Raw genomic sequence first — 288358 nt, 5'->3', positions numbered from 1 at the left:
GGTCTCTCTGAGGAGCGGAGGCAACAGGCCGATGCTGTTAGCTCGCTCTTCCTTACTGGGCTGGTCTTGTTTACACATTTTGAACCCCTGTATGAAGGTGCTACCATCCAATCCCTAACAAGAAAGAAGCAACACCATCTATGCCTCCAAGAAGCACTCCTGAGCCCCTGGCTGACAGCCCTGCAAACGTGATTCTAAAGAATAAAAGTGAAAGGCTCTAGTTCAAGCCATAACAGTGATGTGACCCCTGCCGCCCTCTACTCTTTCTTAGTCTGGGGTCTGACCTGGCTTCAGGCGTGTCCCAGGCTGGCCGGCCCTCACTCATCAGACAGAGAGGGGCAGCTCCAGGTCCCCGTGTCTGCCCTCAGCTCCACGGTCTTTAAAGTCTGTTCATTTCCATGAGCACTTTTCCCTTTTCGTTTTGGTTACCCTGGCGATTTCAGATGTTGTGCTATATATTACTGTATGGAAATGTCATCTCTCATGAAGCTGGAGACTGAAGCGGCAGAGACATGCCAAGGTCAAGCTGGAGCTATTGCTCTGGCGTCTGCAGACGCGGATGACGGAGGAGCCATGGACCTAATGCTGCATTGCTTCCTGAAAGAGCTGCAGGGCGGTGCCTGGACAGCCGGCTGTGCAGACATCCTCAGGTGCCACATGCCCTCAACATGGAAGCCAGTCCTGGGCGTGATGCTGGTGCTGGAGGATGAATTACGGAGCCCGAGCTTCAGGGATGCAGACGCAGAAGAACGAAGCCTCGAGAATATTTTCTTGGCATGGGCTCTGGCGGCTTGAAACAGGCTTTGTTACAGAAGAAATTTCCAAAGAAAATAAAGTATAATCAACTAGATGGTTGAAGTCTCTCCAGTGGAAAATGGTGGCAGTTTGGGCTCCAGCTGACAAAGCCAGTATAAAATATGGCTGCTATTTATAGCAGGTAGAACCCTATCAAACCAGGATGGTGATCTTTTTATTTCCTCTATTCACCAAGGAAAACTAGGGATTATCCAGTACTACTGAAAAATCACTCTGAGGCTACATGTCAACTGTAGTTTTTTTTTGTAGTCAATTAAACACCTCAGGTACCAAAAGGATCAGCTGAGCTCTTAAATTGTGTGTGTGTGTGTGTGTGTGTGTGTGTGTGTGTGTCTGTAAATCAATCAAACCAATCAAAGAGCTAACATTATCTGCCCAAGGTAATGTAGGAAACAGATGTTTACTGACTGTGGGTACAACACTGGCGGAGTACACTGGTGACATGCGACAACTCAGGTGTGGTATCTTTGGTCTTCGAACAGGTTGATGGCCGGTGGAGAAGCAGCCGTCCAGGAGCAAAGCAGAAATGTCAAACTGCAAGCCTTGCAAGCATCACTAACTTTTCGTCTTCTCTTTCCTCACTCAGCCCCACTCAGCTGCATTCAGAGACTTTGCAAACTATAAACACTTGATATTTATTTCATAACCAGTTAAAATCTTATTTTTCTGTGCAGGTTGTATTCATCCGTTTATTCACTCATTCCATCATCCTTTATGGAAAACTTTGCTCTGAGCCAAGCACCCTACTAGACGCTAAGGGAAGAAGTGAACAAGGCGTGGGTGCTTACTCGGATTCAACAAAGGTTTTATAAAGAAAACCATAGGGCTTCCCTGGTGTTGCAGTGGTTGAGAATCTGCCTGCCAATGCAGGGCACACGGGTTCGAGCCCTGGTCTGGGAAGATCCCACATGCCGCGGAGCAACTAGGCCCGTGAGCCACAACTACTGAGCCTGCGCGTCTGGAGCCTGTGCTCCGCAACGAGAGAGGCCACGATAGTGAGAGGCCCGCGCACCGCGATGAAGAGTGGCCCCCGCTTGCCACAACTAGAGAAAGCCCTCGCACAGCAACGAAGACCTAACACAGCCATAAATAAATAAATAAAATTTTTTTTAAAAAACCATAATGTTATATCTATGCACATATACACGTGTGTGTATGCGGAGATATATCCAGTGTATATCTACGTTTATATCTGAATGTCCATGGGTATATCTGTGCGCACGCACACACATTCACACACACAAACTCACACACACACACATACCCCAAACTGTGAATTGAAAGAAATCCTGCCCTTGCTTCGCACTTTTGGGTCACCCCCTCCCTTGCCAAAACCCCTCATGGGTTCCCGCCCCGCTGACGGAGCTCTTGGGTGGAGAAATCTGAGACTGGCGTCCACAGTCTCCTCACTGAGAGCCGTCTTCTGCTCTGCAAAGCACATCTTACAAGATCTCTGGTTGACGTCGTGTTTGAACAGCAATGATCTGTTCAAGAATGGAAAGCTGAATGCAGTGTCTCCACAGGAAGTCTTGTGTTTTACACTATAAAAGGGAGTTCTCAGTTTAGTAGAGATGCATCAAATACCTCGTGGTGTGAAGGTTTCATTAACTGAACGTGGTTGTAGCACAGGCTTATGAGACTTGAAAACCATTTATGAAAATCTGCTAGAACATTTCTTTCATTATTGTCAAACGTATGGTTATAATAAAGTAATTGAGTAATTTTAACCACCATATGATTTTTTAAATTACGTATTCTAAAAGCACTGGGAAATGGCTTTTTCAAAAGATAGAAATTATAAAACAAAATCTTCCATATTGCCGAAGTAGCAAAGTTAAAATGGAAAACAAACAGAAGAACTATTTCCCACCCACATCCCACTGGGGATCGCAAAAGTCTGAGTCGGAGAGTCAAATCCTGCTCCCGTTGTTCTGGAGCGATGGACCTGCAGCAAGTGACTCACTTCTTTGAGCCTCTGTGTACTCAGCTGTGGAAGGAAGACGGTGCTAGCTCCCGGCTCAAAGGTTGTTGCTAGGATTACAAATAGGAGGGAAAGGGGTCATCAGAGTGGGCACCACAGGCATATGGTGAGTTTCAGTAAACAGTAGTTATCATGATGGTGGACGGCAAGCATTTGCAGGCTCCCTGAAAGGGATCAGCCGTAGAGAAACAGGAATTTCCGAAAAAGACTCACAGATGGCAGCCGTGGTGAAAGTTGGAGTCCTGCGACATCGTTCAGGGTGCAGAACTATCCTGTGTGTCCACCTGAACTTACCAACCAGACTTGATCCCTCCATAAGAGACAGTGAATTCATAGTGTTCATGATTCTTTCATTTTGCAAGCCCGGTGAGGTTTCACATGCTACTACATTTTCCTTACAAATCCAATCCTAAAATTATTTGCAGATTTGGATAATCTGTATCCAGAATTATAGCCATTGAACCAATAAAAATTGTGCACACCCTCTATCACAGTTCTTGTCTTCATTTGGTGGGTTTTCCCGGGAATGCCAAAGTCACATCAATACCAGAGTTTCTTTGCATCTAGAACTACCTCTTTTTACAGTGGTCAGGAAATACCTTGGCGAAAACAGAGGAATGTGAAATCCAAGATAGCCTTGTTCTACCCTCCAAAAGCTACTCATCGCCCGTGGCAGACACTCAAATGTACCAGACAATTTGTCTGACAAGGCGTGTGAGCTGCGAGACACGGGCACCACCCAGAGCCAAGAGCTCATGAATTGACCCAACGTTTTATAAACGCAGAGCAACATCTTCCACTTATGAAATAATTCACAACTCATCAAGCGCTTTCGCAACCTCCTAGTGGAAACGCCAATAATAATAAACATTCTGTTTTCTCGTAGCCCTTGAGACTGACAAAACCTCCACACGCTCTATCTCATGCCATCTTCAAAAAGTTGTAAATAAGTGGACATCATCCTCTCTGGTTTTCGAAAAAGAAAATGAAGACACAGAGACGTGAAGAAATAATGCCTGCAGCCTCGAAGGAGGAAACAGAGAAGCCCAGGTCTGTGTTCTAAACACCACTGTTTTTCCTCGATATCACACCATCCTTCTTAAACTTTTCCCTGGTGATCTCCAAGGGTGGGCATTAGAGGTACCTGCCAGAGCACTGATTTCCAGATAATATTCTGATGGGGGTAGGGAATATTACAGAAAAGGGCAGAGTTTGACCCATCAGTGAACCACGTGGCAGGACTAACTTGTCCACCAGAGCCCCCCAGAAGGACCCTCCACCTGCGGGCGGAGACGGACCTACCCCAGCCTCTGACAGCTCAGCCTGCTGCACTTGGTGGCCTTACTCTGCAGTGAGTCTGCATGTCTGCTCTTATGTGCCACGGCTGGCCTACCCAATCCCCTGCCCCACACGCGTCTGCCAGTGGTCCTCACTTACGTTTGACCAGTTGTAGGTTGCTCAGGCCATGTATACGGTCGTCATCCTTTTCTCCTTATTTTTCTTCCTTCACAACCCAGATCCCATCCATCAGCAATCCCAACATGTCTACGTCCAATATATAACTCAGAAACAGCCTTCTGCACTGTTTCCGAAAATCCAAACCACCCGCATCTCTGGCCTGACCCAACCAGCCCCCGACCCCTGCTTCCACGCTAAGGACCACTCTCCACAAAACACCAGAGCCACCTTGCAAGCAGCTTCCACTCCAATCGATAAAATCCACACCCTGTACCACTCAAGGCCCACCTCCCTCCCAGGTCTCCCCTGCCCCACTCCCCACTTGCACTGCTTTCTACCCCAGTGTTTCTCAAAATGTGAGCCCAGACCAGCAACAGCAGCAGTCGCCAAGGAGCTTAATTGGAAATGCAGTTCCCGGGCCCAGACCTCTGAGCTGGGGCCCAGCCCCTGATGTTTCCACCAGACCCCCAGGGGATGCTGAGACAGCTGAAGAGTGAGAACAGCGCTCTAAGCTACCAGAGATCACTGCTCCCTCTACTTACGGGTTCTTCCCACCAGTTCAGCACGTGTCTGATGCCTTCTCATGAGTCGCTCTGAGAATATCTTAAGTACTTACTTGTTTTCCCGTCTAGTGTCTCCTTTCCTCACCCAATGGGAGTCTAAATCCCACGAAAACAGGGCCAGGGTCCTGTTTGCCAGTTTTTCTAGAAGAGTGCCTGGTGTGGAGGACCCCGTCAGCACGTGCCAGGGATAAACGTGTGAGCGCAGGGAGCACCTACTGCCCACGAAGTATATGCTGGACACTGTTCTCCCCACTTTGCAGATGGGCAAACTGAGGTTCAGGGAACATGATCAACTGGCCTTAAGTCTGAAAGCCAAGCAGTTAGTAAAGCTGAAACTCACACATGGCATTTCCACACCGTTTCGCTGCATCTCATGAAAACATCACCTTCTGTCCAGACTCACCTCAGGGTCATAAATTACACCTCTGAAAACACTTTGCTTTCTCCCTCATCAACAGCCTGGGCCAGGCACTTGAGATGCACCAGTTACAAACTTGCCCTGGTGCTGGGAAGCTCTCCTCCTCCGCTTTGCAGACCTGACTTGAGTGGCTCACAGTGGTGTCCCTGACCACTGGGACCTGAGTCTGGGTTACACCGGCCACTGCAAGTCTTTGCAAATACAGGGAGGGCACAGGAGTAGCACTTTATGAGATGGCTTTGGGTAGTTGGTTGGATGTGTCCTGGCGTTCAGATAACCCAGAAGTGCTGCCCAAAAGGTTTTGAACATTTTTACGCTTTGATCACACCCTGATATTTGACTTTGGCTTATTTTTCCATTTTTAACATTCCTACTAATCCTGAGCTTTTTCAACTACCATTTTTCTGTCTTGACTTTAAAAGCATTGACTCTTTTCAGAGAAATTGTCTCAATTAAGGTCCATCTGAGAAAGAATTACTTAAGAAGTTGCAATTGTGCTCTGGGAACGTGGCTTTGCCCAACATTACAAATGCTTTGGCAAGATTCGTGGTTGCTTGAAACTCACCCCTGGTTCTGCTGTAATGGATTGAAATCTGAGACTTCAGTAACTGCAAATCATTTGTCCCCGCACTCAAGTATTCCAAATTCAGAACAGCTGGGTTTAAATTGCCTGTGCATTTTCTTCTATACACATTACCTTCTTTCCTGGAGCCAAACCACCGTATGCCTCTCTCTTCGACAACTGAAGACAAATCCGCAGGGAAAAAAAAGTAGCACTTAGTGGTACCAGCAGGGCCTGAAATGTAAAATGACATTTTTATCTAATTGTGGTTCATTATGTCTTACGAAAGGAAAACCATTTAAAATCTTGTTTGTTGATTTTATGGCGTAATTTTCTCAAGTTGTTTCCAAAGCCCTGGAAAGTCATAGAAAGTATATGTAGAAAAATTGTATACATAATTAGCTAAGGTAATCAAGTTTGCATGTTGTCCTGTGGTCTGACCAAGAAAAGAAGAGAGAGGCCACAAGTTACCAGGGTCAGGACTCTGCCCTGGGGCCTCCTGGGCTACAGAATGCTACACCCGATTCGGGGAAACTTCAGGTTAGAAAGATGCCTCCTCACTTCATTGCCGTTTGGAGGGCAGGAGGTGAGGCTTCTCATCATCCTGTTCTCAGACGCCAGCAGGACACTGACACACAGTGGCATCGGTGTCAGTGGGTTAGTCTGAGATCCATTCCCACCAGCCTTGAACCTGTCACCCTATGGGAATGTTGCCTATCATGATGCTGGGGTTGTTGGTGCCTCCCTAAGCAGGGGTGAAATTTGGCAGTTTCATACTGTGCCATGGACACACACTTAATCCACACCTCTGGTTATGATACTTCTGAAATTTCTTATTGTTGGCAACTTCCTGCAGCCCTCAACTTCCCAGGGCTCCTCAACCTGCATCCTGCTCTCCGTCATGTCTGCAGCTGCCCTCCTCTATCCTTCTCAGCTGCACAGTGGCAATGACCTCTCTTCTGTCTTGGTTTTGAGCATCTCCCAGCTGGTCTCCGCCCTCCACAGAGCTGCCAGTTCTCTCCCAATCTCCTTGGCACAACTTAAGATAGCTTTCATATCCGATACCAGATTGTATTTGCAGACTCACCCGTGGTACCCGAGGACCCCTTGTTTTTCTCAGCATCCTGACTCACGCTTCATCCCTGTGTGGCTTCAGACCTCCCTCTCTTGGTTCATTCTCGGGTCACTCAGCCAGCGATTCCTTCCTCCACTTATGTAATCCCACTCATCTTTCAGCTGCGTTTTGGATGTCACCTCTTCTCATGAAGTTTTGGCTGCTTCCCAAGTCAGCCAGGGAACTTTGCGGGATGACAGTGTAACCTGGCGTAGGGCTTGGTAAATACCAACCTGTGTTTTTCTGCAGTAAGAGAGCTATGTTTGCCTTATCTCCCTGCATGTCACTGGAATCCAATAACTATTTCTGCATTAGAAATTGAAGATTAATGGGATATAGAACAAAGATGGTGGGTGGGTGTGTGTGCGCACGCATGCGCGCACACACATTACTGAAGTGATTCTGTGTCATACTTGGAGTTGACCCTGTGTTCATGAAGGTTGAGAAGTCTTGGTTCAGGAAATATCACTGGGACTGCAGTCCCTGCCCTGAACCAGAAAAAAAAATGTGCTGTGGACAGGAACATGTTCCAAGATGGATGTGATCTTCCAGGATCAAGAACAATGATGGAGAAAAGTCAAAGGCCCTACCACAAAGTGTCAGAAATCTTTGATAGACTAAATGCTCCAGCTACTCAGCGGGAAAATAGGGAAAGAACTCTGTGCTAATTTTGTTGATGCTACAAAAGACAACTTTGCATTTTCAAAAATTCCCATATCTGTAGACAAATGTATATCTAGTGGCTTGAAGGACATGTACTGAGTATTTAAATTAGCATGGAGATGTACACATATGAGCAAAGAGTATAGTACTGGGAATAAAGGATAAAGGGGAAAGAATTCAGAAAAAGAGAATTGCTGAACATTTCAATGATGTCAATACTTGTAAACTAAAGGGTGTATTAAACAAAATTGTGTATAAGTGAGATTTAAAATATGTTAGACATCACTGAAAATGGCAGAGTAGGAAACTCCAGATCTTTCTTCCTCCATAAAAACAAATAACGAGCTGACAAAACTGCCAGAATCAACTTTTGCAGAACTCTGGAATCTAGTGCATAACTTACAACAACAAGGGGAATCTCAATGAAGAAAGAAGCACTGTGTTGTGTTAAAGAGTGCTACAGCATATTAATTTGCCCTCCTACTTTCCCCCACTCCTAAGAAAAGTGGTAGGTATGAGAGTGGCAGCCCATTTCCCTGGGCCAGGCTGCTAGTGCCAGAGGGATGGATGCATGCTTAGAAATGGCCTGAGAAAACCCTAAACTTTCCTGCCTGACTGACCCTCAGGGACTGTGCAAACAGGAAGTGAAGGCTAAGGCAAGGCTGTAAACGCCCAGTGAGGCATGGAAGGAGTGCCCCAACACAGAGCCAGTCTGAAGAAACTGGAAGTCTAAGCTAATGGGACACAGACTTCAGTTAACACAACAAAGAATACAGATTTTACAAACAGGGTTCAGAAAATCATGAAACAAACAACAACCCACAGCAAGCAGTAACAGAAAACCCCAGGAAGGAGAGAGAATCTGATTTCCAGAGTTGACACATCATAACATTCACAATGTCCACTTTTCAACACAAAATTAGGAAACATGCCAGTAACAAGAAAGTATGGCCCATTCACAGGGGGAAAAAAGAAATTAATAGAAAGCGTCCATGAGGAAGCCCAAGCATTGGAATTACTAGACAAAGACTTTAAATCAACTGTCTTAAATCTGCCCAAAGAGCTAAAGGAAACCATGGATAAGAACTGAAGGAAAAGAACAGTGTTTAAACAAATAAAGAATATCAATGGAAAGAGAGTAATATAAAAAGGAACCAAATAGGGACTCTGGAGATGGAAAGTGCAATATCTGAAATTTTTTAAATTCACTACAGTGGTCCAACAGCAGATTTGAGCACACAGAAGAGAGAATCTGTGAACTTGAAGAAACAACAATTGAGATCAGTCAGTCTGAGGAGCTCAAAAAGAAAAGAATGAAGAAAGTGAACAGAGCCTCAGAGACCTTTTGGACACTATAAAGTATACCAAAAATATATTAGTGATGAGAATGGGAGAATTAAAAGGAAAGTCAGTGGAAAGAGCTCGACTGTTCATTATGCAAAAAACACTAGAATCCTTGGACACCCTTGCTGGTCTTGATTGTTACCAAGCTGATCCTATCTCAAGAATCTTGCGTTGGGGAAACTATATATTCTAGACTAGTGTTTCTGGATTACAGTCACCTGTAGATTTTATCAAAAATACAGATCTGTGTCAGTCTCTCAAGGCAAAAGAAATAAAAGCAAAAATAAACAAATGGGACCTAATAAAACTTAAAAGCTTTTGCACAGCAAATGAAACCATCAACAAAATGAAAAGACAACCTACAGAATGGGAGAAATTATTTGCAAATAATGTGACTGACAAAGGCTTAATATCCAAAATATACAAACAGCTCATACTCAATAACTCAGTAACTCAACAGCAATAACTCATAACTCAATAACAGCAACAGCAACAAAAAACAACCCAATCAAAAAAATGGGCAGAAGACCTAAATAGACATTTCTCTAAAGACGACATACAGATGGCCAACAGGTACAGAAAAAATGCTCAACATCAGTAATTATTAGAGAAATGCAAATCAAAACCACAATGAAGTATCACCTCACATCATCAAAAAGCCTATGAATGATAAATGCTGGAGAGGGTGTGGAGAAAAGGGAACCCTCCTATACTGTTGGTGGGAATCTAAATTGGAGCAAACACAATGGAAAACAGTATGGAGGTTCTTTAAAAAACTAAAAATAGAGTTACCATATGATCTGGCAATCCCACTTCTAGGCATATATCTGTAAAAGATGAAAACTCTTAATTCAAAAAGATACCTGTACCCCAATGTTCATAGCAGCATTATTTACAATAGCCATGAAAATAAATGGAAAATAATATGAAAAAAAAAAAAATATATATATATATATATATATAACTGAATCACTTTGCTGTACACCTAAAACTAACACAATATTGTAAATTAACTATACTTCAACTAAAAGATTATTCAACATTCAAAATCTAAAAATAAAGCTACAGATCTGTGGTCCCTATTGTCCATTAATCTATAGATTAAGACATAAATATTCATATATAATTTATAAATTATATAAATTATAATTTGTATAATTTTTATATATAGTCATATATTTTATAAATATAATTTATATAATATTATTAAAAAATGGCTCAGATGATTATGAGATTATAGAAGCTGAGAAACCCTACAATCTGCTGTCTACCAGCTAGAAACCCAGGAAAGCTATTGGTGCAAATTTCTGTTTGAGTCTGAAAGCTGGAGAACCAGGGGAGCCAAAGGTGTAAGACCCAGGGTGAGAGCAGGAGAAGGTTAGTGTCCCAGCTCAAGCAGTCAGACAGAGAGAGCCAATTCAGGCTTCCTCCACCTTTTGTTCTGATCAGGCCCTGAGACACTGAGGTTGTTCCATATCTTGGCTTATTGTGAATAATGCTGCAATGAACATGGGATTGCAGGTATCTCTCCGAGATTCTGTTTTCATTTCCTTTGGATATATACCCAGAGATGGGAATTGCTGGATCTTATGGCTGCACCAATTTAACTTCCCACCAACAGTACACAGTGTTTCCCTTTCTCCACATCCTCACCAACACTTGTTATCTCTTGTTTTTTTGCTAAAAGCCATCCCAACAGATGTGAGGTGTTAACTCACTGTGGTTTTGATTTGCATTTCCCTGATGATTAGTGATGCTGAGCACCTTTTTATGTACCTGTAAGAAATTTCTATGTCTTCTTTGGATAAATTTTTATTCAGTTCCTCTGCCCATTTTTTAATCAGATTGTTTTTCTTGCTATTGAGTTTTATGAGTTTCTTATGTATTTTAGATATTAGCCCCTTATCAGATATATGATTTGTAAATATTTTCTCCCATCAGTGGATTGCCTTATCATTTTGTTGATTGTTTCCTTTGCTGTACAGAAGTTTTTTTAGTTTGATATAGTCCCACTTGTTGGTTTTTGCATTTGTTGCTGGGTTGTTGTTTTGGGATTTGTTTTGTTTTGTTTTGTTTTTGGTGTCATATCCAAAAAAAATCACTGCCAAGACCAATGTCAAGGAAATTCTCCTCTATATTTTCTTCTGGGATTTCTATCGTTTCAGGTTTTACATTTAAATTTTTAATCTATTTTGAGTTAATTTTTGTGAGTGGTGTAAGATAGGGGTCCAATTTCATTCTTCTGCATGTGGATATCCAGTTTTCCCAACACTGCAGAGACTACTTATTGCAGAGGCTGTCCTTTCCTCATTGTATATTCTTGGCTTCCTTGTGGAATATTAGTTGACCCTATATGTGACAGTTTATTTCTGGGCTCTTAACCTGTTCCATTGGTCTATATGACTATTTTTATGCCAGTAATATACTGTTTATTACTATAGCTTTGTAATATAGTTGAAATCAGGAAGTGCGAGGCCTCCAGCTTTGTTCTTCTTTCTCTGGCTTGCTTTAGCGATTCAGGGTCCCTTGTGGTTTCATACAAATTTTAGGCTTGGTTTTTTTCTATTTCTGAGAAAAAATGCCATTGGAATTTTGATAGAGATTGAATTTACTCTATAAAGAATGGAGATTTTATCAATATTAATTCTTCCAATCTATAAACATAAGATATCTTTCCATTTATTTGTGTTTTCTTCAGTTTTTTTCATTGGTATCTTAGAGTTTTCAGTGTACAGATCTTTCACCGCCTTGGTTAAGTTTATTCTTTTTTGGTGCTATTGTAAATGGAACTGTTTTCTTAATCTCTTTTTTGGATAGTTCATGGTTAGTGTATAGAAATGTATGCCGATTTTGCATCCTTCAACTTTGCTGCTTTTGTTGATTAGTTCTAACAGTTTTTTAGTGGAGTCTTTAGGGTTGTTTGTATATAAAATTATGTCACCTGCAAACAGAGACAGTTTAAATTCTTGAAGGTTTTCCAGACTCATCTTGTATTTTCCCTGCTCCAGCCCTAGAAAATGTCATTTCTCCAAGGAACACTGGTGCCTTGGTTCCTTTTATGGGAGAACAGTATTTCTAGACACTAGAGACTTCTCCTATACTATTTTTCCATAAAAGAAACCAAAGCACCAGTGCTCCTTGCAGAAATGGCATTTTCTAACGGGGAGCAGGGAAAATATGAGATGAGCCTGGAGACTCCTGCAGCGACAGAAATTAAGTGCTAAAAAAAAATAAAAACGATAAAGGCATATAGAAAAGACACAGGTGCCAAGCTAAATGGACCTCCTAATGGTCAAGACTTTAGCAATTTGAGCAACAAATGAAGTACAGTAGTATTGGATGATACCCCCTTAAAAACAATTCTCCCTAAATCCATACTAATATAAATAAATAAATAAATAAATAAATAAATAAATAAATAAATAAATAAATGGAAGTGAAGAAGCAAGTCTTCCTTCCAGAATAATTCCAATCAATAAATGTAGATGTAACAATAGAAAGAGATTTCCCCCGTTAGAACACCACAGTAATAATTGATGCAGGCAGGACCCACTGGAGATGCTAAAGTTAGTAGAAAAAACTTTAAGGAGAAACAGGATATTTGCATAACCTCAAATTTCCCCCCAAAAATATTTATCAATTACTGTGATGGTTTTGACAGAGGTTGTAAATTTAGCAAATTCTTTGAAACTCCTCCTTCTCCCTAGGAGATGGGGAATAATCCCCTCCCTTGAGTGGGGACTGGCCTTAATGCCCAGTGAACAGAGAATAGCACTGGGACAGCAGCAACATCACAGTGGAGAAACCCGGCAGACAGGTCCTTAGCCAGGTCATCAGGGTTAACGTCAGAGTATTTTGCTGTGTTCATGCCATGTACCCCTGATATGATGTGACAGGAGGGGCACTTCACCTATGTGGTCTTCAGTCCAAAATCCACATCCACGGTTTAATTGTGAGAAAACACCAGACAAACCCAAATCAAGAGATGTTCTGCAAAACACTTCTCCAGTGCTCTTTGAAACTGTCTAGGTCATGCAAGATGAGGAAAGACTAAAAAAAAATCACAGACTGCACAAGAGTGGGTTGTAGCGTGACCAACCATCTTGGTTTAATCAGAAGCAACAGATTTCCCAGGGCGTGGGACTTTGAGTTTTAAAAATGGGACACATGGGGCAAAATGGGATGAGTTGTCCACCCTGCTAAGAAGACATGATGACTAAATGCAATGTGCTACCCTGGATTGGATCCAGTGGGGGGAAAGTGAAAACCAAATAAAATCCCCAGCTTAACTAACAGTATTATACCAATGTCAACTACTCTAGTTTAAAAAGTCTGTGAGGGAGGTGAGAGCAGCAGTGGGTGATGGTGTGGTGGTAGGGGGTGAGTGCAAGTCTTCATCTACTCGTGTCTGTCTATCTGTCTGTGAGTGCATGTGTCGAAACCTGGGAATCAGTAAGGCACTGTATTAGTAGGTACCAGCGGGATGGTGAGATTATGTGTGATTTTTTTTCTTCTTTCTGCACATCACTATTTTTCAAATGTCCTAAAGTACATTGGTTTTGTAATAAGAATAAAAGAAGCACTTTTATTTAATGTATTTTATTAAATTTTTATATTGAAAAATATGACACACTAAAGAGAGGTTAATAAAGCATAAATATATGGCTTAATGAATAATTATAAACAAACACTCAGGAAACCACCAAGCAGATATAGAAATAAGAGTATTACCAAGACCCAGAAGCCCCATAGGGATCCATTTATTTTTATTTATTTACTCTTTTTGAGAGAAGCAAGACTTTAATGAAAAATGCTACAAGTTATGGGCAATAATTAGTTCTCATTTAAGAAATGTGGATTAGATATAATTGCTGATAATCTTGATTGTTCATGATAACTCAGGACATCTATGATTCATTTGCATTTTCAATAAAGAATGTATAATCAGAATTATTAGATTTAATATATAAATTATACTTGGGATAAAAGGGTAGAAATGTTATCTAAGAAAGGGAACAGAAATATTAACAGGCAAGTCTTTAATAGTCTGTAAATCCAGATACAACAAGCTCAGATGAAGTACTGATATTTCTGACTACAAAACTCAAGCATGGAGTTATTACCTGGGATATTTCCACCTTAATAATGCTCTTAACTACTACTAGTTAGTGTCTTTCTGTACGTCTGAGCCTCAGTTTCACCATTTGAGGGGTCAAACCATTGATATCTGCCCATTCCACTTGGTTGATATAGAATAAGCACACTTTGAAATTGACAGAAGCAGTAATAATAAGAGGATATAAGAAATAAAATGGATTGAAATTCAATAATAGTCACTTCTAAAAGTCTGAATTAGTTAAGGAAGAAAAGGTCACTCTCCACAACAAAGGTGTACAGACAGAACCATATCACCCACATACATACACACAACACACACACACACACACACACACACACACACACAACTTGAGAACGGAAACTCCCAGACATTCATAAAATAAACCTACAGAATATTTACTGGATACCAAGCCAAGTACTAGTTACTGGAGAGAGAAATATTTTTAAAACACAAAATGCTATCAATGAGCTCATAGTCTCATTAGGATGAAATAAATTTATTTTACAATATGTTAAAAGTCTTTGGGCTTCCCTGGTGGCGCAGTGGTTGAGAGTCTGCCTGCTAATGCAGGGAACACGGGTTCAAGCCCTGGTCTGGGAGGATCCCGCATGCCGCGGAGCAACTGGGCCCGTGAGCCACAACTACTGAGCCTGTGCGTCTGGAGCCTGTGCTCCGCAACAAGAGAGGCCGCGACAGTGAGAGGCCCGCGCACCGCAATGAAGAGTGGCCACCGCTTGCCACAACTAGAGAAAGCCCTCGCACAGAAACGAAGACCCAACACAGCCAAAAATTAATTAATTAATTTAAAAATATATATATATCTAGGCTTCCCAGTGAGGGAGAGAAGTTTAAAAAAAAAAAAAAAAAGTCTTTTAAGACAGAGATATCGCTCTATAATCAACTTAGGAGGGACACCTCATTCTCCCAGTGGTGGGGAAGAAACAAAAGGAGCTGACAACAGTGAGCCAATTGATGCCAGAAAACACCTTATTCACTCTTACATCACCAGAGCTGGTAGGAGACCCTGGCACACTCCTGGCAACCCAGAAAGGATTTGCAGGGCATACAGATGCACATGGCATCATAGTCAGATAGAACACTATTGTGTTAGTCAGGAATGTCTAGCCCTGGATTTCAGTGACTTCATAAAAAAGATGTATTTCTCATCCACATAGATTCAGATATGTGTCAGGCAATTTTCCAGGGCATCTCTCCTCCATGTGCCAACTGGTGATCCAGATGGCTTCATTCTGACACCACCAACATCCAAAATGTGCTTACGGGTCTCTGGAAAAGAGCCAAAAGGTCATGCAACTGCTCTTAAACGCTTCAGGGCTGAAGTGAAATGTCACTTTTTCTCGGAGCCCATCCCCCAGAAATAGGAACATGACCATCCTTCCCATCACTGAAAGGGGGTGGGTAACATGGAGGGGAACTGGGTATTCACTGAGCAACAATGGTGCCAGCCACAAGCATATGTAATAATGTGGAGGCCCGACCTCGTGCAGCTGCTCAGAGGACCCTGAGTAATTCGGTATGGCGGGCTCGTAGGATGCACATAGGGTCAAAGAATCATGAGCAACAAGCCTGCAGAAAAAGACGGGACAGAGAATGCAAAGCTTGCACAGCATAGTAAGAGTTCAGACTTTCTCTGGGAGGCAACAAAGGGTTAATGAAAGATTTTCTGCGGGGACACACACAGATAAAACAGACCAGACATGTGGCGACTGTGGTTCAAGAACTTCCTGACATGTTGGACATTCGGGTGTTTCATGGTGGGATGCCGAGGTGGATGGCAGGATGACTCACCTCTCCCGATCTCACCTCTGCTTTCCCAGGATAAACCCAACATAGTCGTGACATCTGCTGAATATTCTTGGCTTCAGTTCTCTTAAGTTTATTTTAGGACATTTGCATCTGTAATGCTGTGCTGGTCAAGTCATCAGCAATGTTGGCAACCCAATGTCAAATGTCCATCTTCATCTCACCTGATCAGCACTGCTTGACTCACTAGACAAATGCCTTCTTTTGGACACACTTTATCACTGTGTTTCCAGAGCGTCACTCATTCTTGGTTCTCTGCCTGCTCCAGGGATCAACCTCATCCACCCCTCCTGTCAGTCTCTCTTTTCTTCCTGTCAGTGTGCCCAGAGCTCCATCTGTAGTTTTCTGACATTCTACCTACACTCATTCCCTGGATAATCTCATTGAGACACAGAACTTCAAAGACCATTCAAAGCCAGTGACTCTTCTTTTCCCTCTCCAGCCCACACGCCCTCCTGAATTCCATGTGTCCATCCAGTAGCCCAAACAACACCCACACTAGGATGCCTAATAGATCACAAACTCAACATGGCCAAGACAGCCCTCGCTCCTCATCTCACCCCCTAAAAACTGCTCCAACAGCCTTTCCCATTTCCATTCTGTATGACAACTTCTGGTTGTTCAAGCCAAAAACTTTGGAATCACCCTAAGTCAACTCTATCTCACTCGACATAAGTACATCCTGTGGGTCCAGGTTTAAAACAGGCCAGAATCCAAGCACTTCTCACCATGCTCACAGCTACTGCCCGTCTTCAAGCAAACATCCTATCTGACCTGTATTACTCTAAGAACCTCCTAACTGGTCCCCTTATTCACACCATGGTTTCCTATCATGCATGCTCAACAAATTCGCCTTATAAAAAAAGTCAGAGTTTATCACTCCTTGGTTCAAACCCAGGAAATGGCAGATTATCTCATGTAGAGTAGAAGCTCACGTCTGTGCCATGCTGAGAAGGCCCCATGTGATCACCTCCTACACCCTCTCTTACTGTGCTGCAGACCCTGGGCTACTTATTCTTCCTAGTCTGTGCTGAGCAGGGTCCAACCTGGGATCCTCTGGAGTGACTGTTCCTTCTGCCTTTTCCTCCACATAAATGCATGGCTTATCCCTCACCCCTTTGCAAGCCGTGTCATAAAAGGTATTTTTAAAGTTTACCCTGACTAGTTCATTTTAAATTGCAAGGCCAACAGCACCCCAGTAAAACTTTAACCTGCTCTATTTTCTTCATTGCATTAACCACCCAATACACTAATATACCTACTCACTTATTCTATTAATTGATCATTTTGTTTCTCCCTTTTCCAAAGGGAGCTCCATGTGGACAGAATTCTTCATCTGTTCTGTTGGTGTATCCTGAGCTTCAGGAGAGTGCCTGGTGCTACATGGTAGATGCTAGTGAAATGTAAGAAGAAATGAATGAATAAGTTGTACCTATAATCCTTGGTTTTCATGCCTTTGTCTAATTGTGGATCAAGATTATTCTAAACATCACAAATGCTTTTGACAATTTTTCTTCCTAAGCTATATTCTGTGACAGCTTATAAAATGTAAGTGCAGACTTTTCCATAACTTTTTCATAGAAGTTAGTTCTAACACAGTTTTGGCCTAATATTTTAAACTAATTTTTTTCTTGAGTTTCTTCTGGCTAAGTTATATTTTTTCTAAGAAATTTTCAATTTTGTTTAATGTTTTTGGCTTATTCACAAAAAATAACTGATAGTGTTCTCAGATGAATTTTTAAATTTCTCATTTATCTTTAGTTATTTATTCTATATTTTTAATACCCAGTTTGAGTTTCTTGGATTCTTCGTCATGTCTTTAACAAGGGAAAAAGTGTTAAGTTTTAATAAAATTCAACTTACCAGCTTTTTTCTTCCAGAGAGAGTGTTTTGGTGTTGTATCTAAAAGTTCATCAAGGGCTTCCCTAGTGGCACAGTGGTTAAGAATCCGCCTGCCAATTCAGGGGACACAGGTTCGAGCCCTGGTCCAGGAAGATCCCACATGCTGTGGAGCAACTAAGCCCATGCTCCACAACTACTGAGCCTGTGCTCTAGAGCCCGTGAGCCACAACTACTGAGCCCACGAGCCACAACTACTGAAGCCCATGTGCCTAGAGCCCGTGCTCTGCAACAAGAGAAGCCACCACAATGAGAAGCCCGCGCACCACAACAAAGAGTAGCCCCCACTCACTGCAACTAGAGAAAGCCCACGTGCAGCAACAAAGACCCAGCGCAGCCAAAAATAAATCAATAGATAAATAAATTTATTAAACAAAATAAAACAAAATAAAAAATAAAAACTCATCACCAAGATCAAGCAAATTTTATCCCCTATTTAATAGAAATTTTATAGTTTTGTATTTTATATCTAGGCTTGTGACCCATTTTGAGTTAATATTTGTGTATGGCATGAAGTAAGGGTTGAGGTTCATTTTTCTGCATGTAGATATCTACCTGTAGCAAAACCATTTGTTGAAAAGACTCTCCTTTCTCCGATAAATTGCCCCTGGATCTTTGTAAAAAATCAGTTGACCAAATCTGTGTAGATTTTTCTCTGGGTTCTTCATGTAGTACCATTGACCTATATGTCTGTACTTTCACTCTGCTCTCTTGATTAACACAGCTTTATAGTAGGTCTTGAAACCTGGTAATGTGAGTCCTCCAACTTTGTTCTTTTTCAGAATTGTGTTCGCTATTCTAGTACCTGTGCATTTCATATAAATTATAGACTAAGTTCAGTAGTTTTTACAAAAAAAAATTTTTTGCTAGAATTTTGATGGGGATTGCATTGACACTATAGATGAAATTAGAAAGACTGATATATTAACAATATTTATTCTTCCAATCCATGGATACAGAATATCTTTCTATTTATTTAAGTATTTTTGTGATTTCTTCCTTTGGTGTTTTTTAGTTTTACACACAGAGATCTTGCATATACATTTTGTTAGATTTTTACCAAGTATTTTATTTGTACTGGTTATATTATAAATGATCATTGGTTTTAATTTTTCTTTGACCCTTGGACTGTTTTAGAAATGTGTTGTTAAATCTCCACATATCTGAGTATTTTTCAGTTATTTTTCTCCTATGGTTTCTTGTTTAATTCCATTGTTACCTGAGAAGGTATTTTGTATACTTTCTATTACTTTCAATTGAAGTGTGATTTTTACTGAGAATATGGTTTATCTTGGTGAATGTTCCCTGTGTACTTGAGACAAATATGTATCCTGCTGTTGTTGGATGAAATGTTCTATAAATACCAATTCGATCAGGTTGATTGATGATACAATCAGGTAATATGTATCCTTACTAATTTTCTGTTCGCTTGATCTATCCATGACTAATAGGGGGTTATTGAAGCCTCAGTCTATAGCAGTGGATTTTCCTGCTTCTCATTTCAGTTCTGTTCATTTTGCTTCATGTATTTGAGGCTCTGTTGTTACATGCATACATGTTGGAGATGATATCTTCTTGGAGAATTGGCCTCTTTTTCACTGTTATGCACCTCTCTATTTCTAATAAATCATCCTTGTTTGAAAGTCTGCTTTATATGAAACTGATATAGCCACTACAGTTTTCTTTTGATTAATGTTAGTATAGTATAAGTTTCTCCACTCTTTTACTTTTAACCTACCTGAGTTTTTATATTTAGAATGAGTTTCTTGTAAGCAGCATATGGTTCAGCCTCTTTTTTTAATCTACTGTAACAATCTCTGACTTTTAATTGGTGAATTTAGACCAGTCATCTTTAAGTTTAGTGATAAAAAACAACCATCTTTTTGTTTTCCATTTATTGCATTTGTTCTTTGATTCTCCTTTTTTCTCCCTTTTCTACATTCTCATGTTTTAATTGAGCATTTTATTTGATTCCATTTTAACTTCTCTCTGGACATATGATTTATACTTCTTTGTAACTTTGTTAGTAGTTGCCCTATAATTTATAATAGTTTTTAAATAATCTAAATTCATATTCAAATAACACTTTATTACTTCATGTGTAGTGCAGGTATCTTAAGGAGAATATTTCCAATTTCTCCCTCCCATTCCTTGTGACATTGTTTTTATTCATTTTAATTATGCATATACTATAAACTTTCAAAATTATTACTCTTTTTTGCTTTAAGAGACAGCTCTCTTTTTGATCAATAAGAATAAGAAAATTAAAATATCTTTTACAATTATTTGGGGTTTTTTTTTCAAATTCTCTCCCTTATTTATATAGATCCAAGTTTCTGATCTATACCATTTTTCTTCTTCCTGAAAAGCTTATTTTAAAATTTCTTCCAAAGCAGATAAGCTTAAAATTAATTCTCTCATTTTCTGTTTATCTGACAGTCTTTATTTCTGCTTCACTTTTGAGAAATGACTGGCTATAATTTCATTGACTATGAAACTCTAGGTAGGAATATTTTTTCTTTTGACACTTTAAAGATTTTACTCCACTTTCTTTTTGCTTGCATAGTTACTTATGATAAATCTATGGTAGTACTTATCCTTATTTCTTTATAAGTAAGGTGTGCATTCTTTCTCTGGATTCTTTCAAAATTTTCTCTTTGTTTTTTGTTTTCTGCAGTTTCAGTATGTTTGCCTAGCTTCTTGGACCTGTGGTTTGTTGTCTGACATAAATTTCATAAAGTTTTTGGCTGTTACTTTTCCAGATATTTTCTCTACCTTATTCTCTCTTTCTTTTCCTGGCATTCCGATTATATGCATTTAAAATTTTTTATACATTTATTCACAATATCCCACATTTCTTGGACATTGTGTTCTTTTTTATCACTATTCTTATTGCTAATTTTTTCTTTGCATATGATTTTGGGATGTTTCTATTGACCTATACTCAAGCTCATTGATTCTTTCCTTGGACATATCAAAGGCATCCTTCTTTTCTGTTACTGTTTTGTTTATTTCTGGCATTTCCTTTTGCTACATTTTTATAGTTTTCATTTCTTTTTTTTCATTATCCATCTGACCTTGCACATTATATTTTTAAATTATTGTTATTTTAGCACTTAACATAGTTATATTAAAATCACTGTCTGGTAGTTTTAAACATTGTGTCTTATCAACTCTAGTTCTGACAAGTTTTTGTCTCTTTAGATTATGGATTTTTTGAGTTTGTTTTGTTTATTTTGTCTTTTTGCATGCTTTGTCATTTTTTATTAAGATACAAACATGTTGTATAGGGTAAGAGTTATTGAAACAAACAGGTTTTTATCCTGAAGATGTATGTATATCTGGCTAGGTGTTGAAATATATTTAATGTTTGCTGTAAGTATAGGCACCCAAGGCTTCAAATTCCTCCAGTCAGCTTGTTTTTACCCCCTTCTTTGATACAACTGCCTCATAGAGAGTTTTGGTCTTTCAAATTTTTCAGCTGTAATCTACTCATTATTACTGGTGGCTTGTTAGGATGGTGTACGGTGAGAGGGAGAAAGCGCACTCTCTAATCTCCTGGTTACGTCTCAGTACTTTGATTGGTCTGTGTCATGGTGTGTGTCCTTCAGAAGTATTTCTGGTTTCCCTCAAGGGGTAGAACTACCCCTCCCTACGCCCCTTACTCCCTGTCCTTGAAGCCACTCTCCAGTTGATTATGACTTTTATTTTCTAAAATGAGAGAATGCTGAACAGGCTGGAGTGGGTGGAATTCCCTGCCCTCACAGGGGATACGGTTTCAGAATTGTCCTCTGGTAAGGTCCTTCCTCCTGGAGGTTATGCTTTTTTTAAGGGGAATATGTGGGGAGAGGGTCACAATGGCTACTCTTCCCCCTCACCCCACCAGGGCCGTATCGGGAGCTTTTTCTAATCCTCCCCGTGAGAACCTGTTTGAGTTTTGCAATGGGTTGAATTGTGTCCCTCCAAAAATACATGTTGAAGTCCTAAGCCCCCATACCTTAGTATGTGACCTTATTTGTAAGTGGGGTCTTAACAGAGGTAATTAAGTTTAAATGAGGTCTTTGGAATGGCTCTAATCCAGTATGACTGGTGACCTTATAAGAAGAGGAGATTGAGACACAGACACAGAGAGAAGATGATGTGAAGACCCAGGGAGACGATGGACATCTACAAGCCAAGAATCACCTGAGACCACCAGATGCTTGGAGAGAGGCATGGAATAGATCCTTCCCTCCCAACTCTCAGAAGGAACAACCCTGCTAAACCTTGATTTCAGATGTTTAATCTCTACAACTGTGAGACAATAAATTTCTGTTGTTTTAAGCCACCCAGTCTGTGGTACTCTGTTACAGCAGCCCTAGCAAATGAATTTCTAGAAGAAAAGTATGCAAAAGTGTGGGTGCTCCTTATCACTGAGCCCCTGGATCTTCTCACCCTCATGGTTAGTCTACCCTTGACCTCCAAAAGTTAGTGAAAGTTATAGCTAAGTGTTTCTATCAGCTTACGGCATCAAGTGGCCTCTGCTCCAGGTAAGTGGCTCTCGTCTGCCTCATCTCTCTGGATGTATCTGCTTCTCTAGGTTTGAGGGGACAGCTTGCTCTGTGACCTCACTTCTCGGATGAGCCCAGTAAAAGTTGCTGATTTTTTTTTCTTCTTCTTGCTGTAAGGCTAGCAATCATTATTCACAAGCTCTGCATCTTGGAGGTGAAACTGGAAGTTACTTGGCATATTTTTTTAATCACTTTATTGTGATTTGATTTTCAGCAAGCGTTGTTTCTCTGTGAGAATTCCTTGTGTCCTGAACTCCAGAGGAGTTTTTGTATTGGCTATTCCTGAAAGGTTCAGGAGTCCCATGTTTTTGATAATTCTCATTTTGAAGGACTGGACTACCTGCAACTACAAATTTGAGGCACAGTTTCCACCCAGGATGAAACAGCCTCAGTGGAACTTCTACACCCTGAGATAAGGAGTATATTTGAATTATTTAAGTAACTGATTATACTCTTTTTTTTAATCCAAAGTGTTTAGTTCACTGCATTATAAGTGCTGAAAAAATGCCGGGTGAATGAATGAAAAAATGAAGAAATATTTGAATAAAAATACAGTCCTCATTTACTCTTCCCAAAGTAAGAGTGGCTGAATGGTTGCCAAATAACCTGTATTGAGCAAACTCACAGACACAGGGCTGTTGTGTCTGCACTACGCAAAGCCCACTGGATACACCACGCAGGCACTGCACTGGAAGAACGACCATGACTGACAGGTGAGGGGGTGGCGAGGGGTCCCATAGACTCGGCATGTAGTGCAGCAGGGGACCTGAGGGGATGCATGGGGAATGGGAAGCAGACACGTCATATACTGCTCTTCAGGACAGAGCAAGGAGTGACAGGTACACATCAAAGGTCACTGCCTGCAAGCGTTTCTCTCCACCTGGAGATTCTGTGGGTGAGAGTAGAGGCCAGCCCTGAAGGTAGGAAAAATGCCTGTTATTAACAGGTGTGGGCTGGATATTACACTCTCATCTCTTAGGTCCAAAGCCACCTTCTGACCTCTGCAAACCTAATTTTTCCTGGGCTATCTCAGTGTTTCCTTCTTGGCTTCTTAGTCTTCCAATATCTGTTTAACAAATTCTGGATCAGCAATCAGTCATGCTCAGAAATCCTACATAGCTCAACATGTTTGTAACTGCACGATAATGAGCTCAACAAACTCCCACTAGAACCTGCAGAATCTTAGAGCAGCCCTGTTTCCATGTCAACATTTATGTCTATTAGACTTTTCTGCTGTATTAAGTCCTAAACTGTGAAGATACTCTGGGGCCAATTCCACTGACGGACACTGGGCAGTGAGGAATTAACCTTCCCAAAGGGGAATCTGTCCTTTGCCCAGTCTCCTGGGAGTGATATTTAGGCCCTTGGAATGTTCTGTTGATAAGAGTGCTTACCTGGGTCCTGGGCCACACTGGGCTGTCTAACAACATAATGTATGGTGCAGCCATTTGGCCATGCAGTATCAGCTTGACCCCTGAAAGGGCTGGAGAATAAAGTGTCCACATGGGCAATCAACCATGTCTGTGTGATTGAGGCCCTATAAAAATTCTGGGCGTGATGCTCAGGTAAGTTCCCCTGATGAGCCACACGCAAAGCTCTTACAGCGAAATATTTCTATTTATCTGAACATCCACATTTTGTATAGAATTTCTGTGACAGATATACCAATAGTATCAGCATGAATGCACCTAACATAACGGAAGAGCCAGAATCAGGTAGGGATAGATTTAAAGAAACAACTAATCCATCCTATAAAGTCATTTCATACACTGTCCATATTTTCCTACTAATTTGATTACTCTTCACCCCTCACCCCAATCTGCAGCTCTTTGTTCCTTATTATAAATCTGTGCGGAACTATTTAGCATGGAAATTAACTTATGGTTAGCTAATCCCAATCTTCCTCTGCCTGTCACTTTTCATTGGTGTTACATCCTGAGGATGTCGTAACCCAGTCTCCTGATACAGCTGATCATCGATGTCAATATCATCATAAACTTGTCCCATAAACTTCCTATAAGGAAGTTGAATCTTACCAAAAAGGCTAGTGTTACCCACATCTTAGGACAGTAGTAGATGTAACCTGAAAATGAGCCAAAAGGTACTGGTGTGTCATTCAAGTCCCACTCAGTCATTAACAATTGGTCCGGGCCATCTTCACAACCTGTGACCAAATGACCAAATTCTCCCAGAGCAATGCCATTCAGGTTTGCAGGCTTCTGTTTGACCTTGTCAGGTTCCAAAAGCAGAAGTTGTCTTGGCAATATATAGCTTCACCATTTTGGGCATCTGGTATAACTGAGCTAAGAGACAGTATCATCTCTTGCTCTGAATCTCTCTCAAGGCACGAGTGTAATATTGGATTGTCCTTGTGGCATAACCTTTTTATTCATCCCTTCAGCCTCAGCTACTCTTTCTCCTTCTCTCCATTTGTCGTTGATTTTTACCCACACTTTTCCACCTTTGGAAGGGACTTCAAATTAGTATTGGTCCAGACTGCAGGCAGCAATACTAGTCTAGCAAGGCCTCAACCCAGTCCAAGCCCATTCATGTAGGGCAGGGTTTCACTGGTGCAGAACTGGTGAGCTCTCTCAACAATGAGGCAAACAGCTGCATTCACTGTCAACCCCAATTTTTCCAGATGGGGATTCCACTAATTCCTCTAATTTTCATATAGAGGCCGAAATCAAGAATCCCTAGGAATTCTGACATAAGATTTAAAGATAAAGTTAACAGTTTCTTATTTTGGAAATGTGCTTGCTCTCAGCATCTGCTGTTGCAGCCCTGGTTCTGGGACCACTGCATCAGGTAGGAAAGAGAAAGTTGAAGTCAGGACAAAAAGCCCTGGCCCTTTAGTCAATGCTTACACTGATTAGCTTGTAGGACCATTGACCAAGACAATTCAAGTCCAAGCTTCTCGTTGTCACCTGAGCCTTCTGACTTTTTTAATTCTTCCAAAGTATGGCAAATGTAGTAGATTTATTTTGGACCTTTCCATGCTGGGGAAGCACCCCGGGCTACCGTCTGCCCACCCAGTCTCTGATAGTGCTGCATTAAAACCTTTGTTTTCCCCATCAACGTTCACTTTTTTTAAAACCTCATTTCTTAATAACCATTCAAAGTTTTCCAACTTGCTGGAATAAATCTCTTGACTCTTACTTTGTCTTTCCTCATTCTCTTACAAATCATGCTGAACTTCTTAGCTGTCTGGCATTTCAGTAAGACTTTCCCTTTGGTAGCAGCTTTGAGACTAGTGGCTATAGTTCAGACTTGCTGGAATTCAAGCTTGTCCCAGCATCAGGATCTTCCCCAATACTTTATTTTCATTGTAGCTCTTAAAAAAATACAATAGCTAAGGGATTGTATATTTGGCTTATTTCCAGTTAACTTTGCATTTCTTTATACACTCAGTGAGCCAGCTACTCAAAAATTGAATCTATCATTTCTAAATTCCATTGGTAACTTTTTCCTCCTTTAACTGATTGTAGCACAGCTGCATTTTCATACCATGGGTGACTCCAAGCCCTTCCAGAAATCAAATGTTTTCCAGTCCCCACCACCTCACTCTTATTTTTCCCAAACCACGTATTTCAGTGAGACAGGGTCAGTCTAGTGAATCCCACTTTTAACACCAACTATCAAGTTAGAAGGGCAGCTCCCAATACCACTCCCGCTTCTGACATACACCGCAGAGTCTGGGGGTTCCCAGGACCACCCTCTTGTTTACTAAAAGGATTCATGGAACTCGCTGAAAGCTGTTACCCTCATGTTTGTAGTTTTTTTACAGTCAAAGGACACAGATTAAAATCGGAGATGAGACAACTGAGCCCAGGAGGGTTCCAGGGCAGAGCTTCCTGTTGTCCTGTCCCAGGGGAACTAACAGCTGCACCAATTCCTCCCAGCAACGACGTGTGACAGCACACACACAGTACTGCCAACCAGGAAGGTCGCCCGCACCCTGGGGGCTTTGGGCCATTTCAGCATCACTCTTTCTCTGGATGGGCTGGAGACCAAAGTTTGGTCAACCCTGTCTACGTGATCAAGATCCAGGAGAAACTCTGACGCCAGCACCCAGGTGAGTTTCCCTAGTTGTCAATCCTGCATGCGTATTGTCACAACACACTACCAGCAGGAATTAACGCTGCCCACACTCCCCCCGGAGGAGATAGATGGGAGCTCCCTGTTTGGAGCCCTTCTCAACTCTGCCCCCACCTCCCTTCCCTTGGCTGATTTTAATCCATGTCCTTTGACTGTCATGAACCATAATCACGAGCAGAACAGGTTCCAGTGAGTTCTATAAGTCCTACTAGTGAATTATCAAACACAGGGTGGTCTTCAGGGCTCCTGAACTCTGCATTGGTGTCAAAATGCAGTCTTGTGGCAACCGCCTAACTTTACAAACACAGAAGAGGAATCTTTTCCAGAAACACTGACCTGCACATGAAGCCTCTGTAGGACTGGACCAGCACTCCCTGCCCTCTGCGTGGATGAAGTCCACCCCCCCCCCGAGTGGGAGGCACATGAGGAAAGCCAGGGAAAATGATGTGGTCTCATCATCTTCATCCCACTCAGGATGATAATTCTGGGGGCCAAGAAAAGAACAAACAAATCTCAGAAAATGAAAGAATCTTGTCTAAAATAAGTCTGACAACATCTCACAAACATACATGTAGAAACATTTTTATCGTCTTTCTTAAGAAAATACTGATCCACGAAAATGCACGTTTTGATTCATCATCAAATTAAAATTAGACTTTAAACCACACAAAACTCCAAAGACATAGTCATGCCAACATCTGCTCCCTACTCCAGCATTATAAGTATCAGCACTTCCCGGTGTAAATGAACGCAAGGGTGCTGTGAGATAATAAACAGGGACAAAGCGGAGAGAAGAAACCAAAAGAAAATGACTGAATAAGAGAACTACGAAGAACATAACAAGGGAAACAGGAAGAGAGCTTAACCCAAGAATGGCCCATCAGCCAAGAATGGGCCTCCCAGCCAAGCCCAGACAGTCTCAGAAGCTTTCTCAACACAGTACACAGTCACTACAAATAGATGACATAAAATGCCTTCACTACTCCAGAATTTAATTAATCAAGAATAGAAACGTGGATAAAAGGCATAAAAGACCAGAGTGTGTTCCATTAGTTCATGCTTGGCATTGTGCTGGATTCGTTTGCATATATTCCTTTTCATACTGTTTTAGAATCTTCAGACTGACCCTTTTTTGAAACGAGGATAGTAAGGTACAGGAGGAGAACGTGACAAGCCAGTGTCACACAGCTAATAGGAAGCTGAACTGTGTAATCTAGGATAGGAGTTGGCAAACTACAGCCCACAAGCTCAATCCAGCCCTTTGTCTGTTTTTGTAAGTAAAGTTTTACTGGTACGTAACCATTCTCACCATTTTTGTATTTTTTACAGCTGTTTTTGTACTAAAATGAGAGAGTTGAGTATTTGCAACAGAGACAGTATGGCCTGCAAAGTCTGAAGTATTTACCATCTGGTCTTTTTCAGAAAAAGTTTGCTGACCCCTGGTCTAGGACACTTTTCACTATGCATAGTTTTAAAGCCCCAGAATAAATAAGCACTGTCACTTGTACTTTATGTTTAGCACTATTTTAAATTAGGGTTCCCAGTGATCAGTTTCTTACTTTGTGAGAAGAGAGTAAAAGAAGAAAAAAAAGAACAAAATGTTTCTTTCTTCCCAACCCTTTGACCCCCAAATTGATTTCCACAAAATTAGAATTTTATGTCCCAAGAGCATTTGGCATATGACAGTTCTAGAAATCAACAAGAAAAATATCAATATGTTTTAGGCATTTTTGGAGTTGAGAGGTATTTTATTCTAAAAGTAATAATAGTGACCATGAATTGAGTATGACAATGAACTAGAAATACGTTCAATGCTTCATAGTAATTTTCTACCTTCAAAACAACCCAATGAGACAGATATTTTTGCCCTCTTACAAAAGAGGAAACAGAGGCTTGTAAAAGTGAGAGAATTTTCGCGAAGACAGTCATGGAAAGAAAGACCCCTGTATTCGAGCTCAAGGCTGTGTGACTTGAGTAGGCGCCCTGTGCACCGGGCAGAGTGAGGAGTCTGGAGTGGAAGACCAGCGAGCATGAAGGTGTGCGGGGATCACCACCTGCTGCACCCCAGCTATTTCAGGCGCCAGAGCCAGCATTCATACACGTGACTGAGTGCCAGCCTCGGGACCTCCAGGCACCCATTCCTCCCTCTCTGCTGCAGATAGACAAACTGAGGCTTGGAGAGGTAAGGATGTTTTCCCAGACTGTTCTCTCTCATGGCACATCTTCCCTGTCCTCCGTATTTTGGACGATCCATGTTAATATCACACATCATTCAATGACTCTACACCCGTGTCCCATGATAAGGCGGGGTGTCCCTGGGGAAGCCATTCTATTCTGTCTCCTGAAAACCATACTCTATAATTACCACACATTGCTGGCCACATGCCTGCCTTTGTTTTGCCATGTCTAGCAATCCTCTGCACCCCTGAGATGAAGTGTAGCCCAGAGAGAGAAACTCATATGAAAATGCAGCCAAGAAACCAAACTGGCCGCCTGAACCTCTATTTTCTTGCTGTGAACCAGAGATCCCCCTCTGCCAGCTACAGCTGCGGAGACCACGTAGAGAGGGTGTCAAGGGCCCTTTTCATTTCCTCGTCAGTATCCTGGGAAACAGACAGTAAACACCAAGACAACAAGACAAGGAAATAAAACCTTAAGCGACTAATTATTGTAAAAAGCTCCACATAGGTTCCCGGAATGAGGAGTAACAAGAGAAACGAGGGGAGACCCTCAAGATGGTGGAGGAGTAAGACGCGGAGATCACCTTCCTCCCCACAAATACATCACAAATACATCTACATGTGGAACAACTCCTAGAGAACATCTACTGAACGCGGGCAGAAGACCTCAGACCTCCCAAAAGGCAAGAAACTCCCCACGTACCTGGGTAGGGCAAAAGAAAAAAGAAACAACAGAGACAAAAGAATAGGGACACGACCTGCACCAGTGGGAGGGAGCCGTGAAGGAGGAAAGGTGTCCACACACTAGGAGCCCCTTCGCGGGCGGAGACTGCGGGTGGCGGAGGGGGGAAGCTTCGGAGCCACGGAGGAGAGCGCAGCCACAGGGGTGCGGAGGGCAAAGCGGAGAGACTCCCACACAGAGGCTCGGCGCCGAGCAGCGCTCACCAGCCCGAGAGGCTTGTCTGCTCCCCCGCCGGGGCGGGCGGGGCTGGGAGCTGAGGCTCGGGCTGCGGTCGGATCGCAGGGAGAGGACTGGGGTTGGCGGCGTGAACACAGCCTGAAGGGGTTAGTGCACCACAGCTAGCCGGGAGGGAGTCCGGGAAAAGGTCTGGAGCTGCCGAAGAGGCGAGAGACTTTTTCTTGCCTCTTTGTTTCCTGGTGCGCGAGGAGAGGGGATTCAGAGCGCCGCTTAAACGAGCTCCAGAGACGGGCGCGAGCCGCAGTTATCAGCATGAGACACTAAGGCTGCTGCTGCCGCCACCAGGAAGCCTGTGTGCGAGCACAGGTCACTCTCCACACCGCCCCTCCTGGGAGCCGGTGCAGCCCGCCACTGCCAGGGTCCCGTGATCCCGGGACAACTTCCCAGGGAGAACACACGGCGCGCCTCAGGCTGCTGCAACGTCACGACGCCTCTGACGCCGCAGGCTCGCCCCGCCTCCTCCGTACCCCTCCCTCCCCCCGGCCTGAGTGAGCCAGAGCCCCCGAAGCAGCTGCTCCTTTAACCCCGTCCGGTCTGAACAAAGAACAGACGCCCTCAGGTGATGTACACACAGAGGCGGGGCCAAATCCAAAGCTGAACCCCGGGAGCTGTACGAACAAAGAAGAGAAAGGGAAATCTCTCCCAGCAGCCTCAGGAGCAGCGGATTAAAGCTCCACAATCAACCTGATGTACCTGCATCTGTGGAATACCTGAATAGACAACGAATCATCCCAAATGGAGGAGGTGGACTTTGGGAGCAACGATATATATTTTTTTTTTCCCTTTTTCTCTTTTTGTGAGTGTGTATGTGTATGCTTCTTTGTGTGATTTTGTCTGTACAGCTTTGCTTCTACCATTTGTCCTAGGGTTCTGTCTGTCCGTTTTGGGGATTTTTTTTCTGTATAATTTTTAGCACTTGTTATCATTGGTGGATTTGTTTTATGGTTTGGTTGCTCTCTTCTTTCTTTTTTTTTAATTTTTAATTTTATTTTTAATAATTATTTTTTATTTTAATAACTTTATTTTATTTTATATTTTTCTTTCTTTCTTTCTTTCTTTCTTTTCTCCCTTTTATTCTTAGCCATGTGGCTGACAGGGTCTTGGTGCTCTGGACGGGTGTCAGACCTGAGCCTCTGAGGTGGGAGAGCCGAGTTCAGGACATTGGTCTGCCAGAGACCTCCCGGCTCCACATAATATCAAACAGCGAAAGCTCTCCCAGAGATCTCCATCTCAACACTAAGACCCAGCTCCACTCAATGACCAGCAAGCTACAGTGCTGGATACCCTATTCCAAACAACTAGCAAGACAGGAACACAACCCCACCCGTTAGTAGAGAGGCTGCCTAGAGGTGGATGGACCTAGAGTCTGTCATACAGAGTGAAGTAAGTCAGAAAGAGAAAAACAAATACCATATGCTAACCCATATATATGGAATCTAAAAAAAAAAAAATGGTCATGAAGAACCTAGGGGCAAGATGGGAATAAAGATGCAGACCTACTAGAGAATGGACTTGAGCATATGGGGAGGGGGAAGGGTAAGCTGGGACAAAGTGGGAAAGTGGCATGAACATATATACACTACCAAACGTAAAATAGATAGCTAGTGGGAAGCAGCCGCATAGCACAGGGAGATCAGCTCGGTGCTTTGTGACCACCTAGAAGGGTGGGAGAGGGAGGGTGGGAGGGAGAGAGATGCAAGAGGGAAGAGATATGGGGACATATGTATATGTATAACTGATTCACTTTGTTATAAAGCAGAAACTAACACACCATTGTAAAGCAATTATACTCCAATAAAGATGTTAAAAAAAAAAAAAAGAGATGCTGCCTAAAATCATACTAAGTTCACAGACACCCCAAAGCACACCACCGGACGTGGTCCTGCCCACCAGAAACACAAGATCCAACCTCATCAACCTCATCCACCAGAACACAGGCACCAGTCCCCTCCACCGGGAAGCCTACACAACCCACTGAACCAACCTTAGCCACTGGAGGCAGACACCAAAAACAATGGGAACTACGAACCTGCAGCCTGTGAAAAGGAGACCCCAAACACAGTAAGTGAAGCAAAATGAGAAACACACAGCAGATGAAGGAGCAAGGTAAAAACTCACCAGACCAAACAAATGAAGAGGAAATAGGCAGTCTACCTGGAAAAGAATTCAGAATAATGATAGTAAAGATGATCCAAAATATTGGAAATAGAATGGAGAAAATACAAGAAACATTTAACAAGGACCTAGAAGAACTAAAGAGCAAACAAACAATGATGAACAACACAATAAATGAAATTAAAAATTCTCTACCAGGGTAGAGACTGGGTTGGCATCATTCTGATTTGCTGCAGGGACTAAAAGTTTTGGGCACACATGTGGCTGTTGTCTTTCTTTCCGCATCCCCCTGCTCCTTTCCAGTTTATCTGTTGTCTCCTACCCCTCCTTTCTTTTCCATTCCAACTCTGCTCTGTCCTATAGCTTTATAAAGCAGGAGCGCGTGGGACTGAGGTCAGGAATAGAAGTACCTGCCTTAGGCGCTATACCTTATACAACAAAAATATTAAATATTTTTTTTCCTCCTCAGTAAAAGGATGAAAATTGGTAAAAAAAAAAAAAAAAAAAAAAAAAAAAAATTCTCTAGAAGGAATCAATAGCAAAATAACTGAGGCAGAAGAAGAGATAAGTGACATGGAAGATAAAATAGTGGAAATAACTACCACAGAGCAGAATAAAGAAAAAAGAATGAAAAGAATTGAGGACAGTCTCAGAGACTTCTGGGACAACATTAAATGCACCAACATTCGAATTATAGGTGTCCCAGAAGAAGAGAAAAAGAAAGGGACTGAGAAAATATTTGAAGAGATTATAGATGAAAACTTCCCTAATATGGGAAAGGAAATACTCAGTCAAGTCCAGGATGTGCAGAGAGTCCCATACAGGATATATATCCAAGGAGAAACACGTCAAGACACATATTAATTAAACTATCAAAAATTAAATACAAAGAAAAAATATTAAAAGCAGAAAGGGAAAAATAACATACAAGGGAATCCCCATAAGGTTAACAGCTGATCTTTCAACAGAAAATCTGCAAGCCAGAAGGGACTGGCAAGACACATTTAAAGTGATGAAAAGGAAAAAGCTACAACCAAGATTACTCTACCCAGCAAGGATCTCATTCAGATTCAATGGAGAAATTAAAACCTTTACAGATAAGCAAAAGCTAAGAGAATTCAGCACCACCAAAGAAGCTTTACAACAAATGTGAAAGGAAGTTCTCTAGCCAGGAAACACAACAGAAGGAAAAGACCTACAATAACAAACCCAAAACAATTAAGAAATGGTAATAGGAACATACATATCGATAATTACCTTAAATGTAAATGGATTAAATTCTCCAACCAAAAGACATAGACTGGCTGAATGGATACAAAAACAAGACCTGTATATATGCTGTCTACAAGAGACCCACTTCAGACCTAGGGACACATACAGACTGAGAGTGAGGGGATGGAAAAATATATTCCATGCAAATGGAATTCTAAAGAAAGCTGGAGTAGCAAATCTCACATCAGACAAAATAGACTTTAAAATAAAGACTATTACGAGAGACAAAGAAGGACACTACATAATGATCAAGGGATCAATCCAAGAAGAAGATATTGCAATTGTAAATATTTATGCACCCAACATAGGAGCACCTCAATACATAAGGCAAATGCTAACAGCCATAAAAGGGGAACTCGACAGTAACACAATCATAGTAGGAGACTTTAACACCCAACTTTCACCAATGGACAGATCATCCAAAATGAAAATAAATAAGGAAACACAAGCTTTAAATGATACATTAAACAAAATGGACTTAATTGATATTTATAGGACATTCCATCCAAAAACAACAGACTACACTTTCTTCTCAAGTGCTCATGGAACATTCTCCAGGATGGACCATATCTTGGGTCACAAATCAAGCCTTGGTAAATTTAAGAAAATTCAGATCATATCAAGTATGTTTTCCAACCACAATGCTTTGAGACTAGATATCAATTACAGGAAAAAAGCTGCAAAAAAATACAAACACATGGAGGCTAAACAATACACTACTTAATAACCAAGAGATCACTGAAGAAATCAAAGAGGAAATCAAAAAATACCTAGAAACAAATGACAATGAAAACACGACGACCCAAAACCTATTGGATGCAGCAAAAGCAGTTCTAAGAGGGAAGTTTATAGCAATACAATCCTACCTCAAGAAACAAGAAAAATCGCAAATAAACAACCTAACCTTACACCTAAAGCAATTAGAGAAAGAAGAACAAAAAAACCCCAAAGTTAGCAGAAGGAAAGAAACCATAAAGATCAGATCAGAAATAAATGAAAAAGAAATGAAGGAAACGATAGCAAAGATCAATAAAACTAAAAGCTGGTTCTTTGAGAAGATAAACAAAATTGATAAACCATTAGCCAGATTCATCAAGAAAAAAAGGGAGAAGATTCAAATCAATAGAATTAGAAATGAAAAAGGAGAAGTAACAACTGACTCTGCAGAAATACAAAGGATCATGAGAGATTACTACAAGCAAATATATGCCAATAAAATGGTCACCCTGGAAGAAATGGACAAATTCTTAGAAAAGCACAACCTTCCGGAACTGAACCAGGAAGAAATAGAAAATATAAACAGACCAATCACAAGCACTGAAATTGAGACTGTGATTAAAAATCTTCCAACAAACAAAAGTCCAGGACCAGATGGTTTCACAGGTGAATTCTATGAAACACTTAGAGAAGAGCTAACACCCATCCTTCTCAAACTCTTCCAAAATATAGCAGAGGGAGAAACACTCCCAAACTCATTCTACGAGGCCACCATCACCCTGATACCAAAACCAGACAAAGATGTCACAAAGAAAGACAACTATGTCACAAAGATGTCACAAAGAAAGAAAACTACAGGCCAATATCACTGATGAACATAGATGCAAAAATCTACAACAAAATACTAGCAAACAGAATCCAACAGCACATTAAAAGGATCATACACCATGATCAAGTGGGGTTTATCACAGGAATGCAAGGATTCTTCACTATATGCAAATCAATCAATGTGAGAAACCATATTAACAAATTGCAGGAGAAAAACCATATGATCATCTCAATAGATGCAGAAAAAGCTTTCAACAAAATTCAACACCCATTTATGATAAAAACCCTCCAGAAAGTAGGCATAGAGGGAACCTACCTCAACATAATAAAGGCCATATATGACAAACCCACAGCCAACATCGTTCTCAATGGTGAAAAACTGAAATCATTTCCACTAAGATTAGTCATGTTCTTGTTAATGAACGATTGTCATCCATTACCCCTCCTTTCTGCAGTCATCTCTAGACTGGTCCTCCCCCTGCACTGCTTGGTAGTTTTAGCACGTGGGTCACCGTGATCTCTCCAATCTCTTTTTAATACCCACAAGAGACATCCTTTTGGTGCCTGACTTTCCCTTCCTTTACTTCCTCTTCTCCAAAGAGTTGATCCTCTGTGCAGCCTCACCACCCCCATAGCCACCCCCGTACCTTGACATTGTTGATGACCGCTATGAGGCTTTGAGAGAAGATATCATGGAAATAATAAGGGTGGAAGAGTGAAAAGATAGAAATAATCTGGACTTTTATGACATTGTTGGGTTGCTGAACCAACCCTTGAACTTCTTCATATGTAAGACAAATAAACTCCTTTTGTTAAGCCAAAAAAACAACAACAACAAGAGAAGCATAGGGTTGGATAAACATGGTTTTATGTGATTCTTTCTTCCAAACTCCTTCTATATACAAACTCCAAGTGGAGCCCAAGACTTAAAAGCTAGGCTGTTTTACAACATCATGGAGCTGGAAACTCACAAAGGGCTACAGCCCAGCCCAGCCCAGTAACCCTGGCGCTCAAGAAGGTGCCTCCAAGACCAGGTGGGATGGGGCCGGGCAGCACCCAGGCTCTGCAGGCACTGGTGTAACAAGGGTCTGCACCCAGCAGGCAGGGAATGGGGTTCAAAAGCTTCCTGTGGACATTGGTGGCATTTAGCTTTTATAATCTATTTTCGCCTTTTTAGTTTTAAAATGAAACACAGGCCAGGGAATGCTTTTTCCCCCAAAAGTTGTATTATAATGAAAAAGCTGTTCTGGTTAAAAAAAAAAATTCCATGAACCCCTTGGAAATCATAAATAACAAGAGGGTATGATGTCATCCTTGCTTTCTGAAAACAAAATCAATAAGACATTTTGATGGGCATGAAAAACAGGAGAATGTATCTCCTTGCCTCTCAGTTCAAATAAATCTCCCCTAAAGATGGATCTGTTTATCTTTGACTGAAGTCATAGTCATGTCAAGGATACGAAGTGAACTAGACCATCAAGGCGATTACTAGTTGATTCAGATCAAAAGGCCAGGGCAGCACCCCCGTCATGGCTGCGTCTGACTCAAATAGACTATTGTGCTTTCTGTGATAATTATTGATTCCATTTCCCCCTTGGTTTGCCGCTGCGACACGTGTGTTCCCACACTGCACACAAGTCCACTGATCACTTTCCCCAGTCCACCCCAGACACCACACTGGGCACTGACGGCACAGAGACAACTGGACGCCCAAGGAATCTGTGGTCCAGGAGGAGTCTGGACCACGATGTGGGGAGCCCTGGGGAGGGTCGCCAGGGAGCTGGGGGCTCCCTGGAGGATAGCCTAGCTGGGTGTTGTAGAGAAGCTTCCTGAACCTCTCAGAATGCCTGAGCGAAGTCCTGGAAAATGAGTAGGAGTTGTCCTCGTAGAGATCAGGGAAAGGCCATCCTGGGAAGATGTACAGGTGAAGGTCCAGAGAGACAACGGCCAGCAGTAGTCTGCTGGGGCCACTGTGACAAAACTCCACAGATGGGGCAGCTTAAACAGCAGATATTTATTGTCTCACAATCCTAGAGGCTGGAAGTCCGAGATCAAGGTGTCCGGCAGGGCTGGGTTCCCCTGAGGCCTCTCTCCCTGGCTTGTAGACGGCTGTCTTCTCCCTGTGTCCTCACATCATCTTCCCTCTTGAGTGTGACTGTGCCCTGATCTCCTCTTCTTATAAGGACACCAGTCCTATTGGATTAGGGTCCAGCCATATGACCTTAATCATGTCTTTAAAGGCTCTATCTCCAAATATGGTCATGTTATGAGACCCTGGAGTTTAGGACATCAATATATGAATTGGGGGGGGGGGGGCCTCAATTCAGCCCACTTCACAGCCTTATAAGTGTTTATAGCATGTAGGCCAAGGAGCATGAGGGGAAAGTTGGACTATGGCATGATGTGGTTCTCAAAGCTCCTGGCCATGGGGACGGGAGCAGCCATGTCCATGCTTGGGCTGCTCTCTGAACACCGGGACAGCTGGTGGCACTAGATACCAAGATGGGAAAGACACATGGGACAAGGAGCAGATGTGGTGTGAGGTGGGCTTTCTGACCCTGGTGGGGCTGTCACAGGGGCAGTTCCTGACCACAAACCACAGAGCAAGGTAGATGATTAAGTGCAGGTGAGCCCAAGTCTCTCCAGTCCCAGAGCCTGTGTGCCAGTCTCCCTGGCTCGGGTGCTGAGGAGGGGTATGTCTTCGTCAGCTCTGCCTACTGTAACAAAGTACCACAGGTTGAAGGCTTAAACAAGACACTTATTTCATCACAGTTCTGGAGGCTGGAAGTCCAAGATCAGGATATCAATTCTGTTCCAGGTGAGAGCTCTCTTCCTGGCACGTAGACGCCATCCCACATGGAAGAGTGAGAGGGAGAGAAAATTCTAGTGTCTCTTCCAATGAGGACACTAATCCCATAATGGGGGTCCCATCCTCTCATGACATCATTAACCCCAATCCCCTCCCAAAGGCCCCACCTCCTAAACCATCACGTTGGATTAGGGTTTCAACATATAAATGTTAGGGGGGTACAAACATTCAGTCCATAAAAGGGTGTACAGAGGCCGGGATGGGCAGCCTGGACATTCAGGTGAAAACTGAGACACCTACCTTTCATCAGAAATACTTGACCTCTTGTTCAATGTCCTTATTCATGGGTGTGTTCCAACTAACCCTGGACTTGCTCTGCTGCCCCTGCACCCTTCACAGCAGTTTGCTATTTTCTCCACAATCCCGAACTCAGTGGGCCTGGAGGTAGGGTAGGAATCTTCCTTGTTCACTGACTTTTCCAGATCATTCTACAGCCCTCCTCCCTACAACCTCCCGTCAGAACCTATAACTAAGTGCCTGGCACATGGCACATTCAGTCATGTTCTTGTTAATGAACGATTGTCATCCATTACCCCTCCTTTCTGCAGTCATCTCTAGACTGGTCCTTCCCCTGCACTGCCTGGTAGTTTTAGCACCTGGATCACCATGATCTCTCCAATCTCTTTTTAATACCCACAAGAGACATCCTTTTGGTGCCTGACTTTCCCTTCCTTTACTTCCTCTTCTCCAAAGAGTTGATCCTCGGCGCAGCCTCACCACCCCCATAGCCACCCCCATACCTTGGCATCGTTGATGACTGCAGCTCCTCAGTCTACTCAGTTTCAAACATGACACCCTTCCATCCCCTTCTACCATTGGAGCACACTCCCTCTACTACCGCTTTTCCAACAAGACCTTGAGACCCATTATGAATTCCAATCCATGGATCTGGGCAGCATTTCACTCCACGTCCTCATTTCCTCCGGACCCAGCTTAGATGGCAGGATTCGTCATTATGATAACTTCCTTGCAATCATCCCCACTCCTTTGTCCACTCCGCCTCTATCACATTACCCTAGAAAAATTCCAAGTCTGATTAAACGTGGCTCTGCCAACTCCAGGCCCCCGACGGCCCTAACTGGAGAAAAGCATACAACTATGCTGACGATCTCAATTTATGCTATATTAATGACAAGTACCTAGTCCAACACCTCCCACAGATACACCTTCTCTTTTCCCTTCAAAAGCACCCCAACCCCTTCACCTTCATTCTTGACCTATGATAGAGCTTCCCCATGCAAGCAGAAGCAAGGCCAACAGAACTGCCACTTGTTCTCCTCATAGCACTTAGCCAACCTACCTAAATCTGGTCCATAACATCTGGCTTCACTTCTTTCACTCAACAAACATTTATTGAAGACTATTCTCAGTCCTGAAACTTCTGTAGAGAAGGGAGAAAAAAGAGAGACAAAAACCTCTGCTTTCACTGAGATTATGTATTGGGTTCCAATTGCTGCTGTAAAAAAATTATCACAAATTTAGCGACTTAAGTCAACACAAATTTATTCTCTTATGGTTCTAAAGGGCAAGAGTCCAAAATGTGTCCTTAGGGACTAAAATCATGGTGTCAGCATGGCTAGTTTCTTCAAGAGCCTCCAGGGGAGAATCTGTCCTTACTTCCTTCACTTCTAGAGGTGGCAGCATTCCTTGGCAACTGTTCACATCATTCCTCTCTGTTTCCATCATCACATGCCTTTCTCCCCTTCATTTTATCTTTTGGTTAGTATTTGCATGGAATGTCTTAGCCATCCTTTTATTTTCAGCATTTTTGTGTTTTTGTACCTAAAGTGAGTCTCTTGTAGACAGCATATAGTTGGATCATGTTTTTTTTTTCAATACGGGCTTCAAATCTCTGCCTTTTAATTGGGTATTTTAATCCATTTACTTTAAAGTAATTATTATTAAAAGCTTGCTTCTGCCATTTTGTTATTTATATTCTATGTTTTATATCTTTTTTGTTTCTCAGTTCTTCCATTACTACCTTGTTTTGTCTTTAATTGATTTTTTTCTAGTGTACCATTTTTATTCCACTCTCATTTTCCTTTCTTAATAGTTTTTTTATTATTTCCTTAGCTAAATCTTTCTTTAGTTGTTTCCTAATTCATAATCTGGAGATTACAATTAACATCTTAAATATTAACAACATAGATCGAATAATATCAACTTAGCTTCAATTGCTTAAAAAAGAAACTCTACTACTTTACAGTCCCATCCATCCCTTAATGTTGTTATTGTCACACACACACACACACACACACACACACACACATATATATCTTTATTCATTGAGTGCCCATTAACATAAATTTATATTGTCTTATGCATCTGAATTTTAAATTGTATAAAAAAAAGAAAGAGGAATTACAAACCAGAAATACAGTCATACTAGGTTTCATATTTACCTCTGTAGATACTTTTATTGGTATTCTTTATTTTTTCTTATGGCTTTGAGTTACTGTCTAGTGTCTCTTTATTTCAGTCTGAAGGAATCCTTTTAGCATTTCTTGTAGGACAGGCCCACTTGCAATGAACGTCCTCAGCATTTGTTTATATGGGAATGTCTGAATTTCTTTTTCATTATTGAAGGAGAGTTTTGCCAGACATAGAATTCTTGATTAACAGTTATTTCTTTCAGTACTTTAAATATGTCATCCCAACTCCTTCTGACCTCCACTCTTACTGAGGAAAACTTGGCTGTTATTCTTATTTGAGATCCCTAGTACATGAACATGACAAGTGGCTTCTCACTTGTTGTTTTCATTCTCTCTTTTCCTTGTCTTTTGAAAGTCTGACTATAATGTGCCATGGTGCAGATCTCTTTGTATTTATCCTGCTGGGAGTCCATTTAAATTCTTGGAGGGGTAAATTCATACATTTCATCAACTTTGGGAAGTTTGGGGCCATATTTCTTTAAAATTTTTTTTTTTTTTTGCCTCTTTTTCTCCCTCCTCTTCTTCTAGGACTCCCATTATGCATATGTTAGTACAGTTGATGGTGTTTCACAGGTCTGTTAGGGTCTGTTCATTTTTCTTCATTCTTTTTCCTTTCTGCTCTTCAGACTGGATAATCTAAATTGAGCTATCTTCAAGTTTGTTGATACTTTCTTCTTTCTGCTTAAGTCTGCTGTTGAACCCCTCTAGTGAATTTTTCATTTCCAATTTTGTACTTTTCCACTCCAGAATTTCTATTTGGTTTATTTTTATATTTTCTGTCTCTTTGGCAATATTCTCTATTTGTTTAGACATCATTTTCCTGGTTTTCTTTAGTTCTTGGTCTATGGTTCCCTTTAGCTCATTGAGCAGATTTAAGATCATTGATCTAAAGTCTTTTAATAGTAAATCCAATACCTGAGCTTCCTCAGGGAAAATTTCTCTTCTTTTTGCTTTTTCCTGTGAGTGGGTTATACATTCATGTTTCTTTGCATAGATTGCAACTTTATGTTAATAACTGGGCATTTAAAATATTATAATGTGGCAACTCTGGAAATCATAATCCCCTTCTCCTTAGGGTTCATTCTTTGCTGATTTTTGTGAGTTGTAGTTGTTTATTTAGTGACTCTTCTAAACTCTTTCTGTAAAGACTGTTCTTTGTCACGGTGGTCCCTAAAGCCTCGCCTCTGTTCATTTAGTGGTCGGCTAGTGATTTAACAGAGAGAGATTTCCTTAAATGCCTGACCAACATAATAAAATACTCTCCCAGTCTTTGCAGATGGCTATGTGTTTGGGCAGTGCTTCAATGCTTTTGTCATTTACAACTCTGCCTTAGCATTCATTTCCTGCTTGAGCAGAGCCTAAGGATCAGCCAGAGATGAAATTTAGGGCCTTCTCCAATCTTTTCTGAGCATACATCCAGCCCTGGGCATATGTGTGGCCTCCTATATTCTCTAGTATATGTGCAAGCTTTTCAAAGCCTTATTCCCTCATTTATATCCTTTACCCAACCTCTTCCTAAGCTTTTCAGTCTGTCAGCTGTTTGTCCATCTGCTATCCTTTGCCTCAGGCAGCTGCTGCTTGTATATTTGCCTTTAAATGTTTTTCATAAATGCCATCCAAGAGGCCGCTTTAGTCCTGAGAATTCCAAGGCAAGTGAAAAAAAGCTCCTGACCAATCCCTCAGGGAGCAACCTGACAGACACACAACCATACATATTTGAGACCAAGGTCTATATTGCCTCCTCTGGAACCAGCAAGTCACACTAAGAACACACACCAACATCCCCATAGCCACCCTGAAGCTGGGAAGTAGAAGGTTGTAAGCAGGTAAGTTAAAATGCCACAGTGCTCTCATGCTGAAATTTAGGATCTTCTTTCTTTGTAAAACACTCCCCTGGCTGTTGTAAAGTTTTTATTAGATTACAGAATTTGAAAAAGTTAATTTCTATAGTTTTTTTCCAGCTTAATTGTTGCTTTAGTGGAGGAACAGAGTTTTGAAATGACCTAATCTGCCATTTTCAATGACATCACTCCCCTGACTTACATTTTAAAGGATCCACTGATTACTGTGTCAATGGGAGACTATCAGGAGGGGTGAGGCCAGGAAGCCAATTGCAGTGATGAGATCAGACATGAGAGCACCTTGGACCAGGAGCAGAGGAGGTGATGAGAAGCAGACAGAGTTCAGGACTATTTAGAAGGTGGAGCCAGTTGTTTGTAATAGATTTGAATTTAGGTTATGAAAACTGTGGAGCTGAGAGGCCTGATGAACTGGAAGGATGGATATGCCATTACTGACCTGGATTCCTGCAGGAACCCCCTAACTGGTCTCTCTGTTCTATACTCAGTCTTCTATGATGTGTTCTCAACAGAGCAGCTAGAGTGAGACTTTCAAAAGCCAAGTGAGTCTGTGTTACTCCTCTGCTCCTGCGTCCCTGTCCCAAACCCGTACTATCGCCTGCGGAGCCCTGCATTATCTGGCTCACTGAGACCGCTCTGTTCACATCTCCTAACTCACTCTGTTTCAGTGTTCTTCCATGCTGGCCTCATTGCGGTTCCTCTAATTCACCTTACAGGCTTCTGCCTCAGGGCCGTTGCACCTAAGTTCCCTGATATGCATGGCTCTTTCCTCACTTCTTTATGGATCTGTGTAATGTCACTTTATCAGAGGTGCCTTCTCGAACTGCAAATTTAGCCACTCCAGCTGCCCTGGCACTGCCTCTACTCCTCCCTCCGCTGCATTTTCTCCACAGCACTTATCTCCTCGTGTCACATAGTTGTTTCCTTACTTAACTATTATCCTTCCGCACACCCTTGCCCCATAGAATGTTTGCTCCATGAGCATAAGACAACTGTTTTTCTCAGGGCTGTTTTTCTCTAGCACCTTGAAAAGTACGTGGCAGGTAGGAGAGCTAAGTTAATCTTTCCTGAGGTCATAAATTGAGACAAACAGTTTCATGAGAGATAGAATCATTCTGTCCAGAGATTCCACAGTTGAGAAGGAAAGAGGAACAAGCAAACCAGGGAGCATATTGAGGGCACAGGCCCTGTGCTCCAGGTGGGCACAGGGGAGCGATGAATGTTCACAGGATGTTCTCAGGACTCACTAAATCAAATTGGCACAACTGTACCAGGGGAGCTAGACAGCCCCCAGGCCCCATCAGGACAATTCTGCCCTAATCGTTTCTTACTGTTGGTCCACATAAGACTTTATTTGACAAAACGTTCCTTCGCCTTAAAATAATGTTTGAAAATGAGTGGTCTACCACACAGTCCTAGTTGGTACCTAATTCCTACTGGTTTGAACTAATAGATTATGGCTCCCTGCTTTGGGTGAGCCCTGCCACTAACCTGCTGGAGGTCCCAGGGTACCACTATCTAATTCTTAATTCTGAAATGGACGTGTTGGAAGAGGTTTCCATTGTGGTGTCCTCCAGCTCCAATGTGTGTAGTCTGGGTCCCTCCACACTTGGCCAAAATAAGAGAGCATCCTCATGACATACAACAGTTAAAACCAAGAATATATCAACTACTTTATTTCTCCCAAGAGACTTTTCAACATCTCTTTGCTTTTGTTATTATTCCTTGGAATTAAGTTTAATGAGCAGATGTGATTTATGCCATGTATTTATAATAATCTGAACTTTGATATTACATTTTTCTATCATTGGCTTCCTTGAATCTGAGATAGTTGCACCGGTTTTAGAAAAGCTCTTTTCTCTGTTTTGTTTACAACAGATGCTAGAGAAATATAGCCAAAAAAGAAGAAAGCAATCATCACTTATCTCCATAGCCTCCCACCAGTTTCTCAAGTAGATATGAAAAATACTGCAGCAGCCATATAAATAGCACAAAAATGCAAAAGGGTCATCCTTTCTTAAAGATGCACAATCCTTGGGTCATATTTTTTAAAATCCTTTCTGTTTAAAAGTATGGCTCATTCATACAAAAGCTATTTTGGAATGATTCTGATAGGCTTGTAACACAAAAACAAATACCATGGGGTTCTTTATCATTAAAGGGCTTACAGACAGACTTAAAAAATAGGAATAATCAATATTTAGAAGTACCACACTGAAGAATGGTGACTGTCTGGTAATGGGTACTGGTTTTTTTTTGGGGGGGGTGACAAAAATGTTCTAAAATTAGATTGTCATGATGGTTGCATAACTCTGTGACTGTACTAAAAAACCATTGAATGTCCAATTTAAATGTGTAACTACAAGGTATGTGGGCACAGGAATTACATCTCAATAAAAGTGCTACACTAGGGGGTCTGCCCAGAGCCTAATGGGTCACTGAAGATCTGAGTCAGTTTTGATGAAATAAAAAGTCATATTTTAAGGAAGGACAAGAAAATGTAAACATAAAGTTTTTCTCTGCCCATTGAGGCCGCCTCCTTCTCCTCTAGTGTTCATTGTGTATCTGCATTATGCACTGACCTGACCTCCCAATGGCAGAGATATCTGGTCAAACATAAAGATCAACTTTTCTTCATTTTCTTCAATTTTCTCATAGCCTCGTAATTCCTTAGGAGACAACATTCCTTTCTCAATCCTGTAAAAGGTCACAATGACCCACCACTCATCTTGTACGTGCAGACATCTTTGATGAACTCTATGTGCAATGCCAATGTACCATTTCCCTTAAAGATAGCAACTGGTGCAGAACAGACTGGTTAGACGACCTGGGGAGATACTGGGCAGCACGTAATGGAAGTTCTTAGCTTAAATATTTATGACATATTAATGTTACTAGCTATATTACGTGTATTCTGCTATTTTATAAGATTAGAGTTTCTTGCATTACCAAATGTGTGACTGAGTCAGATAAAATCAAAGATGATTAGGCGACTTGAAACAATTGATCAAATATGTAGTTCTATAAGATCAACGACTGTAATAATGTAACAAGTCGAGATATGGGGAGAAGCAACAAGAGGGAACCGTTTCCTGGACCACAAGAGACTAGTAAGACAAGCTGTCAAGAGACTTTTGGTTACTATTAACAGGGCTAGTCCAGTAATAGAACATTGAATGGCCTATCAATGAAATCCTCGCCTGACCTGGGAATGAGCATTCCTAGCACCATGGGACAACTCGGTCACAAAATGCCTCCCAAACCTTGATCCTAACTAAGATAGAAAGGGAAGGGATCCTAAAACAAAGAATAGTGCCCACCATCCAGTTCTACAAGAATCAAGTCATTAGCCACTGAAGTCGCTGACCTACAATACACTCTGAAAGGAATCTGGGGCAAAGATCAGGATGAAGCACTTCGTACACTAAGAAAACTGGCAGAACCGGTCGTCAGATAGTTAGATATTTTAAGGAGAAGTTTTTATCGACCCAGTTTCTTGCATCTTCCCATACTTAGAAAAGCACTGAGACCATTATCTAAGATACCTGTTTCTCGAGAATAGCAGTAACCTTCTACCAAGATGTGTGCTTGATTGCATGTACCCTTTCTTCAAAATCACATCTATACTGGCCTCCCCCTTTACCTCTTTGGAACAGTCCTCAAAGCTCTCTGAGAGACCTTCTCCCAGGTTATAATCCTCAGGTTGGCTCAAATAAAATTTTCCGTTTCTTTCTTAGGTTGACTATTGATTAATGTTTTCATCGACAGTTCTCTGCGGGGGAGGGTCAGAGAAGGCAGGAGAGAGACGGTTCCACACAGAGGTCAGACTCTTGTTTTCCCTTGCAGCGCCTCCACCCACGTACGTGTCTAATCTACATCTCAAACTCCACGTGCCCACAGCCGACGCCCGGTCTCTCCTCTAGAGCCCTCGACGGGCAGTGTTGCACCTCGGATGACCATGATGCCGGCTCTGGGTGCATCTCTGTAATTCCTCACCATCACCTCCACCCTCGCCCCATGCTGGGATGACTGCGGCAGCCTTCTCACTCATCTCCCTCAGCCCGACCTTACCCTCCAATGTCCATTCTCAACGCAGCAGCCCGAGTGATACTTTCAAGCGGACAGTCATCAGACAGAGGTATTCCTCAGGACACTGACAAGCTCCCACCTGCCGCAGGTCAGGGGCCTGCGGGCCCGGCGGGCCCAGGGCTGTGTTAGCATGTGTCTGCTCGGAGCTGAGCCTCCAGGTGTCTGCTCTCCCCTCCTCACTTCTGCTTCTTTCTGCTAGGAATGCCCTTACACATCGCAATCATTTGGCTGACGGGGCCTCAGTTACACATGAACTGAGTTAAGAAAGAGAAACTTCAAACAGAAATGGACTCACAGACATAGAAAACCCACTTACGGTTACCAAAGGGAAAAGTGGGGGGAGGGATAAATTAGGAGTTTGGGATTAACATACACACACTGCTATATATAAAATAGATAACCAACAAGGGCCTACTGTACAGCACAGGGAACTTGACTCAATATCTTATAATAAACCATAATGGACAAATGTAAAACAGATAGCTAGCGGGAAGCAGCTGCATAGCACAGGGAGATCAGCTCAGTGCTCTGTGACCACCTAGAGGGGTGGGATAGGGAGGGTGGGAGGGAGACCAAGAGGGAAGAGATATGGGGATAAATGTATATGTATAGCTGATTCACTTTGTTATACAGCAGAAACTAACCCACCATTGTAAAGCAATGATACTCCAATAAAGATGTTAAATTAAATAAATAAATAAATAAACCATAATGGAAAAGAATCTGAAAAAGAATAGATAGATGATAGATAGATAGATAGATAGTGTATAACTGAATCACTTTGCTGTATACCTGAAACTAACACAACATTGTAAATCAACTCTACTCCAATAAATTTTTAAAAGAGAGAGAAACTTTGCAAGATGTGATACCGTTTCTCAAAGCAGAGGCTGGAAGCAGCGTTTGCAGGGAGCCGGAGCGGCCTAGGTCTGGAAATGAACGAAAGCCGAGCCTCTGGGTTGCTGCCTGTGAGGCCCAGACTCCTAAAGCTCTGAGAGGCTGGCTGCGGGTCTCACTGCTCCTCCCACGCTGCATTGTTTTGCCCTATTGCTTGTTCCCTTCTGCTGTGTCCCTGAGCTCAATCCCCTCCTCTCCCACTGGCCCTCTCACCCCTGATTACCTCTCTCATGGACGTCCACTGGCGTGTTCAACCTCAGTTCTTTACCAATCAAACATATTTTATGAATTTTTTACTAAGTATGAAATCAGAAACTGGTGGCAACTTGCTATACACGTGCTGTACAGGCCGCTCTATTTAAAATGGATAACGAACAAGGACCTACTGTATAGCACAGGGGAACTCTGCTCAATATTCTGTAACAACTCATAGATACATGTATAACTGAATCACTCTGCTGTACACGTGAAACTAACACAAGATTCTTAATAAACTGTAGTACAATATAAAATAAAAAGTTTTTTTAAAAAAAGATTACATTGGTTACGTTATTTGGGAACTTAAACTGCAATGAAAAGCATTTGTTGCAGGATCTGTGCCTCTGTTTTCAGGTCCATAAACCTGGCTTTCCTCAGGCTACACAAGGGGATAAGCCCTTCTAGGCTCCCGCCAACCAAGCTCCCCCAAAGCTGACAGATCCGCATGCCCGCAGACGGTGACCCCAGGTCAGTGACCAAGGCACGTGCTCTGGAGAACACACCCAAGAGCATGGATCTGTCAAGTTTCAAGGTTAAAAGGAACACTCTCCTGTTTATTGTCTGGTAAGGTCTCCATCCTCTTCATCCCCAAATTAGCCAAGGCACGGCTTAGAAAGTCACTGTTAGAATAAGTGGCCTGCACATTCTCAAAGATTTTCCACGTTGATCTGGGACGTGTTAAAGGGCCCCTTGTGGGGAGCTTCCTGCCAACAGGAGCCAGTGGACCACCTGGAATCAGAGCTTCCTCTCCTGGCAGCGCCACGGTGGCCGATAGATGCTGGTACTCTGTCTCCTCCACCCCGGCTTTCTGGGGGACGACCCCCCCTTCTGCTGTGATGACAGAACAGCGACTTTAGTTGTGATGCAAACCCACGGATAAAAGCTGGTATTCCTTGCCTTCAAGAGCCTTTATGAGCCTGGCTAGCTGTGGCATTTGGTCTTTTCCTAAGGATACACCCTGTTCACCTTGATTGGACTCCAGAAAACACTGCCTTCTCCATTCCCCTTTCACAAACTGTCCCCCAGCGTGGGCCCCTGGGGAGGGATGCACCCACCATTCTGTAATCTTTCTCAGGAGTAGTTAGATTCCTCAGGACCCTTTTAGCTCCAAGTAGCACAAATTCAACTCAAACCGGCTTACACAAAATGACAAAGAAGAGTTACTGCTTCAGGCTGAGGTGTGGACTTCAGGAGCTGCTGGATCCAGGGAACCAAACTCAACCAGGCTTTGGTCTTTCTCTCTCCAACCTTTGTTTTGCCAACTTCTTCTCTGGTTTCAACCCAGACTCCAAGCTCCATCAGCTCAAAGTTTCTAAACCAGAAAGGACCCCAAGGGGCCTACGTGCCTTCTGGGTTCGAAGAAACTCAAGCGGCCTGCGTGCCCCCAAAATCAAAAGTAAACACACCTGCTCTCGCCTGGCCCAGGGGACCTCAGGGATGCCTATCGGCCAAGGACCTACTGTCAAAAACTTCTGACCTTAGCAAAGTTTCGAGCCTTACACATGCCCTGTTTCAACCTGCAGAATTTTACAAGAGTAAAAAGCAGCTTCCTCTTCTGCCAGTCCGAGAGCTCCTGAGACCCTGTTTGGACCCAGTTTGGACAGGGCACTTGAGCACAAGCCCTGTCAGGGCTGCTCCTCCAGGTTTGGGCCCAGCCATGGAGTGGGGAGAGGGGAAAAGAGGGCTTTCACACCAAGAACAGCTCCACTCAGGGGCACACGCGTGTGGCCACTCCTGCTTTTAACTTGATCCTTTGACTCTGGGAGGCTCGTTTCCGAAACGCCTGGGAAGGGTTCAGGGTTTACACCTGCTGACCAGTGAGGGCTGATGCGTGTATCCCAAGCCCCCCTATCCCCAACCCACCTCTGCAGCCCCAGCCCTTCCCTCACAGCCCCTCACAGTGCCGGGAAGATGCACGTCCGCACGGCCGACGGGAGGTCACCCCAGGGCCCGCCAGCGTCCCTGCCAAGAGCTCAGGCTCCAAATGCCCTGGGACTGAGGGGACAGTGCCACGCTTGGGGGCCGTCTCACCTCCACAGCTGAGCCTCCTGCCCTCAGCCAGCCCTGAGCAGCCTTCCCCCCACCCTTGCTCTGCCTAGCCGGTCCCTCTGCCCTGAGGGTCACCCCAGTGTTTTCCAGAACCCGGGCCATGTGATGGGAAACCAGAGGTCCTTGTTTAAGGCATCCGGGCGTGCAGGCCCACCCTCCAGCTCTGTGATGGTGTGGCCCTGTTTCTGCTGCCCAGACTCCGCCTCTATGCTGGCTTAGGGATCCTTCTGGCCTTTCAGCTGTGCAGCTGGCTTCATGCCACCCTCTGGCTGGTGCCAGAGCAGCTTATTAAGTGCAAGGATGGGGGGGAGGAAGAGCAGCAAAAGGGGCCAGCTCCCCAGGTCCTTGTGCAAGGTGGTGCTGAGATGAGGGGGCCAGAGGACAGACAAGGCAGTGAGTGATGGGATACCTTGGCATGCGACAGAGAAGCAGTTCTGTCATCTAAAGGGAGGCGAGCAGAGGCCTCACACATCCTCAAAATCCAGGAGGCAAACGAGAAAACACTTGTGATAGCCTTCTTGATCCAGTGAAGCGACTGAGAGATGGCAGCCCCTCACAATTGATCCCGGGGTCTGGGAGGACCACAAGACGTTCTGAAAAGACTTGTGTCCAGCCATAGCTCCAGCCTTGCCCCATGGCCTGTGTGGACACCTGAGGTCACCAGGGTCCCATGGAGGAGATAGCCGTCTTTCAGGGGAGAAGGTTCTGGGTGGAGGGGGGTGGACAGGGGTGGTGAAAGGCAAGACTGAATGGTGAGAGCTTTGTTCAGGGCCTGGGATTTCTTCCAAAGGGCATCGGGAGCCCTCAGGACTTGAAGCAAAATAATCACCTAATCAAGATGGCACTGTTTGTCTGTTATTTTTCCTGAAAGCAGAAAACTCTTTGAATATGCAAATCATCCTTAATAGGGAGGGCAGATTTTTTGGTTAAGTAATATGAAATAGCAACAGATATTAAATTTGGCTCTCTGTAAAGTCTAAACTCCATTACTCAAGAAACTAAGAAAAACATTTTTTAAGATTTTCTTACCGGATTATGATTTTTCCCAGACTGCATTGGACTTCCTAAGTTCTTCAGAGTTTATTTTATGAGAGACCAGCTTTTTAGCAAGTATTCCAAAGAAGGGTCTTCCTGCAGGGGAAAGGTTTGGGATGCTATTAACATAGATTTTAGAAAAGGTTGAAGTTTTAGCAGGAAAGACAGCATCAGCTTTGTTAACATTTATTTAGTATTGCAAAGTCAGGTCTGACTTTGGAAGTAACACTCCTGGAAAGGATGCTATTCTTAGAACTTCTCCTGGGACCTCTGCCCCTGAGGCCAGGAGCCCAGGAGCCCTGAGGCACCAAGAAGGCCAGTCCTGGGCGGGGACGGTGTCTGTCCGTTTATTACATGCAAGGATGGGGGAGGAAGGTCACCTGCCCTGCGGGGGAGGAGAGCCAGCTGGAGGCCCACTGTGAGGGTTACTAGGTGGGGACCAGGGTTGCCTCTAACCGCGCTGCCCCAGGGCCTGGCCGGAGCAGAGGCAGGTGTAGCTGAAATAAATGAAGAAGCAGCTTCTATAAGCCATCCCTTCTTCCGATGCGAAAACGAGGCTCAAAGAAGTAGGCTGTGCCGTGTGGACAGGCCTTGATGCTCTGGTCTGATCCCCCAGCGCATGGCCAGCAGCCTGTGAACAGGGCAGCTGCTCTGAGGCCCCACCTCCTCACCACAGCCCCATTTGGTCCCTGACCTGCTTCCCCCTCATGGGCGGGTTCCGCCAGGTCTGGCTCAGCCGGCACGGTGTTGGACCACCCCCCCGAACCACACTGGACAGCTGCAGACTGCCGGTCAAGGACTTACACTGCAGCGCCAGTCACTCTTTTGTAAATAAAATCTCCCTGGAGCCATTCCTGGCAAATGACACCTGGACAGCTGGAGTCTGTGTGGTTTCCTTTTCAGAGATTTCCTGATTGCTGGTGGTGGACAGCCAAGGCGAAATCCAAATTCCCATAATTTAGACACATGAGCCTTGGGTCTGTGTGAAGCTGATGGGACTGAATCCCTGAGTTCCTATCAAAGGGTGTGACTGGGCTTATCTTTGTCAATCAATCAAGAACAACTCACACGTGAAACAGGGGGCTTGCGGGTAACAGCTCAGAGACACACACCCCCAGCCTGGGGAGGGGATGCCTCCTCATTGCTTGCTTTTCCCAAGGTCACGGTCACTAGTTGTTTTCAAAAAATATACTTCATAGACTCCTTTCTTGTAAAACAGTTAGCAAAGAGGTAGGGGGATTCTTTTTCTTCTTTTTTTTTTAGCAACGGCTAATGACTCAACATGACAACAGCGTTTCAGCCAGCATAGTTCTGTTTTCCTGATGAATCTTCTTGGTTTCATGAAATCGAGATTCATAATGTCAGGAAGGAACATGTAAAAGCTGTGAAATACATGTACTGAAAATGGACCCAGCTGAATGCCTGCATTTTGGGGTGGTTCTTTCACAGACCAATTGTGAGGATCAACTGCCCAGATCCTCCGATGAGCCCTTGTGGATCAGGTATGTGTGTGTGTCCCGGCTTCTCTCTAGGAGCACCTGCAGAGCCTGACAGCCCCAGGCCAGTGACTCAGGGGGCCCTAGAGGACGTGAGGGGCCCACCTAGGCTCCTCCATCCTCCCTGGGTGCATCTCCTTCCAAGTGAACTCACCTCGGCTCTGTATTTGAACCTGCTGAGTTGTTTCCTGCCTCAGGGCCTTTGCACAAGCTCTTGTCCTGCCTTCAGTGCCTTCCTTTGTTCTTTCCACGGCTGACCCCTCACATTGTTCAGTCTTAAATCGAGTGCCATTCTTCTGACAGGCCCTCCTGTCCTCTCTATCACTCTGCCGTCATTTATCACAACCTAAAGTCACCTTGGCCATTTTGGTTTGGTCATTGCATCTCTCCACTCCACCCACATTAGAAAGCAAATTGGTTGAGGATGCAGGGCCTTCTCCTTCTTCCTGCCTCCTTCCTGCAGTTCATTCAGCAAACAAGCATTGAGTGCTTACTCTGTGCTGGTCCATGTCCCGGAACTGAGTGAGCTGGACCCTGCTCCCTGGAGCCTGTGTTCTGGGTGCTGTGGAGACGGGGGCGGGGCGGGGCAGCAGCTTTAGAAGGGGATGGGAGAGGCTGCTTTAGCGGGTGGTCAGGAAAGTTCTCTCCGGGAGCCCAGGTGTTGAGAAGCAGCCACAAGACCTGAGGGAGCTATCAAGGGGCAGAGGGAAGCCCTCGGGTCTTGAACCTCGGTACCTCCAGCCCCACCCCGCCCCCCCCCCCCCAGTGGAGCCCGGCACGCGCCTGCATCACTCTCCAGGGTCCTGAGCCAGACTGTCCAGTGGTGCCGGGTCAGCTGGGCAAAGGTGGGGGCTGAGATGGACACACAAAGAGTAGAGGCTTCAGGGGCTTAGATTTAGGCTTCAATCCCAGCTATTTCATAGCCGTGACCTAGGATAGTCCTTAATCCCTATACAATGGGGCCAACAGACCTACCTTGAAGGTTGCTGTGAGGCTAAAGTAAGGCGTCGACACAAAGTACACGAGGTACAGCCGCAGAGCCTCGTTCGCTATTACTGTCCCGGAAGAGCTGACTGTTGAGGCAGGAAGGAAGGTGAACACCAGCACAGCACCCAGCATTTTGCAGTCAGAAGGGCTCTTCGGGGTTATCTGGCTGCCTACCCGCCCGAGGCTTGAGTCCCACTATGGGCAAGAGCTACCCATCTCTCCCAGGCGGCACCGGAGTGTGGGGAGATGCTGCCATTAGGGCAGAACAGCACTTATTTGGGGTGGAATGTTTTCCTTAGATGAGCCAGTCTCTCTCCTTGCAACTTCTCCATCCTGGTCTTAATTCTACGTGCCCGTGACCACAGAAAAGCAGACAATGCCCTTTCTCAAGGTGTCTTCAGAGACTCTCCAGGCAGCTCCCATCGTCCCATGACCCGGAGGGGGACCGGTGTATATCACCCCCCCCCACCAGCCCCAAGGAGGGAGCCCAGGGACACTGGGCTGCCCCAGGGGTCACGGGAAGCACCGGGTGTTTGGGGGTGAGTGATGTTGGCAGGACAGGGAGGTGGCTGGTAACAAGGGACTGAGGCTCAGAGCTGCTTCAAGGTCCCTGAGAGTGATTCCCACGCCCCGTGCATGTCCATGACATCAGCTCCGCACTTCCCCTCCCGGGACCTTAATTCTCATCAGTTAAATGTGGCTGCATTAGCCCTCCTGAAACCCCATCCACCTGGGAGCCCGATGACATCATGCTCCTACGGGGCCTCCCCTACCCTGCCAGCATCTGCTGCACCTGCCCCTGGGCTGAATTACCCTGTGTTATTAAGCTCCTCACACAATGGAATGAGGAACAGCTGGTGCTGCGGTCCAGACCCCGGGGCATTGAGTTTCTGCGAACCCTGCCCCCAGCCCCCCCCCCCCCCGTGCCCCCAGCCTGTCTCCAGCCTCCGCCTGGGAACAGGAAGCCCCCTTTGGGAATATGCTGCTCTCTGCGACCCCACCCCCAAGGCCCAGACTCAGACATGCTAGAAATTCAGGCTCAGAACCTGGACACAGCCACGGGTGCCCACCAGATCCCCAGCCCGAGCCTCCCATGGGAGATGGTGGGGTCACGGCACCGGGCCTGCCTACTCGGAACACTTTCCTGGGGCACCCATGGAGCCTGGCGCTCTGAGGCTGGGCGCCCCTCACAGAGCTCTCTGGGCATCCCCAGTGCCCGGTCCTGCTGGGCTCTGGTGGGTGCTGCACTCCACACTGGTGGTCCAGGAGAAGAGAGAGACGGGGCGAGTGGGGAGCCCCAGAGGTGTCTCGAGATGAACCTCAGGTTTCAGATTCCTCGTGGCCAATCTCACTTTACACTTCCTCCAATGTTCATAAACCCTGACAAGGGCCTGAATACTGCCCCCTCACCACCAAAGGGCTCACACTTCCCTCCCCCATGGGCCTCATCCAAACCCATCCTCCGAAGATGTCTGGTAGCGGAGAGCGAGGCAGTGAGAGGGGAGACCCAGGGCAGGGAGGAGGCGGCCTGGCCCCGGAGGGCCTGGGGCACAGCCCAGCACTTCTCTGCCCCTCTGTGAGCTGTGGGCCTCTTGGCCGGGCCCTTGGGGTCTCAGCGCCTGCGGGAAGTACAGGTGGCAATGGACTGCCTCTCTGCCTTATTGGGGGTCTAGAGGCAAGGCCCGTGCATCCCACTGGCCCTTGGAAGCTCAGTGCCCCGGGGATGGGGGGGTGTGGGCCCTCCTGTAACAGGGAAGAGCCAAATCTGACTACATGGCTGGATCTGTTTCTTTTACTTTAACCTTTGCTTTCTGCTGCTTTTGTTCACTGAAAGGATCCTGTCTCTACCTAATGGCCTGCCTCGGGGAACCCCACCCCCCTGCCTGAATGTTAAACCAAAGTGCCTTTGTTTAGGCAAACATCCGGACCCTGTCCCCCTGTGGATGGCTGCAAGAAAGAAGAAATTAACACATCCCCTCCCCGAGGCTGGCCAATCCTAGGGGATATTTGCAAGACTTGCCTTTTTACTTTACTTCCTCATCTCCTCCCCATCTCTGTGCTGTAAGAGAAACTGGCATCCAGACCCCGATAAGATGGTTATTTTGAGTAACCTGCCATCTTCTCGGTCTGCCGGCTTTCTGAATAAAGTCGTATTCCCTGCCTCAACACCCGTCTCCGATTCATTGGCCTGTCGTGTGGCAAGCAGAGCGAGCTTGGACTCGGTAACCTTCCTGCAGGGTGGGGACCCTTTGGTGCTGTGGTCCCTGTGTGTCACAGAGCACACTCGATTTGGGACAGAGTTTTCACACCAATGGTCTACGGTGGCCGACCCTTCCCACCACCCCCCGACTAAAACATCAGTCCCTGAGGAGAAGGACCCCTCCTGCGAAAGGGGAGTCAGGCACCGAGGAGAAAGGCAGGTCCTGGGGGCCCCGACAGCTCTGAACCCCAGCTCTGCCATCCACTCGCTTAGCTGTGTGTCTGCAGAAATGGAACTGAATCTCTCTGAGCGTCAGCCTCTTTGTCTCTAAAAATGAGATAATGCCCACTTCAAAGGATGACTTTGAGAATGAGAATGCATAATGCAGGCTTGGAGCCCTTGGATGATGCCAGAAGGTGGTGAATCTGGATCCCAGGCACCACATTGTTTCTGGGAGAGATCAGTACCCTCGGCTCTGACAGCCGTAGCCGTGTGACCCGGATCCCTGTCTCTAGAGTAGCCGAGAAGCTCTAGGATCTCCGGCCTCCGCACAAGGCGCCCACAGAGCCCGCACTTTCCCCCCGGGCAGTGGCACCTAGTGGTCAGCCTGAGGCCCCATGTGACCCACAGCTCACACCGTGCCCTCCCCACGCACATGTCTTCAGGGCTCCACAGGGACAGCTGAGGTTCCCTCCTGTCAGCACAGAGGAGGCCCTGGAAAGCTGCAGAAATTCGCTGTCCTTTCCTGAAGGAAGATGGCAGGCTCTGCCCAGGCACACTGGGTTCCAGATTTAATTTCTGGCTCCTGGCTCCCCAGGCAGAATTGATGCCCCATCAGAACTTGGGGAGAAGGGACTTGTCCAAAGGTCACCTCCAGGTTGCCCCCAGCCCCTTTGGGCCCCCCCCCCCCAACATTGATCACAACTGACAGTGCAGGCCAGGTGGTGACAAGAGGGTTCTGCACATGTGCAGGCAGAGAACCAGGGTGTCTTAGAGAGCTTGGGCCCCAGAACTAAGTCCCACAGGGTGGGCAGCCTCAGCATTGATTGCTCAGGGTTCTGAAGGTGGGAAGTCTGAGATTAGGGTGAGAGCATGGTTGGGTTCTGGTTAGAACTCCCTTCTTGGTTTGCAGACAGCCATCTTCACACTCTGCCCTCAAGTGGCAGAGGGGAGAGCGGGAAAGTGGGAGAGAGAAGAGGAAGCTTTCTGGTGTCTCTTCTTAGAAGGACACTAATCTGATCATGGGGGCCCCATCCTCACAACCTCATCTGACCCTCATCACCTCCCAAAGGCCCCACATCCAAATACCATCCCATTGGGGTTAGGGCTTCAACACATGGATTTGGGGGATAGGAATATTCAGCCCACAGCACAGGGTTTTAGGACACCACCTGTTAAGGGAACCCAGGACAGGGGTGCCTGTTGATACTAGGCATGGGGTGCAGTCCCCATGTGTTTTGCAATTCCCCTTTCACGACACAGGGCACCATGCCATGGGCACCACAGGCCCTGGCCCTCAGGAACTGCTGGCTGTTTTTATTCCCGTCTGGTTGAGACCCGAGGTTTGGTTCTGGGATGTATAGTGTGACAATAGGCTCCTAACTCCTCCGGGTCTCCCTGATGATAATAACAGAACCCACCTCGAGATGCTGCAGTCCAAGTTAAACAAGACACTGCAGCATTACGTTTCCTTCATAGTAAATAGTCTAAAGCATGACATTCACCTTACATAAAAAGACATATTACTGGGTAGAATAAAAAGTATGCACACACTTTTAAGGTAGACTGTGAACATTTGAGCTCTGTGCCCACTTCCCCAGGGTATGCGGGGGGGAGGGGGCATTCGAGAACATTCTGTGCACAGCTCAGGCCTCTGTGAGGTTAGTGAGCTGCTGGGGTCGGGGAGCCCAGGACCACAGGTGCTGCAGCCGTGTCTCAAGGCTCCTGCCTGGAGCCCTGCCTTTGGACCTGTGCTCTTTCCTGAATGGAGAAGGTGTGACTGCAGGAGTTGGGCAGAGCCAGAGTGGAAGTTTCAGAAAGTAACTGAGTTCCTTCCTCTTCCTCACCCCTCCTCATGTCCTCATCCTGGGTCTCTCCTCTGAATCAGCTCTGGGTCCCCTCCTCGGGGAATGACCCTGGCCTGGGTGTCCCCCCCAGTTCTCTTGCAGACGTTGACGGAGGCCCCAGCAGCACCCCAGTCTCCTCCTCCACAAGTCTCACCCCACACCCGGGGACCTTGTGACCAAACGCAAAGTGTCGACACCCTCACCTGCCCCCACGGCTCCTTGGGGCCCCACTATCCAAGGACTACCACCCACGTTGGTCTGCTGAAGCCCACTCCCTGCATCAAGGACTTGTACTGTCCTAGGTGGGTGCTGTGACCTCGCACCCCACAGCCCAGCTGCAAAGCCCTCTACTCTGCTCGCTGGGTGTCCCCAGCTGTGTGCCGTCACCGTCCTTCCACTGAGGTCCTCCACATCCAGGGCTGGTCCAAGGGGATGGACTTCCTCGGGCTCTCAGTGTCCAGCCTACTGGTCCAACTGCACAGGAAGAGACAAAGGTGATATCCTCCATTGGGAAGGTTACAGATGAGGCTGAAGTTGATAAATCAGAGAGCAGGTGTGTCGGGGGCAGGAGGGACACAAATCAAGCGTCCAGAGGGCTTTTCCTAAAACTGGGTCTTTGGCCTGGGACCTGTGGAAGACTCAGCTTCGAGGTCCCAGGCCCAACCCAGCTCTCAACACCTCCTGGGCCCAGATGTTATGTGTCCCTCTGTTCCCAGTTCCAGGTCAGTGCCCCCAATTTTACTACATTTAACCTACCCTTTGGGGCAGTGAAATGTGGGCATGATGAAAAAGAGACAGCTTCTGGAGCTCTAGGGGGACACACGAGAAGGCGCTGGGAGAGTCAGAGCCAAGTCACTTCAGGGACAGCAGGATCCAGGGGGACCCACCCATCCCACACTCACTTGTGTTCATTCGGCAGCTTCTGTGCCCACCCTGGGGGACCAGTAGCCGGTGGGTCCCAGACAGGTGGGCTCTCACAGCACTGACCTCCTCGTGGGGCAGAGAGCAAATCAAAAGGCAAGTACGGAACGGAGTGAGTGTTTTAAAGGAATCGCTGGAACTTCATGATTCAGAGGGAGGAAGGGGCCTCCCTAGGGCAGCCGGCCTCTCTGAAGAGAGCTGGGAAGGGCCGAGATGCTGCCTCAGATGCTGGGAGAGGGCCTGGGGTGTCCGGAAGTGAGGGCGGTGCCGTGGTCCCAGGATGATGTGCCCCACTGACCATGAGAGTCCAGATGCCACATCACTTCCACAGAAATCCCCTGAAGGGCACGGCAGCGCAGAGGATCCACAAGTCAGAGGGAGCAGGGGAGGGGGCGGGTGAGGGCAGAGGACACAGTGAAGGGACCAGGAGGAAGGGAACGGGCCTCAGGCGTAAATGTGGTCGGGCCTCTATTTCTGTTTCTTTCTCTCCTTGTTTGTGATGGATCATTCTCTCAGGGAAGTGTTACTGAACTCAGGTTCGGCTGCTCGCTGCTCAAAAGCCAATACTGAGAGACAGGTGTTGGGTAAAAAGAAAGATAGCTTTATCGAGGAAGCCGGCAATCCTGGGGAGAAGCTGGACTCATGTCCCAAAGAACCAACTCCTCACTGTTGATCAGGGGCAAGAACTTTTAAAGGGGAGTTTCAGGGGTGCAGAGGCTGGGGAGTGGCCACGTACAGAACAACTCCAAAAATCACCTTGATGTTAGTCATGCAATGGTCTGATCGATGTCATATTGATGCTTTTAAGTACATTTAACCTTCAATTCCAGGGTCCGTTTGTTCCCATTTCCTTGAGGCCAGTTCTTGGTATTGTGCAAGGTGGAACAGCTTATGTCATGGCTACAGTCTGGTGATCATGTCGTTAACTTTTTCCACCTGATGGGGGCTTCAGTATCTGCAAAATATCTCAAAGGATATAGCTCAGAATATTAACCATAGCCCTTGAGGAGGAACTAAAGGTCCTTGACTTTGTTTAATGGCTAAACTATTATTATTTTGTCTTGTTTGACTATTTTCCTTTGTGTCTGCACTTCTTCACTTCTCTGATTAAATTTATTCCCTGATAAAGTTTTTCTACAGACAAGAAGCAGGTGGAAGACATGGGGTGGTCTGTCCTGAGATGGCCCCATAGGGTCCTGCTCCATTACAGAGGGAGTCTTTCACCCTCTTCCACGAGGCTGGAAGCCTCTCCAGGTCTACAACCTGCGGTTTTAAGACCACAGAGGACACCTGTCTTCCCTGCCAGCTCCACATAGAAAAATCCCCCAGGAAGCGCTCCTGCTGGCCGGGGTGGGTCACACATCCATTCCTGGAAGGACCCATTTGCCTTGTGGCATCTGACTGAGGGATGTAAGTGCAGCCTCCACCAAAAACCATGCTTCTAGACATGGGGAGAGGCAGCCCCTCAAAATAAAAGGGCTGCTTTTCTGTGAGAGGACACTGTGGAATCCCCAGAAGTCCTAAGGAACCTGAGAGCAGGGGACAGGAGCCCGGGTACCCGGGAAGATGACTTCAACGGTAGTGCAGGCTCTGTGGGTACACAGCTGTCAGTGAATTTAAATGAGAGGTGACCCAGGATATTTTCTCAGAAATAAGAGAAACAGGATGAGGGAAGTGAAATAAGAAGCAAAGCAAACAGAATAGAGGAAGGGAGGCGAGCTTCGAGCCAGAAGGCAAAGGAGAGGGACGTGGCAGACCCCCCAGGGTCACCGCTCTTGTCATTGGGCACTCGGGGCTACTTCTATCTAATGTCAGCTCCCAAATCATCAGCGGGTCTCAGCTAGTTCCCTGCGCAAGACCAGAGTGTTTCACACCCACAGAGGTCTTGCGGTCCATGCCCAACGTTTCCCCTTCTGAGCGGGATGAGAAATGCACACAGCTGCCCAAACCCGTTAGCCCTTCTGGTACATTCCGAGGTGGCAGACTTGAATCCGGGCAGGAGTGCCATCCTGGCTTATGAAGCTTCTGCAGAGGGTCTGCAGCTCTGGAAACAGGAACAGAACTGGCCCCGAGGAAGAAGCCTGCGAGGGCAGCAGCAGTCAGGCCCTCAGGCTTTTACCACAAGGGGCTAGAATAACAGTCCTCTCCATTTGCAGAAGTCCATCAACATGTCCTGCCAAAATGAAACAAAAGACAATAATACAAAAATTCATGGCAGCAGGGTATGAAAATGAGGGTCACATGCGTGCAGGCCACACGGGGAACCACCCACCGTCTGGTCCCAAAATGCCCCCAGACTTGCCTCCTCGACCTCACAGAATTCTCCCCCGTCCCAAACGTGTGGCCTCTCGGGGCTTCCTGCACCTCTGCTCTCTCCACCTCTCCTCCTTGCAAACTCCTAGTTACCGTCGAAGCCACGCCCAAACAGCGCCTGGTCTGGGCCGCCTGCCCCGAGCCCCAGGCACCAGCAGCCACAGAGGCCTCCCCTGTACTTCTCACCTCCCAGCCCTGAAATCAGGTCCCCAAAGCCCATGACTCTTCAGGAGGTGGGCCCCTCTCCACCACTCTGTGCTCAGCCCCTGTCTTGGCACCTGGCACCCTTCACACTCAATAAATGTCAGGTACCTGTTTGGTGATTGATACAAGGCCTCTGGCTTAAAGGGAACTGCCCTCAGGTCATTTTCCATTCCAAAAACAACTCCGAAAGGCCAGGGGCTCCAACCCACACCTTCTCCTGCTTCGAAAACCGATCTGAAAATGAACACAGCACCTGGGAATCGACTCACGCTGTAGAGTTTCTAAACAGCAGTGCTGAGCTCTGAGAATGCCTTCCCGGGGAGGGGAGGCTGCTGGTGGCCTCACTGTCAATCCCTGGAACAGTACGAGGCCACGTCAACTTCAGAAACAAAGCAGTAAGCAATGGACAATACACTGCTGCCACAAAAACAGCAGGGTTTTAGGAGAGGAAGTTTCCTCCGTGGATTGGGACACTTCAGACATTTGCGGGAAGATGCCCAAGAAAACTGTCATGTGAGAAAACTTCCACCCATCTGGCTTATTTAATAAGGCGCCTCCTTGCCCCTCAGTGGGGCATCTGATGCCTCTCCTTTGATGGCCCAGGAAGGCAGCACAAGACCGCTAGGTCCCAGGAGGTGGCAAACACCTGCACAGACAAGTCACCTGCAGTGACTGGAGGTTATAACCACTCAGCCACGGCGATCCTTCTGGTCAATGTGGGCGAAGCTTCAGAAACTTTCTCCATCTGAGCCATGGACGCTCCAGGTCCTCAATGAAATAAAATATTTTGTGTCATGCATAGGATGAGGACAGGCAGATAAAGCCAGAATGTTAACCACTGATACAGCTTTGCAATATTTACGGTCCCCTCAGATGTAACAGCCTGATCTGCTGTGTCACACTGCACACAGGCTCCGAGTTGAAAGACTCTGTACTGACTTGAGAAGCTCCTCCAAGATGCTTGGGGTCCCTTCCTGCAAAGCCTTTGGGAAAGTGAGACGAGCTCCACGCATGGGGGAAAGGTACACAAAGGGAGGAGAAAAGCAAAACACAGAACACCATATAGCCTCATCTCCTTGCAACTAAATTTCCAAAATGGTCACCTGGACACTGCTAAGTTAGTGAGATTCTTCATCTAAAGAGCATTGAGTTTTCCTCACAATTGAACTTTTATCAGAAAAAGGTGAGTCATTTCTGTAATAACCTATATGGGAAAAGAATCTGAAAAAGAATGAATATATGTATGTGTATAACCGAATCACTTTGCTGCACACCTGAAATTAACACAATGTTATAAATCAACTATACACCAATATAAAATAAAAATTAAATTTAAAAAAAGAAGAAACAGTTTAGTCAGAAGGGAAGGAAAAGTTCACTTGGGAAGCTCAGCACACAACAGATACTTCTGTTGATTTCCAACACCAGTCACATTGATGGTTAGCTGATTAAAAGCTTCACACCCTCAATCCACTGCATACTCTTGAGTCACGGAACACTTACCTTCCTGAATAAAGGGGAGAAGTTCAATATTATCAAGTCATCGTCACAGCCATTAAAAGGATGAAATAGAGGTATGTGTGCTGGCATAGAAAGAGCTGAGGACCTGCTGTAGGGAACAAGCTGCTGCACAGCCCCAGGTGCATCATGACCCTGGTTAAATCCTGGTTAAATTCTACACATCACAGAGGTGCGTGGGGAGGTCCTGCGCGACACTCACCAATCAATAGCCACGTCCGCCTCTGGGAGGAGAAAGAGGGAGCCGGTGAGGGCTGGTGAGGACATGTGAGCACAGGTGAGGGCGGGTAGGGACAGGTGAGAACAGGTGAGGGCAGGTAAGGGCAGGTGGGGGCTGGTGAGAGCAGGTGAGGACAGGTGGGGACCGGAGGGGGCAGGGCAGGGCAGGGCAGGGCAGGGCGAGTCAGGCGAACTGGCACATCCCACTCTACACTTCCATGTTGTTGGAGTCTTTCTCTGAAAAATGGAAAGGGAAGAGAGAGAGACTGTGAGCTCCCCGTAATCAGTGCCCCTTGATCCAAGGAGCAGGCCTTGCCCGATGCCCCCATGTGCACCCTGGAAGAGAAGGACGATGACCAATCTGGAGGAGCTGCAGGCGCGGGGGAGTGAGAGGCAGGCTGGGCGCAGCGCCCTCGGGAGAAGGGGCAGGAAGCTGCCTGACACCCTCTGTGGGTCGAGGGGGGCAGGGGGTCCTGGTAGGATCTCCCTCGTGTGAACCTGACGGGCCAGACAGCCAGGTGCCTGGGGGAGAGGTGGAGCCTCACCAGGGACGAAATCAGCCTGAGCCCCCAACCTCAGGGAAGGGGCAGGCGTTCAGAGGTGCCCATTCCTCTCTCCTAACGTTAAGTTTTCAATAGCGAACAAGGGGACGTGGGGAGAAGCTGGTCCCGGCCAGAGAATCAAGAGCTGCCCTGCACATTTCCCCCCTACGGCAGCCGAGCGTAAGCTCACAGGTGAGTCATGCGGGCCACCTGGGTCACGTGAAACCTCTCACCTGTACCGAGAACTAGACTTGGGTGCAAGACCACCTGGTCAAGTTCAAGTCAGAGAGAAGGGCCCATGAGTCCACTTTGGAGGCGGCAAGCTGTCGGTGGTTTGCCAGGGCAGCTGGGTTTTCCTGGAGCAAAGTTTCACTCATCCTGAGGGGACGGCTACAGCTCAGCCAGCTGTTCTGAGGGGAGGGATGCCTTTGCTCTGGCCTTCGGGAAGCTGGAGAGTTCAGTGTTCTATTAGGAACAGTAAAACCATAGTCCTGCAGGCTAAGGGCTCCTTTTCCGAAAAAGTATGAATTTGGCATCCCCCGTGTCAGAGAAGGAGGTTCTGTTCTCTTGGTCCAAGTCCTCTCTCACTGAGGAATCCAGACAAGACACTTAGGGAGATGTGCCAGGCCGGTCCCTCCACCCTCGGCTTTAGGGGAGGCTGCAGGGAGCGCTGGAAAGAGACTACCTGTCGGAGGGGACATGACGCGTAAGAAAGACCGAATTTGAAATGTGAACTCGTGTTTTTATGATGATCCTCTTCCTCAAGTGGAGGAATGAACTTGGCAAATTCCTTCTCTCAACGGGCTCAGTGGATCCTTGTGTAGTAAGGAACTATATCCCAGTTTAAAAAAGAAAAAAAAAAAAAAAGATGCAGGCAGAAGGCTAAAAGGAAGCCCAAAGGTGTGTCCTCTCTGTGGAAAACCGCAGTGCACCCTCTTTGAGGTCATGGGAACCCTGAGCTTGGACATCCCCTAGGCCCTTGGGTTGCCTGGCATAACCGCAGCCTCCATTCTCGCCAACAGGTGTGCACAGAAGTAATTCATGCAGAAGTGGGACTGTGGCCTGGGAGCAATTCCAACGTCACTGAAAAGAACAACCCTAAATGATGCCTAAACCACAAACCAGAGGGAGGACCTGCCTTGTCTCACCCTGGACCACCAGCTGTATTTGCCCGCTGACTCAGCCACTGTACTGAGTCTCCTCCTCAGCCTTCAATCTAACTAAAGCACAGTCATCCTTCTAAAAGCTTCTGTAATAAGAAGAGAAGAAGAGTAGCTATAAAAGCAATAAGACTTGCCCTTTTGGACTTAGAAGATAGCGTTAACAAGACTGACTTATGCGGGGATGGGCTTCCATTCCACCAAGGCGAGATATTTAGCAGATATTCTAGTGAGTCCAAATCTGTTAATACCTGGGGAAATCTCTGATCAGAGGAGCAAATTACCTTCTGGAAAGGTACTACTTTGATATAAAACGATTATATATAATTGCACTTATTATCTTTTCCTAAATTTTCTTAAAGGTAAATCAGCATTTTCATTTCTTTGAGGTGAACCTACGTGATTACATAGTACTTGGTATTTCCAAATAACTGCGTTTCCACATCCTGTAGGATCACAGGAAGGGACTCATTTTTTAAAAAGAGTAGAAAAAGCCTTGTTCTGTTATTTCTGCTCAGTGTTTAAGCCTGTCGCCTCATCTGTACAGTCCTTCACAATCTTCATTCTTCATTTCAAACTGGCAGCCATCAATGAAGATGGACAAAGAACTCCATTCATTCATTCAAAGTTTTTCGATCCTCAAATCACAACAATTTAACCAGCTTAGTTGGTCAGGTTGCACCAGGCGGACTCTACTTTGGATATTGCTGTGGCTTCCAGCTTCTAGTGAAGCTGAAAATCCCTCACAGTGGATTTTCTGGTGGGTTTCCACCCAATGCTAATAGCACCCCTTGGAAATAGTTGCTGCAGAAAACGAAGTTGTAGCCACTCACCAGGAATTTAGCGGTGTTTTTGGTCTGTGAGCAGAATTGCCTATTTTCCAAGAGACACGTTCAAGACCCCTGTAGGGATCTTACAAAGGAGTCAGGGGCCAAAAAGTGTGTCTCCAACCACTCCCTGGGGGCAGAGAGAATATGTCAGGTTCACAACATGTTCTAAAACTGGTTCTATAACCAGTTTTTTGGTGGATCTGATTAATAATTAATGTATTGTGCTATTGGATTTTATTATAAAAATATATATATATTTGGTCTTTATCCCCTTTCTGGCACAGATCAACTAAAACCCTTGTAATGTCCTGTGATGTTGTTACCGAGTCCAAGCTCGCTGTGCTCACCGAACGACAGGCCAATAAATCAGAGACGAGGTGTTGAGGCAGGGAATACGACTTTATTCGGAAAGCCTGCAGACCGAGAAGTTGGCAGGCTAAAGTCTCAAAATAACCATCTTATCGGGGTTTGGATGTCAGTTTCTTTTATAGCACAGAGAGGCGGAGGAGATGAGGAAGAAAAGTAAAAAGGCCATTAAGTCTTGCAAATATCCCCTAGGATTGGCCAGCCTCCAGGAGGGGATGTGTTAATTTCTTTTTCTTGTAGCCATCCACAGGTGGACAGGGTCCGGATGTTTGCCTGAACAAAGGCACTTTGGTTTAACATTCAGGCAGAGGGGCGGGGTTCCCCGAGGCAGGCCATTATGTAGAGACAGGATCCTTTTAGTGAACAAAAGCAGCAGAAAGCGAAGGTTAAAGTAAAAGGAACAGATCCAACATGTAGTCAGATTTGGCTCTTCCCTATTACAATGTGAGCTGTAATGGTACAATATCTCTTATTATGTTAATGAGGTGATTTTGAAAAGCCCCTATGGATGGGGGCTGGTTGCCAGGAGAACAAACCACGTGATTAGAGGGTTGGAAGTTTCAGTTCCTGACCTCCAGGGAGGGAGAGGGGCTGGAGGTGGAATCAATCACCAATAGCCAATGATTTAATCAAATGTTCCTATGTAATGAAGCCTACATAAGAACCCAAAGGACAGGGTTCAGAGGCTTCCTGGTTGGTGAACACATGGAGGTTTGGGAGAGCGGCGCTCCTGGAGAGGGTGTGGAAGCTCCACACCCTTCCCACATACCTTGCCTTATGCGTCTCTTCCATCTGGCTATGAAATAAAATTCATATTTTACGGCAAGCCAAGAAAAATTGTAACATAAAATTTTTCTCTGCTCTTGGCCTCCTCTCTCCCACCACTGTATATGTGCAGTATGTATGGACCTAACCTTCCCATCAGCGGGAATACCTGCTCAACCATAGAGCAAATTTCCCCTAGCCTCAACAAGACAACTCCTTAAAATAGAACCTTCCTTCTTGATCTTGTAACGGGTCACGATGTTATCGAACCAGACTTGGGTCTGCTTGCCCACACACAGTAAAGCCAATCTACTGACACCAGGTTGTGGTGAAGGAAAGTGCGGTGTTTATTGTAAGGCGCGGTAGGAGGAGAACCGGTGGTTCAAAAACCCCAAACTCCCTGAAGGGTTTCAGCAAAGAATTTTTAAAGGCCAGGCTTTGGGGGGGGTTGGGGGGTCGCAGGGAACGTGATCAGCTCGTGCACAATTCTCTGATCGGTTGATGGTGAGGTAACAGGCTGGTGTCACAGGGGTTAGCGTTATCAATCCTTAGTCTCCAGTAAGCCTGGGGGCTATATGCTCAAGGTCATCAAGTCCTTAACTTCCATTTGAGGGGGGGGGGTTTAGCATCTGTAAAGCAACTCAGGAAATGTTCGTCACATACTATTATCTAAGTACCTCAGAGAGGAGCTACAGCAGAGGATATGGGGGAGGGGTCTGTCCCGGGAAGGCCCCATAGGGTCCTGCTCAGTTACAACGATGACCCACCACCTTTGTACTTGCAGATCTGGATTGTGTAAACTGTCCATAATATGTCATTTAATGTACAGCCCTCTGTCTCAAAAACCTTATATAACTGTGCTTTGACTTCTAACGGGCTGAACAGTTCTCGGAGCTTTCTGAGATGCTCTCCCAGGGCTATAATCCTCAATTTGGCTTGAATAAACCTTTCCATTTCTTTCTTAGATCAACTGATTAATTTTTCATCAACAATGCCCTTTCCCCATACCTTGTGGTACAAATCTCTTTCATTTGGCTATTCCTGAGTTTTTTATGCCTTTATAATCTGGTGACCTAGTGAGTAAAATGTTTCTCTGAGTTCTGAGAGTCACTCTAGCAAACTAGTTGAACTCACAGAGGGGGTCGTTGGAACTTCCCACCTATAGCCAGTTAATCAGAAGCACAGGTGACAACCTGGAACTTGTGACTGCCCTCTGAAGTTGGGGGGGAAGGGGTACAGTCTCGTGGGATCTGATGTTACCTGAGCATAGACAGTCAGAATTGAGCTGAACTGCAGAACACCCAGTTGGTGTGGGAAAAACTCCCAACATGGGAATTTGTGATCAGAAGTGTAGCTGTTGTCAGAATAGTACATTAACATTAATTTGCATTCATATATTAATTAACATACTAATGACTTTTTTGACTAAAAAAATTGCGACAACGTAAGTTACTAATTATAGGATTACTCCTCCTTAGAGTATTATTTTCTTCAAACTGGTTAGCTGGATAAGTAACCAGTAGGGTCACCAGAGCGTCTTCTACAACGTGATGACAGAAGCCTGAACAGGTGGAAATCCCAAGGTTGTGAACACCCTGGCTGACAAGGGCTCCCACCATCAGGACAGATCAGGAGATGAGGTCTGTTCTAAGGATCGGCCTGTAAAGCTAAATCCTCCTTTACAGGCTGTACGGACCCTGATAAGAAAGGGGGTCAGTCCCAGGACTTGTAGGGAAACAATCTCTCCAGGACTCATGTCCTAGAGGCTGGTGCCTGTTCATAGCTCCAGGGAAAAGTCTTTCTCAGGAAAGAAGCCACACCAGGTCTTTCAGCATGAACATGTCAACTGAAAAAAAATGCACAACCTGGAAGTTGAGAACTACGTTTTATTCTAGGACCTTACTGAGGACTGTAGCCCAGGAGACAGCCCCTCAGCTAGCTCCGAGAAACTGTTCCTAAGAGGTAAGGGAATAGCCAGGATGTATAGGAGTTTTTGCTGGGAAAAAAAAAAAGTAGTCAAAACAAAACATCAAAAGATTACTGCTGGGGCTTCCCTGGTGGCGCAGTGGTTGAGAATCCGTCTGCCAATGCAGGGGACACGGGTTCGAGCCCTGGTCCGGGAAGATCCCACATGCCACAGAGCAACTAAGCCCGTGTGCCACAACTACTGAGCCCATGTGCCACAACTACTGAAGCGCATGCGCCTAGAGCCCGTGCTCCACAACGAGAGGCCACCACAATGAGAAGCCTGTGCACCGCAACGAAGAGTAGCCCGTGTGCAGCAATGAAGACTCAATGCAGCCAAAAATAAAATAAATTAATTAATTAAAAAAAAAAAATTTTTGTGATTACTGCTAATCACAAAAAAACAGACATCTCAAGTTAATGATTTTAGTGCCTTTCTATGTATGGGGAGATGCAAGAGTCTGGGCTCATTGAAATTATTCCTGTGATATATATCTCAACTCTCTAGGGCCAGTATCCTGTTTTTCTCCATCCTGGATCCCCTCAGGGTGCACCTTGGGGGGGAGGGGGAGGGGGGGCCATGGCTGCAGTGGCTGATGGCTGCCGACATTTGCTGTGCCTCCCATGGGGGCCAGAACCCAGGTCCAGCACACACAGGCCGGGCTCAAAGTCCTGATAAGACTGGCTCCTGAATTGAGGGAGGGAAGGGGGGAGGGCAGTAGCACCCGGAAGTCCCAGTGGTGCAGGGCAGAGTGGGGGAGGAGAGGAGAGATCAGGCCCCCAACCCCATCCCACCCATACACACACCACATGGATGGCCTGCTCCAAGACCCTACCTTCACTTCTCCTACCTGGGCCAGACCCTGCGCCCACCCAGCCTCACCCTGCAGGAGCAAGGCAAGCTGCTCCCACCAAGAAGCCCCCAAAGACGCCTATAGAGCTCTCTTGGCACAAGGAGCCCCCATTCAAATGGTCACACCATATTCACACTTTGCCACACTTATCTGAGGGTTACTCTTATTTTGAATACCCTTTGGCTAGGTAGAGTGATTAGGACCCTAAACCCATCAATGTGTCTGGGCTGGGAGACTGCATCACACCAGCCAGAGCCCTGGACCCCCAGCAGGGAAATTCTGTAAGGGGCCATCTGCCCCCCAACCCCCGGTCTGGGAACCCACCCCTCCCTCCCAGGAGAGGCCATATTCAGGGTCTAGCACAGCCATTCGGGTTTTTTTGTTTTTTTAATTTATATATTTTTAATTTTTATTTTTTGCTGCGTTGGGTCTTTGTTGCTGCGCACAGGCTTTCTCTAGTTGCGGCAAGAGGGGGCTAGTCTTTGTGGCGGTGCACAGGCTTCTCATTGTGGTGGCTTCTCTTGTTGTGGAGCATCAGGCTCTAGGTGCACAGGCTTCAGTAGTTGCAGCACGTGGGCTCAGTAGTTGTAGCACACGAGCTCTAGAGCGCAGGCTCAGTAGTTGTGGCGCACGGGCTTAGCTGCTCTGCGGCATGTGGGATCTTCCCGGGCCAGGGCTTGAACCTGTGTCCCCTGCATTGGCAGGCAGATGCTTAACCACTGCGCTACCAGGGAAGCCCCAGCCATTTGTTTTAAAGTACAACTTTGGTCTTCAGAGCAGTGGGGATTTAGATTCACCTGACTACCTTGCCCTGGTCACACAAAGTAGAATCCAAAAGGCTCTCAAGTTTGGGATTTAGGCAAGGTTTGGAGGCTTCTCCAAAGCCCTGTCACTTTACTCAGGTCAAGCAACATGCTGTAAATTTCACACAGGAAATAGGCTGCACTATTTGGGGTTTACTTTTATATGGCCTGCCTCTGTGGGGCTGGGAATTTGCTTATTTGTTTGCAGTTTTTTAGAGAAGTTACTCACTCTCATTCTTAATTTACTTTATATATTTCAATGCGTTTCTTTGAGTGCTTAGAAGCTGATGAATTTGTGAAGCTTACAATGACCATGTTTTAAATAAATTTCATATTATGCCAGGACTTTAGCAAAAGTTTGGGGCAGGGGGTGGGGCTAATCAGAAGTCTTTACACAGGTTTTATTTTTTTTAACTCCCTCAGCCTAAAATTAATGAAAATTATTTACTGCATTTCAACAAAATACAACCTATTTTGGCCATTAAAATTGTTTTTAACTTGATGCTTGCACTTTTGCCAATCTTGATAATTATTGCTTCATTATGGCTTCAGCTAATACTTCGTTAAACTAAAAACAAGTGATAAAATCGGCAAATGGGGATTTGTGTCCGCATCACACAGGCACATACTCACGCAAAAACACACATGCAAACTCCCGATCACATACACTTGCACACTCACACGTGTGTACGCACATACATACGCACAAGCTCACACACACATATACAGTGCTGGGGAAGGCTGTTTTACATGGAATGAGGAAAGTATCGGAGGTCAGAAATCTTTCCTATTGCCTCACTGAGAAATGGAATCTTGTCCAACGATAAATATTCCACCAACTCTTTAAAAGCAGCTGATGTGCCCACGCAACAGAGGACTTTTTTTTTTTTTTTTTTTAAGTCTCTGGAATATTTGACCAGGACAGCCTCCTTCTATTCTCCCAGGTTTTCTCTAAACTCCAGGTTCTGGGTTCAGCCCAGACTCCACAGGCAGGAGATGGTCTCCCCAGAATCCAGGATGACTAGACTCCCCCAACCACATACGGCTGCAACCCCCAATGCATTTGCCATGGGGCGTGTGCCGCTCTGGAGAGCCCCTCTCATGGTTCTGCATGTGTGCTTAGCTAAAAGACGTTCCAGATTAATACAAATTATTGAAATAATATGCAAAGGAAAACAAATGGATGACTTGCCACCTGTCGGGTACCTGTACTTTTGTTCTCACGGTACTGCTGGCCCCGGGTACCCACGGAGTCTAGGCCGGGGGTCTGCACGGTCTGGAACTGCTGCATCTGAGCTCCCCCCGTGCCCAGGCCGCAAGCAGGGTCCGCAGGCAATTCCCACACAGGAAGCGCAGGCAGGGAGAGGCCGTGCAGGGTGGCACACCGTGGACTCAGGGCAGAACTCCATCTCCCACTCTGTGTCAGTCTGGCCGCACAGGAGCCCCTCTGTCTGCCCTGTCAGGGACAGGCTGTGCAATTAAGAAATACACCACTTTTTTACAAGAAGGTGCAAAAAGCAGAACATGTATCTTCCTGAATAACCCACAGTGGGTAAGATCCCACCGTGCAGCTGTACTGGCGGCATCCCACTGCCTTGATCACTTGCCTCCCAACACATTGCCAGGTTTCACCCTGTAAATAGCTGGATTCTTTTATCCTATGTCCGCAAACTCAAAGAGTAAGAGCACGGTTCATCTATTTGGTGAATAGCAATGGCCTCTGCGTTGAGAAGTCTTACTAGAAATTGCATTGGAAGACAATCTTAAATGAAGGCATGATCCTATGGTTGAGAATGGCACTCACTTCAAGCTAGGAAAACAGAGAATGCACCCTTAGGGTCACCACCACCCACCACTTTGATGGCCTCTTCAGAGGGGCTCCCTGAGTCTGATTCCTGGTCTGAAGAAGTCTTACCAAATAATTGCTGCAGGGACTGAATGTTATAAGCTGAGGTGCCTAGCACAGAGAATGCCACAGAATCAGTGTCCGAGGAATGACTGATGGTGCTTTTACTTCCCACATCTGCCCCCTCCCCCTGCGATTCAGCTGCTAGATGACCACAGCAGCAGTCCATCCTGATCCTGACCCCAAATCAAGGCCCCTGCCTTTCCTGTAGTTACCTCTGACTTTTAAATACCCCTACCCCTGCTTCTGGTCACTGAGATACCTGGGCCCACCATCATGGGTTAAAACCCCTGACATCCTGATTGCCCAGGAGATGCAGCCAAATCCTAAGTCTTTCTCCATCTTTAAAATATTCATTGAGTACCCGGGTTCAGGACCTGGGATTTGATTCGGGATTTGAGTAAGATCTGGTCCCTGCCCTGAAGAGGAGAAACAGGCATGTAATCAATTTTCTTAAAAGCAGAATAAGCTCTCTGATGGGAGCACGGGAAAATCACAGAGGACAGCAGTAAAAAATCTGGAGGTATCAGCGAAGGCCTGGCACAGGTGGTAACCACTCAGCCTTGTTTTGAAGTTGCCAGAAGGGAAAGGCACTGAGCGTCTAAACAAAAGGCATGAAATAGTATGGTGTCTTTAAGACATAACTCAGTGTGGCCAAACCACTAAAGGGGATTATTAGAAAACTGAGATGTGTCAAAGAAAACTTTCTGGGATCCTGCGGCAAATCTACGTTATAAGTGAAAAATATCTGATGAGTACAATTGTGTCTGAAGTGACTACTGAGGCCTTCAAGAATCAGACTTCTAGATGGATCTTCAAAAGTCTATGCAAAACATTAAAAGGACAGAAAAAAATTAAAATGTAAAATATTTGCAACCTACATCACAAATGATTAATAACCTTAAAATACGAAGTTTCTTACTATAGAGAAGAGAGAAGAAAAAGAACAAGAAATTTACAGAGCAGTTCACACACACAAAAAAAAGAATTAAAAATGACCTTTAAACATATGAAAAGATGCTAGATTCACTCAGAACAAGAGGAAAGCAAATTCCAAGTATACTGAGTTACCATTTCTCACCTATCAGATGGGCAAAAATTCAAAAGGTTGACCACATATAATGAGGCAAGACTAAAGAAAACACTGTCTCCCATAAACCCAGGGGGAATGCGAAATGTCACAGTCCCTGTGGAGGGCAATTTAGCTAAATCATGCAGGCATTTACCCTTCAACCCAGCAATGTCACTTCTAGGAATTTACTGGCGAGAATTTGAAAAAGATATATGCACAGGGTTACTCATTACAGCAGTATTTTACAAAAATACAAAAAGATAAAAAGAAAAGAAAAAGAAACAGAAAACAGAAAGCTGCAAACAATCCAAATCAATAGGATTTAGTTGGGCAAGTGATCACACATCACCTGATGAAATGCCACACATCTGTAAAGATGACTGAGATGTCTGCTTCAAGGCAGAATACAGAAAATGGTAAAAAGCCCATCCCTCCCAGCAAAACAATGAGAAAAGAAGATAAACTTAAAACAAAATAAAATGTTACTTAAACCTATCAGAAATATGCAGATGTAAAGAAGTCCAAATTTACTGAATTCCAGAAGAGTTCTAATCCCTCCCCAGGTAAGAAAAGACCAATGGTCACTTTCCTCCTTGAGATCACTGCAGAACAGAAGATGAACAACTTGGCCAAGATGAATAGATTTAATGGGTTGGAATCTGGAGGATCCCCAAAAAAAGAGCTAGCTCACACATGTGCCAATTCTCCCACTTGAGAAGATGGAGGTTAGTCTACAAAGAGAGAAAGGGATATCTCCATAGTTTTGAGGTATTTAGATCCAAAGCTTTTACTCCAGAGAGGAATCTGGTGTCACCCTCAAGATGTCTGAAAACAGAAATGAATTGCAACTACTAACAGCACAAACCAGCCATGGCCCAGCTTAACTCCTGATTGGATCAAAGTGATGAGCTCCTGACTCTGGCCACACTCTCCACTGTTCTTTATAGTCAAAGTCAAGTACAAAACCAAAATTATCAGATGTTTCTAGAAACAAGGAAATGCAATTCACAATAAAGGGAATAACAGGTAATAAAGGGACACTGAGAGATGACATGGATTTTGGAATTAGCAGAAAAGGATTTAAAATAACTTACAAGTATACTAAAGTAATCAAAGAAGAATATGAAAATGAATTAAAAGATGGATAATTTCAGCAAAGAAATGAAAAACTATGCAAAAGATCCAAATGGAAATGCTAGAATTAAAAAGCCTTATAACTGAAATCAAGAACATATTCAGTTGGTTTACCAGGGGGCTGAACAAAACAAAAAGAATCAGTGAACTCAAGATAAGTTAATAGAAAGGATTCACATTGAAGCATAGAAAGAAATAAAATAGATACTGCATCACATCATAGATATGTAGACAATATCAAACAGTCTAATAAGGATGTAACTGAGTTCATAGGAGGGAGATAAAGGAGCAAAAGAAACATTTGAACAGATGATAAGTGAGAATGTCCCAACCTTGTCAGAGTCATCAGTCCAACAATTCAAAAGCTCAACAAATCCAAAGAAGGATAAACACAAACATCTATACCAGGGCATGCCCTAGTCAAACTTCTGAAGACCAAAGAAAAAGAGAAGCTGGGTAAAAGCATGCAGAGAAAAGAAACAACTTATGTTCAGGGTAACAACAAAAAGAAAGGCAGGTGACTTTTCCTAAAGCACAATGGAAGCCAGAGTGATGAAAATGAAATCATCTGTTTAAATGCTGAAAGAGGGCTTCCCTGGTGGCGCAGTGCTTAAGAATCCACCTGCCAATGCAGGGGACATGGGTTTGAGCCCTGGTCCGGGGAGATCCCACATGCCACGGAGCAGCTAAGCCCGTGCGCCACAACTACTGAGCCTGCGCTCTAGAGCCCGCAAGCCACAACTACTGAAGCCCACACGCCTAGAGCCCGTGCTCCACAATAAGAGAAGCCACCGCAATGAGAAGCCCATGCACCGCAACAAAGAGTAGCCCCTGCTCGCCGCAACTAGAGAAAAACTGCACTCAGCAATAAGGACCCAACTCAGCCAAAAAATAATTAATTAATTAATTTTTCTAAAATGCTGAAAGAAAAAGATTTCCAACCCTAAATTCTAGAGTTAGCAAATATAGACTTTAAAAATGAAGAGGAAATAAATCATTCCCAGAAAAAAAAGAAAGCTGAGAGAAGGCATCAGCACCCTGTCAACACTGAAAGAAATACTAAAGGAAGATCTTCAGGCCGACGGGGATGATCTGAGATGAAACACGCGTCTGCAGAGAGAGATGGAGTCACCCACGTGAGTCGACACGTGGCCAAAGACAAAAAGATTTTTAATATATTTAAGACTCTTCTTTAAAGCAAAAATAATAGCATGTGTTGTGTGTTTCATAGCATGTGTGTAAGTAAAACACATACCACAATAGCACAACAGTGCAGATCCTGGTAACAGAATTACGTTGTTCTGAAGTTCTCACATTGAGAAGTGGTCTGATAGGAACTCCTGGTTTCCTGAGAAAACGTTAGTGGGGTCACTGTAATCTTAAAGTTAAGGATAAAAACAACACACACACACCGAAAAATCTTAAAGTTAACAATGAAAACAATACAAAAAGCCAACAGAGGAAAGAAAGTGGAATACCAAAAGATATTTAATGAAACCAAAGGAAGGCAGAAAAAGAGAAGTGGGACAAAGATTCAATGGAACAAATAAGCAAAAAGAAAAGAGGAAAATCAGTACCATTTACAAATAAAGTAAATAGGAAAATGGTGAACACGACCCAATCAAAGGAATAATTAGATTAAACATTAATTAACAAAAACACTCCAATTAAAAGACAAAGATGATCAGATTACATTTAAAAATCAAAGAAAGACCCAACTACTGGCTATTTATAAATGATGCACTTTAAATATAAACAAACCATTAGGTTTAGAGTAGAAGAATGGAATATATATACCAAGCAGACACTAATTATAAGAAAGTTGCAGTGGCTAAATCAATATCAGATAAAGCAGACTTCAAGAAAAACAGTACCTTCAAAGATAAAGAAAGAACTCATTTTTTAAAGAAGAATCAATTCATCAAGAAGACAAACAATGTTAAATGCATAGTCACTTAGTAACGAAGCTTGAAAATACATGATGCAAAAACTTACAGAATTAAAAGATGAAACAGATAAATCCACAGATGTAATTGGAAGTTTATATTCTTCCCTCAGTAATTAATTGATTGGTATTCCTTCTTTAGGAGACAGAGCCTGATTCCCCTCCCCTGAGTATGGGCTGGTCTTGGTGACTTGCTTCTAATGAATAAAGAAGTGACAGTTTGTGACTTGAGGAGTAGGTCATTAAAAGGGATTGTGGCTCCTGTCCCGGTTGCTTTCTATCTCAGATGACATGATCTGGGGAAGCCAACTGCATGTCATGCACGAGCTGCTTGATGACCCACGTGGCGAGGAACTGAACCCTCTTGCCAACAGCCACGTCATTAAGCCACCCTGGAAGTGGGTCCTCCATCCCCAAGTGGCACGTGAGTGGGAAGGACCCAAAGCAGCATCCCAAATGCTCTGAGAACTGAACTGAGATTTAGACCAGAGCCCACATCACAGAATAACCCCTGTGTAATTCAGGCCTGAGGCAGACCCAAAGCAGCATCACAAATCTTTAAAGCAGAACTGAGATGAGAACCACTGGCCACAGACAGTGAAACAGAACCTGTGGCTGGACCTAACCAAGGTGATATCCTGCTAAAAAATCAATAAATAAACAAACAACAGCATCAACATTCCCCGTAAGATTAGAAGAGGACCCTGCACCTAGAGTCTAAAGAACATACATTCCTTGCATGGAAGACACAGGAGAAAAGCTGGGAGAGTATGAATAATTCTCCAGAGAAAAGACAGTCGACAAAGGCCAGCCTCCGGACAACCCAGACGTAGAAATGATCAAAAACGTAAAGTAGCTACTAGAACCATGCTCCATGAGGCCAAAGAAAACAACCTCCAAGTGAAAGAAAAGTGCTCAACAGAAAAAGGAAATGTAAAAAATAACCCAATGAAAATTTTAGAAGAGAAAAATGTAATATGTGAAATAAAAATTCACTGGATCAGCTCAATAACAAAATGGAGATCATGAAGAAAAGAGTTAATGAACTTGAAAATAGATTAATAGAAATTATCCAATCTAAACAACAGAGAGAAAAAAAGATCCAAAACAAATGTGCTCTGACCAGAGCACCAGAGATGTACACAACAGTCTCAATGTAACATGGAAGACGATAAGAAAAGATTGGCACAGAAAACAGAATTTGAAAAATAAGAGCTGAAAACTTCCCCAAATTGATGAATAATGCAAATTTACAGATTCAAGAAGTGAGAAAACTTAAAGAGGATAAACTCCAGTGAAATCATACCCAAACACTTCATAATCAAACTGTGGAAAACAAAAGATAAAGAAAAAAATTTAAAAGCCAGAGAATATAACACATTGCATAAAAGAGAACAGAAATGTTCTCTAAGGATTTTCCTTCAGAAGTAGGAAGCCATAAACAGCTTAGGAAGACAACCACGGGAGGTTTGTCAAGTAGCCAGGTGGTCGTCCAGATGTTTGCATGCAGACTTTGAGACCTGTGGCCGGTCACTAATGGGGGAAAGTGGAACGTCAAGGTTCATCCTGCCCTGGATCTGAGCCCACGGACTTCTGATGGCCTCCGAAGTCTCCATCAGAGCCAGGAAACCAGTGTCTATACAATGTTTGGAGAAGTTGCCATCTCCACCTGCTGACTAGATTGCCAGGGTGGGGAACCGCAGCCTAACTGCAGCTCAAGGTTAAAAGCCACAGATAACCATGCCTGTTCTTTTTTATGGGGCAGTCATCCCAGCAGATCTTGTGCTGATGTCACTTTGTACCTGCTTTCAAGAAAACCTGTTGATTCTCTGGACAGCCCCAGTGGAGACAGTGAACTCTGTCTATAGTATAAATGTTTATATTGTGTTTCTAAGACATTCTTTGAGGCATATTATCTGTATGCACATAGGTTAACTTTTATAAAAACTCTTCACAAATTGCATCTTATAAAATGGACACAAATACTAGTGACAGTTTACCCTTCATACAGCACTGACAACTCTTTCGGTGAACACTTTGTAATTATTTTAAAAGTTTGATTGCTGATGATAGAAAACTGCTTGAATGAATTAAGTATCTGGGATCAGTCCTTAAAAAACAGATGTACCCACACTTTTTAAAAAAGAATGACTTCATTGTCTAATTCTCAACTTCTTCTAAAAGAAGAACTGTCTAATTCTTAAGTGGGCCAATTAAAAAAATAAAAGAATAGGAAAAGGTATAGCATGCAGACAATAATCAGAAGAAACTGGAGTGTTTAGATTAGCATCAAATAAGCAGACTTCAGAGGAAAGAATGTTAACAAGATAAGGAGGAACACTGCGTGATGATAAAGCATCAATTCACAGAATTCCGAAATATATGTGCCGAACTCAGAGCCTCAAAATACACGAAGCAAAAGCTGATCAAACTGAAAGGAAAACTGATTTTTGTACTTAAAGTCTGTGGCCACTCATAGCCCGCCTGTCTCAATTCCTGGTCCGTCTCCCCTCAGCTCACCCTCTTGGGGAAACCACTCCCTGTTAAGTCCAACTGTCTGACAGCTCTTTGCACCTGTTACTGAATAGAGCTGGAGAACAGGACACGGTCATGCTAATTAGTCTTATTTTAAATTCATGACATTCCAGTGGGTCCTTAATGCTACCATTTTCCCAAGCCATTCCCCTTCCCATGCTTGTGATCTCTATTTCCCCCTTTCTCCTCCCACCTGTGTTGGTTTTTCTCCTTTCCTCGCTGATAACTCAGGCTTTTTTTTTCCTTTTTAGTTTCTCATGACCTCACTCACTGCTTTGGTAATTTCATCCAATCTCATTGTTTCAAGTACAAAATATATTCCTTTCTTTAGGCTGCCTAACAAATTACCACAAATGGGGTGGCTTCAAATGACAGAAATTTATTACCTCCGTGTTCTGGAGGCCAGAAGTCTGAAAGGAAGGTGCCAGCAGGGCCAGGCTTCCTCTAAGACGTTAGGTAGAATCATTCCTCACCTCGCCTGCCGTATGGTGGTGCAGGCAATCTTTGGCGTTCCTTGGCTTATAGCTAGATCTCTCCAAATTCTGCCTCTCTTCACATGGCGTTCTCCCCTCTGTCTGTGTCTCTCCTCTTACGCGGACACCTAACATTGGATTTAGGACCTACTCTCATCCTGTACGAGCTCATCTTAACTAATTACATCTGCAAAGACATTTAAAAATAAGTTCACATTCCATGTGTACATGAATTTCAAGGTAACACTATTTAATTCAGTATATTTTGCCCTCTGCCCTCCAAAAATTGACATCTGCATACAAAATACATTCACCTCACCTTAAAATCTTCCATTCCAGAATTATCCCAAAATCTCATCTAAATATGATCAACTCAAAAAGTTCCAAATCCCATAATCTACTTGCCTAAATGGCCCAGATGGGTGATACTGAGGGTATGACCCATCCTGGGCAAAATTCCTCTCCATGTGTAGACCTTTTAAACTAGAAAACATGTTATCTGCTTCCAAAATGCAATGGTGGGGCAGGCATAGGATAGGCATTCCCATTTCAAAAGGGAGAAATTGGAAGGAATAAAAGGGCCATGGGTCCCAAGCAAGTCCAAAACCCAGCAGGGCAAATTCCACTAGGTTTCAGGACCTGAGAATAATCCTCTGTTGTTTGATGCTCCACCCTCGGGGCCTGCAGAGAGAAAATCAAAACAAAACAAATCAAAAACTTCCTATAAAGAGAACTTCAGGACCAGATGGTTTCACTGATAAATTCTACCAAATATATAAAGAAGAAGTAATATCAAAGACTCTATACAAACTCCCCCAGAAATAAGATATTACAAGGAAAAAGAACTACAGATTAATATCTCTCATGAACACAGATGCAAAAATTCTGAAAAAATATTTTAGCAAACCAAGTTCAGCAATATATAAAAGAATAAGACCAAGGGGCTAAGGGAAGAGATTGGGGTGGTGTGTGCTATCCCAAGAATGCAAGGCTGGTTTAACAGTTGAAAATAATTCTATGTAATTTACCACATTAATAACCTAAGAAAGAAAAGCTATATGATCATTTCCATAGATGCAGTAAAGGCATTGAACAAAAGTCAACATCCATTCCTAATAAAATGCTCTCTATACAAAATAGGAAAAGAGAGGAACTTTGTCATCCTGATAATTGGCATCCGTGCAAAACCGACAGCTTATATCATACTTGATTATAAAAGTCTGAACGCTTTTCCCCCAAGATCAGAAACACAACAGGATGTCCTCTTTTACCATTCCAATCAAGCATCATTCTAGAAGTTCCAGCCAGTGTTACAAGGCAAGAGAAAGAAAGAAAAGGCATCCAGATTGGAAAAAAAAGTAAAACTTCTTTATTCACAGATGACATAATACATAATAGAACTACTAGAACTAAAAAAAAAAAAAAAAGAACCACTAGAACTAATAAATGAGTTCTGCACATTTGCAGGATACAAAATCAATATACCAAAATCAATTGTATACTAGCGATAAAAACTTAGAAATTTAAATCTTAAAAATATACCATTTACAATTGCATCCAAAAATATGAAATACTTAGAAATACGTATGACAAAACACATGCAAGACTTATATGCTGAAAAATAAATGGACATATACACTGTGTTCATGAGTCTGAAGACCCAGTATTATTGAGGTCAATTCTTCCCAAATTGATCTCTAGAATCAGAGAAATCCTAGCCAAAATGCTGGTAGATATATACAGATATAGATATCTAGATATATAGAGATAGATCTATCTATATTGAAAATTTGGTTCTAAAATTCATGTGAAAATTCTAAGACTTAAAAGAGTCAAAACAATTTTTTTTTAAAAAAAGAATAAATTCGGAGGACTAGCACTCTCTAATTTTAAGATTATTATAGAACTACAGTAATGAAAACAGTGTGATACTGGCATAAAGATAAATAAATAGAGATGGCATAATAAATTGATCAATGGAAGAGAATAGAGAACCAAAAACTATACCCACACATATATAGACAACTGATTTTCAACAAAGGCATAAAAGCAGAGAGTCTTCAGAAAATGATGCTGGAAATAGGATATCCATATAACTTCAATCCATACCTCACACCAAATCTGAAAATTAACTCAAGATGGACCATAGGCCTAAATGTAAGAGGTAAAATTATAAAACTTTTAAAAGAAAACAAGATAAACCCTTGGTGTGTGACCTTGGGTTGGGCAAAGATTTCTTAAACATAACACTAAAAGCATACTTTATAAAAGAAAAAAGGATAAACTGCACTTCATCAAAATTTAAATTTTCACTCTTCATAATATCTTGTTAAAAATTTAAATGACCAGCCATAGATTGGGAGATAATATATCCAGCAAATAATATATCCAGTAAAGAAGAACTTGTATCCAAAATGTATAAAGAAATCTCAAAACTCAATAAGAAAACAAACAGCCCAATTTTTTAAATGGGCAAAAATTTGAACAGACACTTCAGAAGAGAGAAGATACACAGATGACAGATTAGCACAAGACAAATGCTCAACTTCTGTAGTCATTAAGGCAATGCAAATTAAAACCAAAATGAGATACCACTACTTAACTAATAGAATGGCTAAAATTAAAAAGACTGCCCATCCCAAGTGTTGGCAACTGTAACTCTCATATACTGCTGGTGGGAATGTAAAATGATACAAACGTTCTGGAAAACAGTTTGACAATTTGTCAATTTCATAAAACATCAAGTATATATATATATATATATATATACACACACACACACACACATATGTGTATACATATTCTATATATGAATATATATAAATGTCTGGGCATATATGATATATTATATATATATGATTATATATCATATAATCCAGATATTCCACTACTAGTATTTATCCAGGAGAACTGAAAACTTGCATCCATACAAATATCTGTACATGAATGTTCACAGAAGTTTTATGTTTAATAGCCAAAAAATGAAAACAACTCAAATATACATCAACGAGTTAATAGATTTAAAAAACCAGGGTTGTATGTATACGATGGGATTCAACTCAACAACAAAAGAAGTGAACTACTTATTCTTCCCTGCCTCAACAGGGATAAATCTCAAAATAATTATGCTGAGTAACAGAAGCCAGACGAAAAAGAGTCCATACTGTATGATTCCATTCATATAAGATTCTAGAAAATGCAAACTAGAGTAACAGAAAGGAGATCACTGGTTGGGAGGTGACAGGATTGGTGTCAGCGCCAGAGGCAAACCAGCTGAATGGAAAATGCCCCCCAAATCTTCCTTGCTCCCTATTGGCCAGGGAAAGACCCTATTATGCCCATGGCCAGTTTGACCGCTGCATACCATCCCCAAAGAGAGCAGCAACTGGAAACATGTTAACATTTGAACTAACGAGTCAGGAATCTGGAGCGGGGTGGGGCTCTGGTTTGGAATCCATTTGAGAATAAATCCTCTAAGGTTTGTTCAGGTGGCTCTGTGAATACAGGGGTAAAATTTGACTTCCCACGTGGCATTACTGTGTCCAAGAGCTGCTCCTTCCGTGAATGCCACGAGATACACAGCAGTGATCTTTCCTGGTCTTGGAATCAAGGTTCAGAACCTGCTCCGGGTCAGAAGCTAGCAAGGGGAGGAGTGAGCCAGCAGGTGGGCAAACACTCAGGTCTCCTGTGATCAAGGTCCCAATCTCCCTCTTAGTTCCCGAAGTTCCAGCCTTGAACAAAAGCTGGATCTGAGACAGACTCAGGAACTGGCCCCCTGTGAATGACCAGAACAGAGAAACAGCCCTTGCCCTGTAAATGACTACACGGGCATGGGTGCCAGTGCCCATGGGAACAGCAATGCTATTGTGAGAGAAAAGGCTGCGGACAGGGAATCACTGTGCTGAACAGAAACCTGCCTTCCACCGGGTGGGATCCCAGAAGGCTTGTCTTCTGCTTACAACGTGCCCAAGCCCTTTCTCTGGAAGCCCTTCATCCATCTCCAAATTGTCAGACCAAGCAGGATGGCACTAACTCTGAAGTCCCCGGCTCTAATGCCACGGGTGCCACTTTCCCAATCCACTTTATCAAGCTTCCCTCTCAGAATTCCACCTCCTCCGAAAGACACATGCCAACACTCATGCTGTCCATTCCAAGGCCTCCCTCATCCCTCCAGGCACACAGAGCTGCGGTCCTTGCATGCTCTCATACTCCTCCTTACGACTCAACTCACCTCTCTGAAGCTCCTTTCGACCACATAGGAGAGTCTGTGCCCCCTCCCCTGGGTCACAGACACACTTGGTCAACCCTTCTGTGTTTCTCATGGTCACACTGCACACCACTGCCTGGTCCCCATAAGTCTCTCCAGACAGCCTGTGAGACCCTGTGGCCAGCAAATGGAAGTGCTCAGTTTGTGGACAGATAAACTCTTAGTGGTGTCATTTGTAGGTTAGGGTCATTTCTAGTGTTCTTCTCAGCAGTAATGTCCTCATGCATCCCCAAACTCAGGTGACTTACCTAGCAGGCCATCTGATGGAGGGGAAATTAGGTTCCCTTTCCCCACCCACACCTCCTCTAGCGGGAAATGGCAAAGCTTTAGGCAGAGTGGCACCGATCCCTGAAACTAGGTCCATAACATCACTCCCCTCTAGGAATTAGGACATTTCTGTTCAGAGTCTACTGGGGTAGGTAAACCTGACAGCCAGACCTCTGGGACGTAGAAGAGAGGGCTTACTGCTAGGGGCAGGGAGAGAGACCATAGGGTGGTGTGTCCAGCTAGGGCAGAAGAGAAGCAAGGGAAGTGGACGTCATATGGAGACAAGGTGCCTGTGAGCTGCTCCAAGAAATGAGTGGCTTCTGTCATGAGGTGAAAATAACCAGGCTGACCCCAGCAGTCACCCCTCATCATCAGGCCAACTGAATTTTGTTAGTGAAAAGGGATACATCCCATCCTGTCGCCTGTCTGTTATGCCAATGGCTGTCTGCTACTTTACAATTATTCAGCAATTTATGCCAAGTACCTTCACCAGGGGAAAAGTCATCTTGCCTACCGACCACTTTATGTTAATAACCACAAACGCCAGATAAATTGGTAGTTTGACAAAATTAACTAGAATGCCACAAAATTAAGTTTTAGCCCATCCAAGTCCCCAAGTCTTCCCTGCAACAACTATATTCCATGGTGGGGGGAGGAGGGGATTGTGGTTCCCTGCAGTTTTGTGAAATAAAAATGACTAAAAATTGAAACACAACTCTCCCCACATCACTGCCCCAGATTTACTTTGCAAGATTTCACGAGAAAGGTCATGAGAGTCTATAAAACGCTGTTGTGGAATGTTATTACAAGTTACAGTGTAACCTTTAGTTTTCTTGGTCTCTGGCTTGTTCAGAGACATCCTGACGCTTAGGCGCCCCCTAGGGACTCCGCGCAGAACACTCACCTTTTCTCCAACTGCACGGGGAGGTCTGCGACTTTAGACATTCTCCCTGGGCTTCCCTTGTCCGCTACTTAGATGATGATGCTGGTAGGGGCTTCCCCCCCGGTGGTGCAGTGGTTAAGAATCTCCGCCTGCCAATGGAGGAGACACGGGTTCGAGCCCTGGTCCGGGAAGATCCCACATGCCGCGGAGCAACTAAGCCCGTGCGCCACAGCTACTGAGCCTGCGCTCTAGAGCCCGCGAGCCACAACTGCTGAGTCCGTGTGCCACAACTACTGAAGCCCGCCCACCTAGAGCCCGTGCTCCCAAAAAGAGAAGCCACTGCAATGAGAAGCCTGTTCACCGCAACGAAGAGTAGCCCCCGCTACTCGCCGCAACCAGAGAAAAGCCCGTGGGCAGCAACAAAGACCCAAGGCAGCCAAAAATAAAATAAAATAGATAATGCTGATAAAAAGTGTCACACTGACCAAAGACCAGCTCAGCCCCGGGTATAACACTGTGCTAAACAGAGGCGGACCTGCCACCCCAAGAATCTTCTGATGTAGAAACCGACCGGAATATCAGAGTCAAGTTCCCCATGGTTAGCTATTAAAGAACACATGTTTTGTTTCAATTTTCCAATGAAATTGGAGACCCTGTTCTTGGCTGTCAAAGCAGATAACATACAGGTACAAGGAGTGGTACAGGAGAAAGGGAATAGACAGCGATGGTTATGGCACAGTTCACAGTAAACAGGGCAATCTAGCCTGAGTGCTGGGGAAGGAGGTGGGGCGCGACAGGGACACGAGGGGCTGTGCCTTTGCGGGCCGGGGGAGACAAGACCCTCTCTGTTTGCCTTTCATCTGTTCTCCTTTGTAAAGCCTCAATTATTACTATTATTTTATTATTTATTTGTTTATTTGCTAGGAGTAAATTGGCCTTCCCAATTTACTAAAAGGAGGCGATGTATGGTTATGTATATAGATACACACATACACGGACACACACAGAATAGAGACCACGTTAACTTCACCCACGGCTGCGCAGAGCTCTGCCCGGGGTGGAAGAGGGAATGCAAGGAGGTCCTGATTTGCTGTGTCTACTGCAAACTGCAAAAGGCTCCTCCTAGACACCTATCCTCCTCCTGGGGCAAGTACCCGTTTTCTACGTGGTCTCGCCGCTTCCCACCGCTGATCCACACGCTCTTTGTAAGAGCCTTGAAAGTGTAATTCCAAATTCAATCCTGGACCACTGGCGTCCTCTGTTGGTCACCTAGGGAAGGGGCGCGCAGACACAGTTGAAAAGACCCGCACGGAGCCGGCCCACCAGATTCACCGAGACCTCCCGGCGCAATTGTGCTCTCGGACTTCCCCCCACTAGTGCAAAGTGTTTACATTTCACAGATGAGCGAGAATCCCAAAGTCTCCACTTCAACGCACCGCAGGAAACTTAGTACAGGAATACAAAGTGACAATAGTGAAAGTCACCAATTTTAAGGACTTAGGTTATTAATCACGCTTCAGCAGTGCTGGCTTTATTGTTTTTTATATTCTTTTGTGGTGAATGTAAGCTCTATTTGAAAACAATGCCTAAAACAAGAACAGGCGTGATGTCAAATCTCTGACAAGCCCTGCTAAGGACCCACTCGCCGCCGGCCCACTTTGCTAACCAGGTACTTGCGTACAGACGGCAAGTGTGAGCCCTCACCGCTTTGAGAAGTTACGTGGAAAGGACGAAAACCACGTGCGCACCTGCAGATGCGCATTTGTGGGGGGAAGGTAGGTGCTAATGATAAGACCCCGAGTCCTCGGCTCCCCGAGACCCCGATGCGAATAGGGTACCCTCATTCAGAAATTCATCCCCCGACCCAAGGAATTAAATTTTGCAAAGCTTTGCCAAGTACACACGGTGAAGAGCTGCGCTCACCAGTTTCCCTGACACCATCTCGCCACGGATCGATCTCAACCTGGGGCGCAGAGGGAGAAGGGCGGCTGCAACCGGGTGGCCAAGGTCGGGGGCGCTGGGGTGGCCTGGGGCGCCGGAGATGCCGGGGTGGCCGAGGCGCCTGGGTGGCCGGAGGCACCTGGGACGGCGGGATGGTGGTGCTGCCGAGTTCCCGGGGACCGAGGGGTGGGGGTGGGGGGTGGGGGGGGCGCCGGGCATGAGCGAGCGAAGCAGGTGCGCGGGCGGCCGCGCGCTACGCGCCCCCGCACTCGGCCAGGCCGCACAGGGCGAGGCGCGGGCCCGGGGAGCCGGGTCCGCGCCGGCCCGCCCCCGCCCCCCTCCCCGCAGACGGCGCGCCGTTCCGGGGCGTGTCCTCGGCCACCCGGCTTCTATATAGCGGCTGGCGCACCCAGGCCGCCCAGATGCGAGCGCGGCTGCTCCGCGCTGAGGATTGGACTTTTCCTGCTACGCTCCCGCATCCTCGCGCCGCTCGCTGTCGACCCGTCCCCGCGTCCCCCGGCCGGCCCAGCATCGGGCCTCCGCGACGGGTGCCATGCTACGGGCGCGCCCCGCGCTCTGGACTGCGGCTCTGACCGCGCTGGCGTTGCTCCACGGGCCGCCAGCGGCACGGGCCGGCGCGGGCGCTGCGGGCACCGGCCCCGTGGTGCGCTGCGAGCCGTGCGACGCGCGTGCCCTGGCCCAGTGCGCGCCGCCTCCTCCTGCGCCCCCGTGCGCCGAGCTTGTGCGCGAGCCGGGCTGCGGCTGCTGCCTGACGTGCGCGCTGCGCGAGGGTCAGCTTTGCGGCGTCTACACCGAGCGCTGCGGCTCCGGCCTCCGCTGCCAGCCGCCGCCCGGCGAGCCGCGCCCGCTACAAGCGCTGCTGGACGGCCGCGGGCTCTGCGCCAACGCCAGCGCCGCCGGCCGCCTGCGCGCCTACCTGCTGCCCGCAACGCCCGCGCCAGGTGAGCTACCCACGCCAGGTGCGCCGCCGAAGCGCGCCCCTCGGCCAAGGCCACAGGTGGTACCTCTGTGGAGACTTCGCTGCTCTTCCCACCCCAAGGGTTGTACGTGGGGAAGCTGAAGCCCCACGAGGCGAGGGCGCTCGCCTGAGGGACCCTCCGCAACCGGCCCTCTACTCGCTCCGTTCTTTGAGTGCAGAGTTCTTGTAAATTGTAAAGCGCTTTCGGCGAAAATGGGTTATAGATTTCCTGGGCAGGGAGGGAGGGGATGCAGAGGTTAACGGTAAATGGAGAGATCCTGGACGGAGGAGATTCTCAAGCCATTCATGCAGGCGCCGCGCCGAAACGTGGGCGTGTACTGTGCGGCCCAATTCCGGACCGCGACTTCTCTTTCCCACGAACGAAGAGCGAGCGTGTCCATGCCGAGGATGCTTGCGGGGCCGGGGGCGCAGGGAATGGGCCAGGGCGGATTTGGACGGGGAAGGTGGGCAGGTACGTTGTAGGAAATGGTACCTGGCTTTAAAAATACTGATTTACACAGACTTACGGTTTGCAAAGCAGTTTCAGGCCCGGGGGTGTCCCAAAAGCAGCGAGGTGGGAACCGGGTCGGACAGCCTGACGTTCAGAAAGAAGTGGCTCTGGAGTTGGCAGGTGTTCCTCTAAATTTCAAGCATGCTTAGCCAGCCTCACTCAGGTATGTGAATGAAGTTCCCGCGTCGCTGAAGGCTAGGAGATAAAGCCCTCACCTCCAGCCACCAGCTGGACAGACCATCGTGAGCTAACCCCCATCTGGGACTAGAAGGATGGAAATCCCCTTATAATTTCCCTACCTGCAGATTTCCACTCCCAGGTGAGGCTATTTCCTTTCAAGACTCGTGGAAAGGTAAAATTACAACTGCCTAAAACATATACTGGCTCTAGTAGACGGTTAGAATTGCTGGATGCATTTGTCTCTCAGGGCAGTTGGGGCATTTGCTGTGTGTGTACTTCATTGTTACCGTTCATTTTTGGATCTTCAGAAAGTGATCTTAGAAGTTTTTATAGATATTGTAAGTTTTGGCTGGACTTTAATGGGAATTATGATTACTGTCGTAGTAGCTCCATACTATAGGTTGATGTGGTTTATTATAAAATTATGAAAAGATCTAAGTGACTTCTAAAATCCACTTGGGGGGGGGGGGTAAATTTAAATAACAGTCAAAAGTTTAAGAAAATTATCTGTGGCTTAAATGGGACGGTTTTCTTTCCCTCTCTCAGCAGGCATTAGAAAGAAACCAAGGAAGTTTAAGAAATTACTCAGAGTTCTTGGAAAAGAAATGCAAATATATTCATTTACATATTCTTAGCATCCCCTTTGCCCCAGTACTTCCCTGAAAAAGAAAACAAAAAAATAAAACTAAGATTAAAGGAAATTGAAACCAAATTCTACCAATTAAAAACTTACTCTGTGGGTTGCTGGGCTGGATGAATTTGTGCTTCTCCAAACACCAGACCCTTTGGGAACTTTGCAACTTCTCCTCCTCATGGAACTGTTTCTTTTCCCGGGTGAGGAAATCGAAACCCAGAGAGAACGGGGACTTCCCCAAACACCCCTGTGAGCGCACCTGCCCGAGATGCCTGCAGGAGAGAGCGGGGCTTCTGCAACAGAAGCAGAGTATCTTTCAGCCCTTCTCAACCCTCCAGAAGCATTCTCCAAGCCAGAGCTAGACATTTGCTCCTCGGAGCCTAGAGCCAGAGGCCTTGGCAGGCTTCCAGGCAGGTGAGCGTGCTGCCGCCTTGATGGGCCAGATCTCGGGAGGGTAGAGAACAGGTCAGCTGGAGCAGTGCGCTTGGCACCCCAGGGGTAGCAGATGCGGGATCAGATAGCGAACTGAGCCCCACCCGGGAGGGGGAGACATCGGGACTCTGCTCATCAGGGTGAAGCCATCCTATGACAGTTCCCTGGCTGCGTAGAACCAGGCCAGACGAAGGGGCTCCCCACTGGCCCTTCTCCCTTAGGCGGCCCAAGTTCATCCTGGAAAAGGAACAGAGAGCATTCTGCTTCCATATCGGCTGCACGTTTAGTCAGTATACTTCAAATCCCAGTGACGCTGTGGACATTGCAATATCAATAGCAAGTGTGTCTTCATTAGTTTGATTACAATCAGAGATCTGCAGGAAGTGGCTTCCTTTTCAGAGTGAAGCTCTTTGGCACAAAGGATTGTAAGCCTTGTTTGGTGATGTCCTCATCCCGTTTGCTCCTGCGCAAACAAGGAAGGAAGGACTCACCCAGGACAGTACCCCAGGATCCGCAGGGTCCGTGCAGCTCTTCTGGGTGTTCCAGACCCTGCACGGACAGTGAAGAGATGTGACAGCGAGACCTATGAAACACTACCAAACATGCCTCATGAGTCCAGGGGCCTGAGGCAAAGGCGCTCTGTGGAGAATTCAGTTTCCCCATCTGAGCCCTTTGCCTGGTGGCACTTAGGATGGGCTGGAATCAGAATCCCTGGGGCTTGCTGCCTCCCAGGTTTCTGCCATCGCCCCAGCGCTTCTGATTCAGCAGGGCCGGGTGGGGCAGAGGATGTGCTTGTCCACAAGTCCACACGTGGGAGGCCCGCACTGGGGCATCCCTGAGGGATTTCTGAGTGGGCCACGGAGCCTTCCCTGGCTCGGGTCTGCCCCCTCCTGGTGGAGGATGAGAGGTACTTGAAAGCTGAGAGCATGAAAAGCATTTTTCTTCAGCTGCACCTACTTTGTAATAGCACATGTCAGTTTTCATTTTTTATTATTATTTATTTATTTTTTTTTTTTTGGCTGTGTTGGGTCTTCGTTTCTGTGCGAGGGCTTTCTCTAGTTGCGGCAAGCGGGGGCCACTCTTCATCGCGGTGCGCGGGCCTCTCACTATCGCGGCCTCTCGTTGCGGAGCACAGGCTCCAGACGCGCAGGCTCAGTAGTTGTGGCTCATGGGCCCAGTTGCTCCGCGGCATGTGGGATCTTCCCAGACCAGGGCTCGAACCCGTATCCCCTGCATTGGCAGGCAGATTCTCAACCACTGCGCCACCAGGGAAGCCCCGCAGTTTTCATTTTTAAAAGATGCCTTCTTGAGACCAAGGGCGTACCATTCACCACTAGTATTATGGAATAATACTTTACCAAGGTGTTTTTCTAAACTTACTCGGAATTGTTGAATCACATTTCCATTTGGCTCGGACTTGGTCAAAATGGTAAGATTTCATCGTTAAGTGTCAATGACCCTCAAGTCTGTATCTGCCTTGTGTCTTTCAAGGAAATGGCAGCGAGTCAGAGGAAGACCACAGCATGGGGAGCACAGAGAACCAGGCCCTGACCGGAACGCACAGGGTGCCCGACTCCAAATTCCACCCCGTCCACACCAAGATGGACGTCATCAAGAAAGGACACGCCAAGGACAGCCAGCGCTACAAGGTCGACTATGAGTCTCAGAGCACAGACACCCAGAACTTCTCCTCCGAGTCCAAGCGTGAGACGGAATACGTGAGCGCTTTTCCTCTTGCTGATGGGGGTGGGGCTGCCCGGCCTGGGCATCTGGAGGTCACAGGGTTGCCCTTTACTCAAGAGCCCCGGCAGTTATTCCACTGGTCCTGCTGATTCAGCGGGCAGCCAAGAGCCCCTCCTTACAGAAGGGATATTGACCCTCCCCTATGGCAGAGGTCTCCTGAGAACCAGTGTGCTGCCCTCCAGGCCCCTGCAAGGCAGAGAGGTATTCTCACAAGAGGTGTTCACTTGGCCTCTGAGTGTCCTGGCCTGTGGGTCCCTGTCCCGGTTCTGTGCCTTGCTCTGGGGAATCACAAGAGAGACAGGGAACCCTGGTGGGCAGCTGCGTGGGAACGGTGACTGCTAAGTCGGGCGAAAGATGCTCAAGAGCACATGGCCGGTTCTCTGGGCGTTGCAGGGTTTTGTCAGGCGGGCAGTTCCCAGGTAACCCGTGTTTTCTCCCCAGGGGCCCTGCCGCCGGGAAATGGAGGACACGCTGAACCATCTCAAGTTCCTGAACATGCTTAGCCCCAGGGGTATCCACATTCCCAACTGCGACAAGAAGGGCTTCTACAAGAAAAAGCAGGTGAGCGCTGCCCGCGCAGCTCCCTTCTCTCCCACCAGCCACTCATGCGGAGGAGGGACCAGCCCTCCACCAAGTCCTCCGGCTGCAGCCGTTGCTTCCGGTTCCTGCCACACCCACGACCTCTGAGGGGCTTCCCCTAAATCCCTGAATCCTGGTATCTTCCCGCTGTCCGCTCCTCCCTCCAGACCCGCAGCGCAATGCCAGACCTCCCTGGAACCTTTTACTAGCCATAGAGGGACCCAGACACGTTAGCACTGCTCCGTGGAGGGATGTTTGTATTAACTATTGTAGAGAATTTCCCAGAAGCCTGACGTGAGGTCCTATGGCAGGAAGCTTACCCTGAGGTCCCATGCTGGTCCCTTCCACACCCGTGCCTTCCTGATGGTGACCCGCTGTTAAAGGATCAGATACATTGTTATTTTAAGGCATAGTGAGTGTACCTCTGTAGATTTCAGATCACGCTCTGGGAGCATCTCAATGGACTTTCTAATTGGATGACTCCTACCTCAGTATCTACGGAATTAGTCACAGAACACAGGGCCATGTTCAAAGTGTTGGTGGGAGTGGCCTCGATTAGAGGGCCCCATCGTGTTCAGTGGCCACTGGTCTCTCTGCCTTTTCATATATTTCTGTCAGTCACTTATTCAGCAAACTCACCCTGAGAAGGTACCATATACACAGCTCGGGGTGTGCTCTGAAAGACCCAAATGTGACAAGCCCAGGGCAGATGGGACATTATCATTCCCCCCATTCAGCAGATAGACCTGTAGGACCAACAGGGTCCAATGTCCACCCCAGTGAGACCCTGAGGGACACAAAACCACCAGGACCCCTGCTTTCTTGGGGCACTCATACCTGCCCGACACGCCCCCAGACACACGCTGTGCACACAAGGCCTTGGTCAGTTGTGCTTCCTCAGCATAGCAGAGGCCGTGCTGGGAAACCATCCTGGGTGCTGACCACCTGCCCCCGTCGTCAGGACCCCCTCGGCGGGGCCTCCCCGGGGCTCACTGGATCATTTGTGCTCTGCCCACAGTGCCGCCCTTCCAAAGGCAGGAAGCGGGGCTTCTGCTGGTGCGTGGATAAGTACGGGCAGCCCCTCCCGGGCTTCGACGTGAAGGGGAAAGGGGACGTGCACTGCTACAGCATGGAGAGCAAGTAAACTGCGGCCACGTAAGCCCTGGGCACCGGTGGGATCCGGGGGGGCGTGGGACCCAGCCTGGTGCGAGGGGCATCTATAGATCCCAGGGGCTGGTGACCCAGAAGCGGCACTGGCCTGGAGGACAGACCCACACGAGACAGGAGCCCTCAACCCGCCCAAACCAGAGCAGGAAAGAGGGTCTGTGGCCAGGTTGTCTTAGAGATACTTAGCCTCATTTTTTTTTAACTTTTTATTTTACATTAGAGTATAGTTGATTAACGATGTTGTGTTAGTTTCAGGTGTACAACAGAGTGATTCAGTTATACACATACATGTATCTATTCTTTCTCAAATTCTTTTCCCAGTTAGGTTGTTACAGAATATTGAGCAGAGTTCCCTGTGCTATACAGTAGGTCCTTGTTGGTTATCCATTTTAAATATAGCATTGCCTCATTTTAAAGATCTTAGAACACTTAAACATTCATACACAACGTAAGATTTCCAGAGTTAAGCTTTTCCCCCCATGAGCCTGATGGTTCATTTATCTTCACATGTAAACTGTTTTCATCGAAAAGAACTTGTTAAAGGAGTATGTTTCTAGAAGATGTGGCTTTTTCTTTCCAGTAAAATACATTATGGCTATTCTGAGAGTCTATGATAAATAGCATGTTAATAAAGTTTATTTAAATCTAACATGAAAATGAAATTTCAAACCATCACGTGGAAGAATGAAATCATATTTAAAAATCTTTTTTCATAAATGAGAGAGCTATTGGAAAAATGATAAATATATTTCATCGTCTCAAGACAAATTTAAGTAAACAGAAGAAACTGTCATTTTTAGTGATAAGTTCTGTTTCCTCGCAAGTTGGAAAAAATAATTGTAATTTCAGGATGATTATGTTAGTGAACACCGTGGGCGTCTCATGGTGTTCTCTGCTTTGTTATAAAGTGTGGAATGAGCCTCCACCCTGCCAGTTGCCTGGGTATCATGCCTGATGGTCCCAGCGTGGGCACTGAGCCCTTTTGATTTGGGGGGAGTTATTTCAATACATTCCTTTTTCTTTCTGTTTTAGTTCATGTGGAGCTCAAATATGCCTTATTTTGCACAAAAGACTGCCAAGGACATGATCAGCAGCTGGCCACAGCCTCGATTTCAATTTCTTTTTGTGGTGAATTGATTTTTTTTTTTTTAAACCAAAGTTTAGAAAGAGATGTTTGAAATGCCTAGTTTTCTTCCAAATGGTGAACTTGGCATCTTTCCACTTTCCAGTAGTCAGTGAAACGCAGTTTGATTCTTCTTGTTGCTTCCTATAAAAATACCTGTAAGCTCAAGCACGGCACGACCGTAGCTCACACCGCCCTGGAACCCTCCCCACGTGTTTGCCGACGCAGCCAACCCTCCACTTCATGCCTTAGCGACGGTGTTGCTTATGTAGACGCGCGCTTCGTCCCCACATGTAAGGTGAGACAAGGCCTCATCGAGAAGAGGAACGCCCTGCCCTCTGATGCCTGCACATCACGACGCACCCACCTGGAGCTACATCTTTGAAGCAAGGGCCAGGGTCCCTGGACCAAGAAGATATTTTGTATCTTCAAGGGACCTGCACTGCTTGGAAACTAGTGGAGAGAATAAGGTGGAATCTTGCACAAAAAAAATAATAATAATAATGACCAAGAATGTTCTAGGGAACTCTGGGAACCTACAGAGGTGGGGATTTCTGACCCTTCTTTGTCAGGCAGCTTCCTGAAGACACAGCCTTTGCTGAGGCCCCGTGGGGCAGGGGGGCAGGGTGACAGCCAGAGGCATCACAAATAATAGCCTGGTTCTCCAATGACTGCAGAAAATAGTGTTTTCCCACTCAACAATTCAAGAGCAAGTGTATTCTTGAGGATAAGCTCCTTAAAGACAAAAGAGGTTTATTTTCATCTCTCCCCTTTTGTCCTCCTTGGCACCATGTAAAAAATAATGATTCTATCTAACCTGGAAGACGAATGGCTTGTTGGGGAAGCCGGTCGAGGACACTGGGAGAACACAGAGAATCCCCCTTGCTTGCTGCACTTGGACTTCCTCCTTTTCTTTCTAAGTCACACGTACACGCAGAGAGAATACCCTCTTCATGACTGTTCACAGTGTATACGTCATCGTCCAAATATGATAGCACCTATACTAGATAATCCTAGACGAACTGTAAGCAATGCTAGAGAATATAAACACGGCCACGACGGAGGGAGGGGGCTCGTGCCCAGGGCGCAGCCACTCTCCCTGAGGCCACCCTCCAGGTCTGGCAGGAGAGTGGGGAGGGGCCCTCAGCCGCCTCACTGCAGCCTCTGGTTGGATGCACGCTGCACACGGCCCTCCTGGAGAACACAAAGGGATCTCAAGATGTTCTGCCTACCTATTAGCTTTCCTTTATTTTTTTAATTAAGTTTTTGAGAAAAAAAAAAGGTATTTTTGAAAAGTTCGTCTTGCAATGTATTTATAAATAGTAAATAAAGTTTTTACCATAAAGAAATCCCCTTCCCCTTGTTAGTGACCGGTTCCGGGTTTTGTGTTACGAAATAATCCAGAGGGCAGTGATGTTCCGACTATAGTCGGAACTTTCCCTGCTTCCATCTCTGGCAAGAGAACCCAAAGAGCCAGCCTGCGGCCTTGCTGGCACCCATCACGTCTGCAGTGAGCCTCCGGTTCTGGGCGGTCCTGCCAGGTTCACCAGCCCCAAGTCCCATGAGTCCGCGGCCACCATCCCCCAACGGCACAAAGAAATGAGTGATCTGGGCTCCCCACTCACCAGGGCCAAGGCCATGCTGTTGCTATGGCAACCGCTTACCAGGGTTCAGCTAGCAAATAAATGCACTGGAAAATTACCAATCATGGGTACTGACGAGGGTGTCGTGAAACGGGGCTTCAGTGATGAGGCAACCTGTCTAAGGCCATTTTCTCATACGGTCAAAAGTCCTTGAACCAACCATTTCTCTCCAGAAACGTATCCTAAAGGCACAATAGGGGATGTGCCCAGAGAGCAGGAGGATATTATACAAATACATCCATAGAAAGGAATATTATGCCACCACTAAAATGTGTTTGCTGGTAATAATACAGAAAGATGCTCATGGTGGGGTAAAGGCAGAGCAAAATGCAATTATATTGGGTACACACACATACACGTGCACACACATAAAACTGAACGGAAAGGCACCAAAACGGTAACCTGGTTACACTGTGAATGTAGATGATGTCCTTATTTTACGTCTGTTTCGTTACAGTTTCAACAACTTCCGTAGTGAACAGGAATGGATTTCTTTTTATTTAGAAAAGTGTGCTGCTTCCGTGTGGCAGAGGGGTGGCCCACTGCCCCGGGGGGAAGCATCTGCTTCCAAAGTTGGAGGGTGGGGTCTGCTCCCGTGAGCATCTCAGGCTCCCACTCCCAAAGCTCGTCTCCACGGCCCAGCCGTACCCCCAAACCTCGGGGGTGGCCTGGCCTCCCCTCCCGGCCCCGCGTTCCACCAGCAATACGGCCTACGGCTTTTGTCCTGGCATGGTCTGCACGCAGGGGACAGAACACGCAGGATCACCGCTCTTGCAGAGAAACACAGTAAACGAGGCGAGCCAGTGGGACTCACGGGCCCTGGGAGATGAGTGTGCGGGAGAACAGAGGGGGACGCGGAACGTCCGGCGGCGTCCTTGCTGCTGTTTTCCCTACCCTTTGTTACCGACGTGGGTCCTGGGACTCTTTTTCAAGTAACAGAAATTGATAAGAGGCCAGATGAGAAATTCAGGCTGGGGCCCCTGCGGCAGGACAGCGAGTGAGCACAGCGAGTGAGCGCTCCCCAGGGCACGGGTGAGCTGGTCCCTTAAATGGGGTGAGAGTGGGGGCCGATGGGTGGGTCGGGCTGGAGGGGTGGCTTCGGTGATCTGCGCACCCCCTTGGTGGTGCTGTGTGCGGGTATCATGTGCAGCACCCTGCTTTTGCTCCTGGCACCAGAGAAAGGGCGGCTGGTTTGGGGCCTTTTTGTATCTTATTGGTCATACTTGCCCCCCAACTGCGCATGCGTGCAGTTATTTTTAGTCCCTTAGAGTTTCTTTGTATTCTATTGCTCGAGGAGACATTTGTGCAGGTGCAAGCACTGCAGCAAAGTGTCCCCGGTCCCAGGTCCCAGCCTGTCTCACTTTCTTCTTTTTTAGTGTACCTCTGCGTTTTTTTAATGCACTCACAATGTCTGTCTCAGGGTGAAACTTATCATAACCTCTTTACCATTCTCAGCATCGGACCTGAGAACCTGTATGTCCACTTTTTAATATTAAAAAGCCTGCAGTGAATGTTCTTTTGTTGTTATTGATGTTGGCGGTTGGGGGGGGGGGAGGCATACTTTTGGGGTTTTGTTTAATTTGGAAAAGCTAGTGAAGGAAGGCCTAGCTGAGAGGGGACGCGGGGCGGGGGGGGGGGCAGTGAGGGAGCAGGCCCTGGGAGCCCGAGCGGGGAGCCACCCGGTGTCCCTGTCAGAGGCAGGAGGAGGGGGGTGGATGGGGGGGGATGGAGCTGCAGCCGGAGAGGGGCAGGTCGGGACACCAGAGCCCTGGCATTTGTGCTGAGCGAATGGGGGGCTGGGAGGCAGCAGAGGGGGGTGACCTGGTTGAGCTGTGACAGGCTTGTCCAGCGGGTCCGCAGAAGCCGAGGCCTGGGAGGTCTCCACCTGGAGACTGTGTGGGTCAGACCAGCGCTGCCCTGGGGGGCTGCGGTGTGGCCCGGTCAGCGCATATTTTGCAGAGAAGGCATGGACTGGATGTGAGGGTGAGAAGGTGGAGGTAGAACGTCAGGAATGACAGCAAGTCTGAGCAACTAAAGCAGCATTGCCACTGAAGAAGCAAACAGGAGAAGACAGTCTGGGGGGGACTCGGGACCTCTGTACAAGTTCAGGTTGAGAGGCACATCAGACGAGCCCCGGAAACACCGCAGGCACCTCCAGTAAGGGGGCTGTGGATTCCTGAAGGAGAATTTCAAGCTCATTGCAAACAGCGAAGCCCCTGGGGAGACAGATGGCAGCCAAAGATGATTTTCAGGGGGTGGGGCAGGAGGCAGCCGGCAGTGCTGCAGCATAAACCAAAGGGACAGGCTGCTGTGGCCCTGTCCCCACTAGTGCCCTCAGTACCTGCCCTACACCTACACAGACACCTGGTCCAGGTGTCCTGAGGAGTGAAATCCAGGCAGGGCAGACACTGACGGACACCAGTGATAACGTACCAAGTTCAGATGATCCCTTCCAGGTCTCGCTCTCTACCCTGGGCAGTGACCACCAGGAATGTCCTCCCCCAGAGCTCCTCCCTGGTCAGGGGAGGGTGAGAATGACCAGACGCAGGCTGCTGCTGCTGGACGCTGTCCATCTGGCTCATCCTTCACCTGCACCTGTGTTCTTGAACTTCAGATGTAGACACAGACCGTCACACATCATCTGAGAGAGTGGCCAGTACCCTGGGACATTATGAATTCACAGTTGTAACAAAAAGTAAACAAAAAAAGTAGATTAGTTTCCTTTGGAAACAAAAATATAACAAGTAGGTTTGAAGAGAAGAGGAAAGGTATTGTATCACTTCAATAAAAACACTGGCTATTCTGTGACCCTTGCAATTCCATATGAATTTTAAAATCAGCTTGTCAGTTTCTACGAAGAAGTCACTGAGATTCTGAAAAGGGTTGTGCTTAATCTGTAGCTCAGTTTAGGGTGTATGGCCATGTTGACAATGTCAAGTCTTCTGATCCATGAACATGGTGTGTCTTCCATTTATTTAGATCTTCTTTAATTTCTTTCAAAAAGATTTTGTAGTTTTCAGAATATAAATTTTGTATTTCTTTTGTTAAACATACTACTAAGTATTTTATTCTTGTTGGCACTATTGTGAGTGAAATTTTCTTAATTTCATTTTTTGATCGTTTATTGCAAGCATATAGAAATACAATTAATTTTTATATATTGAGCTTGTATACTGCAATGTTGTTGTACTCATTTATTAGTTCTAATAGTCTTTTAGTGGATTACTTAGAATTTTTTATGTATAAGATCATGTCATCTTCAAACAGATATAGTTCTACTTCTTCCTATATCTGAACGCCTTTTCTTTCTTTTTCTTGCCTAATTTGCCTGGCTACGGTGTTGAAGAGAAGTCATGAGAGCAGACATGCTTGTCTTGTTTCTGATCTTAGGGGGAAAGCATATAGACTTTCACCATTAACTATGACATTAGCTGTGGTGTTTTCCTAGATGCCTTCTTGTCAGCTTGAGGAGGTTTCCTTCTATTCCTAGTCTGTTGAGTGTTTTTATCATGAAAGGGTGTTGGATATTATCAAATGCTTTTTCTGAGTCTACTGAGATGATCATGTGATTTTTGTTTTTTTATTTTATTACTATGGTTTATTGCATTAATTGATTTTAGGGTGTTAAAACAACCTTGCATTCCTGAGATAAGTCCCACTTGGTCATGGTGAATGAGTATTTTAATATGTTGCTGGACTTAGTTTGCTAGTATTTTGTTGAGGATTTTTGTGTCCATATTCATAGGAGATTTTGCTCTGTAGTTGTCTTTTCTTGTGACGTCTTTGGTGTGGAATCAGAGTAAAACTTTATGAATGTAGGCTCATAAAATGAATTGAGAAGTGTTTTCTCATCTTCTAAATTTTAGAAGAGTTTTAAAGAATTAGTATTCTTTAAATGTTTGGTAGAATTCATCAGTGAAGCCATCTCGGCTTTTATTAGTGGGTAGTTTTTTCTTTACTAATTCAATCATTTCACTTGTCTAATCAGATTGTCTAATTCCTCTTGTGTCAGTTTTGGTAGATCATGTGTTTCTCGAAATGTTTCCATTTCATCTCAGTAATCCAATTTGTTAGTGTACAGTTGTTCATAATATTCCTTTATAATCCTTTTTATTTCTGTAAAATCAGTGGTAATGTCCCCTCTTTCATTTCTGATTCTAGTTATTTGAGTCTTTTCTCTTTTCTTGGTCAATATAGCTAAAGGTTTGTCAATTATGTTGATCTTTTCAAAGAACAAGCTTTTGGTTTCCTTGATTTTTCTCTATTGATTTTCTGTTCTCTATTTCATTTATTTCCACTCTCATTTTTATTATTTCCTTCCTTCTGCTTGACTTAGGTTTGGTTTGGCCTTCCTTTTCCAGTGTCATAAAGTTTTTTTGAGATTTTTAATGCCCCTATTAATAAATAATAGGGGCATTTAATAGCTGTAAATTTCCTTCTAAGCACTGCTCTACCTGCCTCAGATTTGAGAGTTTCCCAAGCTCGGAAGTAGGGAAGTGCTGTCCCAGTTGAGACCCACAGAGGCAAAAGCACGAAAAGCAGGATGATTTTCATGGGAGGGGTTCCGTTTGGACCTTCTGCTCCTGCTTGCTGTCAGGACTAAGTGCAGCAATGCTCTGGGCCTGACCCGGCCACAGAAACCATCCTATTAATAACGCTTATGGCCTGGATCAGACATGGAATAGACTCCAAACGTGGCTGGAGCAGAGATCCTTCTGTCCCACCAGGAGCTGTCCCCAGAGCCCATTTACCCCCAGACCTGTGTGAACCCATGGGACTTGCTGTTGTTGACTACATACTCAACATGTGGGTGCATGACTTCTACGTGTAAGCAGAAAGAGCTGTCCTCTCTATGAATAGGACTGACCCAAGGGAGCTGCTGAGAAGTTGCTGGAGAATCAGGTGGACACAACAACAATAAAAGATGGGGGCGCTAGAATCGTGAAGGACTCTTAACTCAGATTGCCTCCCAAATGCCCATCAACTCCTGATTCCTTTGAAAGGAACCGGAACTAGAAATATGAGACACTGTTGCCAGTCACGACTGCTGCATGAGAGCATGTCCAGAAGCCCTGGGACTAGACAGAGCTGCCCCCCCCCCAACCCCGGTCTAAGACCATATTGATACTTATATAGTTTAACTGATACTTTTGACTAACCACCCAAACATGCCATGGTCAAGGTGGATGAATACCCCCAACTTCAGCTGAGACTGAGAACCCTCTGTAGGCGCTGCTGTGCCAGTGCCTTCAAGTTTAGAGTTGTGTCGCTTTAATTTTGCCCAGAAGTCACCTCCTGCGCGTCGTGGGGAGGGAAGTCCACCTTCCCCAGCTCCGCTCCTGAGCCCACACCTGAGGGGTAGTTGCAGTCCAGACCCTCAGGCTGGGTCCTACAGGGCCCTCGTGGGGACCGAAGTGCTGAGAAAAGCTCCCATTGCCATCACAGGATAACGGTGACCACGACGGTGACCATGAGGTTATTTTTAGCAGGGTGGGATGGGGCCGTGGCTGACCCACATCGGGCTGATATATTTTATATGATGCAGCTGAGGGCTGAGTTCGCAGTGAGTCCTGCGGGCTCGGCACAGGGAGGGTGGCAGCTGTGGGGGTCAGGGGGTGAAGGGGGAGACCCAAGATAGGGAGCTGGAGCCCAGACGAGGGAGGGGCCGGTTGGGATCCGCTGGGATGGATGAGATGCCCACCCAGGGGGAGAAGAGGAAGGAGAGGTCAGCAGGGCAGGAAGGAATGGGGGTCAGGAAAAGCGAGCAGGGAGCAGGGTAAGAAAGAAGGAATCCACGTTGCAGAGGACCCATGTCTTGGGCTCAGGTCTTAGTCGTGCAAACAGAGGGGCAAGCAGGGTGCTGCCCTGGAGGGCGCCACTGAAGCCCTGCAGGGGACATAGGCTGGGCAGAGTCAGAGAGGAGACGGGTGAGGGAGAAGTTAAGGAAGTGATTCTGTCTTGCATTTAAGATAGGAGAAACCCTGGCCTATTTACAAGAGGAAGGGGAGCAGCTAGTGGAGAGGTTAGGGCCCGCAGAGGGAGGGAGGGGTGCCCTGGGCGTGGGAGCCCTCAGTGGGCAGGGCAGACCTGCCAGCAGTGGGGACCAGGAGCCTGCAGACTGGACGCCCCAACGCCGCATGAGGAAGGGGAGGTGACGGAGGGAGGGAATTCAGGACGGGAGGAGACGTTATGTTCAACAAAGGTCCATGACAATAGCAATGTTCCAGTGTGCTGTATTTATTCCAATGTGTTTACACTGTGTTCATGTGTTTGACCATATCTCCAATACATTTTTTAACACGTAGCAATATCATCACGTGTAGCTTTGACTACATAATCAACATTTAAGTTTCCCTGCAAATTTACGCTAAACACGGATCCATGGAATAAACAGAGTAGATCATTCCTAAGCACAGCATAACCATCCTCCATCAAACCACTTAAAAAAAATCACTGCTACACATTTGATTTTGCATTTTCTAGGCAGTATTTTCCTGTGCTCTTTAAGACAGAAGCATGAACCTCTGAAGAACTGAAATACAAGTACTTACACACAACAGGATGGGAAGTGTTTCATGATATATAAATTAATATAACACAAGTTACTGTGTAGAAAAAAATAAACTTATGGTGAATAAATAAACTACAGCTTTATATATCAAGTAATATGTGGAGTATAAAAAGTAATTCCTATATATATACACATACACATCTATATATATATAAAAGTGTGTGTGTATTCCAGAGTATAAATATCGTATGTACTTAAATATTTCATGTGAAGGAACAGATCATATTGCATCTGTTTTCAGTTCTGTAAGTTAAAATACTGATGGCATTTGGGGTCCCCTCTGATTACCACGGACCCCAGGATCTTCTTCCCGCTCCAAGGGTAGACACACCAGCAGAGCCCAGGCTCTCCTTCCAGGGATGTCTCGCACTGCGAAGAAAAGAAGCAAGGTCAAGAGCAGCCCCTGTGAAGCTGAGAGGGAGGTGGGGCTCCGTGCTGCCCAGTGCCACGTGGAGGGCGTGGCAGCTGAGAGCCAGGCCGTGGGCACCCCCAACCGGCCGTGGCCATGACTGAGGGCAAATCCTACACCGTCCTGGTTCGCCTCGTAAAATGGAGACTAAGGGCAAGTGCCCAGTGCAATAAGGATGTCACGCGTGTGTTGAACGGTACAGCGTGTGTACAACTGTCTGCTTCACGGCCCCTACAGCAGAGCTGCTGAGCCCGGAGGGAGCCTGCCCGTGTGTGGCCAACCTTGCTGTCGTATCCCCTGCCAAATCCCTTGTTTGTTATAAAGCACTTCCTGGTCCTCAGTTTCCCCCAGAAATATCCACAGAACCTAGGCTTCACTGAGTCCTAAAGGGCTCCTCAGAATTAGGTCTTGGTTTACTTAATCTCACTTATTATCTGGCAAGCCAAAAAAATGCTATTGTATTTAATTATAAAGTTCATTTCCCTTTGTAGGGAGAAAAAAAGTAAGAGATGTCCAAACAGATACTCACTTTCCTAAGTAGAATTGTCCCTTTCCTCCCTATTACAGGTGAGACACTGAGATCCAGAACGCGAGGGGCCTGTGAAGGTCCCCACCTGCTCAGAGTTGCTAGGTGATGGGGCAACACTCGGCTCAGGGTCCCCGAGTGCACACTGGCTTTGAGCATTGAGCTGGTCTTCAGGCTACCAGGGGGCTAGTGGCTCCTACTCCCAGAGGGGTGGGTCTTGCATAATATGATCGGTTATGTGGTTTTACGTTGCTTACTGGAGCTGGGCACCCTGTTTGCTGAAAGGCTGGCACTTGGCAGGGCTGTGGGCATCAGGGGCTGTCGCGTGAGGATGCACATACCTGTTTGCTGTGATAGAATCCATTCTTGTTGCAGTTTGGCAGATAAAATTTGTAAAGTTTGTCTCCTGCCTTCTGCTGCTCCCTGGCTAATCTGTCCAGCACTTGGTAGAGTTCTCGCTGGCAGGGCTCCTGAAAGAAAAATTTGACATTGGGGTAAATGACAAGAAACAGTGTATTATTAGCCTAAAAGGGGAGCGGATGTAAGAGGTTCTGTGTGGGCTCTGAGAACAGGCCTGGACCCACTTTCCCTGGGCCTCACTCTCTCACCTATAAAAGGAGGGTGGTTAGTCTCTGTTCTGAGCTGTTAAGATAAAGGATGGGAACCCCATGCCCTCCCTCACTGAACATTCACTAAACACTTGCAGGAGACCAGAGCATGACCAATGCCATGAGCTCTCCGACTCTCCTGCCCCCCGTGAGTAATTCTGGCACCAGTCATCTGGTTGAAAGGAGAATGGGCACAACTCTGTGAATGGAGAACTTAGTAGCAGAGATTTCTAAATTTTGAACAACGTTCCTCTGTAATCTACAAGGTCAGTTCCCATGAACCAAATTCGTTGAGGATTAAGGCATTCATCTGGACAATCTGAGATAAGCATGAACTTTTCTCTATTTGTCATCATTTCAGGATGAAACTCTGAAGTGTCTAGAAAATGGTTCAATCTCCACTTTTCTGGGTATGCATGTTCGTAGAAGTGATTTTCTTTCTTTTTTTCACAAATGAACCCAAGTCACTCCAACTTTGATTCTTTGTCGCCCTCAAGTGGTAGGACTAAAAACATACATCAATTAAGATGCTACAAGGGAGTTAGTGCTTAATGGGGACAGAGCTTCAGTTTGGGAAGATGAAAAAGTTCTCAAGATGGACGGTCGTGATAGATAGTGGCAGAATAATGTGACTGTACTTAATGGAACTAAACTTTAAAATGATTAAAATGCTAAATTTTATGTTATGAATATTTTACCACAATTTCTTAAAAAGTGGGGGGAAGATGGGACGGGGGAAGAGGATGTTAAGAATAGCTCAGTGCTCCTTAGACACTGCCAGTCTGATACCCTTATTTTAGAGATGAGCTCAGAGATGTGAAGTAATGTATCTAAGGTTGCACAGCACAAACTTCATTTTCTTTCCATCCAGAGGGCTCCTCTGCTGAAAGCCCTTGGGTTAAAAGCTCCCAAAGCTAAGCTGAGAAATGTCTGTTAGGCTTGGGGAAGGAACTTGTTTATATCTAGGGCTCAGGACCGGACCTGCAGGGCCCAGCAGATTCAAGCTAGAGGCTCCACCTACCCCGAGGCTCTCACCTTCCGGTTTTTGATGTCAGTGGTCTCCAGAGCCTTCATGCTCTCATAATTACTGATGGCGTTCCAGAGGATGGGCAGGTCCTCACTGGACTCAGCCATCAGGTGGAAATTGTCCAGAAGCTGCTCCTGGGTCATCTCTGAGCTCTCAGGGGACACGTTCTCTGGGATGGCAGGGTCCTCTGCCTCTGAAAATGGAAAAACGAAAACCCATGAGCCTCCCACCGAAGCATCTGCACCTGTGCCCCCCTCCCCTGAAGCTGCTTCCCTTCCCACAAAACCGGACTGGGTCATGCTGACCCAGAGTTTTGCCTACTCCCTCTTTAAAGGAACTTCTGATGGTTTCCAGGTAGAGGGATGACCCAACAGCAATACCAATGGCAAGAGTGCCCTGTGTTTCTGCTTCTAAAGTAGCCAAATGCACATTTGTCAAAGCCCGGGAAGAGCTCTGAGAAAGCCATGGATTACAATTCAATTCCTGACGCCATCCTCAGCTTTCCCATCCATAAAATGGGCATTTTTAGTAATTCCCTGTGAACAGGTGGTAGGGTTTGTTTAGAGGTGGGGTCTAGATTGCAGCTCTACTCTCTTCTTTTCCAGGGGCTCTGCCTTCCCACAGAGTGACTTCTTTGCAACCCTGGGAAAAGGGAGGGTCACCAGATTTCTTGCAGAGTCCTAGGGTTTGGATCTGGTGCATGGACAGAATGATGGAGAACTGGCTCTCCTGAGGGAACCCGGGGGGACACCCTCTCCTTTGAGGACCACAGAGATGACTCTGAAGGCAGAGAACCAGGAGGAAAACCGTCGCCACCTTGGAAGGGTGACGCGCTCCAGCAGATCCCTATCAGGGCATAGAGCCACAAGATCCCTCCAAGAATCACGGAATCACTGGACATACAGCTGCCCCGACAGGGAGGTAGGGAGAGGGGGTAGAGGAGGGTGTATTTCCTCTGCTTCCCACTACAAATAAATCACTGCTAAATTCAGGAAAGTTCTGATTGTCAAGTTCTGAGGAGGCAGCACACACATCGACCACTGTTTTTCTATGGCAATGAACGCAAGTGAAGTTTTTAGCCTGAACTTTCACATTATGTTCTGTAAACATCTGGGAAGCACATACTGTCTGCACAGGACATATATTTCAAAGGACATTCCAAACACCTCCCAGGAGGCCAGCAGTACAGGCTCCCACTGCAGGCCTTCCCGGAAACTAATGCATTGGCAGGGAGGAGAGCAAGGGGCATCTGGAGTGGCACCCCGCTGCCTGGGCACCCCATCGCCTCCCTCTTCTGGGTTTCTATAGATCAGTGGGCTGCCGAGGTGGTCTGGGCTCCCTCCCCAGCTCTCCCACCAAGTTGTGTGTGTCCTGCCTTACCCTAAGCGCCCCCTGCAGGACCACACAACGATGGGGTTCATCTGGGTGACAAATCCTTTCCCCTTACAGGTTTTGGCTGCAAGCTCTGAGCCTGGCCAGGTTTGCTCCCCACTGGCTGTGGGCTTTGGTGGAGCCCCCGCCCCTGCCCGCCCCAGTCCCCCACCCCATCTGTCCTAGGGGAGGGCCCCGGGCGGGGAGACGGTTGGTACCTGTGGCCTCGGCGCTGGGCGCGGGCATGCAGGCGCCGTGGCCGCGGGTGAGGGCGTACAGGGGCCGAGGCTCCCCGGGCAGGGCGCGGCAGCTGAGCCCATGGGCGCAGCGCGCAGTGGCCACGCCGCATGCGGCGTCCAGCGGCAGGGCGCACGTGGGGCAACAGCCGCAGCCGGCGGGCCGGGTGAGCTCCGGGCACGAGGCGGGCACGGGAGGGCAGAGCGCCAGCCTCTCGGCGGAGCAGGGCGCGCAGCGCCAGGGCTGGGGAGCGCCAGCGGCTGAGCCGAGCTGAAGGGCCAGCGAGAGCAGAAGCGGCCAGGCGCGGACAGCGGGGACTTCGGGCATCGCCGGGCAGCGGTGGCGGGCGGGAGCCGGTGCTCGCTAGGCGGTGGCGGCGGCGCGCTGGCCGATGCTGGCTGAGCGGAGGCTGATGCTCGCTGAGCGCCGGGGCGCCTTATGAAGGGCGCCGGCCGGGCCGCCTGAACCAGCGGTTAATGATTGGCGGCGCCGCGTGCTCGCGGCCGGTGTTCAAAATAAGTTTGTTTTGGTTGTAGGCGCACTGCCCTACGCAAACCGTGGGTAGAAGGAGGGCAAACGGTCCAGGTCTCAGACTGTGTTTGTCCTGTTGTTAGGGTTTCAGACTGTGTTTGTCCTGGAGCCAGGAGCGCACAGCCACGTGGAGGGTGGCGCTTGCTTGTTTCGTTCAAGGGGCATCTTCAGGCCGAGTCTGCCGGCGGTGCCCGGAAGACCCAGGGAAAGCAAGAGAGATGAGCTGGGCAAGGCCAGCGCCTTGGCCAGTTTGCAAGTGGGGAAATCAAGGCCCAGGCAGAGGAAGGAAGGATGGGCTTAGATAGAAGCCAGGTGTTTGAAAGCCCTGGCGGGTTCTCCGTGGCAAAGCCCAGAACTGTTTCTCCCTCTGCAGAAAGAAGACCAACAGGCCCCTTAACTGCTGTCTTGAGAGCCTTTCGCAGGAGGAAAGAAGGAAGGAAAGGGACAGTTCCTCCCAGGGCTGATGCCGCGCTCGCTAATGTCACCTCAGCCCCCAGAGACCCACCTTGTTAACTGAGCTTCCAGAGAGGAGAGGGACTCAGAGACAGGGCGAGGGTGCAGAACCAAGCCCAGACCCCAGCTTCCTCTGACTTTCAGCCTCCGACCAGATTTTTATCAGCAGTTGATGACCAAGGTTTTCTCTTTACTTAGAATTCCTGTTTCTGAATATCCTCCTGAGTGGAAAGAAAAATGTCGCTGTACCTTCAGAGACAGTGAGATGTGGCCCTGCCCTTGTCCAGATGCCGCAGGTACTCTCACTGGCACCCGGTCCCTGGAAATCAGGCAGCTATTGACAAGAACAAGGCAGCTTTATATTTACTGATGGAGAAAAATCTCCAAGGTTTGTAATATTATGCAAGTTAAGTAAAATTTCCAAGTGAAGTAAAACTAAGGAGGCACAGAATATGCCATTGTTTGTGTACAAAAAAGTAATATGAATGTATATGTCACTGTGATTCTAAATGTATTGAATATTCTGAGAAGAATATGAAGAAACTGATACCACTGCCTGCCTCGGAGGGGAGGTGTGAAATGAGGTGACTGGGGAAGAGACTGGTTTTCCCTTCCCACTCTTTTTTATCCTTCTGGATTCACATTATCTAGTAAATACTATGGTTTTTGGGTATTATCAGGTACTTACATTATCAGTTATATTATCTATCTCAAAAAGAAACAAATTGAAATTAATTTACTAGCTTTTTTTTCTAGTTACTTCACTGGCTCTGTGGCTTTGGGAAAGTTACTTGCCTTGTGTTCTGCCACTATTATATCAATAAATTGTCACCCCTGCCCCCCAGCATGTCCTCAGGAACAATCAAAATAAGGTTGGTGAAAACAGTTGCAGTTGGATGTTCACTATCATGTTGGCCATTATTTTTACAAAGCAAAGGTCAGTGTCTGGTTCAGGAGCAGACCAATGGTTTTGACTTTTTTAACTCTATTTTTGAGGTGAGTTCCTAAAGGATTTCATTTCCCCAAAAGAACTTGTGCTCTGACTTTTCTCTCTGGACTTCCTCAATTTAGAATCAGCGTGCCCACTTGAAACGTTTTCTTAATGACACACATGAAAGAGAGAATCATCTGGTAAATATCTGGGGCCCACCAACTGTGTGCCTGGCAATTTGCCAGCCCTGTACAGTTCACCCAGTTGTGCACTCGCCTGGTGAGGTCCCTCCCTCCCTCTCTGAGGTCTCCTTCATCCTGCACGTAGTGGAAATTCCTCTCCTGGTGAATCGATTTCCCAAATGTTTCCTAGGCTTGCCTCATAGCAGCAGCAAACCAAATGGCCACCAACGCAGAGAGAGCTCTCCCTGCTTCCAACCCCGTCAACACAAACGGACAGGGCTCTTCCTCGAGGCCTGTGTGGGCCGTCTGTCCCCTCTCCCCTGTGCGAGTGAGCTGCCCTCCCCTGGAAGGTCAAGAGGTGGCTTCTCCTGTGCTCATTTCTGGGTGCAACCTGAATCCCAGGCCCCGCCGCCCACTGGCTGGCACCCACAGCCTGGCCTGGCCTTCCGTGCCCCCCGTGGTCTGACCCCAAGGTCAGGCCCCTATTAGCATGAGGGGGCGCTCGTGCTGGGGGCACTGAGCTACAGGGTGGGGCGGAGAGGGAGCCCCTCCCTACGTGTCATAGACTCGGAGCCTCTCCCGCCTCCCCTAATCCCAGCCCTGCAGACTCCTGCTCATTTTCCAGGCTCAATGTCCCTCCACCCCAACTCAAGAAGAAAAAAAACCACTGCCATACCTCCCTGACTTTCTTCTTGCTGTTCTCCATGAGTGAATTTTCCTCACCCTACCGTCTACATCTCCCCACCATCCACATCTCCCTGCCATCCACATCCCCCTATCATCCACGTCTACCTCCCGTCCACGTCTCCCTACTGTCCGCGTCTCCCTACCGTCCATGTCCCCCTATCGTCCGCGTCCCCCTATCGTCCGCGTCTCCCTACCGTCCGCGTCTCCCTACCGTCCACGTCTCCCTACCGTCCACGTCTCCCTACCGTCCACGTCTTCCTCCCGTCCGCGTCTCCCTACCGTCCACGTCTCCCTACCGTCCACGTCTTCCTCCCGTCCGCGTCTCCCTACCGTCCGCGTCTCCCTATCGTCCATGTCTCCCTACCGTCCATGTCCCCCTACCGTCCATGTCCCCCTATCGTCCATGTCTCCCTACCGTCCACATCCCCCTATCATCCGCATCTCTCTGTCATCCACATCTTCACGGTGTTGGTGAAGATGTTCTGCCCCTTTTCCATCCCTCAGGATCCACCTGAAGTTCCTCTCCCCTGAGAAGCCTTCCTAGCAGCTCCCAGGTAGAATGAGGTGCCCTCTCTGCGTTCCTGAAGAGTGGGACAATGGGTTAGGGGCACGCTGAAGAGCTACATAAACCTGCATTTACCTGTGTGTCTCCTGCCAGGCTGGGTGGGCAGGGGACAGGCTCACAGAGGCCCCTGCCCCATCCATGCCCAGGGCACTAATGGTGCCCCAGCCCATCCTCCTAAGGACTATAGAGTCCAAGAGCCAGGCACGCCTGGGTGCAGAGCATGGGGAGCGGGGGGTGGCGGGGGGATGGGGAGCCGTGGTCTCCTACACGTGAACTGTAGGTACCTGGCACCTGGCTGTGCTCGCCAGACTTGCCAGGGGTCCTCCCCAAGAGCTCAAGAGGTAGGGCTTATCACACCAGCTGGGGGGGAAGCCCCCCTTTGCCCAAACCGAAGCTGGTACCCTTCACGCTGAACCACATAGACACTTGAGGTAAGGAAGGGCCAATATTATCTGTGTGTGCAAGGGCAATTGGGAGTATATTTGGGGGGACAGGGCTGAAAAGTAGCTTTGGGGGTACCTATGGGAAGTTTTCAGTGCCAGCTACAGAATCTGTATCTTACCAACTAGGCAAAACAAAGCATTACACTCGTGGAGCTCCAGTGACACAGAAGATGCCTGGCACTCTGCTTCCTCAGCCCCCATTGTAAATCTTCTGCCTGCAGAGGAAAGGAGACCGCTGTTGCCGTCACAGAAAAGCAGAGGAGCTGCATGTAATCCGGGCGGTCCCTCTGTGTGGCCCCAGGAGACACGACCTCAATGGGGCTGCACACAGCGTCTTTGCTGCTAATTTCATGACGCTTCACAGCACATCACCTCTGGTTGCAGCTCCAAGAACTCAGCTCCAAGAGTTACATCAACCCCTAAAGGGCAGGCGTGGGAGCTCCCCAGCAAGACGGCCTGTGCTGGCACCTTGGATTCCACGTCCTGCATATTACGTAACCTCCCTGCGCCTCAGTTTTCGTGTCTATAAAATGGGGATAATGCAGAGGCTGGCACAGTCAGCCCTGCATAAATGTGAGCTGTCACCACCATCCTCAGCCACAGAGTGCGCTCGCAGAGCAGAGGATGATGAAACTGCGTGGGGCCTTCCGTCACCTGCTGTTTCCAATTCTGCCTCCGTGTTACGAGCTGCTTACTCACCACCAGCTGGAAAATTGGGCAATCGCTGCTCCGAAAAACAATGCAAAGGTCAAGGGCAAAATCAGATTTTCAAAGGGAGAGAACGCTGCAATCCAGAGGACCCTCCAAGGGAAGTTGTTTTTAACCCGGGGGAAAAAAACAAAAAGATGTTCTGCCGTGTTCCCCGATCGATGGACACAGCGAATGATGCAAATCTTGCAAAGGCCTGGCCTGCTGCCCGGCTCCTGAGCGATGAAGGACACCGCTCCGCAAACTGAGGGCAAGTCTACTCCCCCTGATAATCAAAGTGGAAAAGCAAACCTCGCTTTTGTCACGTCAACACAACCCAGATCCTAAACACAGGAGCTCAAACAGTGTGCCCGGGGCGGGGCCGGTGCCCGAGGGCCCCGTGGAAAGACCAGGGTTTAATCTCTACTTTGGCAGGTCACCCACCATGCATTCCCATTTGGGGTGCCACTGGGGTTGGGATACAAGTGCCAGACACGTGGATGGTGCTCAAGGATAATCACTCCCTTGCCCTCCTCCTGCACCAGGGGCCTCAGTCGTGGTCTAGACCGGCCTCACATCACCTGGGCCTGGATAGAAATGCATATTCCCAGGTCCCACCCAGACCCTTGACCCAGAAGCTCGGCGATGGGGGCTGGCCCTCTGTTTTCACAAGCTCTCCAGAGGACCCTGATGCTCGTTCAAGTTTGAGGGTATTTAGAAGACTCAGGCCATCCCACTCCCACTCAAAACCACACCATAAGAAGCTGGCAGCGGAGAGTTCACGGCAGGGTAACGGATAGAACAGTCGTTGCCTTACTTGGGTGGGGTGGGCAGCATGAGGCGATGGAAAGACCTTGGAAGGACACAAGAGACCTGAGCCCTCCCGTCTCGATTCTGCTGCTCACCCCAGATGAACTGTGTGAGTCATTTCCAGCCAGAATTCACTGCCCCAGGTAGCAGCGAAGAGTCTGCCCATGGGCTACGGGAAATCCCTAGCCTCTCTGCTACGTTAGGCATAATGTTGTATGGTTAAGCGTTGATGATCATTTTTTGGTGATGAGTTCTGTGGTTTCATAGATGGTTAAAAGTGTCCATGACTTCAATGAGGAGAAAAGACTGCTGCACCAGACTGGCCCCGTGATGTCCCCCAGGAAGTCCACCCTCCCCAGCTCTCTGCACAAAGACCTTAATATGTCTATGGACACATCAGTCAACCTCAAACGTCCGGGATCCCCCTCACCAAGCCCCATCGAACCCACACAGGGGCAGCAGGGTGTCTCCCACCCACAGAATTTCAGCAACAATGTAGTACTTTATTCATGCCTTCCAGGCATGAGGTTACACAACTCTGCTAATTCTCTGACCTGGGCAAAGGGCAGGGACTCTGGGCCGACAAGTGGGGGATTGCCTCCTGCATTACAATTTCTAGTCCATCACATAGGGCGCTGTCACCTACTTCACGTGTGCACATCATGGGGGCATCTCACCCACATTACAGCGTGAACATCTGTGGGTGCCATCACCAGGCAGAGTGAATAAGTGTTCTTTTGCTCCACAAACTTTTCATCGGTTGGTATTGTCAGTATCTGGATTTGGGTCATTCTAATAGTTGTGTGCTTGTATCTGTGCTGTAATTTGCATTTCCCAGATGAAATATGAAGTGGAGAAGTTTTTCATGTGCTTAGCTGCCATCTGTTTATCTTCTTTAGGGATGTGTCTCTGAAGTCCTTTGACCATTTATTAATCAAGTTGTTTGTTTTCCTATTTTGGGGTTTTAACGGTTCTTTTAGCATTTTAGCCAACAGCTCTTTATTAGATTTGTCTTTTGCAAATATTTTCTCCTGGTTTGTGGGTTTTCTTCTCATTCTCTTAACATGTTCTTTCACAGATCAGAAATTTTTCATTTTATGGAAATCCAGCTTATAAATTTTTGTTTCATTGTGTCATGTGTTTGGTGTTGTATCTATAAAAGTCATCACCATACCCAAGATCATCTAGGTTTTCTCCTAGGTAATCTTCTAAGAATTTATAGTTTTGCATTTTACATTTAGTTCTGTGATCCATTTTGAGTTAATTTTTGTGAAGAGTGTAAGGTCTGTGTCTAGATTTTTTTTCTTTTTTTTCTTTTTTTTGCTTGTAGATGTGTAGTTGTTCCAGCACCATTTGTTGAAAAGACTATTTTACTGCACTGTATTACCCTTGTTCCTTTGTACAAGACCAGTTGATGATATTAATGGGATTCTATTTTGGGACTCCCTAAACTGCTCCACTGCTCTATTTGTCTCTTAATTCATCAATATCACACGCTGTGCTATAGAATTATACATTTATATATTATCTATTTACTATAGATTTATAATAAATCTTGAAGTCATGTAATATCAGTCTTCCAACTTTGTTCTTCATCAATATTGTGTTGGCTATTCTGGGTCTTTTGCCTCTCCACATAAAATTTAGAATCAGTTTGTCAATATCTACAAAATAACTTAGTGATTTTGATTGGGATTGCCTTGAATCCATATTTAAGTTGGGAAGAACTGAACTCTTGACTATATTGAGTCTTCCTAACCATGATTAAATTCCATTAAATTTATTAAATTATTTATTAAATTCTTCTTTGATCTCATTCATCAGAGTATTGTTTTCCCCATATAGATTGTGTACATATTTTCTTACATTTATACACAAGTATTTCATTTTGGGGGGTGCTAATGTAAATGGTGTTGTGCTTTCAATTTCAAATTCCACTTATTTATTGCTGTATTCAAAAGGGATTGACTTTGGAGATTGGTTCAAGATGGTGGAGTAAAAGATGATGATGCGCTCACTCCCTCTTGCGAGAGCACCGGAATCGCAACTAACTGCTGAACAGTCATCGACAGGAAGACACTGGAACTCACCAAAAAAGACACCCCACATCCAAAGACAAAGGAGAAGCTGCAGTGAGATGGTAGGAGGGGCGCAATCACAGTAAAAACAAACCCCACAACTGCTGGGTGGGTGACTCACAAACTGGAGAACGCTTATACCACAGACGTCCACCCACTGGAGTGAAGGTTCTGAGCCCCATGTCAGGCTTCCCAACCTGGGGGTCCGGCAATGGGAGGAGGAATTCCTAGAGAATAAGACTTTGAAGCCTAGGGGGATTTGATTGCAGGACTTTGACAGGACTAGGGGAAACAGAGACTCCACTCTTGGAGGGCACACACAAAGCAGTGTGCACTTCAGGACCCAGGGGAAGGAGCAGTGACCCCATAGGAGACTGAACCAGACCTACATGCTAGTGTTGGAGGGTCTCCTGCAGAGGCAGTGGGTGGTTGTGGCTCACTGCGGGGACAGGGACTCTGGCAGCAGAAGTTCTGGGAAGTACTCCTTGGTGTGAGCCCTCCCAGAGTCCACCATTAGCCCCACCAAAGAGTTAGGTAGGCTTCAGTGCTGGGTCACCTCAGGCCAAACAACCAACAGGGAGGGAACCCAGACCCACCAATCAGCAGACAAGCAGATTAAAGTTTTACTGAGCTCTGCCCACCAGAGCAACACCCAGTTTTACCCACCACCAGGTCCTTCCATCAGGAAGCTTGCACAAGCCTCTTAGATAGCCTCATCCAACAGAGAGTAGACAGCAGAAGCAAGAAGAACTACAATTCTGTAGCCTGTGGAATGAAAACCACATTCACAGAAAGATAGACAAAATGAAAAGGCAGAGGACTATGTACCAGATGAAGGAACAAGATAAAACCCCAGAAAAACAACTAAATGAAGTGGAGATAGGCAACCTTCCAGAAAGAGAATTCAGAATAATGATAGTGAAGATGACTCAGGACCTAAGAAAAAGACTGGAGGCAAAGACTGAGAAGATGCAAGAAATGTTTAACAAAGACCTAGAAGAATTAAAAAACAAAAACACCTAGAAGAATTAAATAACAAACAGATGAACAATACAATAACTGAAATGAAAAATACACTAGAAGGAATCAATAGCAGAATAACTGAGGGAGAAGAATGGATAAGTGACCTGTAAGACAGAATGATGGAATTCACTGCTGCAGAACAAAATAAAGAAAAAAGAATGAAAAGAAATGAAGACAGCCAAAGGCATCTCTGGGACAATATTAAAAACAACAACGTTCGCGTTATAGGGGTCCCAGAAGGAGAAAAGAGGGAGAAAGGACCCGATAAAATATTTGAAGAGATTGTAGTCAAAAACTTCCCTAACATGGGAAAGGAAATAGCCACCCAAGTTCAGGAAGCGCAGAGAGTCCCAGGCAGGATAAACCCAAGGAGAAACACGCTGAGACACAGAGTAATCAAATTAACAAAAATTAAAGGCAAAAAAAAATTATTAAAACCACAAGGGAAAAACAACAAATAACGTAAAAGGGAACTCCCATAAGGTTAACAGGTGATTTCTCAGCCGAAACTCTACAAGCCAGAAGGGAGTGGCACGATATATTTAAAGTGGTGAAAGGGAAGAATCTATAGCCCAGATGACTCTATCCAGCAAGGATCTCATTCAGATTCGATGGAGAAATCAAAAGCTTTACAGTCAAGCAAAAGCTAAGAAAATTCAGCACCACCAAACCAGCTCTATAACAAATGCTAAAGGAAGTTCTCTAAGTGGGAAACACAAGAGAAGAAAAGGACTTACAAAAACAAACCCAGAACAATTAAGAAAATGGTATTAGAAATATAAATATCAATAATTACCTTAAATGTGAATGGATTAACTTCTCCAAACAAAAGACACAGGCTCGTTGAATGGATACAAAAACAAGACCCATATATATGCTGTCTACAAGAGACCCACTTCAGACCTAGGGACACATACAGACTGAAAGTGAGGGAATGGAAAAAGATGTTCCATGCAAAAGGAAATCAAAAGAAAGTTGGAGTAGCAATACTCATACCAGATAAAATAGACTTTAAAATAAAGAATATTACAAGAGACAAGGAAGGACACTACATAATGATCAAGGGATCAATCCAAGAAGAAGATATAACAGTTATAAATATATATGCACCCAACATAGGAACACCTCAATACATAAGGCAAAACTAACAGCTATAAAAGAGGAAATGGACAGTAACACAATAATAGTGGAGGACTTTAACAGCTCACTTACACCAATGGGCAGATCATCCAGACAGAAAATTAATAAGGAAACACAAGCTTTAAATGACACAATAGACCAGATAGATTTAATTGATATTTATAGAACATTCCATCCAAAAACAGCAGATTACACTTCCGTCTCAAGTGCACACAGAACATTCTCCAGGATAGATCACATCTTGGGTCACAAATCAAGCCTCGGTAAATTTAAGAAAAATGAAATCATATCAAGCATCTTTTCTGACCACAACAGTATGAGATTAGAAATCAATTACACGGAAAAAAAACATAAAAAACACAAACACATGGAGACTAAACAATATGTTACTAAATACCCAAGAGATTACTGAAGAAATCAAAGAGGAAGTCAAAAAATACCTAGAGACAAATGACAATGAAAACATGATGATCAAAACCTATGGGATGCAGCAAAAGCAGTTCTAAGAGGGAAGTTTATAGCAATATAATCCTACCTCAAGAAACAAGAAAAATCTCAGATAAATAATCTAACCTTACACCTAAAGGAACTAGAGAAAGAAGAACAAACAAAACCCAAAGTTAGTAGAGGAAAGAAATCATAAAGATCAGAGCAGAAATAAATGAAATAGAAACAAAGAAAACAATAGCAGGAATCAATAAAACTAAAAGCTGGTTCTTTGAAAAGATAAACAAATTTATAAACCTTTAGCCAGACTCATCAAAAAAAAAGAGGGAGAGGAGTCAAATCAATAAAATTAGAAATGAAAAAAGGAGAAGTTACAACAGACACCACAGAAATACAAAGCATCATAAGGGACTACTACAAGCAACTCTATGCCAATAAAATGGACAACCTGGAAGAAATGGACAAATTCTGAGAAAGGTATAACCTTCCAAGACTGAACCAGGAAGAAATAGAAAATATGAACTGACCAATCACAAGTAATGAAATTGAAACTGTGATTAAAAATCTTCCAACAAACAGAAGTCCAGGACCAGATGGTTTCACAGGTGAATTCTATCAAACATTTAGAGAAGAGCTAACACCCATCCTTCTCAAGCTCTTCCAAAAAATTTCAGAGGAAGGAATATTCCCAAACTCATTCTACGAGGCCACCATCACCCTGATACCAAAACCGGACAAAGATACTACAAAAAAAGAAAATTACAGACAAATATCACTGATGAATATAGGTGCAAAAATCCTCAACAAAATACTAGCAAACAGAATCCAACAACACATTAAAGGGATGATACACCATGATCAAGTGGGATTTCATGCAGGGATGCAAGGATTCTTCAATATACACAAATCAATCAATGTAATACACCAAATTAACAAATTGAAGAATAAAAACCATATGATCATCTCAATAGATGCAGAAAAAGCTTTTGACAAAATTCAACACCTATTTTACAAAAAAAAAAACTCTCCAGAAAGTGGGCATAGAGGGAACCTACTTCAGCATAATAAAGGCCATATATGACAAATGCACAGCAAACATCATTCTCAATGGTGAAAAACTGAAACCATTTCCTCTAAGATCAGGAGCAAGACAAGGATGTCCACTCTCACCACTATTATTCAACATAGTTTTGGAAGTCCTAGCCATAGCAGTCAGAGAAGAAAAAGAAATAAAAGGAATCCAAATTGGAAAAGAAGTAGTAAAACTGTCACTGTTTGCAGATGATATGATACTATACATAGAGAATCCTAAAGATGCCACCAGAAAATTACTAGAGCTAATCAATGAATTTGGTAAAGTTGCAGGATACAAAATTAATGCACAGAAATCTCTTGCATTCCTATACACTAACAATGAAAAATCAGAAAGAGAAATTAAGGAAATAATCCCATTCACCATTGCAACAAAAAGAATAAAATACCTAGGGATAAACCTACCTAAGGAGGTAAAAGACCTGTACTCAGAAAACTATAAGACACTGATGAAATAAATCAAAGATGACACAAACAAATGGAGAGATAGACCATGGTCTTGGATTAGAAGAATCAATACTGTGAAAATGACTACTACCCAAAGCAATCTACAGATTCAATGCAATCCCTATCAAATTACCAATGGCAGTTTTTACAGAACTATAACAAAAAATCTTAAAATTTGTATGGAGACACAAAAGACCCTGAATAGCCAAAGCAATCTTGAGGGAAAATAACAGAGCTGGAGGAATCAGACTCCCTGACTTCAGACTATACTACACAGCTACAGTCATCAGGAAAATATGGTACTGGCACAAAAACACAAATATAGATCAATGGAACAGGATAGAAAGCCCAGAGATAAACCCATGCACCTATGGTCAAATAATCTATGACAAAGGAGACAAGGATATACAATGGAGAAAAGACAGTCTCTTCAATAAGTGGTGCTGGGAAAACTGGACAGCTACATGTAAAAGAATGAAATTAGAACACTCCCTAACACCAGACACAAAAATAAACTCAAAATGGATTAAAGACCTAAATGTAAGACCGGACACTATAAAACTCTTAGAGGAAAACATAGGAAGAACACTCTTTGACATAAATCACAGCAAGATCTTTTTTGACCCTCCTCCTAGAGTAATGGAAATAAAAACAAAAATAAACAAATGGGACCAAATAAAACTTAAAACTTTTGCACCACAAAGGAAACTATAAACAAGATGAAAAGACAACACTCAGAATGGGAGAAAATATTTGCAAATGAATCAACAAAGGATTAATCTCCAAAATATATAAACAGCTCATGCAGCTCAATATTTAAAAAAACAAACAACCCAATTAAAAAATGCGCAGAAGCCCTAAATAGACATCTCTCCAAAGAAGACATACAGATGGTCAAGAGGCACATGAAAAGCTGCTCAACATCACTAATTATTAGAGAAATGCAAATCGAAACTACAATGAGGTATCACCTGACACCGGTTAGAATAGGCATCATCAGAAAATCTACAAACAACAAATGCTGGAGAGGGTGTGGAGAAAAGGGAACCCTCTTGCACTGTTGGTGGGGATGTAAATTGATACAGCCACTAAGCAGAACAGTATGGAGGTTCCTTAAAAAACTAAAAATAGAATTACCATATGACCCAGCAATCCCACTACTGGCCATATACCCAGAGAAAACCATAATTCAAAAAGACACATGCACCCCAATGTTCATTGCAGCACTATTTACAATAGCTGGGTCATGGAAGCATCCTAAATGCCCATCGACAGACAAATGGTTAAAGAAGATGTGGTCAATATATACAATGGAACATTACTCAGCCATAAAAAGAATGAAATTGGGTCATTTGCAGAGATGTGGATGGACCTAGAGACTGTCATACAGAGTGAAGTAAGTCAGAAAGAGAAAAACAAATATCGTATATTAACTCATATATGTGGAATCTAGAAAAGTGGTACAGACGAACCAATTCTCAAGGCAGAATTAGAGACACAGATGTAGAGAACAAAGGTAGGTACACCAAAGGGGGAAAGTGGTGGGGGGGGATGAATTGGGAGATTGGGATTGACTAATATACAGTAATATGTATAAAATAGATAACTAATAAGAACATGGTGTATAAAAAAATAAATAAAATAAAATTCAAAAAAAGGGATTGCCTTTTGTATATTAACCTGTGTCTGCAAATTTGCTATAATAACTAATTAGTTCTAGGATTCTTTTTGTTGATTCTTCCAGATTTTTTTTTAACATAGACTGCCATGTCATCTGCAAATAAACACAGTTTGAATTCTTCCTTCCCAATCTAGGTACTTTTATTTCCTTTTCTTCTCTTATTGCATTACCTAGGACTTCCAGTACAATGTTGAAATGTAATGGTGAAAGAGGTCATCCTTGCCATGTTCCTGATCCTATGGGGAAAGCTTTGAGCTTCGCACCATTAAGTATGACTTGGTTGTAGGTTTCTTGTAGATATTCTTTACAGTTGAGGAAGTTCCCTTCTATTTTTAGTTTACTGAAAGTTTTTATCATGAATGGGTGTTGGATTTTGTCAAATGTTTTTTCTATATATGTTGTTATTATTGTACGGTATTTCCTTAGCCTATGATGTGTTAGATTACATTAATTTATTTTTTAGTGTTGATCCAGCCTGTATACCTGGGGTAAATCCCATTTGGTCAAGACATATGATTCTTTTTATACACTGTTGGATTTGATTTGCTAATATTTTGTTGAGGATTTTTGCTTCTATGTTAGTGAGAGATATTGGTCTGTCGTTTTCTTTTCTTGTATTGCCTTCATCTGGTTTTGGTGTTATGGTAATGGTGGTCTCATAGAATGGGCTAGGAATTCTTTCCTCTGCTTCTATATTCTGGAAGGTTACAGAGAATTAGTATAATTTCTTCCTTCAATGTTCAGTAGGAGTCTATGTGGACCTGGTGCTTTCTGTTTTGGAGAGTATTTTGGCATTTTCTCTTTGCAAATTTGAATAATTTTAAAGCAGTACTTGTACTATGATATTTTGCACTTATTTATTAATGAAGTTTACATGTTTCTTCTCCTCAGTGGTGCTTTACAAAGAGTACCAACTATTAGCCTCTTATTTATAACCTGGGGTCAAAGGCAACCTTGAGCATATGGGTTATGTAGAAACTGTGCTAAGAATTTATGTGTTAGATATGGAATTGTAAAGTTGATGGGCCACAGGAGTAGATGTGAATAAGGCTTAGAAATAAGACATGTATTTCACTCCCAGGTCCTGGATGCAGGAGCCACAGGGGAAGCACCAGAGTGGTCAGGAGGTAGAGAATGGGAGCAAGGGGAGAGCCAAGGCCATGGCCTTTATTGGGGTCTCCTTGGGAAAGGCAGGGCAGGGCAAGGTGAAGAGCTTAGGACTGGCTAGTTTGAATAGTGTTGGTGGCTCTAAGCTATAGAGTTGGCCTTGGGTTGCCTGGTACCTGGCCCTGGGATGATTAAGGCAGAAGAATTTTGCCTCCTGGGGAGCACAGCCCAGATAGAAGAGGCCTGACTCTGGATTGGTTTGTCCCCACATATCAAAATCATGCTTCTGGATGAGCCCTTTTCTATCTCCAAGAATTGGCTAGCCAGGGAGGGCCAGTCTCTCCCAGCCAGAAAGGTTGGTAAGGTGCCGAAACATCATACTATACAGAAAAGAAAAATATATACAATACAGAAACAATAAGTAATTCATTGTGCTGGAGTTCAGAAGAGGCACCAGTGTGAGGTGGAAATGGAAACCACTGGTGGAGCATGGCAACTCTAACAGCACGGGCAGCGGGCGTGCTGACAAAAGATGTTGCCGGTTGCTGAGTAACTACCACGTGCCAAGCAGCGTACTGAGGAATTCCTACACGTGATCGGAACACACAGTGGGGTCACTCTCATTGTCCTGGGCCCACACCTTCTAAATGACCAGAGCCAGGCTCTGAAGCAGCCCTTCTTACACCAAGAGCGTTATTGGTATCCGTAATGCAGCTTTCAGTGTGGCAGACTAGCATGCATGTGCGTGCCTGCAACTTGGACTTGAATCACACTTGAGTTCAGCCTCTCCAGGTCCTCACCTGCACAGCGAGGGGAATTCGGGCTTCTGGGAGTCAACACAAGGAATGTAGCGGGCTCTGGGCAAAGATCAGGAGCTTGGAGGGTGTGGGTCAGTTCCTGCCATGGGCCAGGCCTGGAGTCCCTTCAGGGCCCCTGTGCATGCCCAGGCCCCCGCACTCTCCCCAGAGGGCTGCCTGATGTCGTAGTGAAGGGCACTGCTGACGGGTAACACTGTGTGCTAGACTAATGCAACTCTGGACACACACTGAAGATTTCACAATGTTTTTATTCACGAACACAAACAGAAGAGCCTTATGTTGTGCTCAGAGTGGTGTGCCCAGGTGCCATGACGTCAGGGGGACCCTGGGGGTGGACTGATGCAGCAAGAAAACATTGGGCCGGATCTCAGGATGCTGGACAGTGTCCTGGCAGCTCCCACCTTATTCACTCCAGGACTTTGGGCAAACTCTTCCCCTCTGCAATCTTCAGTCTCCCCATCTGGAAAATGATGGACTGTACCAGGTGACTTTATTTTTTTAATTATTATGTACTAATTACATGTTCTTTTTAGAAAAACGTAAAATGGATTTAAGTGGTGTTAAAATTTCCCATCATGTTACCTCCTAGATATTACCAATGTTCCCATTTCCATGAATCTCTTTTTGGATGTGTGTGTGTGTGTGTGTGTGTGTGTGTGTGTGTGTGTGTGTATGTATGATTTTTAAAACGGGATCACACTATACCGTCTGTTCTACAGCATTTTTTCATTTAATATATTATGAACACAGTGTGTCTACAGTGTGTGTTTACATACACAAGCATACATGTGTGTACATACATGCACATGTACACACACATGTTGACACACAGATTACTGGCTGCAGAGCATTCCTGTCCTTAGATGTGTGTGCACTTCTATCAGGGCTCTTAAAGTTAACGCTCCACAGACGTAACAGGAAATGAGTGACTACTTGGTCTGATCGTCTCCTGATGCTTCTATAAGTGGAACTGCCCCTTCAAAGGTCGTGCGTGCTCTCAAGCCTTGCACCCAACGCTGAAAGCTCACCTGCCCTCCGGAAGGGCTGTGGCCACCGAGAGCCCGAGCAGCAGCGTGGCGAGGGCTCCCTTCCGCCACCCGCAGCACCTGAACCTGGAGAGCTTCCCCAGCGTGATGGTCTGTGCTAACAGAAGGGGATGTGTCCCCAGTAGAACCCCTGTCTCTGACAATCTCCTTCAACACTCCTGGGCGCCTCCAGGATTCAGGGATCTCAAAGCATTAGGATGTGACCTCAGATACTGCCTCAATTTAAAGACAAAGGAGAGAACGGGGACAAAGTCCAACCACCCAAAATCACACAGCAACTTAGTGGCAAAGTTCAGATGGATAATACTTTTAAAAAATACCAGAAGAGTAGCAAGGGCAAAGAGTGCTGATTTTGGAGTCAGACAGTCTGGGCTTCTCGTCTTTTTTGTTGTTGTTCATTTTAAAGTATTATTAGTCACACCTGAGAGTGAATGAGTTTATCAGATCTTTCCTGAGAACAGGTTTTTCAGAGGGTGAGAATTTAGTGGTTCTGCTAGGCGCCCATAAATGATCCTGAGCAGCTACCCGCCACCCCTCGCGGCTCAGTCTTCTCCTCATTGAAATGGGGATAATAAACACGCTGCTCTGGGTTCCTCTGAGGCTGAGATCATGTCTCAGAACCAACGTTCACAGGCTGCGGGTTCAGGTTGGCAGCTGTTGCTCTTCCCCGCTGCGTCCTCCCTTCAGCCCCTGCCCACGCCCCAAGATGCTTAAGGCGAGGTGGGAGGTTAGTGCGTTAAGTGACCAGTATTCTGAAGTGGTGTTATCATTCATTCACTCAGCGTCACCTGGGAGTCGTTAGAAATGCCAATTATGGGTCCCCGTGCAGACCTACTTGCGGCTGGGCCCAGCTCGGGGCTCCAACAGGCCCTGGAGTGGTTCCAATCAGCTCAAGTTTGAGAACTGCTGAAAGAAGGCTGGGAAGGAGTTCTCAGAGCAGCAGGGACGTCGGAGTCCGATTGCTGGGTCACCCTCAGCTGTCCTACCTTCTGCACTCCAGTCACGGCAGGGCATATCTCTGGCCTCGGATGCCCTGGGGACTAAGGTGGGGCGATGATCTCCACTCCTTTAGGATGTGGTGGCAATGTTGGTAAACCACTTGGCACGCCGTGAGGGCACCCGCTTGGCTCATTGTTGGGGGCACCCGCGGGCCCTGACTTCCTGAAGGCCCGGACACACAACCCAGTTGCACACAGAGGGACCTGCCAGGTGGAGCCGCTCAAGGCTCTGGGCTCCACCCCTGCGTGGCTCTTGCGCCTGCGGGGTCATCAAGGGGAGAGTGCACACAGGTGGGCTTCTGCACGCCTGCGTGGGCCTGCCGTGTGGGCACCGCGGGTACTTCAGGGCGCAGGGGCTCGCCGTGCACTGCAGCTCGCCAAGGCGTCTGGTCCCTGCTGGGAAGCAGGATGGACCCCGGGACGCAGGTAGGCCAGGGCAGGATGGGGGCGAGGCGGAGGGATGGGGGCGAGGCGGAGGGATGCGGGCGCGCAGGCAGGGTCGAGGTGGGGCGGTGGAGAGGGAGGCTTCTGGGTGTGCCTGGGGCGCAGGTAAGCCGGGGCACGATGGGGCTGGGGGGTGGGGGGTCGGCGGGGTGCCGGGGACCAGGCAGGAGGGGAGGGGCGCTGCAGGCGGCCGAGGTAGGGGGGCACCCGCTCCTGCCGCCGGCTGAGGCAGCAGCAGGATCCGCCTGAGCTCCCGGGTGGGTCGGCCAGGTCCCGCGATGGCATCAGGGGGCCTCCTGGTCCTCGGCCGGAGTCGCTGCACGACTCCCCTCGTCCTGAGCCCCAGGCCCACTTTTCTCCCCGACGGGCGACCTGTACTCGGAGGCCCCGCTTGCCCAGGCACGGCACCCAGTGCGCCATCCCAGAGACATCAGAGGGGATTCCCTTGTTCTGCTGCCCCCTGCGCCCCTCTTCCCCCAAACCCTCTGTCCTGGGTCTCAGCCTCTCTGGGGAAAGCCTGGAGGCCCAGGGAAGCAGTGGACGGCCGGCCGAGGGGAACCCATGCAACGCGTTGCTCCAGCAGCGAAGTGGAAAGTGGGGCTGCACAATTAGGTCGCAGGCCCCAGGGGAAGTTCAAAACCTGACCTTCATAACCCTGTATTTTGGCTCCAGTGGCACCAGCTGACTCGGGACCCCTCAACCACTTCCCTCCCAACCAGGGGATTCCTGGGGGGATTTCTGAGTCTCGGTGTGCCTGTCTCTTCACCAGCCAAGTAGGGTTTTCTTTTCTCTTTTTCATTTGTAAAGACGTAATACGTGCCCATGGTTGCAGAATAAAAAAGCATAAACAGGTACACAGTGACTCCCGCCACCCTCTGTCCAGCCCGCAGCATAAGTAAACATCATGTTTTTAGCCTCTTCTGGAACTTTCTTTAGATTCTTTTTTTCCCTCCGTTTGTACCAAAGGACTCTACCTAAAACAAAGAGATCTTTCCTCATCCGTATATTAAAAAGAAAATTGTATATAAAACGCTGTTAAGGGTCCTTGCACGTTTATCCATTAGGTTGTCAGTTTTTTCCTAGATATTAGAAAATTAACCCCTTATTTATCTTTTCTAGAACTTGTGTTTTATCTTTTTTTCATTTAGTATATCATCTTTTTAAAAAAATTATATTTAGTTTAACTTATTCTTTTCTTTTATGGCTTCTGTATTATGAGTTATCATTAAAAAGCCTTATTTCTGACAAATTTACAGAGGAATTCACCACTGTTTCCTTCCAATTCTTATATAGCTTTGCTTTTTTACATTTAAATATCCATTTGGCATTTATCATGGTGAATGATGTGAATAAGAATCCAACTTTGTTTTAGATTTTTTAAATTATTCTGCTTTTTCCTAGTAATCTATGAATTTTTGAAGAATATAATATTCAGTCCCTTGTAATTTATTTTATATAAGTTATGAGGTAGGAACATGGTTTTACTATTGTTTTGGTTTTTTTCCAAATGACTGACCAGTCAGAACAACATGCAAAGAGAAAGAGAAAAAAAACCTCTCTTCCCTACTCCTTTGAAAGCCTATCTTTTCCCATATGATATTCCCATATGTATGTCGAGACCATCTTTTTAAAACAATACTAATTTTTTATCTGTAAGCTTTGTATATATATTTGTAAGACAATACTAAATCATTTTTTCTGTAAGCTTTCAATATGTTACAATATCATTTTATTAAAAAACATCTAACTTCCAAAATTGAATTATTGGCTCTTTATTCACTTTCATAAATGGGTTAGTTAAAAGTAGCTCCTGTTAATAAGAATATCTTCGCTTGAAGTTTCTTTTTTGTAAAAGCCCAGCCTTCCCCCTCACCCCACGTCTTTATTCTGAGATCTCAGTCCCTGTTTGAAGTAGGAAGACTTAGTCTCTTTTGACAAGTGCTGATTATCTTCCAAGGGGTTTGGATCATTTCTTTTTCTCCTTGATCTAGCAGGGGCTAAAAAAAAAAAAAAGTGAATTATCCTTACTACTTTATTTCTGTTTCTCCTTATTTCTCCTTGGATTTTGCTCTGTGAGTGTTTATGCTGTACTGTCTGGTGCAAAGATAATTATAACAGAAAAGCATTTTGGCTTTTATTTTTTATTACACTGTACTTTTGTGGTCTTAATGTATTTTGCCATGAATTCAGCCTTTTCCAATATAAATAGTGAAGCCCCTGAATTTTTTCACTTGTTCTTCTCTGATTGTCTTTGCCATCATTCTACTAAGAAACTTTCTGAGCACCTCGTCTTCAGCACATCCTGCTGTGTACAGTGTGGAGTTGGTTTTTCTTTCTAATCCAATCTGAGAGTCTTTTAATAGGTGAGTTTTTTCTCTTTGCATTTGATGTGGCAGCTGTTTGAACTTTACTTCACCAAACAAGATATATAGATGGTAAGTAAATGAAAAGATGTTCAATATCATTAGACATTACAGAAATTCAAATGAAAACTACTATGCAAATGAGATACTACTACTCACCTATTAGAAAACTGAAATTTAAGAAAAATTTTAGGGGCTTCCCTGGTGGCGTAGGGGTTGAGAATCCGCCTGCCAATGCAGGGGACACGGGTTCGATCCCTGGTCTGGGAAGATACCACATGCCATGGAGCAACTAAGCCCGTGTGCCACAACTACTGAGCCTGCACTCTAGAGCCCATGAGCCACAACTACTGAGTCCACGTGCCACAACTACTGAAGCCCGTGCACCTAGGGCCCGTGCTCCACAACAAGAGAAGCCACCACAATGAGAAGCTCGCGCACCGCAACGAAGAGTAGCCCCCGCTCACCGCAACTAGAGAAAGCCCAGCGCAGCAACGAAGACCCAACACAGCCAAAAATAAATAAATTAAATAAATAAATGTATTAAAAAAATTTTTTTAACTGACTGTACCAAATACTGGTGAGGATGTGGAGGAACCAGAACTCTCCCTCGCTGCTGGTGGGATGGAAGGGATGGAAGAATGGCATAGCCACTTTGGAAGACAGTTTGGCAGTTTCTGATACCAACTCATTCTCTGGAGTAAATCTTATCTTTCAGGTTTATTTAGAGTTACGTTAATCCATTCTAAGCGTCTTTGCTAAAGGAAACAATGTTCAAAAGGACCCCAAGGGCTACACAGAAGACGCCATGTAAACAACCATGATCAGTTCATCCTCCCAGGAGGAGGGGGCGCTTCCTCCCTGCTTTCTGGCAGAGCTCAAGGCACCTTGGTGCATGAAGCCAGACCTCCACAGACGTGGGCGTCACCAGCTCTGATCCACAGCTCGTCTCTCCTGCTTACCTGCTTCTGGTCACTCACCCCACCCCGCCTCGACGTTCCCCTCAGTTCCTTGATGAAGATCACACCCACCTCATAAGAATACTGTGAGAAATCCCGGAGAACAGATTTTGAACGTTGCAGCATACTCCATGGAATAAATGTTTCCATGGGAAACCCTCCCTAGACTGTATTTTCAGCACCTCTAATGGTTTAATCAAGGGTTTATTTTGGAAGAAGAAAAAAGGTGGCCATGATGGACTCGCTGCTGTCTGTCATGGGGTTTGGCACTGGGATATTATCAAGCTTTTCAAAAGCATCACACCTCACCCCGCTCTCAGCACCTGCACCTGCACAACACAATTCCACTTGCGTACCCAAAGCCGCAGTTTTGTTTTTTCATGTTGAGTTTCAGTGTTGAGATGATTTCATTGACATTTCAAACTTTTTTTTTTCTGAAAAAATATTACCTGAAAGTCATCTGTTTTTCAATCCTATCCTTAAAAACCATCTTTCTGACGGATGCTTAAAATTTTCACCAAAAAAAGACAAAGCTAGTGAAAAGGCAGGCACAGCGTGAGTGTGGTCTTGTCCTGTGCTGGGTTTCATCTTGGTGCTGGAAGCTTCCCTCGCTGGGGCAGAAGTGGAGTGTCTGCCTCACGGTGGTTGTACCTCAGGAACGTGCCCGGTGGGGCTTGGTGCCGGGCCCAAGTCTCCGCTTGCTGTGACCTTCTAAGATGCTGACCTCTGGGCTTTGTTTTGGCAGGTTCCTGGGTTGAGCTCCTCTGAGGATGAGAGCCTTTCTCCCGTGACCAGACGGACGTCCCTGACAAGGGTCCTAAAGCACAGCACCCCAGAGGGAGCTGCCCCCAGCTGGCACTCAGAGCTACTGGGCGATGTCTCCTCACGCCAGGAAGGGGGCTCTGCAGGCGGGTCCCCACTGCCTGTGCGCTCCCCCTGGGACCTCCCTTCGTCCCCGGGAGGGCTCAGCCCCAAGGCCCCCCTCAGAAAGAGGCGGCTTTCCACCATCCGGGCCTCTGAGGTGCCCAGTGGGCAGCTAGGATCCAACTCGGACCCCTTTGCTTTTGAGGAAGATCCGCCCGTGCCAGCCTCAGTCACCCGGCGGCGACAGCAGCAGCAGCAGGGCAGGTCCCCCCGAGCAAGGAGATCGCCACCAAACTTGGGATTGCCCGGGATCCCAAACGCAGCCAAGAGGAGGCCACGGGACCTGAAGAGGCTGGCTGCTGCGGTAGGACCTGACCCCGACCCATCCCCTGGATCTCTGGGTCCCTACCCAAGGCCCCCTGGGAAGCAGCCTGGTGACAACCGAGAGAGCAAACGCTGCCCGTTCCTCACTGATGGGCCCCTGGCCTGGGCATCATGAGGTCACCAGGACTGGAGGAAATCGTCCAGCTCAGGGCCCTGCCTGGACCCCATCCTTCCCCCACTCTGAGGGGTCCCCGTGACCCCACGAGAAGGAGCTTTGCTTGTGCCATGAAATATGTGCCTCCCACGGTTCCCATGTGCTCCCCAAACTCCTTAGCACTGTCTGCCTTCCCGTGATGTAGGGGTGAGGCAGCACAGCGTGGGAGTCCCCGGAAGGGCCCTTGCTCTGTCCTCCTCTCAGCCGCGAGCCCCTGCAGCCTCCCCTGCTCCCCTGTTCTGGCCGACCTTGGGGTCCTGGTGGGTGGAGGGTCTCCTGGTCCCTTCCTGCTGTAAGCTCTGCTTCCCAGCCCCTCAGCTGGTCCTTCTGGTGACCTGATGTTCTAGGAGCTTCTCGGGAAGGGGCACTGCTGTGGGAGCTGCCGCCTTGCCTTTCACGCCAGATCCTCTGCCCATTTTTAAGTTGGGTTTGCTTTTGGGCTATTGAGTTATATAAATTCTTTATCTATTTTGGATATTAACCCCTTATCAGATGTGATACGATTTGCAAATATTTTCTCCCATTTCATAGGTTGCTTTTCATTTTGTTGATGGTTTCCTTTGCTGAGCAGAAGCTTTTTAGTTTGATATAGTCCCACTTTTGTTTGTTTTTACTTTTGTTGCCTTTGCTTTGGTGTCAAATAAAAAAATCATCACAAAGACCATTGTCAAGGAGCTTACCCCCATGTTTTCTTCTAGGATTTTTATGGTTTTAGGTCTTACATTCAAGTTTTTAAGCCATCTTGAGTTGATTTTTGTGTATGGTGTACGATAGTGTTCCAGTTTCATTGTTTTTGCATGTGGCTGTCCAGTTTTCCCAACACAGTTTATTGAAGAGACTGTCCTTTCCTCATTGTACATTCTTGGCTCTTTTGTCATAAATTGACCGTATATATATGGGTTTATTTCTAGGCTCTCTGTGCTGTTCCTTTGATCTATGTGTCTGTTTTTATGCCAATAGCATACTGTTGTTATTACTATGGCTTTGTAATATAGTTTGAAGTCAGGAAGCATGATGCCCCCAGCTTTGTTCTTTCTCAAGATTGTTTTGGCTCTGTGGGGTCTTTTGTGGTTCCACATGAATTTTAAGATTGTTCGTAAAAAATGTTTTGTAAACAATGCCATTAGAATTTTGATAGGGATTGCACTGAATCTGTAGATGGCTTTGGGTAACATGGACACTTTAACAATATCAGTTCTTCCACTCCATGAGCACAGAATGTCTTTTCATTTACTTGTGTCATCTTCATTGCCTAGTGGTCTCTTTTCTCTTTCCTGTCTTACTTTTTCACCCTACTTCTTCAGAGTGTCATTCGGTTCTACCTTCCAAGGTTATCTACTGCAGGACGACTTGACTTTCCAGGAGCTCCCTCATTCCCGTAAGTTCCTCCCATTGGCCTTTTGCCCCCTCTGCTTGGCTTCACTTGCCTTTCTGGGGCCGCTGCTCATGGAGTGGGTTTTTCTGATGCCACCCTCCACACCCTGCTGAGTCTCAGGACCGTGCCTGGTTGCAGTCAGGAGCAGGTAATTACCAGCAGATCAGAAGCTCCGTGTGCATTTCTGGGTGGGTCCTGTCGACCGGGGGCTGCCCGGGGGCCTTGCCTGCCTCTCTATTGCAGGACAGATGCTTCCTCTCGCTGGTCAGTATCCCCACAAGCTAATGTCCTTCTGCCAGGAGAAGCATGAGCCTGGCTGGAATATTCTGGAGCTGAAGAAGAGAAGGGGCCTGCGGGTCTCACTGTTTTTGGTGGGGGGGGGAGATTGCCACAAACCCTACCTGCCCCCAGCCGAGCCTGGGTCCCCAGAAGCAGTGCAGCCCCTCCATGCAGGCAGAGACCCTCTTCCTCAATCACTGGGACAGACGCTGAGTCCCCCACAGCAACCAGGCTCTCCCGTTCCTCATTTTGCCCCTGGGGCTTGCCTCTATTTTTATACTTTCAGGATATTTGGAGGACCCTGACCCACAGTGGGCCTGCCATCGGTGGCCGGCAGACCCCAGCCTTCTTTCCTTTCGCCTCCACAATTGTCCTCTGAGAGCCAGTCCCCACACCAAACACCACGGGATCTGGCTAAGCCACCTGAGCCCCACTCCCCTCCACTTTCTATGTGCCTCTGCCTTGTTCAGCAGCCTAAGTCATCCTGCTCCCATCTTCCCCGCGCTGTCCTGGGGACCCTCTCCCTCCGTCCCCTGCCCTGAGCAGCTCTGGAAGAGCCCCTTGAAAACACAGCAGGAAAATGGCCTGTCTAGACAGCCTCACACAGACACTCATCTGCAGGTGCCAACCACCCCTCACGTTCCCAGCCCATGCCTAGCTGGTCCCTCCTTGTTCCTGTCCCCTCCCCAGTGACCTCTCTGTGCCCTTGTCAGACCCAGATCCTGGGGTCCTAACCCCATCCGCTCACATACCTGCCTGTCCCCACACTGGGATTCGGTCCTCTGGGAGGTTGCTAGCTCCGTCTTGGGGTCATGGTGCCCGGCATGCGGGGGCAGAGCCGTGGAGGCCGGCGAGGCCAGCTCTCACTTGTGGGTCCTGGATGGTGCCCGAAAGTCAACCCGTGTGAGGGTCTGCAGCCCTGGGTGGGCACCTGCTTTTCCTACACAGATTGTCTCCAGCAAAGGTCAGTGCTCCTGCAAGGTAGACCTCAGAGATGCCTTTCTTTTAACAGACAGAGCGACTGAGGCAGTGGGAGATCCACCTGCTTCAGAACATCGAGGAGGCCACCCAGCACGAACTCACCATCGAAGACGACTGAGCGCTCAGCCCCGGGACCAGGACGCAGCTGTGCTCAGGAGCTCCTGCTGCGGCCTGACTTACTCATCTGTCCATCCGACTGTCTGTCTGTCTGTCTGTCTGTCTGTCTGTCTGTCTGAAACCCCACACCTTCCTCAGGACTTGCTCTGGGTCCAACCTTGACCTCCATTGTACCTCTGGGTGGGTTGGGAGGAACTGGCTGATGATCTTGTTACTCAGATCCCAAACGTGGCTTTCAGAGGCGCCAACTGAGACGAGGGGATGGAGGAAGCAGGTACAGACAGGTGAGGTGGATGCCCGAGGGCCACCCTGGAGGTACCCGGAGATGAGATGTAACCCACCTACCCTGTCTTCTTCCCTAGCACGGCCAGGTGAGCCTGAGATGCTGGGATGGCACAATGTAGGGAATAGGACCAAGTTTCACAGGTAAATACCAAGGAGCTAGGCAGCCCACCCCGCTGGAGAGGACGGGGTCCTAGGCTGCCACTCCAGGAAAGGCCAAAACAGTGGCCCTCAACTGGAGGGCATTCTGAGAATTTGTGGGTGCTGGTTTGTTTAGGGTATTGGGGGGCGGGGTGAGGAATTTAACCCCCTGCAGTAGGGCGGGGCTGCCTCCTGTCCCGTCCTTCTCCAGAACTGAGCTCTCCACCTCACTGCTTAGGATAAGGGTCCCACCAAAGGGCTGGAGGGTATCTGTGACCCTCATACTGTAAGGAAAACGGGTGCCCAGGGCACTTCAGTCAGCATAGCCCAGCATCAACCTCCCAGGTCCAGGCATCTCTGAGACATGTCTGTTAGTGGACCCGTTGTGCTTATGAATACAGAGCTAGATTTTATCCTTGTAAATGCTTTCACACCACCCCTCCACTTTGAGAGTGGTGGGTTTTTTCCTTCTAAAAACCAAAAATGCTTACGTTTCCAGTGCCATCGTGTGCTGCCTCCGCAGCCCATCCTCCAGGCCAGCCATCCGTGACCTGGGTCTTCTCAGGGACGCAGATAAAGCCTATTGCTAGAGCAGAGTCCAACCGGGCGCCCTAAACAGAGCCTCAGGCTGGCCTGAAACGACAGGAGGTGGCAGATTCCAAGGGCAGGCAAGGTTGAGGATGGTCCAAGAGAGAGGGAAGGGTCTTACTCTGGAGCTGCTGGGTGGGTGGAGGGCATTCCAGGTCAGAAAGATGCTTCCTGGTAGAGCCTGCATTTGTGTGGAGGTTTTCAATAAGGAAGGAATGATTGGGATTCCTCACGGGGATTAGATGCAGGCTGGGGGCTGCAATTATTGGGATAGTTGCTTCAGATTTCCTCTGTTGATGTTCTTATATATGTTGGTAAGAACTTATTTACTGTGTAGTGTGTTTAAACATTTAAGTTTTATGAGATGCTCTCTCCTTTACAAGCTGACTATTCAACTTGTTCACTTTTTCCTTTTTTATAACAATTACCAGATCATAAAAAAGTTCATACTTCTGTGTTATATTTGAAAAATTAAGAAGCAGAAAAACTACCTATAATTGCATAAAATGGAGATTAAATACTTCAGTGTAATGCCTTCCCGTCTTTGTTATTAAAAATAAACAATTTTCACGAGAACTGTTCCCAAAGTCTGTGTCTGATGCAAAGTAATTCAGATGTGTAACCAAGTGAATTCTATCTCTGTTTTCGTCCTTTAAAAAAATTCTGATTGAGAATGAGTCCAGGGAGGAAGAAAAATAATGTAGGGACTTTGGGGAAGCTTGTTTTGAAAGACTGGGAATTATAGGGACTCAGGAAAAAGGTTTACCCATGAGATAATTTCCTAGATATTTATGTTGAGTCTTGTCGACTGAAAAAAACGCACAACCTAAAAGCTGAGAATTTTTTTGCTCAGCGGACTTACCGAGGACTTAAGCCTGGATACAGCCTCTCGGATCGCTCTGAGGGACGGTTCTGAAGAGGTAAAGGAGGAGCCAGGATATATCACAGTTTTTGAAAAAAAAAAAAAAAAAGTCGTTGAACATCAAAAGATTATTGCTAATTAAAGAAGCAGACATCTCAAGTTAAAGCTTTTAGTGCTTTTCTATATGGGAAGACGCAAGAGGCTGGACTCCTCGAAATCATTCCTTTGATGTGCACCTTAGCTAACCAGGGCCAGCATCCAGTTTTTCTGCATCCTGAATCCCCTCAGGGTGCACCATTGGAGCAGCTGCAGTGGCTTCGGGCTGCAACATCCTTTGTTCAGTGAAATGGCAGGGGACATTCTTTGTCCACACTCTCCTATGTATTGACAAAACAGATTCTTGACTTCCCGGGTGGTCCAGTGCTTCAGACTCCGCCCTCCCAATGCAGGGGGCGGGGGTTCGATCCCCGGTTGGGGAACTAAGATCTCGCGTGCCACATGGCGTGGCCAAAAAACAAACCAAAACAAACAACCCCAAAAAACAAACGGAAAAACCAGATTCTTACATTCATACAATTGGAGTATGTGTAAGTATCGTAGGCCCTCTAGTTAGTGTTTAAAGTGCAATTCTCGTGAATATCTCCCAAGTTAAACACAGATGTTTGTGCACATGTTGCATCCACTGGAGGACGCCGGCGGGAAGCAGAAGGAACAAGCCTGCGCTGGCCAGTCTGCTGCCCGAGGGCCAGATCGCGCAAGCGGAGCGGAGTCCGTCTGACCCCCAGCACCCCACTGTGTCCTCGGAGGAGGGCTGGCCTGGGAGAAGCTGGGAATGAACAGGAGGGGACCTTCTCAGGTCGAGGCACTCAGGACAACGGGTACTGCCAGCTCAGGTGGGATGGCCAATGAGAATCTGCAAGATTTCCAAATGAATGCTTGTCTTTGGCAAAATGACAAATCTCTAACGGTAGCCCTTGGGAATTACACTAGTGATGTTCATTTAGAGACCAGCCTGGGTGTGACTTATACCACTATTTGGAATGAAAATGATTTCCTTAACTCTTGTTATGTATACAAACCTGTATGTTTTGCAGAAAATGCAGTTTTAAAACATACGAGGAAAGGAAATGCCTTCTTTTTCCTGGTGCAGTTTCTATTTAACTTAAAATGAGAAGATATTTCTAATCTTTATTTAAATAACACATTTTTCCCTAAAAGATCGTATCTATACACAATGTGTGTATTTTACGTCTACACAGCGTGAGCATTCCCCCTTGTCACTAAGTGTGGTTCAGAAAACTGCTGTGTGGAGACTACGTTCGTTGTATGGACATGCCAGCCTTACGTGTTCCAATTTCCCCATTGCCAGATGTTTGGTTTGTGTATTAGTGTATCTTAGCTTCTGCTGTGTTTTAGTTTCCTACTGCTGCATGACAAGTGACCACAAACTTAGCGGCTCAAAGGAATCCACCTTTTTTGCTTGGCTCTGGTGGCTCAGCTGGGCCTCTGCCTGGGATCTCTCCAGGTGAGATCAAGGTAGGCTCTCACCTGGAGCACCTGGGAGAGAATGGAAGAACCCAGTTCCCTGTGGTCATGGGACTCAGGGCCCCTTTTCCTTGCTGGTTGTGGGCTGGGTGGTACTCTCTAATCCCAAAGGCCGCCCACATTTACGTGGCCTACTCCGTCTTCAGCTGTCAACCGTACAACGGAACCTGTTCACGCTTCAAATCCCTCTGCCTTTCTTTTCTGCCACCAGCCAGAGAAATTTCCTTGCTTTTAAGGGCTTTTATGAGGTCCGGTGTGCCAGGTAACATAACCAAACCCACAAATGTGTTTGGGAGGTGATATCTCATCCCTTCACAGGTTTGGAGATATGGGGCATGGACTCTTTAGGGGCCAGTTTTAGCATTCTGTCCACCAATGTGTTCCCAATTATTCATCATTATAAATAACACTGTGATAATAACCTTAGTACAAAATGCTTTGTGCCCACGTCTACCAATTTTGTGAGGTAGAATGCTAGATGTTATTTTACTGGATTTAAGGATGTGAGACAACGTCTCATTTTAAGTTGAGTAGAAACTACACCAGGAAAAAGAATGTACTTTTTGTGGTCCCTGTTATGTGTTACCAAGTGAGGTACAAATTGCCAAGAGCAGTGCCCAAATGGGAGCTCACTGTGGCTTTCCTAGGGTTAAAAAAATCTTTTAAAACATTTACCAAACTGAAAGGTGATATGAAAATTTTTTTAAATTTACATTTCTTTCACTGATAGTTCTGTTGAACATATGTCCATATGTTTTCTAGTTAGTTGTAGTTTTTCTCTGAGAATCCTGTAAATGCCTTTTTTTTTTCCTTTTGGGATATTGTGCTATTCATAATGATTTTTAAAATCTCTTTCCTAGGAGTTGATTTTATTTGAAATTAAAGACACTATCAGAGAAAAACTATACATCACAGGTGAAGGTTAATTTTATGTGTCAACTTTGCTGGGCTATGGTGCCCAGTTTTTTGGTCAAACCTCAATCTAGATGTCTCTGTGAAGGTTTTTTTTTTAGATGAAATTAACGTTTAAATCAGCAGACTTTGAGTAAAGCAGATGACCCTCCATGACATGGGTGGGCCTCATCCAATCAGGTGAAGGCCTTAAGAGAAAAGACGGGGGTCCCATGAGGAAGAGGGAATTCTGCCTCCAGACACCCTTCAGACTCAAGATGCGGTCGCAGCTCTCCCCTGGGTTTCCAGCCTGCTGACCTGCCCTGCAGAATTTGGACTTGCCAGCCCCTACATTCGTGTGAACCAATTCCTTAAAATAAACCTCTCTCTCTCTCCATCTCTCCCTTTCTCCCTCTCTCCCCCTCCCTCTCTCTCTTTCCCCCTCCTTCTTCCCCATTCTCTCTCTCTCTCTCTCTCTCTCTCTCTCTCTCTGTCTCTCTCTGTCTCTCTCTCTCTCTCTCTCACACACACACACACACACACACACACACACACTAGTACTATTTCTCTGGGAACCCTAAGATACACACAAAGGAAAAACAATTTGATTGACAGAAGATTTCTCAAAGCAGTGATGGAAGCCATCCCTCACACCATCAACTAAACTCGGATGGTTTAATATTTCAAATTTTTCAGGGAAAAACAAACTGTCAACCGATAGTTGTGTACACAGTTTTGTTTTGTTTTTTATCTTTTAAGAAAAGGGAGATGAAGAGATTTACATATGAACATAAAGTTAATTTATTGCTGAGGCTTGAGCTAAAGGAGCTCCTAAAAGATGGAACAAGAAATATTATCCCAGCAGGATAGTCTGAGATGCAAGAAAGACTGGTGAAAAATAAAATGGGGAGTATAAATTAAAATTTTAAACTATCAAAATAAAATACAGGCATACCTCATTTTATTACTCTTCACTTTATTGTGTTTCACAGATAATGTGTTTTTCACAAGTTGAAGATTTGTGGCAACCCTGCACCGAAAGTCTATCGGTGGCATTTTTCCAACACTTGCTAATTTTATTTTGGTAATTCTCACAATATATCAAACCTTTTCATCATCACAATTGTTCTGGTGGTCTGAGATCAGTGATCTTTGTTACTACTACAACTCACTGAAGACTCAGATGATGGTTAGCATTTTTTAGCAATAAAGTATTTTTTAATTAAGGTATATACATTGTTTTTTAGACATGCCTTTGTACACTTAATAGACTGTAGTGTAAACATAACTCTTACATGCACTGGGAAACCAAAAAATTCATGTAACTTTACTGCAGTATTCACTCAACTGTGGTGGTCTCGAGCCAATCCTGAATATCTCCAATGTATGCCTATATTAGTATCTTTTTGTGAGATTTTAAAAAGCACGGGACTAAAATAATGGGTAAGAATAGCATGTAATCAGGGTAGGGCAATGATAGCGGTTCAAGTGTTGTTTATAATGAGTGGGGTATAATATAGTAATTAATACTGTGAATAACGAAATTTTCTTTTCCCTCTGACTGTCTTAATATTCACAATAAAGTGAATCAATAAAAGTGCAAGAAAGTGAATTAATAAAAAGAAAAAAACAGAAAAACAAGACAAAAAATTAAAAAGCAAGGTGGTTCAAGTTCAAATTTAGCATAACCAAAGTAAATGGGTTAAATTCCCTGGTTAGAAGAGAGATTCTCACATTGTACTTTTTAACCCAGTTATGTAAATTTTTTTTTAACATCTTTATTGGAGTATAATTGCTTTACGATGTTGTGTTAGTTTCTGCTTTATAACAAAGTGTATCAGCTATACATATACATATATCCCTATATGTCCTCCCTCTTGCATCTCCCTCCCACCCTCCCTATCCCACCCCTCTAGGTGGTCACAGAGCACCGAGCTGATCTCCCTGTGCTATGCGGCTGCTTCCCCCTAGCTATCGCTTTTACATTTGGTAGTGTATATATGTCCATGCCAGCCACTTCGTCCCAGCTTACCCTTCCCCCTCCCCGTGTCCTCAAGTCCATTCTCTGTGTCTGCGTCTTTATTCCTGTCCTGCCCCTAGGTTCTTCAGAACGTTTTTTTTTTTTTTTAGATTCCATATATATGTGTTAGCATACGGGATTTGTTTTTCTCTTTCTGACTTACTTCACTCTGTATGATAGACTCTAGGTCCATCCACCTCACTACAAATAACTCAATTTCGTTTCTTTTTATGGCTGAGTAATATTCCATTGTATATATGTGCCACATCTTCTTTATCTGTAATATTTTTAAGATTGTTATGACCCTTGAGGAGGGTGGGAATGCTCATGGCGGGGCATATGAGGAGCTTTGAAGGGCTAGGATGTTCTAATTGCTGACAGGCATGGTGAGTACAGGGTGATTTATGTACTGGACACCGAGAGTCTAGGTGTCTCCCTACAGTTTATGGACGCAGCCAGGCCCACAGCCCCAGGAGGAGATGGGGCACTTCCCCAAAGGGAGGTGTCGAGGCACCCCATTAACAGCTCAGCCTGTCCCACAGGAGACGAGCCCCATCCACAGATGCAGAGTTTTTAGATGACGGCAAATGTTCAATTCAAATAAGAAAGAGAGGGGACTTCCCTGGTGGCGCAGTGGTTAAGAATCTGCCTGCCAGTGCAGGGGACACGGGTTCAAGCCCTGGTCCGGGAAGATCCCACATGCCGCGGAGCAACAAAACCCGTGTGCCACAACTACTGAGCCTGCGCTCTAGAGCCCGCGAGCCACAACTACTGAAGCCCGTACGCCTAGAGCCCGTGCTCCGCAACAAGAGAAGCCACCACAATGAGAAGCCCGCGCACTGCAATGAAGAGTAGCCCTCGCTCGCCACAGCTAGAGAAAGCCCGCGCGCAGCAACGAAGACCCAACACAGCCAAAAATTAAAAAAAAAAAGAATAAATAAATAAAATAAAATAAATTTATAAATAAAAAATGAGAAAGAGAGACTGAAACACACAAAAATATAGGAAACAGGTTATGAAGGCAGAAGAAAATATCAGAGAACCTGAAGTATGTCTTAAGGGAATAGTGGTGAAATAATAGGATGCCATAGAGAGACATACCCAGCAAATAAAAGATGCCTCAGAAATTTAAAATCTAACAGAAATAATTCCATAGCAGCATTGGAAGATAAAACTGAGGAACTCTCCCATACAGAGTTAGGATATGACCCTGTGTCTGTTAGGGGTATAAATACTTTGGTTTCATCCGTGGTGTTTTTCCAGAGTCTCCTGGATCCTTTGCCCAACCCTCAGGTCCCCTCGTTCCTGCCCCCTGGTAACCCTCAGTGATATCTCTTCCTCTGCTTCCCACTTGTCCCCAAATTCCTTCCCATTTCTCCCAGACCCTCCCCGCCTCAGCACTGCTTGTCTGACAGTTACACCAGCAGGGGCTAGCACCGGCTGGGAGAGGTTCACTGCTGGAATCTGTGAACACCTGCCTGGGCCATTCCTCCACCCCGGGCCCTGGGGATGCTGGGCAGGGATATGTCAGCCCAGGGAAACAGGAGTTGCTCAGGAAAAAAAACAACTCACTTGTGTGTCCCTAAAGAGCACTGCCTCTTCAAAGGCATAAATGCAGGTTACAGTGTGCCCACACCAGAGTGTGGGTGTGAGGGAGGTGAATGGATTAATGTACGTGGGTGCTCAGAGCTCTCTTTCTCCTCCTTCTTCTTCTGCTGCTGCTGGTGCTCCTTCTCCACCACCTTCTCCTCCTCCTCCTCCATCACCATCATCATCATCATCATCACCATCATCATCATCCTCATCCTCACCATCACCATCATCACCATCATCATCATCATCATCATCATCATCATCACCATCATCACCATCACCATCATCATCACCATCATCATCATTACCATTATCATCACCATCATCATCACCATCATCATCATCGCCATCATCACCATCATCATCATCATCACCATCATCATCATCATCATCATCATCATCATCATCACCATCATCACCATCACCATCATCATCACCATCATCATCACCATCATCATCATCATCATCATCACTGTCATCATCATCATCATCATCATCATCCATGGGCCACTCAAGTTTTCTCTGCTCTTATCCTCATTTAACCCTAATGACTTCCCTAAAGACCTCATTTCCAAGCACAGCCACACTGGGGGTTAGGCTTCAACATATGAATTTTGGTGAGACACAATTCAGTCTATAGCAGACCTTATTTAGAATAAGGGTCTTCGCAGATATAATTAAGGTAAGGATCTGGAGATGAGATTATCTGCACTAAGGTGGGCCCTCAATCCAGTGACAGACAGTAAAGAAGACACAGATACAGAGGGAGAAGACCATGTGAAGACCAGAGATTGGAGTGATGCAGCCACAAGCCCAGGACACCTGGGGCCACCAGAAGCTGGAAGAGGCATGGGACAGAGTCTCCCTCAAGCCCCAGAAGGAACCAACCCTGTGACACCTTGATCTCAAACTTCTAGCCTCCAGAACCTTAAGAGAAAAAAATTTCTATTGTTATAAGTGCCCCCCAGTTTTTGGTAATTTGTTACAGGAGACTAATATGGCCACCTAAGAGGTCACCCTGTTTATTCATTGATTCATTTGATAAATTTCTATTGAGTAGATGAGTAAAAAGGACAGAATCCCTGCTCTCAGGAGTTTACCTTCCAGTGAGGGGTCAGGAAGCAGTACAGACAAAACCTGTACATCGTAGGCATATTTGGAGGTGCTGACGGCCAGTGGAAAGCAAAGTGCAGCGAGCGGTGGGGAGGCTAGTTTTAACCACAGAAGAGAAGGAGCCCCTTGGGGAAGCTGACATTTGAGCAAAGACTTGGAGGAACGGGGAGTCCGGTGGGAGCCAGGGAGGCGTGTCCCACAGAGGGAGCCCTTGATCCCAGTGGGGGAGCATGTCTGGAGCATCAGTGGGCAGCCAGGAGCCCTGCAGACGGAGGGCCTTCAACAGCAAAGAGAAAGGGCAGCCCAAGGAGAGCATCTCGGCTCCTGGGCGGACCCCCGTTCACTTATGTGAGCTGGGAGCCCCGCACAGTTTGAGTCAAGGAGTCATGATCTGATTGGCATTTTAAGAGAACCACTGTGGCTGGCCTTTGAATAGACATCGGCAGCAGATTCAGTGACCAGAATGCTTAGTGAGCTCTGCTGTAACTCAGGAAAGGGGGGACAGACTGGGCAGGATGGGGCCAGCAAGGAGGTGACGTGAGATGCAGACGATCAATCGGGAAGATAGAGCCGACAGAATCCCTAATGGACAGGATTCCAAAACCCGGGGCGTCTCCAGTTTTCATCCTAACCACTCGGGTCAAGCTCCTCTTCTCTGCTAGGCCCTGACCTTGACCTAACTTTGGGCTGCCAAGAGCCCAGTTTTAGCAAGGAATCCTGCTAAGTGGCTTATGGAGGAGCTCCCACCCCTGATGCCCAAGTCCTTGGCTTACCCTACAGCAAGCATCCCCATCCTGGATATGTGACCAAGCTCCTCTCAGTAACTCTCTATCCACTGAGCCCCTCACTCTGCCCGGTGACCGAGTCTCCTCAGCTGTCTTTACTGTATCCAGAGTGGAGTCCAATCTCTCCCCACTTTTGTACTAGCCTTGAATAAACTCTTCCCTGCCATTTTAACAAGTGTCCAGTGAATAATTTCTCTTCACCAGCAGCAACTTGGAGCTTGCAGCGTGGCCATTACAGCTGAAGCACATCCAGGCTCATAGACTCCGTTACTAGGTGCCCCCCTCATGCCCGCAGAGCACAGAACCCGTCAGACGTCTGGGCACTTCCAGAGCCCCAAGCCTGCGCACCCCACCTCTCCTCCTGCCCCTTCTCCTGCGCCCGCCTCTGCCCACGGCTTCCCGGTGGTCCAGGCTCCCACCCGCAGATCTCAGCTCTCCATGGTGACCGTGCTCCTCTCCCGGCCACTCTTCACACCACCCACCGGCTCGTCCAGCAGGAAGCTTTGCTCATCCAGGGCAGGGATACAACTTAACCTGCTCTCAAGGGGGGCCAGGGTGTGGTCAGGGGTATCCACTGACATTCTCTGAGGATGCCTGAGATTCAGAATCTGCCACAATTAGGGACCACACTCCACTCAGGGCTGGGATGGATTTTTTTTCCGTAAATCACAATGACAGACGTCACTCACTCCATGAAATTCTGTGCCCAGCAGCCCTGGGCTGTGCTCTTTCACTGTGGCCTCTGCCTGGAGGTGGCCATTCCCACCTGCTCAAGTGGCCCAGGACCCCAGAGCCCCTCCACTCACTAGGTCTGCAGGGGTGCACAGCTGGTCAATAGTGAGACTGAACCCCAACTTTCGTATTTCATTTCAGGCAGGCAAGATTTTTCCCTGTTCTTTTATAAAAGATTAAAAGAGCAGGAGGACACTCGTTAGTCAGAGAGAGACTAGTCACGGGGAATTGCAAACAACACAAACTCATCTTCCCTGGATTCTCCTGTTTAGGTGCAGAAATCACAAAGAGCCAAGGGCTTTCCTGGTGGCACAGTGGTTGAGAATCCACCTGCCAATGCAGAGGACACGGGTTCGAGCCCTGGTCCGGGAAGATCCCACATGCCACGGAGCAACTGGGCCCATGAGCCACAACTACTGAGCCTGTGCGTCTGGAGCCTGTGCTCCGCAACAAGAGAGGCCGCGATAGTGAGAGGCCCGCGCGCCGCGATGAAGAGTGGCCCCCGCTCGCTGCAACTAGAGAAAGCCCTCGCATAGAAACAAAGACCCAACACAGACAAAAATAAATACATAAATACATAAATAAACAAAAAAGAGCCGAAGTGTGTCCATCCACTGCGCCCACCTGTCATGTAATGGGGCTGCTCTTTGGAGGAGCAGGGCCCATGCCAGGGCCCCGAGGAAGGACGGGGTGACAGCATTTTAGAAAATTACAGAACGTGTCCCGGGGTCTTTAAAACATCCACACAACCGTCTGTTTTTCAATTAAAATGGCCACAGAGTTTAGTCAAGCAATTTTTTTCCCTTTATTTTTGTTAAATAAGATTCCAGAAAGTATAGTGCAAACACTCAGTAGAAAAGTTGCAATTAAGAAATGTACATTCACATTTAACATTTCAGTCCATTCACTGTTTTTTTTTTTTCAAAATAAAAATAGGACAAATTATTCAATTACTTGTCTCAATTTAACAATCTTGGAAAAGACTGGTAGGTAGTCTACAGTGTTCAGTGGACGTAAAAATAGACCCGTATTGATTATACAAATCTATCATGAGAAGTTACCCAGTGATATTGAGTTGTTGCCCTTCTGGTACAGACATCTCATTTCCACGTCTAAAGAAGCATCCTCTGTGAGCTCTACTGGCAGGAGAACGTGTCACCCCGGCCCACTCTGTGCTCCCTGGAGGGACAGAGGAGGGCCGAGGGGTTCACACAACCCTTCTCAGTGAGTAGAGAAAATCCAAGAGCGGGCTTTGGGTTTACCTTAAACGAGAGTGGAATCTGCTGCTAAGAGAGGGTGGTAATCGGTACGTTATCTCCGCTTGTGCAAGGTGGGGTGCAATCAGTGAGAACGAGAGGTTGCGGGGGGGAGTTCGGGCCGAGGGGAGACACTGCAGAAGGAGTGCAGGAGCTGCACGGGCTCGGGGTCCAGGATCTGCTGTGACGGGACCCTCTGCAGCCAGCCGGCAGACAACCCGTGGTGGCCTGGGCCTCTGCCCCTTTGCACATGCTGCGTGGTTTGGAATCCAGACTAAGTTTCACACGATTAGGAATCTCACGGCATGCGATGCTGAGTGCAAATGCCTCGCGCGGCCACAGTTTCAACAGGGATGAAGGCAAAACCGCGTGCTGATGCCTGGGGAGTGCCGGCACCCCCGGCCTGCGCAAGAGGCCCTGGTGGCTTCCTCGGGATCCCCAGAATGTGGGAACAGTCCCCTGAGACATGTGCTTCGTGTCCGGGCCTGGGGTCGCGTGCGGGTTGCTGGTGGGAGTCGAGAAACAAGTTCTGGATGCCGGTGGGCCCACTGCCCACTGCTCGCACCGCAGGGAGCGAGAGCCCCAGACACAGCTCTCTGGATGGCTGCCTGCACGCGTTCACCAAGCCCAAGAGGTGGACAGACCTCTCAGCGTGAGTCTAGGAATTCCTCTCTGCTTAAACGTCAGTTCTCAAGGTGTGACCGCCAGCTGTTTTGGAATCCAGCCCATCTGAAGATGAGCTGCCAGGAACCACGGGAGCCAGGGCCTGGGAGAGGCGGCAACACCTGTGCTCGGGTGGCGGCCAGTCCTTCACCATCCGCCGTGGGCCCTGTCTCACCTTCCGCGCATTCTCAGTGAAACCTGCTGCTGGACGTCCTCTGATCCCCAGGAAGGAACACTGACCGCCTACACCACGCCACAGCGTGACAAGGACATCGGAGGACCCTGACCGGGGGCTGGGGACTGGGTTGGCTCCTTGTAAGTGGAGAAGCGTGTGCAGTTTGGGGGCATCCGGGGGCCCCGGTTCTCCCCCCGGCTGATGTCAGAGAGGCCTTACGGAAGGAGACGGGACAACTGTCCTCCTCACTGAGGGAGAGTCTGTGTTTTCTAAGACACGATGGCAGGTGGTGCTACAGGACATAGTTCTAGGATAGAAAGGATGACAAGACAAGGCAGGGATTCTTCAGGCCCAACATTGTTAAGTCTTTGCTGGGGATCAGCTGTTAAAGCAGAGGCAGGGCTTAGCGGAGAGGACAGGCACGGTTTTACTGTCCCAACGTGAGGCCCAGCTGAGGACACCTCTGTGCCTGGGCACATCCAAGGGATGAGCTGTGGGGCAACCCTGCTGCCGGGGGACCCGCTTGGCTGCTCAGACCCAGCCAGCCAGGCACCACCACTACTTGTGTGTGCGTGAGCTAGGGGCTCCATCAAAACCAACACAACTTTGCCGATTTCGGTTAGTTAAGAGGTGCCGAATAGAATGGAAAACCAGGACTCAGTGCTGTGTGACTTTGTCCAAGTCTGTAACCTCTCTGAGCCTGATTCCTCATCGGCACCATGCGGAGCAGAACCACGCCTCCCTCTGCAGAATGTTTGGAGGCAAGGGGGAGGGAAAAGCACAGGACAGGTGTACTGTCAGCTGCCGAGCTAGATATGGGTCTTAGTCATGATCATTTCCTTAGTTTGTGGTCACACGAAAAGTCCACCAGAGACGTAGTTTAACTATACGGGAGAGCGACCTGGCCTTTCCCGGTGCTTATTAGTGTAGAACACACTGAGTCCAGGGAAGTGCAGGAATTTCACAAAGGAATGAAGAATTATATCTACATGGATAGTCACCATCAAGGGCTGAAGAAACTGGGCTTGCTGTAATCACGGGAGACCAGGGGGCTGCCACTGGGGTCAGTTTTCTGATTCCCAAGGTGTTTTTCCAGCCGGTTGTGACCCACACCCCCGAAGACCACCTGTCTATTGTTTTCTCTTCCCACGGCACAGCCCAGAGACTGAAGCCGGGCCTGCAAATGGCTCCCTGGGTAACTGGGAGGGAGGAGGGGGGGCCTGTCGGCTCCTCCCTCTAGAATTCCTGCACCAAACACCCACCTGCGGCACTCCCCGCAGACCTCCGTGTACACCGGAACCCCAAACACAACAGAAATAAAACGACCACACAATCAACAGAAAATGGGATCAGGTCAGTGCCTTGACATCCCTGGACTTTGTACTGATACTGTGGAGAGATTCCAGGAAGGAGGGGAGGGAGGAAGGAAGACTTTCTTATTCTCTAGTACTTGTAGATGGAGGCCCAGGCACCACGTGGACGCCGGCGGGGGTCAAGGCCGCCTCTGTGTCTGGCCCAGAAGCTGCTACCCCTGCCCTTGCCCTTACTCCTCCTTTTAAGGTCAGGATTTCTAGCGGAAATAGAGCTGGGTCGGGGCACTCAGGGGCGGTTTCCCCCGATGCCCTGGGGGGCAGCCATCTGTCTGTATCCCTAGTTAATTTGTTTCTTATATGAATCCATCCTAATTCTAGGAACAAATAATTGATTTTAATTTTGCTTACGCCATGCCATGCAAACACAACACACACACACACACACACACACACACACACACACAAACTTGGATTAAGCGTGGCCTCTGGCAGAAAAGTTATTTTTTATCTTAGTGAACAGACGTGTTATATTTTCAGGGAAATTAAGAAATACCAATGTCTGTTCCACTGCTGTAAAGTCGTTTAGGGAGGTCTAGCCCCAAATGGGGCACCTGAAATTGGCTTTGTTAATTTTACGAAATGGACAATGGAGAAGACAGATTTCCTCATCCCACCACAGGACCTGTCTCCAGTACGTTTGTGCACAGACGGGAGACAAAGGAAAACTCCCCGAATCCTTTCCAAAGCCTCCTGTGGCTTCTTGGAGGTGAGGGGTCCCCAGGAGCTCCCCTGTGTGCCGGCTGTCTGGGGTGCACCCGCACGGCCCCTGACCCGAGACCGAAATCTAGGTCAGGTTCCAGCAGCTGGGTCCATAGCTGGCTTGACTGGCCACCCTGCCGGCCATGCCTGCCCCAGCCCTGGCCACCGGGGTGCCCACTTCATCCTACTCTCCCACTCACACTGTCCCCCAGGCACGGGGCCTGCCTGTGGCTCCTGGCTGTCAGTCCACACAGAATCAAGGATGTCCTCCCGCCTTGGGGGACCGGGGGGTCAGGGGACAACTGCCTGGCAGCACTCCCGGGGGGGCCACCCACGCAGGCCTCGGACACCAGCCCCAAGCTCCTGAATCCATCCTGGGGAAACGCACAACTCCACTCCCCGCACGGCCCACTTGGCCAACCCTTGGGCACCTGGCCTGGCCTTTGCTCATGACACAGGTCATGGGACAACGGGCCCTGTGTCAGCAGAGTCCCTCAGGTAAAGCCCATCTCCTTGTTGTCTCCCAAACTCAGTGTGGAGGCCCGAGCCGCCACGACTGGCCTCCCAACACCCAGGCGTGGGCCCCCATCCCGCCTGCTGACCTCTGGGCCTGGCAGCGCAGGCCCCAGCAGACCTTGAATCTGATTGAGACCCACCCCCAGCCTAAGGTCCTGTGAAGGCAGACGCAAACCCAGGACGCTGTATGAAGAAACGGCACGTCTTTCATCATCCACTACAGAACCGGGAGTATTGATTGAAAATGGGAAACGGCTAGCACAGACTTCCAACTTTCAAAGCAAACTGCAGCTGTGGAGGGGGGACGTCCGGACCCAGGGATACGGTCGTGTCCTCCACCTGCCAGTCGGCCACAGCTCACCCCTCATTTACTTCACCAAAGCAAATATTTTGAAACCAATTGCCTCTATGGAGTTTGGATTTGGGGGTTATTTTTGTTGTTGTTTTTCATTGAAGCCATAACAAAACCAAGGGCAAGTCAGTTTCCGGGGGGCTAGTTATACACAACCAATAGGTCTGCACACTCCAGAATGACAAGTGTGACAGCAGGTCTGTGATACCCCGGTAAGAGAACTGCTCGATGCAGGGCACACGCGTGTGAACCTGCATTTCCCGCGCGGTGCACACACACTTAGGCAGCGCTTGCCTTACGAGTCATGCATGGGCGTCCCGGGCAGGGCCTGCCACGTGGGGAGAGACCAGCAGGATCCCGAGACTCAGGGGATCACAGAACACGCTGTGCAGAAGGGTGGGCACACCCTGGAAATGAGACGGGTCCACTTGTCGGGGAGGAAACCTAGACACGGCTGACAGGCCAACCCAGCCCTTCCTTCCCGAGTGGCAGGTTAAAGCAGGGATTCAAATATTATATCTAGGTCGCTACTGGGACGATGGTGCAGTGTTCCTATCGGGGGGAGACAAAGAGAGGTGTCCCTGAAGGCTGGCCAGATCCTGTCCAAGCCTGCACATCAGCCCGGGTTTGGGGGTGTCAGCCCTCCAACAGTGTGCCCTTCAATTTGGGGAAACTTGTACACATGGCTTGTCTCTGAATCACCAATCTGCTTTGGACCAGACCTGTCTCTACAGTTTAGAGTTATTGCTTCTAGTGACAGAAGGTATCGGAAGCCCTGGTGGCTTTGGAGTCCGATAAACACGGCAGGCTCGGGGTGGCTGGGTCTGCGGGGCGTGGGGTCCACCCTGCAGGACATAGACCTTGGAGTGGACCGGCCCAGGGTCAGGGGCCGTGGAAGTGTTTGGCAGTTTGGGGCTGCGTTCTAATCTACTGAGGTCAGGCACAAGAGGCATGCGAGGGTCTCGAAGGGACACATGGATGGGGTCATTCCAAAGGGCAGCAGCAGCCTGGCCAAGCAGGGGCGATGCATCAGGAACCTCACGCATCGGCTAAAGTGTGCTGTTCACACGGGGCGTCGGTCTTACCTTCATTTTGGTCAGAATGGAATAGGCAGACCGGGGCGCTATTTACAGAGCATCTTAAAAGAAATAATTTAGAGAGAATCCTACTTGGAAGGCTCTAACATTTGTACATGAATATTGTACAAGGTTAAAAATAAATAAGGCAATATCATACAGTCTTATCACAAATAAAAAGGAAGTCATTGACCAAACCCCAAGGAACATTATGGCTGAACACGGCCCCTATGCCCACAGGAAGCAGGTAGGGTTTGGAACTGCTGATGATGAAGGAGGTTCTGCTCGTCGAAGGGGAGACCTCGCCGTTTCAGAACAGCCGAGGCCCCGATGGCTTCCCGCGGCTGCGGTGACAGCTGGCCACGCGTTCCGTGGCTTTGCCAGCACACCTGGTACGGGGGGCGTCCCGCGGCTCTGTGGACCTGAGGTCCCGGCACAGCGAGTCTGGGCTCTCATCCCGGGGCTCAGGGTCCACCTCGCTCAGGGTGGTGTGAATTCAGCGCCTGTAGCTGTGGGATCGACAACCCGCTTCCTCAGTGGCTGCTGGCCGGGGCGTCCTCACCTTCGACCGGCTGCGGCCCCTCATCTTTAAACAGCAACCTGGTGCTTCCAATCTTCCCGACTGCCCTGGCTGCCTTGTCCACTTCTGAGGGGCCACGTGGTCACACTGGTCACACTGAGTTAACTCAGATGGCCCAGGATCCTCTCCTCAGCTTCTGCCCCAAGCCCTGAATTCCCTCTGCAGAGCCCCCTTTGCCATGTGACAGAGCATATTCGCAGGGTCATGATCTCCTGTGCTGTCCACCCCCCTCCCCCCGCCCTGCCCTGGGGTGGAAGCTCGGCCACGAGGAGCAGGTGGGCAGCAGGGCCCTGGCCAGGGTCTCAGCCCCGCAGCTGGACGCAGGTGTGCACACCTGCACAGGCCGTGTGCTCACTGGGCTCTGGAGGTGACTCAGTTTGTGCTCTGTGAGGGGGGGAGGGGGGAGGAAATTCAGCTCCTCACCCAGGGCACATCCGAGGAAAGACTGTCCCCCTGCCCGCCTCTGTCACTGGCCCGTCCACATGGGCTAAGTGGCCGGCCCTGTCAGCTACACCCACACGGCCAGGAGTCATACACCCACAACGGAGGCAGCCCGGGGGACACCACTAGCCACCCCCATGGGGCTCAGTCCAGAGTGAGCCCCTGTCCCAATTCTGAAAAGTCGGGACCCCCAGGGAGAGCGGTGAGGAAGGGGACCCCCAGGCCTGCTGACTCTACCGAGCAGGGTTCCCCTGCAACCCACAGAACCCTCCGGGCTGCTGTCGGAGCTTGGGTCTCTGCACGGCCACCCCCCTACTGACTTGCCTGCCCAGAACGTTCCCTCCAGTTTCAAGCTGCCCTCCTCCCTGCAGTCGAGAGCTGAGGTCTCCACGTCCAGCTATTTCTGGCCAGTCTCTTCGCACTGGCCCTCCCGGATCCCTGCCCACCCGCAGCAGCCCATCCCAGCATGGCCGCATTCTTCATCTCCATGGCAACCGCAGAGATGCCGAGGTAGGAGATTCCCAGACTCGCACAGAATGACTTGCAGCCACTTTCCCTGCAAACCGGAGCAGGGACATCTGTACTGACAGCCGTAAACTAACTCCAAATCTCCATGTCCAGGGGACTGGTTCTGCCAGAGAAACGCCTTCCATCCAGGAAGCTTTCTCATGGTTGTGAGGTTCACTTGTCTTCAAAATCAACAAAGCCTTGCACTGTTGTTCAGCGTACGGGAACCCAAGATGCCATGGCAGAGAGGTAAGAAATGACACCGACCACCTTCTCTCCTTTGAACAAACACAGTGACGTGGGCAGAAAAGGGAACGTCCAGGTTTTACAGGAGCCAATATGCTCAGCAGGGCAGGTGGAGAACGTACAGGTGGAACAGGAACTATGCTGGTCACAGAGATGTGGCTGCAGGGTCCCCCAAGAATTCCAGAAGACCTGCCTCTGGCTCTTAGCAAAAACCCAATCTTGAAGAAAGCCAGCGGCCGCCACTGCAGGGGGACAGGGGCTTCTTAGTTCCTCCCAAACCGTCCACCTACGGCCTGCCCAGCTCTGGCTCTGGCCAAGAGAGTCCTGACTCTTACTCTGGGCTCTGCAGGCCACCGCCCAGGGCTGGAGCTGCCCTCACGGGACCCACACAGCTGGGCTGATCCGATCCGTCTCAGGGCACACACGAGCTGGGCACCCCAGTCACTCTGCCAGACAGACCTCCAAGGCTCTCGCTGTAGCCTGCGGCCCTGGTGGACGTCCTGACGGTCCCGACGTCCAAGGCTGACCCGGCCAACCTCCCTCGGCCACCGAGAAGAGGATGGAGCAAACAAAGACACTGCTCAAGCCTCGGCGTCTGTGCAGTCCGGGTTCTCCCCTCGCCCGAGTCACTGCCCAGCTGCTTCGGGTCACGCCTGGACAGTCCCCCTTCCCCAGCCCGGCCACTGGTTCCCGGCCCTGCTCTGCTGGCCGGGCTGGTTCCTGCGGGAGCCCCGAGGCCGCCAACGCCCCGAGCATTTGTGCCCTGTGCCCCCAGCGGCCCGCGTGGGCTCCGCTAAGCCTCCTTCCCAGCTGCTCTGGGGGGCAGGTGGTGGCCTGGGGGGCAGGGGGCAAGCGCCGAGCCCTGCAGAGCCCCCGGCCCGGCTCTGACTGGGAGGCCGGCCGCAGGGGGCACCGGGGGGTGGCCCGTGGCCAGTCTGCTCTGGAGGCCGGCTCTCCCATAGGGACACATTTTCCGCTCTGAGTTCATGGACCTGTTTTGGGAGCCGCTTCCGTCGGTCCTGCCTTCCAGGAAGTATGTCAGCATCTCGCCCTTGCCCTTGACGCTGACTTTGCCTCGGCACACGAAGCGGTAGCAGCCCCGCCGCAGCAGCCGGTGAACTTCCTCCGTGACCTACAGCGGAGAAAGGCGGGCGTCACTCTTGGTCAATGGGGAGCCCACGGGAGGGTCCCTCCCTGACCTGCACTGATCACCCGATCGCCCGGCCTCTGGCCTCCCCAGGTCGGCCTGCAAGCCGGGTCCTGTGCCCCTCCTATGGTCACTCCGGTCACTCGGCGAGAAGGACGTGATCCTGCAAAGAAAGCAGGGGACTCAGAGGGGCCTCAACGGGGCCCTGGACAAGCAGGAGAAGACAGCATTCGCCATGGGGGCGCCCAGAGTGGGTGGGCGGGCTGGACGGGGCCCACACGGACCTGGTCCTAGGGGCTGGGGTGTGAGCTCCGTGACCACCCCAAGCCCTAGCCGGACGCCTGGACACCGAGCTCCGGCTGTGGAGCCAGGGCCCTCGGCCCCCGCGGTAACCTCACACGTCTTCGAGCGTCTGGGACCGGCAGGTAGCAGCTCAGCTGGAAGCGGACAGCACCAGCTCCCATCCCCGGGGCTGGCACGGAACCCTCAAGGCCCCAGTGGGCTCACACCAACCTGCCAGGGACCCCTGGGGCCTCTGTGGGCCAACAGCATGAGAGGGCAGAGGGCACGTTCTCCCAGGGACAACAGCGATGTGACTTAACTTTCCTGATGCTCGGGTTCCCGGCCAAGGGTTTAGCCAAAAGAATTCCTGCCTCGCAGAGTTATGAAAAAGGTAAAGGATAAGAAAGCACTTTCTAATAAGGTTCTGTAAACAGAAGAGGACACGATCATTTCGATTCTCCTCACTTTACACTGAAGGGAGAGACCACCTCTCTCCCCGTCTCCCCGACTCCCAGCTGCTGCTCTGAAAGTCCCCCCTCGCCCTCCCTCATGTAGTCACCCACCTCTGGCATCTTTATTTAACACCACTCAGCCCACCCTGAGCCCAGGGTCTCGCATCCCCAGGGTGTCAGTGCCCAGCAGAGCTGGGCAGAGGGGCTGCCCTCTTCCCCGCCGGCTTCGCCGGAGCCCTGAACCCACCCCCGCCCCCCAACGTGGCTCTCACCCTCGCTAACCGTCGGCCTGCTTCTTGCGTGCGACGGTAAGCGCCTCACAAAGGACCTGGTCTGTCTCGCCACAACTTACCAAGGCTCCTGGTATTCATAAGTGTTCACTGAATGAAAGAATATAGGAACCAATGGAAGGAAGGGAGGGAGGGAGGGAGGTAACCAAGGCCTGCCAGAAACCTGGTGCCCAGGGCAGTTCAGGAAACAAAAATGACCACAGAACATCAGAACCTGCACAGCTCCCGGGACAGTGAAATCTGCCGATGGATCTAAAAGCGCTGGGAGGGGGTCCCTCAGCTCCCCTCATGGGAAAAACAAGCAAAACTGGCCGATCCAGTGTAGACAGAGGGCATGGAACAGAGTATGCTCAACCCACAAAAAGAGGTCAAGGATGTATCGTTCCCCGTAATTAATTAACTCCGCCAATTTCTGTGGCTGTTCATCAGCAAGGCACTGGCTGGTGCTCGCGCAGGGGGCAGGGGGCTGCTTGGCGTTCTGGAGGAGGTTCCGCGACCCCTCACCAGGGCTGCCGCCACCCACCCACTGGGATGGAGACTGGCAGGTGGGTGCCTGAGGCCTAGACCCTCACCAGGTCGGCTCCATCTCTTGGCCTTGGGAGCAGATCAGGTGGTCCCTCCCAGACCTTGTAAACGAGAAGAATGCCATCCACTTACAAGAAGAGTGCCTTGGTCAGTTTGATGGTGACCATTACATTCACAAAGACTTGGACGGTCAAGAAAAAGTGGGGAGTGCTGAAACTCCCCAGGGTGCTGGCTGGTTGGTGGCCCCGAAGCTGCCAAAGACCCCGATCCAAGGCCACACAAGGGCCAGGGCCACACGGCCTCACTCAGTTCCCCAGCAGGGCTCAGCACACCCCAAAGTCCTTCGTGGAATTGAGCCACAGACTGGCCGGTTACACAGGGGAGATGCCACTGTCACAAAGGTCACCACTCAGATGTGGCCTCTGAGACACAAGGTGATCTCAGAGGCTTGCTACTGTGATAAAAGGCTCCATTTTGCTCTTTCCTTTCATGATTGAACCAACCCACAATCCATCTGTTCAAAGAGATCTGGCCTTCCTAGAACCCTGACGTCCAGCTTGAGCCCCAAGATACATATTGACAAAAATCTCTGAGTCTTATCCTTAAGGTGAGCTCTTTCCTTTCACTGTATTCTCTTGTCTTATGAAGAATGAGAGGTAACAAAATATCCAGATCATTGCACAAAGAAATGCTGGAGGTAAAGATGACCCACCAGCACATGCAGTAAAGCCGAGGTCTGAAGACACGTGGGCTCGGGCCTGGGTGTCCTTCCGGGCCGCGTGGGAGCTCGGGCTGCACCGCCCCTGTGCATCTCTCAGCCTTGACATTCGAGCCAGGAAGTCCCAGGCTGTGAATCAGGGTGGTGTAGGATGTCACCGTGGGGGGCCCAGAAAGGGTCCAGGTCAGGGGCTCAGAGACACGAGGTCCCCAAGAGGCCGAGAGGGAGTCCCCTGTGAAGTCTGATTCTCAGCCACCTGCGGGAGAATCCCTGTGTCTCTGGAGAGGCGGGCTGGGAACTCTCTCTAGAGTTCCCCGTGAGACCTGGCCAGCAGTGGGGGGGACCCACCCTGCAGCCACACCGACCCCACTCTGCCTGAGACAGAGTGCTGGGCTCCCACGGAGACACTTCCCGGGAAGCACCTGCTTGGTCCTCAAGTTGACGGCCAAGGTGGAACCTGGGTATTGTCACGGTCAACCTTCTCTTGGCCGCTGTACTCCTTGGAAAACGGGGCCCTGGGATGCCCCGGGGACTTTAGTCTGCTCAGAACTCTCTTGTCTGCCTCTCCTGGGACAGCAGGCGTGAGGAGGGGTCTCCTTTTTAGGAATTTTGACACAGAAGAAAGAAGGCTCCCAGCTGAGGACTAAGGAATGAGAATTTGGGCAGGTGATATCTGATTAGATATTATCCTCAGGAAAAAGTAAGACACCTCTTTGCAAACCTTTATCATTAATATCTGAGTCTCTTGTTCACTTCTTCAAAAGAACCAAAGGTTTAAGCTGGGCTGGCAAAGGGAAGGGATCTCTCCTGGGCTGTGACCAAGAACCCCTACAAGAACCATACAACAGTGGAGTATAAGTGTTTCTCACTTTAAACTGGGAAGACGAGCACGATGGGCTGGAGGGGAAGAGCCTTCGGCCAAGGGGGTGGCCAAGTGGCCAGGCCAGGTCACGTGGGCCTCCAGATGGAGGGACTGCAGGTCTTACCCAGGCTGACAAACGTCACCGGGGCCCTGCTTTTGTCCTGCCCTGTCCCAAGCACATGGGGTGCTGACACCCGAGCCGAAGGGCGGGAGGAGAGGGGCCTGGTCTGCTAAGACCCCCTGTGACGCGGGTCCTCCAGGAGGTCCGGGCCGAGGGACTTTGCCCTGCAGGAGTCCAGACACAGATGTCGCCGGGCAGCGCAGCAGCCGGCAGAGGCTGGATGGCGTGCCGGAGTCCCTGCCATGGCAAACAGCCCTCACAGGAGGCCGGAGGGAGCAGGGATGGTTCTGAGCAGAGGGGTGGCCGACCCAGATCGGATTCTACAAACTTAGAGATGTGATGTTGGCACTGGACAGGAGCCAGGCTGGAGAGCGGAGGGGGCTCCCGCCAGGTGTCCCCTGGGGCATGACCAGCGCCTGGGGAAGGCTGCGAGAAGCATAGGTGAAAGATCCTCTTAGAAAAGGAACACGGTGTCCTGGGACGCACGTAACGCCCCTGAGCCGTGCACTTAAGATCAGCTAAGATGGCCCGCTTCATGTTATGGGTATTTCACCACCGTAAGAGAAGTGTAAGGGAAAGAATGCGGAGGTGCAGAGATGCTGCGTGCAGATCCCGCCTGTGTCCTGAGCAGGAGGAGAGCTCCAGGAAGATGTTGGTGCCTGTCTTTCAAGCTGACGGATCCAAAGGACCCACCAAGGTACCTGTCCGAGGGTTAGCGCCCGATGAATGCAGGCGGGGGCCCCGGGAACTGAACAGGTATGACGCGAGAGAGCCCCAGGCGGGCAACCTTCTCACTGGAACCGCATCCTGCAGGGGCCGCACCCCAGTGCCCCTCTCAAAAGCTGGGGTGAATGCACGTGTCTCGCAGGGTCTACGGAGGACCGAGGGAGACTCTGTGAACAAGTAAAGGACCAGTGCCAACTGGCTGCCGGGTGGTGGTTGCCTCAGGGCCAGGCCACGGCAGGAGGGCAGTGGCCCTACTCACCCGGCGCTGCGTCCTCTGCCCCATCCATCCGGGCCCCCAGAGGCCAACCGAAGCCACACACGGGGGACAGGCTCCTTCCCTCCGTGTGACCCACGCTTGCATGTTTGTCCCAAGGGAAATCCCGAGAGCGGAACCACACGGCCACATAACACGACGCGCAGGGGCCACTGTCTCCTACACCTTCAGTGCCAGCCGGGGCCAGAGCACCTGCTTCGCGTCCCAAGTGGGCGCCCTCAGGTTCTCAGGTCAGGGGGCCCCACGGCCCCTGCCCTTCAAACGGTGAGGCAGCCCCTTCCCTTCTAGTGAGCCACCACTCACCGTCCCCATCTCTGCGCCTGGCCACACAGAGGCCAGCCTCCAAGGCTGCAGACACACTGAGCCACGCGGCTCGGTGCCCCTACCCAGAAGAGGCAGACCGGGACGGGAGGACGCGGGCTGCGGGGCTGGGCGGCCGCCCCCGCCCGACCCTTGTCCCTTCCACCTCAGCCTCCTGCAGGCAGGATGGGCACCTGTGCCTTGGGGACGTCCGAGTGAACTGACCTGGATTCTGCCCTGGACGCCGGTGCTGTCCATCCGACTGGCCACGTTGACCGTATTTCCCCAGATGTCGTACTGCGGCCTGCGAGCCCCGATCACTCCAGCCACCACGGGGCCGACGTTGATGCCTGGAGAACAGCCGCGCGGGGCGTCAGTGGGGAGGCCTCCGAGGGGAGGAGCAGCCCTTGTGAGGTCACGGATTCCTGGGGTCACCCAGTGCAACGCCCCTCCCCAAAGCAGGGACCCCACAGCGTCGCAGAGAGGCAGCTCCCAGGCTCCGCTTGCACGCCACACCGTCAGGAAGCAGTCCTGAGCCCGGGAAAAAGTCCCATTTCCTGGAACGGCGACCCCATGCCGAGTCTTGCTGCTCAGAAGGCTGACCGTTCAGTCTGTGGGCCACCGTGTGTCCCTCCGCCCCCAGCTCCCTCTTCCGGAAAGGACAGCAGCTCGACTGGTTCCCTGGATGGGATCCCTCGGCTCTTCTGGGTGTCGGGCCCAGAACTAAGTATTTGCAGGGCGCTCTGAAGGAGACTGGAGGCGCCCTTGTCTTTATGTGGCGCAGGGTCCAGCTGGCCTGGACAGTGACACAGGCCCAAGTGCCCCCAGTCGCCCCTGCAGCCTGGGCTGACACCACAGCACACCTTCCGACTCAGTACTCTGCGTCAATTTTCCTGAGCTTAGCCAAGCGTGTTAATCACGTTTCAGATGCTGGCCTAGTCAACCCCCCAAAGCCAGGGCAGTGGGTGCTGGCGTCTCTGGGAGGAGGTAGGGGTGGAACTGGATGGGCTAAGCTGGGAGCCTCAGGCTAGGTGGATGTGGGAACCCAGAGGAGCCCCAAAGGGGCCACTTCCAGATGGGTGGTGGGACCTGGGGAACCCCCGCTACCACCCCGGATGCCCCAGTCCATGTGGACGAGACTGAGCCAGGATGCAGCCTCCTGTGTGACCGGCCATCCGGGCACAGAGCTGCGACTGGCCTGTGGGTCCTCAGTAGGAGAGTAAGAAACAGAATTTCCCTGATGGGCCCTTACGTCTATTAATCCAAGCCCGCGGCCCCAGAGGAGAACCGGACCCCGGCAGTGAGGTGCAGAGGGTGCCCTGCCCCCACCTCCAGCACGTCCCTGGGGCCGGGCACCAGGGCTAAGGCAGCACTGTGTTTAAGCACATCAGAACTCTACCCACTCTGGTGGCTACCACCCCTCATGCTCAAGCCCAGCTCTAAGTTCTGTTCTTTAAGGTCACTAGACATTTGAATTGTAAAACAACCACAAATGTCCAGTTTAACTACATTGTGGACTAATAGGTAATGGGGTGGGGGGGAGAAAGGGGGGGAGGGAGGGAGGGAGAGAAGGAGGAAGGAAGGAAGGAAGGGGAAAGAAAGAAAGAGAGAGAGAGGGAGGGATAAAAAGGAAAGGAAAGAAAGAGAGAGAGAAAGGGAGGGAGGGAGGGAAAGAAAGAAAGAGAGAGAGAGAGGGAAAGAAGGAAGGAAGGAAGAAAGGAGGGAGGGAGGGATGGATGGAAGGAAGGAGAGAAAGAAAAGAAAGAAAGAAAGAAAGAAAGGAAGGAAGGAAGGAAGACAGGCAGAGAGAGAGAGAAAGAAAGACATCTCTTGTTTAACTATATCCTCGACTAATACAAATTTTTCTGGTAAACCTATATTCCCAGAAAAAAAGTGAATTTAAGACTGAAAAAAAGAAACCCTACAAGTTTGCTAAGAGCTAGAGAGGCGCTTAGACCCGGGGTGGTTCCCCTCCTCACTCACAGGCAAGGCAAGGGAACCCAGGAGGACAAAAGACCCAGCCTGAGCCTGCACCCTGGGCTTCTGCACAGCCTCGGCCCCAATGTTTCGGGCCTGCTGACAGGGGCACCTTCCTCCAGCTAAGTGTGGACTCAGAGGTGTATCTCAGAGTCTCTAAGACAATCAAGATTTCTCCTGCGTTTCCTAAGCTGCACAATGACTCTTCCAGGTCCTGAGTCACTGATAACCAGCTCTGAGGTGGACCCAGCTGTCCCTGCGTCCCATTCAGTCCTCTGGGTGGTGCCATCCTCCGTCCTGTGAGACAAGGGAGCCTGGACCAATGACCCCTGCTCCTGGGGGACAGCCCAGGCCACCAGCTCCCGGGGCCAGTGCAGGAAGGGTGAGCTGGCCCGAACGATGGGACAGCTCGCAGCCACGTACCAACACGGAGCACGAAGTCGTTGTAAGACTGGTAGTTGATCTCATCCAGGACGTCGAACATCTCGATGGCAAAATCTGCCAATGTGCTGAGGTGGGAGGAGATGGACTTCTTAGCCTGGACGTGAGCAGACACGGGTTATTACGTTTGACGGGTGCAAGGGCAGAGGGGCCAGGGACACTCAGCCAGTGACCTGCAGGGGTGGGCAGACCAGCCTGTACCCCTCACAGGATCAGGGACTTGATCCCCCCGTCAACAATGCAGCAGCGCCGCTGGCTGGGACTGGGGCTGGCGGGGTGGCACCGTACAGCTGCCCTAGTGTGTGTTTATCACCCCGTTCTACAGGTAAGAGACTGAAACAGAGGAGGAATATTATTGCCCAAGGCTCCCAGCTCCTGAGGGCAGAGACTGAGGCCATCTGAGCCCAGGCAGAGCCCTTCCTCAGGAATGGGGGCGGGGGGAGCCCTGTGGTGGGAGACCAGATGTCCCACTGCTCAGACAATGCTGCCACCGGCCCACCGGAAGCAAGCAAAGCAAGGAGAGCAGAGTGGGTCTGAGTCAACGCTCACACAGCAGAGAGCAGTTCCAGCCCCCCTTCCTCACACTGAGACTGTCTCTTTCATTGTGTTGTGTTGAAAGATCCTCTCTTTTGTGAAAAAACAACTGTAAATTTTTTTCTTTTTCTAATGATATCAAGGTTACTTGCTTTTCTTTTTTTAGGAATATTTTCATAGTCCTCAAAGTTGGGGAACTAATGCTTCTTTTAAAAAAAATTAACTGACAATTTTTTTTAGAACAGTTTTAGGTTTACAGGTAAATTGAGCAGATAAGTGTAGAGAGTTCCCATATACTACCCCCCTACCACCCCACACACATACAGAGTTTCCCCTATTTATTAACATCTTGCTTTAGGGTATGGTATATTTGTTACCATTGAATGAACCTACATTGATTCATTATTATTAACTAAAGTCCACAGTTTACATTAGGGTTCACTCTATGTGCTGTGTTTTATGGGTTTTAAAAAATGCAGAATTTCATGTATCCATAATTGTAGTAGAATACAGAATAGTTTCACCGTCCTCTAAATCCCCCACCTATTCCCTCAAACCCTGGAAACTATTATTTACGGTCTCCATAGTTTTGCCTTTTCCAGAATATCATATAGTTGGAATCACACAGTATGTAGCTTTTCTAGATTGGCTTCTTTCACTTAATGATATGCATTTAAGGTTCCTCCATGTCTTTTCACGGTTTGATAGCTCATTTCTTTTTAGTGCTAAATAATATTCCATTGTATGGATGTATTACAGTTTATTTATTCATTCACCTGTTGAAGGACACCCTGGTTCCTTTCAAGGTTTACTATTATGAATAAATCTGCTATGAACATCCTTGGGCAGGTTTTTGTGTGGACATAAGTTTTCAACTCTTCTGGATAAATAACAAGGAGAGTGACTGCTGGATCATATGGTAAGAGCATATTTAGTTCTGTAAGAACTCAAACTGTCTTCCAAAGTGGCTGCACCATTTTGCATTCCCTCCAGCAATGCGTGAGAGTTTCTACGGCTCCACGTCCTCACAGCATGTGGTAGTGTCCGTGTTCTGGATTTTGGCCACTCTAATGAGTGTGAAATTGTATCTCGTTGTTTTAATTTGCACTTCCCTGATGACATAGGATATGGAGCATCTTGTCATATGCTTATCTGCCATCTGTATATCTTCTTTGGTAAAGTGTCTGTTCCCATCTTTTGATGGAACACTTTTTGATTGGGCTATTTGTCTTCTTAATTTTAAGAGTTCCTTGTATACTTTGGGTACAAAGTCTTTATCAGATAGGTGGTTTGCAAAGATTTTCTCCAAGTGTATGGACTGTCTTTTCATTATAGTATTTTCCACAAGTAGAATTTTAAAATTTTAATTAAGTCCAATCTAACAGTGTTTTCTTTCACGGATCATGCTTTTGGTACTGTATGTAAAAACTCATCACCAAACCCAAGGTTACCTAGATTTTCTCCTATGTTATCTTCCAGATGTTTTATAGTGTTGCATGTCACATTTAGGCCTATGATACATTTTGAGTTAATTTTTGTGAACAGTGTAAGGTCTGTATCTAGATTCATTTTAAAAATATAATTTAGATAGATAGATATTCAATTTTTCTAGCACCATTTGTTGAAGACTATCTTTCCTCCATTTGTCAAAGATCAGTTGACTATATTTATGTGGATCTATTTCTGGGCTCTCTATTCTGTTCCACTGGTTTATTTGACTATCCCCGTTTGCCAAAACCATACTGTATTGATTACTGCAGCTCTATAGCGAGTCTTGATGTCTGGTGGTGTCAGTCCTAACTTTGTCCTGCTTCTGCTACGTTGTGTTGACTACCTTCAGTCTTTTGTCTTTCCGTGTAAACTTAGGATCAGTTGGTCAATATCACATAATAACCTGCTGCACTTTTTATCAGGACTGCATTAAATCTACAGATCAAGTGGGAATCTGACATCTTAATGATACTGAGTTTTCCTATGCAGAAATATGGAGCATTTCTTGACTTATTTAGATCTTTGATCTAAATAAGCACTGGGCCCAGTGCTTTCTGTTTTGGTAGGCTATTAATTACTGATTCACTTTTTAAAATAGATATAGACCTATCCAGATTATCTATTTTTCTTATGTGAGTTTTAGCAGATTGTGTCTTTCAAGGAATTGGTCCATTTCACCTAAGTACCAAATTTGTGGGCATATAGTTATACTTTTATACTAGTTGGAAATAGTAACTTTTCAAATGTTTGATTTTATAATTGTCTGTAGTTAAGATACAGAGATAAAACAGAAATTTCTATGTTGATTTTATATCCAGCAAGTTTGGTAAAGTCACTTAAAAGTTCTATCAGTTTATATGTAAACATTTTAGCACTGTATATTCTAAACATGCAAGCAATTTGAGAATGATGGTTTTGTTCCTACTTTTGCAATTCATAACTCTTCTATTTACTTTTCTTCCCTTATTGGACTGGCCAGGACCTCCAGTGTAGCACCACAGAGTTGTCCACAATATACTTTAACATCTTTTAAATGTCCATTGGTTCAGTGGAAATGGCCCCTCTTTTGTTTCTAATATTAGTAATTTGTGTCTTCTCCCTTTTTCTTGGTTAGCATGGCTAGAGATGATCAATTTTATTGATCTTTTCAAAGAGCTAACTTTTGGTTTCATTGATTTTCTTTGATTACTTGTCTTTGATTTCATTGATTTGTGCTCTGATTTTTATTATTTCTTTTATTCTGTTGCTTTAGGTTTATACTGCTCTACTTTCTCTACTTTTCTAAGGTGGAAGCTTAGATTATTGATTTTGGATTGGTCTTCTTTTCTAATGTATGAATTCAATGACACAAATTTCTCTCTAAGCACTGCTTTTCCTGCACCCCACAAACTTTGATAAGTTATATTTTTATTTTCATTTAGTTCAAAATATTTTTCAACTTCTCTTGAGATTTCTTTTTTTTAATTTGTCCTTTGTATCACTTAGAAGTGTACTGCTTCATCTCCAAATATTTTGGAATTTTCCAATTATCTCCTAGCAATAGATTTCTACTTTAATTCCACTCTAGTCTAAGAATATAGTTTATATTATTGCAATTCTTTTAAATTTATTAAGCTGTGTTTTATGGCCCAGAATGTGGTCTATCTCGGTAAATGTCCCATGTGAGCTTCAAAAGAAGTATATTCTGCTGTCGTTGGATGAAGTAGTCTATAGATGCTAATTACATGCAGGTGATTGATGATGATGTTCAGTTCAGCTCTCTTGACAGATTTCCAGCCAACTGGATCTACCGACTACTGACAGCAGGGCACTGAAGTCTCCAACAAAAATAGTGGATTCATCTATTTCTCCTTGCGGTTCTATCAGTTTTCGCCCCCTGTTGTTAAGTGCATAAATATCAAAGATTGCTATGTATTCTTGGAGAATTAACTCCTTTATAATGTACCTCTTCATCCCTGATAATCTTCCTTGATCTGTAATTTGCTTTGTCTGAAACTAAGATAGCTACTTGAGCTTTTAACAGTGCTAGCATGGTATCTCTTTCTACATCCTTTTATTTTTAATGTATCTGTGACTTTACATTTAAAGTGTGTTTCTTGCAGAAAACCTAGTTGGGTCTTGTTTTTTAGCCACTCTGTTAGTTTCTGTTTTTTAATTGGTGTATTTAGACCATTCACATTTAAGGTGATTATTGATATGGTTAGATTAGCATCTACTATATGTATAACTGCTTTCTATTCATGACACTTCTTTTTTTTTTTTACATGTTCCTCTCTTTTTCTGCCTTTTTTATAGGGGCAACCTGAGGACTTTATTCGCAATCCTGAACTGGGAAAGGGGAACACTCAGTGGTGCCAGGCTGCCAGGATGGGGCCAGGGTGGGAGGGAGGGGGCAGGGCTGGGGGAAGTTCTTGTGCCCGGCCTTCCGTGTTGACCTTCCACAGAAGGTTGTGACTGCAGAGAACCGGCCACTGGCGAGACAGCCTGCAGGCTGCTGCCCTAATCCAACGCCCAGGGCACACTGAGGCCCGCAGTGGGGAGCCTGCCCGCGGTCCCCGGGCAGCTGCGGGCAGAGCCGGGACCCAGTCCCTGAGCAGGGCACACCTGTCGGCCTGCACTCACCTTGGCCCCGGCCGTGGGCGCCAGCCCCACAGCAGCCATGTAGGTGCTCCCGATGGTCTTGATCTTCTCCAGGTCCTTGTAAAAATCTTTGTCCATGAGCTTTGTTTGAAACACAAAACTGTTAAACGTTACATAACATCTTATAAAAGTCACGGCGGCGTACAGCCGCCAGGAGCAACCGCAGACAGGCACATTCTGGAAAGCAACATGTCTTCTTCATGTAGGCATGAGACAGGTTCTGGGGCTGAACTCAGAGACGCAGGCCTCAGGGGCTCCAGCAAAGGCGCTTAAAAGAGGCGCCAAGGAGGAACCATACAGAATACATCCCCCCTCCTCCAGCAGCTGAGCTCACAACCACCCAGGGGGCAGACGGGCCCCAGTGAGGGAAGCAGGACTGGCCCAGACTGGAAGCCTGGCTTTGGAGGGTGCAGAGGTGCCTGCCCCCCCAACCTGCAGGTGAGGCCGCCCACCTGAGCTCGACATTCACAAGGCAGGGCACAGACGCCAGCACCCGCCCTCCCCATCCTAAGGCAAATTTCCTTCCTCAACTGTCACGGTTGGTTGGGATTCCCAAGGAGACAAAAGGCACGTGCTCCCCCTGGCCCCACGCCATCCACAGAGCACGTGCTACATCGACGGACACAATTCAGGACTCGGTTGGAGGAGGGGCACAACGACAGCCCAGGCCCAAGGGGGTCAGGACTGTGGGGCGGCCCTTACCTCGTCGAAGTCGGCGATGATCTCGTTCAGGAGGCGCAGACACTCCACCCCCATGTTGTTGCCATCCAGCTCGATGTAGAAGTCGTTGAAGTTGGGGATGGAGGCGAACATGACCCCCACCTGCGAGTACGACTGGTAGTACAGGTCCTGGGGGTCAAAGGTTGGGTCAGGTGCTGAAGAGGCGGCCAGAGCAGCACTCAGGGCTGGTGCTGGGCGCAGGCCCCGCGGACCAGTCCTGAGGCGTGGCTGCCAGGACCCGCTGGCACCCCGCACCACACGAGGAGGGGGCTCGGAGGATCCAGGCCGACACAAGGTAACTCAGCTCACAGGTGGGTGCAGAGCCCCCAGCAAGCGGGGGAGGCACCAGGCAAGGATGCACTGTTCTGAGAAAACAACCAGCTCTGGAAGCCCCCAGCCCAGCGGGATGAAAACATGAGCCCTGGAGCTATTTCAGGCCAACGCTGGTCAAGCTATGCCTGGGGGTTTGTGCCTTTAGGATCTAAAAACCCAGTCTGAGCCTCTTTATTTCTGAGTCGGCTTTTGTAAGCCCTGCTCTGTGCTGTCTGGGTGGTTCCAGAGCTTTACTGCAGTAGGTCGTGGCCACTAGGACGTTCTGAGCAACCCAGACAGAGACAGCTCTGAGCACAGAGAAGGGAGTGAACCGCCAGCCCTACGGGTGGGTGAGGCAGTTTCTAGGGGGCCACCCAGGACGTGCAGGCCTTGAACCGGCGCTTCCCCACCTCGTGTGCGGTTTACTGAAGCCCACTCGCCTTCCTTGTGGGGACAGCGGATGCTATGCTCTCTCCCAGCATCAAAGGGGAGGGCACGCTAGCTCTGGGCACCTGCCACCCCCATGGCCCAGGGGCCTCAGAGGGCCTAGTCCCCACCCTGCCCTTGGGGTGGCCAGAGGGGCCTCTCCGCCTCGGCGCTCACCATGTTGCGGGGGTTGGACATGAGGAAGTGCTGGGCGACGTGGGCCGGCAGGAGGTTGAAGAGGATCCTCTTGTTGTCCAGCTTCACCCTCTCCATGTCGTCCCGCTCCTCCTCCGCCTGGGGAGCGGTCCTCCGTTAGCCACTGGCCCGCCCATTCGTGCTTCCCTGCTCGTTCGACTACCCGCCACGCGACAAGATTCTCTCCTGGACCAGACTCTGGACGCTCTTCCCAAATGGGCCCTGACGTCGGGGCTTCCACGGTCATCTCTGCATCGTCCAGTTTGAGCAAGAGCCCTGCTTCGTCAGTTTAACCGGACACCCCATCCTTGACATCCGATCACCCCAGATATCTGATCGCGTTCCTCATCTCCGAGCCCCACCAGGTGACGTCGGATCGCCTTGGCCTGCTCTCAGCAGGAATCCTGTTAGGTCAGTTTAGCCGGAAGCCCCCTCACCCCGGATGCCTCCTTTGGTAGTTTTGCATCCACCGCCCCCCACCCTGCCCCTTGGCTATAAAGCCCCACTTGCCCACCCTCTATTTTGGGTTGAGCCTTCTCTCTCTCTCCTCCACTGCAGTGGTCCCTACACCCAACGCAACGCTCCTGAATAACGTCTGCCTTACCCTCTTTAATGACAGTTCTGAATTATTACACCTTTAACACATGCTTCTTTCTAATATCCAAGCTAAATGCCAAGTACGCCAATGGTCTACACCAGGCTCATCTCCACGCCCCCTCCAGGTAGTGACTAGATCCACATTAGGGGCCCAGAGGATCCACGCAATTCTGGACTAGTCACCACCCGGATCAGCTGGAACTTTCAAAGGACAGACAATGAGGGGCTTAGCCCCAATTTCCAGGGTCTACCCCCAGCCATCTTCTGGGGACCAGAGGCCTGAAGCAGCCCTCTGCGGGGCACGTGCCCACTCCCAGGACACACCAGGCCTCCAGCAGCCTCCGATGTGCCCCCAGAGCACTGCCGGGCTCACTGGGAATGCCCGACGCCAGCGGTGGACCCTCCCTAAGCTCCTATGTCCTCTAGAATCTCTTGGCTTTCAGCAGGACTCACATGTCTCTGGGCACTGAGACAAGCAGAAAGCTGCAGGGGCCGGGGGGGGGGCAGACCCAGTGGAGCAGAGGGTAGAAGCCGGCGGGTCCGACTGGGGGACGCGGCAGAGAAGGTGGCAGGTGCGGTACGGGTCCCAGCCGGCTGGCCTCTTAGCTCCAGGGCCCGGAGAGACTAATGCAACCAGTGGTGATGGCCCCTCACTGGCTGCCATGAGGGCTCAAGAGGCGATGCTGGCAAAGTGCCGAGGGCAGCCTAAGGTCAGGTGCCAGCCCTCAGAAGTGGAGGCCACCAGGATCACTGTCGGTCACTGTCCCCCGCTTCCACACCTGGCACCTGGTCGTAGCCAGGGAAGGAGCTCAACTGGGGGGACGTTACATCAGCATTACAGGGGCAACAAGCTCTTGAATGCAGTGACAACGTCACAGTCATGCCATGTTGATGGCCTGCGGCCGCCACCAAAACCCACACCATGGAGGGCAGCGCACCCTGGTTCAAGTGGCCGGGTACCGAGCTCCAAGCACCTCGTCATAAAATGAAACGCCCATTCATAGAGGCACCATTCCTACTTATCAAGGGGTTAGGAGGGCGCGTGCTAGCTCGTAAGCCTTGAAGAGTGCCACCTAGTTTTGGTGTTGTTATTATAGTAACAAGTTGAAGTGGTCGGCTACACGCTGCTCGATTTCATGCAGTGATTCCACCAGTTAAAAGCAAGCATGTGAGACCCCCAAAGGTGGATGTGAGGAGGCCTCAGGCCACAGCTGCCAGGAGGAAGGGGGCCCAGCCAGGAGTCCCAGGCCTCCTCTAGGGCGTTTTCTAGGAAAACAAGATGTGTGGTCCACAGGAGCCCTTAGTTATCAACGAGGCTGATGCACGACAGGTTTCAGCCTGCTCCTTAAAGCGGGTAGACATGCCGCCGGTGAGGACAGGAGAAGGAGCCCAGGAGCCCCAGGATCCGGCTCAGACAAGCATGGACCCTGCAGACAGGGGTGTGGCTGTGGACGGGGGCTGAGATGGGAATCAGCAGACACAGCCGTGTGGGGAAGAGAAGCCTCACAAGGGAATCGGGAACCTCTCCTAAGACACGTATAACTGATTTCCTGTTAACACGTGTGCACTGACACACAAAAGAAAGTTTTTTGAAAGATGAGATGAAGAGAAAGTAAATAATATTTTTTAAATAGCAGGTTTTTAGAAGTTTATCAATGGCACAAAAAATTTTGCTCTCTCCAAAATATTGATGTTAACAGTATTTTAATGAATGCAGTGTAACTGAATATGTTTCAACTTTTTAAAAAATTTTGATTGATCACTTTGTGTGTTGAAAAGCTTTCGTTCTCATTTCGGTTTATTTCAATTTATTTACAGTTAACTTAGATTTATGGGCTATCAGATTAGCTCTCTTTCTAAATAATCAACTATTTTTTAATCCATCCACAGATGTGAAGGTTTTTGTTGAAATTTGACCAATAAATGTCTATCTTCTTACAAACTAAGCAGAAGAAGTTGGATTGTTATATTTTTCACAAATAAGATGAGCATCCACTGAAGTTCTCTTTTTGTAAGACTTTCCAACCAGCCAGGAAGTATTGGTAAGAAAGAGCTGTGGGTGATATACATTATTCCTGTCAACAAAATCACACGACAGAGACACACCCAACATCCATTTTCAAAATGTTTTCTCTACAGCATAGTTTCCTTAGTTATCAAAGGGGAAGAGGAGGGGGGATAAATCAGGAGTTTGGGATTAACATATACACAGTACTATATAGAAAATAGATAACCAACCTGAAACTAAGACAACATGGTAAATCAACTACACTTCAACCAAAAAATTAAAAATTAAAAAATTAAATTAAAAAAGCATGTTCCTTCTCACATGTCAAAAATCTGACCCCTGACTCTATAGGACAGATTATGGGAGCTTACCTTTCAGAAATTAATTACCAGGGGACATCTTACAGACAGCTACATGGCATCTCAGGAGGGCATCCAGCCTGGGAGCACTATCTTTAGGTAAACAGAACTGAGCAAAACAAAAAAATAGCACAACCTGACCACTCCCCACAGATGACCGGTGAGCCGCTGTGCCCTGTGACCCTCGGTGTGACCCCTATGAGGCGCTGTGAAGCTTTCGGTCTAACCAGCCAAACCAGCAGACGCTGACCCAGCGGCTGGAGTTAAGGACAGCTCACTAAAAATGAGCAATTGAGTGAGGGTGGCACCGGCCTCGCTATGCCTGGGCAGTGAGGTCTCTGCCTGTGTCCTAGAAGTGACATCTGGCCAGAGTGAGATCACCCCAGCCAGCTCATTCTTCAACGAGGAAAGCATGTTTCTTAATTTTCAGATTCGCTCACTATAAATAGAACTTCTGATGTTGTTACACAGTGTTCCCCAGAGAAACAGAAACAATAGGGCAGATATAGATATGTAGGAAGAGATTTACGATGAGGAGTTGGCTTTCATGATTATGGAGGCTGAGAAGTCCCACCACCTGCTGTCTGCAAACTGGAGACCCAGAAGACCTGGTGGTGTAACTCCTGAAGGTCTGAGAACCAAGGGTGCTGAGGGCAGAGACGATGTCCCAGACCGTGCAGTCAGGTGAGAGGGGCTCCAGTTCTCCCTTCCTCCACCTTTCTGTTCTATTCAGGCCTCCCTCAATGGATTGGATGAGGCCCACCACATTAGGAGGGGGAATCTGCTCTACTGAATCCAGATTCAAATGCTAATCTCATCTAGAGATCCCCTCCCAGACACACGCAGAAAAACCTTTGGCCAAGTAACTAGGCACCTCGTGATCCAGCCGAGTTCACACATAAACTAACCATCATGATGTCTTCTTCCAAAACCCCACTGTGCTATCTCACTTGCCTTCTGGGGTACACACACCCCTCTTTGGGATGCCCAGGCTCTGAGAACCACCTCCTCCTGGGGAAGCACAGAGAGGGAAAGGACCTTTCCAAAGCACACAGAGCAGCTGAGACAGAGGGTCATCAGTCCCCAGCTGAGAAGGACTTCATCTCTAACTCTAGAACTGAATCATTCCTAGTTGCCTCCCTTTGATAATTTAGTCTCACTTGAGGAAAAGGCACTCTGTGAGACATGTGCATCAACAACTGCATCAGCTGGGCAGGTGATCAATGATGGTGCTTGTCTCCATAGACAGCGGCTGCCCTGCAGAGGGGACAAGTGTGGAGATTCAGGGTGGACCAGGCTGGTCAGGCCACACGGGGCACAGGCATCCAGAGAAGCCCCCAAACCACTGTCAAGAGGGTGAAACACGAGGGGAGGTGGGGTCAGAGGAACAGAGATAAAGATGATAGCAGAGTCATCGTTAAAAGCAATGCCAGACAAAAGGTGGCGGAACATCTTCAACGCACTGAAAAGAAAAAAAGATCATCAACTCAGAATCCTATACCCAGCAAAAGTATCTTTCAACCACAAAGGCAAAATGAAGAGTTTTTCAGACACGCAAGAACTGAAAGAATTCATCACCAACAGACTTGCAAGAAACATTAAAGCGGGTCCTTCAGGCAGAAGGAAGATGACAGCAGACAGAAGCCTGGATCTGCACAGAGGAATGAAAAGCACCAGAAATCATAACTATGTGGGTGAACAAAAAATACTCTTTCTCATTATAGCATATCTTTAAAATAGACTTTAATGTTTATGATGGAAATAATAATATATTTGGGGGTTTATAATATATGTACAAACAAAATCTATGATGATGTCAATGGCAAAATCCCTAGGATGGAAGAAACCGATGTACATACTGTTGTTATGGTTCTTATACTACGTGTGAAGTAGTATAATACCACTTGAAGACAGGCTATGATAAGTATCCATTAAAATAATACAACAAAGAGTTAGAGCTATTAAGAAAAGAGAGAGATCAAGTGGAATAATAAAAATATTTAATTAACCTAAAATAGAAAAAGAGGAAAATGAAAACAAAGAACAGGTGGAACAAATAAGAAACAGCAACATGGAAGATTAAAGATTAAAATCCAACCATATCAATAATCACATTAATTGTAAATGGTCTGAACAACTCAATTAAAAGGCAGAGATTTAGGAATCAGATTAAAAGGCAAGATCCAATTGTATGTTGCTTATATGAAATCCACTTTAAATAAAAAGATACAAATAGGTTAAAAGTAAAATGATGGAAAAACATATAACAAGAGAGCTGGATTACCTATATTAATATCAGACAAAGCAGACTGCAGAGCCAAGCATATTACCTGGAAAAAGAAGGCCTTTTGTTTAGGGATCGATATTTATTTGGAGTTTTTCGTTTTAGCCCACGGGTATACAAGAGCGTCTTTTTTTTGATCAGAGGAAAAAGGTTTCAATTTATCAAGAGGACATAATCCTAAACATTTATGCACCTAATAACAGATCATCAAAATACATAAAACAAAAACTGATAGAACTGCAGTAAGTTCTATCCACAGTTGTAGTTAGAAATTCCAACACCATTCTCTCAAAACTTGATAGAAGGACTAGAGAGAAAATCAGAACCTGACTTAACTGACATATATAAAACACCATCCAACAGCGACAGAACCTCTCCCTGGCTAACTCCTCCAAAATCTCCAAGACTCTATCAGGTATTATCTTTATAGGCTAATGTCACCAACTTGGGGGCTAGGTCAGGTCGTGGGCCTGTCACACGTGTGGAGAAAGGAGGCCTGGGAAGTGACTGGAGAAGGAGGTGCAGTGGGCCTCAGCTCAGCCCAACCACTGGGAACTCCATGTCTGAGCTCCCCCCCGCCACCGAGTGCTGAGAATGGCAGCTGCACAAGTGGGAATTACCCTCGGAATCGGCGTTCATTGTAGAGAGAGAAATTTTTATCATCATTAAAATTATGTGTCATCATGATTATCTACTGAGTTCAAAGAAAAAATTCACTGGAGCAAAGGCGTTCCGATAGTTACAGATTAAGTGGTTGAGGAAGTCATCAGGAAGGAAAAGCCCATCTGTTTATTTAGGTTTACAGAACCAGCTGGGTCTCAATAAATAATTAACCCACTGAGTCTTTGGTCTGGCAATTTCGCAACAGTTTGAGGCACTCTGATGTGCCTCTGCATGACATGCTTAAATATCCAGAGGGCAAATGGGCAAAGTCTAGAAATTTCCTTGTTTTGCTGCGTTTACAGGAAAGCGAGGTATTTGTTACACATCCTTAGAAAAATATGTCAGTGTGTCCCATGTAGGCAACCCTTCCCCCATGACACAGAGATTCTCTCCTGCACCAAACTTCCTGGAAAGCGCTCTTCACGGTGGGGCCGGGTGTGCAAGGGGTATCACTGGCAGAGGACCCCAGGACAGGGTCAACCGCTGGACTTAATAACATTTAAGAGGACACCAATGCCAAGAAGAGCTCTTGCCAATCCAGATGAGAGAAACTGCCTGCCTGCCTGGGGGAAGGGGTCCCCGGCTGGGGGAGCCAATAGCCAGGGCCTCAATCCCACTCTCTGAGCGTGAGGTCCAGAATGGGCACCCAGCCAACGAGTGGGAAACCCCATCTCCCACACCCCCAAGCCGGTCCAGCTCTTCCTGGCTCATCCTAAGCCCGTTCTCTAGCTCTGAGTAGCTACTCATAACTGAAAGACCTTAAACCAGAGGGCCCAGCTGATGGCGAGTAGACACATCTTGGGGACCAGCCAGCCTGGTCACCGTGGATACCCAGCCAGAGCCGGACAAGACCAAGTTCAGCGGCACAGCCCACCACAAAGAGGCTGTCCTCCCTTACCTGGCACGGCTTTGGCAAACTGCAGCAGCCAGATCCCCTTTCCAGGAATGGTGTGTGCTGGCCTCTTCGCCTGGCATCTGTGCTGACCCGGGACCCACCCAGAGGGCTCTACCTACAGGCCCCCTTGCCGCTGGCTTCTGGTTGGGCTCGGCAGGTGGGAACATCAGCAGGGGCTGGGAGGGAGGCAGGAGAGCGTGGCTGGGTCCCTCCCAGCATGGTCACTGTGGGCTGGCTGTGTCCCTTGGCTGAAGGTCGTGAATCCTGTCTGGTGGCCCAAACTGTCCCAGGTTCTGAGGACCCCTTCCACTGTGGTCTGGGATGGGGACCCTCCACTGTGGTGCCCTGGGCACTGCACCAGCCTGGGGTTGTCCTATCCCTGCCCCCCCTTTCAGATGGTCCAAGTGCCATTAGCTCTCTTGACCTCGTTGGTCTGGAGCGTGCCCTCTGCCCTCTGCCCAGACTGAGTGATAGGTGCCTGAGACCACACCCACCTCTACCGCAACCCCCTCGCCTGATGGCCAACCATGCCCGGGCTCTACAGGGCCACTTCCAAGTTGCCCCCTGGTGGCCCCTGTGACTGTGGGGTCCCCCCCCCCCGGGGTGCCTCCTCCTGCCCCTGCTCCACCACACTCCATCGCCAGGCTACCTTCCAGAGACAGGGATGGGATCCTGCCACCCTGGCTTTGGGGCCAGAGGTCAGCCCTGCCCACAGAGAAGGGGGGGGCTCTGACCCCTCAATGGTCTCCCCGCCACCCCTTCCCCCTGGGGTCTCTGTGAAGGTCCCCCTCCTGCCACACACCTTGTCCCCTTTCCTCAACAGCAGCCCCTCACCCTCCCATGGTTGAGTCTCCAGCGTCCAAGAGGCCCAGAGAAGCCCAGGCTCTTCCCAGAAGCCTGGCTGGGCATTGTGTGCACATGTCAGTGGGGCTGTGGCCTGGATCTGGCACCGGTGAAGGCGGCAGCCTGAGCCCCCCGAGGACGGGGGTGAGCCAGAATCAGGTGGATCCCCACCCTTACGCCCTCACCAGGGGCCCTGCCCAAGCTGCCCAGGAACTGGGGCCAGTGCTCTCCAGACGGCCCACCTGGGGGGTCCCTGCCTGTGGAGGGGGAGCCGAGGGGCTCAGATCTCAGCGGCCTCCTGCCCACCTGGAATCCAGAATCCAGGTATGGAGTGTAGACAGGGCTGGGCCACAGGCCCCTGTGAATCAAGGGTCTGTCCCGGCAAGGGCTGGCTCAGGGCTCCCACTGGCCGCACACAGGGAGTCAGTGTGTCCAGAACAGGCACTGACTTAAGAGTGCAGGCTGAAGAAGAAAGAAACAGGCAAATCCACAGGGACAGAAAAGTAGGTGAATGGTGGCTCAGGGCTGGGGGCTGGCTAGAAATGGGGAGCGACCGCCAATGGTTATGGGGGTTCCTTGGGCGGCATAAAAATGTACTAAAGACTGTGGTGTTGGTTGCACAACGCTGTGAATATACTGAAAACCACTGAATTGTATACTTTATACGGGTGCGTGAACCATGTGGGATGTGAATTACATCTCAGTAAAGCTGCTGTATAAAAAGGAATAAATAAGCCACGCTTTTCACCCAGCATATCCGTGTGTGCACAGATACACACACACACATGCACATTTTCTTTCTTTTGTTTACCCAGAGTAATGGAATAATTCCTCATGATCTAGAATACAACCTGCCCTGATGTGCAGACAGCAACCTGCTTAAGTAGCATCTGTCTTTTCCAGGTTAATTAAACTAGAGGGTGAACAGTAGTTTCCACTGGAGTGGCCACTGCCTTCCGCCCCCATCACAGCCAGCCCACCCATCCCCCCTCCCTGCCCCTCCTTCCCACAGTGAGAACACCCAGCAGTGGCTCCGGAGAGAGCCCAGTGGGGTCTAGAGCCTGTCAGACGTAGCACGGTGTGTGCACCTCTGTGCGCTGAGCCCGCTGGGAAGGGAACTGTCATCACTCCTCACTGCAATGGCTAACTGTACGTGCCAGCTTGACTGGGCACAGGGCGCCCGGATGGCTGGTGAGCATCACTTCCGAGTGTGTCTGAAGGAGAGACTAGCTCTGAATAGCTGGACTGCGGGAAGAGGTCGCCCGCTCCAGTGTGGGTGGGCACCACCCAGTCCCCTGGGGCCTGAAGAGAAGAAAACGGCAGAGGAGGGGCACTCCGCCCTCAGCCTGAGCGGGGGCGTCCACCTTCCCCCCACCTCGGACATCGGCGCTCCTGGTTTCTGACCTTGGGACTCGGACTGGACTACATCCACCCCGGCACTCCTGTTCTGTCACGGCAGGTGGCAGATGGCGGGACTTCTCAGCCTCCGTAACCTCGCAGGCCAATCCCTGGAATAAACCTCCCCTCTGCAGAAGCCAACCAATACACTCCCACACGGGATTGGGGTCCTCACCCCATTCTACTGCGGACCGGGGACCCCAAGTGGAGTTGTGGGGTTCCCGAGGAGGACCACCTAACTCTAGGCCCACCTCCTGCCCACCCGACACAGCTGACCAGGGAGGGCCTCAGCCACTGACCTCCTGCCTATTCCACCGCAGGACACGGGCAGGCGTCATCCGTCTTCCTGAAGCAAGCATGTGGCCAGGCAGAAAAAGAGGAGCCTGGGCCCCCCCAGCAGGCGTGTCTGAGCCTGTCCTGCTGCGGGGAGAGCGTGGGGTGACGGCGGGGTGCACCCAGACACCTGGCTCGGAGCCACGTGGCTCTGGCCTGGGACCCTGGCTGCACACAGGGTCCCTGGTATGCGGACGCTCCCACCCACCGCAGACCTGCTGGGACCCCCCAGTCATTCCAGCCCTGGCCCTGGGCACGTCACATCCAGGTCTGAGCCCCATCTGTAATCCCGCCTCCCGGGCAGGGCTGGTGTGAGGACTGAACAGAGGGAACCCCCTCAGAGAGCCAAGGGCTGCTTCTCCATGTGTCCGAATGGGAAGACTCTCCCGCAGCCTCTGCTCTACTGCACACCCGCCTCCCCATTTTCAGACGAGGAAACCAAGGGGAAGCAATCTGTGCAGAGCCAAGAAGTGTGCAAGTTACACAGATGGAGTCTGACCTCTGGACCAGAAAGCTGGAAGGCCTTGGTTCCCAGAGCCGGGGGAAAAGAGCAGGTGACAAGGGGACAAGGAACAGGCGATGAGGGGGCTCGGAGACACACCACACCACGCGTGTGACCTGGGCTGGGCCCAGAAGTGGCCCTGGGCATGCCCGGTGCGCCTGTGCTCTGGCCCCCAGGCAGGTGAGCCGGCTGAACTCCGGGGGTCATCGCCTGACACCGGGGCTCAGGGCCCAGGACAGCTCACAGGTCTGCTACTCCTCCGTCTCTCTCCCTCTCGTTTCAGAAGTCCCCAGCATGCACTGTAAAAACATCAGGTCCTGGCCCCCAACCACAGACCTAAATCTGGAGCGGGCCACTCGAGATTCGGCATCTTCAGGAATTTTCCACGACCCTGATGAGACCTGCTGTCACGTCCAGCCAGCGGAGGCTGAGCCCCTCTGCACCGTCACCCCTCTGCCAGCACGCCTTTGCTCACTGCTGGCAAAGCAGCCAAACCCTGACCGTCACACAGGGCTCGTCAGACTGTCCCCCGCCTGCCTGCCTGCCTGCCTTCCTGCTCCTTGGCCCCGACGGCGCCATCCACAGAGCCGCCGGCGTCCAGCCGGGAGCCCCCGCCTGACACCTCTCCCAAGGGGCCCCCGCCCCCCCGCCCCGCCCCAAGGAAGCAGAGGGGCCCCTCTTGCCTGTGCGGCCCACAGGTAGTCCAGCCGCAGCTTGACGTCCACCTGCCGGGCGTGCAGCGCCAGCGTGCACGAGAACAGGAGGATGGCCACGATCGGCTCAAAGCTGCGGCCCGAGACGGCGTCACCCCTTGGGGAGGAAAAGGAAGGAAACCCACGTCAGTGTCCAGAGCGCAAGGCCGGTCCCCAGAGGCCCCTCAGACGCGACACCCCCAGCGGCGCCCGGGACTGACCCGGGCGGAGAGCCACATCCCTGGGGAAACCCGAGGACTGACTGGCTGGAACGTGGGTCCAAGTGAAGGAAGGGAGAAGCCCTGGCACCGGCGAGCTTCTGTCCAGCAAATCGGAACACGGGGCCCCTCGCGTGGACACAGGCGAAGCCTGGCCACCGGCTCTAGCGGGAACAGCGTACCTACCCCACGGCCTTCGTGTACCCGCCGAGCTCCAGGACGAGGATGTAGGAGGTGGTGAGCACGGCGAGCAGGATCATTTTCGGCAAGGAGGAGACCCGCAGGAACACAGCCAGCGGGAGGGTGCCCACGAGGCCACACAGCAGGGCGTGGGGCGCAGACTCGCAGGGCGGGGCGGGCAGCAGGCGCTCCCGGCGCCCAGACGACAGGACCACCAGGGACCCGTTGGGACTGGAGCTCCAGGCCCAAGGCAGGCAGCCCACCTGGAGGGGGACAGAGGACCCAGGAGCGTGGGAGGGGCCCCACTCAGGACACTCCCGTGCCCTGCTCCCAGCCCCCTACGGCCTCCCGCTCCGACCCGCTCCCCGAGTGCCATCAGCCGGGCCTCGGAAACTTCTGCCTGCTCCCGGCCCTTCTAGGCTCCTCGCTGCCCAAGAGGAAGCAGCCTCCCCAGGGCCTGGGCCTGGGGGCGTGAGACCCCTACCATCCCCCCAAACCACTCAGCTGCATCCTGTCCCTCCCCCCCACCACCTCCTTCCTGTTTCTCTGCCCAAGCTTCACCCTCTGCGCACTGTGAAGGCCGCGTCTCCATTCCCAGGAGGATCACATGTCCTGCGCTGGGTGATGTCCCCTTCCCCCCCGCCGCTTACCCCCAGGCCCATCTCTGATCCCCTTGTTTCCCTCCCCAGCCCAGGGCCAGGCCCTCCAGGGCGGCCCCCGCAGGGCCCCCCACGTACTTGCACCTGGCGGCTCTCACCACGCCCAGCCCCGTGCTCAGCAGAGACACTCACCACACAGCCTTGGGCCACGGAGTAGATTAAGACCACGATGAAGATACACAGCACGGTGCGGATCTGGATCGTCAGGCACCCTGGGAAACACTGAACAACAAAACGCTATTTAAAAAACGGCCTCTTATTACAAAGTCGATCGTGTTCACAGTAAATAAATCACAGTACAGAAGGTCCAGGGCCACCTGTACGCAGCTAGAGTCTCACCGACTATTCATCCCCCACACACATTTCTTGGGTGTTTTCATATAATTAATCTCCCAGGTGAAAAAGCTGCCAAAACTAAAAAAAAAAGAAAACTGAAGTCTTTAAATTAAAAAGATGCTGTGACCCTGAGTGGCACTGAAAACCACTGAACAGATTACCTTGACATTTTCATAACAGTGCATCCTTCTATCTCAGAAATGGTAAGACTTTCCATTTTTTTGTGTCTTATATGCTTTAACTAAGTTTTATCATTTTCTTCACACAGGCTTTATAAAATTTTTGTCAGGTTATTAGAAGTTTTATTTTAAGTCTATTTAATAAACACATTTTGCAATATTCAAAAAATGATTTCATGGATAAAAGAAGTTCTTCTTAGACTCACACTTCTGAAGTTAGAAACGAAAACAAAAACAGAGACCACAGGGAGATTACAGAAAACACCGGCCAGCCAGGGAGGCCGGGACCATCTACACGGTTATCCCCCTATCCTCCCCGCTACGAAGTCGGGATCATTACCGACCCTGCTGTACCGGTGAGGAAATGCGGCCCAGACACCACTCATTCTACAGCCCAGGACACAGAGTGGGCTGCTGCAGCTCACACAGTGGTGTATACGGACCTGGGTCCCAGTTCTAGGCTCCAATACCGTTGTGTTTTCCTTGAAACACGGATCTCCTCTGAGGTCCTCACACAAAAGACCTGTTCTGCGGTGGTGTTAGCCCCGCTGTCTTAGTACCTGCGTCACTCCCCTCCCAGTCTTCTCTCCCACTGAGTCCTGGGCAAGGCCGTGGATGCGCCAGGGGACTCCCGCCCACAGCCCCAAGAAGCACGGGCTGCTCACTCTTTCATTCAGCAAACCCTGGAGACGTGCCTTCTGGCCGGGTGGGCTTTAGGAGCCCCCAGGGCACCACCGGGAGTGGGGCCTGGTCCCTGGTGCTGCGGGAGAGGTGGAAACAGGACAAAAGTCTCTCGGGAGGCGATGAGTGGAGGGCCACTGGCCAAGGCTGGGCAAGCCCTGCCCACGGTGTGTCCCCCTCCGGGCCTGGAGGGTGGGCGTGGATGTACAGCTGGGCTGCTGATGCCTTTGGGCCACCCAAGGAAGGGCAGCCTTGAGCCGAGCCGGCACACAGGGGCAGTTAGAAGACCCAGAGGGAAACTGGTCTCGGGTAGTTGAATGGAGTCACTGGATAAAACCAGCCCTGGGCCCACCCTCCTCCCCTCCCTCTCTCCCTCCCTCTGAATTTTCTGAATATATAGGACAATAAATTCCCTTTATCATTTAAGACCACTTGAGCTGGCTCTTCCGTTACCTGCAAAATAACAGTGTTTAAGGCCGCCCCTGGATCACACAATGGTGAAGAGTTGTGACTGCCAGCCTCGGGGTACTGAGACCCTCTTCACTCCATGCTAAATGCCTGATCCTACAAACGTGTTTGATTGAATACACAAGAGTCAAAACACCTCTCTGGAAATTAATAATGACAATCACAAGGACCCACGTGGAGTTGGGGCTTGTTTGCTGGGAGCAACTAGAGGGGTAGGAACACAGGCATGATAAGAGGGGCTGTCTGTTCATTCTAAGACTGATGGCCGCCTTTTTTTACAGTTAATTTGGGTCAACTTATCAGTTCTTGAGCAAAAAAACAAATATACAGGCACACACACACACACATATATATATCTCCACAGACCAAAACACAGCATGAAAAATAGTTTGTCACAATACAGAAAAAAGGTAGCTGATGATCTGACATAAACAATGGAAAATTCCCCCAGAACGTGACCCACAATTAGTCAAAGGTGACCCAGGGGGCTGTCTGTTGTTGCCACATCCTCAGAGCACGCTGTCACCGGCTCACGGAGGGACTCTGCAGCAATGGCCAGGCTGAGCGCCCGGGACCCCACGGCCAGAGGGGGATTCACAGCCTGGGCTGAATTTCACAAAGGACCCCAACAGTGTAGCAAGGCCGCGAGGCAAGGGGACGCAGAGCGAGACCCTGCGCCGCGCCCTGCAGAGAAGAGGAGCCAAGCAGCGTGCTGTGACCAGGGCGCGACACACGGAAGAAACCGCAGCCGCACCAGACGGCCGGCGAGAGGAGGGGTGACCGCCCGGCACCGCGGAAGTCAGTCCTAATGCGGGCGACACTCTGCCGGAGCCGCGTGGCCGCAGAGTCTAAACGACCTAGGCAAAGGCGACAACTACACAACCGCAGCCTTCTCCGCTCGGCCCTGCCTCTGCGCTCCGGGCTTATTCTCCGCCCATGCGTGTTGAGGGCCCAGAGAAGCCCAGGGCGGGGCCTGGTTCCAGAGACCACGGGCTCCCATGGGGGGGCGGGGGCTTCAGAGGCTTCTGACCAGGCATCAAACCTGGCATCAGCCTTTGGCTAAGATCAAGTGTAGTAAAGAACTGCGTTTTACACTACGGCGCACAGGTACACACAACAGAAACAAACTTCCGGGAAACCCTGACTACAGTTGATGTAGGATGACACTTTCATTCATTCCTATTCCATTCCTTTTGTTCACATCTCACAAAAACAAAAAAACAAAAAAAACCCACACATAAAAACAAACCAAAAAAACCCAATTTCACAGCCCCCCAGAGAGTTGCAATTTGAAGTTTAAAAAATATGACTTACCCTATGCTAAATACATGAACTCAATCCCACACAGATGCACTGCAGGAACCACTGGGGCTGAGGCAGAAAAGGCTGGGTCATGGGGACCAGGACTGGGCGGGAAGAAGGTGGCGACGGCAGGGCACTCAGGGGCCAGCAGAGCCCTCGAGTTTGTCCCCGGAGGGTCACTGCCCTCTGCTGAGGCTCTGTCTCCCTCCCCAAGGAGGGAAAGCCTACAGGTTTTCTAACTTCTCATTCAATGCCCATTCATCGACGACGTCCAGTGTAAGCAGGAATCTCACCACCATCGCAGACCTCCTCCCTGCCTTCCCCACCCCCTGCAGGCGGCTCGTGGGGTCTAGGGTGGGCCGGGCCGGCGTGGGGTGGGGGTGGGCAGGGCACTGTTCCTCCCCGGAGGCCAGCCCTGCCAGGGCCATAGGGAGGGGAGGAAGCCCAAGGCAGGAACCCCGCCTCCTGAGCGGTACCCTCTGCCTTCGCTCAGGGGACCACGAAGGAGTGACTGGGACGGCGGATAGAAAAGTGAGGCTGAAATACGGGAAGAATGTGTGCCAGGCCCTGCTCCCAGCACATCATGAATATCAGCCCCAATCTCCATCCCTTTCACGGACGGAGACACTGAGTCCCTCGCGCTGGCAGCTCCTAGCGATGCAGCTGCCACACCAGCTAGATGCCCTGGCTGTGGCCGCGTCTACGTCACAGAGGAAGGCACTCTGCCCAGTTGACTCCCAGGCCTTCTCGGGGACTCTCAGCTGCAATGGACCCTCCCGCCTGCGTGCACAGCCGTGACCGCTCACGTCTCCCCATCTCAGCACGTGCTGGCCTCTGCGGGACGACCCTGCCCCCGCTGCCTGTCCCCGCCCTCCCCAGCCAGAGCCTGCCTGCCGTCTGGCCCCTCCTGTCGCCTGGCGCCCTGTCTTCTGCACAAGCCCCGTGGTGAGCTCAGAGCCCGCGCAGGGCCTGCGAAGGGGAGTGTGCGAGCGTGGAAGCTGGCCCCTGAACTGGCGCTCGCTGGCCGGGCGACCTGCAGCTGCCTGCTGCCAGGACCATGCACGCTACACACGGCTGCTTCCTGACCATCGCCCTGAGCGGACCCACTGAAGCAACGGGTCAAAATCACACGCCTAGAAAAAATGCTCAGGCCCATGGGGGAGGGCGAGGAGGGGGCTGTGGATGGAAAGAAAGGGGCTGGGGGAGCCAGGGCCACCTCCTCCAGGAAAACTGTCCACCAGGTACACAGATTCTCAACACTGGGGATGAATGGGACGGGCTAAGAAATTAGCATCCACTTGCCATGCTTTCACTTGAAATCAGGTGAATAAAGCAATCTTATCTGAAGTGGGAAATTCCAGTTTACCAAACCAGACGCCACTCCATCTACGAAATCAAAGAGCTGGGAATGTGGTTTGAATAAAGAGCACTTTTTCTTAACTCAACAAGTTACCGATGAATAATAAAAAATTTAAATAAATAAAACGAGAGTCGATCTTCTCAAGAAGTAGCTGTTTTCAACAACTGTGCAAAAATAACCCTGGGTCTGTCAGACGTGACAAGTGGCGGTCTAGTGGGGACAGGGGACATTTGAAAATGAAGGTTCAGGATGTGAGAAAGGCGTGAGGGACCAGGACAGAGCCCTCTTCCAGGGGCCATGGGCGACACAGGGCCATGCACTCAGCCTTGGCTCCAAAGCCAATGAAGCATCCTCGAGAGTGTGGTCGCCCCAGGCTAGGACAGGAGCCCACAACAAGCCACAGGACGCTCCATCCGCAGAGAACAGCGTCACACCTTGTGTTCATTTATCCAGTCACTATCAATCACCCACCCTTGTGTCCATGGGGCACCTTCCCAGAACTCCAAACTGCACCTGGCACATCATGACGGGCTTCATGAACTCCCAATATGCGGACAGCTCTTTCCGCCTGCCAAGGCGGCAAGCAGACGAACTGCCTCCACTGCCCCACCTGGCCTGCCAACAGGGCAGGCAGAAGCCGTGCACCTACCTGCCCAGGTGATGTGCAGGTGCAAGACACACACACACACACTGGTACCTGGACTAGGTAACGAGCAGGCAGAGAACACAAGCACACATATACCTGGACCCGGGTGATGTGCAGATACAGGACACAGGCCACCAGGAAGCAGATGCAGAACACCAGCAGGAGCAGGACGGCCACGCTCCTAGGACAGAAGACACGTGGTCACTGCAGGCTGGGCCGGGCGAGGTGTGCCCGAGAAATGCCTGGGAACCCACCCTTCCTCCCCTGCCTCACCCAGTCGCTGGCACCCAGGAAGGAGCAGCTGTCTCTGGGAACTTGCCCATGCTGGCTCTCTTCCAGGGGAGGAGCCCTTCCTGTGTCCCCCACAACTTCTAAGCCCCGCAGGGTCTCTCTAGTCCTGGGAGTGCCTGAGAGATGCTTTTCCTACGCAGGAAGGGCTAGGGTTGCACAGACTTGGCTGCTGGGCACCACCTTCTTACTGGGCTTCAACTGGGAAGGGTTTTTCTAGAAAAAGCTGTATCCCCAGATAGGGCCATGCAGATGGCCACTGTGTGTCCACAGTGTCCTGGGGCGGGGTGGGGGGCGGCTTCCATGTATTTTCTGGAAACTCACAGGAGAATTGCTCCACTCGGGAGGTTTATTAAGAAAGTGGTACGTCTGGAAGAAAAGTGGAGATTTTCTGGGGTCTTTCTTGCTGAAAAACAAAAACTGCCACTCACTTTGACTTATGATGACTAAATGTTATTAAAATCATTATGTTTTTGTTCCTTTCCAAAGGCTACTTTTCCTCATTTTAATGTTTCTGAAAATGACAAGCACCTAGACACCAGGGTGCCCATTTGGTGCCCTGTTTGTTTCCTGCCGCAGACGCCATCGTGAAGTCAATGGCGCATGTGGTGTGGACAGAGTCACTGAAAATATACGGTGTCTGAGAACTGAGCACATTTAAAATTAAAAACTGCGAGTGAGCGTTCCACACGTTTGCCATCAGGCGTGCTCAGCTAGTTCCTCCGGTAAATGGAGAACTGGTGTGTGGCTCAGGCCGTCCCCAAAGGCCAAGGCACCGCAGGAGTGTGACCGTGGGAGTTGAACCTGAACTTGAAAAGAAAAGGACTCCTGGTGACCTTCTCCTCTGACTGATGGACCCGAAACAGCACTTACTGCGGAATTATTAGAAGGTAGACAAGGCCGAATAAGGCGGCCAGGATGAGGGCCAGAATGACGGCGCTGGTGAAATACTCGTCCTGAAGCTGGTGATACTAGAAGACACAGAAAAGGACCGTCAGCCGCCCAGCTTCCTGGAGACGCCAAGGTCTTCCCAAGGGCGCCAGGGATACCTAGAACTACAGCGAGAAGGGCCACCCACGTTCACTCCCAGCCACCCACCCCCCCCAGACCCCACCCCCCGCACTCACCTTTCGCTCTCGCTCAGCCTGCTTGTACTTCAGGGTGAAGAAGTTCAGGTCCGCCATCTCCAGCTCCATCTGGCGGGCTTCCAGGAGGCGGCCGATGTACCTGTTGACGCGTGTCCCGGGGGTGGTGTAGACAGCATTTGTAGAGAAAGACGAGCGGTTTCTGAGTTTTTCCGAGGCTGTTCTCAATGCCCTCCGCTGCCCGTCGCGGAAAGAAAGGAAGGGATAGCGTCAAATTCTCCACTTATTAAAGAAAAGAGCTCTTACGCTCCCTCCTCCTGGGTCCTCGCCCACTGCCGAGTCTGGGGGGCCGGGTTTGGGGATCTGAGATGCAATCCTGCCTCAGCCACCTGCTGGCAGCGAGATCCCAGGTGAGTCACCTCATCCTTGGTGTTGGGGTTCCCGTGTCTGTAAGTGGGGTTACATGGCACCTGTGCGGTGGCACCATGTGGAGGGTTAAGGGACCCCGCTCCTGTGCAGTGGACAGTGCCCAGCACAGAGCAATGAAACTGGTTCTTTGAAAATGTCAACAAAATCAACAGATGTCTAGCAAGCATGACACAGAAAAAGAGAGAAAGACACCAACAAATTCAGGAAAGAAATACAATTTTACTACAGACCCTGCAGACATCAAGAGGATATAAGGAAATACTATGAACAATAGTTCACATATAAATTTGACAACCTAGATCAATTACCTACTCCTTGAAACATACAAACTACCACAACTCACCCAACAGGAAAGATAACTAGAAAAGCCCTATAATGGCTAAAGAAATTTAATTCAGAATTTTAAAATTCATGCAAGGCTAAAGAAATTTAATTCATAATTTTAAAATTCATGCAAAAGTAATCTCCAGGCTGAGATGGTTTCATCGTGAATGCTACCAAACATTTAAATAAGAATTAACATCAATTCTGTACAATCTCTTCCAGAAAATAGAAGTCAACACTCCCAAGTCACTTTATAAAGTCAGTATTAGGGGCTTCCCTGGTGGCACAGTGGTTAAGAATCTGCCTGCCAATGCCGGGCACACGGGTTCAAGCCCTGGTCCAGGAAGATCCCACATGCCCGTGCGCCACAACTACTGAGCCTGCGCTCTAGAGCCCGCGAGCCACAACTACTGAGACCACGTGCCACAACTACTAAAGCCCACGCGCTTAGAGCCCGTGCTCCGCAACAAGAGAAGCTGCCGCAATGAGAAGCCCGCGCACCGCAACAAAGAGTAGTCCCAGCTCGCTGCAACTAGAGAAAGCCCACATGCAGCAATGAAGACCCAACGCAGCCAAAAATAAATACAAATAAAATAAATTTATATAAATAAATAAATAATAAAGTCAGTATTATACTGATACCAAAACCGGACTAAGACAGTATTTAAAAAAGGAAAACCACTTTTGAGGTCACATCCCTCACGAATATTGATGCAAAAATCCTTAGCAAAACATTAGCAAATAGGATTCAGCAATATATAAGTAGAGGCCTACACCATGACCTTTACTAGATATGCAAGGCTGTTTAAATATTTGAACATCCATGCACTCCATCGTATTAACACCATCTTAACCACCACATGGAAAACCTCATGGTCTTATCAACTGATACAGAAAAAATCCTTTGACAAAATTCAATATCCGCTTATGATAAAAATGATCAGAAAACTAGGAATGGAGGGGAACTTCCCCAACTTGATGAAGAACATCTACAGAATACCTACAGCTAACATCACACTCAAAGGTAAAAGGTTTTCCCTCTACAATCTGCAGTAAGGCAGAGATTTCTGGCTCACCCTCACCTTGAATACAATACAGTGCCCCCATCCAGTGCCATAAGGCAAGAAAAGCAAATAAAAGGAAAATAGATTGGAAGGAAAGAATTGAAACTGTCCCTATTTGCAGACATGATAGAAACAGACATGACAGTCTACATAGAAAACCCCAGTGGGAGGAAAAAAAAATCCTGGAACAAATAAGTGACTTCCACAAGGTCATAAGATAAAAGATAAACATAAAAAATCAATCATATTTCTTTATATTAGCTATGAGCGTGTGAAGACCAAAACAAAAATACTGTACCATTTACAATCACTGAGAAAATGAAATACTAGGTGTAAATCTAACAAAACATACAGAACTTGTATGCTGAAAACTACACAATGCCAATGAAAGAAATCAAAGAAGATCTCAATAAATGGACAGACATACCATGCTCATGGATTAGAAGACTCAACATAGTGAAAATGTCAATCCTCCCCACACTGAAGTACATGGGTTTAACATAATTCCTGTCAAATCCTAGCAGGATTTTCTTTTTTCTTCTGTAGATAGACAAGCTTATTCTAAATATTAAATGGAATAGCAAAGGGATTAGAATAGCTCATTTTTCTTAAAAAGAATGAAGTGAGAGGAATTGCTCTACTGATTTTAAGACTCACTATATAACTATATCAATCAAGACAATATGGTTTTGGCAGAAGGACAGACACATAGATCAATGGAACAGAACAGAGAGCCAGAAATAGCTTCACACAAGTATGGTCAACTGATTTTTGACAAAAGTGCAAAAGCAATTCAATGGTAGAAGCAAAGCTTTTCAACAAATAGTGCTGGAGCCATTGGAGATCCATTAGCAAAAAAAATGAACTTGACTCAAACCTTACACTTTATAAAAAGAATTAACTCAGAATGGATCATATTACAAAACATGAAAATACAAAATCCAGTTAGAAAGCAGACAATAGACACAAGGGGCATTTCACCAAAGAAGAGAACATACAAAGAGTTCCCTGGAGGCCTAGTGGTTAGGATTCTGGGCTTTCATCAGGGAACTGAGATCCCACAAGCTGGGCAGCGTGGCCAAAAAAACACACGGATAGAACATAAGCACTTGCTTTTCAATCAATATTAAAGCATAGCATTTTATATGAGGGATTAAATCTTGAAATACATAAACACTTATATTTTTATTTCTTTTAAAAAGTGGATTAAAGGTCATTCCCTTGCAGAGCTAGCCTGTATCTATTTTACAGTACGAAGTATCTCTTTAATTTCATAACTAATACTTTGTATTTTAGTTTTTCTTACTCCCCTCAAATTTGGGGGGACATGAAAAGTAGCTTTGTGAGGACCATTTGGAAATTCACTGTCACAATTCTCCCCTGTGCTTTGTTTGTTGTATCTTTGCACACGTGTAAAGATTTGTAGATGAAATGCTGTACAGATAGTTTGGCTGAAAACATAAAACCTCACCGGCCAGCAGAGGGGAATAATAAATCAGTGATATTAAAATCTTCTTACAATGTCAGAAAGATAAAAGTCAGAATAAAGACTCTTTCCATTGAGAGAACGCTCCTAGATCAGTATGCAGCTAGAAATTTTAATAGGGAACATGCATCTTTTGGTAATAAAAGTTGTTAAGAACAAAATAGCACACACAAAAAAAGAAAAAGTAAATAAGCACTTGAAAAGATGTTTGACATCTTTAGCCATCAGGGAAATACAAAATAAAATCACAAGGAGATATCACCGCACACTTATTAGAACAATAATATATATTTTTTTTAAAAAAATGGTGACAGGACCAAGTGCTGGCAAGGATACAGAGAAACTGGATCACGCATACGTTGCTGATGGGAATGTGAAATGGTACAGTCACTCTGGAAAACAGTTTGCCAGTTTCTTAAAAAAACAAAACAAAAAGCAAAACCAAATATGACCCATCAATGGCACACCTCAGCATTGATCCAAAAAAAATGAAAATTTATGTCCACGTAAAAAATCTGTACCTGAATGTTTATAGTAGTTTTATTTGTAATAGTCAAAATTGGACACAACTAAAATGTCCTTCAACAGGTGAGTGGTTACACAAAAGTGGTCCATTCCAACCCGGCATACGCGCCAGCCATTGAAAGGAAGGAGCTATTGATCCCAGCAACAACCTGGAAGGACCCAAGCATAGAGCTGAGCATAAAAAAGGCCAAGTTCAAAGGGTCACACACTGTGTGATTCCGTTTATACAACATTCTCAAGTGACAGTTATAGGGATGGAGAACAGATTAGTGGGATCCAGGGTTAAGGATGGCTGTGAGGAGGGAGGAGGTGTGACCACGAGCGGGGCGAGACCTTGGTGGTGATGGAAATGTTCTGTATCACAGTGTGAAGATGGTTACACGAATCCACCACGCGATGAAATGGCACAGAACTAGACACACACACACACACACACACACACACGGTGCTCCGAAGCCCATTTCCTAGCTTGGGTATCATAATGTAGTTACATACAATGCAACTGGGCGAGGAGGACCAGAATCTCCCTGTACAGGCTGCTTGATTCCACAGCTTATACGTTTGCGATGGGTAGTATGTCAATTCTACCTCCAGAAAGCCGTAAAAATATTAAGTAAATAAACAAAACCCAAGTCACTCACAGTCTCCGCTTGGAAATAAATCATTGACCTTTTGCAGTACATCCCTCCAAACTTTTCCCTAAGCAGATACCAGCCTGTGAACATGTATTTTCCAATCAGAGGGTCACATTTCCAATCCAGCAGGTACTCCTGTCTCCCCAGGGCCTGAAACCAAGCGCAGGAAGGGCTGCAAGCAGGAGCGAGAAGGAATGGTGAGGTCCACGTTGAGTTAATGTGCAAGTCTCCTGTGCTCCTGTGAATTCTTTCTCCCTCTGGGACCTGACACGTTTGTGAACGTTAGGAAAAAAACCCCAGTTTGATGTTGTGTCTGCGAGCCTGAGAGCCAGCCCTCCTGTTGTGAGGGGCCAGGAGGCTGTTAGCTGGAGGCGCACGCAGGCAGGTAATGTCACAGTCACTGGGTTTCAGGGTTTTGTGCTTATTCTGTGTGGGCAGGACTGGCTTCTGGGGGTCGAGGTCGTCCTCGGCCCTCAGGGCAGCCGGACATTGGGACCCAGAGATGTGCTCCCTCACCAGGTCCTACAGGGCACCTGCATGCAAAGACCACCTGCGCTCAGTTCCCTCCCTGGAAGACTTTTCTGATTATTAAACTGCGGCTCCATCAATGGGACAGAATGGCCACCTCTGGGCAGTGGAATTACACATTTTCCCCTCTTGTCATGCTTTCCTCTTCTTTCCCACAACAATCGTAAACTACCTTAAAAAACAAATCAAAATCAAGTTAAGGGAAAACGTTGCTTGTTCTGACGTGGAAATTGGGTCTCTGAGCCTCTTTCTTGACCCACCAAAGGGAAGCATAGTGGTTTAAGCGCAGGGACTCAGGAACCAGGGGCTGTGCAACCTTGAGTGAACCGCTTAACCTCTCTGTGCTCCAGTTCCCTGGTCTGTAAAATGGGAGCAACAGTGGCCACCTCATTAGCTCTCACGAGGAGCCAGAATGTTCATACTCCAAGGAAGGACTCCTGGCCCAGAGCAAGTCCTCAAGCTGGCCCTCACTGTCCTTAGCGGTGGCCACAGGGGGCTCCCCCACTACTGCCACGGAGTCAGAGTCAGTGGGAAAGGCTACAGGGAGCAGACTCTCGAGCTTCCAGAGCCCCAGCGCAGCACGGAGGTCCCGGCGAAGCAGACGCTCCAGGAACTGCAGGCGCCTCATGGGAAATGGGGCGGGGCTGCCGAGGGGCCTCCTGGGAGAATCTCAGCAGACGTCAGCTCCACCCGGCCGGAGAGGTGAACGCCGCTCTCACTGCTGGTAGGGCTGAGCGTGGGGACGTGGAGAAGCGGGGCTTGGAGCCCGGCAGGTCAGGCAGTGGGCGCGGAAGCTGCACTTTTTGCCTCTCTTCCCCTGACACTCTTCTGTCTCAGGCGCATCTCGCACCCCTGAGGTCGGGGTGTTCCAGACCCCTCTCCTCTCTGGGCACCATTCCTCTGAGCTGGAGTCCTTCACAGACACGGGTCTCCAGGGTGGTCTCCGGACACTAGGAACTAGTTGGGTGTGTGCTCTGCTGCCGCAGGCCCTCCAGGGTCCCTGATTCGGATCTGAGATTGAGACGCGCTGCTTTACTACTTTCCTGTTTTTAATAAACCAGGTAGGTCTCATCTACGAAAGCCGACTTAAAGAGTTTAATTATACCTACCACTAAGAAAGCCACTGGGTCTCAATCCACACCAGGACATTTCCATGGACCCACCGATGCCAGGGTCTCAGATGCAAGTGCGTGGCAGAGACTGCTGGCAGTCTCCCCGACATTCATACCCCCTTGGTCACAGAACCCGTGTTCTATAAAGGCATTGATCGCAGCCAATGCACTGCCTTTCTCCCCTTCCCTGTCAGCTTGGTGCAGCTGTGTGGCTGAGTTCTGCCCAATGAGCTATACGCAGAAGTGTTGCTAGGGAGCATCCTCAAGAGGAGCGAGATATGCCTTTTGCCAGCTCTGCCTTCTTTCTGCTGGCTGGAATGCAGATGCAATGACTGGAGCCCCAGCCTTTATCTTGGGCCATGAGGTGGCAGAGCAGGCAAGCCAGAATAATGAAAGAGAAAGGGTCTGGTCAAGATGCTTGTGAAGCCACCACATTAGCCTTGAATTGCCTGCTCTCTGGATTTACTTTATCCATGAGAAAACTAACCTCTATTTTGTTCAAGAAAACATGATTGGGGTTTTCTTCATATGCCATGAAACTCACTCCTGATTAGCACTACCCCCGAGAACACACATCTCTGAAGCGGCATTCCTGGATGCTATGACCAGTCTGATCCTCCAATCCCAATCTGCCCTCTACCTGCCATGGGGTGTGGTAGTTACAAGAAGACGGGGTGGTGAACCGGGGGACAGGGAAGATGGGGCATTCCCACAGCATGGAGCTGAAACCCTGGCCTGGGGTAGACTGGGCAGGCATGCACTTCCTGGGGCTGAGCTTGGGCACCCAACTTCCTGAAGCAGATGAGCAGCTGGGATCAGTAAAAGTGTCCCCAAGCCTGCAAAGCACAGAGCTGTGTCTCAGGTCTCCTTTCACACCTGACACCCCAGGAAGGCCATGGTCTGAAAAACGGTCTCTGCCCAGCATCAGCCCCTCTGGGGAGCAGGCAGCAGGCGGCTGCTCTGCCCCAGGCCTTACCCAGTCCCCTCACATATCCCGCTCCCCACAGGGCCCAATGAGCGGCCCTGCCATCCACCCTCACCCACTGAAGGGACAGGGACACCCCAGGGGCTTGATGCTATCACTTCACAGATGACTTTCTAGAAATGATCATCAGCCTAAGAACTGGCGCCTTTTCTCCGCCCTTTTCCACAAAGAATTCCTTGTTTGAACCCCTCCCGGAGCAGGGGCCAGGTTCACGCCTCCCAAAGGGCGTCCTCATCAGGGGGTATCCACCGCCTCCTTGAAGCAGCTGTGAAGTTCTCTCCTTCCTCTTCTCTGCAAGAGTCCGTATATGAGGGGGCACTATAGCTCTTTCAGTGACCAGGGGAACCCACCGTAAGGCCGGACGGGCTGGGAGTTTCCTCCTGGGAAGCACTTTAGTAAGACTTGAGTTCCTAACAGACAAAGGAGTATTCACATTTCCACTTTTGCCTGGGTCTTTTTGCTCTTTTGAGTTTTACCAGAAATTTGTCCATTTCATCTAAACTGTGAAGTGGGCTGTAAGGTTGCCACCTTACCTTCAACCATGAACGTGTTAGGATCTACACGATGCCGCCCCCTTGCTCCCCGGGGACAATGGTAATGGTGTCTTGGCTGGAATGTCATGGCTGACAGCTCGGGGTTTAATCCACTTCAAGGTCATGGGCTGTCGGGGAGCGAGGAGGAGCAGAACCTCTTACTGGAACCCACTGGGGTTTTGCCAGACAAGGGTCAGCATAAGGGCTGAGCCAAAACTGGCCAGGAGGGGAGGGAGCAGCTCAAGGCACAGAGCTCTCGAGCGGGCCACGAGGGATGGCTCAGTCGCGTGATCTCAGATGAGAAATCCTACGAGCCCCTGGAAACCGTCCTGAGGCATGAAGTCTTTCCTGAGGCCTAAGCAACGAGAACACCATGCCCAGATCCAGCCCAGCAAGAGTCTCTGCTCTGTCCAGCAGCTTTCTGGATGCCAGTGCAGGCTGTTCCCAGGTGGGCAGACCTGGCCTGGGTCTCGACCACGGTAAGTGACCTTCAGCTCAGAAGGGTAAGTGGCCAATGGCGACTGTGCTCTGGTCTGGTTTGTCTGGGGCTGATGGACATAGACCCACCTCAGGTCAGCCTGTCACTTCAGGGGTCAGAGTCTCGTCTTGCGACAACTAAAAGCCAGTGACAAGGGGGCTTCCCTGGTGGCGCAGTGGTTAAGAACTCGCCTGCCAATGCAGGGGACACGGGTTCGAGCCCTGGTCCGGGAAGATCCCACATGCCGCGGAGCAACTAAGCCTGCAAGCCACAACTACTGAAGCCTGCACGCCTAGAGCCCATGCTCCACAAAAAGAGAAGCCACCGCAATGAGAAGCCCGTGCACCGCAACAAAGACCCAATGCAGCCAAAAATAAATAATAAATTAATTAAAAAAAAAAAAAGCCAGTGACAAAAGAGTGTCACACACATCACTGTGGTGACAGAGCGGGGAGCCAACCGCTGCCCCTTGCAGTGGTTATGCCTGGGGCATCCTGATTCAGTGGGGACAGAAAGCAAGTAAGAAGCTACTAGACGTCAAAGAAACCTTGGAGGAGCCTGTAATACCATTTACCCTGTAAGAGTCAGAGAAGAAAAGCCACCAGAAGGATCATCTCAATAGATACTGAACACTATCTGCTAAAATTCAGTATCTACTTCTCATTCTAGAAAGTGCGAACACTCACTCACGGGGCTACTTTCTTGAGATCATTAGGCACCTATTACTAGTTCTTACCGAAAGCATCACAATTAATAAGAAAACTCTATTTGTTTCAACTAATTAAAGCCAGAATGAAAAAAAAGAATGCCATTCATCACTATCATTTAATAAAGGATGTAAAAAAAAGAAACAAAAATTATCACTATTTAAAAGTGATACCACTGTATATCAAGAAAACCCAAGGGAAGTAAAAAAGTTATTACAATCAGTTTCAATAAGCATGGACCAAACATAAGCTACAATTTTATCTTCATCAAATTCAAGCAGAAATGGTAGAAACTATATTTTCAAAATATTTCTAGGCATCCTTAAAACAAAAAGCTGGGAAACGGGGTAGGAAAGGCCCTCTGCAGACCTGAAACAGATCAGGAAGGGAGACGCAGCGTGAAGCAATGAACAATGCTTAAACTGTGCCGAGGCCGTGCTGGGGAAGCTGTCCCAAGAGTGAGTGCGGAAAACATCGAGAGAACAATTTGGCAACAGCGATCACAAATTAAAATACATGCCCCATTTAACGCAGCGATTGCACTACAAAGAAGTTACCCCAGGCTATCCTTGTAAAGTTCACTAAGATGTATAAAAAAAATTTTTTTAATTTAAGGATGTTCTCAGCACCAATGGCCAAGAGAAGAAATCTGGAAGTCATGTTCCCACGCATCAGCAAGGCACCGGGAAACAAGTCTGAATGCAGGAAACAAGTCTGTCCAGGATCTCCAAGGTCTGTCACTGAGTGAAAAGACAGGGCGTTGGGACAGTTAAATAGGTCAAGTCTTATTGGCATTAACCTTCTAGCACACAGCCAGGTTTTTCTGGGGGGAAAAAAAAAAACAAAATGGTAAACAGTTCGGGGGATTGGACTTTCTGTATCATGGGTACATGTTACTTTTATATTTTAAAATAAATATGCTTAGGTAATTTTAAATCTGAAGAGAAGGACGGAAGCAGCATTTTTTAAAAGGGGAGAGAGAATTGGGAGGCTCCTGGTGTACATTCTAGAAGAGGCAAATCTACTGGCAGTATTAGGGGACTCCATAGCGAGCGTCTCCCCACGCTGGCCGGGGAGGGGGAGGCTCGTCTCCCACCTGCTGCTACAGGTAACACTGGTGCTACAATCTCTAACCAGCTACACACCCACTCTCGCATATACTCAACTCAGAGAAATCCATTTTACAAAATGATCAGAGACGTAAGTGCACTTTCGTGAGCAAAAAATGCTATGAATCATTTACTTTGCTTAAAAAAAAACCCCAAAAAACAATAAAAGCAGAAATGACCTAAATATCAATGGAAGTTGAGTGGAAGTTGAGTAAGTAAACGGTCTCTCCCTAGGCTGGAAATCTGCACAATGATTAGAGAATTCTATTTTTGAGGAATAGTCAATAATATAAAGAAACCCTTATGATACACTGGCAAGTGAAAAAAAGTAACAAGCAGCAAACTGATATATCATCCCATCAATTTTATGTAGAAATGTATAAATATACACACATCTAAGAAGCTAGAAGGATGAAAATGTTAATGATAGGTTGGTTGTGGGTGATTGGATTATAGATGAATGCTTTTCATTTTCTTCTTCGTGCGTTTTTGTATTTTTCTGTATTTTCCACAATAAATTACTTTTGTAATCAGAAAGGGATATTGAAGGAAGAAACAGAACAAGTGTAAGCATGCAGGGGTTGGATTTACTGGAGACCAGTACCTTGGACGTGAAGTACCCTAAAGCTGTGCTGGAGCCCTGACGCCAAACCCCAAAGGCCAGGTCCCTGCCCGGAGGTGCGTGCACGGTATCGCCACCTAGCGGCCGATTCACCCTGGGCTCCCACACCGCTGACCCAGGAGAGGCCAGGAACACGGGAACCCCAGGTGCGCTGTGGTCTGAGGCTGACCACGTACATCTGAGTCACCCCCCGGAACCTGGGACACAATGTCTCACAAACTCGGCACAAAGGCACAGGCGACAGTGGAACCCACTGCCCTGACCCCGCCGGCTTCCCCAGCTCCTCTCCAAGGCCACCTCGATCAGGCTCAAGGTGCGGATAAAGTAAACGGAAGACAGGAACGGGAACGATGAGGCAGACCTCATCCTAAAGCAGATGCAGGATGTGAGACCCGCCGGGGAGAACGGCTGCAGGGCAGGGGCCGCGCTGCTCGGGGGTCACCGGACGGGGCACTCATGCCATCCTCCCCAAATGTCCCCACTGGTGGCTGGCCCCGCCCGTGCACAGCCTCTCCACCCCATCGTTCCAGGACCACCATGGACCCCCCCCCTCAGGCCACCTGCCCTGTCTTCACCCTCTGATGCCCTCCCACGGTGCCCGCCCTCTACCCGCCCCATCCTCGTTTTCACTAATCGCGGGGGGCACGTGGCAACGAAAGGGCACAGAGCAGAGCAGCAGAGGCCCGGGCTCCCAGCTCGGCTCCCAGCCTGCAGCACCTGCCCACGGGGGCTGTGCTCTCTGTCTCCCCAGCAGGGGAGCTGCCCGGGCCCACAGAGGCTGCCCGGGGGGTAACAAGGCCGGAATCGGGCGCCCTGCGGATGAGGGGTCAGAGTCTGGAGGAGGCGGCGTGACGGAGAGAGAAGCGGGCTGGGTGCAGGAGGGCGCCTGAGAGCAGAGCGCAGGCCTGGGCTGCGGTCTCCTCCGTCGGAGCCAGCCAGGCAGCGGCGGAGGTGTCCCAAGCACCAGAGATGTTGGGTGTGTCGGAGAGGGGGGCCTGGGGACCCTGAGCACACAGGGGAGACCCGTGGGAGACTGTGGGGACAGGGGGCCAAGGACGAAACCCAGGACACCACCACTCATGCTCGCAAGGGAGGCGGGACGGCTGCAAAGCTGGGGAGGTGAGAGGCTCGGGGGACGAGGAATCCAGGAATCCAACCGTGACTCCTGACGCTGGTAGTAAAGGAGGGAGGGAAGGGGCCCTGCACACAGCAGATCTGCCTCCCCCCCACCCCTGGGATGGGAGGGACGGAGCTGCACGGCCCCTGTCCGGGGCGTTGAGCCCAGGTGTGAGAGTCAGCAGGATTTTGCTTCTTCCTGAAAAGCCACTAAAACTGTGGTGAGGGAATTCCTTTTAAAGGCATAAAACCCACACGGAAGAGAAAATGAGACTGCAGAAGCAGCAACGCAATCTCGGGAAACAGTCACTGATGTGCAGACCCAAGAACACAGGTGACAGCGAAAGTGAGAATATTCAGCAGGCACAGCCGTCGGTGCAGCGGCTGGAGGGCCAATGACAAGAGGACGTGGGGAGGATGATCAAAGCTGCTGACGAAGTGGTGGAGCACAGGCTTCACCCCAGGCTGCCAGGACACGGCCCTCCTGCCCCAGAGGACCGGGGTCTTCCCTTGGGGGGAAGGGATCAGGGTCTCTGGCCCCGGGTTACAGACAGTATGCCTGTGTGGTTGAAGCAGACACTAAGGACCACCCCCCCACCCCAGCCACAGTGCTGTCCCCGCTCAGCTCCAGGCTTTCACCCCAGGCCTCGCCCCATCCCAGCAGACTAAAGACGAAGGTGACTCTGACCAACCCAAGAAGAAAGACGGAAAATCCTGCACCCAGGTCACCTGCAGGAACACCCACAAAAGGAACCTCCGTCAAGGTTGGAGGCCATGTACCATGAACTAGAGGGACTTAACCCAGGAAGGAGGGACTTAACCCAGGAAGGAGGGGCCTCTGAGAGCCAGAGAGGGAGGGAGGGGATGGCCAGAGATGCTCTCCACGGAGGTGAAGGGCAAGGCTGGGGTGACAGCACGTTGAGGCTCTCGGGGTGCAGACAGAGGAGGTCGGGGGCTCCGGAACCAGCGATACAATATCTGACACGTACAAATATCCTGAGGACAGATTTAGACAACGGCTGGGGGACTGTAGCTGGAATTTACCGATAAATCCATGGAATGCCAAGTTGCAAAAATGAAAACACAACATAATGAAAAGTGTTTTGCAGGAAAGCAAAAGCAGCCCAGCTCTGAACGGCATTTACAAGACTGTGAAAGGTGAAGGGCGAGGGCTAATGGAGCAGACAGCAGCAGGACTGCACTGGGACGACAGACGAACAGGGACTCAGAGCAGGGCCGGCACACGGGGGTGGGGCCGCCTACCTTGTCGTCATCCTCGCAGGTCATGACATTGGAGAAAGGGATCTCAGCCTTGAACATCTTCCGGCAGTGCATGAGCTGCACCAGCAGGTAGCACACGGTCTTGAACTTCATCCTCTTGGCCGGTTTTATATCTGAGAGAATCAGCCCTGGAAATATCTGTGCGGACGTGCAGCAAAGAGAAACGCTGTGAGCAGACACACACGTCCTACCTCTTGGGCGGGGAGCACGAACTTAACAGGGCAGGGAGATCACAGGCCACTTGTTGAGGACCTACTGCTCACCAGACACAGCAGGGAACAGAACCGGCAACCCGGTCCCAAAACACGCAGGTCTCAACTACGCCCAATGCCGCTGAAACGAGAGCGATGCCCGAATCCTGGGGCAGATGCATGGACATCACCCAGCTGGGGCAGCACCACGCTGATGAGTGTCACCCACTGGCCCGCGGGGTCCCTCCTGCAGACCTCCCCTTCTGCAGACCTCCCCTTCTGCCTTTCACCTTTTTCTCTCTCCTTCTCAACCCAAACTTCTCCAAAGGGGCTGCTCATTGTACAGACCTCGTCACCCTCAAACCGCAGCCACGGCTGACGCTGTTGTTTCATTCTGCATGACGGGTGGGGCGGCATCCACTCATGGCACCGAGGCTCCCTCCTCTGACTCACAACCTCCTGCATCCCGGCAGCGGCTCGCAGGCCTTCCTCCTTGGCACCCTGCCCTCCGCTCCTATGTCCCCAGGTTGACCCCAGCTGGTCACCCAAACCTCTCACACCTGCCCTTCTCTCACACACTCACTCCCCTTCTCCAGGAGTCAGCTCACCCTGCCCTGAGCCCCATTTCTCTCCCCCGGCCAGTGCCACACCCATCCACAGCTCCCACGTCACATGGGTGCCACCGCATCCTGGCCCAGAGAGCACTGGCCCATGGATGCCCCAGGACAGCGAAACCCGAAGCTCTCCCTGACCTGCTTGTATCCTGAAGAAGCTGTGGCCACCTGTGTCCCATGCACCTCACCTGTGTCCCGTGCCCCTCACCTGAGCCCTGCGCCCCTCACCTGAGCCCTGCACCTCTCACCTAAGCCCTGCGCCTCTCACCTGAGTTCTGTACTCCTCACCTGAGCCCTGCACCCCTCACCTGAGTCCTGCACCCCTCACCTGAGCTCTGCACCCCTCACCTGAGTCCTGCGCCCCTCACCTGTGTCCTGCACCCCTCACCTGAGCCCTATGCCCCTCACCTGAGCCCTGCGTCCCTCACCTGAGCCCTGCGTCCCTCACCTGAGCCCTATGCCCCTCATCTGAGTCCTGCGCCCCTCACCTGAGCCCTGCGCCCCTCACCTGAGCCCTGAGCCCCTCACCTGAGTCCTGCGCCCCTCACCTGAGCCCTGCGCCCCTCACCTGAGCCCTGAGCCCCTCACCTGAGCCCTGCGCCCCTCACCTGAGCCCTGCGCCCCTCACCTGAGCCCTGTGCCCCTCACCTGAGCCCTACACCCCTCACCTGAGCGCTGCACCCCTCATCTGAGCCCCGGAAGTGGCTCATTCACCCTCAATCGTGTCCAGATCACTTTCCCAGGGCAGCGTGACCTTCAGCGCTCACACAGGATGGTCACAAGCCTTCCTGTGTGCACAGCACCCCTCGATCCATAGCACACCGCATCCCTGACCTCCTGCACAGGGTTCTCAAACCTGATTTGCAGGAGAGGCAGTGAAGGCCCAGGGAGGTGTGGGAGGACTCAGGATGACCCAGCCCTTGAGGACCCCAGGGCCCTGACTCCAAGTTCCATCCCCTCCCCTCCCCCACGGCCCTCCCCTCACAGGCAACAGGCCAGGCCCAGGACACAAGGTCAGCGGGGACACCCTCCCATGTGCGCAGAGCCCAAGGCCTGAGAAGCAGTGATCTGAGGAGAACGAAGGAGCCATTAGTCCTTAAGAAGGCTCCGCACAGGACCCCTTCTGGAGCCTACCTTTCGCCGATGGGAGGGCACAATAAAAAAGGTCTCGATGTTGTGAGTTTTCAGAAAACTGTTCCTCTCGTGTCCATGGCCCGGCTCCACCTCGTAGTCACCATTCAGGCACGCCAGGGTGGTCTCTGTGATGTGAACCTTCCTACGGAAAAGGAGGCGGAGATTCGGACGGAGCCTCCCCTGCGGGGCCCCTGCTGGTTCTGGGCAGCACCTGGGCGATGCTCTGCGGGGTCCTGGCAGAGGTGCCCCCCCTCACGGGCGAGCTCTGGAAGGAACACTCAGACTCCCTGGGGCATACGCACAGGAGGACTGACCGGTGGGGTGGGGCAGGGGAGGGACCCCAGGAGAGAGGCGGAAGCGTGCAAAGGAGGGCTGCAGGCAGAGGGGATGAGGGACCAGAGGGACACAAGAGGAACTGAAGGGGAGGAAGGCAGCAAGTGTCAGAGGACACAGAAAGGACGGCGAGGGAAGGAGAGGGTGGCGAGGTGAGGGGAGAAGCGAGGCCCCTCCCCCCGCTGCGGTCCCCAAACCCCCAGGGCGGGAGGACCCCAGCCCGACATCAGGCCCGCACTGTCCCCACACAAAGTGGGCGGGCGGGAACAGAGCCGTGCGTGCGGCATTCACGCCCACCCCAGTGAGTTTTCTGGTGAGAGAAGGAGAAATCCTCAGTCAGCAGAGCCTGAGCAAACACCAGCACCCACGTAACCTAGACACATGGCCTGAGCTTCTGGCCCTTAGCAAGGCCCGAGCACTCGGGCTTAGGGAGAAACACAAACTCCCCAGCCTGCAAAACACTCCCTGCAAAGACCTGAGCCCTCACGTCCCCAAACAGTCCCCTGAATTCCTTGGTCGGGGAGGGGCACTGAGGCAGGAGTGAGCATCCCCCCACTGCTGGCCCTGAGGGCACCTGGGACATGGTCACCCCATCAGCCTGGCCCTGGACTGCAGACGGCACCAAGGGTCTCTAGAAATGCATGCGTGTCCACTCATTCATTCACTGGTCGCCCTCCCTCCCTCCCTTCCTCCCTTCCTTCCACCACAGAGAGAGACAGCACAGTCCCGTCCCTGAGCTGAGGGGCCAACAGGGAGGCAGAAACATCAGCACCTGCTCTCAGCGCAGAGCACCTCAGGCTCTGGAAAAGAGGAGGGGTCTCGGGCGCACGCTGCCCTAAAAGCACACGGCGGGAATGGACAGCACCCAGGCTTCCAGCCTGGACTGGGGAGAAACTGGAGGCCTGGCTGGTCCTGAGCAGCAAGGTCACTACAGGGGGCAGGGCCACCTCACTCGCAAGTGCTGCCCAGCACTCACGGGGCGATGCCTCACCCAACACAGGCGGTGGGAGTGAAGACAGCCAGCCACGCTAGCTCGCCTGCCCTGGAGACGGAGGGTGGGGATGCCCACTGTCTGCCATCCCTAAGGCCCGCGGCACCAGAGCCCAGTTATTGATGAGGCTGTCTTGCCCAGGACAACAGGGGTGGGGAGATGTGGGACCTGGGGCGGAGCGGGCCCACCATACCCTGGAGCTGGGGGGGGCACGCAGGTGACCCCAATCACGGTTCCTACCTGAGGGCCCCTGGGGCGGGGGGCGGGTAGGCCATTTGCTCGGGACCCAATTTCACTTGCTTCCAGGAAGCCTGGAACACGCATCCAGCACATCAGTCTGGGGCTGACCAGGAGCCGTGTGTGCTTCGGGGCAGCAGAGGGGGCTGTGTGGTCTCCTGCCACCAAGAAGCTGGAGGCCATCTCCATGCAAGAAGCAGACAGGTGCCCCATCCCTCCCTGGCCTTGGCCTCTCCAAGGCAACCACTCAGGGTGTAGGGCCTTGGGAAGGAGTCCATGAACCAAGTCCCAGGGGTCCCAGCATGAGATGCTGGGGTAAAGACACAGCAGTGATTCATTCCTCCCATCTGTCCACCCGTCCATCTGTCTGTCTGACCAGCCACGCTCCCCGAATACCCAATGAATAGAAGATAAGTGCTTGCAGAATGGATGGATGGAAGGAGGCATGGAGGATGGATGGATGGAAGATGGATGGGTGGATGGAAGGAAGTATGGAGGATGGATGGGTGGATGGAAGGAAGTATGGAAGATGGATGGATGGAAGATGGATGGGTGGATGGAAGGAAGTATGGAAGATGGACGGATGGAAGATGGATGGGTGGATGGAAAGAAGTATGGAAGATGGATGGATGGAAGATGGATGGGTGGATGGAAGGAAGTATGGAAGATGGACGGATGGAAGATGGATGGGTGGATGGAAGGAAGTATGGAGGATGGACGGATGGAAGATGGATGGGTGGATGGAAGGAAGTATGGAAGATGGACGGATGGAAGATGGATGGGTGGATGGAAGGAAATATGGAAGATGGACGGATGGAAGATGGATGGGTGGATGGAAGGAAGTATGGAGGATGGATGGATGGAAGATGGATGGGTGGATGGAAGGAAGTATGGAGGATGGGTGGATGGAAGATGGATGGGTGGATGGAAGGAAGTATGGAGGATGGATGGAAGGAAGTATGGAGGATGGATGGATGGAAGATGGATGGGTGGATGGAAGGAAGTATGGAGGATGGATGGATGGAAGATGGATGGGTGGATGGAAGGAAGTATGGAGGATGGATGGATGGAAGATGGATGGGTGGATGGAAGGAAGTATGGAGGATGGATGGATGGAAGATGGATGGGTGGATGGAAGGAAGTATGGAGGATGGATGGATGGAAGATGGATGGGTGGATGGAAGGAAGTATGGAGGATGGATGGATGGAAGATGGATGGGTGGATGGAAGGAAGTATGGAGGATGGATGGATGGAAGATGGATGGGTGGATGGAAGGAAGTATGGAGGATGGGTAGATGGAAGATGGATGGGTGGATGGAAGGAAGTATGGAGGATGGGTGGATGGAAGATGGATGGGTGGATGGAAGGAAGTATGGAGGATGGACGGATGGAAGATGGATGGGTGGATGGAAGGAAGTATGGAAGATGGATGGATGGAAGATGGATGGGTGGATGGATGTATGAGTGGATAGGTGGGTGGTGACGAAAGCAAAAGAATGACCAAGGGGGAAGGGGGAGGGATGGACTGGGAGTTTGGGATGAGCAGATGCAAACTGTTATATAGAGAATGGATGAACAACAAGGTCTTACTGCACAGAACAGGGAACTATATTCAATCTCCTGTGATAAACCATCATGGAAAAGAATATGAAAAAGAACGTATTGATATATATATGTATATGTAACTGAATCACTTCGCTGTGCAGTAGAAAGTAACACAACATTGTGAATCAACTATGTTTCAATAAAATAAGATTTTTTTAAAGAATGAAGGAATCACATTAAGAATAGTGTGAGAAAGAGAAAACCTAAAGAGAGACAGAGTGAGGAAACCCTGAGAAGCTCCAGGGTGGACACCACCTCCAGGGGCCTGGGAGTCTCGGAAGGTTCCTGGAAAAGCCCCATCACACGCGCCCCCCCAACCCCCGCTGCAAGGGCAAGGCAGGACCCCGAGGGGTGCACACACCACGTGGGCCAGGCCCCTAGAGGCACTGGGGAGGGTGGCGTCAGCAGCCCCTGGTCCCCACTCACGGAGCAGCTTTCCGGCAACCCCTCCCAGGCCAGCTTCCTTCCGCTCCTCCCCCTTCCCCGCGGGGAGAGTCGCAATGCTTTGTCTCCCTGGAAGCCAGGCACTAACGCTTCGGCCCTCGTGTGCCCTGAACCCTCTGCTGAGGCCACCGCTGGCTGCACGCCCCCGATCTGGTGTCCAGTCCTCATTTCGCAGCACTGAACACAGCTGACGGCTCTCCTTCCTCCCCGGCCCTCCTCCTGGCTGCCCGCACTCCCTCTCACCACGCCGCCCTCCCCTGCTCCTCTTCCTGTCTCCCGCTCCCCTTCTCGCAGGAACTCTCAGGCTCGGGCCTTCATCATCTTCCCTCCTCCTTGCCCATCCTCCCGGCGCTCCGTGCGCAGTGCCCCCAAGGGCCTGTGAGCTCCCCAGACCCCCGCCCAGCTCCGAACTGACCTCAGTGCCCAGGAGACCCAGGCTGACAGGTGATAAAGGCACCTCCCTCCGGCCCCATGTCGTGCTCCCCTCTCTGCATCCCCCGGAGTGCTCCCTGTGGCCCCCCAAGAACGTGAACCTCACCGGGGCCGAGGGCTCTGTCTTTGCCGCCGACACCACCCTCCCCCCTCCTGGAAAAGCCAGGTGCTCTGTAAACACTATGCTCCTGAGGGGGGTGTCTCCGAAAGGGGGAGAGGAGGGGAGGAGGGAAGAAAGAAGCAAAGCAGAGAGCAGGGCAGGCAGGATGCGGCCCCCCCGTGGGACTGGTAGGGAGGGTGAAAGGAGGGAGGCTACCGGTCAGCCGGAACTTGAAAGAGGCCCCGGCCAGGTGAAGGGGTCTGCGGAGCGGGGTCCCTGGCGGTGGGAAGTCCGTGTACTTGTCCGCACGGCAGGCGGAACGCTTAAAGACCTCAGTGGGCAGGGGAGGAGGGAGGTGGGCGGCTCCTGGCACCACCTGGCCGGCCAAGGGGCTGGACTTTGTGCAGGACAGCGGGGCTGCAGGCGGGCTGCTGCTGGGATTCACTCTGGCGCCCAGAGGGCGAGGGGCAGGCACAGTGAGAAGGTGTTCCCCCCCCCCCCCGCCCCACCCCGAGACCCTGCTCTGGAGGGTGGAGAACAGGAGGAGGAGTGGAGGGGTGCTGGAAGGACGGAGCCCTGAAGGAAGGAGGGGTCGGTGGCCGCGAGGGTCCCCCCAGGGGGACGTTCAGAGGCAGCCCGGGTCACAGATGACAATGCTGCTATTTTTGAGCTCGCTTAGAAATGCCGTGGCCACTCCCATGGCAGGCTCAGCGTGGATTCAGGCTCGTTGGATTCTAATCTCCAGGCTTGCTGCTTCCTCGAGCCCCGTAAGCCCTCCTTTCCTGCGATTTCAAAGCCGCTCTCCAGAGTGAGTGGCCTTGGATGCCAGCAGTCCCTTGGCCGAGCTCAGAGCCTTGGCACAAGGAAAGGTGTCACCTGTTTCCGCCACCTCCCCCAAAAAGTCAGGCCAGGAGGGAGGGGGGAAGATGCGGCCCAGAGGACGCCAGGTCTCTAGGGTGAGAACAGGACAGCTGGGGACAGGCAGCCAGGGTCAGAGGGGCCCTGAGGCCCCTCAGAGCGGAGGGCACAGAGCTTGGCGCTGAGGTTCATAAGACAGAAGCAGACGCGCGTGTGCAGGAGTCTAGCGCTCAGCTCTAGCCCCGGGGAACCGCAGCTGGGCCCCGCAGCAGCCGCGAGCACAGCCCGACACCCCTCTAAGAGGCGGAAATCGGGAGGGTGGGACCATGCGAGTGCGCCTCAGAGCTCCCTTTTCTGCAATCCCATCATCCCCCTGCTGCCCACCGTTCGTGGAGGGAGGGGAGTTCCCGTTCAGTTCTCGGGTTAATGTTTTCACCATACAGGATGCCTTGGCTCTGTGGAATGGTTTGAAGAAAATGAGACCAAAGGAGGCGACTGTAATTAGAAAGCATTAGGAGTGCACGGACCAACGAGAAATGCATCCTCCTCACTCTAGAGGAAAATCTGTAACTTCCCTAGTGGGGCTCTAAAGGCAGAACACTTTCCACGGAAAGTCTGAGAAAGAAAGCAAAATGGGAAGCAACAGTCAGCACTCAGGACAGCTCCTAGCCAGGCAGACCACCGGGGCGTTCAGTCTCCTCCTCCAGGGTCAGCTTGCCCACTCTCTATGGGGGCCTTGGGGATGGGGCTGGGACAGCCGGGCGTTCCCAGATCCCCAGGCAGAAGGTTGAATTAGAATCCCCCGCCCCTGCCCTCAGGGTCCCCGATTTACCCAGGCAGGCCGGCGGCTTCCATGACGTTCGCCAGGGTCACGTCGTTGGACCACACGTCGTACTGCCACTTGCGCAGGCCCAGGACCCCGCAGAGGACCCTGCCGGTGTGCAGCCCCACACGCATGTTCAGGTCCACCTCGGTGGCCTCGGCCACGGACCTGCAGCAAACACAGGCAGGGCGTGGGGCTGGGGCCCCGTGGTCTGCCCCCTCAGGGCCATGAGCACAGGGGAGCAGGCGCATGGGGGGATCTCCTGACCCAGTCAGCCTGACCCCCGAGCTGTGGCCGCTGGTGGGCAGGGGTCACTCCAAGCTGGCTCCCCCCTGCTCCCTGGCCACTGGCCATCTCACAAGGCATCCCACCTCCCCTCTCCCCCTCCCCACCCAGAGCAGCGGCAGGAGAGAAATGAGCCCAGGACCCCGATCCTGCTCTGGGTGCCACTGACCTGATCAGGGGTGCTCGCACCTGCTTGCTAGCCAGGGGCCAGCGTGAGAGCCCCGGGGAACATCTGACAGGGTCCCAGGAGCCCTGGGAACGGTCAAGGTTTGACCCCGAGTTCCCTGACTGAGAGGGTGGGCTGCACACCCAGCCTGTGGGGAGGCCCAGGGCTCCACAAACCTGCCCCAAACAACAGGGGGACCTTGTGGGTTGTACACTGTGCGTCCGTCAACTCAAGGGAGAAAACAAGACACGCGGACGCTGAAATCAGACTGCAGGGCCAGTGCACGCGCGCTCCACCTCCCCAGGCGCTCGTGTCTCTGGGCTCAGCCCCGGCTGAGGAAAGGGCTGGCATGAAGCCCTGAGGGACCCAGGCGAGACGACCCTCGGAGGCGGGGACAGCGTCACGGGAAGCACTCGGGAGAAGAAACAGGAGGTGGCTTTAAAAGTTCCTTGGAGAGAGATTCACGGCAGTCATGTAGGCGGGTTGCGCGCAGAAATCCCCTCGGGGGACACGAGGACGCCCCGTATGGTTTCTCCAGCCCCACGAGGCCCACGGTGAAGTGAGATGCAGGAAGTACACAAAGGGCCTGTGATCGCACAGCCAGAGCGCAGGGGACGCACCGCGGCCGCGGGGAGGCCCTCTGATGCCACTTTTCTGGATTTTCCACTTCTCCCCGAAAGCAAGAGATTATTTAATCTTTAAAAAGTCTGAAGCATGTTGTTGAGGAAGCATTATCGGGCCTGGCAGGTGTGCTCCAAGGGACAGAACTGCAAGGAAGCCGTGAGGGCGGGGAGGGGGTCAGCCACGGCGCCCCCGGCTCTCCCCACCCTGGGCGGGTCCAAAGGTGGCCCCGACCGGCAGGTGTGTTGGATGGGGCTCTCCGGCCGGTGGAGACGTTCCGTAGCAAGAAGGGCAGGAAGATGGAGCTGAGGCTCAGGGACACGGCGGCCCCATGATTAGGACATCGGCTGTGAGAGGGAAGGGAGACTGGGAGACCAAAGGCCCACAGGGCCACACTGCCACCACCCTCGGGCAGCCCAACATTGACTACCCACCCTCCGTCCCCTCCCAACAGCAGGTGCCCTGTAGTCCAACCACATCTAGACCTGCCCCCCCAATACAGCAGGTGCCCCGAGCCTGTGGGCAAAATCTCACTCCTGCTCCAAGACTCAGGGCTGATTCATGTGCATCCCACCCTGTTCAAACATAACATAGGCCCAGCCCAGATGCTGCCTACAGGAAGCCCTCCCAGATTCTTCACCACAGCAAACCCACCCCCGTCCCTGCCCAGACCCTTGTCACTCTGCTTCTGCTATGATAGCTGGGTCAGGCTCCATCAGAGGAGACTACTGCATCCACATGGCCACATGGCTGGGCTGACTCCACTGACCAGAGGCTTGGTGGACATCCTAGGGCCCTCCCGGAGAGTCGGTTGCAAGCTTCCTGGGAGGGGCTGCCCCAGGTCATTCCTCACCTGTGCCTTGTCCCAGGCGGCTGGGACTTCCCACCTACCCCACCCCCAACGGCTGCAAGCTGTAACAGGGCTTAGCCGCTGGATAGATGCATTGTGGCCACAGCGCCTGCCACTGGTCCCTTGGGTTTGGTGTCAGCCCAAGGGAGAAAGAAGGTGGTAGCTGACACCTCCTGCCCTGGCTTAGCTTCCACAGCCCACCTGCGTCCACAGTGTCCTGACTAGCCCCATCCCACCTGGTTGTCACTGCGCATGAGCCTGCCTCCACGCTCGGTACCTGGAAGTCAACTGTGCCTGGACGGGCCTGCCGCCTGCTGACTCGAGGCCCATCCACAAGGGGTCCTGGCCACTAGGTTCCCAGGGCCTGTTGTAACACCCGGTCCTGGACCCTCGTGAGTAAACGGTGTGGAATGAGAGTTCAGTTCCCCTCGCCGACACAGCTCCTGACCACCGCCAGCTCGCTGCCCTCCAAAAAAAACCCCTTAATTTAAAAGACTGAAGAAGGACGAGGGGCTTCAAATGATGATGAAATAAAGAGACTGGGAATCTTCATCTGGAACAAGATGAATGTCACCAGGACACAACTTAAGTCCACAACATCGCAAGGAGGGCGACAGAGAAGGAAAGTCCCGAAGCCTTGGCTCACGTGCCTCTGACAGCAAAGGAGCCTGTTCCGTGCAGCAGAAGAGAGGACAGAGCTGGGCCACCCCGCGGGAAGGCTGGGCCGAAATAGCCTAACATCCCCAGAGACTCTGGAACTATCCCATGATCTCCTCCTAGCAGGTTATTGACGCACGATGGCCTTACTAACGGTCCACGACTTATTCACCATCATAACAGGAGTAGCAGCGTTAAAGAGGCAAACACTTACACCCGGGGTGCACCTCGGGCTGGGTCCCCAGAGCTCCACCTCCCCAGCCTGGCTCGTGCACACTCAGCTGCCTCAATGCCAACGTCCTGTCCTCAGATCAAAACCTGGAGGCTGCGACCAGGAAGGGACAGGACCTGGGGGGCAGGGTCGAGGACAGAGTGTGAGGAGGAGCACGGGGCGGGGGGGCCAGGGTAACCCCGTTTGTCAGTAATGGCACAGGATGCGTGAGGCTCACTGGACGCAGCCCACCTGCCCTGCCCTGACTTCCACCTGCAGACCGTTCGCCCACTGCCCGGCAGGGCTTCCTGCCAGCCAGACCACAGAAGCCCCTGCCACGGCCCCCCGCCCCGAGCGGCCTCCACTCAAACCTCCCCCCCCCCCATCCCAGCCTGTCTTCTAACCAGGAGCAGTTCTGCCTGTAACTGCTCACTTCACCCACCGAGGGCCTGTCCCCCAGAACCGTGGCACACGCGGGCCCCAGAGGCGTGCCGAGACGCTGCCTTCCCAGCTGGCCCTCGAGCCCGGCCTCACTGTCCTCCGTATTCAGGGGGCCAGGCCAGACCGCAGAACCAGATACGTCTGCACAGGGTCCCAGGCGTCCTGGTGTTCAGCTTTGATAACCTCAGAAGTCTGCGTGCCACGAATTTACAATAAAGGTTTTGTGGAAGTCTGACTGTTCACATATCTTCACTACCTATTTAGCTGTATACACTTTGAATGTGTTCTTTTCAATTTTAACTCTTTTTTCATTCGTTTGCCAATTGCCAGTGAAAGGTACTGAAACAAGAAAACTAAGGTTTAAAAAAAAATTTGTTTTAGTTCACAAAAAGAAGTGAGTTTGGGAAATGTAAATAAGTAAACCTGCAAAAGATGTTTTTGTGCATTTTAAGCATTTCTACTTCTGCAGTCGTGGAAGGGCAAAGGGCAGGGGGACTTCTGGGACCCACGTCCAACCTTCCTCAAGGAGGCCTTCCTGCCCCCAGTGTGCAGGGCCTTTGCCAGCCTCCACCCAACCTGTGCAGCCCAGGACACTCCACCAATTCGCCCCGTCTGTCATCCCTTCCAGCAGGCTCTCAACTGCGGGAACAGCAGATGTGCAGTGAGCTGGACAGTCACTTGTAGATAAATCCTGCCTCAAGAACTGTCTCACTCTAGATAACCAACAAGGACCTACTGTACAGCATGGGGAACCATACTCAATATCTTGTAATAACCTGTAAGGGGAAAAAGTCTGAAAAAGAATAGATATACATATATATGTGTAACTGAATCGCTTTGCTGTACACCTGAAACTAACATAACATTGTAAATCAACTATACTACAATTTAAAAATTGTCGGACTTCCCTGGTGGCACAGTGGTTGAGAATCCGCCTGCCAATGCAGGGGACACAGGTTCGAGCCCTGGTCCGGGAAGATCCCACATACTGCGGAGCAACTAAGCCCGTGCTCCACAACTACTGAGCCTGCGCTCTAGAGCCCGTGCACCACAACTACTGAGCCCGCGAGCCACAACTACTGAAGCCCGTGCACCTAGAGCCCGTGCTCCACAACAAGAGAAGCCACCACAATGAGTTTAAAAAAAATTGTATGAAAAACAGAAAAAAAAAAACCCCAAAAACCTGTCTCACTGAAGAGCGTTTGCCAAGAACTGAGAAAACTGAAGGAGGGGGAGGACCAGGCCTCCAGAACAATCAGAAATGACTTTTGTCACTCGGCCATCTCTTCTCATTCGACCTCCAGCCTTGGGCTGCTCCAGCCTGGGCACATTGGGTCTACCCATGACCTGAACACAGGCAAGCTGGCCTTACCAGCTCAAAGACGGGTCAGGGAAGGAAGAGCACATGTCATTCACTTCTACTTAACTCAATATAGTGAACCAAAATTACCCAGACCACAAGCAAAGCCACGTCTGGATGAAGTACTTAGCAAAATGGTACCCTGCACGTTTGGAGGTCTGATTCGTGATTTGCTAATGCCTGTGATGGGCAAGGTGCTCCCCGTGGAGTGGACAAACCCCATTCCTGTAAGTGCACAGAGTCCTGATGCTTTGGAGCCCAAGGGAGGGACAGCAGCAGCCCAGCTGGCTCATCTCTGAGCTGGCTCCCTTTTCTGGGGGTTAACGAATTGAGGACCGCAGTGGCTGGGGACCCAGCATCTTCCGTGCCAGCCCATTTAACCTGGGATCCCATTTAATTCCCACAACAGCTCAGAGATGCAAACACGGTTTCTGCATGTCACAGCAGAGAAAATCAGGGATGCAAGGAAACCTCAAGGATGGGGAGCCAGGAACCCAGGGGGCCTGTCTGCTTCCTCGGGCAGGAAGCCCCCAGCCCACTCAGGAACAGCCGCATCTGGGGACTGGTGGCTTGGACTCTAGGAAGTGTTCTTGTACCAGACTTGGCTGCAGAGGAGCAGTTTCCTTGGGTCTGACCTAATATTCAAGGCCTGACAGAGGGAAGCTGGCGCTGGGGTGCAGGAAAGGGTGGAGGCACAGATCTCACGTGGGCAGCACACCCACTGGTGGGGGGGGGGGAGCAGGATCAGGCCTGGGTACCCTGGGGAGGGGCTGCAGAACTTAGGGTCAAAGACATAGGTCCCAGCAGCATGACACCACCAGGAGTCCTGGAGAAACCTCCCCAGAACCTTCAAGGTCAAGGACTAGCCCCTGACCACCAGGACGCAGGGCCTGGACGTGGCCATGAGGTTTGTCCCACTGCCCTGGTCTCTGCCAATCCAACCTCGCTCAGAGCCCCAGATGTCATGAAGCCATCACTCCCATTTTACAGATGGGGAAACTGAGAGCCAGGGTCACAGCTCTGCATGGGCAAGACCAAGCCAGTCACCACACTTGGGGGGCACGTAAGGCTCTTCCCACTCTATCTCCATTCCTCCCACAGGCAGGTGCCATCTGGCCAAAACCAGGAATATATATATGACTTTAAATTATTATTAAAAATCACACCACCAACAATTAACATGTGGTGTTTTTTTTTAAGAGCATATTGCACACCTTAATGAGGTCCACAAGTTTGAGAGGAGGATCTGATTTGGGTGTTGAGGGCAGATGGGGGCCAGATTCCCCAGAGCAGGAGCCCGGGGGGCCTCGGGCATGGCCACTCCACTGGGAGGGGGTAAGAGCCCTGGGACTCCACATTCAAGGCTGCATTCTTCGCTCGGTCTTTTACACGGAGCATGGAAAATCTTTCCATCTGTTTTCCCCATGGAAATGAACTTTCTACCAAGTGGAAAGAAGATCATTCCTCACTTCTTGGCCAAGGAGAAGACCCTCGACCCCTCCGGTCTCACACAAGGTCAGAGCCGGTCTGGCTGCACGCCTGCCTGCTCCTGCCCTTGCAGAGATTTCTCCCTCGGTTTTTACAGATTCCTTATTCAGCTCCTCTCTGTCTGGCGGCAGCAAGCGCTTGACCCACACAAGTCGGTCCTGCACTCACAAGGGTCGGAATGGATTGCCCTGTTTTCTGAAGCGAGCGACCCTGGTGGATGTGCTTCCCGCAAAGCGTCCGCCCGAAGAGGGAGCTGACAACAGCGGCCCGACACCCCCACGGTGGGACTCGTGCATCCCCCCGAACCTGGGCATCTGCATCACCACGCACAACGTCCGCACGGGATGCTTCAGGAATCTCATAGCCTTGCCAACCATCCCTCCTGCCTTTGGCTTTCCTCTGTCCGCTCAGAGGTCCCCAGGCCTGCAGCAGGCCTCCCTGTGGCCCCGGCAAGGGACATCTCGGCACCGCAGCCTCTTCTGCTTCCTGGTCACCCACGGCGCTGTGCCCGCGACCCAGGGCCACCTCTGGCCTCCCCAAAGAGCAGGCCGGTCAACAACCAGCCTCTTCTCCAGTTCAGCTTCTTTCCTCCAGAGCAGGGGCTGCATACTGAAATCACCTGTTCGGGGGGGGGGGGGGTGCTTTTCCACCCTCAATCCTAGACCACAGCCCAGACCAGCTGCCACTGGCTCTCCGGGCAGAGCAGGCCTCAGGGATTCGACTGGGGTACCAGGTCGAGCACGCCGGCGAGGTGCTGAGCGCCGTGCTTCTGCGCACAGTGTGCAGGTGTGTGGACCCCGCAGTCGGCCTCGCAAAGACTGTGCAGTTGAGCCCGCTGTGCTTCCCATCTCGTTCCATTCTTGTGCTATTACTTCTCTGCTCCCAAGTGTGGAACCACACCAGGCCCTGGTAACCCCATCTCACTGAGCCGAAGCCATCTCTCCAGGCTGTCGAGAAGCTGGAACGTGGCTCTAAGCTCCGTCCGCCAGCTCAACCTCCCAGCTCCACACCCTCCTTAACTAGACGGAAGGCTGCCTACCTCCTCATCCCCGGACGAGGACCATGAGGAGATGAGGGCGGCTAAGAACGGAGCAGGCCAGGCCCCCAGTGTTCCAGAAATACTCACCTGCTCCATCCAGCCCCCTCTCCACAGACAGCACCTGACACCTGGTCACCTGCCCGCGTGGACAAGCACATGTGATTCCTTGTCAACCGGAACGTGGCCGGATCTGAGCCGACCCTTTCCCGCAATCGACTCCTTGAACATCTTATCCGGCTAAGCTCGAAGGGTCGTTTCTTTTGGCCTGACTAATGCATAGCTGGCAATACCCCGGATCACCGTGGACAAAGAAATGCAGTCCCCACAGAATGCAAAGAAGGTGATCACAGAGGCAGAGCTGCCCAGAGCAGGCGGGACTTCCCCACCCAGCTCCTCGCCACGTGGCTCTGGGTCTCTGCAGCCCCGGCACAGGTGCTCCACCTCGGACACGCCGGCCAGGACTAGGCGGGCCTGCACAGCAGGGCACTCACGTGATGGTGTCGATCATGTCCAGGCCCATCTCCACGCAGCAGTGGGCGTGGTCAGTCTTGGGCTGAGTGAGGCCAGACACGCAGTAGTAGCAGTCTCCCAGGATCTTGATGCGGCGGCAGTGGTTCTCCTTCGGGCGAGAGGGCAAAGGGCATGTTAGTGACGCACCTGGGGCCGCCCGAGCACCTGCGCCTCTGCCGCCACCAGGTGCGCTGACCGCTCAGCTCAAGGCCCGACCTAGACCAGGGCCCAGGCGGCTCTCCCACGGGCAGGGTACCTCGGGAGGGCAGGTGGCCCCTATATGGCTGTGATTAGGGTCGCCTTGGGGCACCCCACGCCGTCCCCGCTAGCCGCGCTCAGCCTCTTCCCACGCGGGGGTCCGCCTCCCCTGCCCCCTTCAGATCACCGGGCCAACCCCACAGGCCCTTCAAGGAGGGGAGGTCACCCCAAGCCTGGGAGCCAGGTCCTCTCCCCAAGGAGGGGCCCCCTCTCCCGAGAGGGGCTGGTACAGTCCCCGTCCTTGGAGCACCATGTGATTGGCCCTTCTGGAACATGCTAGACTCCTTCGCCAGCCCGGGAAGGGCAGGCCGCACGCATCTGAGTGCCCGTGGCTTAACCCAGAGTCAAGGTCCACAGGCCATGTGAGCAGCTCTCCCCAGAGAACCAGCAGCCGGGGCCTGAGCCCAGACCTCACCACCCACAGGGAACACCTCGGGGAGTCATCCGACACTGCAGAAGGTCTACTCTCGCACCTACACAAAGGTGAGAACGCCAGCGCCCACCTCGCCCTCGTGCTGAGGACAGAGAGACATGTCAGACGCTTACTACCACCACTCCTGCACCAGTCCATTGGGGTCAGCTATGATTATGACGGTGACGGTCAGTTTTATTTCAAGGACAGCATTAAAACGGCAGTTTTAGAACATTTTGTTGTCAACATCCCTTCAAACCCCCCCTAAATAACTGAGGACCTCACAAAAAGTTTTCATGTAAGTAGGTTACAGCTATGGCTATTACTACATAAGAAGCTACAACTGAGAGATTTTTTTTAAATGTGTTAATGCATTTACAGTAACAATAGCAAATCCATTACATATTAACATAAGTAACACACTGTTTGAAAAATTATGACATTTCCCCAAACAAAAACAAATGAGAAGCAAGGCATCATTCTCACTTTTGCAAGTCTCCAGTATCTGTCTTGACAGGAGACAGCTGGATGCTTTGTTCTACCATTCATGACATCGTGTCTCCTGAGCTTGTGCACGTCTGTGAAGGAGAGCGGCCTGCCCGTGGATGAGACGGACCTCCCAGCCCCCGGGATGGACAGCCCCCCGGATGGTCCTGTAAAGCCCAGAGCTCTGCCGACCCTACTCTGAGAACACATTCTACGGCTTGTATTTAATTCTGCTCTTTGGTTTCTTACAAATGAGCCACCTCCTGCAGGTTTTCTCAAATGCTGTGAATTCACACAGTGCCCTGGGATGAGAATTCTCAGCCCTCACCACCCACGGGCTCACACACGGCCCGCACTTCTTCCACCGGGGCAGAGGGTCGGGGAGAAACAAGGGCCAGCGACCCTGCTGCTCTCCTGAGAGATGGCCCAGGCCACTGAACGGCTGGGTGCCCAGCTCCTCCCAGCCCTGGGCCTCCCTCAATGTAGGGGCAGTCGGTCAAAGGGGAGGAGAAGAGCAGTCACTTCCACCTGTCGGGTGGTCTCTGGGAAAACCCAGTGACTGGGTCTTCCCCATCCTAAGCCCCACAAGCTCCCCCTGTGGATGGGGAGCTGGCCTCAGGGAGGTCCAGGGTCCGGCCACTCATCCTTCAAGAGACCAGGGGCGGCCACTTAACCATTAGGACACCAGCCTCCTGGTCTGCAGAAGGGGTTTGTTTCCCGGCGTCCCACGGGCAGGCCGTGCCGGGGCTGACTTGTCCCGTGACAAGAGTCTGGGAGCCCAGGGCCTGGTGCAGACGTCCACACCACAGAGCCCCTGGGAGGCAGCCGGCCAGGCTTCTCCAGGCTAGCAGGCAGCCCGGGCTCTCTTCTGGCACCTCTAGAGTGTCCGTCCTCACCTGTCCCCACCGTCACTGCCAGGACACACCGTGCAGGCCAGCGAGGGGCAGCTCCCCCCATACATCCGCTCCCCATCTTCACACTCGGGCTGCCTTCACTAGACCCGAGCGCCCAGGATGAGATGCAGGTCCACTGCCAGGGGCGCGACCCTCCCCAGGCGCAGAGAGCCTCGGTGGAAAGCTCACGATCCCCGACTCGTCCGGCCCCCCCCCCCCCAGCTGTCCATCTGGTGACCCAGACCCCTCCCTCTGAGGAGCCCGCACAAGTGACAGCACCTACCCCACGTAGGCAGCATTCTTGCAGAAGATTTCTAAGTCACCAAGCCCTGATTCTGGGGACCTCGAGGATGACAGGTGTCCCCACCCATCGGCATCTCCGGGGGACGCTGAGGGTGGGTGACTGCGGACATCCCTGCATCCCCCAGCTTGGTTCCGCAGAGCTCCCAGCCACCTCCAGGCCCCATAAGCCCAGGCTTCTGTTCATCTGTGCGTGTCCCCGACACGCCTGACCCCGCGACTGGAAGGTGCTCGGTACAAGGCCACTGAGCGGGCAGGTGTGTGCGCGCGTGTGTGTGTGTGCGTGTGAATGGGCCATAAGTCCTACGGGCAGGTCGTACGTGGCAGTTGTGCCATCAGATTTCAAGGGAAATCAGAGGCCGTGGGTGGGGCTGCCCCCCAAACAGCCTCCCTATGAGCCCGACTGTCATATTTGACACAGAGACTCAGAGTGGCCGCCACAGAAAAGGGAGTCTCCGTGGGGCTGGGTGGGATCTCCGATGGCCGACCCCTCAGGACAGGAGGTGCTGAAGAACCCTTGTTCTTGTCAACTGTGACGAAGGCAAGTGGCGCCCCTGGCGATCCTCAGGAGGGACCCCTACTGCCCGGCACGGCTGCTCTGCAGGTCAGGACGGGGGCATCTAGCAAGTGACATCCAGCCGCGGGCTCACAGGTAGATGAGGTCCACCGCGTTCTGGGGAGAGCTTTCTAGAGAGCAGCCATCCTCCGCTGGACCCGCCAACACACACAGGAGCATGATTACAGCCCGTCAGCGACAAATGTGTCGTTGGCGACCATCCTGAGACAGTCCCTCCGGGGCTCAGAACAGACTGGGGAAGTGAAGTGCTCACCCGTCCCCTTGTTTTTAATCTCAACTCTCCTGACTTTTGTTAACAAGCTTAAGAGACCAAAAAAACGATCTTTTCCATCGCTTCTGGTGTTTTAGATAACAACATCTTCCCTGTAAATACTGAAAGCCAGCGCCTGGAGTTCCCCCGCAGGGAGCGTTTGTGACACCTGAACAGCTGTTTCCCAGCCAAAGCAAAGAAAGAAAACGGAGGAGGAGGGCCGGCGGGGCTTGCTTGGAAGGGACAGAAGTGACAGGACATGATGGACAGAGCCCCCTCAGAGCAGCACAGGGGCTGCCGGGGGATCCAGGCAGGAGGGTCTCCTCTGCTTCCCAGGTATGGTCTGCAGGCCCGCTGGTCAACTCTGGACCCGGCTGGCCCTGCCCGAGAGGACAGCAGAGACTCCCACACTCAAGGGCTCTGTGACCCTGCCCGCCCAGCCCTGGACCCGGGAAGAAGCAGAGAATTCAGTGGGATCAGGAAGAGCCACTGCAACTGCAGAACCGTAAGATGCTCAAACCCCTCTGAGGCCGGCTCTGTAACAGCGGAGTCCAGAGAGGTCAGAGGCCATCATGTGGACCCCACACCGCAGCTGGCTTCTGGGAAGGCTGGGGAGCTCCCAAGACCTGGTGGCACCCCCAGGGGAGGGGAGGTGCAGAGAGAGAGCTTGAAATGATCCAGTGACTGCACCTGATCCCCAGGTGACAGCATCCAAAACCAACTGGCCAAGTGATATTAACTTCGCACGGCGCTGGGCCATCAGTGGGAAAACAAAATAAGAGATTTTAGAAAATGTTCCTTCTAGGTGGCTGTCTGAGTGTTTAACCTGCTGCGTCCACACAAAGCTGAAAAGAAATGCACCAAAATACAAACCACGGCTATCGCTGGAAAGTAGGACACATAATCATTTCAACTTCAATTTTCATAGATCATTCCTGCAGTTCCTTTTACTGAGTCCCACATGCTCCACCCACTGCAACAAGGACCACGGATATAAACGAAGGGAAGAGATGAGGACCCTGTGCTCCGAGGGCTTCCTGCCCAAGGGGAGGGACCACACCGGAGCAACAGAGCTGGTACCCAAGAACGCACAGACATCTGTCCTACAGCAGAGACCAGCCACCTTAACTCAGGACCAGAAGTCTCTCCAGCCTCAGCCACGCCCAAGAGACATCAACGGGCCCCACTGAGGCACACTCTCCAATAATAAATAGTCACATGTACACTTCTGCTCCTGGTATCCAAAAGGAACAGTGGAGGAGCAACCCCAAACAGAGCACAGACACCTAACTGCACAGGGCGGGGGGCGATGGTGGGGGGGGAGGTCAGCCCTCTCTCCACGTATCTTGCCTCAGGGTCTGCACTGTGGGACAGAGCCGTGCAAATATTTGATGTACTTAAAAAAGAAAAACTAAATTTAGAACAGCAATGCCTAAAAATAAAACCAAAATGAAATAACTGTGACCACATTGGTAGCACAATTCACAAGTGGTTTCACAAGTGGTTTCACAAGTGACACGGAGACACGTATTTGACTGTATATCTAGTGGGATGTAATTCAAGGGCAAGATAACGAGAGAAACCACTAAAGAAACCTTAGATTGTATTCAATGGTCTTATCGTGGGGAATAACATTGGTAATGCTATTTTGAATCAACTGTATATAAAAGGATGAAACAAAAATATTCTATTACTGTCATTAGGGTTTCCAGCATCAAAGGAAAAGGGACACAAATATAAGAATCACAGGAGTGAAGTTAAGTGAATTGGAACTATCAATATGAACGGAGAATTCATTCATGAATTTTTCTTTTTCTAAAACATATCTTCCATGTCTGTCTCCTGTAAAGTCCCAGGACCAGAGACCACCCAGATTACAGGCTGGAAAAACCGTTTCCCAATGAAAGAAACTAGGGCTTCTGGAAAACGGCGCATCTGTGTGTGAGGCAGGACCATGCTCAGAGGGGATGGGCTGAGTCACGAGGAGGCAGGAGGCAAGCGCATGTCTCACCCCTTTGGAGGGTTCTAGTCCTGAAACTTGATAAAGAAATGAAAAGAATCAAGCATCCACTGAGGATAACCAAAGAGCTGACGAGTACATGTTCTTCGTTTTTAAAGAACCACAAGCCAATAAATGCAGAGGAAACAACAGGATCAGAAAACGACCACTGTGTCAACCAGAGTGAACACTGATGGGTCAAGTTTTCGAGGCAGCTGCTGTGACCCTCGGGTGCAGTGTCATGGGAGATGGGTAACAACACGGGAACCTCAGATCCACACGCCCTGGAGGGAGGAGGCCAGTGGAGGAGGGGGAGCTGGGGACCGAACTGCGCTCCAGGGAAGGACTGTCAACACAAATGAGCGAGCCCAGGATCTAAGGCAGGTAGAGAAGGTCTGCGGGTTCAGGAGAAGCACGGGACACACCCAACCTTGGGGCTGAGCCGCCACAAAGGGCAGGAGCGTTAACAAGGAAAAACCAAAACCAAGAAACACTTGGCATAGCCACAGAATACGACGTGTGTATTCATCCCGGTTTTTGTTTTCTGTGTCCTATGAAGGTCTGACGTCTCGGGGGCCTCGCTGGCAGGGAACGATGACCTCCCCCCCCGCACGGCGCAGGGCTGGCTAATTCCTGGAGACAAACAACGGCTTGTTCCTATCACACCGGCGGATCAGAGGCCACATCTCCTCTGCGGGCTCTCACACTCCAGCCACTGTCCCCACCCTAATCACCAGGGCGGGGACCAGACCGCGGGGAACACCGCCAGCCCAGAGCCCTCACTATCCACGCTGTCCAGCCCTGCGTCTGCTTGTCGCCTCTGCCCGTGGAAACGCCAATAAAGCCCCGCCCTGCTCTCCCAGCCCCCTCTGCCAACCTGGGCGCCCGGTGGTCCCCTGTGACCTTGGATGGCCTGGTGTGTCCCCTCCTCTCGGGAACCATGAGTGATAGAGCATCCTTCTGTGGCATCAGCCTCTGTGTCATGACTGTCACCTCCATAACCCAACCCAAGGGTACAATCCAGACATGCGTCCACCTCGTGTGAATCCCGACTGGAACAAACCAGCTCTGAAGAAGAGACATGTCTGAGACGAGCAGGGTGACCAAGCCCAGAGCCAGACTCAGGAATCTGTAACTGCAGTCAGTGCCGTTGGGTGCGACAGGGGCGTTGAGGTGGTGCTGGCCGTTAACGGGCTCAATGGAAGAGCTACTCACCAAGGATACAAGCGTGCCGTGCGGTGATGGGCAGGATCTTGGGGGGGAGAGTGCAGACCAAACAAGACTGGCCGGACGTTAGTTACTGTCGAGGATGGGTTGTGGGAGCCTGGGGAGAGGGTGTTACATTATTGTCTCTACCTTTGTGCTCGTGTGAATTTTCTAAAACCTTCGAGGGCAGGGTTTACATCTGACTTACTCATGCTGCAGCCCTATCACCTAGGACAATGCTGGCACACAGTAGGGACCTGGCAGCTGCTTTCTGAACCCAATTATGAACACACGTCTCCCTGGTGATACATGGAGGAACCACATCTTCCTCCGCACGGCACTCAGGGGTCCCATTCAGGCTACCCTGTCTCTCCCTCCACCACTGTTCCCCACTCAGGCCTTAAGTGAGCCTTGCTCTCCACACCTCGCTCCTCCCTCTGCCTGGAGCACATCTCCCCACCAAGGGACCTGGGCCACCGCAGCTGCTGAATAAAGGTTTCCTCCCAGCAGACAGGGTGGTGAGTTTCCACAGGTGGCCTGATACAAATGACAGACTCATTCAAAGTCCAAACATCTACTGGCTTTTCAAGAAACAATATCTACTCCCTGCTCATCAAGGGATAATTAAAGAAATCCGGGTTCATCATCAAGGATGCAGAAAGTTCAGAAAATTACACACCGTAACTCACAACTCAGCAATAACCACAGTTCTTCTGGAATATTTCATTCCAGCCTTTTCTCTCTGGCACTCACGTAAGTGTGTGCACACACAGTGTGAAAATTGGGATTCTACTCTATATGTTATTTGATCACTTAAAGTCGTTCCTTTGGGTCAGTTTTCCAAGCTGAGTTCTGGTGACAGCCCCACCGCCACCCCTCCAGGCTGTGCTCACGATGTCTGTTTACATCCTGACCACACTCTAGCAAACACCTCGTTCAGCAAATCCTGGTTTTGCAAAATTGGTTCAAGGTCTCCCCACCCGAGCTGTAAGTACCCTGGCTGTAAGTTCCCTGACTCCGTCTTTGGGCTCCAGCAGCCCCTGCCCGACAGCAGGTGCACAGGTGGCTTTGCTAAAGGAACACCGTCCAGCAGAGTCACAACTGACCCACGAGCATGTGTCAGGCCTGAATGCGGCCAACTCTGCGCAGCTACGGGACCGGGGTGTCAGAGCAGGAAGGCCTGACCCTCTGAAATGAGCCCAAGGACAGTCTCCCGAAGAGGAGGAGGGATGAGGGGAGACAGGAAGGATGGACCTGAACACACACCCGAGTAGCTCGGAATTGGGTAGGGAGCTCTGCCCTTGGACCAGCTTCCATGGGTCCCTTTCAGAAACATCCAGAATAACACAAATAACTGAAAAATAATGTCCTCACTAACACAGGTCATCAGAGTCATCTTTCAGGAATTGCACCCCCTACACTCTTGTCCAGGAGCCCCTCGGTGTCCGGTCCTCATGGGCCAGAAAGGCTCACGAAGCGTCCGAGCTCAGAGACAGCGCAGACTGGCCAAGCCCAAGGGCGGGCATCCCCAGGGCGAGCCCCTCAGCAGACTCTGAGCGTCCCCAGGGATGCTCGGACCAGAGAGGGGATACCTCCCGCACTTGTCCGCGCTCGCTAACCACCCATGATGCGTGTGGGTCAGCCTCCTGGCCCCGGGCACCACCGGCACCATCCTAAATCCAATGCATGCCCCTCCTGTGCCAGGCAACTGCCACCTCGGGACTGAGAACTGACAACAGTGTGACAAGCTCTCTCTGGAAACAGTCCCTGAAGGACTCCTGGGGTCAGGACCAGAGCTAAGGACTGTGTTCTCATCTGCCTGTCACCCCTGAGGAGGGGGCCACAACCAGCCCAGGTGGCCTTGCTGATAAGAGGACAACTGGGGCTCAGGCTCGTCTCCGTAGCGGGCACACCAAGGACCCTCCACGCTGCCCCACACCTCCTGAACCAACCAGAGGGACGTCTGCTTCGTCCGGCCAGTTCACTTTCCCGCAGAGAAAACTGATCCAGAGAAGGGCCCCGTCCCCAACAGGTGGTGGTGGAGCAGGGCTGAGCCCGGGACAGGTGCTTCTCCATAAACCCAAAGGGTGCGGCCAGTTGCCAAATACACACGGACATCAGAGCAAACACAAACCTAAAATGGATCCAATAAATGGGGGAAAGGTCAAAAACATAGTGCACGTCTGTGGTCATCAGCCATGGATCGGGGTAAATAAAACGTCAGCTCCTGTGGAGACCAAGACAAACACACTCTGTGTTTGTTCAACTGCCCGGCAGATACCTTTGTAAAGGAGGATGGGTTTGGATCCCTGGGGTCACCACACCCTCCTCACCGGGCACTTGGACACAAAACAAGCACGTATGAGAAAAACACGTCCAGGTGCTCATCAAAACAGGACACCAGCAGATTAAGAGTGAAAATATGTTTAAAACACACAACATCAATGCACAAAAGAACAGAGAAAAAAAGCAATAAATTAGAAGGGAATGAGGCCATTTTAATTTTGAGCTTCCTCAGAATCACCTCAACGAGAAAGAAAAAAGATCCAAAATGAAACTATCATGTCTGAGCTGCAAGCTTCACTGGATGGTACGTGGCAGGTTAGACGCTGAAGATGCAAAGATTAGTGAACCTGAAGGCGCAGCAGTAGAAACTGTCCAAAGTGAAACAGAAAGAAAAAGAACCCCCAAAATAAAACAAGATCATCATCCGGACGTGGGTGAAACTGGTGTTCCTGAAGGAAGAGGAGGAGGGGCATAGGAAAGTATTTGTAAAACGGTGACTGAGGGTTTTTCCCCAAATATTATGAAAACTACAGATGCGAGAAGCTCCATAAACTGCAAGCACGAGACACCTGAAGAAAACCACAGCTAGGCGTGTCAAAATCGAACTGCTGAAAACCAGCAATGAAGAGAAAATCTTAAAAGCAGGCAGAGAAAAAAGACATTTCATACAGAGGAGCAAAGAGTTGACAGAAGACTTCTTGTTGAAAACAATATGAAAGATGACAGTAAGAGCAGCATCTTTAAAGTTCTGGGGGAAAGACCTTTGCACCTAGAATTCTATACCCAGCAAAAAGAGATTCAAAAAAATAAAGGCCAAATAAAGAGTTCTTTCAGAAATACAAAAGCTGAAAGGATTTGTCACCAGCAGGCCCACACTGCAAGAAACACTAGAGGAGGGCTTCCCTGGGGACACAGTGGTTAAGAATCCACCTGCCAATGCAGGGGACACGGGTTTGAGCCCTGGTCCGGGAAGATCGCACATGCTGCAGAGCAACTAAGCCCGTGTGCCACAACTACCGAGCCTGTGCTCTAGGGTCCGTGAGCCACAACTACTGAGCCCGTATGCTGCAACTACTGAGCCCACGCGCCTAGAGCCCGTGCTCTGCAACAAGACAAGCCACCGCAATGAGAAGCCCACACACCGCAATGAAGGGTAGCCCCCGCTCACCACAATTAGAGAAAGCCCAGGTGCAGCAACGAAGACCCAATGCAGCCAAAAATAAATAAATTTTAAAAAATAAATGTATAAAATAAAAAAGAGAAAAAGAAACATTAGAGGAAATTAAACAGAAAAAATGATAAAACGTGGAAATATGCCACACATAGACCACACAAATGAATGAAGCCCATATTCTGGGCCATAAATTTAAGAGGATTCAAATTTTAAAAGTATGTTCTCCAACCACAATAAAATTAAATTTGAAGTCAAAAACAGAAAGATCTTTGCAAACTGCCTCAAAAAACAAATGTCTTAATAATCCATGGGTCTAAGAAAAATTAAAAGGAAAATTTTAAAGTATTTTGAATTGAACACAAATAGAAACACAACAGATCAGAAATTTGCTAAAGCAGTACTTCAGAGGAAGTTCACAGCATTAAACACTAATATCAGAAGAGGAAAAAAGATCTAAAACACAATGGTCTCTGCTTCTACCTTAAGAAACTACAAAAAGAAGAGCAAATGAAAACCAAAATAAGCAGAAGAAACAAAATAATAAAAAAACATAAAGGAAATTAATAAAATAGAAACAGAGATATATGAAACCAAAAGCAAATTCTTTTTAAAAAATTAATAAGATTGATAAATCTGTAGCCAGAATGATGAGACAAAAAGAAGACACAAATCACCAAAATCAAGAATGGGACAGGTGCCATTACCACACATTCCACAAATATTAAAAGGATAACAAGGAAATAGTGTGAACAACTTTATTCTAATAACTTTGACAACTTGGGTTAAATGGGCAGACTCCTTGAAAGATTAGAAAACACCAAGCTCATTCAAGAAAAAAATAAATAACCCGACTAGCCCTACTGAAAGTAATTGAATTTGTAGTTAAAAATTTCCACAAAGAAAACTCCACGCACCAGTAAATTCTACCACACATTTAAGAGAGAAGTAATACTGATTCTACACAAACTCTTCCAGAAAATTGAACTGGAGGAAATACTCCCCAACTCTTCTATGAGATCAGCATTACCTTGATACCACAAAAAAACAACATAAGAAAAGAAAGCCACAGACTAATATCCTTCAGGAGCATAGATGGAAAAAAAATCTAACAAAAAAACACACATGTACACACACGTACACCTACCTATTCACTTACATATTAACTCACGTACACGCATGCACACATGTACGTGTACACAGTTGCATGCATGTTCATGCACACTCATGTATATACAATGCACTCACATGTACACACACACTCACATACATTTATATACACATGCTCACTCACAGGCATACACATACACACACCTAACATATCTCTTACTCCAGTCAACCCACCATGAGGCTCCAGTGTGTGCAGCACCTGTTCTCTGGAGGGTGTGCACATCCCTTGATAAAAGTATCTAATCCAGCATCTCAGACACTAGTAAGTGTCCTGGTGAAAGAGCCTAGTAGTGAATAAAAGAGAAAATCTCTTATGCACCAACGAACTGGACAACCTAGAAGAAATGGATAAATTCCTAGAAATATACAATCCACCAAGATTCAATCAGGAAAAAATATAAAATCTGAACAGACTGCATCAGTAATCAAAAACTCCCAATACAGGAAAGCCCTGGACCAGATGATTTCACTGGTGAATTCTACCAAACGTTCAAAGAAGAATTAATACCAATCCTTCTCAAACTCTCAAAAAAACAGAAAAGGAAGGAGCACCTCCAAATTCATTTTACGAGGCCAGCATTATCCTGACAAGGACGGCACAAAAGAAGAAAATTATCCAATATCCCTGATGAACATAGATGCAAAAATCCTCCACAAAATATCAGCAAATCGAATTTAACAATACATTAAAAGGATCACATGGCACGATCAAGTGGGATTTATTCCAGGGATGCAAGGATGGTTCAACATACACAAATCAATCAATGTGATACAAACACATTAACAAAATAAAGAATAAAAATCATATAGTAATCTCAATAGAATGCAAAAAAGGTATTTGATAAAATTCAACATCCTCTCATGATAAAAAGTCTAACAAAGTGGGTATAGAGGGAACATACCTCAACATAATAAAGGGCCATGTGTGACAAGCCCACAGCTAACATCATACTCACTGGTGAAAAGCTGAAAGCTTTTCCTCTAAGATTAGGAACAAGACAAGGATGTCCACTCTCACCACTTTTATTCAACATAGTGTTGAAGTCCCAGCCGGAACAGTTAGACAAGAAAAAGAAATAAAAGGCATCCAAACTGGAAAAGAAGTAAAACTATCTCTATTTGCAAATGTCATATTATATACAGAAAACTCTAAAGACTGTATCAAAAAACTGTTAGAACTAATAAATGATTTCGGTGAAGTTGCAGGATACAAAATCAATATACAGAAATCTGTCACATTTCTATATACTAATAACGAACTAGTAGAAAGTAAAATTAAGAAAATAATCCCATTTACAACTGCATCAAAAAGAATGACATACCTAGGGATAAATTTAAGAACAAAAAAAGGCAAATTGTAACAATCTGAGGAAACACATGGAACACTGAGACATTTTGAGGGAACGTGTGATGTCCCAGAAGGCCCAGTGGACACCCTGCCATGTGCACCCTGGGTGTGGTGCCGACAGAAAGGGGCAGTGGATGTCACAGCTGGGACATGGGCCCGAGAGGCACCCCCAGGGCCAGGGTGAAGGCACAGGCCTGGAACTCAAGGTGACACTCACACCTGCCGCTGATTTAAAACAGAAGAAACTGGCCAAGCGACAGATGGAGTTTGTATTCTAGGGAGGAAGAGGACAGGACAGGGAGCCCCCAGATCACACATTTCATCCTGAGAACGAAGACCTGGGTGTCCCCGGGGCACCGTCTCCGCCCGTGCTCTCCCACCCAGGGAGGCCCATCTCTCCAGCCCCTGGAAGGGGTGGGCCCTGCGTCTGCTCCAACAGAACACAGCACAGGTGGGGCCGGCCAGCGGACTGCCCACCTCTGGGAACGCTACACCCACAGAAGAAGAAAGTGACCACTGAGCTGCATAAAAACTAAAATCTCTGCCCTTCATACAACACTGTCAGCAAATGAACAAACAGGCCAAAGCGGGGAAGAAAATATTTGCAAATCAGGTATCTGACAAAGGACCAGTGGAAAATCCGTCAAGACTCCTGGGCCTTCCTGGGGCTGGGGAGCAGGTTATGTCCTGAGAGACCTGGAGCAGGGGGGGTCTCCCAGGGACAGCAGAGGGGCAGGCGACACTGCTCACCATGAATCACTGACCAAACCTGGCCCTGATCCTTCGGGGACCGTGACGCTGACCTCAAGCTGCTGGGAAGACAGAATCGGACGAGGAGGCAAAGGGCACAGGCCCTCCCGTCAGCAGCAGATGCTGAGAAAAGAGGCCCTGGCGGGCCAAGTGGGACCCTGGTCCAGAAGCTTCCTGGTGAGGGGGGAGGAAGCAGCAGGCCTGAGAAAGCTCCCAAGCAGCACTGTGAGAGCCCCCGGCCGCCAGTCACCCCCTGCACCGGACAAAACACGCATCCTGACCCAAAGGCAAAAGGTGCTGGAGGCCCTACAGCCAGCCCCACGCACGGGCACAGCCAACGCTCATGCCCTCCCCGCCTCTTCTGTGCTCCCCTGAAACCCCAGGCAGCCCGGTCCGCGGGAGGACGACCGGGAGGCCTTCTCCCAGGAAGGCGAGGTGGCACGTGTTTGCCCAGACCACAGCCTCGCTCCCAGGAGCAAGTCCAGTGGCCACGCGGACAAAGGCTGCCAGGGCCTCGAGGACAGGCAGCTCCATGCCCAGCAAAACGACATTACAGCCACTGTGACCGCTGCTCACTCTTCCTGCAAGTCGAGAGCAAAGGCCGGGGCCTGGTGTTCTGTGTCCTGCGCAGAGGCCGGCCTGAGTCTGTGGCCCACGCGGTACCCACCACCCAGCCCCCTACACACACCCAACGTCCCTCATGACTCCTGGCCACTGCATAAGCCAGGCCCAGCCAGGGGTCCTCTCTGCACCCTGTTCACTGAGGGGACGTTCACTCTTCCTTCCAAGAGCTTTAACTGTCACCTCCTCTGAGAAGGAGTCTGACCTCGACAGAATCTGCCGACCCCTCCCTCCATCCCTCTCTCCCTCCCTCCCTCCCTCCGTCTCATAACCACCCACTCAGGGGCCTCTGTGTCCACCTCGAGTGAGGCTGAAGGAGAAGGTGAACTTGTCCATGTCCTTGGGTGCCCCCCATGCCCTGGCAGGGCAGGGAAGGTGGGTGCCAGAGTCCCAGGCCTGCATGCTGCAAGCGAGGCTGTTAGCCTGGCCTTGGCTTGACCTCTGCAGGCCTTAGATGTGACCTGTTCCAGGAAGACTTCAAAACCCTGGCGCTCAGCCCGCAGCGAGCAAGGGGGCCGGGCCTCCTGAGATGTCACCCACTGACCCCCAGCAGGCAAGTTTCAAGTCCAGGCAGCGGGGCCCGGAAAAGGGCAGCCCAGGCCTGCTCCAAAGAGCCCTCCGCCAAGGCCAGCCCAAGCGACATCCGGCACAGGACAGAAGGGGGAGGGCGGCCCGTACGCAAGACCACACAACTCAGCCGGTGCCTCGTGCTGCCGGGGCCCCTCACTGGAGGCGCTGCCTGTGCTGGTGCAGCGTCGTCCTGTCTGCAAAGGCGGCGCTCAGGTCCCAGGGAAGGAACCAGCGAACAGTGAGGCTGAAACAACAGGTGAACCCCGCGTCCCATCCAGCCTAGGTCACATCTCCAACACGGGGATCCACCTGGCACATCGTCACCCCAGGAGCAACTCAAGTTAACCTCCGGACAAAGGGAGCGGCTGCGCTTACCGTGGCCAGTTCGTCGAACTTGCCGAAGAGCTCGTTGAGGAGTTTCACCAGCTCCTGGGCCGTGCACTGCGAGGCCAAGCCCGTGAAGCCCACGATGTCGGCGAAGAGGATGCTGCAAGACAAAGGGGTGCCCGCTGCCCTCCTCCGCCGACGGACGGACGGACAGGCTCCTGCCACTCAGACAGACCTTACCTTCGCGTGTCACCTGAAACTAGAGCCCCCTGCTGATTCCTCAAGCAGCGGAAAAGGAAGGCTCTGCTCTTCCCATTTCACAGGTGAGAAGACTGAGGCTGGGAGAAGCCGGGGGTGCTCTTTGGTCATAGAGGGAAGAAATGCTGGGGCCACTCAGAGCTGCTCCCAGGACACAGGGCAGCAGCAGTGACCACCGCATGCTGTCTCTGTACTCGGTGTCCCCCAGACACAGGGGGCAGCTCAATGCCCACTAGGCCTGTCCCTTTTCCCAAGGTGGCCCTGTGACGGGGCCGGGGCTGGTGGCAGGTGAGCAGAAGTGATGTGATCTTAAAGAATAAGCAGCCCTCCTCCACACCCCCTACAGGTGATGCAGGCGACTGAGGCCCAGGCCCCGTCAGAGCCTCACGGGAGTCCTGTGCTGTGCACAGGGTCACCCCTCAGCCGGCTATGAGGGCGGGGCAACCTCTCTTATATGCTGGGCGTCCGTTTACTACAGTACCTGGGTCAGTCTAAACAATTCACTGTCTACCCATAGCACACAGCCAGCATCCTGGACGCCAGAAAGACTTTAAAAGGCTTAAGTAATGAGGACCAAGGCAGGGCAACGGAGAACCTCCCCGAGCCGTACGTTTGGGAGAGGCTGGGGTTCCTGACGAGTCGTCCAAGCACCCTGACCCTCCCACATGTGAGGGACGAGGGAGATGGGATCAGGGGCCTATCTCAGGACGAGGTGCCCCACGGAACCCACTTGGGAGAGGCCATGGGGCCTGATCACGGAGCTGCTGGACCAGAGCCAGGTGCCACTTCTGGACCTCTCGCCCCAGGGGAAAGAGAGCCCCTCGCTCTTGAAGACGCTGCATGGCCAACTTTTGTCACCTGCAGCCAAAAGCACCCTCAGCTGTGAGACTTGGGAAATCACACACATGGTACGCTGGAGGGGTCTGTGAGACTTAAACATGCATCTCCGGTATAAATGAAGAAAGTGATGTGGAATTAAAGTAGTTTGTTCTTTTTACACAACTCTGTTCATATCTTAAAACTCCTGATGCCAGATCTTAACTCAGTTCTGCATTTTCAATAATACCTCATGCCAGAGAGTAGCGACCCACATCACAGGCAGGGACCAGGAACCCACATCTCAGAGAGGCTTCTCCCTGATGAGGCCCTTGCCCCACCAGGTCCACCATGCCCTGCCCCAGCTTGGAAAGATGCTGTGTTCACCCCGTGACAAGCCTAATGTCCACTTATAATCCTCTACCTGCAGGGCAGCTTTCCCCACTGAGACAGTGAGGAACCGGAGGACGCAGACCCGGCTTATACATCCCCCAGCACCGAACACAGAGCAAGGGGGATACGCATGTGTGTTATGCATGAATGAATGAGTAAAAACTGGGTGTCTAGGATATAGAAGTGTCACTGATACTGAGAAGCTAAGAAAAGGGATTGCAAGAGTGGGCGGAGAGAGACAACACCGATTTTCTCCCCTCTGTTTTGGTATAAAATTCAGGCTTATTTACATCTCTGAGGAACCACTGTGTTTTCTTCCTTCTCTATAACTAGCCATGCATTCACAGGCCTTCCTCTGTCCACTGGCTTCTCAGCCTCTGCCCATTCACTTCATTCCTCAAAAACCGACTGAGCATTGCCCACCCCCATGCTAGGAAACCCCCAGGGCTTGCCCTGCTTGTCCTCCTCCACTACCTGCGGGAAACCTCACCCCCGAAGCACCCAACATCCCCCATGCACACAGGCAAACATGCGTGGACGATCTCTTACACCCCACGTCCCTGTCCTCAGGAGCTCAACATCTGGGAAAGAAAGCTCACAGGAGGGAGGGACAGAGCACAGGGAAGCAATGATATGGGAAGCCTGGAATTCTGCAGGAAGGCACAACACCCACTTCGCGGATGCAGCCAGGCGGGAACAGTCCTCCCCAGGGATTATCCAGACAAACAAGGAAGGAAGGAAGGAGGGAGGGAGGTGAGAAGGAAGGAAGAAAGGAAGAGGGGGCTGATTCAGAAGCGCAAATAGCATGTGGAAACTAAGATGAGTGAGAAACCGTATAATGACTTATCAAAAGCTGAGAGAGGCAGACTGGTTGGAACCTGAGTACAAGCAGTAAGCGGTGGAGCACAAGTCTCCAGGATGAGAGGTTCCTGAGTGTCGACGCAGGAAAGGCAGGAGGCGGAGCAGTGGTTAGAGCCTGGACTCCAGTAGGGTTGTTCAGCTCCACCATTTACAGCAACGGGACTCCAGGCAACTTATCCAACACTTTCATATGTCAGTCCTTCCATCTTTAAAATGGGAATAAGACTAGAGTCCAAATCGTAGGTTGTGAGGGGTTAAAAGGATTAACAAAGCACTTAGAGTAATACCTTGCACCTGATAATAGCTCAACAATTGCTTACTTACAGTAATTTGTAAGGGTTATAATGCAACAAAAATATTTATTGAAGGATCTATGCGCTAGGCAATGTTCTAGGTGCTTGGGACTTAGCAGTGAACAAAAGATTCAAACGTCACTGCCCTCCAGAAGCATCCATTCTAGTCAGGGGAGGTGCATGTTCACAGTATGTCAAAGGTGACGAGTGTAACTATGGAGAAAAATGAAGGAGGGAAGATAGGTATGGAGCTCTGAGCAGGTCAGATTGACAATTGAGTCCTGAAGGGAAGAGAGGGGGAGCCATGAAGACACTGGGAGAAGATTCCTGGCAGAGGGAACAGCAGGTGCTATTGCTGTGATTTTTGTTGGATACAGAATTCTTGTCTTTTTCAGTTCAGCTTTTGAATATGCCACCCCACTGCCTTGTGGCCTCCATGGTTTCTGATGGGAAATCTGTTAAAAACTTTATTAAGGTGCTTCCCTCTTCCTGCTTTCAAGATTCTCTCCTTGTCTTCGGCTTTTGACAGTTTGATTATTATGTGTCTAGGTGTGGTTCTCTTTGAGTTTATCCTAATTGAGTTTCTCCGATGTGTAGGTTAGTGTTTTCATCAAATTTGGGACATTTGGGGCCATTGTTTTTTTCAAATATTTTTTCTGCCCCTTCTTCTCTTTCCTCTTTTCTGGGGCTCTCATTAGGAGTGTGTTGCTATGTTTGATGGTGGCTCTCAGGTCTCTGAGGCTCTGTTTACTTTTCTTCATCCTTTTTTCATTCTGTTCTTCAGACTGGATAAACTCAATTGACCTATCTTGAAATTCACTGATTCCTTCTTCAGTCTGCTCAAATCTGCTGTTAAGCCCCACATGAATCTTTAATTTTAGTTATTTTTCAAATTTGCAATTTCTATTTGGTTGTTTTTTATAATTTCTATCTCTTTATTGGTATTCTTTATTTGATGAGAAATCACTCTCATACTTTCCTTTAGTTACTTAGACATGGTTTGTTCTTTGAACATACCTAAAATAGCTGATTTTAAAGGTATTGTCAAATAAGTCCAATGTCTGAGCTTCCTCTGGGATAGTTTCTATTGACTGTTTTTTTTATTCCTGTTAAGCCATGCAATCTTGTTTTTTGCATGTCTCATATATTTTTATTGAAAACTGGAAAACATAATGTAGCAACTCTGAAAAATATACCCGCTCCCCCTTCTCAGGGTTTGTTGTTGTTGCTGTTTGTTTATGTTGCTGTTTATTTAGTGACTTTTCTGAACTAATTCTGTAAAGTCTGTATTCTTTGGTATGTGAAGCCACTAAAGTTTCTGCTTTGTTCTTTTAGTGGTCAGGTAATGACCAGACAGAAATTTCCTTAGGTGGCTGGAGCCAGTAAGTCTCTCAGTCTTTGACAATGGGGTTATGCATGTTGGGTCATGCTTCCAACACTCAGCCAGGCGGATTACAACTCTGCCTTAGCCTTCACTTCCTGCTTGCACAGAGCCTCAAGATCAGCCAGAGCTGACAGCATAGGGCCTTCTCAGGTCTTTCCTGCGCATGCACACATCCCTACACTTGTACATGGTCTTCTGGTTCCCAGAAATATTTCCTTTCAAAGTCCCTGATGGACACCTCATTCCTCAGTTTTTCATTTAAGTTTTTTGATTACCTTGCTGCTTGCCTCATCTGTTATCACTGCCTAAGGCAGCTATGATGTTAAACAATTGCCACTGATTGTTTTCAACAAATGTACCAGGCAAAGGCTATTCACACTGAATGAAGTCAGGTCGAATAGAGATAAGCCCATGAGTGGGGTTTTCCAGGGAATTTCCAGGCAGTCAAATAATGGTAATTCCCTGAGAATGGGGCTTTGAAAGAGTGCCAACCCAGTTCTGTCCCCTCCAGCAGCTGCCAGGCTGCAAGTTTTCATCATGATTGCAGCCGTTGGTTTTCAAAGCTATTGTGGACCTGGGAGATGGGAGGATGGAAGAGAGCAAGTTAAAACTGCACAAAGCTCACTGTTCCTACCAAGATTTATCTGTTTTCTTATAAAAAACATTCCTGGATTTTTGCAAAACTTTGGTTAATTTCCAGTGTTCTGACAGTGTTGATTCTGACCATTTTCTCCAGTGTTGTCATTGTTTCTATGGAGGAGAGGATTTTCACAGCACTCCACTATTCCCAATGGCATCAGCCTGCTATGAGCTGTGAATGGCATACTGGGCTTGGACATAATAAGGACTGTAGAGAGGGCAATGAGATGTTCATATTTGGGCTGTAGAAAGATGTCTCTGAACCCTGATGGAGGGTGGCCAGAAGGGCTAGGGTGCAGCTGGCACCATCTGTGACAGGGAGCCTCAGCTTCCTCTCCTATCTCAGGGCTGTCCTGCCTGCACCCAGCACATTGGCCCAGCAGGGGACATGGATGGAGATTTTTCAGCAGCAAAGGGAAGCTGTAACTCACCACATCTGTATTTACTGTTATAGGTAAAGGAGAGGAAGGGAAAGGCCCTTGGGTGCCCATGCACTATGCCCACCTCCACCTGCAGCCCCAGAAGACCCTTGATGTCTGATGCCTTCCCTGCCGTGTGCAGATGCTCTGCCCTGGCAAGGTACTCCCTGGACTGTTTTGGTAGTCTGGTCTTCTCAGCAGGGAGCTTGGTCATTCAATCAGGTCCTTACCCAGTAACAAGAGGCAAACGTCAGCATCAGCCAATCCTAGGTCCAGCCCCAGTCCCATCACTCACTGGCCAGGGAGTCCTGCACGCTCACCTGACTTTGCTGAACCTCAATTTGCTCATCTGTAAAGTGGAGGTGACAGTGCTCATAGATGTCAAGGGTGTGAGGACATTAAACAGAACCAAGTGACCTCTCCTGACTGGGCTTCAATGTTGACCCCACACATCAGGCCTTAACCCCATTCAGCTTCAGCATCCTCTGTAGGAGGACAAAACTGGTCCTTACCAAGAAGCACAACAGCAGAAGCGAGGGCAATCACCAGACAGCTGATAGCCACGCTGACGCACACACAGGGGCAGCCTGGACCCTGATGGGGAGGGTCTGGCAGCAGTGGGCCTTGGCTCATTTCAGATGAACAAGCACCAGCTCACGGGGACCCAGTCTGCAGCACTCGGCACAGACAGGACAGGATTTTCTTAACCTTTTGTGTCTGCAGGGGTCCGGGGGTCAGGGAGGCCTGACACCAACACCCAAGAAAGAACAGCGGGAAGGAAGAGCACTTGGGTCCTTCAAACCACCGTCTCCTGCCTGAGTGACACTTACGTAAAGTATCGACATGATTCCCAGACAAGCAACACTGTTATCTATTCCAGGTACTTTAAAAGGGAATGCATGATATAATACAATTAATTGCTTTTTTAACAGAATCTTTAAAAACAAACAAGCAAACCTCAGAGTGCCCAGGGAAAGCTGATTCACTCCAAGGGCTCAGTTTCCTCGCCTATAAAATGGGAATAACAATCCCTACCTCCTGGGGCTGCCATGAGATGAACAGAGTGAGCAGAACGCCTACCCCAGAGCCTGGCACCAACTCGAACAATGCTCAGCTCTTACCCTGATGCAGGCAAACTCCCAGTCCGATGGCCACTGCCCAAGCCTGGCTTCGGAGCAGAGTCCCCACCCTTTCTAGCCAACACAGAAATAGAAGGTGAAGAAATGAGAAAATGGGAAAGGGCAGCTGTGAAATGCATCACCCGAGAAGCCAACACACCCCCCTTGTGGGAGCTGCTTCCCTGCTGGGCAAGTGCTCACCTGGGCTCCTAACCCACACCTGCTCCCTCCTTCCCTTAAACTAGGGCCCTCTGCTCACCTCTGCCATCACCTCCACCTCCACCGTCCCCTCCCACCTCCATCACCTCCACCTCCTCCATCCCCTCCCACCTCTGCCATCACCTCCACCTCCACCATCACCCCCCACCTCCATTACCTCCACCTCCTCCATCCCCTCCCACCTCCATCACCTCCACCTCCACCATCCCCTCCCACCTCTGCCATCACCTCCACCTCCACCATCACCCCCCACCTCCATCCCCTCCCACCTCCATCACCTCCACTTCCTCCATCCCCTCCCACCTCTGCCATCACCTCCACCTCCACCATCACCCCCCACCTCCATCACCTCCCACCTCCATCACCTCCACTTCCTCCATCCCCTCCCACCTCCATCACCTCCACTTCCTCCATCCCCTCCCACCTCCATCACCTCCCGCCTCTGCTCCCTAGGCCCATCGCAGGGCCAGGCCAGTGCCAGCCCTACCTCACGTTGTCATGCCGCTGGATGTAGATCTTGTGGAAAATCCTCTCCGGGGGCTTCAGGAAGTCCTCCTTCATCTCCATGGCGACGTTCCGGGGCAGGAGGCTCATGAGCAGCCGCTCCTGGACAAGAGAGACAGGCCCACGTGACACGGCAGCTCCCCACAACCCGTGATTCCTTGACACGCCCACCCCAGTGACCTTGGTGCCGAGAAGCTGCCCTCCACGAGGGGCCTCGGACCCTCCTCACACATGACCGGCACGTGGTCCAGTCCCACGGACCCTCCCAGCCCGAGTCTCGGTGGGTCGTGCGCGCAGGCCCGGACTGTCACTGCACAGGTAACTCGCTCGCACAGCGCTGGGCAGGCGCCAGCATCGCCTCCGGAACACCCGGCCCGCCCGTGCGCCCCAGCCTCGGCGAGCAGTGGGTCACAGGAAGGGAGTGTCGCTGCCTCCGAGCAGACCTGTCCTGCCTCGCTCCTCACACCACGGTCCAGCGCGGCCCCAACAGGGACCTCGAGGTGGGCTACGAAAGCACCTGTGCCCCAACAGACAGGGGCCCATGGTCGCACAGAGGTGAGTGGCTTTGGATATAGTGTGGCGTTTCCTCCCGGTCTTGTCTTCTGATTTCCCCCTGATCTGCGGGAGACAAACATTTTCCTCCCCACCCCGTCCCCACCAGAGGATGGAGCAAACGTCTGGGCTTATCCACAGGAGCCGTGCCACCCTGGGGACGCTGTCGCCCTTTCTGGACCTCGGTTTCCTCCTCTGGCCTCCACCTCTCCTCCTCTTGGTGGATCCGCCCCTGGCCTCAGCCCCACTGGCCACACTGTATCTGAGAAACCGTGTTCTAGACACTTGGAGTGAGGCCCCACTCCTCCCTCAATCCCTTTCACAGCCCCTCCCTCCCACTCTGCTTCAGAAAGAAAACAAAGAACGGAATTTAGATCCTGCTTGGAATCAGGTAGGACATCCTACTTACAAGGGTGAACATGGGGCAGGGAGGGGGCACAGGAAGCCCCTCCCTCCCTCCAGCAGCCCCTGGGCCTCGGCCTGCCCGGTGAGTGGAGGGGCCTCAGGTGGGGCCACGTGGGTGCCTGGCATCTCCCCACCCCCGGCGCGGGGTCCGGGTGCAGCCACCAGGCCCGGAGACCCCCCTGGACCGCAGGGCCACCCTGCGGCGTGAGACCACATCCCTGCCCGGGAGCAGACGCTCCTCCGCGTGACATCCTCTGAAGGACAATCAGAGCAGCAGCAGGGACAACAGTCACAGACCCTGAAAGCCCAGCCCCCCTCCCAGCCTGGGGTGTGGGTGTCAGGGCTCGACCGCCTTGGCTCCAGGTGACAAATTGTACCTGATGCACTGGAAGAGTGTCCCCAGGCGACGCATCCCCGCATACGCTTCTGAGGAGGGCGGCCAGGCCCAGGCCCGCCAGATGCCAGGTGGAGCCGAGCGTGTTTGCCCAGGCGAGCCAGGCTGTGGCCGGGGCCCTGGGTCCTGAGCGAGGCCCGTGTCTATGCTGGGCGCCCACCCACTGTGGTCCCCACGCGGCTCCAGGCTGGACAGACCTCCACACTCAGGAGGGACATCGCAAGACCACAGCTGTCCACGGGCACACGGGGAGAGGACCCTCTGAGACAGAAGTGCCAGTCCGAGCGTGTGTTCGGGGACAGTCTCAGGGACAGCAAGCCCCACTGCCCAGGGCACGGGAGCTGGTGTGTGACCTGAGCCTGCATGGGAGGACGTCGGCCATTCCTTAGCAGAGGGGCCTCTGGGGACAAGCGCGAGCACGGCCCATGGAGAGGGGCCTCTGCAGGTGGCCGCTGTCCCGAGGTGGAGGGAACTTGGCAGGGGACTCACTCGGGCCACCATCAAAGGACCCCCTGGAAGCTTCCAGAAACTGTCACCGCCCTGAGATGCAAGGTGGGAAAACAAAAGCAGCTGGACGAGAGGGCAGGCCGCCCAGGAAGGGCGCTGGGGACACACAGGGCAGCTGTGCCCTCTCCCGCAGTCCCAGTGTCGTGGGCGTCTACAACCCTGGGCTCCTGCGCCCCAGAGCCCCGCACAGAGGTGTCGGGGGAAAGGCGAGTCCCAGGGCCTGCAAGACAGCTGCCTGGCCTCACATCCTGGCTCTGCCTCTCGGAGCGGTGAGTCAAGCTCCGTCACAATCCCATCCCGTCTGTCAGGGCGAAAATCACGCCAACTTCCTCAGCAGGGTGTTCTGAGAAGGGGACGAACATCTCAGGCCCTGGCTGACCCTCAGGGGTCCCTACTCGGTACCACGCCTCCCAGCACCTCCAGTGACAGCTCTTCACGGTTTCGCTCTCTTGTCTCCTGCATCTTTGAAATCTGTCGCCTGCACCTGGAAAACCAGTCAGGTGCTGCCCAAGCCAAATCAAACAAGCGAGACTGTGCTTCCCCGGCGCCCATCTCACTCCTTCCTGCACCGTTGGTGATGTGCAAACGCCCCGTCTCACAGCCTCGGAACCGACCGCTCTCCCTGAGCGAGCCACAGCCTCCCCCCGGGGACCCCTGCTGAGGGGAGCCCGCCCCACTCTTGGCCTCTCCATCACCTCGGCTGCCCGGCACCGTCTGGAGTTAGAACAGGGAAACCGAGGCAGCCACCAGGAGGGAAGGAAGGACTGAAAAGGCAGAGAGACACTGACCGGCCCCAGACTCAAGAGGTGATGAGGGGGCAGGTGCCAATCCCAGAGGACAGGGGAGAAGGCTGCTGGTGGCCCAGGTGTGCACACCCAGCGCAGCGAGGGGTGCCGGACAGATGGCTGTGGCGGAGTCAGTGCTGCCCCCAGATCCCTTCTCCACCACCAGCACCACGGTCTAGCCCCTTATTCTCACCGGGGGACTTGGAGACCTGGAATGAAGACTACATAGCCCAGCCTCCTGTGCAGCTAGATGTGGCCAAGGAGATAGGAGTTGAAGGGTCAAGTGGAAGCTTCTGGAATATTCCCTAAAGACAGCTTGTCCTTCTTCCCTCTTCTCTGCTGCTGCTGGGGATACAGTCATGATGGCTGGATCTATACCGACCATCGTTGTTCAGGAGGATGAAGGCCACACACTAGCGATGGCAGACCATTTAACTAGATGGAGACTGGGTTGTGAGGGCTGCGTGGATCAGATCTGCCACGTCAGCCGTAAAGTGCCTGCCCTGGAATACGTATGTAAGAGAAAAGAGTTATCGCACTTGGATAAGCCACTGTCATATGAAGTTCCTAACTGCAGGTCATATTTCTGACCAAGGGCTCAGCATTAACTCCATCCACAAGATTAGTGATAGTGCCTAAAGCCAACACCATTAATAATCAAGACTAGAGAGAAGTACACAACCTCTCCCACAGGGAGCAAAGCAGCCATGTGAAAAGATCAAGCACCCAACCTTGATGAAAAACAAAACAAAAAAAAAAAACCCAGCAAACAACCTAAGACAAAGTAGCTCACTGACATCCTAAAGATAAGACCTGAAATCCACATCCAATTCCAAGCACAGCCCTAAAGCCTCAGGCAGCAATGAAACATTACATTAGGAGCAGACAGCTACGTTAATGAGTTCTAACCAGTGAAATAAGATACAAAGCCAGAAATCAAAGGGACAAATTTATGAATATGGATCATATAAAATATCCCAGGGTCCTATGAAGGCTATATAAAAACCTCAGTGTTTTTCTTGATTATCAAAATGGGACTTAAACGTATTATCCTTAATAAACATTAGATATTTAAACAGCAATTGTGAGGACTCTGCTTCCGGAAAGATGGAGACGTACTTTTCCCTGTTCCCCCCACTAAGTACACCAAAAGTCCAGGATGTTACACATAAAACAGTCATCCAAGGCTCTGAAAGGCAGAGAGGAGGTGGCAGAAACCTCAGGACCAGGGATGGCATGGAGATAAGTCCTTGGACTTTCTTTTTGCCTCACATAACCCAGACTGAGTGCTGGGGATGTGGGTGGCCCAGAGATGCCGACAGGCATGGCAGTAAGCTCCAACAAAAGTCGGCTCTCTCTAATCAAAGGATCAGGATAGGGGCAGCCTCGTGAGAAAACTGCTATACAATAACGGTCCCACTCCAGGCACACCTCCAAAAAAATCTGCAAACCTCCACCCTCTCCAGGCTGTGAGGAAGCACCAACCCCAGGCTGGGGTGTCAGAGAGGCCATGCAGGGGACCCCTGCCTTTGGTCTCCCCCATCTGGTAACACACGGCACACCTCCCACCCTGCTCCACATTGTCAGTGAAGACCAAGGGCTTTCCTGCTCCTCCTTCCAAGTCAGAAGCCAGAACTCTCTCCTGCACAGCAGTAAGGAGGTATCCCCACCCCCATGAACCCCAACAGAGGCCCAGTGTGGAGCCTGGACTTACACCCCCACTAGGAAGTACTGGGGTGGTGGTCCCCACTTTCCCCTGCCAAGTGAAGTCACAGAAAACCAGCCAAAAAAAGAAAAAAGTTCAAAGAAGACACAGAGTCTCATACGTAATACCCCAATTGTCCAGGTTCCAATCAGAAATCACTCATCATACAAAGAAGCAGAACAATCTCAACGAAAGAAGATAATCAACAGACACCAAACGACAGAATAATTAGAATAACTAACAAGATTTTAAAGCAGTCGTGCTAAGAATGATTCAATGAACAGGTACAAACATGTTTGAAAAAGTGATAAAACAGAAACTCTCAGCAAAGAAATAGAAGATACAAAAAAAGAATCAAATGGAAATTTTAGAACTGGAAAAAAATCTGAAATAAAAAGCTCAACAGATGGGAACAACATCAGAATGGGGAGGACAGGGGAAAGCTTAGTGAACTTGAAGACAAAACAGTAGAAATTAACCAAACTGAAAAACAGAGAAAACAGACGGGAAAAATAATAGAAGAGAAGAAACAACCCAGACGTCCATCAACGGATGAATGGATAAACAGCGTGGTCCATCCACACAGTGGAATACTACTCAGCTATAACAGGAATGAAGCACTGACCCATGCTACAACGTGGATGCACCCTGAGAACAGTATGCAAAGTGAAAGAAGCCAGACACAAAAGGCCACATACTGTGTGATTCCATTGACTGATACAGGAAATGTCCTGAGCAGGCAAACCCACAGAGACAGAACATAGATTAGTGGTGTCTAGGTCTGGGAAGAGTGGATGGGGAGTGACCACGAATGGGTACAGGTTTCTTTTTGGGGCAATGAAAATATTCAAAAATTAGATTATTGTGATGGTTACACACTCAAAATATCAAAAAAACCATTTAGTTGTTTTGAACTTTAAATTGAACTTAATAGTACTGATACATAAACTATAGATCAATAGGCTTTTTTAAATTAAAAATAAATAACAACTATAGTGGTTTCAAAAGATGCTGTGAATGAGTCAGACCTCTTTAAAACTCCATCCTGTATCACTGAAAAGGAAACTTGCTTCCTCTTGATAAATTTCCTGACAATGGGAAATCAAAATTGTCCCATTTACCATGTTAGGATGACAACTGAATATGTGCTTTGTAAACAGCTGTGTGTAATTTTAGAATTACGACTTAATAATGGTATTTGAGGAATATCAGGGCCTTTGGAGCAGTGGCCTCTGCAGTCAGGGCAAGGAGGCTGATCTCAGGGGTAGGACCTTGCAAGCCCAGGCTCCCTGGCTCGGCTATGGGGAACGGCAGGAAAGGAGGCCACCAAGGAGCTAAGGGGTGACCTTCAGAGGCCTCTCACCCCCCTCCCTATGATCACCAGCTCTGACAGGCTCAGACCTAAGGGTTAGAAGCCGGTGGGGAGCTGTGATCACCTAAGGCTCCCAGGTGGTCCCTGTGCCCCAGTGGAGCGGCCCTTCCAGCTCTATCCCAACTCTCACCAAGCTGAAGGAAGACAGAGCTGCAGCTTACCCCTGACCGGAAAATAATACGTGTGCGCCCCACCCCCATTCACTATATGAATGCCACCTACTGCTCCCCATCTCCCACCCCTACCTGGCAAACTCCTACACATCCTTCAAAGCCCCAACCAAATACTCTTCCAATGCACGTCCCACCCGCCCCTGCACATAGCATGCCCCTCGGACACGCCCATCCTCCAGTTGGGCCTCCCCACAGGGGCCAACTGCTGCTCTCTGTCTCCCATCCAGTTACACCACATCTTGCTGAGACCAGGTTCCCTCCATCCCAGGGTCTCCAGAGCCGTAGGCCAAGCATTCAGATGTGCAGTCATGAATGACCACTCCCAAAGGAATTCCAGCTGGGTCTCTCCCAACCCACTCAGGCACCAAGAGGCAAAGGGCCTCGGGGCTGACACCACTCACGAACGCAAGACTGGGGACACAGGGGCTGCTCCCTTGCATGTCAGTCTGACCTGCATAACTGAGATTCTGGAATCCCAGCTCCATCCTCCAGAATCATGAGCAAGGTTATCCTGCACTCAAGAGGAGTTTCTGTCCTATGGATGATCAGCTTGGAAAGGTGTTTTCCTTCGAAGTTTGTAGGACTCAGCTGTCAAACCACTGGGGCCTGGTGATGACTTTTTGGCAAACTTTTCATTACTGACTCAATCGTTTTAATGATCATAGGATGCTTCAGGCTTTCTTTTTCTTCTAGAATCAGTTTTAGTAACTAACACCATTCTGGGAATTTGTCCATTTTGTCTAAGTTTTCAAATATTCTGGCAAAAAAAAAAAAGAAAAACCTCTTAGTATTTCCCTCTCATCTATTTTTAACCTGGCTTTATCCCTAGGGCGCGTGCTTTCCCATCCCGAATCATCTTGTCTGCTCTTTCTTCTTGGTCAGTCTCTCTAAAGTTTTTCTATGTCAAAGAACCAATTTTTGATGCTTTTGTCTGAAACTGAAAGAGTCCTGTTAAAAGACCCCTCACAGCCCTTTGGAATATTTTAATCCAGATATCAACCAACCCAAAACACCTATGTGAGCCTTTTTTTGTGGCTGAAGAGACACGAGGCTGTAAAGGGAGAAAGCGGGCCACAGCTGGTTTGGGGGGGATTCTGGGCTTTGGCCTCTGCTCTCTTCACTCTGCCACCAACGGCTTTGTCACTTGCTTTATTGGCCTTCCCACATCATTTAAATTCTCCGAACCAGCCCCAGTTCTCAGATTTACAAAACGGAACCAAGTTTTTACATGCTTAACTGCAACACAGAGGCCTGAAATTAGTTTTAAAGATCTAAGAACCCAGAGGAGAGAACACCTTCCGATCAAGCACGTTCCTCTCTTCTGCCACAGCCCCACGGGACAGGACAGAGTCGGGCAGCCCTGCGTAGGGGCCGCTGTCTGTTTTGATTTGGTGGGAGGAGGGGTCACTGACAACTTCAAAATATAGCAGAGAACCTTCTAGAAGGAGAGTGTGTCCAATGAAGCAGACAGGCCCCCTGCCCATCCTCTCCAGCCCCTCTGGTTCTGCGGGCTGCCCTGAGGAGGACAGAACGCTTCTAATATTCCCACTTGTGAAAACGTTGGAGGAGGCCTTGAACTTGGAGACTGGTCTGGGGAGACCATGCCTGTCCGCGTCTGCAGGGAGCAGGGCAGGAGATAAAGAAACACTCAGATTTTGTAACCAAAGCAGTTGGACTTTTCTTTTAAAATAGCAACTGCAGGGCTATTAGTTCTGAACCATATAGGAGGGGAGGAGATGCTCCCGATTTCTGGCGCAATTATCACCATCTTCTCAGTGTTGCTGCAAAAATCAGTGATTACAGGCACGGATTGCCCACGGGTCCTTCCTGGCTGCAGGCGGGTGAGAGGTAAGAGCTCACAGTGGCATCCTTACCTAAGATGGTCAGAGACTCTCCCCAAGGTTTGAGGTGAAGCTCACCCGAAAATCTACGTAACTGAACCACTCTGCTGTACACCTGACACTAACACAGCATTGTAAACCAACTAGGCTTCAATAAAAAAAGAAGCAACCGATCAACCTGGGCGAGAACAACGTTGGCATGAGATCTGTACAGAGTGGGGAAGGGCCTGCGCATCCCGTCTAAGTTACTGCCCGGTATTCTGCAGTGGGAGCCACGCTTCTCAACAGTTTCCATCGGCTGAATCCTGTCCCGGAACAAAAGGGTCCAGCAGCTGGGACAGGCGAGGGTTCTGAGGTTGCGTGTCTGCATTTCAAAGCAGGTCCCTCACTCTCCCCTCCCGCAAACCCTGGCCGGCCAGTGGTGGCCACACAAACGCAGCCTGTCCTGCAGGTGCATCCCAGAGACAGGACGTCTCCGGGGGCTCCGGAGAAACGCGTGCTTCGGGCCATGAAGCACAGTCTTCTCCTGCCTGCCGAAGCCTCCTCGGCATACCTGGGTGGACACTCATCCGGGGAGAGAGGAAAGAACAACCTGCCCGACTTCTAGGGCAAGTCCTACCTCCGCACTGACCCCCCCCCCACAACCTGCGTCTGACCAGCTCTCTGTCCTGCTCAGACACATCAGGGGCCCCGCCGCGTGGTCTGGTGCGCCACCTTCCACAGAGGGCAAAGCCCTGCCTCCCTCTCACCTGCTCCCATTTCCTACAGCTGAGGCCACAACAAACTACACGCCGCCCCTCGACCACCAAGCACATTCCCCGCCCCGTCTCACCGCTCATGCGCCTCCCTGACTCGGCCTTGCTCGAGGACCCCATTCCCAGCCCCTGCAGCCCAAACCCGGCATCTCCCTGCCTCCCCCTAGAAGCCAGTGGGGCACACCTGCCGCCACACAGTGGTCCCTCTGGAGCTGGACGCCCCCCCACTCCCTCCCAGAACTGGGCCACGTCCCCAGCATCCTCTCCCAGAACAAGGATGCATCACCCAGAACCCCCCTCCAGACCCAGGGTGCATCCACCAATATCCCCTCACATCACCTAGGGTGCCGCCTTACTGGGTCAGGGCCTGGAGAAGACTCCGGAAGCGGCTATGGAACTGGATTGCTCTGTTACTTGAGTTGAAGCATGGAAACACAGACAAGCCCATATGGTCAGGGTGTCCCTCACCTGCAACTGAGGGGGCTGCGGTTTTCACACTGACACAGAGGTGTGAGTTGGGCAGAGCTGCCTGGCCACCTGCAGTCTCCCCTGGCCTGGCCAGGCCGTCCCCTGGCAGGCTCTGAGGTACCGAGTGCCGACTGGTGCTTGAGAGCCCTGAAGAGGTGGCTGAGCCCGAGTGCTCGCCTTCTGCCCCCCAAAGAGACAGGGCTCCCTGAGCTAAAAACAGTCGTCCCAGCCGGAGGCAGGGAGTAACCTGAGTGCCAGGGACAAGGCCTCCCAGGGAGAGAGTTGTCCTGTGATACGACCCGCGGGTTCCAATCAAAAAAGTACAGCAAGTCAGGATACTGCCTCGCCCCCTCTCAGGACCAGCCGGGGGAACTCACGGGGGTGACGCATCCGCACTTCTGTATTTCGTGTGCTCAGCTGTCCCAGCAACAGATGAAACCACAGAGGAAGACGATTGATACGCTGGAATATGCGAAAGATTGAGGTTTTACACAAAGAAAAGCAGAGCTAGAGGAACAGACTTGGGGAACACCAGCCTTTCTCGTTCAAACCCACAGGAAAGTCAGAGCATGAACGGGCAGAGGATCAGAACACGCGCTCCACAGAGAAATACAACCGGTAAACACGCGTGGAAAAGAGGCCACCGCACGAGGAACCGGCATCTGAGTAAACGGGGGGTACCAAGTTCTAACAGGAAGAGAGGAGGGAAGGAGGGACGGAGGGAGGGAGAAAGTGGGTCACGTGCAACACTGGGGATACACACCAGAGCCCTGAATGCTGGGCCCACCCCAGCTTTCACAGCCATGGGACCGGGCAGACCTGAGAATCTGCATTTCTGGCAGGCTCCCTCTGACGCCGACCCTGTCGGCCCCAGGACCCTACTCAACCACTGCTACCCAGAGCTGGGTGTAACTAAGTATTACTTATAAGATAAAATGAAGCACAACATGTTTTGGAAAATACCCAGGACACGGAGAGAAACGACACTGTAATATTTGCACTCCTGAGAATGTAACCAAGGATACTTCACATCTATATGAATAAAGATGCTTATGAGAAAGAAGCATTTTTGAAAACATGGTGTCTAAAAGTCAGATTCGGAGACCTGCATGAAGGTGAGGAAGCAGCAGCTGTCTTAGGTTACCTTTAGAGCACCAGTGGTACACCTGTGGGAAATGTTAAGTCAAAATGCAGAAAATAAAATTATGTATACACCAAACGACAACGATGAGGGGAGAGAATGTGCATAAGGACGGAAACTTGAAAATACAGAGCACTCAGCTGGGCTGATGGGATTGGGTGACATTTACCATTTTGCAGATTTCCTGCTTAAGAACATCAGGTCAGCGGTTAGAACTCAGACCCGCCTCTGAGCCTCCGTGAGTCTGGGCTTCCTCAGCTGTGGGACTGAGAAGCTCCTTGCTCTCGGAGCTGCAGAGAAGTGACACACGTACAGCAGCAAAGGCTAGGTTCGCAGCAAGCAGGAGCGCTTGCTCGGCCACTGTGTTCCCTGGACGGGAGTGTGGGTGCAGGGGGAGAGATGTGCACTTGCAGAACCCGCACATGCAGGCAGCAAGAGTGGCCACACCACGGCCAGCATCCTCGCCATCAATAGATGGGACCCACCAGAGGGACAGAGGGCACACCAAGCATTCGAAAATGTTTTAAAGGTAGATGCTAGGTAGTCTATAGGAAAGGCAGCAAGAGTAAGAAAAGAAATGAAAGACAAAATCAGAGAAAGTGGATCCAGAGAAAACCATAATTTGAAAAGATACATGCACCCCAATGTTCACAGCAGCACTATTTACAATAGCCAAGACATGGACGCAACCTAAGTGCCCCTTGACAGATGAATGGATAAAGAAGGTGTGGTACAGTTTCAAGACGGCAGAGTAGAAGGACGTGCGCTCACTCCTTCTTGTGAGAGCACCGGAATCACAACTAACTGCTGAACAATCATCAACAGGAAGACACTGGAACTCACCAAAAAAGATACCCCACATCCAAAGACAAAGGAGAAGCTGCAGTGAGATGGCAGGAGGGGCGCAATCACAATAAAATCAAATCCCACAACTGCTGGGTGGGTGACTCACAAACTGGAGAACACTTATACCACAGAAGTCCACCCACTGGAGTGAAGGTTCTGAGCCCCATGTCAGGCTTCTCAACCTGGGGGTCCCACAAGAGGAGAAGGAATTCCTAGAGAATCAGACTTTGAAGGCCAGCAGGATTTGACTGCAGGACTTCGACAGGACTGGGGGAAACAGAGACTCCACTCTTGGAGGGCACACACAAAGTAGTGTGTGCATCGGGACCCAGGGGAAGGAGCAGTGACCACAGGGGAGACTGAACCAGACTTACCTGCTAGTGTTGAAGGGTCTCATGCAGAGGCAGGGGGCAGCTGTGGCTCACCATGGGGACAAGGACACTGGCAGCAGAAGTTCTGGGAAGTACTCCTTGGCATGAGCCTTCCCAGAGTCTGCCATTAGCCCCACCAAAAAGCCTGTAGGCTCCAGTGCTGGGTCGCCTCAGGCCAAACACCAACAGGAGGGAACTCAGCCCCACCCATCAGCAGACAAGCAGATTAAAGTTTTACTGAGCTCTGCCCACCAGAGCAACAGCCAGCTCTACCCACCACCAGTCCCTCCCATCAGGAAACTGCACAAGCCTCTTAGATAGCCTCATCCACCAGAGGGCAGACAGCAGAAGGAAGAAGAAATAAAATCCTGCAGCCTGTGGAAAAAAAACCACATTCACAGAAAGACAGACAAGATGAAAAGGCAGAGGGCTATGTACCAGATGAAGGAACAAGATAAAACCCCAGAAAAACAACTAAATGAAGTGGAGATAGGCAACCTTCCAGAAAAAGAATTCAGAATAATGATAGTGAAGATGATACAGGACCTCAGAAAAAGAATGGAGGCAAAGATCAAGAAGATGCAAGAAATGTTTAACAAAGACCTAGAAGAATTAAAGAACAAACACCTAGAAGAATTAAGGAACTAACAAACAGAGATGAACAATACAATAACTGAAATGAAAAATACACTAGAAGGAATCAATAGCAGAATAACCGAGGCAGAAGAATGGATAAGTGACCTGGAAGACAGAATGGTGGAATCCACTGCTGCGGAACAGAATAAAGAAAAAAGAATAAAAAGAAATGAAGACAGCCTAAGAGACCTATGGGACAACATTAAACACACCAACGTTCTCATTACAGGGGTCCCAGAAGGAGAACAGAGAGAGAAAGGACCCAAGAAAATATTTGAAGAGATTATAGTCGAAAACTTCCCTAACATGGGAAAGGAAATAGCCACCCAAGTCCAGGAAGCACAGAGAGTCCCAGGCAGGATAAACCCAAGGAGAAACACGCTGAGACATATAGTAATCAAACTGACAAAAATTAAACACAAAGAAAAATTATTAAAAGCACAAGGGAAAAATGACAAATAATATACAAAGGAACTCCCATAAGGTTAACAGCTGATTTCTCAGCAGAAACTCTACAAACCAGAAGGGAGTGGCACAATATATTTAAAGTGATGAAAGGGAAGAACCTACAACCAAGATTACTCTACCTGGCAAGGATCTCATTCAGATCCAACAGAGAAATCAAAAGCTTTACAGACAAGCAAAAGCTAAAAGAATTCAGCATCACCAAACGAGCTCTACAACAAATGCTAAAGGAACTTCACTAAGTGGGAAACACAAGAGAAGAAAAGGACCTACAAACACAAACCCAGAACAATTAAGAAAATGGTAATAGGAACATACATATCGATAATTACGTTAAATGTGAATGGATTAAATGCTCCAAACAAAAGACACAGGCTCACTGAATGGATACAAAAACAAAACCCATCTATATGCTGTCTGTAAGAAACCCACTTCAGACCTAGGGACACATACAGACTGAAAGTGAGGGGATGGAAAAAGATATTCCAAGCAAATGGAAATCAAAAGAAAGCTGGAGTAGCAATGCTCATATCAGATAAAATAGACTTTAAAATAAAGAATGTTACAAGAGACAAGGAAGGACACTACATAATGATAAAGGGATCAATCCAAGAAGAAGATATAACAATTATAAATATATATGCACCTAACATGGGAGCACCTCAATACATATGGCAAATGCTAACAGCTATAAAAGAGGAAATCGGCAGTAACACAATAATAGTGGGGGACTTTAACACCTCACTTACACCAATGGGCAGATCATCCAGACAGAAAATTAATAAGGAAACTCAAGCTTTAAATGACACAATAGACCAAACAGATTTAATTGATATTTATAGGACATTGATCTGAAAATAGCAGATTACACTTTCTTCTCAAGTGCACATGGAACATTCTCCAGGATAGATCACATTTTGGGTCACAAATCAAGCCTCGGTAAATTTAAGAAAAATGAAATCATATCAAGCATCTTTTCCGACCACAACACTGTGATATTAGAAATCAATTACAGGGGGAAAAAACGTTAAAAACACAAACATATGGAGACTAAACAATACGTTACTAAATAACCAAGAGATCACTGAAGAAATCAAAGAGGAAGTCAAAAAATACCTAGAGACAAATGACAACGAAGACACGACGATCCAAAACCTATGGGATGCAGCAAAAGCAGTTCTAAGAGGGAAGTTTATAGCAATACAATCCTACCTCAAGAAACAAGAAAAATCTCAAATAAACAATCTAACCTTATACCTAAAGGAACCAGAGAAAGAAGAACAAACAAAACCCAAAGTTAGTAGAAGGAAAGAAATCATAAAGATCAGAGCAGAAATAAACGAAATAGACACAAAGAAAACGATAGCAAAGATCAATAAAACTTAAAGCTGGTTCTTTGAGAAGATAAACAAAATTGATAAACCTTTATCCAAACTCGTCAAGAAAAAGAGGGAGAGGACTCAAATCAATAAAATTAGAAATGAAAAAGAAGTTACAACGAACACCACAGAAATACAAAGCATCATAAGAGACTACAAGCAACTCTATGCCAATAAAATGGACAACCTGGAAGAAATGGACAAACTCTTAGAAAGGTATAACCTTCCAAGACTGAACCAGGAAGTAACAGAAAATATGAACAGACCAATCACAAGTAATGACATTGAAACTGTGATTAAAAATCTTCCAACAAACAGAAGTCCAGGACCAGATGGCTTCACAGGTGAATTCTATCAAACATTTAGAGAAGAGCTAACACCCACCCTTCTCAAACTCTTGAAAAAAACTGCAGAGGAAGGAACATTCCAAAACTCATTCCACGAGGCCACCATCACCCTGATACCAAAACCAGACAAAGATACTACAAAAAAAGAAAATTACCCACCAATATCACTGATGAATATAGATGCAAAAATCCTCAACAAAATACTAGCAAACAGAATCCAACAACACATTAAAAGGATGATACACCATGATCAATTGGGATTTATCCCAGGGATGCAAGGATTCTTCAATATATGCAAATCAACCAATGTGATATGCCATATTAACAAATTGAAGAATAAAAACCATATGATCATCTCAACAGATGCAGAAAAAGGTTTTGACAAAATTCAACACCCATTTATGATAAAAACTCTCCAGAAAGTGGGCATAAAGGGAACCGACCTCAACATAATAAAGGCCATATATGACAAACCCACAGCAAACATCATTCTCAATTGGTGAAAACCTGAAAGTATTTCTTCTAAGATCAGGAAGAAGACAAGGATGTCCACTCTCGCCACTATTATTCAACATATTTTTGGAAGTCCTAGCTAGCCACGGCAATCAGAGAAGAAAAAGAAATAAACGAAATATAAATTGGAAAAGAAGAAGTATAACTGTCACTGTTTGCAGATGACATGATACTATACATAGAGAATCCTAAAGATGCCACCAGAAAACTACTAGAGCTAATCAATGAATTTGGTATAGTTGCAGGATACAAAATTAATGCACAGAAATCTCTTGCATTCCTATACACTAACAACGAAAGATCAGAAAGAGAAATTAAGGAAGCAATCCCATTCACCACTGCAACAAAAAGAATAAAATACCTAGGGATAAACCTACCTAAGGAGGTAAAAGACCTGTACTCAGAAAACTATAAGACACTGATGAAAGAAATCAAAGATGACACAAACAGATGGAGAGATATACCATGTTCTTGGATTGGAAGACTCAATATTGTGAAAATAACTATACTACCCAAAGCAATCTACAGATTCAACGCAATCCTTATCAAATTACCAATGGCAATTTTTACAGAACCAGAACAAAAAATCTTAAAATTTGTATGGAGACAAAATAGCCAAATAGCCAAAGCAATCTTGAGGGAAAAAAATGGAGCTGGAGGAATCAGGCTCCCTGACTTCAGACTATACTACAAAGCTACAGTCATCAAGACAATATGGTACTGGCACAAAAACAGAAATATAGATCAATGGAACAGGATAGAAAGCTCAGAGATAAACCCACGCACCTATGGTCAACTAATCTATGACAAAGGAGGCAAGGATACACAATGGAGAAAAGACAGTCTCTTCAATAAGTGGTGCTGGGAAAACTAGACAGCTACATGTAAAAGAATGAAAGTAGAACACTCCCTAACACCAGACACAAAAATAAACTCCAAATGGATTAAAGACCTAAATGTAAGACCGGACACTATAAAACTCTTAGAGGAAAACATAGGAAGAACACTCTTTGACATAAATCGCAGCAAGATCTTTTTTGACCCACCTCCTAGAGTAATGGATATAAAAACAAAAATAAACAAATGGGACTTAATGAAACTTAAAAGCTTTTGCACAGCAAAGGAAACTATAAACAAGACGAAAAGACAACCCTCAGAATGGGAGAAAATATTTGCAAACGAATCAAAGGACAAAGGATTGATCTCCAAAATATATGAACAGCTCATGCAGCTCAATATTAAAAAAACAAACAACCCAATCCAAAAATGGGCAGAAGTCCTAAATAGACATTTCTCCAAAGAAGACATACAGATGGCCAAGAGGCACATGAAAAGCTGCTCAACATCACTAATTTAATTAGAGAAATGCAAATCAAAACTACTATTAGGTATCACCTCACACCAGTTAGAATGGGCATCATATCAGAAAATCTACAAACAACAAATGCTGAAGAGGGAGTGGAGAACAGGGAACCCTCTTGCACTGCTGGTGGGAATGTAAATTGATACAGTCACTATGAAGAACAGTATGGAGGTTCCTTAAAAAACTAAAAATAGACCTACCATATGACCCAGCAATCCCACTACTGGGCATATACCCAGAGAAAACCATAATTCAAAAAGACACATGCACCCCAATGTTCACTGCGGTACTATTTACAATAGCCAGGTCGTGGAAGCAACCTAAATGCCCATCGACAGATGAATGGATAAAGGAGATGTGGTACATATATACAATGGAATACTACTCAGCCATAAAAAGGAACGAAATTGGGTCATTTGTAGAGACGTGGATGGACCCAAGGACTGTCACAGAGAGTGAGGTAAGTCAGAAAGAGAAAAACAAGTATCAGATATTAACACATATATGTGGAATCTAGAAAAATGGTACAGATGAACCGGTTTGCAAGGCAGAAATAGAGACACAGATGTAGAGAACAAACGTATGGACACCAAGGGGGAAAGTGGCAGGGCGGGGGAGCGGGTGGTGGAGGTGGGATGAACTGGGAGATTGGGATTGACATATATACAGTAATATGTATAAAATCGATAACTAACAAGAACCTGCTGTATAAAAAAATAAAATAAAATTCAAAAAAAAAAAGATGTGGTACATATATACAATGGCCTATTACTCAGCCATAAAAAAGAATGAAATAATGTCATTTGCAGCAACATGGCTGGACCTAGAGATTATCATACTAAATCAGTCAGACAGAGAAAGAAAAATATCACATGATATCACTTATATGTGGAATCTTAAAAAACAATACACATGAACTTATTTACAAAACAGCAATAGACCCACAGACATAGAAAACAAACTTATGGTTACCAAAGGGGAAGGAGGGGGAGGGATAAATTGGGAGTTTGGGATTAACATATACACACTACTATATATAAAATAGATGATCAACAAGGACCTAATGTATAGCACACGGAACTCTACTCAATATTTTATAATAACCTATGTAGAAAAAGAATCTGAAAAAAGTAGATATATATGTATGTATAAGTGAATCACTTTGCTGTACACCTGAAACTAGCACAACATTGTAAATCAACTATACTTCAGTAAAAATAAATACTCTTTTTTAAGAAAGTGATTTTTTGAAGCAAGTGGGAAAGGAAGATATTCGAAAGGAGATGGAGAGGAGAGAAAAATAGAGAGAAAGAAAAGGAAGATTCAGAAACACACAAGAATGGCCCCCACGTCGATTTTTCCAGTACTTCAGGCGACGTATTTAAGGGGAGAGGACTCTGAAGAGTCACTTCTGGGATCCTGGGGAGGTGACGAAGGTAAGGACACCAAGCTCAAGGGCCTCTTAGCACCGAAGACTCCCCATCAGCGCCGATGATGCTGGCGTGGGGAAAACGTTCAGTGCACAGCCCCAGGAGACGTGTTCTTTATACTTGTGCATGTGTGTGCCAGCACACTTATACACACACATCCACACGCACGCATACACACATACGCACACACATCCACAAGCGCACACACGTGCACACGGTGTGTACAGAGACATATAGGCATGCACACACACAGTCCACGTGAATGCAAATCCACACACATGTATATACCCACACAGACATGCACGCACACACACATATACGCACATATACATTTGCACACATGCCCCACATATCCACAAACACACACGTGTACAGACACATACAAATGCGCACATGCATGTGCACATACAACACACACATGCCCACATGCACAAGAGTGCACACAGCCTCACAGACACATTATCTCCCACACACATACACCACCCACAGACAAAGCCACCCACTGATCCACACACATGATCTAAACATACACACGCCATCTGTTTCTAAGTGATATCCGACTTGTACAGTAAATACTAGGCATCATTATAATACCTATAAATGGAAATGTGTGCGTGCATTTTTACATGTACAGTCTTTACTTAATGCCTTGTATTTACAATAATAATAGCATCTCGTTTATAAACCCATCCCATCCACCCCCACCCCCCCGGAAAACAAGCCTCCGCCGTCAGCACTTTTGGTAAAGCACAGGAGTCCGGGTGCTCCCGGCGAAAGGCCTCGCCCAGGGCTCTTGGAGCATCCTTGCGGCCCCAGGACCGCAGCAGAGGAAACGCCGCCGAGAGGGGTGAGCCCGGGACACGCAGGTGACGGTAGCTGGGGCAGTGGGAAGCCACCCGGCTCCCTCCAAGCCTCTAGGTCACAGGGCACGGTGCTGCCACCCCAGCAGGCGTGGCAGGAGCCGGGCAGGGTGCTCTCCCTGCAGCCTCAGCCAAGCTGCGGGTGTCAGGCTCACATGGTGACCATCTCTTCCCAGCAAGTCAGCCCTTCCAGCGGCACCAAGCCCAGCTCTCCTCTGCCTCCAGTGAGGCCTGCAAAGCCTCCTGGGCGTCTCGTCCACAGCCCCGTACCTCATGTCACCAACAGGGAAACCGAGGCCCAGGGATGACCAAGGGTGGCAGTTCTTCTGCCTCTGTTCCCAAGGTGCTCCTCCGCAGCTGTCCCCTCTCCTCCGACCGGCCGAGGGGGCTGGTCCACAGAGACAGAGGGGCCAGCGGGGGCCTGAGGCCCCTACCCGACTCCCAGGCGGGCCAGGCTGGGCCTCACTCCCAGTGCCCTCGGTGAGAAGGCTGTGCGGCTCCGTGCCCCCCGCCCCGGGCCCCCCACGTCCCTCGGGGCGAGACCCCGGGCACTGACCTGCTTCTCATTCTCGTCCTCCAGCCTCAGCCGGTCCTCGATGCAGTTCCGGGCCTGCAGGAAGGCCTTCCTCTGGGAGCGCTCAGCCAGGATCCGCACGAAGACCCCGTACATGTTCACGCCAAGGAAGAGCAGGGCGTTGGCACCGAGCTGGAGGGGAGAGAACATTGCAGAGGGCTACACACAGGGGCCCAGCTCAGCAGAGGCTCCTACGCGTCCTCCGACCACCAGCCCATGAAATGACCACGCCAGCCAGACCCACAGTGCCAAGCCGGTTTCACACGGCCACGAGCCAGGCCTCATCCCTCACCCTGTGCAGGGGTCACCTGTGCTATAAGCTTGTCACATAATGGAACAGTAGGAAAGGATGCAAGGTGTGTCCCCCAAAACTCACGTGGAAGTCCTGACCCCTAACCCCCCAGAGTGGGCCTGTATTTGGAGACAGGGTCTTTCAAGAGGTAATCAAGTTAAAATGAGGCCATTAGGCTGGGCCCTAATCCAATATGACTGGTGTCCTTATAAGAAGAGGAGATCAGGACACAGACACGCACGGAGGGAAGACGATGTGAGGACACAGGGAGAAGACGGCCGTCGACACGCCAAGAAGAAAGTCTTCGGGAGAAACCAGCCTCCAGAACTGTGAGAAGTAATGTCTGTTGTTTGAGCCACCCAGTCTGGGCACTTTGTTACAACAACCCGAGGAAACCATTACACCTAGAAGTTTTGAACGTGAAGACTGAGTGGTTATTCCCACAAAGGCAACATGGAAAGTTCTGGAGAGAAGCAGTGAAGGAGAGTTGATTAAAAAGAAAGAGTGGCATTTGGGTATGAACTGAACACCTGTGATTTGTGTATGAAGATGGAGAAAACGCAGTGTCCCTCCAACGTCCCTGGGTTCTCACTCCGCGTCAACAGACAAGAAGCAAGAAAGGGGCCCGGCCGAGAAGGACCCCTCCAGGGCAGCCATGGCTCAGACTCGAGGCTGAGACCTGCTCGACCAGGAAAGGACGCAGCGTGCGGGGGTTAAGATAGGGAGCCCGAGGACGGCGGTGTTTTACCGCTTCCTGCTTTCACCTGCCTAAACCCAAGTCCAGTCCAGACCGCCCAGGACTGAGCTCGGGGGTTTCACAGGAACCCGTGATGGATGAAGGTCGCACCGCACAGAGTGGCAGACGTGGGGGAGGATCAGACCTCACGCCCCCTGCTCGGCCTCCTCAGCGGGTCTGTCCCTACCTCCCGCGGCCACAGGGTCCAGGGCCAGACAGGGGTGCCTCTCACGGGCCAGCAGGGCCCCAGCACATCCCCCTGGGGCCCCCAGGCCACTAAGAGAGAGAGAAGACACCCACCCACCTCCTTGCGGAGCTGCGGTGTTTACAGGCCGTATACAAACTGCTGCCCACGGTCGCTGCAAAAATAGATAATTCTGTGTCTGATTAAACTCCAGCATTTCCTGCAGGTTCTGCTGCCCATGGATTAACCAGAAACACTCCCCGCCCAGGACTGACTGCCACCAACAACTACACAGGACAACAGACACAGTGGCAGGTGGGACAGCAGTCTGCGGTCAGAGGGCTCCTGCCAGAGCCCAGGCAGGGACGGGGAAGGCAGCCCGAACAGGGTGAGCTGAGGGACAGGGAGGGGGGAGAGCCGGGAGGTCGTGGTCGGCGGTGACGTCCAGCTAGAGACACGAGAGCTGCTCACGGGAGGGGACAGGCCGAGGGACCGGAATCTGCAGGACCCCAGCACACAGTGGTCACCTCCCTAAACCCCCCAGGAGGGGAGTGAACTCCCAGCGAGCGCAGCAGGGACGGCTTGCCTCACGTACACTTGGCAAAGAGGAGGGACACACGCTTACACCTCACACAGATCGTGTGCAAGACATGCTCCTGCAAATCACCTCCTGGATCCTGCCTCTGCCGCCCAGAGAAAGGGACGGCCACCCTGAGAGGGGTCTAAGAGAGTGGCCGAGAGCCCTATAAAAATGGTGCCCACTGTCACCCAGAACACCTCATTGTGACCTAACCATCTCCACGTGACCTGGACGTCTCCGTGTGACCCGACCATCTCCATGGGACCCTGATCATCTTCGCTGTGCCCCTGAACACCTCCAAATCGGAGCGTCCCGCTAGCCGGAGCGTCCACGCTTTAACCCAGTGCGGGGCTGGAACACAAATGCATCTTCAACGCCTGTGTCCCCTCTCACAGGCACAGTGGCCGGCACTGGCTGCACCTAGGTGCACCGCACTGGCCCCCGTACCAGGCAGTGTTTTCTGTGTCTAAGGGACCATCTGCTGTACTTTGGGATCAGCTCATGCCAATCTGTTGATGAAGGCACTTTTCTGGTGGCAACGGGAAGACCAGCGTATATGAAACAATAAATTGTAGTTTGGTGGAGTCAATATTTAAATGCGTACTGAGCATGTTTAAAACGCCCACAGGCAGTAGTGAACACGTTTCTAAAAATTCAAACAATAGTCTTTGCACAAAATGCGCTTCTCTCCCAGCAGACCCTTAATCACCTGCGGCTTCTGCACGCCCCTCCCAGCCTCTATTTTTTTTTTTTTAATTTAAATTATTTATTTATTTATTTATTTATTTATTTATGGCTGTGTTGGGTCTTCGTTTCTGTGCGAGGGCTTTCTCTAGTTGTGGCAAGCGGGGGCCACTCTTCATCGCGGTGCGCGGACCTCTCTTGTTGCGGAGCACAGGCTCCAGACGCGCAGGCTCAGTAATTGTGGCTCACAGGTCCAGTTGCTCCGCGGCATGTGGGATCTTCCCAGACCAGGGCTCGAACCCGTGTCCCCTGCATTGGCAGGCAGACTCTCAACCACTGCGCCACCAGGGAAGCCCCCAGCCTCTATTTAAGGTTTTGAACATACAGAACACATAACACACAGGACACCTCTCCCGAGATGCCCTCCAGCCCGTCAGCCCCACAGCTTCCGTGACCCCTGCAGTGAAACCCCCAGCTGTCACTGTCGAGGACAAGGAGTCCAACTGAGGGGCCAGGTGCCCGGGGTCAGCTCAGCACAGGGTGCAGGACGCCACAGGTCACACCTGGCAGACGCGGCTTTTCCAGAAAGCAGGGCCTCAGGTGGCTGGCGGCAGAAACAGGGGAAAGTGCGGGTCCCTACTGAGGTCTGGGCAGAGAGGTGAGGCATGGGCTGGGGGCAGAAGGGCCAGCAGAGGCTGGGCAGTTTGGTCAAGGGAAAAATCAGGAGCAGAGTGGGAGCGGGCTGGGTCACCGGGAGCCCCACCTTGTCACATCCTCTACACCCACCTGCCTCACACCTTCCCTTCACTCCGGCCATGGTGACCCCCCAGGGACACCGAGGCCCAGCTGCATGGTCACTGAGTACCTAGCTGCCCTGCCACCCTGTCTGAGCTGCTCCCATGGAAAACAGCCCCATGGCACACCCCACAGCTAGAGTCTGGCGGGCAGGGCGAGGCGGAAGCAGCGATCTGGGGAGCGGGCGGGTCTCCCCTGCCTGGGGCTCTGCATTCACGTTCACACACCCAGGGTGCTTCCACGCGCCCCAGCGATCTTCCCGCAGGAGAGCAGAAGAGGAGGCTGTCCGCAAGACGGCAAAGCTGCCGGCACACCTGCCCCCCTGCATTCGCACACACCCCCAGATCAGCAGCCACGGTGACGGGCACACAGCAGCGACAAGAGGCGGAGCCCCTGCCCCCATGGGGCACAGAGAGGTTTCCAGACTGGCTTCCTAATCAGTGATCAGGGACGAGGGTGACAAGGCAGAGAGAAACTGGCCCAGAGGTCACCTGCGGCGGGTGTAGCCTCGAGGGGGCGTTGGTTCACACCGGCAGAAGGAGCGGTGATGGGGGAAACAGGCTGAGAGGGTTCTGAGCTCGGGGAAGGGTACGTGCTGGGGTGGAGGCTGAGTGCCACACCCCAGAGCACGTGGCCGCGGGACCACAGGGCGTCCTGGTAGTGCCAAGCCCTCACCAACCCCACCGGCGTCCCTGCCAGCACTACACACACAGAGGCCCTGGGCAAGGGCAGGGCCCCCCGCTGCAGAGGCCGCGGCACACCCAGCGGCCCCGCACACCTGGCCTCCCTGTACCTGCCCGCACCTGGCCTCAGCATCCAGGCCCCCGAGGACCTTCCCACAGCCCACGCTGCCCTGGATGCCAGGGCCCTGCCAGGACCTCAGTCCTGCACCTTTCCCACCCTTGGAAGGCTTGCCCTTCGAGCCCTCTTCCTTCTCCAGCTGAAACTCCACAGCCCAACAGGACAGTCCCCTGCCCCCTCACCCCTCACACTCTGGAGTCGAAGCCAGCTCCGCGCACAAGCCTGTGCCTGGGGTGCTCCTCCGGCCGCAAGGGAATCCTCGTCTGTCCCTCCCCCCCCACCCGGGGACCTCCCTCTGCCCAGCCCAGCCGGTCCCACTGCCCACTGCCCGCGGGGCACCCCCTCTCCCCTCCAGCTGGGACGTGCCATTTCCAACCATCATCCTTGGCAGCAAGCGTGTGATTATTTCTTTCCCCTGAAAATGAGATCCTTCTCTTGACTCCTCTTCCTCTCCCCCAGGCCTACCCATCTTTCTCCGCTTTCCAGCAGAACTCCTGAAAAGGCCTCACCTCACCCCCGCCTGGGCCGCACACCAGCCTGCCTTCCCTTCCACAGCTGCCCTGGGCGGTCTGGGACCAGGTCGGGGCCACCTTCACATCCTGAGCCCAGGCTCAGGTCCCAGTGCCCAGCCCACCATCAACTCCCCTCCCCTGGCCCCTTCCCCAGCCTCCTCTGGTCCATGCCTCACACCTGGACCCCTCTCCGCCCCAAACTCCACCCCTCACGGTGTCTCATCCACACTCACCTTGGGAGCCCATCCCTGTGCCAAAGACCCCGAATCGACACCTTCAGCTTGGACCAGCCAGCCGTGCCCCTCCCCAGCCCATGCACGTCTCCAGCTCAGCCCTGCATGGGACAGACCCTGGCAGGACCCCTGGTCACCCCCAGCACTCACCCCAGTGGCCTCTCCCACCTCAGCTGACCCGGGCCCCTGGAAGCCTCTCAGGCCTGGGCCCACTTCCCCCACCAGCAAATCCTCCCGGCTCCGTCTCCAACAGACCCCCGGGGCGCTGACACCCCGCTGCCGACCGCGGCTTGGCTGCCGAGCCACCTCCTACCCCGCCCCGTGCTCCTCCCAGCCCTGCAGGCTCCCCGCACGGTCCTCTGCTCCGAACCCCCGGCCCGGAGTCTTCCTGCGCCCAAAGCCCTCCGTGGCCCAGGCCAGATGCCCCTACATCCTGTCCTCCTCGTGTCCCCCTGGCCTGGCCTGCTCTCTTAGGGCCTCCGCCCTGCGTCCCTGGGTGGGAACCCCTTTCCCACACAGCCTCCAGGGCCTCCACTCACTTGTCACCTTCTCAGAACAGCTTACCTGACCCCTGTGTCTAAAAATGCACACACTCCCACCTGGGCTTTGAGTTTTCTCCCACTGACCAGTTCTATTTCTTTCCTTCTTCCTTTCCTTCGATTGTTTTTAGCAGTTACCGTCTTCCAGCACGTTATAACATTAACTCACTTGTCACCTTCCCTGCCTGCTGTCTGCCCCTCGAGGGGCCTCAGTCTGTCAGGTTCACGACTGATCCGGGAACCTGGAATAGAGCCTCTCGTATCGTAGCAGGTGCCCTGGTATTTGTTGAATGAATAACTGAGGACACAGGGGTGGTGAGGTGGCTGGGCCCCGTCACGTTGCTGGAAAGGGGCAGAGGGAGGACTCATACGCAGACACCTGCGCTGCCCCCTGCACTGCCCAACCTCTCTCCACACTGTCTCGGACGAGACCTGATAAGACTGTGTCCCAACTCACATATCCATCGTCAGATGGGCAGTGGGGAGGGACCCCAGCTTTTCCACGATCAAGAGAGGCACATAAGAGGCAAGGCATCAGGCTTCCCTGGTGGCGCAGTGGTTAAGAATCCGCCTGCCAATGCAGGGGACACGGGTTCGAGCCCTGGTCCGGGAAGATCCCACATACCGCGGAGCAACTAAGCCTGTGCGCCACAACTACAGAGCCCGCGAGCCACAACTACTGAGCCCACGTGCCACAACTACTGAAGCCCGCACGCCTAGAGCCCGTGCTCCACGACAAGAGAAGCCACCACAATGAGAAGCCCGCGCACCGCAACGAAGAGTGGCCCCCGCTCACCGCAGCTAGAGAAAGCCCGCATGCAGCAGCAAAGACCCAACACAGGCAAAACTAAACACAAGTAAACAAATAAATTTATTTTAAAAAATGGATCAAAGATCTAAATATAAGAGCTAGACTGGGGAAAATATTTTTTAAAAAAACAACGAGGCACGGCATCAACGTGTCCTAGTGTCTGAAAGTGACGTGGCTTCCGGGGCAGGCTGAGCTGGTGGGAGCTGCTGGGACACAGCCCGCAGACACACGCACACGTGGACCAGGTCACGCAGCCCGGGGAACTGCGCTGGAGCGCACAGGACAGGCCTGGCAGGTGCACCCCCTCCCAAGCCCTTGCCCTGCAGGCCCCGTGACCTGGGCAGACGGCCAGCAGGGGAAGCACTGCAGGGAAAAGGATGAGATCACCTGGCGACAGGTGTGCATGGCCACGGCAGCTCATCAGCCTCTGCCCGTGGGGCAGGCAGCCAACCCCACCCCACAGTGGGCACGGGGGGTCCCCCGGCCCCTTGGGAAGGCCGGTGTAGAGCGGGGAGAAGCCGGCACCGCGCAGCGGGTGGGCGCCTGGGGCCCTGGTCACCGGTCAACATCAACTGTCCAGATGTCCCCTGTGGCGGGCAGGGCTCTCCCGTCCCGGCCACTCCAGGTCCCAGAGGGCCAGGCGAGCCTTGCCGGGGCTGGGAGGAGATGAGCTCTGAGGCTGGATTGAAAACAAACAGGCGTGGTCTGGCACGTGGAATGGAGGCCTTTTCTGAGTCCACAGTGACCACAAAGCTACAGACCCAGCCAGGAGGCTAAGGCCACCACCTGGAGGGCACAGAGGGGAGGGGGGCTAGACCTTCTGTCTGTGTCCCCTCATCCGAGTGGCCCCGCTGGGGACTTCCGGGGCACCCACTCTGTCGGTCGGACGTGTGTTCAGAATCACTGATTCAGTGACTGCAGGAAACCACGACGAAGCGCATCTTTCTCTTAACCGTGACGTATCGATGGTACTCGCAGCACTTCCCAATATTTTGCCACTCTTGTGACACAGGGCAAAGACTTGGAGGGAGAATTCCTCATCAAGCGTTTACATCCCTGCAGTCGGCCTGCACTCAGGAAGGCACACAACTGCTCTCCAGCCGGAGGGCCCTCGCCCGCTGCCCCGCAAACCCCACGCGCCCCGCGGATGGAATCACACGCCCGGGTCTTGGCTAGTTTCTCAGGCAGGGCCGGGAGCCCGCGTCAAGTGAGCGTCTCCTGCGCGCCAGGAGTTCTAAACACCGCCGGCACCTCGCCGTCCCACGTCCCTGCTCCCTCCCTGGCACGCCACCCTAGAGCTCGTTCAAGACCCTCACCTTCCACTCTGGCCCCCAGGCCCCGCTGCGCTGCCCTCAGCTCTCCCCCTGCCGCTCAGCACGAGGCCACGGCAGCTTCGCTTCCTGCACAACCAACAGGGCTCACTGCCCCCCACCCCTTTACACGCACTGAACGTCGCATCGTTGTGGATTTTACATGAGAGGCTGTGAGATCAGTAACTTAACCAAGGAGAACCCATTGTTCGGGACTCTAGGGGGCTATGGGAGGAGGGCGGGCCTACCTTTACCAGGAGGCAGAAGGTAAACCGCCGGGAGGCCACACGAGCAGGGTCTGCTACAAACTGAAGCAAAGGTGGCACCACGCAGGCCCCAGGCAGGCCCTGGGCAGGTGGGCGAGCCCGGAAATGAGGCCTGCCATTTATGGGGAGGACACGGGCGTAGAGAGGTTAAATCTCCCCGAGGTCCCAAGGCCAGGACGTCCCAAACACAGGCACGTAACTCCAGGGCCCGCCAGGCCACGGGCACATCTCTGGATCCAGGCCTTGGGTGGATGGGCCTTGGGGGCTCTGCACGGGTCATGGGCTTCAGGGCTGCCAGGCTTGTGGCTGGTCGGGGGATGGCCGGGGCCTCACCCGCCCCTCGTCCTCCACACACGGCCCAGGGCAGGTGGGGCTGAGTGCCCAGTGGGAAGTGTGGAAGGTGGGGGCAGGGCAGGGGCAGCAGGACGCTCTCAGGGCAGCGGGGTTTCAGGACAAGGACCCCATCACAGGTACCAGGGAGTCAGGGAGTGGCTGCGACACGGGCAGAACGTGAGCCGACTGTTGAGACGGCAGCAGAGACCCTGGGCACTGGCTGGACACAGGGACCCGGAAGGGCCAGCCCTGGGGGAGGGGGCGGGGCCGCTGGAGCCACGAGAGCCCGCGTGAGGGGACCCTCGGAAAGGCCTGCACGGTTGGAAGTGAAGGGTGGACCCCAGCCCTTGAAATTAAAACTATAGTTGAGAAGAACAGAAGCCTCCCTTTTGGGATTTTCCCATCATCTTAGCTTCCTTCCTGCCATCTTTGGGGTGAGATTACACACAGGAATGGGGAGCCCCTGGGGGGCATAAAAGAGCCAGTGTGTGTGCGTGTGTCAAGGTGACTGACCAGTCAGTCAGTCCTCATCTGCCAGGGTCCTGGGTCTCACACACACACACACCCCTGCCACGTGTGTGGTCAGCACCCCTCCCAGGTACAATGGCGAGGCCAAGGGCTGCTAGTCTGCCCAGCAGAAAGACGCTCCCCCTGCCCCCGTCCACCGCTGGCCGCCGGAGCCCACTCAGGGGGAAGCAGCTGTTCTCCCTCGCCCCCGCGTAGCTCACCTCCCCACTGCTCTCAGCTGCTAATCTGTCCTGTGAGGAGGGACTATGGCCGCGGCTAGGGAATCTGAGCGGCACCCTCACAAACAAAGCCCATACTCCACCACACTCCACTTCAGACCACCTGCGGGCCCTTCATCCTGCAGGAAAACCACACATTCTCCCCAGCCCTGCAGTGAGCTGGGAGCTGCCCCCCACTCCAGCAGCACCCATCAAAGGGATTCCTTAAAATGGGATCACTGGGGGGAAGGGACGCTTCAGGGAGACTGGGGGAGGGCGTCTGCCAACCACCTGTCACCCCACCCTGGGAACCCCCAGGGCCCTCCCACCTGGAGCCCCCTGATGTGAACCATTACGACCAGGCGTCCCCCCACCTGCACCTTGCCAGACGGGAGCTTCCTCACACGCCCAACGCATCTACTGACCCAAACCGGCCACCCCCGAGGTCTCCCCAGGGTTCAGGAGTTTTCATTTTCCCCACGAAGCTCTCTTGGACTTCCCTGGCAGTCCAGTGGTTAAGACTCCGCACTTCCACTGCAGGGGGCACGGGTTCAACCCCTGGTCGGGGAACTAAGATCCCACATGACTCGTAGCGTAGCAAAAAAAAAAACAAGTCCTCCCATGAAGCTCTCTGAACTCGCGGCCTGGCCAGAGGTGCCCGGAATATGGCGACCACAAGGTTTAGCACCTGCTGTGCAGAAACCACAAGGGAGACAGGCCGGGGGTCACCGTGAGCGTCTCAGAGATGCAGGTGACCACGGGCTGAGGGATGGAGAGTCAGGGGAGGAGGCATCGGGAGGCATCACCCGCCACGGCTGCAGCAGTGATCCCATCTGGGGCCAGCCCAGCCCGGCTGCACTCCCGGCGAGCCCATGGGGCACTGACATCACTCACAGCTCAGCACAGGAAGGAAACAGCGGCAGATCACCCCTCGGACTCTCCGGGAAGGCCCCAAGACAACACCTGGGCCAGGGGAGCTAGCAGCCAGTCCGGGCAGAATCGCCCAGCCCGGGGGAGCCCACGGCTTCTTGCCACGGACGGCAGTCGGCAGCTCTGGAACTGTGCCCGGGCACCTCTAAGGCTCACGTGGGAAACAGCCACTTGGCCCGGGGAAGACTTGTGCCACGTCTCAGTGGACCTCCTCCCAGGTGGGGACCTTCAAGGGGGTCCCACTCCAGGGGGACCCTCCAGCACTGGACACTAGCCAAATGGACATCTCTTTGGCGTGGTGAGACAGCAATCCAGAAGAAACCCCCTCCTCCGGAGCCCGACCACTGGCTTCTGGGCTCCAAGGCTGGGCCGGGGCTGGCACACAGGTGACCAGCAGGACCACACCCGGCCTGGGGCTGCTTTCGCCGGGGATGATGGCACCAGGACCGCTGCGGCTCTCACGGCCCCAGCCAAGGGGCTGCTCAGGGCCTGGTCCCCACGTGGACCCAGGAGTGTGGTCTGCACTGCACCTCTTCCCTAAGGGAGGCCCCACGCTGGCGCCAATTCCACAGGGCCCAGGCGGGTGGGGCATAATCCCCCCTGGCCAAGAGTCCAGTCCCCCAGCACAGTGACCACGCCCAGTGTAGACACAGGGCCCAGCCTCGCCCCTGGGACCCTTGCCCACCAAACTCCCCATCTCATAAGGGGCCATCTCAGAACGGCGGGCTGAGCTGAGAGACAGAGCCAAGCACCCCGTTGGTGCTGAAACACATGTGGGCTGTGTTTCAGACATTCACACCCCCAACCCTCTGTCTCCCAGTGGAATTCCGCTGGGCTGGGCTTCCCCCAAAGGCTCCTCTGCAGGGCGCTTGGTCAGCCCCAAGTACGTAAAGACAGAAGAAGCCAAACAGGGAAAAAGCACAAAGCGCCTGGGTCAGACCTGGACCACCCAGAGGGCCCCGCCCCATCCCCAAAGGGCCTCAGGAAGGAAGGGCAGACACTTTAGATTTACAAGCTGGGCAGTTAAACGGGAAAAGCAGCCACCTGACGTGTGCCCCTGGTGTCCTCAGAGGGACCCTTCATAAGGGGAAATAACACACCCACACACCACAAAGAAAAAAACAAGAATTTTAAAAGGTTCATGGCAATTTGGAAAAGAGTTCAAATATCAGCAGCAGATCGTCCCCCGGTCACTGCACCCACACCCCCGGTTGCTGCTCTCACACTCCCGTGGTCACCAGGACAACGTCCCACCTCCACGGCAGGCCTGAGACCCGAGGAGCCCCGCGCTCTGCCCACTTTCCCAGGCCCCCCGCTCACCTGTCCCCCTTCCCCCATCCACGTACAGAGCATGTCACACCCAGATCCCCCACGGCCCATGCAGCGCGCAGCTCTGGGGAGACCACGCTCGCCCCTCGGCACTGCTCCGGCTCACTGATGCCTCTGCCCGCAAGGGTTCCCCTCCTTTCACTCGGCGGCCTCCTGACCCCCCAATCCCGAGGCACCCCAAGATCACCCCTATTTAGCATTCAAACTCCTCCACTGAACTTGATGCATCTTCAATCTGCCGCCGCCCAGACTGTCCCCAGCACGGGACTCAGGGCCCGTCCTGCAGAGAAGCCAGGGGTGTGGACTCAAGGGTGCGGCTCCAAGGACGTCCTTCTCACAGTCACAGAGGGCAGTGCGGTCACGAGACAAGGAGGGAGCTGCTGCCCAGTGCACCCACCCCCCGCTCCACCACCTCCTGACTCCCCACACGCCCCCCACCCCACCCTGCAGAGCCGCTGTGCGTTTGGTCTGTGGGCCAGGCCCCAAGACCCCTGGGTCCCTCTCACCTCCTTTCCCAGGGTGCTCACAGGGGGACCCATTCATTCCCACCTCCGCTCAGTCACCGCCAGCCGGGTGGTGCGCTTGTCATCTTTTCAAGCATAGCTGGAAAAATTGCTAAAAACCGAAAAAACTGCTCTGTTTTTGAATTAATAGAAGTATTTTAGGGCTACCATCTACCATCTTTCGAAAGAAGAAGGGCAGAATGTTGATAACTGTTGGAGCTGAGGGCTTCTACCCAAGAAATCACCACGCTGGTCCCTCTACCCTTGTATATGATTGAAGTTTCCGTAATAAAAATAAAATAAAAACAAGTTATTTTTTTAAAAGATTCTGATGGGCTCTTGTGAGCTCCTGCCATTGGGTTTCTAAGCCCCAAGGCTGAGACCCGCTGGGCTGTGGTCGCCACACCTAGGCAGGGGCAGGGGGACCCAGGCGCAGTGCTATGTAACCCTCGGCATCTTCATCAAGGGCACCTCCTGGTGTTGGGGTCCCGGCTCACCCCGCCTGCTGGTGCACAAGTGAGCTGGGCCACAGGACCGTGTGCCTCCAAGTCCCACCCACCCGTCCACAGCACCTGCAGTATTTCAGCGCCTCCGTTCACCTTTACACACCTGGACACCGACTCTATCCACAAAGAGGGTCTCACCCCGCTGCCCATTTCTGAGCCTTGAACAAAGTGGACTGCAGAAAAGGGTCCCACTTGCACAGGGTGCTCCAGGGACACAGCGAGTGCCCAGGAACCACTTGTGATTCCTGCAGGTAAGGATGTGCTTTAAAATAAAGCAGCAGGGGCTTCCCTGGTGGCACAGTGGTTAAGAATCCGCCTGCCAATGCGGGGGACACGGGATCAAGCCCTGGGCCGGGAAGATCTCACATGCCGCGGGGTAACGAAGCCCGTGCGCCACAACTACTGAGCCGGCACTCTAGAGCCCCCGAGCCACAACTACTGAGCCCGCGTGCCTAGAGCCCGTGCTCTGCAACAAGAGAAGCCACTGCAATGAGAAGCCTGCGCACCGCAACGAAGAGCAGCCCCCGCTCACCGCAACTAGAGAAAGCCCGCGCACAGCAACGAAGACCCAACACAGCCAAAAATAAATAAATAAAATAAATCAATTTTTTAAAAATTAAAAAAAAATAAAATAAAGCATCAGAGATATTTCCAAATCCTTAGGCTAAACCAGTGATTCTCCAAATGTGCTCACTGAGCTTCTCATCCACGCAGCAGGGCACATGTGTTTGGGAAAGCAGCCATCTTGCAAAACAAGTTCAAAGAGCACACATTTCAGATCCCCTTGGCCACGGTTGATTCAGGAGGCAACGCCTTCTCTTAACAAGAGAGTGTTTCTCCCATAAGGAAAGTAGGCAAAGGCACTAAGAAAATGCACTAACGATTTCACAGAAGGCCATCACTCCAGTACATCCCTCCAGCACAAGGCTCCCCCTCCCACCAATGCCCACGACCAAGCTCTCCCAGCAGCAGTGGGCAGAGTGTCCCAGAGCGGACGCCTCCCTCAGATGCCCACATGCAGCACGAGACTGCCACTGCAGATGTGGGAAGCACCCTTGGAAGAATGCAGTCTCACACGGGCTCATCAGGCAGCTGCTGAGAAGGGCGCTAGGGGGACAGTGCACGGGACAGGAGGCCACACAGGAGGGCCGGCCGGAGGGCCAGGGTCCCAGGCACGGCCCGGGTTCAAGGGGGCAGGCCCTGCTGTGGTCGGTCATTCTCCTTGTCCAGAGTGTGGCATCTGACATCCCCCAACCTGGGCACATGGTGCCTTGGGCCCCACACGAGCCACTGTGTGAACAAAAAGGCCCATCCATCCATCGGAGTCAGCTGTGCTCCCGGAAAGCTAGGCTCTACTTCAGCAAAGGAAAAGCTGGACCCTGATATAGTTACTCTGTACTTCAGAGTCAAACTAGAAAGCTGCCTCCCGAGTGGGAATGTGCCCACAGGGAGGGCTTCCCCCTCTGCAGGGCGTGGACAGCAGGAGCGAGCCCCAGCATGTCCAGGGACCCTGACGCACCACGGATGGGAGCCCCGTCCCCAGGGCCCCTCTCCTGCGCATCCTGCCCCCCTGCACCCGGATCCCTCCCCGGGCATCCCCTCCACCTGCCTGCACGAGGGGCCCCTCACCTGGGATCCCTCATAAGCACCCTGGTTCTGGGCCTGCAGCAGCCCCGCTGCCCACAGGATCCCCACAGGCTGCGAGCGCCTGGCCAGGCCCCCTTCCAAGCTGCACTGCCCACCTCGGCGAGTGCCCCCAACTCCAGACCTGGACACACAACGGCCCTGCTCGCTGTCCCTGTGCCCAGGCTGCGGGCCCTCAGATCTCAGACCCTGTGCCAAGCCTGACGCAAGGCAGGTGCTGGGTTCTGAAAGAAGAGTGGGTGGCCTCAAACCCAGACACCCAGGCTCTGCAGGTCCGGGGTGGGACTCAGGGCTCTGGACGCCACCAACACATGCACACCCACGTGAACACACTCACATCCCTGCACACCAGGATGCACGCACATGTGTACACACGGGCGCCTACGTGTGCACACACATGCACACACATTACACGTGTCCCAGGCAGCGGCAGCCAGAGGCCTGTGTGCGCCTCTGTGCGCGCGCACACGTCCACAACACGCGCAGGCGCGCGCAGAGGCCCCACCCCCAGAGCTGCGTGCATGCTCCGCACAGCCCCGCCCAGAGGACCCTGGCAGCTCGGTATCAAGGCAGATCCCACCGCTCTCCAATCCAAGAAGACAGGGTCCGGGACGGAAGGGGACAGAGCAGGATCCAGGGAGGACGAAGACAGGAGGGGCGCAGACGCGGCAGTGAGGGGCAGCCTGCGGTGGGTGGGGAGGCCGCGTCAGCCCCACGCCCCGCCCCGCACGTGGACGTGAGCCCGAGGAAGCGCAGCCTGCCCTGCCTGGACTGACGCAAAGCAGACAGAGGGCAGAGGGACACAGCCGGTGGGGGTCCCGGCCCTTGTCACTCGTCCCCAGGGCTCTCAGTCCTACACGCACGGCCCCCTCACCCGACCTCCCCACCTGGGCAGAGCCTGGGGCCTGGTCTCATTTCATGCACTGGTCGTGGAGTTGGAGGGCCCCAGGCCCCATTTCCCTCGGGGGAGACACGTCCACCCAGAAAACAGTAAAAATAATCAGAGTGTGTTGCGTGAACGTGTGTGAGCGCGCCTGTGAGTGTGCATGTGGGTGTGTTCCTGTGTGAGCGTGCAAGGGTGTGTGTTTATGTGTGCATGCATGTACACACGTGAGTGTGAGAGCACGTGCGTACAAGTGGGAATGTGTGTGAGCGTGAGTGTGCTTGTACGTGCATTTGTGTGGGTGTGAGTGTGCACTCAAGTGTGTTTGTGTGCATGCACATGCGTGTGAGAGAGATGACGGACCACATGTGACTCACATCCTCACACATGGCGGAACCCAGCACTTAGGGGCGGGAAGGTCTTTTCTGCCTGCCTGGCTCAGCCCCTCGGTGCAAACTAAGGTGCCTGCAGTCCGGGAACAGGGTCTCACCCAGAGGTGCAGGGGCGGGGTGGTGGCCCAGGCCTCCTGGCTGCCATGCGGCCCTTCCTGCCCCACCGCCAACCCCTGCACAGCCTGGCACATGGACGAGCGAAGCCCTGGCCCTGGGGAGGCCTCAGCACAGACACAGCCCTCTGGCTGCCACTGCCAGGGACCCAAGCTGGGCTGTGCTACGGTAGGGCTCCCAACAGCACACCGGCCGGAAGCGATGGAAACACCCAAAGGGCACAGTCTGGACAGACGGTCTGCCACCGGCATCCTGCGCGTCTCTTTCAGCGTTTGACCAAGACCAGACACACGGTCACCGAGGTAGGGAAAACTCGTAGGTCACAGGCTACGCTCAATTTGTGATGACAAGAGGACACTCCCACTTCACTGGGTGCTGGCCCCACGCTGCGGGGAAGCCACGGTCCCAGAGGGCCACCTGCACCTACACAACCACGGGCGTGACCTCGGAGGAAACTGAGGCACAGGATAAGTCCCCTGCCCATGGCACCACAGCTCGGAGCAGAGCCCCCGCGGTGCTGGGAATTCTGACCCACCCCATCTGAGTCAGGAAATGATCCGAGGATATTTCTGGGCTCCAAGCCTGCAAGAACACAGAGCCGGCAGGAGACCCGTCAACCCAGAGGCTGGGCCCTGACCCTCTGGACCTCACAGATGTGAAGGGAGAAGGGCATCACCCCAGAACCACTGTGAGCCCCTGGAAAGGGCAGCGGGTGGGGACGTTTCCCCACAGGACCCGCTTGAGGGACACCTCCAAATATTCCTTGTGGCCCGAGCCCCAGGGCCTCCCCCCAGCTGCCCTTTCTTCCACGCCCTCCTCCCTGGCCCCATGGTGACCAGCTCAGTCCCTCAGGCAACCCCCTGCAGCCCCAGGGCCCAGCAGCCCCTTGGCCTCATCTGTCCAGAACCTGGGCCGGAGGCACTGCCCTCAGGAGGCCACCCTGAGCCCCCTGTCTGCCTTGTCCCCTTCCCATGCCTCCGAAGGGCACACACACTCCCCCCAGCACAGACTGCAGTTCCAGTTGTTGATTGGGGTCCCCAAAGACTCACTTCCTGGGGGGCAGGTGGTCTGGTCCCCTAGCTCGGGGCCTGGCACCCAAACGTGGATCACAGAACTGTCCAGAGAAGGTGCCCCAGCCCGGGCAGCTGCAGAGGCTTCACAGCCATGTCTGCTCCGCCTGGTCCCCGGCCCTTCCACCAGGTCCACCGGGGGGCCAGACTCCAGCACGTGGACAGTCCGGGGGTCCTGCGGCCACAGAGGAAAGCCTGGGGCCCACAGGACCGCCCGGAGGGGGAACAGGTGGGAACCCTCGCCCGATGCCAGGACGGTTCCCCCTCACCCAGGCCCCACGTCCCTAGTTCCTGCTGCCCTGGTGTAGGCGGCTCTAGGTGCTTCTTACCGTTAGAGCAGGCTGCCCTGGGGGGAGGATGGCACAGCTGTGATGGAAACAGACCAGGTTTAGGGAGGGGACCGCCCATCACACAAGGGGGTGGGGGAATCAGGTGTTCCCTGTGGGATGCCCACTGGACATGAACCTGGAGGCCTGGAGGAGGCACTGGACACTGCCCAAGGCTCCGGGAGCAGCCGGCCTGTAACGTGCAGGGGGTGGGAAGCCGGGGCAATGAGACCGGGAGCTGTGGGGCTGAGCCCTGCCCAGTGACGGGAGGCCTGGGGGAAGAGCGTCCAGCCGAGGACAAGCCACCTCCTGCCTCCCTGCTTCAGCCCCGGCCAGGGCAGCACTGGGGCAGCCAAGGCCGGTGAGCAAACAGGTGATGGGATCCAGCCAGGGCAGGGGAGGGAGAGGGAGGTACCAGTAGGGGGCAGTCGGGAGGCTGGGGGGTGACGTGCAGCAGGAGAGGGGCCCCACCTAGGAAAGAGCCCAGCCAGAGGAGAAGGGGCCCCGCCGGGGTGAGGGGCCGGCTGTGAGGCACGGCTGCAGAGGCGGGCTGGTCAGGAGAGGGTCCAGGGAGGCGGGGTGAGGGGAGATGCAGAGGACCAGAGGGGAAGAGGGCCAGCCAGTGGAGCCGGGGGCCATGGGGGGGGAGGGCCCCGCCTGAGGAGGCGCTGGGGGGAGGGAGGGACACAGGTCCTGACAGACGCCCCGGAGGCCTGCCTGGAAGGAGGGGTGGGAGACACATAGGGGCGGGAGGCATGGGCTCCCGTGTGGCAGGCAGTACAGCCGGCGCACGTGGTGATTCTGAGAGCGGTCACGTGGCGCCACCTGCCAGCACTCACGTCCTCCTCAAGGGCTCAGACCACACTGGAGGGGCAGGGGGGATTCTGGCCAGCTCCCACCTCCCCAGGACTGCAGCGATTTGTTACCCTTTCTGTGGTTCAGGCACTAAACACATTTCCTTTACGTTGATAGGCAACCAAACTGCACTGCAAGTTGCACGCTGCAGTGGACCCTCGCTATCCCCCCTCTGAAAAAAAGACAGCAATCCTGACCCACCTGCCCAAAAAGCGGGCATCCGGGAGGGAGCCCTGAGAAGAGAGTCGGCACAGGGAGGAAGCCGGGGCTCTGCGCCCTGCACCCGTCACAGGCAAGGCACCTGAGGGGCAGGGCAGGCACCCTGAGCCAGCAGCCCGTCTCCAGAGACACCCCTCCCGCCCCACCATCACTCCCCGGCAATGACCTTCACAAACACTCCCCTGACTCTACTTCCCCGCCACGCCCCAGCCCACGTGTCCCTGAGCACGGTCCCCTCCCCCCCAAGCCTCGCCCCTCAGGGCTCTGTCAGTCAGCAAGGGACAAATCTGGCATCTCCCCCTCCCCTCCTCCGCCACCCTCGAAGCACCAGGACCCCAGGCTGCTGTGCTCAACCCCCCACCCCATGCCCTCCAGCCTGCCCACCGCTGCTGGTTCTGAGCAGGCCTCAGGTGTTCTTGAACGTGATGCCTTCAGTTCTGACACGTTGCCCAGTTAAATAAAAGTGAGTGACTGTGTTTAGGTACAACCAGGGGGCCCTGAGAGCAAGGGGCTGGGAGAGGGAGGGAACCCAGTCCGGTCCACATTTATGGGGCTCATCCTTGGTGCTGGGCCAGGTGGGAATAAGGCCATTTCCCCTAAACTCTTTCTGCTCTAGCGGAAAGCAGCAGGCACACCCTCTCGGGGAAGGGTGGAGCCCCCCAAATTTCAGCAGTGCAGTCACATGGCCGGCTTTCTGCATGTCCACCTCTGCCTCCCAGCATCTGGGCTGGCCCCGGCTCTACAGAGCCCAAAAGCACACGGCTGCGTCCCCAGATTCCCACACACCAGGGCGGCACAGGATTGCTGCAAGAAAGCCCTGGAGCCTCCCTGCGGAGGGCCTGAGGCTCTGGGAGCCCACACTTGAACCCCGGTCTCAGTCCCCAGAGCACGCTTTCTCCAGCGAGCATATGACACGCTGCATATATGCAGCAAAGGCAGCACCCCTGCACAGACCGCCTCATTCATGCAGTCCTTCTTCTGCCTCTTTTTGGCCTCTACCCTGTGTCCTGCAGGGCTTCTGCCTGCCCCAAATTCCATCCTGCGAGAGCAGCGCTGTCAGCAGGTGAGTGTACTGCAAGATGGCAGGGAGGCGGTGAAGCGTGTAGCAACGGACACGCTTCGGAAACGTGGGTGCCATCTTCTTCACTGGTCTCGAATACCAAGTTGCAGAGCTCACCAAGGGCAGATTTCACAGACTCCCAGAATTTTCTAATTGGAAGGGAGGATCCCTGGGGCACCATACCGTCGGATCACCACATATTTCTCTGCGTCCATCCCCACCTATCTGTCAGTATCACCACCACCTGTACAGACTCGTGGGCTTGAATACGAACATTCTAAAGACGCCGAAACGATTCAGAAGGGGCCCAAGATTTCGAATATGTGCTTTTCCAGTATGAACTTTTCACTTTCACCACAGCCCTACAGGGGAGCTGCGATGCCCTTTAGACAGGTGGGGAAACTGAGGCTCAGGAAAGGAAGGGTCTGCATTGCCCAGGGAATCACAGCCAGTAGCAGTGAACCCCGGATGTCTGCTCCCTACGACTCCCGCGCCCCCAGGATGGTCTCCCTTCCTCCCTAGAATACAGGAGCTCCTCTTATCCTGGGGAAGGGGCAGAGTTCTGAGTGCCCGAGGCACCTTTACAGACTCCCCCCACCCCCCTGCCGCACCCCTCCCCCCTCTCTCTTTTAATCTTTTAATTCTCTAAAAGGAATGACTACAGGCTACATAGAGCATTGGTTATTAAAAAAGGAGAAGACAATAGTACTGCCTGTCACTGAAGCAGCTGACTGAAGCCCTGGGTGCAACCAGAACTGAGCCAGGCCCCAGCCCAGGCCTGTCCAGGCCCCCTCCCCACCTGGAGCTGACCTGGCTTCTGAGCCTCCCTCCCGGTCCTGGTAGGGAAGTTGTCCTTGCTGGGGGGGCCTGGCTGGGTGGGGGAGGGGGGGGACAGGGGCAACCACAACACATGGGAGGGTTATTGGGGGAGAGGTACAGGGGTGCCCCCTGCGAAGGTCAAACAAGCCCCACTCAAAGCCCATAGGAGGCCTGCTGGAGAACCAAACCCTCCCCCCTCCCCTCCCCTCTCTCCCTTCCCCCTCCCATCCCTTCCTCCCCTCCCTGGGGGCACGCAGCCCTCTGGCCCTTTTCCCTTTTTTCTGCCTTTATCTCTGCCTCCTCTCTGCCTCCGGCCTTCACCCCTACTTCCCTTCCTCTCTTCCCCCCACCCCCCAGCCCCTCTGCACATACTCCCTCCTCCACCCCTCCCAGCCCTCACCACACACTGGCCTCTCTGGGTCCTGAAATATAGGTCCAGCATTGTGTCACTCCTGTGTGTCCCATGGCCCCTCTGACCCTGTGCATACCGGGCCTCACCGTCTGGGGGCCCCTCCCTTGGTCCTCGGGTGGTGGGTCCTTAGTGGGGCCCCAGCCCCAGCTGTCTGACACCCATCACTCCCCCCACCCCAGTTGTTCCTCCCAAAGCCAGATCTGTCCAGCTTCCCCTCCTCACCCCATCTCCCCCATCTCCCCCTTTCTCTCCCTAGATGGGCTCCCCCGCCCCATCAGATTCCCCCGCCCTCTTGCCAAAATGCAGCCAGAGGCAGAAACAAAACCCTCCCTCAGGGCCCTCCAAGCCCAGGCGGGATGGGCTGGGCTGGACGGAAAAGCTCCAAAAGCACCACGCGGCAAGACATCTGCCTCAGCCCTCTGGGGTCCTTGGGCTGCGGAGGAGCCCGCAGGAAGCAGCCGGCATGGGATCCTCGCCGCGATCTTGCCCGCCCGGGAAAGACTGACAAAGTTCAGGCGCTGCGAGCCTGGGTCCCAGCTGCGGCAGAGCAGGTCGAAAGAGACCAGAGCCCTGTGCGACCTTGGCAAACCCTGTCCCTGTGGACCCCAAATGAGTCCACAACTGGGTGCCAGGGTGGCTGGAAGGGGCCAAAGTCCTTGCCCCCTTCCCACCTCCCCCATGGCGGCAGGGTTGGGAGGGGGACCCTGCGAGCCCCGCGTGGGCTCCAGGCTCCAGGCGCGAGGGAGAGGCACCCTGGGCTGTGCGCACAGCCCGCAGGAATCCTGCCTGCCCTGGCCCGCTCCCCGCGCCTACTTTTCGTCCCTCCTGCGGGGATGGGTGCAGACAGACAGGGTCGGACCCGAGCTCTGGCCGCACCTGGCCTTTCACCAGCTGCCTGACCTTGCCAATCCTTGCCCTCTCTACACTAGTCTACCCGTCTCCACATTCCACAGCCAGGAACGCTTTGTGGGCTGTAACTCGGAAAAGAGTCGGCCCCAGGGTGCCAGCCCCCACTGTGTCCCCTATTCTCTGAGTGACCTTGAATGTCCCCCCTCCAATTCGGGGCCTCAGTTTCCCCACCTGCCCAGCCGGGCGATGCGCGCCCTTCTCCCCGCGTTCCCAGTCCCTCCCCGGGCAGGTGTGTCCCAGACCGGATCGGGAGCGCGCGGCGGCACTTACCGTCCTCCAGAGACGTGGGCGCTTGGCGGGGACCAAGGTAGCCGTGACCAGCAAATGCGAGGCGGCCACCACGAGCCCGAAGCCGATGGCCAGCAGGCTGCGCACGGGCAGCAGGGCATAGGAGACGAAGGTGACCAAAAGGAGCTGCCAGACGCCCTGGTCGGCTGCCACCGGCACCGCTGCCGCCCCGGCGTGGGCCCCGGCGGGGCCGCCGAGCGCGAAGGGACAGCAGAGCAGCGCGAAGGTGAGGCTGAAGAGCAGCGCGAGCTGGCCGACCTGCTGCAGCTGGGGCACCTGCAGCGAGCGGACGTTGGTGACCACGAGCAGCGCCAGGAAGAGCACGCAGTGCACGGGGTGCGAGCCCTTGGCCAGGCCGGGCGCGGGCCCCGGCGCGCCCAGCAGCTCGGCCAGGGCCAGCGCGCCCGCCAGCAGGCTGAGCACGGCCAGCGCCTTCAGCGTGGCCGCCTGCTCCAGCCGCAGCGTGTAGCCGCGGAACAGCGCCTCCAGCTCGGGGCACGCGAACTCCTCGTCGCACGCCCGCAGCCCGCGCCGGCCGCCCGGCCCCGCCGCCCGCTCGGCGCCCCCAGACTCGCCCGCGCCGCCTCCGCCTCCGCCTCCGCCGCCGCCTCGGCCGCGCGGCGCCCCCGCCATCCCAGCGCCATGCAGCGGGCGCGCCCCTCGCCGGCCGGGGCGCCGGGCGGGCGGGCGGGCGGGCGGCGAGGCGCCGGGGCGCGGCGGGCAGAGTTGGGGCGCCTGCTGCCCCGCGCGCGCGCGCGCCCCGAGCGCGTCCCCTCCCGCCCGCTGCGCCTGCGCACTGGCGCCGCCCGCGCCCCGGCCGCGGTCCTCCGGCGACCGCGCTGCGACAGCTGAGCTCGGAGCCGCGGGCCTGGGCGCGCGAGGCACACGCGCGCGCCCCGGCCCGCACCCCAACTCCGCTCCCAGGCCCCCCGCCGCCGGAGGGGCCGCGTGAACCTCGGGCGCCCACCTACCCCGCTCCCGGCCTCAGTTTCCCCTCTGGTGGGCAGTGCCACGCACTGTGCTGTCTCTTGGGGCGTTAGAAATGCTGAAATTTTGCGCTTTTCCCCTTTGGGAGGGCTTACCTTGTATGCCCCCCCAATAAAAGCAGGTCCCTCTATTCTAGAGGAACGCAAAGTGGGGCCCAAGCTTGACTGCGGATCCATAGCCAGGGCCCTGCGAGGTGAGGCGATGCCCAAGGACCCGGAGGAGGGGAGGAAGGTGGCCGCCCGCGGCATCTCCCCACAGGCCATCTGCACGCGGGACCCTCCACACGGCGGGCTGTGGGCAAGTCCTGCCCTGGTCCCTACACCCCCTGTGAGTGGGTGCAGGGGTGCAGGAGCAGTGACCAGGTGGTGTAGTCCGACAAGCAGAGCCCCCAGCCGGAGTTCGGGCCGTGGGGCGTGTGGCCAGTGCCACCTGGGTGCAGAAGGAGCCAGGTCAGGGTCCTAGCGGTGAGGCCTCTAGGGAAGGAGGTGGGAGGCTGTTGGCTCAGGGATGGGGTGGGAGTCGAAAGGAGAAGGGACCCTGCAGTTTGCCGTAAGAGGAAACTGGAAACCCAAGTGATGGGGAGATGTTTTCTTCCAGCAGGACAAATGTAGGGACCGTTGCCATGGCGCGTGCGTGGGACCCACGGCTTACATTCATTCACTCTAAGGGAAGGGGCTTTGTGCCGGCCTTCCCCTGTGTTATGCTTACAATGGCCCCTGGGGGTCCGTGCCTCTGTCCCCCCTTTGCCATGAGTATCCCAGAGTAAGCAGCTGGCTCCAGGAGGTGTGGAGAGGTGTCAGGACTCACAGGACAGGTGTCAGGACTCACTGTCCCCTCCATCGTCCTGTGCTGCTTCTCATATGAGTCGACCCCCATATGTATGGACCAGGAGCTGGAGGTCCCAGGAAGTCCCAGAGACCAGGAGGCTCGCCCTCTGCAGGAGGTCCTCCCAAGGCCCACTTCCAGACAAACAGGTTGAATTAATGCAGCCCAAGCATGGGTCTGTTTTAGAGGTACTCCCTGGGGTCCAGGGGCTCTAGGGGTAAGAACCACCGCACCGTATATTGTTATGCGGGCACAAGAATTAGAATTTGAGGTGTGTTTCACATCTTTCTGGAATCGGTATTAGTTGAGCCATATGAAGTTGCCATTTTTGTAAGAGTCCAAAGTAATCCCTTATCAGCGCTGATAGTTATAAAGACAGCAGCTCACAGACTCTGCCTAGGCCAGGAGCACTTCCACTCCATGTCCCCAGCAGTTCACATCAGCAAATTTTTGGTGGCCATAGCGTCCCTCCTGGTGAAACAGCCTCCCCACACAGGGCACCTCCTCTGTGAAGCCTTCCCGATACCCCCTGACTCAGCTAACTGCTTCCTCACCCCAGTTCCTACTCCTCCCTAATAGTCACCACTCTATCTGGTCATCAGGTCGTTTATGCCCAACCTCTCATGGAACTGGCAGCCCTGGGAGGGCAGTGTCTGAACCACGAAGATCACCTGCCTCCCCTCATTTGGCAAAATGTCCAACTTCCATCATCTAGTTTTCTCCCTGCCCCCAAATGGTAGTAAAGTCTGCAGGATTTTTCTTTTTAAGTTCTGAGTATCAAGAATATATTCTCTTGTTAAATGATGTAGTATATTTTTTATCTTAATGATTTTATGAAAAGAAAGCTGAATAATATCCAAAAACAGATCAAACTACATAAGAATGAAAGAAATATGACAAACTGACCTGGGTGCAAAGTTCACAAATCAGCAGCACACTCTTCCCTTGCCCAACAAATTTAATAGGCAAAATTGGCATCAACTCCTTTTCTAAAGAGCTTGTGTACATCAGGGTTGATGGAAAGAGATTCAGGCACGGGCACCATGCCCTTTGCTTGCTGCCACACATGGTCCTCCTGACAAAGCATCCAGGGCCGTGGGGTACAGTTCACAGGTCATTGTCACATCCATCATCCCATTTGGCATCCTGGAGAAAAGATTTATCACCCTTGCCTTGTTGACCAAGAAGCAGAGGCCTGGAGATGCTTGTGCAATGCCAGAGACAGGAACACACCAGAGCTTCGTGTGAGCTGTGAGGGATCCAGCTTCCTAACTCCAGCTGGTGGGAGGGGTTGCCACAGTGTGGACATGCACTGTTCATAAGTTCATCTTGTCTCGTCGAATCTTCTGGGTGGAAAAGAGAAGGCCTCACATGGGCAGTTTGCAGTCAGGGCTAGCAGGGAAGTTATCTGAGAGACAGTCAAATGAACATACCCCATACTCTCTCTGGATGTCATGGCTTGAATTGTGTACCCCCCCCCCAAAATTCATATACTGAAGTCCTAACCCCCAGTACCTCTGAACATGACCTTATTTGGAAATGAGGTCATTGCAGATATAATTAAGATGAGGCCATTCTGGAGTAAGGTGGGTCCTAACCCAATATGACCGGTGTCCTTATACAAAGTGGGCATTTGGAGATAGACAGACTCACACACACACAAGCCAAGGCAGCACTGGAAGTCAGGAGAGAGGCCAGGAACAGATCCTCCCCCAGCGCCTTCAGAGGGAGCGTGGCCCTCCCCACACACCTTGATCTTGGACTTCTGGCCTCCCACTTCCATGAGAGAATACACTTCTGTTGTTTAAGCCCCCAGTGTGCAGTATTTTATGACAGGGGCCCTAGCAGACTGATACATCTAGCATATGGTCTATCTTGGATAATGTTCCATGTTACAGAGGGTAAATATTGACCAACAGTGAAGGGGCTGCAAAGATCACAAGGAGAAATTCTGCCCTTCTGGGGAGCATGTCCCCCCAGCAGAGGTGAGCAGGTGGAGGAAACCATCGTGGGCCGTGTTGTGTCCTGCTGGTCTGGGAAGACGGGCATTCAGTTACCTCCTCGTCACCGAACAAAAGCTTCCCTCTCCAAAGAAAAAGCAAAACAAAACTAGTGTACCTTTGGCCCTCTTGTTCCCCTGGGGGTGTCATAGTCCTCGCCCCACTTTCACAAGGAGAGCTGACGCCTCACCTGAGACAGACAGGCAGTACTTCTTGCAGCAGTAACGCCCCTGGGCCTCTGTCTGACTTTCTGTTGTTTACAAATCTCATGTGTATCTTTGCATTTGAGCCTCACAACTGCCAAGGGCCCTGGCCTTCTCAGAAACTATTCCAATTTCAGATTGTGCGTGGGCGTGGTTCAGGGTGGGCCCAGCCTGGAGCCAGGTCCAGCATCGCAGACACCACAGGGGTGGTGGACCCTGAGTCACAGAGCTGGGCTGGTGTCCCAGCACCATCCTTCCTAGCTGTGTGACTTTGGGCAGGTTACTCAACCTCTCTGTGCCTCATGTCCTCCTTAGATTGAGTAGGTAACAGCCCCTGGCTCACAGGGTTATCATGGGAAGAGAGGCCCAAATGCACACAGAGCCTGCACTTCGTAAGCACAAAGTGGACGGCTTTTGCCTCTCATGAGTGAGCGTTCCATGCACACAGGAATGGGGCAAGTGTCATTCAGACTCTTTGAGGTAAATGTGTGAGTTTCAGGCGTGTCTGAACAGAGACCATGATACCAGGGACGTCGCTCTAAGCCAGCTCGTTGACTTCCTCGGACTTTGGCCAGAGACTTGGCTTCCAGACGAGTGTTTCTTATTCCGCTGGCCACTCTGTATTTGGGACAAAGCTCCCCCTGTGGGTTTATGGGGAAGAGACCCACCTCTAGTGAACTGACTCTGAACCACTGTGGAAATGCAGCTTGATCAGGAAAGAAGTGGGAAAGTTCTATAGGGAACTACGTTCAGCAAAGTTAATTTTGTCAGAGCCATTGCCAGGTAGTCAAATGACCCGCACGGCAGGTTCAATGGGCCATTAAAGCGGAGGCACCCTGCAGCGGGGTGACCTGGGAGGGCTCAGCCTCCAGGGCGGCTGGGATGCATGTTCCTCTGACACCCACCGCAAGCACGCTTCCCAGGCCTTTCTCAGGTCTCTCCTGGTGGACTTGCTGTCTGGGGCATGAGGGACCCGCAAACATGATTTGTGGACCGTGGTTAGAAAAGGTCGCGGGATCTGTTCAGGACTCCTCCAGTCAAAAGGGGGCAGAGAACTCCAGCCCCAGCTACCTTAATCGGAAAACCAGGAGGCCACTTCACTCTCCCAGCTGAAAGCCTGGATGGCTGACCCAGGACCACAACTCGGAGGCCCGGGGAGGCCCCCGGGGGAGGTGCTCCGCTCCTGGAACCCAGGACAAGGGAGTCCTCGAGCCCAAGCAGGGGCTGCAGATGGACGAGTGGACGGATGACCAATGGGCAGGCGACCAGCCTAATTCGGTGCCTTCACACATCACTGTCCCCTGCGGTGCTGGCAGGAAGAAGACTAAGTGGGGTACCGGAGCCGGCTCCCACTCGCCTTCCCCCCGGGGTGGTGGGCTCACCGGTCCTGGGGGACTCAGCGTCCTGCCCTCTGTGCCAGGGTCGCCGGCTGGCCTAGGGGTGAAGGCATCAGATAACATCTGACTGTCGCAGCTTTTGCAGGGAGACCCGGCTGGCGAGCGGAGGTTGGTGTGACTGGCACTTTTGCCGATTGCCCTTGTCACTTAGGATTTGGTATCAAGCAGAGCAGGCCTCTTGGCTGGTGGGAGATGCCGGCGCCAGCCCAGCAATCACACAGATAAATATGTGATCACAGCTGAGGCAAGTACCTCCCAAGAAAGCAGCCGCAGGGCATGTCCTGGGGTGAAACCTGTGGTGAGCGGCGTGGTGTCAGGCCACGCTGGGCTCTGTGAACAGCACCTGAGCCCCCAGAAGAGTGGGCTACTGGTGGCAGCAGGGAGACCTAGTGCCGCGAGCTCTTGATGCCCAGAGCACGCTGTGGGGCCTGGATGATTAATCCAGACTCGGGGTGGGGAAGCGGGTGTGGACTGACCTCCTCTGCTGCATGCAGCCGGGGTCCCTGTGAGGTTCCTGTGTCATCCTGGTGAGACAGCAAGTGGCCTCATGAGGAGTGGACGTCAGCCACGGGTAGAATGGAAGGATCCAGATGACCCCAGGAGAGGGGACACCAGCCACGGGTAGGATGGAAGGGTCCAGGTGACCCTGCGAGGGAGGCCACAGTGGACACTCTCGGGCGCAGACAGCGGCTCATTCAAGCCCCCGCAATGCCCACGCTGTCTTCCCTGATGTAACTAACACACCTCCCTCAACAAGCCAGAGCAAGTGCGTCCCCTTCCTGTTTCCTCTAAATTGCTTTTTTTTTCTACTAAGTTCAAAAGAAATTAGATTCCAGGCAGGTGTGCATGGGTATTTTCCAAGGGAGAGGAGCTCTCAATTCAGTCGGTGAGCGTGCAGGGGCTGAGTGCCCTGCACAGGAGCGTGGCTCTGTCCAGCGGGGAGAAAGGAGGGGACAGACTCAGTGCCCAGATGGTCACCTCTGCTGCTAGAGAGGACGGGGCGATCAGCACAGACAAGGGCCACCCACCCTAGAGGCAGTGCCCAGCGTGCACCCTGAAACCAAGCAACTGATGAGGACAAGGACGGGATTCTCTATGGATTCCCCAGTGATGTTCGGGGTCCTTGCAGTTCATGAAACAATGCCGTTAGTACTCCCTCTCCTGGTGCACCGTCCACCACGGGGACAGAAGGCGACAGGAAGGGTGCCTGCTCGGCACTGCACCAAAGCCGGCCGCTGATGGTTATTTGTAGTGACCCGGGGGACCTAAGCTGACCGGTACTAAGTGGATTTGTATAAACCATCCCCGGGAGGGTAGGGCTGGAGATGAGGAGGCAGGAGAGTGGAGCTACAGGCGCACCCTGAAACGTGCAGGGGAGGGGGGTGGAAATAAGCTTTGCATGGTGGAGAGTCGGCCCTGACAGCTGCACCCAAAAGGCAGGGAAGCTTCAGCCTGAGGATTTGCACTAAAAATAGAATCGCTGGCTTGTGGGTAGAGAATTTGACCCAATTAGAGATTACCAGTTTCAGGAATTACTGGAAAAGAAATCTCATTAAATAGGTTAAATATAGGAGCCAGAGGGTGAAAAGGCCATCTGGGACTAAAAGGAAAACCAAAACTCCAGAAAGATTTTTAAATGCATTTTGCATCTCCTGTACAGGGAAGGGACTTGAAGTGCTGTAAATGCAGCCCAAGGCACCTGAGCGATGAGCTCCCAGCCATGCATTTTGCATTTTGCAGAGGGTGGAGGCTGGTGCAGAGGCACGCTGCTGCCCGCCAGCCCCATGCTCACCGCTGTGGGGTCTGGCTAAGCTGGCCCTTCCCCGTGCTGAAGAGCTGCAGCTCCGGGTCACACTCAGTGTTGGTGACAGCACTCAGGTCAGCCCACAGGAAATGTGAGCGGGACCCCGCCCCAGCCCGCTCCGGATTCCCTGCGTCTCTAGGCACTGCCTTACCCCGGCCAGCCTCCCTCCACGCCTCCCTTCCTCGCCCCACGTCCAATCTGCCTCCAAGTCCTGTGAATCCGGCCCCTGAAATAGCTTCCTCCTCTGCGTCTCCACTCCCGCCCGCTGCAGCTGCCTTCATCCGGGTCTTCACCACTTCCTGCCAGGACCACTGGAACCGCCCTCCCTCCCATCACTCAGTCGCTGGCACATTTTCCCTAAAATGTAGAAAGCGTCTTATCCATTCCATGCTCTAAAAAAAGATGCTTCCTATTGCCTCAGAACATCCCCCAAGCGTGTTTTTACAGCACACATGTCCTGAGGAAAACCCTAAGAAAAGAAACGCTGTGTCTGAAAGCTTTCAAGAGAGGCTGCAGACAGGAACCCCACTTACCCTGGTTGAACGCTGCCTTTCAACTAACTTGACCACAGAACACCTAGGGGCACCACGTAGCATGTATGGGCTCTGGGCACGGCGGGGCAGGCCAGCACCCAGACCGCCCCCTCCCCTGCACACCTGCGTGCTGCTGCCCCCAGCTCAGACTGGTGATTCTTTACCTGTTCCCTGCTGTCACCTGCATGGTCACGCCCTCTCCGAACCTCTCCTCTGCCTTGCAGAGTTTCCCCCACTGCATTGGCCAGAAACCGTCCAGCTCAACCGAAAGGAGTGGAAACCAGAACAGCAGGTTGATTCATGTACGTCTTTGATGGGTCCTGAGGCCCAAATCGTGTTTTCCAGACACCCGTGGGAGCAACACCAGGAAGGGCAGGTGCGTCTTGTGCGTTGGGTCATTCCAGGTCAGCTCTGTCCTCCACATGCCAGCAAAGGCAGCCCAGCGGCCCCCATGTGCTCACTGCTGGGATAATCACTCTGCCGGGAGCCCACAGTCCCCGAGAGCCAGCCCCAGAGTCTGGGTCCTGTGTCCTCCCTAGGCAAGGGGACATCAGGGAGACACATTAGCTTGGCGCCCCACTGGAGCCATGTCAACTGGGAAAGGCTGGGACACTGGTAAGATAAAACAGTCAGCACATCCCCATTTAAGGGCCAACTTGTCTCCCTCTTCCTCAAAGGAGCCCCCCCATCGCCCCACGCTGATTCCCTCCATGCTCCCCTGCCTTTCCCACACTCATCAATATCTGTCTCTGTAGCAGGTTGAACCGGGTCTCCCCTGAACTCATGTCCACCTGGATCCTCAGAATGTGACTTTCTTTGGAAATAAGCTCTTACAGATGCGTCTAGTTAAGGGTCTCAGGATGCCATCATCCTGCATTTAGGTGTCCTTATGAGAGGAGAAGACACGGAGGGATGAAGGCCATGTGAGGACGGAGGCGGAGCTTGGGGTGATGCTGCCTCAAGCCAAGGACACCAAGGCTGGCCAGCTACCACCTCAGCTGGAAGCGGTGAGGAAGGATTCCTCTACAGGTTTCAGAGAGAGCGCAGCCCTGCCAACACCTTGATTTTGAACTTCCAGCATCCAGGTGGGGAGAGGATAAATTTCTACTGTAAGACGACCACCCAGTTTGTGGTTATTTTTTTTACAGCAGCCCTAGGAAACTCTTACAGTCTTGACGGACAATTATTTAGCTACCTGCATCTCCCTCTCTTGTGAACCCCTGGAGCACATGGCCACTCCTTACTCATTTCTGCGTCCCCCACTCCTCCACCCCCGGGGCTTAGCTCCCCTCAGCGAGTAGCCAGCAAATGCTCCTGCATTAAGTTTCATTGAGTCTCACAGCACCGAGGGTCCCGTGTTTCAGAGCAGTGATGGCCGCTGAGTCAGGGCGAGCTACTCAATCATTTGTGGTCCCTGGTGTGCCCAGCGCTGGGGCCCTGAATCTCAGGCCGCCCTCGCCCACCTGTGGTGAGGCACCCAGAATGGCAAAAGTGCATGAAGCCAGGCGTCCACGTGCCTCTTGTGGGTGAAAATGTGGGTGTTTGTTTCCTCTCCTATACATGTTTCTGTGCGTAATTTTTTACAAAATTTTTATGACAAATTTTTTTAGCATCTTTATTGTACTATAATTGCTTTACAATGGTGTGTTAGCTTCTGCTGTATAACAAAATGAGTCAGCTATACGTATACATATATCCCCATATCCCCTCCTTCTTGAGCCTCCCTCCCACCCTCCCTATCCTACCCCTCTAGGTGGTCACAAAGCACGGAGCTGGTCTCCCTGTGCTATGAGGCTGCTTCCCACTAGCTATCTATTTTACATTTGGTAGCGTATATATGGCCATGCCACTCTCTCACTTTGTCCCAGCTTGCCCTTACCCCTCCCTGTGTCCTGAAGTCCATTCTCTACGTCTGCGTCTTTATTCTTGTCCTGCCCCTAGGTTCTTCAGAACCTTTTTTTTTTTTTTTAGATTCCATATATATGTGTTAGCATTTGGTATTTGTTTTTCTCTTTCTGACTTACTTCACTCTGTATGACAGACTCTAGGTCCATCCATCTCACTACAAATAACTCAGTTTCGTTTCTTTTTATGGCTCAGTAATATTCCTTTATGACAAATTTTTTAATCAGGAAAATGTAATTTAATATGGTTTGACTGAAATCTAACACATTACAGGTTTGCTGTGAGGACTAATGAATAAATCAGAACAGATAGGGAAGGACTTTGGCCATTGTAAAATAGGCAAAATAGACATTATTATTGTAATAATAATATTACAATAATAATGGATATTATTATAATATACAATAATATATTATTGTATTTCTTGTGCAGGTCAAGACAAATTGTACTCAATGAGAGAAAAGCAAGCCAGTGTATACGTGTTTTCAGTTCACAGTGATTAAGTCCCTGTTCCTCGCCTGCTGGGGGAAGATGCAGAGCCTGCCTCCAGGGCCTGGCCAGAAATGACAGCAAAGCAGGTCTTGGGCTGCCCTGGTGAAGTCTGGTCAATGCACTTTTTCTTTGGTCAGATGTAGTTTAGAAAGAGAGAGCTGGAACCCTGCAGGCAGGCCCTCCTTCTCCCCACAGAGAGTTGCAAGCAGGGGGTAAATGCTTAGTTATCATGTATTAATTCCCGGGTGGTCCAGTGGTTAGGACTCCGTGCTTCCACTGCAGGGGGCACGGGTTCGATCCCTGGTCAGGGAACTAAGATCCTGCAAGACGCGTGGCACAGCCAAAAATAAAAATAAAAAAATAAAATAAAATAAAAGTTCCCAGGAAGAAACTGAGTTAGAATGCTAAGAAGTCATGGAGGAGAGAATCCAAGCTTCATGGAGGTGCCACTGCACCCCGGGGGAGATGGACAAACCAGGATGCTGGTGAGGGTGCCGCAATGTCAGAGCCCACTGCTCAAGGCTTGTGGGATGCAAAGGGGTGTGGCCCAGGTCCCCGAGCGCTCGGCAGGGTGCAGCCCCCAGCCCCATGCACACCTGTGTGCACACCTGCACCCGTGAGCACGGTGGGCAGGCTGGGCACTCCTGGGCACTGCACCTGGATTTTGGCGGGAGTTACTGGGGTGGGGGGCACAGTTCACCTTGCAAACCACTCGGAGCTCAGCTCCAGCCTTACACCCCCCGTGGGTTTGTTGCTGCCGTTGACCTTTTCCAGAGCGAACCCTCCACCTGTCCGGGTGAGACTTCTGCCAGCCTCCCTTCTCTCAGCCTCAATATTTTCATCTGTTAAAAGGAGGGTGACTGATGTTCCCTCCCTGCTGTGAAAATGGGGTGCTCTGCCCATTGTGGAAGTACTGGGAAGAGACCCCAAAAATGCCCTGAGAGATTGTGGGGTGGGAGGCACTCACCTCACCTACGGAAGAGAGGTCAGCCCCACGGGGAGACTGAACGAGGAGTTGTGGGTGGGATGAGGAAAGGGGTGGCTCAGGGGCCGGGGAGCAGGCTGTCTTCCACTTCTTCCTTCCTTCCTGATGGCAGGAGAAAGGGACAACCCAGAGCAGTCCCCTTGGGCCCGGGCTGGAGTTCACTGATGTGGGTGGTACAGCCAGTTCCGGACTCCCCTTTGGGAAATTACATGCTAGGGGAAAAAACTTTTCTTTTATATAAAAAAAGTAGGGAAACTGGTCTAGAATAAATGAGACATTGTAACCGATAGCAACACATGAACCTTGACTGAATCCTAGTTGTTGATTGTTTTTTTTTTTTTTTTTTTTTTTATAGTGTTGTTAACCATTCTTTAATGTTGTTACCATTCTTTTTTTTTTTTTTTTTTTTTTTTAATTTATTTATTTATTTTTAGCTGTGTTGAGTCTTTGTTTCTGTGCGAGGGCTTTCTCCAGTTGCGGCGAGTGGGGGCCACTCTTCATCGCGGTGCGCGGGCCTCTCACTATCGCGGCTTCTCTTGTTGCGGAGCACAAGCTCCAGACGCGCAGGCTCAGTAGCTGTGGCTCACGGGCCCAGTTGCTCCGCGGCATGTGGGATCTTCCCAGACCAGGGCTCGAACCCGTGTCCCCTGCATTGGCAGGCAGACTCTCAACCACTGCGCCACCAGGGAAGCCCTGTTGATTGTTTTTTAATTGAACTACAGTTGATTTGCAATATTGTGTTTGTCTTAGGTGTACAGCAAAGTGATTCAGTTACACATATATATGTATATCTATTCTTTTTCAGATTTTTTTCCATAATAGCTTATTACAGCATATTGAATATGGCTCCCTGTGCTATGTAGTAAATCCTTGTTTATCTGTTTTGTATATAGTGGTATCTGTTAATCCCATACCTCTAATTTATCTCTCATCCCCCTTTCCTCTTTGGTAACCATAAGTTTATTTTCTATGTGAGTCTGTTTCTGTTTTGTAAGTAAGTGCATTTGTATTATTTTTTAGATTCCACATATAAATGATAGCATATAATATTTGTCTTTGTCTGACTTAGTTCACTTAGTATGATAATTTCTAGAATCCCAGTTTTTAATCCATAAAAGAGCTGTTGGAAACAGTGAGGGAAACATGAAAATGGCCTGGGTCTGAGATGATATTGGGGAATTACTAAGTGGCCAGCTGACTTGATTTTCTTAAGTGTGATAATGATGTTGCAGTGACAAACTAGAGTGTTTTGGTTCTTAGGACATGGATGCTGAGATATTTAGAGATGAAGTTTCACAATGTCTATAACTTTCATTGAATTTGTTCAGTTAAAGAAAACTCTCTTTCCACTTTCCCTTATGTTTGAAAGTTTTTATATTGAAAGTTAGAAAAGGGAAGAGGGAGGGAAGGAAAAAGGGCACCTGCAGGGAATTCAGCCCAGAAGTGCCCCTTGGCTACCAACAGAATCATTAAATGTTGCCTGTCGGAAAGCACCTCGGTTTGGTCGCCTGGTTCTCCTCAGACTAAGATAAACTGAACCTGAGTTCATACTCAAAGATCATCAAGGACATAAGGAACCAAACTACTGAGAGTAACAGTCAACAGAAAAAAAAAAAAAACCGACCATGGATTTAGACCCTCAAAGACCAGGACTATTGTAATGATCATATACAGAGTATCAACTAACGATGAATACATTTTTTAAGGAATTAAAGGTGTAGTTACAGAAATGATTGAGCAACAGACTATAGTACACAGTGTCTTAAAAGTGGCCAGAAGGGAAAGATCTGCAACTTACAAAAGAACAACAGGTGGCCTGAGAACAGACTTTTCAAACAGCAACAAAGAGAAACCCTCAAAACTGGGGAATTACAATTTATAGGGACTGAGAAGAAATAACTCTCAACTGAGAATGGTGCAATTTGCAGAAAAAAATTTTCATGAATGAGGATGAAATACATTTCCAGAAAATCAAAGACCAAGAGAATTGCACCAATATACCAACAATAATGAAATTTCTAAAGGAGTGCTCCACGAGGAAAAGAAAAGGAACCCAGAAAAATTATCTGAACTGTGTGGTGAGTGAAAAGATGAATACTGGGCAAACAAACAAAATTAAGTAATTCCTTGATTATAAGAGCTAATAGGTAACGACACCCAAAAATGGAAAGTCAAGAAACAAGAAAGAAATGCAAACACTGAGCAAAAGACAGCTGGGTGACAAGGCTAACACCAGGCAGCATAAGCTTTAATGCAGAAAGTGTTCCTAAGGATAGGGAAGATCACAACATAATATCAACAGCTTCATCAGTAAAATACAGGTTGTGGTCAGCTCAGCCTGCTGTAACAAAACACCACGATAACAGATATTTTTTTCTCATAGCTCTGGGGGCTGGAAGGCCAAGGCCAAGGTGCCATCATGGTCAAGTCCTGGTGAGAAACCACTTCCAGGTTGCAAACAGCTGACTTCTCTTCCCATGGTGGGAATAGGTCAAACTAGTTCTTTGAGGCCTCTTCTTATTTCTTTATTTTTATTTTTTATTTATTTTTTTGGCCACACAGCTTGCAGGATCTCAGTTCCCCAACCAGGAATTGAACCCCAGCCATGGCAGTGATAGCCCAGAATCCTAACCACTAGGCCACCAGGGAACTCCCAGGGGCCTCTTCTTAGAAGGGCACTAATCCCATTCACAGCAGCTCCACCCTCATGACCTAATCACCTCCCAAAGGACCCACTTTCTAAAACCATTGCCCTGGGGATTGGATTTCAACATGTGAATCTGGAGGAGAGACACATTCAATCCATACAGTATAATACTTCTAAATTTGCATGCAAAAAGTCGACTCCAAATATGTAAATTAAGAATTGGTAGAACTACAAGGAGAAATTGATGAACATATTATCAGAGTGGTTGATTTCAATCCACCTCTTTCAATTATTAATAATTCAAACTGACAAAAAATGAGTAAAGCTAAACAAGATTTGAATGAAACTATTAACAAACTTGGTTTATTCAATAATACATTCTTCTAGGCACATATGCAACATTTACAAAAATTTAACACTAGGTCACAAAGCAAACCTCAAAAATGTCAAAGACTCAGATTCATACAAACCAGTCATCCAGCCACAATAAAAGTAAAATTTGTGTAAATATAAAAAGATTGTTAAAATGTTCCCATATGTCTAAATAACTCATGATTCAAAGTGAAATAACATCAGAAAAATTCAAAATACTTAAAACTGAACAATAAAAGATACTGCATAGCAAAACTTGAGACACAATGAACACAGTATTTAATGGGAAATTTATAGCCTCAAATACTTAAATAAGGAAGAAGGGAGGCTAAAGATAAAAAACTAAGAACCCAACCTAAGAGGTTGGATAAAGAACTATAGAATATCATGTGAGAATAGTGTTAGTAAAGAAAAGTCTAAAATTAAATAGAAAACAAGTATTCGATCTTAAGAATCAACTAAGCCAAATGGGTTTTTTTTTAATTACTAATAAATTTGACAATGCTTTGTAGAAGTTGATTGTTTTAAAGGAGAGAAAGTATAAGAAAATATTAGGAATGTAAAAGAGGACTTAATTACAGAAGCTGCAGTTTAAAGAAATTAAGATGATACCATTAATAAATTTGTGGCAACATATTTAAACTGATCCTGGAAAAATATAACTTATGAATAACATCTCAAGAGGAAATGAAACATTTCAGTAGTGGCATAATCATTAAAAGAATCAGGTCAGTAATTAACAGCAGGCCTAGGAGATTTTAGTGGTCAGCTCTACCAACCTTTTGAGGAATCCATCTCTCCAGAATCACAGACAATTCCAGAGAATAGAAAAAGTGGGTACACTCCACTTTCTTTTATGAGCTATTATGCTTTGTTAGCATTTGAAAAAAAAATCTGTAAATATCATTCTCCAAATTAATAGATTGATGGGGGAGAAACCATATGATCATCTTAATTGATGCAGTAAAAGCATTTGATAAAATTCATCACACATTCATCATCAATCTAATTAAATACAAATGGAAGGAGACTTCTTGATAAAAGTCTTCAAAAACATTATTCTTTATGATAGAATCTTAGAATCGTTTTCTTTAAAAATCAGGAATAGGACAAGGAATCCCATTCTCATAAATTATGTTCACAATTTACTCGAGGTCCTGGCAAAGTATAATAAATAGTATTAAATAAATATAAACAGTATTAAAGAGTTGCTAAAGATCTAAAAGCTTTAAGCATTGGAAGATCATAAGGAACAAAACTATTATTATTTAATTATATGACATGCTACATCAAAAATTCAAGAAAATCCATACCTAAATTATCAGACATGATACGTATTTAACAGTATGACTGGCTATAAGATCAACATCAAAAATTAAGAACAGAGGTATTTATACCTCTGAAACAAATAGAGACAGAATTTTCCAAATGATCCCTTTTATAATGATAGCCAAAATTTTAAGGTACCTAAGAATAAATGTAACAAAAGACGTGCAAGTCCTGTAGAGATAAAATTATGAAACTTTATGGAAACTTTAGGGATGCACACACATTTTTTTAAAAGCCTATTTTGCCAGATCAGGAAAAAAAGTGAGCTGCAGAGACATTCAAGCTGTCTGTCACTCAGGAAGAACCTGCTCACAGCTAGCTCACTGTTTTTTACTGTGAAAGTCAGAGAGAGCCTTAAACTGTTTTTGTATGTGTGTATGTGTATGTATGTATGTATGTGAGTGTATGTGTGTCCGTGTATGTGTGTGTGTGTGTGTGTGTGTGTGTGTGTGTGTGTGTGTGTATTTTGCTGAATTATATAATCGGGAATGTTATCTCAAATTCCATGCTATAAATCAGTGGTTCTCAAACTTGAGCCTGCATCAATATCCCCTGGAGGGTTGCCCTCCCCTCTCCCAGTTTCCGGGTTAGTAAGTCTAGGCTGGGGCCAAAGAATGTGCATTTTAAACAATTTCCCAGGTGATGTGATGCCGCTGGTCGAGGGACCCTGCTGTATTTGTTACCAAGTACTACCAATAAACATTTCTTTCTGCCTGAAGAGCCTATGTTACTCTATTTCCTCAATCGGTTTATAAGATAAAAGCACTAAAATCTGATTGAAAACTTGGGAAAATGTTTTTAAATTGCTAAAATTTGCATTTCCCATTATCTGAACAGGAATAGAAATGAACAATTTTATTTGACAGACATAATCTCTTCTATATATAACTACATAATTATAGAAGCGGTGACTCTTCCCATTAAATTTTCAAGGTGGTCGCTGTGTTGTCTCACTCTGATTGGGTCAGACAGGCAAAGCAAATGGAGAACTCTTCACCATTCCCATCCCATCCACGGGCAGCAAACCACCAGGGCACAGGAACTCTAATTTGCATCACTAAACCCAGCACAGCAGGGTTTGAAAGCTAAAAGAAGAATTTTCACATTTACCTAAATGTTTTCTATCACTTTAAAGATTCATGTTGATTTCAGTGAGTTTTATTTTAACTAGATCCAGGGTGAGTACTTTCAGTGGGAAAGTACTGGGTCTCCCCACAGTTTCTAGTTCACGTATTCATATAAATAAAAATAGAAAGCCTTCAGTGCGTTTAGAGTCCTAAAATTATTAATGACACAACGGGCTTTCATACTGAATGGAAAAAGTAAAAAGTCAACATTATGCATCCATATGATTCCAGGCAGGTTAAAACGTTCAATGTACAGAAGATACAGTTCCCTGTATACATTTTCATATTTTCCACAGTGAGTATAGGTAACAGGGGCTAGTATTTAGAGCCCTCGCTGTGCGCCAGGCCCGGTGTAAGCATTTGATGTATCTTAGCTCTTGCAGTCCTGGCAGCGATCCTGGACATGGGGGCAGGTGGGGACACAGGCACAGAGCTGCAGGTGGCGTAGCCGCAGTCCCTCAGCAGTAACCCGGGGCTCCGTCGGGCGGCTTGGCCCCAGGGTCCTCGCTGTCACTCCTGCACTGGCCTCTTTTTAAATTTAGGGAAGGAACTGGAAAGAAGAAAGGAAAGTGTGAGAACCCCCCAGCACTGGGGGGCAGGGAGTGAGGCCGCAGGGCAGGGCGCTCAGCGGGGCCTGTGCTCTGGACCCGCCAAGAGGGCCCTTCC

At 49.8% G+C, this 288358-nt stretch overlaps 4 protein-coding genes and 1 long non-coding RNA gene across 6 annotated transcripts; 2 read left to right on the top strand and 3 right to left on the bottom strand.

Annotated features, from left to right (window-relative positions):
• Nucleotides 1–58325: 58325 nt before the first annotated feature.
• LOC132371617 (uncharacterized) lies at nt 58326–85890 on the bottom strand. 2 transcript variants are annotated; one of them, XR_009504895.1, is made up of 4 exons: nt 85603–85890; nt 84834–84948; nt 83701–83828; nt 58326–59831 (listed from the first exon to the last, which is right to left on the bottom strand). It is a non-coding gene; the product is annotated as an uncharacterized LOC132371617 (long non-coding RNA). The 2 variants fall into 2 exon arrangements; XR_009504894.1 differs by lacking the exon at nt 58326–59831 and adding an exon at nt 78496–78943.
• A 141-nt stretch (nt 85891–86031) lies between these two features.
• On the top strand, nt 86032–94317 carry IGFBP3 (insulin like growth factor binding protein 3). Its single transcript, XM_059934293.1, has 5 exons — nt 86032–86582; nt 89848–90074; nt 90541–90660; nt 91697–91833; nt 92878–94317. Exons 1-4 carry the CDS (start codon nt 86174–86176, stop codon nt 91820–91822), a joined length of 882 nt encoding a protein of 293 aa, XP_059790276.1. The 5' UTR covers nt 86032–86173; the 3' UTR covers nt 91823–91833; nt 92878–94317.
• Nucleotides 94318–101250: 6933 nt separating this feature from the next.
• IGFBP1 (insulin like growth factor binding protein 1) lies at nt 101251–105770 on the bottom strand. Its single transcript, XM_059932902.1, has 4 exons — nt 105342–105770; nt 103761–103945; nt 102459–102587; nt 101251–101551 (listed from the first exon to the last, which is right to left on the bottom strand). The coding sequence occupies exons 1-4, from the start codon at nt 105685–105687 to the stop codon at nt 101420–101422; spliced, it is 792 nt and encodes a 263-aa protein (XP_059788885.1). The 5' UTR covers nt 105688–105770; the 3' UTR covers nt 101251–101419.
• A 14796-nt stretch (nt 105771–120566) lies between these two features.
• Nucleotides 120567–130447, top strand: CCDC201 (coiled-coil domain containing 201). The gene is made up of 4 exons (XM_059932545.1): nt 120567–120646; nt 120828–120966; nt 127038–127520; nt 130361–130447. The coding sequence occupies exons 1-4, from the start codon at nt 120567–120569 to the stop codon at nt 130445–130447; spliced, it is 789 nt and encodes a 262-aa protein (XP_059788528.1).
• A 19228-nt stretch (nt 130448–149675) lies between these two features.
• On the bottom strand, nt 149676–271719 carry ADCY1 (adenylate cyclase 1). The gene is made up of 20 exons (XM_059932901.1): nt 271069–271719; nt 250009–250158; nt 231128–231246; nt 224289–224400; nt 209598–209725; nt 201998–202156; nt 196165–196306; nt 194208–194363; nt 181334–181528; nt 181080–181177; nt 180015–180099; nt 175079–175168; nt 174294–174550; nt 173881–174007; nt 163298–163414; nt 162365–162511; nt 161645–161743; nt 156980–157094; nt 154805–154929; nt 149676–150014 (listed from the first exon to the last, which is right to left on the bottom strand). Exons 1-20 carry the CDS (start codon nt 271717–271719, stop codon nt 149676–149678), a joined length of 3411 nt encoding a protein of 1136 aa, XP_059788884.1.
• Nucleotides 271720–288358: the final 16639 nt, after the last annotated feature.

The sequence above is a fragment of the Balaenoptera ricei genome, chromosome 9 (assembly GCF_028023285.1).
Source record: "Balaenoptera ricei isolate mBalRic1 chromosome 9, mBalRic1.hap2, whole genome shotgun sequence".
Lineage (NCBI taxonomy): Eukaryota > Metazoa > Chordata > Mammalia > Artiodactyla > Balaenopteridae > Balaenoptera > Balaenoptera ricei.
This window is presented reverse-complemented; position numbering and strand designations above follow the sequence as displayed.

Coding starts and splice junctions, on each gene's coding strand:
- IGFBP1 (XM_059932902.1), bottom strand. CDS start 105,687: ATGCCCGAAGTCCCCGCTGTCCGCGCCTGGCCGCTTCTGCTCTCGCTG. Junction 102,588..103,760: donor CTGACATCAAAAACCGGAAG/GTGAGAGCCTCG, acceptor TTTTTCTTTCAG/GAGCCCTGCCAGCGAGAACT. Junction 101,552..102,458: donor GATTCTATCACAGCAAACAG/GTATGTGCATCC, acceptor TTTTCTTCGCAG/TGCGAGACATCCCTGGAAGG.
- IGFBP3 (XM_059934293.1), top strand. CDS start 86,174: ATGCTACGGGCGCGCCCCGCGCTCTGGACTGCGGCTCTGACCGCGCTG. Junction 86,583..89,847: donor GCCCGCAACGCCCGCGCCAG/GTGAGCTACCCA, acceptor GTGTCTTTCAAG/GAAATGGCAGCGAGTCAGAG. Junction 90,661..91,696: donor GCTTCTACAAGAAAAAGCAG/GTGAGCGCTGCC, acceptor CTCTGCCCACAG/TGCCGCCCTTCCAAAGGCAG.
- ADCY1 (XM_059932901.1), bottom strand. CDS start 271,719: ATGGCGGGGGCGCCGCGCGGCCGAGGCGGCGGCGGAGGCGGAGGCGGA. Junction 181,178..181,333: donor AGGCTGAGCGAGAGCGAAAG/GTGAGTGCGGGG, acceptor TGTGTCTTCTAG/TATCACCAGCTTCAGGACGA. Junction 180,100..181,079: donor TACCTTCTAATAATTCCGCA/GTAAGTGCTGTT, acceptor CTTCTGTCCTAG/GAGCGTGGCCGTCCTGCTCC.
- CCDC201 (XM_059932545.1), top strand. CDS start 120,567: ATGGGCCAGGCCTGGAGTCCCTTCAGGGCCCCTGTGCATGCCCAGGCC. Junction 120,647..120,827: donor CCAGAGGGCTGCCTGATGTC/GTAGTGAAGGGC, acceptor GGACTGATGCAG/CAAGAAAACATTGGGCCGGA. Junction 127,521..130,360: donor TGAAGAGGCTGGCTGCTGCG/GTAGGACCTGAC, acceptor TTCTTTTAACAG/ACAGAGCGACTGAGGCAGTG.